This window comes from Ambystoma mexicanum, chromosome 1q, assembly GCF_040938575.1.
Source record: "Ambystoma mexicanum isolate Mex_15411 chromosome 1q, UKY_AmexF1_1, whole genome shotgun sequence".
In the NCBI taxonomy this organism is placed as follows: domain Eukaryota; kingdom Metazoa; phylum Chordata; class Amphibia; order Caudata; family Ambystomatidae; genus Ambystoma; species Ambystoma mexicanum.
In genome coordinates, this window is record NC_090922.1 from 305,841,532 (window position 1) to 306,129,889 (window position 288,358).

At 45.9% G+C, this 288,358-nt stretch overlaps 1 protein-coding gene and 1 long non-coding RNA gene across 6 annotated transcripts; one reads left to right on the forward strand and one right to left on the reverse strand.

Moving 5' to 3' along the window:
- Nucleotides 1–1,306: 1,306 nt before the first annotated feature.
- LOC138527639 (uncharacterized) lies at nt 1,307–114,071 on the reverse strand. Of its 2 annotated transcripts, none has more exons than XR_011283962.1 (5): nt 113,886–114,061; nt 102,991–103,112; nt 95,230–95,439; nt 93,810–93,973; nt 1,307–2,249 (listed from the first exon to the last, which is right to left on the reverse strand). It is a non-coding gene; the product is annotated as an uncharacterized lncRNA (long non-coding RNA). The 2 variants fall into 2 exon arrangements; XR_011283965.1 differs by having other exon boundaries at nt 1,308–2,249; nt 113,970–114,071.
- On the forward strand, nt 69,606–230,861 carry LOC138527626 (galactoside alpha-(1,2)-fucosyltransferase 2-like). Of its 4 annotated transcripts, XM_069638953.1 has the most exons (6): nt 69,606–69,860; nt 127,727–127,885; nt 128,151–128,234; nt 160,029–160,138; nt 164,209–164,441; nt 229,239–230,861. In XM_069638953.1, exon 6 carries the CDS (start codon nt 229,260–229,262, stop codon nt 230,313–230,315), a length of 1,056 nt encoding a protein of 351 aa, XP_069495054.1. In that variant the 5' UTR covers nt 69,606–69,860; nt 127,727–127,885; nt 128,151–128,234; nt 160,029–160,138; nt 164,209–164,441; nt 229,239–229,259; the 3' UTR covers nt 230,316–230,861. The 4 variants fall into 4 exon arrangements, with proteins under 4 accessions (XP_069495054.1, XP_069495064.1, XP_069495073.1 ...); XM_069638963.1 differs by lacking the exon at nt 164,209–164,441; XM_069638972.1 differs by lacking the exons at nt 127,727–127,885; nt 128,151–128,234.
- The last annotated feature ends 57,497 nt before the right edge of the window (nt 230,862–288,358 follow it).

Genomic DNA, 288,358 nt, shown 5'->3' on the forward strand with positions numbered 1-288,358 from the left:
TATATTGACATGTCACTAATGTGTCTTAAAACATATTTGTATTTATGTATTTATTTGAAGAACAGACATGTACATTTCGATGAAAAATGATTTACAATAACACATTTACAGATGGTAGTAGCATTCCCGCGTAGGATGCCTGTACAATATCATAAAAATGAGAACAAGTCGTGGGCCAATCTATGATGCTGTAAAACAATAGGACATGTACCAGGGAAAAGACGGAAACAAAATGTATAACAGAAAAAACAGTTGACTTACAAAGTTAACATTAACCTTAGGGGGCAAGTGCTTTGAACTAAAGAGGAGAACTAAGTAAATACAAAAAATTTGATTTATTAAGCATCTATGAGGGCATTGGTGGGGTCAGGTAAGGAGGATGGGGGGAAAGCAGGTAGACCTACATCTTTAGGAAGTAATTGAAGTTCAAGCTGAGCTATGAAAAGATCCACAGTTGGGGCGGCTTTGAATCTTATGGGCAGTGGGTTCCAGTGGAGCGAGGTAAATAGAGAGAAAGAGTGGATGTGAGAGGAGGGTATAGGATGGCTAGATTGAGTGCAGAGGTGAATTGGAGGGAATGCGATGGTGAGTAAACTGGGATACAATCAGACAGGTACTGAGAAACAAGACTATTAATAGCTTGTAGACTAGGAGAAGGATCTTGAAAAGAGAGAGGTTGTGCATTGAAAGCCAACCAGCATGTTGTTGGTAGGTAAAAGTGAGGGAAAATATGAGTAGATGGAAAAGTTGAGGACTTTGTCTAGAGGTAGGACAGAGTAGAGAGGAAGGCTAAGGAATAGGCTTGTGCAGAAATTCAGTTTCCTATGCACAAGAGTGGAGATTAGAGATATATTGCAGGGGCCCGGCTCATTATCCAAGAGGGTGGAATCCTCTTTATGTATCCAAGAGGCATCAGACTTCTCGATGGTGACCACTGGCCCGGGGAGGTGGTCTGTTGGAGGCCAATAAACACACAAGGGGGACCACTGAGGGTGTCTGCACCCTGCATGTATACTCAAACATTAACACACATAGGAAGTACTGATCGCTTTTCCTATTTTAAACATGTCCAAATGCTAGTTAATAGCCTCATATAACCCTCAGCCTGATTGTGGCTTAACTTAAAGCACCTCAAGTTATTGTTCTGTGCTGTCCCACAGTGCTTTTCGGCCATGATCAATCGCGCCATGGCAAGGTTCATCCTAGATAGGCGGCTCATCACCTGCATCTCGGGATAGCACAACACAGTAAGGATAGCTAGTATCGGTTAGGCGGTTATATAAGGCTATTAATTAGCATTTAGGCTGACTGCAAAAAATACCCAGACTCGTCATTAGTGGAAAAGGTCGCTTTAATGTGACAGGCCGTGGCTTACAAAAACACGCTAACCTGGCTCCTTAACCTTACAGACTAACAGATCAATTAACAATCGCCAAAAACTACTACATAAATAAACAAATAAAATTCATCACTTAGCGTCCCTTGCTCCCTCCCCTTACCTTCAATTCCTCTTAACCTTCATTCCCGCTTTCTCCCACCTTCTCCCCAATGCCACGCGCCTCCTTCTTCAATACCTCTTGCCCCTCTTTGTACCCCCAGGGTAGCCTGTTGTGCAAACAGCACTATCCACTCTTCTTACAGCGATAATAATCCTTCGGCTTCAACCAACCATCATTTAACCAACAGTGTCCCCGGCACCAGAAAAACCCTCCCCAGAGGTGTTCTTTCTGCTCCAACGTCCCCATAACCTTCCTATTTAACTCTTGTTTAATTGTTCCTTCTCCTTCCTTCCCTTTCCCTCTTTTATATATTTATGTTTTAAAACATTCCCCACAACAACCTTGCTCCTAGACATAAAATCCAAAACTGAGTTAACTTTTTATTTCCTTTTTTTTTAATTCACCCTACTTCCTTTCCTCCAACACTACCCCTTCCCATTGCTCGCCATGCCATAATCACTTTTCTCTGCACTTTCTTTTAACAATAGCAACTCTTCATAAACCCGTCAAAGCCAGCTAATCCCTTCCATAAATTATAACTAAAACTCCCTCCAACTGCCATGGCCAATTTACTTCTCTACATAATCCTAATAGCCTTAATGCCTTAAATCCCCACCATCAAAACATTCTCTTGGGAGAAAACACTATACCTAACTGCCCTAAAACCTTTATACCCCTACATTAACAGACACCACGCATACATTGACCGGTCCCTTATAATCGTCCTTAGAACACCACTTCCTGCCGCATCTGTGAAAAAAAAGACAAATTAAGCACCACACGTAATGAACTGAATCCACCTTACTGCACTCCGCTTCTCCTCCTCTATCATACCTAAAACCTGCCACTGTAAACTTCGTATTTCCTTTTGCCCCCAATAATCCCTTGCACTTCAGAAACCTTTCTCCCCCTCCTTGCTCACTATGTCCCCTTTTTGGCAAATCCCTCACCCTGGTACCCTTTTCCGTGATGCTCATACTCTCACATCCCAACCCCTTACCACTTACCTGGTGTCTATATCTTCCACCTGACCAGATACCCAAACCTGTTCTTATTCTTTACGTGTCTGCCCCATGTTCTGTTTCCTAAACAGAGCATCACTGTCCCTCCCTTCCTCTAGCAGCCAAATAAGTTAATTTCCCTCCTTCTTTATTGAGTCATTAATTAATTATTTATTATATTCATAACCACTTCTTTGCCCCAAACCTCCTGCACTTAAACCATCATAAATCTGCACCAGCACCCTTATTATGCACCACCCCTTATGGACCCTACTCCCCCAAACTTTGTTCATCCCACCTCTTCCAACTTCTCACCCTCTAACCTGCTACACCCCCCCATTTTTACCAGCGCCCTTTCTTCTACTTTCAAACCCTCTAACCAAGGCTTGTCCAACTACAAGCCTCAAGGGCCGGATCCATGCCGTGTTTACTGTATACTCCTCATTGATATTCATTTTTTATTTTCCTTAATGTGTTTATTGGCATTTATAAGTAAACAGTGGTAAAATATCACCAATGCAGTAGAAGCAAACACGTTCCACAATTGCTGATTGCATTTTGCCAAAATAACAGACTAACAAATAAATAACATAACAACAGTTCCACACATGTTAACCAGGTCTTGATAACATCCTTCCAGTGGTCTGTTCCCAGGTCCAAGAGTAAGGGGATACCAATTGTACAGAGTTGGGCTGCACTATTCAGTATCTGACAGAGTTCAAGAGTTTTAGCGCTGGCGGTAAAACAAGCACAATAGCTGAGCACCTTGTTCATGCAACCCCGCAGCTAGCGACAGGGTGCTCACTGTGGCTTGTCATCTGAGGGTTGAAACATGTCCCAAATCAACTGCTTCCATGGCTCATAAGCTCCCCCAGAAGCTGCATCCATGCTCTGCGCTGATCTGGCCCACATCCTGGTCTCCGCTATGGTCCAGGTCTCAAAGTCCCTTAGCCAGCGTGAATATTGTGGGCACCCAGCCCACTTCCAGGACATGGCAATGCATTGCTTGGAGAGGATGCAAGCCAGATCCATATACTTTATGATATACTTGTGTTTACTTTTTCTTGGGTACGCCCCCAGCAAGCACTCCGTCGAATTCCAGGAGTACCTAGAAACCCCGGCCCTCCTACATGCTTGCTCAACCCGAGACCAGAGACCCTGCACTTTAGTGCAATGTCAGAACATGTGTGCCTGGCCTTCCCTATCACCTGGACACCAAGGGCATGTAGACTGTTCACCTTTATTGAATTTGGCCACCCTACTAGCCTTCTCAGACAAAGCTACCTCATGGATCAGCTCATTTCTGAACAACAGATCCATGTGGGTCTTCTCACCCACTGCTGCTGCCGAACCTTCTCCAGTTCCCTGCGGGGTACCCCAAGGATTGTGCGTTTCCCCCACACTCTACAATGTGTTTACGAAACCTTTATTTGATATTTTGGATTATCTGGGTGTTACCTACACTAATTATGCAGATGACACCCAGATACTCACCCCTATTACCGGGGACCACACAACTGACACATTAGCTGTTAATACCATCTACCAAGTCATCCAAGCCTGGATGGCCCAACACGAACTCTGTCTTAATGACGATAAAACAGAGCTCCTAATCTTGGGATCACATCACAGACTCAACAAACTAGAGCCCTCCTTCAAATTCATCGTCATTGATGGGAATACCATTAAAGTCTCGAGCGACACCAAAACATTAGGTATTTATCTTGATTCCACCCTTTCCCTCATTAGACAAACAAACGTTGTATCTTCAGCCGTGGCCTACACCCGCAAGCTCATTACAGCCTGCCGCCCTTTCCTCACACCAGCCAACTGTACCACTCTAGCCAGGACTTTGGTCATGTCACAAAATCGACTACTGCAACGCCCTCTATCTAGGCACTAACCAATGTACTCTTAATAAGCTACAGGTTATCCAGAACTATGCCATCAGAGCTGCATTAAATATCCCCAAGAATCAGCACATATCTAACACTAGACGGAGCCTTCACTGGCTCCCTGTAACACAAAGAATTTCACTCAAAACACTGGCTCTTACGCACAAATGCCTCACCAACCAAGCACCCAACTACCTAGCCTGTCGATTTGAGTACCACACATCCAACCGACCTATCAGAACCGCCCAGGCTAACTGTCTCTCCATACATCGATACAAACTGCAGAAATCAGGCGGTACGAGCTTCCCTGTCCTCGCTGCGAAACTCTGGAACTCACTACCCAACCATCTCAGAGCTGAACCCTCATTCCATGCCTTTAAGAGTAAGACCAAAGCATGGTTGACTGCCCAGGACCTCGCCCAGCACTGATCATCCTGCTAGCCATCACACTTTTTCTCGTTGCCTCAACTATGGGGTAGCGTGTGCATATAATATCTTGTATATTTTCTGTATATCTATTAACTTTTACATATTCCCTGCCTGATGATAGGCCTCGCTTATCGCCACCTTACTTGTCAGACCCTAGATTCTGTATATTACTGTAAAGTATGTTTTCTTTTTTTATGTTACAGTTTGCATTACTTATGTAACCCAAGTTATGCACCCAGATGCCCTTGGGCCAGGTGCACTATATAAATAAACAAAATACAAATACAAATCATATAGGTCCAGTACAGCACATTTAATGGGATCAGTTTAAAGTGGGAATTACTGGACACATCCTTGGGAAACCTAAGGATACGCTCCCACTCCTTCACCCCGATCTCCATTCCCAGGTCTAATTCCCAACATGCTTTCAATGCGGTGCTACAGGTGTTAGGTCTATCCATTAGGGTGCTAAATAGTCAAGACACCGGCCGCCAACCATCCTACAGAGAAAACATCAAAACCAGAAGCGCATTTGCCTCTGGTTCCTCCGGCCACCCACCCCATTTACATTTAGCCATCTCCACACTCTCATATAGTGCAGGAACTGCCCATGGGGAAGCCCAGTTTGCTCAGTGATAGCATTCAGTTCTCTGAATGTGCCATTTTCGAACATGTCACCCCATATGGAAAACCTCCAGTCCTCCCAGCGTTGTGCCATCGCCAGCTCGTACCTATTCTTGCACACATCGGCCACTACCGGGAGATCTGGCGAGTAAGGGCAATCCAACTTCAATAGTTTCATTGTTCTAAGCCACACTTTCATGCCCATGCTAATTAGTAATGGTGTTTTGTCCAGGCAGTTCAGTGGTAGCCACACAACTTCTCTGAGTTGGGCAGGTGCCACCAGCTTCTGTAGCAGCTGCGACTGAGATGTAACCTCATACAATAGTCATTTCGACACATAGCTAAGTTTTGCCACTTGATAATAACATTCCAAATTTGTAAAATGCACACGCCCTCATTATATGGTAGACACCATGTTGTCAGCGCAATCCTGTGATGGGAGGAGCCCCATAGGATACCCTGCACCAGAGAGTCCAGTAAGCGTAAGAAAGAGGCGTTGATGTAGTGATGAATATTGGTAAAAAAAAAATCTAGGCAGAACTACCATTTTCACACTCACTACTCTCCCCATTAACGAAAGTGGGAGCCTAGACCAAAAGGACATAGAGCTTCTAGCACCAACCAACACCCCTACTGTGTTGCGTACATGCATACTTTCGGGCGTGTGCATAATGTGTACACATAAATATCGGAAAGTTCCTACCTCCCACGAGAGCCCCAAATCCGGCAAAGCCTCATCCTCAACCCCTCCGAGACGCACCAACAGAAAAATACACAATTTCTCTCTATTAAAGGAAATCCCGGACACCTTAGCAAAATGATCAAATACTTACATGACTATTGGTAGGTTGTGTTGCGGCTCCCAAATATACAACGACACGTCATGAGTGTATATCAAGATCAAGTGTCTGGTGCCCCAACCTGAATTCCTGCCTCTAAAAACACCTGGCACAGGTAGAGTGCGAGCGGTTCCAGTGCCAAGACATACAACATGGGTGATAATGGGCATCCCTGTCGCGTCCCTCTCTGAATATCCCAAGCTGCTGACACCTGCCTCCCAGATTTGACCCTGGCAGTTAGCGACAGAGAATCCTCACCCATCTAATAAACTGTTCTCCAAAACCAATGTTGCAAGTAACCATTCCCAATAGAGGGAGTCAAGAGCTTTAATTGCATCGGCCAATACCAGCACGCACTGTTCAGGGCATACATTGGTCTGTGCAATAATGTGTTGCAGTCAGCGCAAATTCAGGGCGGTTCTACTGCCTAGGATAAAACCTGTCTGGTCGCGATGTATCAAGCCGCAATCACTTTGGGGAGCCGTCCCGCCAATATTGTTGTCAATATTTGAATTTCATAATTTAGCATTGCCAGGGGTCGATATGATTTGCATTTATCCGCAGGCTTTCCAGGTTTGGGTATCGGGACCACTAGGGCTTCTCGCATGCTTCCCGGGAGTATCCCACTACTAAAGGCTTCCTCAAAAACCTTGAGCAACACAGGAGCTAATGTTGAGGCATACTTTTTATAAAATTCAGGCGTAAATCCATCACAACCCGGAGCCTTGCTTCTAGCAAGTGAAGCAATTGCAGTGATGGGCTGGTCCAATGTGGCCTTTTGTGAGCTTTGTTGCTTAGGAAGCATCATCAACGAGAGGACCTCCTCTAGTTCCTCCTAGGAAACCAACTCTGAATGGCTGTACATGTGGGAGTAGAACCTGGAAAACATATTGTTTATACGAGCTTGTGTCCTGCACATGCTCCCATCTGCCTCCAGCAACTCGGTAGCCAGGTGCTTAGGGTGTTCCCGTCTGCATGGCCACGATTAAAGCCTACCTGGCCTATCCCCATCTGCATTTGCTCTGGTGGTCCTTAGGACGAAATCAAACCTGGATAGCCTTTCCCACACCTGAAGGCAGCGGTACCGGGTCTTAACCAGTCTCTCTTCGCCTAATTGCTGACCCACATTCTGGGCCTCCAGCGCCCTGACCTCATCCTCCAGGGTTTCCAGTTCCACCCTGAGCGTTCTTGTGATACCACCAGTGCTAGCAATTACATCCCCCCTAACCACCACCTTCAGCATTTCCCACACAGTACCTCACTCCTTCACACTGCCCATATTGTGGTCCACAAATTCTACCAGCGACTTCTGCAGTTTGTCTCTGAAGACATAGTCAGTCAGAGCATCCGTAGGCATGCGCCACATCGGGATGGGGCGTCACAGACTCCCCAAGTTCCAAGCCACCAGCAAGGGAGAGTGGTCGGATATTGTTTTCCCCAAATACTCAGACCCACACATATCAGCCATCTGACATCGTCCAACAAATATATAATAAATCCTGGTGTGCAGGGCGTGCAGTGAGGAATAGTCAGAGTAACCTCTACCCACAGGATCTAGCTCCCTCCATACATCCACCAAGTCCAGGTTCAACAGTGCCACATTAAGTGCAGTAAATGCAGCTGACGGACCCCCTGGGGTAATGACGATCTAGCCAACACAGGGTCCATGGTACAATTAAAATCTCCCACACCCGTAAGAAAACTGTGTTGTGCCACGAGAACAGCACGTGTGTACATGTGACGGGATTCCGTGATTTGGGAAGTAGGAGTTAACTATACACACTGCAGTGTTATCAATGTAGCCCCACAAGATGAGATACCTCTCCTCCTTATCTGCCTCTAACTCTAGTAGTTGAAATGGCAGAGTGTCCTTTATCCAAGTGAACGCTCGTCTGGCATATTTAGAGTTTACTTCACCATACTCCTTCCTCCCCAGTGCTGCCGGACCTTCTCCAGTTGCTCTGCTGTTAGGTGGGTCTCTTAGAGCAGGGCAATAGAGATCTTCTTATGTGTCAGGAAAGATTTCACCCTATTCCTGTGCAAGTATGTGCCCAACCCGCAAACGTTCCAGGTTAATACTTTAATGGGGGTCATAGTATAGGCATCCGTCCCCCATCTCGCACACACGTTCACCAACACCCCCCGCCCCTCTCATGACAAACCAGTGACTCCGGGCATGCCTGAGATACTTCCACAGCCAACTCCCCCCCCCCGACCAGTCAAATCTTAGGGACAGCATACAGACCAAAATGCACGGAAAACCTAAAACCAGTAAAACATTTAACCAAACATTAATAACTCGCCCAGCTACTGCACAGGGTGTACAGTGCTCGGGTGTCCCCACATCATTAGTACCTAGCCAGGCCAACAAGTGTCGAGTAATGGGAGTTAGCAACAGGCCAGCCCCCCACCTATGCATAGGGTGTTCCAACAAGTCCATTGACGGGTGACCAAACGTTGCCCTCATCGTATGTGAGATGAATTATACAGTCGGGTAAATATTTGCATATCAAACAGAACACAGAAAGCCACTTAGCGTTCAATATAACTAGTGCGCCCTTCTCTAGGACAATCAGAGGGACAAAGTCGCTGACCTCACTGTCCACTCTTCCTTGGTAATTCCCAGCAGCAGACAATGTTAAATGAGATGTCCAGATATCTCAAACCTCCACCCCGGGCAACCCATCTCCTAAATGACACCCACCGGGCTAAGTGTTAGGTTTGTCACCACTGGCCAAATGATTGTGTTCCAGCCACATGTTTGCAGCCGCAGGAGTTTCAAGGAAATGTTGCCTACCTTTGTAGATGATTTTGAGCCTGAAAGGGTATATGAGCATATATTTAATATTTAGATGCCTAAGTCTCGCCTTGATCGCAACAAAGGAGTTCCTGGGCCTCTGAACCGCTGGTGTGTAATCCAGGTAGATGGTGACTTCGGAGCTGTTTCTCTGGATCTCACTGCCTTCTCTGGAGTGTTTCAAGATCACCTCCCTGTCATGGAAGTTCAAGATTTTTGTAATGACAGGTCAGGGGTGTGAGCCCGGGGGAGGGCAGGTGCTTCTGTAGCGAATGGTGGGCATGCTCAACTGCAAAGCCCTGCGATAGGTTCCTGGCACCTACTTCCTGCAATATTAAGTTCTCAACATACTTGGTGGGATCTGAGCCCTCCAAGCTCTCTGACAGCCCAAGCAGCCATACATTGTGTCTTCGGGCCCTCCCCTCAGCATGCTCTGCCCGTATTTCCAGAGCATTGTTCCTCCTCTCCAGGTCCCGCACCCAGGTTTCCAGGTCTTTTGTAGAGTCCATCGTGTCCTTGAGCTCCCTCTCAGCAGTTGTGACCCTCCCAGCCAACTGTGGCACGTCTTATTGCAGTAACTGAACATCCACTTTTACTTTGTCAATTTTCGTTTCTAGCGAAGATCTCAGTGCGGCTTTTGCAGCTAATACCAAATCTTCCTGAGGGCTTGCGCCCGGAGCCCATGCACTTTGTGAGGGTTCCTGGGTCTTAAAATGTTAGCGAACGAGTCCATGATGGTAGTATTACCTTTGCCCTTGGTCGGGGAAATGATTCCAAAGAAGGCTAGCACCAACAATCTTAAGTTACAGTGATGGTCCAGGTGTATAGCCAGCAGCAGCAGGAGCCAGGGGAGCAATCAACCAGGGTGAAACCTGGTGCCAGCTCCGACCCCCCCGTGATGGCTGCGGAATACCCTCCAGATGAGTCAGCACTTTTGGTGCAGCCGCAAGCGGTAAACCCGCACTCAGAGGTGTTCAGTCTTGATCGGCACCGGTTCTGTTCAGCAGCGTGGCAATTGAGTCTATGTTCTCCCCCAGTGCTGCATCTCTGTCCCCCTGCTGGAGGGGCTGTACTGTGTATGGCTGTGGGGTAATGACCAGGCAATCCCTATCAGTCGTCCCTCGCACAGCCTAGTCTCAGCAACAGTGGGTCCTCACCTCACAGCCCCAGGTGTGCTAACAGCTATATGCACGAGAGTACAGCGTCCCTGTCCCTAGAGACATCCAGCAGCATAGTGTAGAGTTGTTCCGCTGATCTAATCAAGCACTCCATCGGCTCCAGCAGGAGACTTCGCTTGCTGTTCAGTCTAATCTCCCAGGTGTGTGCACAGCAGGGCCCACAGAGCAATGGATCAGTCCTCGCCCAGCCCCAGGCTCACTGTGTTCGCTTGTTCCCCAGAGAGCCAGTCGTGTAATTTATGGGGAGCGGCTCCACACTATCCCACTCTTACTGTGTTGCTTCTTCTCACAGCCATGCCCAGCGCCTGATGTCAACTGTGCAACAGATGTCTCGCCAAGATCAGGTTCCCAGTCAGAATTCCCGCAGCCTCTGCGTGGGGCAAGCTCACTGTCAGCCTTGCTTGTGTTACGTTGGGGCCCCAGGTAACTGCCGGCAGTCCCGGCTGGGAAATTAAGGCAGTGCGAGTGCCCATGGAGTAGGGAAAACACCAATCTCCTAGATGACGAGGCAGCAGCTTGTTGCACCTGCTCCGGGCTCAGTAGTGGCCGTGCCAGCACTTCAGGTCATTTAGATACCGGGGCAATCTCATCCTCTCTCACTCCCATGAGGTTTCCAAACACCAGGCTCCCGCTGGTGTGCTTACGCCCACTCCGGCTTTTTCCCCGCCACCAAGAACCAGCTGGCACCCCTTTGCCCACTTCTGGGCTCGCTCCACCCCACGTCAGTGGGCAAGTATCGGGCGGTTGCGCCCCCCGCAGGCTGCTGTTGCAGTCCGGGGTCTGTAGGCTCCAACCCTTCAGCTCCGCTTGCAGGGCAGCACCTAGGCATCAGCTCTGCATTCATTGCAAACAGGCATACGAACCCCTAGCACCAGCTGGTCATCAAATGAGGCAGCCCCTGGGCTGCAGATACACCAGTGCCTGTCTCAGCGGCATAGCGCACAGGGTGTGGTGCGCAGTGTGGACACATCTCCCCGCATACTCCACCTGCTCAGTGTAGCATGGCTCTGAACGCCATCTTCTCTCGTGGAGGTCAGAGTTTCGGGCACCCGCTCTCCAGCTTATTCCCTCCGTTTCGGCTCAGGGCATCGCTTCCCAGCAGGGCACCAACTTCCTCTACATATAGATGCTGTTAATTCCTTTCTTACCACCGAAATGTCAAGATCTTTTAAGACTCACGACAGGAGTTCCATCAGCTCACAGCCTCACACCATGGGCTCAGGCCATGTCGCTCACACCCCTCAATAATATTCATGAGATACATTTGCACACAATGATTCTAAATGTATACACATTTGTCCTCATGAATATGAATGAGGGTTATCCTGAAAATTCATCAGGATTCCAGCTCCCGTGGCCCGGAGTTCGACAACCCTTCTCTAACCCATTCTCCTCCTGCCAACACCTCCTCAGAGCCCTAACAGGTCCTTGTCAACACCCAGGCCCCTTTAGCCCTATTTCCTATTTCCCCCATTTTTAAAAAATGTTTTGTATTTATTATTTATTGAATTACTTATTTATTATTCGTTTTCTTTTTAAACACACCCTCTTGCCTCATACCCCATGCCCATCACTCACTGCACTCCAACACCACCTGCCCACCAGCCCACTTCTGCCACCCACAATTTCGTTCTGAAATCCTGAAACTCCTCTGATGCTCCCCTTGTTATTATTTCTCTATATTTATTTATTTACTTTCCCTACCCACTAAGAGTAAAGTATTCTTGCGGACATCGCCCCGGTCTCTTCATACCCATCATATGCTCTCCAATCAAGTACCCCCAACTAATGCCGCAACTAGCCCTTTTCTTTCCCATTATCATCACTTCAACTGCAAACCTCTCCTCTGCCAATCCACGTGATAACTTGTAACCTAAACCAAACCCAACCCCTTTTTGTATGGGGCCAGCATATAGAACAGCATCTCCTGGATATCCACCCACCAATGTACCCTTGTATGGGTACTCCCCTGTACCCACCATGACCATACCTTATTGCTCCCGCTCCTTACCCTGCATCCTTCCTTATTGCTCCCCCACTGCATCAGAGGCCATACCTGCTCCCTTCGTCCATGCAGTTTAAGCCCCCCTCAAGCAGTAACTCCATGCCACCTCGATTTGTCAATGTACCCCTGTTTTCACCCTTGTAAATACTTGCTCCCTTGCTCTCTGCTACACGCTTCACATGCTGTAACCCCTTTCCCAGATGCGTCTTCTGCCCATGCCGTTTAATTCCCACTGCACACTGGCCTCTGTGACACCACATCACTTCCTCTAGGCCAATGCGCCCCCATATTCACCCTTGCAAATGTTCCATATCATCGATGTTTCCACCACTGCACCAGGGGCCGTCCGTGCACCCCCGTCCATGCATTTCCATGTCAACGCCATTCCCTCACTGCACTAGGGGCAACCATGCGCCCCGTCCATGCCGTTCAAACCACACACCCTGCTACTTCACCTAGCATCACTGCCCACTTTATCCCCTTGCCACCGTGTGACACTCTTCCTCCGCTCCTTCACCCAAGCGCAAATCCTCTGATATAGCCTTTTTGCACCCCACAATTTTTGTTCCTTTATTTTGTAAATCCTCAGTTCCTTTCCCTTTTCCTTTCATCTTTTCTCTTCTTATTATTCATTTACTTATTTTTAAACCATCCTCTCCATTCCTGTGTCAAAAAAGTATAATAACTCCACAGCGCTACAATGTTCATCTCCCCCCATTCGTCTCCTCCAAACTTTCCCCTTTAAAATTACATTCTCTCCAACTTGATCCTCCAAGTTCCCCCATTAGTCTAAAACTTTATTGTTGACCTGTATTCACCCATCTTAACTGTCACTAAACTCAATTGACACCCACACCCACTTCCCCTTAACCCCAAAAACGAAACGAGGTATGCTACTTTATTATTGTGTTGCCGTTCACGCAAACCCACCAACTTCTTGACCCAATAATGTTCCCATCCCCCCTATTTCTTCATGAAAGAAACCCTTTCCACCCGGTCACCTCTACCTCTCCTGTGACAACCATTCCTCAAAATATTGCTGGCTCCCTACTTCCACCTGTCCCCGCCAGTCCTGTCCCGGGTTGGGCAACCAATAACTAGGCAATAAAAAGGCAAAGGCCAGCCTGCAGTTTCGACAAGCTCCTAAACCACAAGGCAGAGAGGGGCCATACAACCACCAAACCCCTGCACCTTGCTCTGTGCCAGGTCTTATACCTCATACCAGAGTAGGCCAACCCATATTTCTCTTTAATGGCTACACTCTTCTCTCACTTAACCAATCACCCATTGTTAGTGAGAATTCTCATAAATGGCTGATTTCCCTTACCTAATGAGTCCCTCAGCAGCTTTGCTGGATTTCTAGGATATTTTTTTTCACCTGGTAACAGTGTGAGCCTTTTTTCCCAAGCTTACATGTGTTTTGCTGGGTGTGTTTTCACTTTTTGTGTGATCTTGGGCAATGGAGCCTCACCTACTCCATGGCCTCATATGTTCATGTATGTTACACAGCACCTTCAGTGTAGTGGCACAGGGTTGTCTTTGAGACTTCCCACCGACTCCATTTTCTGGGGCTGACTACTGTCCCCAGAAAAGGTAAAGTTGCCATTAACTTTATTTTAGTCACTTTAAACCACAGACCCAGTACACCCCATTTTACATGGAGTATTGGAAAGGGTTAACTCTTATCCCTTTTTGTCTGTGTCTCTTGGAGCATTGTTTCGCTCCCTTTACATCAAGACTTGGCTGGTGGCAGTGGTAACTACCCTAACTTTTATACTGCGGTTATCTTATATAACCATGGTATTGTTTCAGGCTATTACATTAGCCTCGAACATAAACCCGCTTGACCAAATACATTTTATTTTGGCTCCAGCTGGGTTTATTCGCCATTTCTTTTTGTTAAAGTCTTTCTCGTCTTTTTCTCTAAGTGCCAAACAGGGGATGATTCCTTTGTTCGCTGTCTTTTCACAGGCTTCTGCACAGAAGCCCTCCTTAAGGAGCCTGAAAGTCTAGGTAGGCAGGATGTGAGGGAGGGATCTTCGGACCCCTGCCATGGGTTCCCCTGGTAACCGAAGTTGCACTCCTGTTTGATTAGCTGAGGGGACTGTCCTTGCCAGGACAGCCACCCTGCTGTCTGATTGACAGCCAGGCTGTGTGAATGGGGGAAAACTGCATAAAAAGCAGGTCTCTGGGACTGGAAAGGCAGAGTCGCCACTAGAACGAAAGAATGAGGAGCTAAGGGAAGAGGACCCCTACAACGACTGAACCGCCCGGTGAGGCCCTGCTGCAGATCCGAATCTTCAGAATCCGACAACAGAGAAGACCCTCCAGGAAACATCTTCCCTTGAGCTGGTGGGACCAACCAGTTCATCCAAACTGCAAGCCAGGACTCCTCCTCTGGTCGAATTCGCTGTACAGAGCTACAGTGGGCCAGATAGCCAGGAAGGTCAGACAAACCCTGCTTGGGTTTTAAGGAGCGCACCTTTTATTTGTTGCTTTGCTCTGCTGCTGGTTTCCTCCCTGGGTAGTGCAGGACCCTTCAGTCATCCTACTTCTTGTCAGTCCGACAGTCGCTTCAGGAACCATGAGCCTGCAGGAACTACCAGGAAAATCTGCCTCAGCTACAGCTCCCTCTCCGTTTTAAGGTACTGTGCAAATCCAGTTGTTCGTTTCGTTCAGCCACGGTGAAAGTGTTTGAAATCTATCTCCAAACCGAGGGCTTGTCCTTCTCTTTTCTTTGATCTAGATTTTCTACAAACCAACCTCGTCCGGAAACCGTGCCACAAACTTTACCGCAAACTACCCTGAACTGTATTATCTTGAGAAAAAGACTTTTGACCCATTGACTTTGGCCTTAAGCCTTTTCTATCTGATTTTATCATTGTAGTCTCTCTTGTTCGATTGCCCTGAGTACTTACCTGTTGGTGTGATTCAACTTTGTCTTTCCCTCCCTTTTTAAATTGCTGGAGTGCCATTTTGCTCGCACTTCATTTTGTAGCTTAACTTGTCTGGAATTTAAGGGAAGTGGTGTGGTGTATTAAGAGTGTGATTTTTAAAGTGCTTATAATAGTGTAATGTGTTAGGAAGAATTCTCATTTCATGGCTAATTTCCCTTGCCCATTGAGTCCCTCAGTAGCTTTGCTGGATCTCTGGAGTTGTTTCTTTCCACTTGGTAAGAGTGTGAGCTTTTCACCACTCTTATGTGTGTTGTGTTTTGCTATGTGTTTTTAACTGTTTTTGTGATTGTGGACTCTGGAGTAAACCCCTTCAGTAGCCCCCTTCTTTTGTGTGTCACACAGCACCATCTGTACAGTGGCACAGGGTTGTCATTCAGAATTCCCACCGACTCCATTTCTGAGGCTGACTACCGTACCCCAGAAAAGGGTAAAGTTACCATTAACTTTTCTTAGTCAAATTAACCACAGATCCAGTACACCCCTTACATGGAGTACTGGAAGGGTTAACTCTTAGCCCCTTGTATCTGTACCTCGTAGAGCATTGTTTCGCTCTTTTAACAGTTAGACATGGCTGGCGGCAGTGGGATCTACCCTAATTCTCTACCGCGGTTATCTTATATAACCTTGGTAATATTATAGGCTATTGTGTTAGCCTCGAACTTAAACCCGCTCGACCAAATACTTTTTCGTTTGGCTCCGGTGCGGTTTATTCACCATTTCTTTTTGTTAAAATCCTTCTTGTGTTTTATTTTGCGTGGCAAACCAGGTTTGCCTTCTTTCTTCCCTGTCTTTTGGCGGGCTTCTGCCAAGAAGCCCTCCTCAAGGCGCCTGGGTGTCTAGGTGGGCTGAATGTGACGGAGGGGTGTAGTCACCCCCTGAACAGGGAATCCTAGGAAACCCAAATCGCACTTTTTCATGATTGGCTGAGGTGGCTGTCCGGGCTGGACAACCCCCCTGCTGTGTGATTGACATCCAGGCTGTGTGAATGGGGGATTCTCGCATAAAAGGCAGGTGTCTTGGGCTGGAAGTCAGAGATTTGCCACTGGAACTACAAGGAACCGAAGAGAAGCGGAGGAGAGGTCGACTGCTGCAACTATCCCGTACCGGTGAAGCCCTGCTGCAGTCCTGAGCTATCTACCCTTCAACGACTAAGAGGAGATCCAGTCCGGAGCCTTCTTCCCTTGAGCCTGTTGGGGATAACCAGCTCATCTTCTTCAGCCAGAGGTCGCCTTCATGGTCGAAATCGCTGCACACTGCTGTAGTGGTCCGGATAGCCACCTGAAGAGCCTCTCCTGTTTTTGAGGAGCGCACCTTTTATTCATCGTCGCTGCTGCCGGCCTCATCCCTGTGTGGTGTAGACCCCCTTCATCGTCCTTCTTCGTGCCAAATCCAGGATTCGTGGGTCTACAGAAAACTACCAGGAACAACTGCCGTGGCACCAGCTTCTTCTTTGAAAAGGTACTGTGTCCTGCTTGAGGAATTTTGGGGTGAAATCCCTATTTCTCGCTTATAAGGCTTGCCCTTATTTTTCCCTCCTAATAACCTTTGCTTCCAAACATTTGACAATATCTAAAGTACTCTTGGCAACTTTGAATCCTGAACTATCCGACGTGTGATCCTCGACACAGGAACCTGGTTCCAATTAACACTGGCTCCGGCCTCTTGACTCTTGTATTTCTGTCTATGAGTGTTCTTCGATTCTGTCTGCCTATCTAACATATTGCCTATGATTTTTGCCCCCAACTCTCTCTGGGTATCTCAGGTGCTAAGTGTGTTTTTGCCCCGGTAGCATTTCTTGCCGCGGATATGCGTTTATTTAAAGATCGAACTGTCAAAAAGTGATCACAATCATATTCACGGTAACGTGTATTGTTTCGTAACACCGGTTCTCTCAAACACAGGGTACTTACCTTGATTTGTACCGTACAAAGTGAATTAGTCAGGGGTAGTGTATTTAACGTGTGGTTTTAAATTTTAATAGAAGTGTTGTGTTAATAACAAATGGTTTAAAAAATGTACTTACATTTCTTACCTGAAACCTTGAGTCAGTGTATGCTTGAGCCACAGTAATGTGTCCCTTTATGTAATCTCTGCTACTGCTCATATACTCTTGAGATAGGCCTGGCTGCTCCACTACTGCTACCACTCTAACATAGTAGTACAGGCTTGTACCAAAGATAAAACTTGTATTGCCACATGTGGTCTTAATTGTGTGTAGTGGTCCCTAAGGGCATTGCACAGGATTCTGCCTAACATAATGTTATACAACTGAAGAGTGAAATAAATTTATATTCTTTCACTTGAAAACCTTGAGTCAGTGTTTGCCTGAATCATAGTAATTGCTGTCCTTTGTGTAACTATCTGATACTGCTCACTTAGTCTTGAGATAAGTCTGGCTGCTCAGCCATCACTACCACTTTAACTGTGTAGTACAGGCTTGTACCAAAGGTGAATTTGTACTGCCACTTGTAGTCTTACTTGTGTGTGGTGTTCCCAAAGGGTACTGCTTATAATTCTGCCTAACACTGCTGGCAGCAGTGGGATCTAAAGTATAGTAATTACACTTAGAGTGCTGCTATTACCTTGGATCAACTAACCAAAGGCTAATAGCACTAAAAAGCAATATTAATCATGTCTGATATGGATAGCCACAGTTAGGGGACCCTTCTTAGCTACACTGCTGATTATTGAGAAACATTTGTAAAGAAAGGAAACTCTCTGCCAAAGGCAAAAAGTCTGAATTGATGGAAAAGTTGTTAAAGAATCCAAGTCTATGGAGTGGGTCTGAAATGCCTGACTCCCTAGCAAATGTGGAAAGTATTGAGGATGATAATATGTCTGTTACTGATGAGTTGGAATAGGTAGATGTGTCTCTTAATGTAGGCATCACTGCCCCCTTGCCTGCTCAGCAACCTCAACCCTTGTCCCAAGACAGACTAAGTACAGCACCAATTGTATATACTGTACATACCATATATAGGTTCAACTGTTTGCTTTAAATATCACTGTTTGTATATGTTGTATATTGTATATTAGTCCTTTTTTTGTTAACTGCATAACCTGCATATATTGTACTTCTGTAACCTGCCACTGCAAGCGCCCTTTTACTCCTGGGTCCGGAACGCTATATAAAATAAACAAACAAACAAACCACAGGTCCTACACTCAGTCCTGAATTCATTGCTTTAGAGAAAATGAGGCTTGAACTGTAATTCAAAAGTTTAAATGCTCAATCTGAACACAAACATCAAGAACCTAAGCTCAGAGAAATGGAGTTGAATCATGAACTAGAAATGAAAAGATTGTCTCTTGAAAAAGCTTCTCTCCCAGAGTCTTCTAGGTCTTCCATTCCTAAGAGACCATGTATACCTAAAGTAATTGTGGGTATGTATGAGGTTAAGCATGACATTTTGGATTTGTTAGCAATGTTTGAATACAACCATGGTATTCAAGGTCTTACAGGGAATCAATTGCTTCCCTGGCTCTTCTCTAGGCTACCCACTGTTGCACCTGATGTTGTGATGGAGTTAGGGGAGGTGTATAGGATGGATTATGAGTGTGTGAAGCTAGCATTAATTGCTAAATTCGTGAAGACCCCTTCCCAGCACCTTAAGATGTTTAGGACCCTCAAAAAGCATGATGGTACCCTTTGGGCTGCCTGGGTATGTGAATGTTTGAAAAACGTAGATGGTTGGAGTAAGGGTTACTGAGTACACACTTATGAAGGAATGAGAATTCTTGTTATGTTGGAGTGCATTTTTGATGTCTGCTCTCCTGGGCTCAGACAGCACTTGGCTGATTCTAAGGAGATAGATCTGAAGAAGCTAGCTAAGTCTGCTGACTTGTGGGTTGCCAACAGGGCCACTCACAATCATTCTGGGGCTACTCAGAAAAAGGATGAGGGGAAACAGCCAAAGAAAGATAACAAAGGGAATCCTAATACCTCCCATCCAAAAGAGGGCCACAAACAGCAACATAAGTGTAAACTACAGGAGAAACCAAATCAGGCTAATGCACCATCTGGACCCAAACCAGATGGAGGTCATAACAAACCCCCATTAATGACAACATTTGAGAAATGTTATGTGTGTGGGTCAACTGACCATGTGAAAGGGGATCCCAGATATTAGGGTAAACCTTCAGGGGTCCACACTGTCTCCTTAGCCTTCTCTCCAGAGGAAGAAGTACCTATGGCAAGTGGAAACTTTACCTACTGGCTGATGAACCCATGAGAGTCTCAGCTAGTGTTTCTTTAGTGTCCCTGGGCTTGTTGGAACAACAGAATCTAGATGTCTATAATTCCATCCCAGATAATACTAAAGAGTATTACAAAGCTAGTGTTCTTGTGAATGGTCAGGAAACCCCTGCCATCAGAGACACTGGAGCCAGCATAACTGTGGTGGATGAATCATTTTCAAGGTGGAGGATGTTGCTAAGGCACCCAAACGCCTCACCAAGTTAGCTAGAGGCCCTGTGCAAATGCTTCCCCAGTTACCAGCTCTCATCCAGTATAATATGACTGTCAAAATACCTATTAGTGTGCAGAGTGAAGTGCCTGGGAGAGTCCTGTTGGGTAATGACCTGAAAAGTTGTGGAGTTGTGTGAAGCACCCCCATGCCTCCCAGTAAAAGGAAACAGGAGCTCACTAGGTCTGCAAGGGAGAGAACCTTGAGAGGCTCTCCAGAGGAGTTGATAGAGGAAATCATCACTCCCACTCCACAGGAGTTGCTCACTGCTATTTCTAAGAAATCAGAGGCAAAGGGGAAACCCAAGACCTCCAGGAAAAAGTCCGACAGCACCCCTGTGCTACCAACAAGGACATCCCCAAGATTGACCAAAGTAACACCTGTGACTCCTCCACCTGCTGAGGCAGAATATGAGGTGCAACCTTGTGTGGATGAGCCCATATCTGAAGAACCAGATCTGGAGGAAGACACTGTCTTAGTTGCAGATCTTGACCCTTTTGACCATAATGAGCTGCAGTCTTTATTGGCAGAAGGTGGACCCAACATGGCAGACTTCAGCAAAGGAAAGAGAGAGTGTCCTACTCTTGAAGGTCTTCGACAACAGGCGGCTAACCAACTTGATGGTCAAGACGTTGGGAAGCACAGGTTGAGCTTGGAAGATGGCCTCTTCTACAGAGAACCGACTGAGTCTATCCCTGGGGACTGCAAAAGGAGTGTAGTGCCCCTTGCCAACAGACTCCAGTTCCTACAGTTAGCCCATGGGATACCTTTGGCTGGTCACTTGAGTTTCAAGAAGACCAAGGAAATGCTCTATCTCTACTTCTACTGGCCTAAGATGGGTTCAGAAGTTGACAAATTCTGTAGGAACTGTCACACTTGCCAAAGCTCTGGCAAGAGTGGAGCCAAGAATGTGGCACCCCTGGTGCCTCACCCAGTGGTGGGAGTTCCTTTTGAGAGGGTGAGCATTGACATTATCAGTCCCCTTGACCCTCCCACATCTTCAGGGAACAGGTTTATCCTGGTTGTAGTAGACCATGCTACAAGATACCCAGAAGCCATACCCATGAGAACTCTTAGGGCTCAGGCTGTGGCTAAGGCTCTACTTGATATCCGACAGGGGATCCAATTTTATGTCCCACTACATGCAGGCCATGTGGAAAAACTGTGGTGTCAATTATAAGTTCTCTACAGCCTACCATCCACAGACAAATGGACTGGTACAGAGGTTTAATCTTACTATGAAGCGCATGATAGGTGCTTTAGAAGAACCCCTTAAGAAAAAGTGGGACCTTCTACTGCCATGCCTTCTCTTTGCATATAGAGAAGTCCCTCAGGAGGGAGTTGGTTACAGACTCTTTGAACTTCTCTATGGCCATCCAGTCAGAGGTCCATTGGCCGTACTCAAGGAGGGGTTGGAGAGTGCTCCTTCCCCCAAGCCAGTCAGAGTGACCGACTATGTGATAGGTCTCTGGAGGAGAATGTCACACATGATAGGAAAGGCAGAGGATAAACAATGCATAGAAAAAAATGTAAACTTATGCATGTCCAAGTGGATAGCTGGGACTGACCAAAAAACTAAAATTGCAGAAAGTGAACTAAAAGAAACAAACACGAAATCAACACATACACATGTGGAGGAGAGTTCGCTTGATTTGGCAGACCTAAGTACATATTCGATCGAAAACTCAGAGTCGGAAATACCCTGCCCAAGTGGAGAGAAAAGAAAGGTGTCCTTTGTGGAAGATACTTCCCCAAGAACAGATCCAAGAGTTACAAATAAGGCGACACAATCAAAGGCATCTGGAAAAGAGAAATATAAAACAGACGACCTAAGATATAGAAGAAGTCGGATAACTCCAGAAAGGAAAACGTTGTTCCGATTGGCTAACACAAAGATAAACAAAACCAAATACGAAAGTGATAAGGATCGCCCTACACAGACTAAAAAGGAAAAACATGAGGACAAAAGGGCTGATAACACACCGAATGGTGGAACCCGTCATAAACAATACTCTCAACACAATCAAAATGCAAGACAAAATAAAACAGAAACATCCTCACATAGAAAAAGTGCAGAAACACCAGAAAACCGATTCGAAAGAAGAGAAAAAACTAGCTCAAGTGACAGACACTCAGAAAGAAAAACCAGAATAAACAGAAGACCATTGGACTACTCCATACAGTTAAACCCCACTCGGACATCAACAATTTTCACTCACAAAAGTAACTCATCACATACTTGAAATTAGAAAAAAGTGACAAAAATGGGGAAAAGATCTTACTAAATAGAAAAGCAACTATGAGGCTACTACAAAAAGTGCACATAGGAGATCAAATTAAAAGTGTGGATTTAAACATAGTGGAGTTCGCACACAAAGCCCGGACAGACAGCATCTTCCTGCATATTACATTTTATACAGTGAAAAAACTCCTGTTATCTGTGGCAGGAGACCTAGTCAAAAGAGGGTATACCTTAAGAGAAACTACAGCAGAAGAAAGAGGGCATAGAAGAGACGATCTGCACAATGCAAGAGTAAAACGCAGATACAAATGAAAAAGAAACAAGAAAAACCTCACAGATAACACCTATAACTGAAAGACGATCTAGAACAAAGAGAAAATTCAATCTAACATTGGAAAAAGATGAGCGAAAAGAATCAGAGGATCGTCGTAAATCACGAGAAACATTAGATCAAAGTGGTTCAAAGAAGAAAAATGACAAGGAAAGAGCAAAGACCAGAGAAAACTCTCTTTCCCAAGATAGCTGGACAAAAAATTACAAGAAATCACAAAGACCATCTCCAAGAAAGCCTAAAGGTCCGCTTCTTACACAGATCACCAGAGAACAAGAAAAACGCACCACCTATGGAAATGTCTCAACGCAGATGCAGACGAAAAAGACAGAAAAGACCCTTAATAAATGGGCATGGACCCTTCGTGTTGACAAGATATGTGAGGAAATAGCAACCAAATCGTCCCTCTGACAACTTAGATGGAGAGACGTTAAAAGAGCATCACACGGCTGAAGAACCAGACCAAAACATCATTATTGGCTCGTGGAACACAAGAGGCCACATCCACCTGACTTATTCAGGAGATGTGAACCTTGGCCTATTTGACCTGATAAGTTTACAGGAGACCTGGTTACTATCTCAGCCAAGCCTGGATGGCTTTGAAGTATTAATCTCTCCGGCACAAAAAGGAGAAAGAGGACGTCCTACCTCAGGCCTGTTGACAGCTGTAAAAAGCGGTGGTGCTCTCAGAATAGTTCACAACCTGATATCATCTCTGACAATTCAGGCAACACTGTTAGAATGGAATAAAGAAGACTCTACGCAAAAAAACTCAAGCAGGACCTTATCCTACTACTAAACGTCTATTGCAATCCGACGGTGACAAAGACCAAGAGTTTCATAAATAACGTGGAGAAAATTCTAACAGATGCAACTGAGAGGTACGACATGGACCACACCTTGATATGTGGCAACCTAAATGCCACCTGCCCTGCATTTGAGATGGAAAGGACAACTCATAACACGGGCAATGCGATAGGTGTAGCATGGACAAAACTGATGGAATCGTGGGATCTGTACAACCTAAATTCCCTAGAATCGGCCAAATCCAGAATTCCAACATGGGAAAGTGCTGGCAGAAGAAGCACAATTGATTATATCTTTGCCTCAAAAGAGCTATATCTCTCAACCAGAAGTTTCAAGGTAGTGAAAACCACGGCGAGTGACCACAATCTACTAACTGCAATGTGGCCAGCAAAAAAAAGGATGCCGGTGATAATGCCAAAAAACCTGGAACTAAACCAACAAGGAAACCGATTGAAAATTACAACAGAAAGCATAATTTCTATCACGGCAGCTTATAATGGACAAAAAACCTCAAACACTTCAAAAGAAAATCTGGATTACAGCCCTCTTTTGATACCTTATCTACACCCACGACGCATACGAGCAGATGACAAAACACATTTACATATTTACAATGAAGAACTGAGGTTAAAGAAATCAAATCTAAGAAAGGCTACTCGGCTTGCACGAACAAACCCAACAAAGACAAACGTAGACTTGGCATCCAAAACTAAAAGACTGTACAAATCGTGGATACAATCGACACGCTGGAAATTATATCAAGTGGATGCAGAGAACATGCTGAGAGCAGTCTGTAAAAAAACTCACAAGATTTTTGGGCAATCATAAAACACGAAACCTCACCTACGGACACAAGAACTATAAACAGTGTTGCAGAAAAAAAAATGGAGTGAACATTATACTGACCTATACAAAGATCCTATCCCAGAAGAAGCAACAGCGACTACCCAAGATGACGCAACCTGGATAGTATGCTCAGAGGAGGATATTTTGACAAAGATTAAGAATTTGAACAACTCCCGTGCCCCTGGCCCAGACGGCATCTCCAACGCCCACTTGAAACAGGATGCAGAAATTTGGGCTCCACTAATATCAGAAATCTTCAGAAGATCAAGGATTTCGAAAACCATCCCTGATACGTGGAAGACAGCAAACATCGTCCCAATTTATAAAAAGGGCCCAAGGGACGATCCGAGAAATTACAGGCCGATTGCACTATTAGACGTGCTAGGCAAACTTTTCGGATCCCTGTTGTTGGATGAATTTCAGATATGGCAAAAAGAGGCAAAAACAACTGACCTCTTCCAATCAGGATTTGAAAAGAACTTGGGAACGTCAGTAAACATTATGCTGATCAGTATATTAAAATCAAAAGTCTTTGAGGGGCATCCATCAATATTCATTGCTTCAATTGATTTGGTCCAAGCTTTTGACCGCGTGAATAGGAATAAACTGTGGAGAAAACTGGAGAGACAAAAATGTCCACCATCCATTCTTGATCCAGTGAAAGCGCTATACAGTGAAACGTCGATTAAAATCCGGCTCAACGAAGCAGGCTGGATGTCTGAAAACATAAAAACGGCCAGAGGTGTGAAACAAGGCTGCCCTCTGGCGCCAGCGCTGTACAAGGCCTACATGGCCGACATAGCAGATTCTGAAAATGACACTCAATCATTTCCACCACAAATAGGCGATTCAAAGGTGACAAGACTGCTCTATGCAGATGACATTCTACTGCTTGACCAAACAGCAATTGGACTTCAGAGACAAATAGACAGTCTCACAGCCTACTTGAAAAAAAACGACCTAGAACTTAATACATCAAAAACAAAAATCTTGATCTTAGAAAAACCAACAAGACCAAAAAAAAGATTGCAATGGTTAGCAAATTCTGAGAAACTGGAAACAGCTAAAAGCTGTACTTACTTAGGGGTGAAACTCTCGTCCAGTAAAATCGATAAAACGATGCAAGAACATCTCATCGCCAAAACAAAAACCTTAGCAGCACAGGCAATATTGTTGGATAGAAAATTTGGGAAATTTTCAATTCTTCCTTTAATAAACTTCTACAGAGCAAAGGTCTGTCCAACTCTGACCTATGGAGCGGGAAGCTATGTTACATCTGCCGAAGACTCTATGGGCTAAATTTGAAGGTACATTTTGGCGTAGAGTGCTACGACTTCCAAACTCCACTCCCGTTGCAATTATCCGACGTGAACTGAGCCTTCAATCATTGGAATCCGTGGTGACGAGAAACAGCCTATTATTCCTGGGTAAAATCATAAGGCACCCTAGACCAAAAATTCTGGAGATCATACTCCAAGAGATGAGGAGCGAAAAAAAACAGATGTTAACAAGTTGGTACAGCAGACTGTTGGAAAAGGTGGCTAAAATCGGATGTTCTGAATGGGATATAGAAAGGATCCCTGGAAAAATAAAGAGAAAACTTAAAATACAAGACTGGATTGAGACTTTAGACAAAGCAGAAGATCTCACAACTTCCACACATCACATAATGAACACCCAAAAAATAGATGAGGTCAGAAACTACTTAAAAAAGTTTCCAGACAAATGATTGAGAACAACTTTTTTGAGAGCAAGGCTGAATTTACTGAAAACCAATGAGATTCTTTTTCGAAGAAAACAGTCGACTACTAAAAACTGTCGATATTGTGAGATGATGGAAAACGAAATATTACGCCATCTCCTCCTTCATTGTTCAGGAACAAAAAAGCTGCAAACTATCTATCTTAATCCACTCAGAGCTCGGCACCTAACGGCAAACGAAGAAACTTGGTGGAACATGCTAATGTGTGGCAATTCCACATCTTTGACTGTGGCAACAGCTAACTTTTTGGAAAAATTGAAGCTAAAGGGAAAAAAACAATAAAAGAAAGCTCCAAACTTTGTAACAAACAGAAAACTACACAACAGTCACAACGAGAAACAACAAATAAAGACAGGAAAAATCTGGACAGAATTTGTAAAAATTGTAATACAATTAAACACAAAAAATAAAACAAAATAAAAAAAATGTCACACATGATGGCAGAAGCAAGTGATAACTTGAAAGCAGGTCAGGCTCTGTTCAAACATTGGCATGACCAGAAGGCCAGCATGGTTGAGTTTACTCAAGACCAGCTTGAACTAGTTATGGTACCAACAAGGCAGAGGGCCTTGCAGGACAAATGGATAGGACCCTTCAAGGTTGTGGGCAAACTTGGAGAGGTGAACTATTTGGTGGATTTAGGCAGACCTAAGGAGGCTCCCAGAGTCTTTCGCACCAACCGTTTAAAGGCTTGTGTCTCGGGACCAGAAGTAGGAGCTTTGCTTCTAGCTTCAGCTCAAGAGGAAGAGGAGAGTGAACCTCTACCTGACCTCTTCAGAGTCCAACCTTTAGATGAAAAGATAGAAGGAGTCAATCTCTCTTCTCAGCTGACTTCTAAAAACAGGAGGAGTGCAAAGTTCTGTTAAATCAGTTTCCCTCCCTGTTTTCGCTATCACCAGGCTTGACCCCTGTTTACCTGTGAAAAGCAGAGGTTACAGAATGTCAGAACATGTGAGATCCCACATCAAAGGAGACGTTAACAAGATGCTTGATCTCCGGGTTATAGAGCCATCTACAAGTCCATGGTCTAGTCCAGTTGTTCTAGTAACAAAGGCAGGATCCAAGGAGTTGAGATTCTGTGTGGACTATAGAGCTCTAAATGCAGTCACTAAGACTGATGCCCATCCTTTGCCAAGGACAGATGAACTGGTGGATATACGTGGTTCATCCAAGTACCTCAGTACATTTGATCTAACCTCAGGTTACATTGGCAAATAGCTCTGACAGACCATGCCAAGGCGAAAACTGCATTTTACACCCCAGCAGGCCTCTACCAGTTTAAGGTTATGCCTTTTGGACTAAAGAATGCACCTGCTACATTTCAAAGGATGGTTAATCAAGTTCTGAATGGGATCGTGGACTTCTGCATGGCATTCTTGGATGACATTGCAATGTTCAGCCGTACATGGAAAGAACAGATTGATCACCTGGAATATGTTTTGCAGGCTCTTGAGCAGGCCTATCTGACCATAAAGGCACGCAAATGTCAAATTGGTCAGAGCAAAGTGGTCTACCTTGGTCATGAGGTAGGAGGAGGTCAAATAAGGCCTTTGGTCAGCAAAGTACAAGCTGTGCAAAACTGGGCTACCCCTATTACTCAAACCCAAGTGAGAGCTTACCTAGGTCTCACTGGGTACTACAGGAATTTCATAGAGAACTATGGGTCAATAGCTTCTCCCTTGAATGTGATCTCCTCTCCAAAATTCCCAAAAAAAGGTTAGATGGAATGAGGCGTGCCCTCAAGCCTGTGACAACCTGAAGAAAGCCCTTTATCAAGCTCCAGTCCTAAGAGCTCCTGATTATCACCAACACTTCATTGTGTAGACAGATGCCTCCAATATAGGTATATGTGTAGTCCTTAGTCAACTGGATGAGAAAGGTAGGGAGTACCCCCTTTGCTTCATCAGTAGGAAACTGAAGGAACCAGAAACAAGGTGGGCAACCATAGAGTGTGATTGTTTTGCCATTGTGTGGGCTCTGAAGAGGTTTAGACCATACTTGTATGGATCTACCTTTGTGATTCAGACCGACCACCAACCCTTAAAATGGTTAATGCAAATGAAAGGGGAGAACCCAAAACGTCTAAGAGGTGTCAGTACTATAAGACAAAGCAGAGCATGTTTGTGGACATTTCCCCACCACTATTCATGTAGTGGGTTAGAGACATACATTTGACATATAAATTACAATACTCCCCCCTGTAATACCTCATGAATTTAACAGGTGGAATGGTTTTCACAGTTGGAATTTTCTAGGGATCCAGAATGTCCCCCTCTGGGTTTCCGGGTGGATCCTCTATTCGCCACAGAGTATGCCTAGGATGGCAACTCTTCAGCTGGTTAATGTGGACCGACATGTCTTCCTCCTCTGCCAAACTCCCTTTGGGGATGAAGATTTTGTAGGCGACTGGTGAGATTCTGTCTACAATTTCAAAAGGACCCCGCCAGCTAGGAAGAAATTTGCGCTGTTTGGCCTGGTTCCTTTGGAAATTGTACAAGTAGACCTGGTGTCCTACTTGGTATTCTTTTTTAGTTGTCTTAAGGTCATACTGGATCTTCATACTGTCTGCAGATCTTACTAGATTCCATTGGGCATAGGCAAAAGCATGTTGATGGTGTTTTCTCAGATTCTCAACATACTCATGAGTTGTGGAGGTATTTATCAAAGTCTGCTCTTGGGTTCTGTAGAGCAGATGCTGGGGAAGCAGTATCCTTTGTCCAGTCATCAGCTCAAATGGAGAAATTTTTGTTGCAGAAGAAGGGGTAGATCTGATGGCCATCAGGACAAGGGGTAGTCGAATGTCCCAACTTGGCCCAGAATCTGCCACAAACTTTTTTAATATGCTCACAATTGTCTTGTTGTATCTCTCAACTCCACCACTAGAGGCTTGCCGGTAGGCAATGGGCCTCATTATGACCCAGGCGGTAAGGGGTTAACGGCGCCGTAAAAGGTGTCGTTGCCGTTAAACCCTTACCACCTAATTACGAGGTCCCTTTGCGGGTCCCGACCTTAATGGCTGGTTTTACCTGCCGTTAAGGAAGGAACCTGCAAAGGGACTTTTGAGGTAATTACGGTACCGCAATTTGTGGTACCATAATTACCACCTTCCCCATTCCCATTGAGCCCTATGGGGGCAAAAATGTGAATGGGGAAGGGCCAATGATGAATGGGGAATTACCGCCCCGCCAACCTTGGAATGGAGCGGTAATTCTGCCATTCACCATGGCGGAGATGGTAAAATACCGGCGTCAACCATGGCGCTAATAGCGCCATGGTTAACGCCTGGGTCGTAATGAGGCCCAATGTGTAGTTTCCTTTTGACCCCAAGTATCTCCCACATATTTGTCATCACTTCACTATTGAAGTGGCTACCTCGGTCTGACTCGATCCTTTCGGGTAGTCCAAAACACGAGAAGATGCGATTGATCATCAGGGCAGCTGCTGTTTCTGCCTTGCAATTTGGGGCTGGGAGACATTCCACCGATTTAGTAAACAAGCATGTTACGGTCAACATGTACTTGTTCTACCTAGAGGAGCGAATCACGGGCCCGATAAAATCGACTTGTAAATCTGACCAAGGCAGTGTCATCCCCCTCTTTTGGAGGGGAGCACAGTGTGTGAGTGTTGTTGGCTGAAATTGTGCACACACAAGACACCCCTTCAAGTATTGGCCGAGGTCCTGCCCCATGTGTGGCCAGTATGCAACCTCTCTCAAGATTTCTAGTGTCGTATGAAACCCCGATGACTGGCTGTGGCCGCATCATGGGTGTGACTTAGCATGAGGTATGAGGTAGGGACCACCCACCGATCATGGCCAGCTATGGATCTCCTCACCAACAAACTGTCTTGGATTCAGAACATTTTTGGCCATTTCATCAACACTCTGAGATTCTCTTTCCCTATGTAATCGGTATCCGTCAGGGGAAAGTTCTCAGGCTCCTCAATGTGTTAATAAAACTGACCAATTATTGGATCCCCTTTTTGAGCCGTAATCAAATCAGCATCTGGGGTCTCATTACTCCATTGTGCAATTGAGAGTTCATTGTGAGCATTTGTCCTGGACCTAGTGATAGCAGTGACCTGGATTTCCCCCAACAGGGACTCGATCTCAAGTAGATCCACTTGGATGGCTGCGGTTTTGGCCAGCTGATCAGCTAGGTCATTTGCCGTTTTGTCTGGTCCCTCTACTTTAGACTGACCCTTGATCCTTTTCCAGTAGATGGTCATCCCATTCGAGGTGACCAGATCATCAATATTTTGGATTAATTTTCATGTTTCAATGGTTTGTTATTAGCACATAGCATGCCTCTGGTTTTCCAATTAACCAGGTGCTCCACGAACCCGTTCCATACATAATATGAGTCTGTGATTATGACCATTTCGTGGAGTTGGTGTTGGACAGCAGTGAGGATGGCTTGATGCACAGCCATCCTCTCTGCCACTTGACTACTTCAGGGACCAAATTTGTACCCAGCAGAGGGTTCTGGGGCATCATTCACCCATGCATTCCCTACGCCAGCCACAAGTTCTTTTTTCCCGCTGTTGTCAACATGGTAGGAGCACCCATCCACATAAACAGTGGGCATTCCCTCAAAATGGTCTTCTTCACAGACTTTGTGTGGGGAATTAAGGTTTGCCTCCATGTTGTCCTTGAGTTTAAGACTTTCGTCCTTGAGACAGTTTTCTCTTGCACAATAATTCAAGTCAGCCAGACCTTGCACGAGGGGACTCTTCTTGTTTTGGCCATATCTGACCTCCAAAGGAAAGCCTTGCATTGACAGAATCCAGGAAGTCATTTGGGAATTACTCACATTTCCGCCCCGGATTCTGTCACTCTGAAGATATTGCAATGGTTGGTGTGGAGTCTCCAGTATGATGTGTTCCCCCTGGAAAAACAGGGGGTAATTCTTCAATGCCCACACCGTTGCCAGGGGTGCCTTCTCACAACCGTTGAATTTTTCCTGCACGGAGGATAAAGTCTTACTTGCATAGGAGATTACTTTATTGACTTTGACATGCTTTTGATATAATACTGCAGTCAAGCATGTATTTGAGAACCCTGTCTCCAAGAAGAACTCCTTCTTTTTGACAGGGTAAGCTAGGCAAGGCGCTTGTGATAGGCTTCTTTTGAGTTGTCTTACTGTCCCGGCTTGTTCTGGACCCCACTCTCACTTGACCCCCCTTCCTCAAAAGATGGATCAGGGCTCTTGTGATCTCGGCGTAATCCTCAATGAACTTTCTGCTGTAATTAGTTAGTCCAAGGAGGCTCCTTAGTTCCTGCAGAGTTGTGGGGTCTTTTAATTTCTGGAGTGCTTCAACTTTCCTTTCCTGGGTACAGAGTCCCTGAGGAGTAATCTCATGCCCCAAGAAATTGACACGGGTTCTGCTCCACTGTGCCTTTTGAAAGGAGAGTTTTGCTCCGGCAGCCCTCAACTGTGTCAGAACATAACGGATCTCCACTATGTGTTCCTCCACAGTTGAGCTTTTGACTAGAACATCATCTACATAGGCCAGGTTACCCCTTTCACCCAGGTCGGGCCTGGCCTTGTGTAGAAAAATGTTTAATTAATTGCCGGAGTTGATGTGTCCGAAGGGAGTCTGGGTCCAAGTGTACTGCTGCCCCCCGAAGGTAAAGGCCAGCTTGTATTGGGCCTCCCTACTGTCAGGTACAGTCCAGTACCCATTGGTCAGGTCAATGGCAGTGAATACCTTTGACCCCTGGATCTGTGCCAGCCCTTGGTCAATGTACGTAAGAGGCCATCGGGAAGTATGGACCCATTTGTTGAGCTCCCTTAGGTCAGCACAGAGTCTCCACTGGCACCGGATTATTGTAGGTGCTGTGGACTGGACGAATTATCGCATGGGACTCAAGGTTCTTAATAATTTCAGTAAGGGACTCCATTGATGCGAGAGGCAAGTGATATTGCCTCACAAACACTGGAGTCATGCCAGGGTCTGTGGGAATTGTTGTGTGGATGTCGTTGCGAACACAGTCATATGAGTCCACCGCAAAGAGATCTTGAAAATCTAAGAAAACTTGTTTCAATTTTTGCCTTTGCTCCAGAGTCTCAAAGGCATCAGCTAGGTTGACTCTCTCTTCAACCATCTGCCTGAAGCCTGGAAAGGCTTCCGGTTTTGCTATCTCAGCAGCCTCCTCCAGCTGGGTGGAGAAGTCCCTGGTCAAAGTGCTGATTTGGACTGATGGCTTCAGGTGGGGAAGGCAGTCCTTGTGGACCTGAAAGATCATCTCATCCCTCCTGAAGTCACTGTCACGACCCTCAGCCCTGATCCCCACTGGCAAGCCCATTGGCCAGGTGGAATCAGGGCTCAGATCACTAATAAGGCCTGGCACCCACTTCCCAGGCCCTCTTGGGGCCAGTCCTGGCGCCTTTGGCGCCAGGCTCATCAGTAAGGAAAGACAGCTGCTTGAGGAACTACTTTATTTAGGCTTTCAGCCAACATGGAGGCATCCACATAGCTTGATTCCTAGAACCAAGCTATGCGGTCTAGTGTTTTGGGTGTGGTGGCCTAGGGACTACTTTACCTGGACTACTTTACAATGGCTATTTAAACCACACCCGAGCAAGACAACACGCTTCGTGTTACTTTGCTTCTAGCAACGTGACGCTCACCGTGTCCAGCTTTCTCACAGCCTGGTGAATTCCAGACCTGCAGAAAAACCAAGAACATCATTAGCAGCAGAATTGTATCTGCATGCATCATCCTTCACTGTTTGCAGCTCCTGGGCAGCTCTGTTGGTGGAGTTCACCGCCCAGATCGAAGGACCTGAGAAAAGGAGAAAGACATCATTAAAAGAGGTAGTGAAGACATTACAACCACAAAGCGCTTAAAGACTTACCTGGTTGGTTGCTTTTCGGCCGGCATAGCTCCGGAACTCCATCTGCACTGGGAACTCACTGTGACCTACGAAAAGAGAAAAGCACAGGTCAGTGAGGACAAGACATCGCTGCGCTATGCAAAGAGCCTCCTTACCGCATCATAGCGCTATAGCGTGCCATCATCTCCCGGTGAGAGCCAGCATATCCAGTTCTCCAAGCGGACACTCCACGCTCCTAGGGAGATGAAAAAGAGACATTTAGAACAGAGAAAAGGCATGCAAGAATTAAGACGCCATCAATTGCAATAAGACCTACCTGAAAGACACTACAAGGGCAGCAGTCAATGAAGTAACTGGATAGCCTGCGTCCACAAAAGACAACGCGCCCCTGCCCAGGGAGCAGGACAGAGAGCCCACCGATTCCGACAACCAGGTGAGAAGAGAACCTGGAGGGGCTGGAAACACAAGGGAGGTGGGGGAAAACTTACCTTGGTTGCCAAGTCCTAATATAGTCTTCATTTCCAGGCGGAATCCCATCGACTCCAAGACCACACCAGGGAATCATTGGGAAGGTCACCAACGACCAACTGGCTGGGTGGCGTCCCCGTGGATACCAGGTGAGCGTAACAATCACAAGTCACATCTTCCTTACCATAAGGGCAGGAAGAGTACACCAGGAAATGACCCCCATGCCGGGTGAAGATCCTGTCTGGTGTTGCGTCATCGTCGCTATCACTTGTTTTCACCATCTATGAGGGGAGACAACCTATGCAGAATGTCATTCCCTAGTAAACAAGATGTGCCCTCTGGAGTCACAACTACGACCGGGTGCTTCACCTTGTGTCTCCCAATTTTAATGTCCACATCCGCAGTCCCCTCGACGGGAATTTCCTTCCCGTCAGAGTTCTGAAGTTGTCGAGGAAGAGGAGTGAGAGGAATTTGGTATTTCTCCCACTTCCGGAATTCAGTTGATCAAAGGCCCTTTTTGACAGAAGGGTAGCTTGGGATCCAGTGTCCACGAGTGCCAAAATTGTACATTGCCCCTGTATTTGGACCGGGGCATAAAATCATCCCTCCTTTTCCTCAAGGGGGCAAAGATAATGCACATTTTCGGCCAACTTGTGGGTTAATTTCCTTGCTTTGGATACTGACAGAGAGGTGATTTGGGCAGGATTCTGTTTGGGATCTTGGGAACCTGTAAGGAAAAGGTGACAGCTAGATATGGGGGAAGTTTTGGGTTCCCCTGGTTCTGATTCTGGGCTGCCCCCCCTTTTTGGAGGCAGTCACTATGATGGGTTTGAATCAGGGGATTTTCGTGCTGGTCATTCTGGGTACTGATGATGGGCGGTTCTAACTCGGCCCCCACATCTACCCAGTCTGGATTTGGATCTTTTGGGACCCATTTTTCTTTGGGAGGAGTTTCCCCTTGCCTGAAGGAGAAAATCCTTTTCCCAGGATCCTCTGAGGATCCCTCTCCTTTAATCTGGAAGATTTGTACCTCCTCCACAAAATGGGTCTTTTTGGGCTCTTTATTTCTCCTACCCGCCCTCTGCTCTTTTGGTTGCAGATTTTCGGGGGCAGGAGATTTTGGTTCCGGTTCCTGGGATCCAGGGGCTTTCCACAAGTGGGGAAGGAAGCTCTCTCTAAGGCTTTACACCCCCTTTCCCTTGTGCCTTCTCCCTGGGAACTGGTGGAATGTCTGGGTTCTTCCCCCATCATTGTTCTGGAGCACCAGACCCTGGATTCGAGGAGTTCTGAGCCGCCATGCTAATCTGAGGGTTCTGTTGAGCCCTAAGCATGCGACCCAGATCCTGTGCCATGTTCTGGACCTGGCGCTCCAGTTGGGACACCCGCTATGGCTGGTACGGTGTCCTCATGTCTCCCCTGTGTTGATCCCGGGAAGGGTAACTATCCCTTCTCACAAAATACCCTGTGTTTGGAAAGTTTGGGTACCCCTCCACCCTTGGCCTCCCCTCTCCCGGATTGGGCTGTCTGGGCTCAGGAAAGTGGGGAAAGAAGGATGGGTTGTTCTGGGTGTTGACATTTGGCGGGTACCTAGGAAGGAGATTTGGTCCGGCATTTGGGGGATTAGTGCCCTCCTGGGGGAAGTGAGGAGGGACGTTCCATGGGTTTCTTGCTGTCTGGTTGGACCCCTCCTTGGGCTGGAGGAGTCCACACATAACCCAGGACGGGTCTGTTTCCCTTGTAGCATGTGGTGATGTAGTCAGGGGAGTTAGGGGTTCCATTTGTGGGGTTGCCTCCCTGGCTCCCTGTTTGTGATTGACCCGAGGGCCAATCTGGGTTTGGGGTTGTTTGGATTCTGTGCAGGAAGGTTTTTAGGCCCCCCATCTCCAGATCTAAAATGGGGGCGACCTTCACCTCCGCCACCTCAGCAGCAGCAGGGGTGTTGGGTGTTTTGGGGCTTTTGCTACTATTTTTATTTTCCAACGGGTTCTGTACCTCATAGATGCGCGTTGCTTGTTCATGACCCAGTCTAGTGATCTTTTCTCGTGAAAGTCCCTCACTAGCTGGGTCTTAATACAGTTAGGGAGAGCATGATATAAGGTGTTCACAAATTCTTTACTGTCAGTGCACACCCTTGTTTTAATTCCTGAACAAATTCTTATGGTGCCTGGTCTTCCCCACATTGAAGGTTGTAGGCTGCCTTGCAAGCCTCTTGATGATTCCTATGAATGGAAAAATGTTTCAGGATGGCCGCCCTATAGGTGGACCATCTGGAATGATTCTGATCCTCCAGCCACCCAAAGAAGCTGGAGCATTCAGGAGAAAATGTCCACTTTGCATATTGAATACAGCTTTGGCTGTCCTTCAGATGGAAAGTTCAAATAGCTCAAGGTGCTGCCAAACTGAATATTTAGCATTCTTGTGGTAGGGCGTAATGACACTCCTAATGGCTTTTATTTGTTTCAGGGGATCCTTGAGCAAAGCCCTCTTGACTTTGTTGGCTTTTTTAGTTCGGGTCACCCTGGTCCACTCATCCTCTGACTCCGAGGCACTGCTACTGGAGGTGGCTGTCTGGTCTTCTAGGCTCTCCCAGATTCTGCGAGCTTGGGAATGGCTGGCAGAATGTGGGGGCCTAGCTTCTAGGGACATGTGGTGCTCAGAAGAGTCTTCTGACTCTTCCTTGCTCCCAGGAATGGCTGAGTACCCTCCCCCCACTGTCCTAGCTGGGAATAGGTTTTTAGTATGCTCTTAGTGGGCCTACTGTCATGGAGTTCCCCACCAAATTTTACTATCTGATCTCTGGGTCATTTATATTTCTGAGGATCCATTTCTCTGATTCTCCCCCCATTGGAGTCTCCCTGATCAGAGAAGATGGCCCTAGCACTTGGGAACCCATACACAGATGCCCGCCCATCCCTTTCTGGGAGGCGCTGACCTTTTTCCCATTGGGTTGAAGTCTGCCATCCTCGTGATCCTTGGCTCATGTGAGCCAGTGGACATGGGGGTTGCAGAGTCCATGGAATTGAAGAGATTGAGGTCTCTGGTGCCAGGGTTCCTGAGGTTCTGCTCAGGGGTTTCCCTGTCCCATCTTAGCTCATCTCTCTCAGCCTCTACTCCCTGTTGATATGCAAGAACCTGACCCTTTTGTTCTCCTATCAAGGCCTTGCTGGTCTCTATTAATTGTTGCTGCATGGATACCTGTCTATGGAGCCTGTAATTTTTCTCATAGAGAGCCTCATTGTCTCTCTGTGCTTCCTGGCAAATTTTGGAGTATTGGGCCAATTTCTGCTGCAGGAGGGTCACATCCTGAGTCTGATCCTTACTGGCTTGGTCATTCTTTGCTAGAGCATCTTTCATCCTCCTGTTGTGCTCTAACAGTTTTTCGTAGTCCATTTTGTGCTCACCCAGTCCCTGAAGGGCCAGGTGATTTTCTTCCATCTTGGTATTTAAATAACTGACTTCCTGGTCTAAGGTGTCCCTTTCCTGAATTAGAGTACCCCTCTGTGCAGCCAGGTCGTCCCTTTGTTTTTTGAATGTACCAGCTTTCTGGCACTCTTCATCAAATTCCGTTTGAGAGTCAAGGTCCTTAAGAATTAATTTATTCTTTTTTTCTTTTATCTCAACAATCTGATTTTCCAGGGCGACTATCTGCCCTGCTCAGACTCTATTATAGTTCAATTGCTGTTGTAGGTTTTATTGGCTCTGTAGTAGAGAGTCCAATCTTTCCTGACACTCTTTTTGCAGTGTCAGTAATTTGGTGTCTTGCTCTACCTTCTCTTGCTGCAGGAGATGCAGATCTTCCTTCACTCTTTGATTTGTGGCTCGTTTGTAACCTTTGCTCTGCAGAGTCCAGATCAGTTTGGGCCTTTTCTAGTGATTGTACTTGCCTTTTTTCCAGATCTACGTTTTCGGCATATTTTTCCTGTATTTCTCCAATGTGGAGGTACAGGTATGCCGCTATTTTGGCAATTTTACATTGCTCTTCTTTTACCCTTGGGGCCATATACAGCTCACTAAGTGCCATGTGTAATGGACCCTGATCCTGCCACATATCTAATTCTGTGACAGTGGCTTGTTGCTTGATTTCCTGCAGCCAAACATTCTGATCCTGCTCAGCCCATTCGCCCCTGACAAATAGTTTGTGCAGTAGGTGTTCTTTTGCCATATTAATTTCCACTTGGGTCGCGATTCCGGAAAAATCAATTTCCTTCTGACGTACGAGGATTATTTTTAACTTTGCAAAACTGCCGAACCCCTTTGAATGTTTCTATTGAAGGGTGTTTTTACAGTTTAGCACAGTGTGGTAGCCCAACAAGGTGTAAGTACCCCATCAGTTAGCATGCTGTGTTAGACTGTCACAAGTGGTATGTCTAATTCAGGATCTCATGACAAGCCCCAATCTGTAAGTGATTTCAATCCGGCACTTCACCTAAGTCAACGCCTAGCGTGTAATGCACAACTGAAATCCTTATTTATTTATGTTTAAAAGTTATTTTATTCTGAACGATGTATCACTCATATCACGCCCCTCTCTTGGAACCCCGCATCCCGGTCACACTGAACCAGGAATCAGGCTGGTTTGCAAAGTTAAAATATTTATTTATGTTTTCACAATATAATCACACTTGGTTTAATGGGTATACAATAATCACCAATGGGGTCATGTAACACTAAGCAATCTCTTTAATCACAAGGAGCAGTAGTGAGCAAAACTATTTAGCACAGAAATAATATGATATGATATGATATATGATATGATGTGATATGGCATTTATAATGTGCCTATACACAAGTGTTTCATGGCGCGACGAGGCAAGGGCGGGGGAACAAAGGGAGGACAGACAGCGATCCTACTACGCCTGGTGTCATTCAAATCACGCAAGTGCAGGGAAGGAGGGAGAGGGAAAGTGCGTGGGGGAGGGGAGAGGGGAAAGTGCAGTACAAGGATAATAGAATAAATAAAATAATAAAAGGGCCAGCTGGTGGCAAGTGCGGGGTAAGTGTAGACATAAGTGCTGGTAGGGAGACTGTAGGGATGCAGAAAACAGTCTATGGGGTTGCCAGGGAGGCAGTGCAGGTGTGCAGCTGGCGGGGCCTGCCCAGTAAAGTTTCAGCCAGGAATTCAGCAGGGGAGGGAGGGAGAGAAGGCGGAGGCAAAGAGGAGGGTTTTGAGGTGCTTCAGGAACCATAGATGGTTCTCCTCAAGTTTCAGAGAGGCAGGAAGGCTGTTCCAGAGGGAGGCCCCTGCTGAAGAGAGAGATCTACCACCAACTCGTTGCTTCGAGAAGCGACTGACCCTGAGGGAGTTGGAGGCACACAATACTTTTGTGTGTGTGTGTGCAGAACAGATAACAGTGTGGTTACTATTCCCCCCTGCACACCCCTCAACCCGCCAATAGACAATGTAAAGAGATAGGAGGAGAGAACAGGTTTCAGGAATGGCAAAATTCAAACAATATATCAATCCCAATTTCCCCCCAGCAACACCAGAGAAAACCAGAATTGATTGGCAAGCTGTCAAAATGGTTTTAAAGTTATCTTGAGAATGGAATGTGCAAAAACACTAAATCTGGTTTAAATTGCTGAAATGGTTTAAATTCTTATGGGAGCCACTTTAGATAGTTACAGGCAAACACTAGCAATGATTTGATAGTAAGAAGCAATGTGAAATCTTAAAATTGAAGTCGGGTGCAATCAAAAGCTGTTACGGGAGAACTATATGGATTTGGAATGAGGTTTTGAATGCACATTAAAGCTGTGGATGTTAGCTACAATCAGACTTTTTGATTCTAGCACAAAAATTGAATGAGATATGGACCTTTTAGTGGAGGTCGTATTTTTTTAGACAGGCGCAAGAAAGGGAAAACAGGAATGCACTTTTACAAGACAAATGGGATTTCTTATACTAGATTATGACTATAGAAAAAGAGAATGCCACACATTAATCTCCACAGTCCTGGCCAGGGACCCTTCATGGGGTGGATACTCACTCTCTTTCTGGGATTTTTTTTATTTATTCACAACACTAATGATTTATGATTTTGGAAAACAAATGAGAGAAATTTAGCGCAAGAAAAGTTCTGACAATTCGAAAATACTCCTAACACTACCGTTCTGAATACAAGAGAGGATGGGTTTAAGACAGGGATTACTATGGACAGTACATATGCTAGTGACACAGTTCTATCTATAGATACTGACTATATGTGTTTCAAATGGAACCTCAGGGATTCTGGTCATGGATTGGCAGCGTCAAGGAGCTCTGGACACCGCACGGCACAACTGGACTGGATCTGATCTACAATGGCTCTGGTCACAGCACGGCACAACTGGATTGGATCTTTTGGTTCTGGTAATAATTATTTTCAGAGGGACAGCAGTACAGCAAAGCCCGGTTGTTTCTTTTGTCCCCCTTAGATTTTTGGGGTGGGTTCTGGTTCTTTAAATTTAGGCCTAGCTGAAAATGGTTCAACTATATGATGGGCCTTTCTGCTTTCCTAGTTTCTGGAGTCCGGAGCTAGGAAAATGGATGGTTCTGCTTCAAAGTGCTCCGCCAGCAATAGGTTAGTGGGTGAATCTGTGTGTCCTTTTTCAGTCTGAGCTGTCTCTATTTATGCTTATGATAAAGAGGTGTGTGTGCTGGGTTATCCTAAGCACGCACCTCTTGCTAGGGATTGGTCAGGGTCTCCTCTCTCCCTTGATAGGAGGGGAAAAACAGTGTGCCATCACGATGATGGGGTTTGCGAGGCCTAGAGTCCACCCCTCGCCTCTTGATTAACAACATCTACTTTTGGTACAATACATTCTATAACAATAACATCTATAGATTACATATTTTGTGTAGCAGATACCCCTCCAAACCTCCTTGCTGTAAGATCTTGTGTCTGCTTTTTACAGAATGTTGCCCTTTTTGTCTGGAACACAATGTCCAATTTCGGAGCACATTTCCACAAATGTGCACATTGAATATGGGCATAAGTGTATGAAGTTTCATGCTTCTATCAAAAATACACATTTGTGTAATCTCACTTTTTCTGCCATTTCTTCCTAGAACATGCCACAGAGTTCTGACACCTCTTCACCCGTGCATCCAGAAATCACATTAACAATGCTGTTATTTCTATAATTTTCACAATTTTACATAGTAAGTTATATGTATTTAAACAAAATGTTCTTTGTGAATGTCCAGCCACAGATGGCTGTTTGTCTCCGCCTCCTTATTCTCCCTGCAGCTCAGAAACAATCTCCTCCCAGCTCCTCCTGGGCCCAGGCCATTTTACGACCCTTCACTCTTGACAGTTCCTGTAGCCACAGGATGTTGATTGTCTCCTTCCCACAGCAGCCCAAATTCTCCTCCCACCCTATAATCATCGCATAGTTGTGATTTCCTGGTGGAAAGAAGCAGAAGAGAGAGGCCCTTTGCCTCTGTTGGGGAAGCTGTTCTACTGGTTTGGTTGCTTTTAGTTCGGCTTAATTCAAAAGTTATTCTGTTGCATTTTTTTCTTGGTTTAAAATAAACTTGTGATTTCAAAACAGGCAGCTAGAACACTGATTTCAGATCCTAAAACATGGGATTAAAGAGTTACAACCTAGGTTACTCTCAATAACAGATCAGTTAGATTTCAGACATTAGATTTCAGTTGTATAAGTTTCAAGTTTTAATGCAGGCTTCTGACAGCTGTCATCCACAGGCAGCCAACATTTGCTGTGGATGTTTTGATGACAAATTCAGCTTTTCAGGACATTGTAATATCACCATGATTTCTTGAACTAAATGAATTGTAACACCCAGCAAGAATATTGGATGTTTGAGGGTGTTTTGTACCGACATTCTGCAGTCTCAGCAACTAAGAAAAAGGATTTCAAAGCAAGATTTTGGATTTCTTTCAGCAAAGCAATGCTTTTCCCTCTGTGCTCCATTTTCACTTGTTGGGCAGCCAAGTGACATGTTTCAGGAGGGCGTTCTCTGTTCCACCACTGACAACATGCATGGAAGATTGGGCAGCCATCTTTTTTGTGTGTTGCAAAGCGCAATTTCCATAGGTTTTGGCGCGTACAAGGATGTTGCGGCCTTTTTGATATTTCTGGCACCATCACAACACAGGGATGTGGCGTGGTAGAGCAAAAGTGGGTCAATACATCCCACAATGGACAAGCCACAATAACCAAGCAAGTGTACACTAACCTGTAGACATCCAGCCCTGTTGCCTACTCCAATGTATGCATAGGTGGGCACTTGAATCTCTCGGCCTGACAGACATAAGCAGCGAAACAGTGTCTTTACCAATTCCATGGTCCACTAAACTGCTCTACATGGTTGTGATTAAGTAAATAAGTTCCAATGAATTCAGGTGTTTTAAATCTCTTTGGACTCTGCATGTCAAAGGCAGATGCTAAACCTAGCCTCATACCAGTTTAGGCCTTTTTTAGTTTGGCATTTCCTCAATAACTCTAAGGTCACCGCCAGCTTCCCATTTGCCCCTCCAAGCATTCCCATGCTTTATGGTATTTACTTTAGCCATGCGGCATACATGATGTGCACATCAGCCACCAATACTTTCTCAAAGTCTTGCAGTGAAAGAAGCCTGTATCATGTCAGCAGTCGAGTGCTTGAAAAACAATGGGGCATTAAGAATGAGTTCACATCAAAATCAGCCCGATTTTGCTTGGTTAATAAGAGAGGCCCTTGTGCAATGTCATCACTCCATGATGATCGTCAGCTGTGTCTCATTGTGCTTTCACTTTCAACCCTTACTCTACTAAAACATGTATGTCACATGTTCAGCACTACATTCCAAGTGCTGACGACATATCCCGTCGTTGACGAATATACTAATTAATGCGCCCAGCACTGTAGAAGGAGTTGCAGGATAAAGAAAGCTTGGGGGTTCAAAATGCTGGAAGGATTTCGTGGACTGTTTGAGTTTATTGCGGTGGGCAGGTCATTGGTGGCTGCTCTTGAAAGTTGTTTTGGATGGGAAGACCTCTTTCTCAATCTGAGACATACATTGAACAATGGCTGCTTTAGGGACTGGTGAAGAAGTTGAGGAACACATGCATGTCTAAACTGACAGCTTCTACAACTCCGGCACTCATTTCTCCAGCTAAGTTTGCTGTGCCTGGATATGATAATGCATAGCCCGCTGCTGCACCAGAGTGTCCAGTGACATATTTGAAGGAAGAGTGTGGATACCTGGCTCTGTGAGGCATACTGTGTAGTGTTGAGTTGGGCTCATATTGAAAGACTGCACCATCTTCGTGCAATGACCTTATTACAAAACATATACTTATTTCATTATGGGCAGGTTGTTTGGTTGCAGCATGTGCATGAAAGGGCTGTTTATTAGCCCCAGTTTTTTAAATCTCTCTCTATATATACATATATAAATATCTATCTCATATCAGTGATGTATATCAAGGTATAAATAATGTATCCCCAAAAAATTAACGAAAAACATATTTTGTAGTTATCCTTTGAAGACAATACTTTAATCTGCGATTTAACACCTAAGGGTTTTCAATATTCGTTAAACCTCATTGTGGATTATTTTATAGAGATAAAGTAAAACTAAACTGCATTAATCATTTTTTTGAACAGATCCAGATAACAATATATACTTGAAAAATCCAGCAATCTACAAAGTAGAGGAATTTAATGGTCTACATGTATAGTTTGGTAACACAAACTTGACTGGATAGCCAAATAAAAATACTTGTAAACCAAGGTCGTGTTTGACAAATAATAACATGAAAATAACTTTAGAATAAACCGTGGAAACCAATTACAAAATGATAGGAGGTGAAAATAATTCCCATTTTATTTCATTGTATAATTACCATTCATCATATTCCTATGCATTGCTTGAATTCACTATGGAATAAGATTATTTTTTAAATGTGTGATACGTGTATAATTGATAAGGATGGAACTTATAATTGATAAGGTATAATTGATAAGGTTGGAACTTATAATTCATAAGGTTGATAAGGATGAACACATATAAAGAAGAGAACAGAACGTTCACTCTACTTATTTTGGAAGAAGATTCACTACGGGAGGGATAAAATCCTTATGAAATTATACTCAGAGGACAGCAATTAAACCAAAGGTCACGGAGTAGGTAAATTAGTGACATCATGATGAGGTGCAATACAATAGAAGATATGGGGATTGATAGTTTAAGTAAAAACAGAATCCAAACAATTAAGAACGAATTTGTGAAGTTAGGTCTCAGGCTAGGTTGTAATAGTTTTCATCAAAAGAATGATTTAATGTAGGGATTTTTGAATGAATTGTTCAATGGATCTGCACAATGATATACATGCAAACCACGTATTTGAAGTGCATGAAGGTGGATGGTATGGCATCCTGATAAAGGAAAGACTGTGGATATTCTGAAAGTATGAAACTGAATTTCTGATACTTGTTTTTAGAAAGTGAATAATAATAGTTAAGTACTTTATGTGGAAAATAGCTAGGTGTCATCTTAACAAGTTAAAATTGGTATTCAAGTGAACAAATAATGAAAATGTATGTAAGCAAAACAATGCTACATATATTGCTTTGTTTAATTTTGTAAAGGATTTAATTGAAACGAAATGCTATAAGATAGACATTAATTAATTGCTTGTTTGGTTTGTATAAACCTGACATGCATTTTAAATAAAATGATTAATGATTGAAAGGGGATGGAGCTGCCCACATAGCGGTTATGTTGATGCCTGGCAACTAAGATCGGCTGCGCCAGAAGGACATGGTGATTAATCATCTGCTTCTGGAGGTGTGTATGTGCATCCTCTAAGACAGTTATATAGTGTGGTAGGACCTAAGAATGAGACAGACTAATTGATGGCATTTGGACAGGTTTGTTTATTCAAATATTAAATAAAAGGCCTACTTATACCTAGCAATAAGGTGTTTGCCCTATCTAGCGGTTTATAGTGATTACATCGAGAAAAAAAAGACAAACCAAAACATCTTAAAAAAACGATCGAATGCCAAAGCATCGGCAGGCTATCTTTTACATGAAAAAGTGCCTTTCCATCTAAACCAGTCCATCGAAAATATAAATGAACTGGTTTCAATGGAAATGCACTTTTACATGTAAAAGATAGCATTTCAATCCTTTTTTTTGTAACTTTAAAACATTACATGGAGCTGTCCAGTGCTGAAATATCGGCACTGGCCAGCTCCTTGTAAGGTTTTAATTTGTTTTGTATATTGGGGAGTTCCCCCTCCATCTCCCCCGACCCCCAGGCCCACCCCCCACCCCAACCCTAACCCTAACGGCCCCTTAATCTAACCCTAGCCCCAACCCTAACCCTAACCCTGGTCCCAGGAGGATAGCTCAGCTGCAATGTGCTCGCCTTGGAAGCAAGATGACACAAAGCAACAAGGTTCGATCCCTGGGTCCGCACTTAGAAACCTCTGGGTATTTAAGCATGTTATAAAAATGCAACTCAGACAACAACAACAAAAAACTGTAACAGCGCCTCGATGCCCCCAAGCTGTGTGAGCGCTTTAAAAATATAAATAAATAAACCCTAGCACCAGCCCTAACCCTAATGTAACCCTTAATCTAACCCTAACCGTAAACCTTATCCTAGCCCTAACCCAAACCCTAATCTAACCCTAGTCCCAACCCTAACACCCAACCCGAACCCTAACCATAATGTAAGCCTTAAGCTAACGTACCCTAGCCCCTACCCTAACCCTAACCCTAATCTAACCCCTAATCTATCCCTAACCCCAACCCTAACTCCACTAATTTCGATGGATCCATCAAATTATATAAAACGAAATGGCTATTCGATGGAATGGAATTGCGTTGCATATAATTCAATGGTATAACTGTTGATGCTTTAGTTGTCAATGGATTGACCAGATACCCTATCTAGCACAGAATTAACTAGAGTACCCATCATCAGTAAGGTTGTTCGAATCAACAGTCCATCCTCGGTCTATAACTACTCTAGCCTGACACTACAACTAATCAAAGAAGGTTCAAAGAAAGAGAGGTCCGGGAGAATGACTCCTTTCTCCTGGACAGTCTTCTATAGCATTAACATTTCTTTCTTGAGTTAGCTCTTGGTAATAGCATGAATACGTTCCTTTTGTTCTTCAATGGGACTTTTACCCCGCCTGAGCTTCCCCCTGTCTTCTATGGAGAAAGGTTTCTTGATTCCACAAATAAAGATAATTTTCCTCATTCTTCTTTGAATCTTGAAATGTCTCTTGATAGGTCTCTACCCTTGGATGTACCCCAGATCCCCCCCTAGCTTGAATATATCTGATAACAATTTGTCCTTTACAAATCTCCAGTCTCTTATGCTCTTTGGAACCAGAGTTCTGGGTTCCCTTATACTTGATACTTTCTCCTTGTCATGATGCCTACTCCCGGGGAGCCAGTTCAGGCCCAGCGTCCCCGAAAGCAGACATCATGTCCCCAGGGAGGGACCCAGCAACCCCTTATAGGGGCTCTTTGGACATTGTCCTGGCGCCTTTGGCGCGAGGCACATAGAAGACATCAGTCCTGGCACCATAGGCGCCAGGCTCATTATGGGAGTGCTTGGATGGACTTACCTGATGCAGACCATGCTGCCGGATCCAAACCTCCTTGAGGTCTGAAAGGGACTATTTTACCTATGGGACTATTTTACCACTCGGGCGTGGCTGAGGAAGAATACTTACCTGGAACTACTTTGGGGGCTATTTAAACCATGCCCAGACAGCAGCTCACGCTTTGCGTTGTTCTGCATCTAGCAGCTGGACACTCACCGTGTCTGCTCCTGCATCCTGGCTCCAGCCACGCCCGCCTGCAACCTGGAACACCTGAAAAGGAAGGAAAGGAGAGAAAGGTGAATAATTGAACTTTACCTACCTCCATCCGGAGTCCGAAACCATCACTCCGACGATCCTGAGAAAAGACATTATTTTAGAAGTGCATCGCATCGCTCGCTGCAGCGCCGTGTTTCACTCACTTTCACGAGGCGCCCTTGGGCTCTTCAGCGACCATTGGCACCATCCGTCGCCTTTCAACGCCTAAAGAGAAAAAGAGACAAAACAGAGGTGAGTGAAGGAACAGATTGAGGAAGGCTTGATTCTTCCACCTTAAGACTTACCTGATTATTGTTGGGACAATCTTTCCTCACCTTGGGTCGGCGCCGCTTCTTTGGCACTTCCGTACCCCAGCCCCTAAGGGGAAAAAGACACACGCATTAGTCGTGAAAGCAAGACCACTAAGGGAACCATCCATCAAAAAGACTCACCAGAGTTTACCTTCGGCGAATCCATTCCTCTACGCGGATTCTTCATCCTCCATTTGAAATAGAGAAAAGGACAACAGACAATTAAGGCTTGAACTTTTGCAACTGAATACTTACGGCCTCATATCGGAAAAGTCAAGCGGAGTTGAATACTCACCAAACCCGAGATCCAGTGAAGTAACTGGAAATCAACGCGCCCCTGCATCAGAAGCAGGATGGAGAGCTCGTCCTTTCAGACTCTAAGGTGAGACTCTGCGGGGAATCGCGGAGGGGGTTTGAGGAGTGTGAAAGGGGGAAGGGGGGAATCCGACACATTATCCAGCAGATAGTTAATCCCCTTTCCATCTACAGAAGGATTCTTCTACGGGCCAGACAGGCGAGGTTTGGGGGTCCAGTCCAGTCCGTCTTCCGAGTCCTGCGCATCACCTTAGAAGAGGTCACAGCAGTCCAGAACAGGTCGGCGCCTCCGTGGGAATCAGGTGAGCGTTACAGAATGCGAAGCCTACCTACAATTTCCCACCCAAGCGCTATGGAGACTTCCGAGACAGACCAGCTGGCCCAGCTATTGGGGGAATTACGGGCTGAAGTTCATTCCGCTCGCCAGGAGACGAATGCCCTCAGGAGAGAGTTAATTGAATCTAAAGAACGAACTGATGATCTTGCCAGACAGCTATTACAAGGTCAGGCTGGTCAAACCCCTCTACCAGGTTCTGGGGGTAATTCCGCCCCAGTGGTTTCAAATAACCCAGTGCAAATTAATCTACCTGGAAATATGCCACTGGCCCCACCGGAACGTTTTGCCGGGGACCCCAAAAGGTTCGCCGTATTCATGAATCAATGCCGATTGCACTTCCTCTGCAGACCGGGAGCCTTCCCTAACGACCAAACCAAGGTCGCTTTTGTACTATCATATCTCAGCGGCTGTGCTGCGGATTGGTCAGTTCCACTGGTTACTCAAGATGACCCAATTCTCCGGAACTTTCAAGCATTCCAGACAAGCATGGAAAGACTTTTTGCGTGGCATTCTCAGGGACAGGCCCTGGACAACAAGCTTCTATCCCTACGACAGGGTAACCTGGACCTCTTAGCCTATATCGCAACCTTCAATAGGTTAATTGTGGAGACTGGATGGCTGGAGGATAAAAGAATCACGTTATTCCATCAAGGTCTACGTGGAGAACTTAAGGATGTCCTGGCCCAGGTCGTAAATCCACCCCAAGACTGCTCTGAATATATAGACTTGGTGGTCCAATTAGATCACAGTCTTCAAAACAGAAAGGCAGATCGGTCCAAGTTTGAGACCCAGGTTTTGGTCAAAACCCATGTTAACCCCAAGGGTGCCGATGACGCTGAACCTATGCAAATTGGAGGGGTTAAAGGACCTTTAACTCAAAAAGAGCGTGAACGAAGACGGCAAATGCAATTATGGCTTTATTGTGGGGCTTCTGGACACTTTTTACGAGATTGCCCTATAAAACTGTCTAAGAAGGCGGTAGGAGTCGCTGATAAGAACCTGATGGAATCTGAGTCAGGAAATGACCACGCCCGACAAGTGTAGGGGTCCGCTTGCCGAGCTTAAAAACTAACTCTCTGACCTCGCATTTCATCATGCCAATGGTCCTCATAAATCCGAAGCAGCCTGGGCGGTTACATGCCATTAAGGCATACATCGATAGTGGGGCTATAGGAAACTATGTGGATCGTGAATTGGCTTCCAGGATCAACCTCCCTCTTTGCCCTAAAACCAGTAAGGATGTCATCACCACAGTGGATGGAACCGAAATCGCCTCTGGGCCGGTAACACACTCCACTACTGAAGTGACATTGTTGGGTCAAGACGGACATCGGGGCGCAATTGTGTTTGATGTAATCAAGGCTCCGCAATTTCAAGTAATTCTAGGAATCCCTTGGTTGGAAACACATAATCCTCGAATTGACTGGCGAGCAAAGAGGATAACCTTTCCAGATTGTGCACAAACCTGTTATCCAAGAAATCCAAATATTAGCCTAGCTACAGTAACCCCTGTCATTTTTCAAATACCGCCAGAAAACCAAGAATTCAAAGACGTCTTCCAAAAGGAACAGGCCAACACTCTACCGCCACACAGGTCGTACGATTGCCAGATCGATCTATTGCCCGGTGCACAACCCCCTTGCAGCAGGATCTATGCCCTTACCGAACCCGAGAATCTTCATTTACGACAATATCTAGATCAGTACCTAGCCAATGGTTTTATTTGCCAGTCTAAGTCTCCTGCATCCTCGGCTTTATTCTTTGTGCCTAAAAAAGAAGGCGACCTCAGAACTTGTATTGACTACCGCGCATTGAACCAGATAACTGTTAAAAACCGATACCCTTTGCCTCTGATCCCTGAACTCCTTGACCAGGTGAAGGATGCCTGCATATACACCAAGTTAGATCTCCGGGGGGCTTACCATCTGGTGCGAGTAAAAGAAGGCGATGAATGGAAAATTGCCTTCCGCACCAAATATGGGCTATTCGAGTACCAGGTGATGCCTTTCGGATTGTGCAATGCACCGGCTGCCTTCCAAGACTTCATGAACGATGTCCTTAGGGAACTCATCGACGTTTGTGTTGTCGTATATATCAATGACATTCTTGTGTACTCCTCTTCGGAATCTGATCATAGAAAACATGTCAGGGCAGTTCTCGAGAAATTGCGCCAACACAAACTATTTGCTAAACTTGAAAAATGTGTTTTCCATGCCACAGAAGTCGAGTTTCTTTTGTTTCATCTTGACACCTAAAGGAATCCGCATGGACTCACGAAAAGTGGATGCTATCCTCAAATGGCCATCGCCTAGCTCCGTGAAAGGTGTTCAAAGCATTCCTTGGCTTTGCCAATTTTTATCGCAGGTTTATCCCGGAATTTTCTCGTGTGGTTCAACCCATCACTGAGCTCTTAAGGAAAAATAAAAGTTTTGAATGGTCTGAAGAAGCCGAGCAGGCCTTTCAGGAACTAAAAGCTAAATTTACCTCTGCACCTGTATTGAAGCACCCGCGCCCAGATCTCCCTTATGTCGTCGAAACTGACGCATCCAGCCTAGCCATGGGAGCTGTCCTGTCTCAAAGAGATCCCGAAACTAACCAACTGCATCCCGTTGCATTTTGGTCCAGAAAATTCTCGGCACCCGAGGTTAACTACGCAATCACTGACAAAGAACTGTTAGCCATTAAATCCGCCTTTAAAGCCTGGCGGCATTATCTTCTTGGCGCTAGACATACCATCACTGTGATCACCGACCACCGGAACTTACAGTATTTTAAGACCGCCAAGGATCTATTTAATCGATTGGAAGGGATACGGGCCTCAGGAGAGGTCAGTCATCTCGACAGCTCCGTTGGGCTTTGTTTTTTGCGGAATTCGATTTTGTGATCACCTACCGTCCTGGCTGTAAGAATGGCAAAGGGGACGCTCTATCCCGAATAGGAATGGGAGAAACTGATACTAACTCAGAACCTGTACCGATAATTCCCGAACAGAGAATTTTGGGCATGACTTCTTTACAAACGCTTGAAGACATTCAAGCTACAGTTAAACAACTCCTGGACCCTACAGACTTACAGGATTGGGTACAAAAGGGATTTGACTTTACTATAAATAATGATTTACCTTATTTCCAAGGGCGCTTATTTCTGCCACACAAGGAATTACAAGAGCTCGTTATTTCTTGTTATCATGATACACTAATAGAGGGGCACCCCGGTATTGCCAAGGCGGAAGAAAAGGTGAAACGACAATTCTGTTGGCCTTCTTGGAGAAAAGATGTTAAATCATTTGTGATGACCTGTGGTGTTTGCGCCCAAAATAAATGCCAAAAGAAAAGACCAGCCGGTCTACTTCAACCTTTAGACATTCCGCCAGCACCTTGGCACACCCTGTCATTGGATTTTATTACGGATTTACCTCCTTGTGCAGGATATAACACTATTCTTGTTATTGTGGATATATTTTCCAAAATGGCCCACTTCATTCCATTGAAAGGTTTACCTTCAGCTTCGGTTCTAGCCAAAGAATTCCTTGAAAATATTGTTCGTTTACAAGGATTCCCGTCTGTACTAATCTCAGACCGGAGAAGCATATTCATTTCCCACTTTTGGCGTAGATGTTGTCAATTGGCACAAATCGATGTAAGATTATCGAATAGTCACCACCCTCAGACCGATGGTCAAACAGAGAAGACGAATCAGACCCTTGAGCAATATTTACGGTGTATGTTGCAGCAATCTGAAAGTAACTGGAAAGACATTCTTTGGATAGCCGAATATGCATATAATAATTCGCTGGAACTGGGCAAAGTCCTTTTTATACTTTATATGGGCATCACCCTCGAACCTCAAACCTCGACTCGCCTCAAGACCTCGGAATGCCCGCAGTGGATCATCTGCATTCTACAATTACCCAAGCCTTCAAAGAAGCAACTACACATTTACAACAAGCCAAGAGAAAATACAAGAAGAATGCTGACCTGCATCGGAGTGAAGCACCTCATTACCAGATTGGGGACCAAGTATGGCTGGCTACCAGGCACTTATCGCTCAAGGGACCTCGAACTTTTAATCCAAAATATCTGGGGCCTTACTCCATTACGGCCATAATCAATTCAGTGGCCGTTAAACTTGATTTACCAGCTAACATGCAAATTCACCCTGATTTTCATGTGTCACTTTTGAAACCAGTCCAACCTGGAACCAGACTAATCAAGCCTCCAGAACCCATTCAAGTAGATGGAGAACCTGAATTCGAGGTGAAGAACATTTTAGATTCAAAGATGTTAAGGTCAAAGCTTTTCTATTTAATCGATTGGAAGGGATACGGGCCTCAGGAGAGGTCGTAGGAACCCAGTGACCATGTACATGCACCTCGATTTATTAAGAAATTCCACCGAATCGTCCCAAACCAACCAAAACCCCCGGAGGGAACAATCTTGCGAGGGGCCTTGGGGGAGAGTGCTGTCATGATGCCTACTCCCGGGGAGCCAGTTCAGGTCCAGCGTCCCCGAAAGCAGACATCATGTCCCCAGGGAGGGACCCAGCAACCCCTTATAGGGGCTCTTTGGACATTGTCCTGGTGCCTTTGGCGCCAGGCTCATAGAAGGCATCAGTCCTGGCATCATAGGCGCCAGGCTCATTATGGGAGTGCTTGGATGGACTTACCTGATGCAGACCATGCTGCCGGATCCAAACCTCCTTGAGGTCTGAAAGGGACTATTTTACCTATGGGACTATTTTACCACTCGGGCGTGGCTGAGGAAGAATACATACCTGGAACTACTTTGGGGGCTATTTAAACCACGCCCAGACAGCAGTTCACGCATCGCGTTGTTCTGCATCTAGCAGCTGGACGCACACCATGTCTGCTCCTGCATCCTGGCTCCGGCCACGCCCACCTGCAACCTGGAACAACTGAAAAGGAAGGAAAGGAGAGAAAGGTGAATAATTGAACTTTACCTACCTCCATCCGGAGTCCGGAACCCAGTGACCATGTACATGCACCTCGATTAATTAAGAAATTCCACCGAATCTTCCCAAACAAACCAAAACCCCCAGAGGGAACAATCTTGCGAGGGGCCTTGGGGGAGAGTGCTGTGTTGATGCCTACTCCCGGGGAGCCAGTTCAGGTCCAGCGTGGGAGGGACCCAGTAACCCCCTTTTAGGGGCTCTTTGGACATTGTCCTGGTGCCTTTGGTGCCAGGCTCATAGAAGGCATCAGTCCTGGCACCATAGGCGCCAGGCTCATTATGGGAGTGCTTGGATGGACTTACCTGATGCAGACCATGCTGCCGGATCCAGACCTCCTTGAGGTCTGAAAGGGACTATTTTACCTATGGGACTATTTTACCACTTGGGCGTGGCTGAGGAAGAATACTTACCTGGAACTACTTTGGGGGCTATTTAAACCACGCCCAGACAGCAGCTCACGCTTCGCGTTGTTCTGCATCTAGCAGCTGGACGCTCACCGTGTCTGCTCCTGCATCCTGGCTCCAGCCACGCCCACCTGCAACCTGGAACACCTGAAAAGGAAGGAAAGGAGAGAAAGGTGAATAATTGAACTTTACCTACCTCCATCCGGAGTCCGGAACCATCACTCCGACGATCCTGAGAAAAGACATTATTTTTAGAAGCGCATCGCATCGCTCGCTGCAGCACCGCGTTCCACTTACCTTCACGAGGCGCCCTTGGGCTCTTCAGCGACCATTGGCACCATCCGTCGCCTTTCAACGCCTAAGGAGAAAAAGAGACAAAACAAAGGTGAGCGAAGGAACAGATCGAGGAAGGCCTGATTCTTCCACCTTAAGACTTACCTGATTATTGTTGGGACAATCTTTCCTCACCTCGGGTCGGCGCCGCTTCTTTGGCACTTCCGTACCCCGGCCCCTAAGGGGAAAAAGACACACGCATTAGTGGGTGAAAACAAGACCACTAAGGGAACCATCCATCAAAAAGACTCACCAGAGTTTACCTTCGGTGAATCCATTCCTCTACGGGGATTCTTCATCCTGCATTTGAAATAGAGAAAAGGACAACGGACAATTAAGGCTTGAACTTTTGCAACTGAATACTTACGGCCTCATATCGAAAAAGTCAAGCGAAGTTGAATACTCACCAAACCCGAGATCCAGTGAAGTAACTGGAAATCAATGCGCCCCTGCATCAGAAGCAGGATGGAGAGCTCGTCCTTTCAGACTCTAAGGTGAGACTCTACGGGGAATCGCGGAGGGGGTTCGAGGAGTGTGAGAAGGGGAAGGGGGGAATCCGACACATTATCCAGCAGACAGTTAATCCCCTTTTCCATCTACAGAAGGATTCTTCTACGGGCCAGACAGGCGAGGCTTGGGGGTCCAGTCCAGTCCGTTTTCCGAGTCCTGAGCATCACCTTAGAAGAGGTCACAGCAGTCCAGAACAGGTCGGCGCCTCCGTGGGAATCAGGTGAGCGTTACACTCCTTGGCTCTCCCTTTTCTTGGGATAAGCAGGATGGCTTTCTTGGTATTCCCTACTTGGTTTAACGTACTCCTCTATACTGGGATTAGTAGGATTGTTCCCTTCATAATCTGCACTCTCTTTCCATTATTCACATGTGCTGGGACGAGTATGTTTGGTCCCTTGGTAATCTTTACTCTCTTTCCGTTATTCACATGTACTGAGACAAGTATGATTGGTCCCTTGGTAATCTTCACTCTCTTTCAAACATTCACATGTACTGGGACGAGTACCATTGGTCCCTAGATAATCTTCACTCCCTTCCAGCATTCACATGTACTGGGATTAGTATGATTGGTCCCATATTATTCTTAATCTCACCCCGTGCCCCATCCGGGTCTCCCTCCATTTCTGTTACCTCTCTTTAATCGCGTTAGCATCACTGGTTCTTCGTAACTCTTTGGGTGTTTGATTCTTCTTTCTTCATTATGTGGCTCAGCGAATCCCTTCCTGCTAGGGTCTCGATGCAATTCGAGGACCACACCATCCACCCACTTTGGGTAATGCCAACACCTCCACATGCTTTCCAGGCACACAGCTCAGCTCCCTGCCTTCTTGCTGTCTCCTTCTTCTGGTCTTCAGTGTCCTCTCGGCTGAGGACCTCTCAGCATCTCCTGGATTCCTTCTCAGCCCTGGTTTGAACTTCTCGGGCTCCAGTGACTCCACTGACTGGTTCTTTCCTTCTTTTTATGAGGAAATGCCAGGCCCTCCCCAGATTAGACATACAGTCCTTTGTTTCTTTCTTTTGCAGATTCGTTATTCCTTGTTCTACCTTTTTCGTTCGAGTGTGGTTGTCTGCCAACCACTGAGTACTCTTCATGGTTCCCATATTCTTCTTCACAGTATGAATGGTTTGTTGAGGTTGATTATTGGGAATATTGCAGTAACATCTAGTGACTGATTTGGAGGGACTTTGTTGGTTCTCACATGTTTTTGTCAACTCTTCTGGAAGGGGTCTAGGGAGTTCCTTGACGGATAGGAAGTCTGTGTCCACAAGAGGGGAGTCTCTCCCTCTGAAGTCTGGCTTTCCGTCACCCCTAGTGGCAATGGTGTGTATGGGGCTTACCTACCTAGCCTCTCAGGGAAGCGCTCCCCTCTGGAGTGAAGTGACAAGGTACTGTGAATCGTCACATACCCTTCCCCCATGAGCCTGTCTTCTCTCTTTAGATATGGGTAGGGGGTCAGGAAAATGAACTATTAGATGGTGATATATTCTTAACCATTCCCCACTGCCATATGGGTTGTTCTGCCTTAAAGAAATCCCTTTCCCAGGAATTCAAAGGTGAGTATCCCTTATAGGTGGTGTCTTGTTTTTCCAACAAACCGCTAAAGCCTGGGAAGTCTGTACCAATAATAACTTCCTCTGGAAGTCCTGGGACTATTGCAGAGTCAATGCAGAGTCAAGGCAAGTTGTTTGGCCTCTAACGTTTAACACAACTGGGATTCTGGGGTAAGTTTATTCATCCCCATGCACACAAATGAGTTGTATGGGTCTGCCTAGTTCCTTTCAATCAGACATAGCTATATAGTCTTGATCTTTTGTATTGCTCCATATGTCTGTTGATTCCACAATTACTAGTTAAGCGCCCCACATACAGATCCAGTACACACAAGAACATCAGGATCACCTAATCACGCACCGGCACATGTAGATATGTAGCTTGACACATGCAGCGGCTTGTACACACTGTTTCTAGTCCGACTCCCATTGGTATTCATAAATAAGAAATGAATTTGGTTTTGTCCACCAGAAAGCATGATTGTAAATCCTAACTACAATTCCCATCAGCAACTGGGAAAATTTTGCAACGTCATCACGTCTCGACGTGATAACTAAGAGTACATGAAGGAAACGAGGGTCCCGGCATCTTGTCGTCAAGGGCAGCCGTTTTACTGGGAGGCGGAGATGATGGTAGACCTTCGTTGAACCCGTCAGAGCAGTACACAAGTAAATTTATAATCTATTCGACAGATTAAGTTAGCACAATCTTAGATGACAGAAATCTGCTCACACCAGCGTTCTATCAATAGGGAACCACTTACAGGAATCAATACATGCCGCCGAATGCACTAGAACGCTGCCGCGGTTGACAACTTTTTCAGTAACGAACACAGACGTATTGCTTCCAAGTCATAATCTTAAAGATCTACTTGTGAAATCTCAATCCGCTATAGCGAAGAAGAAACTAAGCAAGCACCCTGGCATGTAACAACTGCAATAATGTAACCAAAGGGAATTGTAACGCTCACCTGACTCCCACGGGGGCGCTGGCCTGCTTCGCGCTGCTGTGACCTCGTCTAAGGTGATGCGCAGGGTTCGGAAGACGGACTGGACCGGGCCCCAGATCTGGCTTGTCTGACTCGCAGAAGTGTCCTTCTGTAGGTGAGAATAGGGGGTTAACTGTCTGGCGGGGTAATGCAATCGGCCTCCCACTTACCCCTCTCACCCTCCTCAAAACCCTTCTGTGCTTCCCAGTAGCGTCTCACCTTAGGGTCTGGAAGGACGAGCTCTCCATCCTGCTTCTGATGCAGGGGCGCGTTGGTATCCCGTTACGTCACTGGATTTTCGGATGGGTGAGAACCAAACTTGCTTGGCTTCCAGGTAAGTTTTTTCTATAAGTGGTTCCCCTTGTGTCCATGCTTTAATGTTCTAATGCTAGTGTCTTTTTCCCCATAGGGGCCGGGGTACGGAATGCCGGGGAACAGGCACCGACCCGAGGTGAGCGGTGAAATCCTTGTGGAAATCAGGTAAGTCTTTAATGAGTGTTTTGGTAATGTCTTTTCATTCACTTATTAACGCTGATGTCTTTTTCCCCTTAGGGGCCGGGGTCCGAAAATGCCTGGATGCGGCGCAAACCCGAAATGAAAAGGGAATGACCGAACAGGTAAGTCTTGACATGGAGTTTTAGCTTCCCTTTTTCCTTCTTTCTCTCACCTTTGTTCTTGTCTTTTTCTCCCTAGGCGCGGGTGCGCCACTGCGAATCCGGATGGTCGCTGCTGAACATGGAGGCACCCTGTAAAGGTGAGTAGAATGCGGCGCTGCAGCTATCGATGCGATGTGCTTTTAAAAATAAATGTCTTCCTTTTCAGGATTGTCGGCGAAATGTCTCTGGGATGCAGATTTAGCAGGTGAGGCCTTTTCCCTCTTCTGTTCTCTTGTTCCCTTCCTTTGCAGGTGATTCAGGATGCTGGCAGGTGTGGCAGAAGTCAAGATGCAGGAGCAGACACGGTGAGCGTCCAGCTGCTAGATGCAGAACAACGCGAAGCACATGTGGCTGATCGGGTGTGGTTTAAATAGCCTTGGAAGAAGTTCCTAGAATGTGTCCTTCCTCCAATCAGGTATGTATCCTTCCCCGACCACGCCTGGGTGGTAAATGAGTCCCACAGGTAAAGTAGTTCCTTTCAGGCCTCAAGGAGGCCGGGGTTCTGCAGCATGGTCTGCATCAGGTAAGTGCACCCAAACACTTTCATAATGAGCCTGGCACCTCTGGCGCCAGGACTGATGTTTTCTATGAGCCTGGCGCCATAGGCGCCAGGACGCTGACCAAAGGGCCCCTATAAGGGGTTGCTGGGACCTTCCCCGGGGAATTGATGTCCGCTTTCGGGGACGCAGGGCCTGAGCCGGCTCCCCGGGAGCGGGCATCGTGACAGCACTCCCCCCCCCCAAGGTCCCTCCCAAGGTTGTTCCCTCCGGGGATTTTGGTTTGTTTGGGAAGAGTCGGTGGAATTTCCTGACTAATCGAGGTGCATGCACATGGTCACTGGGTTCCCACGAACTCTCCTGAGGTCCGTACCCATTCCAACCAATTAGGTAGAAAAGCTTGACCTAAACATTTTTTAATCTAAAATGTTCTTCACTTCGAATTCGGGTCCCCAGCTATTTGAATAGGTTCTGGAGGTTTGAGTAGTCGGGTTCCGGGTACCACTGGTTTCAGAAGTGACACATGAAAAACAGGGTGAATTCGCATATTAGCTGGTAAATCAAGTTTAACCGCTACTGGGTTAATTATTGCCGTAATAGAATAAGGTCCCAGATATTTTGGGTTAAAAGTTCGAGGCCCTTTGAGCGGTAAATGTCTGGTAGCTAACCACACTTGATCCCCAATCTGATACGGAGGTGCTTCACTCCGATGTAGGTCAGCATTCTCCTTGTATTTTCTCTTGGCTTGTTGTAAATGCGTGGTTGCCTCTTTGAAGGCTCGGGTAATGGTAGAATGCAGATGTTCTACTGCGGGCACTCCGAGGTTCTGAGGTGAGTCGAGGTTTGAGGTTCGAGGGTGATGTCCAAACAAGGTATAAAAAGGACTATGGCAGGTTTCAGAGTGTACCGAATTATTATATGCGTATTCGGCTATCCAAAGAATGTCTTTCCAGTTGCTTTCAGATTGCCGTAACATACACCGTAAGTACTGCTCAAGGGTCTGATTTGTCCTCTCGGTCTGACCATCGGTCTGAGGGTGGTGACTGGTCGATAATCTTACGTCGATTTGTGCCATTTGACAACATTTGCGCCAGAAGTGGGAAATGAATTGGCTTCCCCGGTCAGAGATTAGTACAGATGGGAATCCATGTAGTCGAACAATATTTTCGAGGAATTCTTTGGCTAGGACAGAAGCTGAAGGTAAACCTTTCAAAGGAATGAAGTGGGCCATTTTGGAAAACAAATCCACAATTACCAGAATGGTATTGTATCCCGAACAAGGAGGCAAGTCCGTAATAAAATCCATTGATAGGGTGTGCCAAGGTGCTGGCGGTATGTCTAGAGGTTGAAGGAGACCGGCTGGTCTTTTCTTTTGACCTTTATTTTGGGCGCAAACACCACAGGACATCACAAAAGATTTAACATCTTTTCGCCAAGAGGGCCACCAGAATTGTCGTTTCACCTTTTCCATTGTCTTGGCAATACCGGGGTGTCCCTCTATTAATGTATCATGATAACCTGAAATAACTAGTTCGTGTTAATCCTTGTGCGGCAGGAATAAGCGTCCTTGGTAATAAGGTAAACCATTATCTATGGTAAAGTCTGATCCCTTTTGTATCCAATCATGTAGGACTGTAGGGTCCAGGAGTTGTTTCACTCTGACTTGAATGTCTTCAAGCGTCTGTAACGAAGTCATGCCTAGAATTCTCTGTTCGGGAATTATTGGTACTGGTTCTGAGTTTGTATCAGATTCTCCCATTCCAATTCGGGATAAGGCGTCTGCTTTGCCTTTCTTGCAGCCAGGTCGATAGGTAATCACGAAATCAAATTCAGCGAAAAACAAAGCCCATCGGAGCTGCCGTGATGACTGAGCCTTGGCGGTTTTCAAATACTGTAAATTTCGGTGATCAGTGATCACCGTGATGGTATGTCGAGCACCAAGCAGGTAATGCCGCCAGGCTTTAAAAGCGGACTTTATGGCTAACAGTTCTTTGTCAGTGATTGCGTAATTAATCTCTGGTGCCGAGAATTTTCTGGACCAAAATGCTACGGGATGCAGTTGGTTGGTTTCAGGATCTCTTTGAGACAGAACTGCTCCCATGGCTAGGCTGGATGCGTCAGTTTCGACGACATACGGGAGATCTGGACGTGGGTGTTTCAATATAGGTGCGGAGGTAAACTTAGCTTTTAAATCCTGGAAGGCCTGCTCGGCTTCTTCAGACCATTCAAAACGTTTATTTTTCCTCAAGAGTGCAGTAATGGGTTGTACTATGCGTGAAAATTCCGGGATAAACCTGCGATAGAAATTGGCAAAGCCGAGCATGCTTTGAACCCCTTTTACAGAGCTAGGTGATGGCAATTTGAGGATGGCATCCACTTTTCTTGAGTCCATTCGGACTCCTTTGGGTGTCAGGATGAAACCGAGAAACTCAACTTCTGTGGTATGGAAAACACATTTCTCCAGTTTAGCAAATAGTTTGTGTTGGCGCAGTTTTTCCAGAACTGCCCTAACGTGTTGTCTGTGATCAGATTCCGAAGAGGAGTACACTAGAATGTCATCGATATAGACGACAACACAAACATCGATGAGTTCCCGAAGGACATCATTCATGAAGAATTGGAAGGCAGCAGGCGCATTGCACAACCCAAAAAGCATTACCTGGTATTCGAATAATCCATATTTTGTACGGAAGGCTGTTTTCCATTCGTCGCCTTCTTTTACTCGCACCAGATGATATGCCCCCCGGAGATCTAACTTGGTGTATATGCAAGCGTCCTTCACCTGGTCAAGAAGTTCAGGAATCAGAGGCAGAGGATAACGGTTTTTAACCGGTATCTGGTTCAATGCGCGGTAATCGATACAAGTTCTAAGGTCGCCTTCTTTTTTAGGCACGAAGAACAAAGCCGAGGATGCCGGGGACTTTGACGGGCGAATAAAACCATTGGCGAGGTATTGATCCAAATATTGTCTCAAATACAGGTTCTCAGGTTCGGTAAGGGCATAAATCCTGCTACAAGGGGGTTGTGCACCGGGCACCAGATCGATTTGGCAATCGTACGATCGGTGAGGAGGTAACGTGTTGGCCTGTTCCTTTTGGAAGACGTCCTGAAAGTCCTGGTATTCCGGAGGTAATTGCATGGAGGCAGAGGTTACAGATGCTAGATTAATCTTCAGGTTTTCTGGGTAGCAGGTTTGTGCACAATCCGGGAAGGTTATTCTCTTAGCTCGCCAATCAATTCGAGGATTATGTGTCTCTAACCAAGGAATTCCAAGAATAACCTGAAACTGTGGAGCCTTGATTACATCAAACACAACTGCCTCCCGATGGCCGTCAGGACCAATAAGAGTCACCTCAGTAGTGGAATGTGTTACCGGTCCAGAGGCAATTTCAGTTCCATCGACTGCGGTGATGACATCTTTGCTGGTTTTAGGACGGAGAGGGAGGTTAATCCTAGAGACCAATTCACGATCCACATAGTTTCCAATAGCCCCACTATCGATGTATGCCTTTATTGCATGCAACTGCTTAGGCTTTTCTGGATCTACGAGAACCATTGGCACAATGGAATGCGAGGTCTGAGAGTTAGTTTTCAAGCTCGGCAAGCGGACCCCTACGCTTGTCGGGCTGAGTCGTTTCCCGAAACAGAGTCTTCATGGTTTTTATCAGCGGCTCCTACCACTTTTCGGGGCGGTTTTGCCGGGCAATCTCGTAGAAAGTGTCCAGAGTTCCCACAATAAAGACATAATTTTAACTGCCGCCTCCTTTCACGTTCCTTTTGAGTTAAGGGTTCTTTAACCCCTCCAATTTGCATAGGCTCAGAGACATCAACTCCCTTGGGGTTAGCGTGGGTCTTGACCAACACCCGGGTCTCAAACCTGGACCGATCTGTTTTTCTGTTTTGAAGTCTGTGATCCAATTGGACCACTAAGTGTATATATTCTGTGCATTCTTGGGGCGGATTTACAACTTGGGCCAAGACATCTTTAAGTTCTCCGCGTAGACCTCGATAAAATAACGTGACTCTTTTATCCTCTGGCCATCCCGTTTCCACAATTAGTCTATTAAAGGTTGCAATATAGGATAGGAGGTCCTGATTGCCCTGTCGCAGGGATAGAAGTTCGTCATCCAGAGCCTGCCCCTGAGAATGTCGAGCAAATAACCTTTCCATGCTTGCTTGAAATCCTTGAAAATCACGGAGAATCGGGTCATCTTGAGTAACCAGTGGAACTGACCAATCGGCAGTGCAGCCGCTGAGATATGACAATACAAAGGCTACTTTGGTCTGATCATTAGGGAAGGCCCCAGGTCTGCATAGGAAGTGCAAACGACACTGATTCATGAATACGGCGAATAGTTTGGGGTCCCCAGCAAAGCGTTCAGGTGGGGCCAGCGGCATGTTTCCAGGTAGATTAATCTGCACAGGGTTACTGGGAACCACAGGAGCGGGGTTCCCTCCGGAACAGGGTAGAGGAGTTTGTCCAGCTTGACCTTGCAAAAGCTGTCTGGCCATGTCATCAGTTCTTTCCTTTGATATTATTAATTCCCTCTTGAGGGCATTAGTCTCTTGACGAGCGGCATGTACTTCGGCCCGTAATTCCCCCAGTAATTGGGGCAACCGATCAGTTTCAGAAGTTTCCATAGCGCCTGGGTAGGAATTTGTAGGAAGGCTTTGCATTCTGTAACGCTCACCTGACTCCCACGGGGGCGCTGGCCTGGTTCGCGCTGCTGTGACCTCGTCTAAGGTGATGCGCAGGGTTCGGAAGACGGACTGGACCGGGCCCCAGATCTGGCTTGTCTGACTCGCAGAAGTGTCCTTCTGTAGGTGAGAATAGGGGGTTAACTGTCTGGTGGGGTAATGCAATCGGCCTCCCACTTACCCCTCTCACCCTCCTCAAAACCCTTCTGTGCTTCCCCGTAGCGTCTCACCTTAGGGTCTGGAAGGACGAGCTCTCCATCCTGCTTCTGATGCAGGGGCGCGTTGGTATCCAGTTACGTCACTGGATTTTCGGATGGGTGAGAACCAAACTTGCTTGGCTTCCAGGTAAGTTTTTTCTATAAGTGGTTCCCCTTGTATCCATGCTTTAATGTTCTAATGCTAGTGTCTTTTTCCCCATAGGGGCCGGGGTACGGAATGCCGGGGAACAGGCACCGACCCAAGGTGAGCGGTGAAATCCTTGTGGAAATCAGGTAAGTCTTTAATGAGTGTTTTGGTAATGTCTTTTCATTCACTCATTAACGCTGATGTCTTTTTCCCCTTAGGGGCCGGGGTCCGAAAATGCCTGGATGCGGCGCGGACCCGAAATGAAAAGGGAATGACCGAACAGGTAAGTCTTGACATGGAGTTTTAGCTTCCCTTTTCCCTTCTTTCTCTCACCTTTGTTCTTGTCTTTTTCTCCCTAGGCGCGGGGGCGCGACTGCGAATCCGGATGGTCGCTGCTGAACATGGAGGCGCCCTGTAAAAGTGAGTAGAATGCGGCGCTGCAGCGATCGATTCGATGTGCTTTTAAAAATAAATGTCTTCCTTTTCAGGATTGTTGGCGAAATGTCTCTGGGATGCAGATTTAGCAGGTGAGGCCTTTTCCTTCTTCTGTTCTCTTGTTCCCTTCCTTTGCAGGTGATTCAGGATGCTGGCAGGTGTGGCAGAAGTCAAGATGCAGGAGCAGACAAGGTGAGCGTCCAGCTGCTAGATGCAGAACAACGCGAAGCACATGTGGCTGATCGGGTGTGGTTTAAATAGCCTTGAAAGAAGTTCCTAGAATGTGTCCTTCCTCCAATCAGGTATGTATTCTTCCCCGACCACGCCAGGGTGGTAAATGAGTCCCACAGGTAAAGTAGTTCCTTTCAGGCCTCAAGGAGGCCGGGGTTCGGGGTTCTGCAGCATGGTCTGCATCCGGTAAGTGCACCCAAACACTTTCATAATGAGCCTGGCGCCTCTGGCGCCAGGACTGACGTTTTCTATGAGCCTGGCGCCATAGGCGCCAGGACGCTGACCAAAGGACGCCTATAAGGGGTTGCTGGGACCTTCCCCGGGGAACTGATGTCCGCTTTCGGGGACGCAGGGCCTGAGCCGGCTCCCCGGGAGCGGGCATCGTGACAGGAATGTCATCACACATTCCAAAACTGGCAAAAAAATACAATTGAAGGACTACGCAACTTGTGACACCCAAAATGTCATCTACGCTATTGAGTGTCCATGTGGCCTCACATAAGTAGGACAAACCAGTAACAAAGCACGAATACTATGGAACAAACACAAATCCAATATAAGGACGAAAAATCAACACTCACAAGACATTTTCAGGAATTCAAACATCAGCTTGCACAGATACGGTTCCAAATACTTGAAGTAATTAGTGCCAAGAATCTACAAATTCATCTGACAAAAAGACTTGGACAACTGAAAGCGTTCTGGATCGACAGACTTAATACTGTCTCTCCATCAGGTCTCAATGAAGAATTGGACTTACACTGCTTTTTGAAATACAAATGTTGCAAAGACATTTCAGATTATCCACATGCATTTTTATAAGTTGATATTATGACTAGAAATGCGATACAGGGATAGATTGTCAACATGCTAATAGGTAAACCTTGACCGGAAGGATCTATATGGTATGTAATCAGACCAATACCAAACTGTTCATATACCGTATCTTGTAACTGATAATGTTGCAGAGACAAATATCAAATTGACTTCACGTATTGTCGCAAGTAGACATGATGAGCAGAGAGGTGATACAGTAGTGGATACAGCAACAGGCTGTTCATATATATTGTCCGTCGTGATTGAAAATGTTTCATAGGCAAGCATTCAACAGACTTTACGCACTATGTAAGTCGAGATTATAAGCAGCGAGGTGATATAGCAGTGGATTCTTAAATTACTGATGAATAAACCTCTACCTCTTGAATTCATATATATGGCACATACACAACCTCATACTGGATACACAAGGGAATATTACTAAGAAGGAACAAGGAGCTGTACTGCGAGCCTTTTTATTAGTAATATGAGCTTGTATACTTCTTCATGATGGAATAGACCATTACAACCACAGCAAGTTCATGACCAAACATACCTCCCACCTAGATCTACTATTACGTGCACAGCACAGATAGTAAGGTATGTAGGCAGTAATTAATTAACTAGAACTACTGACTGGTATACTAGGGCAATTATGTCCTTTCAATCAGACATAGCTATATATATATATAAGCGTCCCACATATAGATCCAGTACAAACAAGGACATCAGAATCATCTAATCACGCACCGGCACATGATAGATATGTAGCTTGACACATACAGAGGCTTGTACGCACTGTTTCTAGGAGTCCGACCCCCATTGGTATTCATTAATAAGAAAGTAAATGATTGTGAATCCTAAATAAAATTCCTGTCAGCAATTGGGAGAATTTCACAACATCATTGCATCTCAACATGATGACGTAAGAGTACATGAGGGAAACAAGGGTCCCAGCGTCTCGTCGTCAAGGGCAACCGTGTTGCTGGGACGCGGAGACACTGGTAGACCTTCGTTTACCCCTCCTGAGCAGTACACAAGTAAGTTTGTAATCTACTCGGCGGATCAAGTTATCGCAATATTAGATGACAGAAATCTGCTCACACAAGCGTTCTATCAATAGGGTACATTTTACGGGAATCACTACATGCCGCCGGATGCACTAGAACGTGGACGCAGCTGACAGTTTTTTCACTAACGGACACAGACTAATCGCTTCCGCAAGGTAAGCGTCTGTGAATACCGATATCACTGGACAACTGTTTTTTGTCAGTTCACTATTATGATAGGTTTCAGAATAAAGGCTGTTACCGCAAACATTCTCTACAGTCTGGTACTTTGCATTTCAGCTGTTGGTATAGAAAACAATGCTTACCAAAAGCGACATCAAAGCTTTAATGCCCTTTGAAGCTGCACATTTAAATGTTCGCCATTGAACAATATCAGTGATCAAGCATAAAGGCTACATACAAGGAGGTTTAATCAAGTAGCACCAGGGGCGATATAAGGGGAGTGGATTATTCACACCTTAAGTGTAGATGACTAAGAGACAGGTATGTTTTTGTGATGTTTAACACTGTGTTTATTTCTCGACTATTTTGAAGTATGTAATTGAGTCAACAATGTATAAGAGGTTTGAATAACCTCATATCTGTTAATGTGTTTTAGAGCCCGCGCTGAAGAAGGACAAACGATCTGAAATGCATCGGCTTGGGTGTCTGCCAAATGAATTTTAAACAAATAAAACAATTTTGAGCACTTGGAATCAATAGAAACGATTTTATTCTTCACAACCTAATCAGGTTGATTGAAAAACAACATAACACCATTCACCATTATAGATACAACATTTAAGTCATTTTCACTACGAACCGGGCATCTCCAAGCTCAGTGAGAGACTCGCTGAGCAACCTCTGTATGCCTAGTTCCAAGTCTTGCCCATAATTAGGTCAGACCAAACAGCTGTTTGTTTGCTTCCAGAGTTGGCCAATGCTAGAGAGTGTAACCCATTCACTGCTACTTCTTCATGAGTTTTAAAAGGACAGGAAGCACAGAAGTAGCTTTGTGTAACTTCCACTTCTTCCTCTTTTCCCAAGTCTTCCTCCTCCCATGCTTCGGCGGACATCCAACCTATCTCTATAGGTTCTTACCTTTTATTTTTGGCCAATGTGGTGCCAGATGTCTCTTATCCTCTGAGGAGAAGCAGGGTAGAATAAAAGGAGGGGCAGAGTTACCTTTTTCAGACTCTTCTATCAGCAGGGGAGTCCCTTTTACCAGCATTGGCTGTTTTATCTCCTCCCTTTTTCATGTTTCTTTAAGAAAAGAGGTATATTCTTTGGCTGATCTTTCCGATTGGCAAAGACAGATTACTGAGTGAATGTGCTTGTCTCACTTCCTCTGTTTTTGGCATGGATTGTACTGTTAAGTGGCTTTGGCATGCGCTTGGGCTACTTTGACAGCAGTGTAAAACGTGGGTTTGCATTGTTGTAACGCCACTCTTTGTAAAAAAGGGGGTAACCTATTGGTGAGCTGCTCCATGGCTAGGACTTACAATACCTCTGAGAGGGTCTTTCTCCCAAGCCACTGGTACAAGGCATTCTGAACCCGGGCTCCCATTTCCAAAGGAGTTTTGGAAGGATTTAGACAAATGTCTCTGAAATTCTGTCTATAAAAATGTTCTTTTTGACCCACTCTCTTTAGAAGTCCTGCTTTTATTTCATTGAAAGGGGTGGTTTACTGAGGATTAAGAGTTTGATAAGAAGCCTGTAAATCCCATTTTAAACGGTGCTAAATAGTAGGTCTTCAATGTCTCACTCCAATCGAATTGTTGAGTGAGCCTTCCAAAATTCAGAAAAACACGCCCAGGTCTTCCCCATATTTATATGGTTGTCAAATGCTGAGTTGAAGAATCTGGCCTTGTTGAGTAGCCGTCAACATCTCTAAGCCTTCCTGGATGCTTTGCTCAGCTTGCATTAGGTGATCTACCAAACGTCCAAACAAGGTCTAGATGGTACTCATGTCTGTCAAGTTCTGTGCTCTAACGGGATAGAATTCAAGGGTTTCAACCGCTATTGACTCTTCCAGGTTGTCACTGTTATAGTCATCTGGTAAGTGAGCTCTTAAACGGGTGGGTTGGGGAATAACTACTGCCAGCCTTTTAGGCTGGGTTTTATTCCAATTTACCTATTGTTGGTAGCAGATTACAAGGTCTGGTCGTATAATAAAGAATACTATTTTCCCTCTGGATCCCTCTACGTTATGTCAGGTAGACATTGATCCTACTCCTGACAGTATATGTGGTAGTTCAGAAGAAGGAGACAGACCAATTTATGGCATTTGTACTGGTTTGTTTATTCAAATAATAGATAAAAGGCCTAGCTATCCCTAGCAATAAGGTGTTTGCCCTACCTAACACAGAGGTAACTAGGGGGTTCATTGCCAGTGAGGTTGTCCACAACAACAGTCCATCCTCCATCCAAACCTACCCTATCCTGACCAGACCTATAATCAATGAAGGCTCAAAGGAAAGAAGAGCCCAGGAGAATGACTCCCTTCTCCTGGACAGGCTTCTATAACCTTAACCGTTCTGTCCTCAGATGGTTCCTGGTAATATCACAAATTGGTTCCTTTAGCTCTTCAAGTGGGCTTTTACCCCTTCTGGGCTTCCCATAGTCTTCTATGAAAAAAAGTTCCTTAGTTCCACAAATAAGGATCTTTTTCCTTATTCTTCTTTGAATCTTGCAGTATCTCTTTATAGGGCTCTATCCTTGGATAAACCTGGGATCCTAACCTAGCATTATTATATTGGATCACAATGGATCCTTTACCAGTCTCCAATCTCTTATTCTCCTTGCGAACAAGTTTCTGGATCCCCTTATGCTTGTTACTTTCCCTTTGGCTCTGAATTTTCTTGGGATAAACAGGATGGCTTTCTTGGTGTTCATTAATTAGTTTCACATATTCCTCTATACTGGGACGAGTATGATTGCTCCCTCGATAATCTTGACTCTCTTTCTAATATTCAAATATACTGGACGAGTATGATTGGTCCATTGGTAATCTTCACTCTCTTTGCAATATTCACATGTACTGGGACGAGTATGATTGGTCCCTTGGTAATCTTCACTTTCTTTTCAACATTCACATTTATTGGGACGAATATGATTGGTCCCTTGGTAATCTTCACTCTTTCCTTGCCCTGTCCCCCACCTGGGACTCACACTCTTCCCTTTTCCTCTCTTGAATCTGGTTGGCGTCACCATTCATCGCGTAGGGTCAGGCTTGTCCTGCTGATACAACCTCTTTGGGCATTTGCATCTTCTTTCTTCATGATGTGGCTCTGAGGTGCCTTTCTTGTATGATATCAGTGCAGTTTGAGGACCACACGGTCCACCCACTCTGGGTCATGCCACCACTTCCACATGCTTTCCAGGTACACATCTTAGCACCCAGCCTTCTTGGTGCATCCTTCTTTTCGTGGTCTTCATTGTCCTCTTGGCTGAGGACCTCTCTGTGTCTCCTGGCTTCCTTCTGAGAACCAAGTTGTACTTCCCAGGCTCAGTGACACCATTCACTGGTCCTTCCTTTTGTTTTATGAGGAATCGCTGGGTCCTCCACAGCATAGACGAGCAGTCCTTTGTTTCTTTCTGTTGAGGATTCTTATTTCTCATTCTATCTTCTTCCTCCCAGTGTGGTTGGCTCCCAGCCATTGAGTACTCTTCATGGTTCTCATATTCTTCTTCCTCACAGTAGGAGTGGTTTGTTGAGATTGATCATTGGGGGTATTGTACTAACAAATAGTAACTAGTTTGGGGTGACTTTGTTGGTTCTCAGACTTTCTTGTCGACTCCTTAGGAAGAGGTCTAGGGAGTTCCTTCACATAACAGGACTCCTTGTTCATAACAGGGGAGTCTCTCCCAGTGAAGTCCCACTAGCCACAACCATTATACATCTGGCACCCATTAATACTGTAGCTTTTACTAGCACTCCTTTAAGCAATATTGTTGTGTTGTCAAGAGGTATGTTAGTGAACCCTGAGTGTTTAGCATTTATTTTTTTAATTTGTTTTATATAGCACTACGAACCCTCAGTTATCTGAGCGATGTATCGACCTCGGAAGGATGAAAGGTTGTGTTTAACCCTGCTGGGATTCGAACCTGTGTCAGCATGCTCTACACAGATCAAAGCGAGCGCTCTACTCGCTGTGCTATCGGATCGGCCAAAGCATCTTTCCAAAAACGTGTCTGTGGGTTGGACAGCTGTTCCAGTTAGTACAGACCTACATTTTATAAGGAGGGCATACATGGTTTGATTTCTGAATCAGTATTGCAGACAGACAGGAGTTCAAGGTTGCACAGCATTTGAGGAGGCTTTGGTTGAGGGGAATGGACAAAAATTATAGGATTTAGTTTAGGGAGAGGTAGAACATTAAATTGGTATTTAATTGAGGATGAAGTAAAACATTCAAATAGAATTACTTTAAGGCACAGGTAGTATAGCTTAGTGGCAACGTGCTCGTCTTGGAAGCAAGAACACCAGCACAGGCTCGAATCCCTGGTCTGCGCTTAGAAACCTCTTCGGTATTAAGCTGGTTGTATACGAATTGTTCCTATTACTGTTTGAATTAAAATTGACCTTTTCACAATTGACCGAATTGTGAAGGTCAATTGTAACATATATGCGGGCGGAAGCCCCCTCAACCCCCCAGCCAACCCAAAAACCCCCAAAACCCCATATATATATATATATATATATTACCAAAGCTATATATATATATACACATATATGTATATATATATATATATATGTGTATATATATATATATATATGTATATATATATATATATATATATATATATATATATATGCGGTCAATTGTGAAAAGGTAAATTGTGACCCTTTAAAATCGGTCAGTTGTTCATTCGAACAATTGTAAACGAACAATTTGGTGTATACCATTAAGCTTGTTATAAAAAAAAAACAATTATAATAATAATTAGGCTGAGGAAGAAGTGAAGAAAATAACAGAATTGTTTAAAGGCAGTGACATGCAGGATATTAGAGTTAGTGGTTTTTACTAAGTGCACCACCTTTTTGTGGTGAGATTAATAACTTGTTGCTCATTTAAAACATATTTTAGGAGCCATTGCAATGGTGGTAGGACAGTGCAGTGACAGCAGCATAGAGTGTCAGCTTTTTGTGGCAGAGAAAATAATTATTGAAAATAATATGAATTGTAAAGTTGTAGAATACTGTGCTTTAAAGAAAATAAAAGGTGTGGAATGCTTGGCTGTAACCTTACTTCAGGGGAATAGTTTCGCATGTTTACTCTAGCAAGCACCTCTCAAGAACACCTTGTAATACTTGTCGAACAGGTTTTGTGTTTTTTTCAAGAACGTATGGAAGAAAACGAGGAGCCATGAGAGAGAATGATTCTGGTCTAATCAGCGTTGCCCGGCCACCGCCATTTCAGATAAACCTGGCTTGGATAAGGACTTCGGTGAAGTGAGTGACAGGGGCGATGGTCATCAGATGACTAGCATAAGGAGCACCGCTGAAGCTTGTAGGACAGACCCTGTTACCTCTGCGCTTCGGTGAACAGACGCGGGAGAACTGGAGCTTAACAGAAAATCAGCAGCAACAAAGAAACCCCCAGAGACTCAGGTACTAGTGCACGGCAGTCCGTAGGGCTGGAAAATGGAGACAGCCTGAATACAATATTAGGATAGGTATTACTTCTCGACTGCTAGTAGCAGTTCCGGGAAAAGTTGCCAGTAGCTGAGCTGTGCAATGGTGATACTCCTTACAATTGCGAATGCTCCTGAGATTGGAGCTGCTACCAGCTACTTGCATTGGCATGACTGTTGACTCACTTCCTCTTGCAGTAGCGAAGAAACTGTAGTAGAAAGGGGGCCGTTTGACCTTGCATAACACTGAAGGGGACTAAGGCATTTTGAAGAGTTTCGTGTGTGTTTACCCAGGTGCTGCCTATGGTTGAAAAACCACCAGTCCCTTCAGGCGAACTAAAAACACCAACATTTATAGAACAGGAGCTCCCTTCCCTCGTATTTGTAAGCAACGAGATTGTAAATTAAACAACGATTTTCTTTTTTAGAGAGATGGGCTGCGATCTGTCTGAATAACTAGCTTTGGTGGGCTGTGCAATTCCCATATTGCCCAGTTTGTTTTTTTTGCCTGTAGATTTCTTTTGTGTGTTAGAAGCGGAAACAATTCGCAATCAACGGATTTCATCCCGTGTGCCCAGATAACCATAAATGGAGGTCATAAGATGTATGCTAGAAGGTTAGCCTTTCATCGATATGAACTTGATGCACTGGGTACCATTTAGTGGGGTAATAGTAGCATCTGTTGCTTACAATGCCACAACTCTAATGGCACTCACTGGATCCAGTGAAGTCTGTGCCTTATGCCAGGCATCCTCTACTACAGTGCTAGTCAATGGATAATCGGAATTGGGGCAGTGCCCCTAAATGATGCCCAGGCTGCCACCGTATTTCATGGCAGTAAACCTGAGATGGGGGTGCACTTCAAGACATGACACCTTGGGCCTCATTACGAGGTATGCCGGTATTGGCGGCATGGCTGCCGGCAAAACCGCATCCGTGTCCGTGTCCTCGGAATGAGGACTTACCGGACCATTCCGAGTTCGGATGGCCCGGTAATTCCTCACTCGAGGACACGGACACGGTTCATCCCCATTCCCATTTCAGCCCCCATAGGGCTGAATGGGAACGGGAGAGGGAGTAAACAACGGGCCATTACGAGATGGCCCGTTGTTTGCTCCCTCTTCCCCTCGCGGGACCCGGTATGCACGCCTGGTTTTCCCAGGTGTGCTTAACGTGTCCCGCAAGGGGACCTCGTAATGTGGCGAAATGGGTTGAACGGTGCCACAGCCTTATACGGCGCCGTTTAACCCGTTCCGCCAGGGTCGTAATGAGGCCCCTTGTGTCTGCCAGGACTGATGGCGTTGAAAGTCCTTATGTGAGACAGAAGATCATACCATAAACGGACCGTCTGGGGTTTCTGTCCCTGGGGGCATTATGAGATGTTGGGAGCCTTGGCCCATAGGAAGTCTGATGTGATATTGGTTGTAGGATCAGCAAGCACAAAAACGCACAATTAAGGTATTTGAATGGGAGCCCACCTAGCACTCTAACAGTGGGACTTCTTATTTCAGCTCAGAATAGAGCAGAGATGTAGGACCAGACAGAAAAAGAGATATTCATATTTCAAATATATTTTGTCCTTGTTAATATGTGTTGTGGATGTAGCAGCATGAGGTAGAACTGGGGTCAGCGTGGGCATATAGTGGTAAAACAGACTATTATTTGCATGCAGCACTAACCACAAAGGGTGGGCTGTACAGGCAAACATTGTTGAGACAGGAGACATTATTTGCTTTGGACACTAGCGTGAAAGGGGTCAGATTTGATTTTGGGCATTGCCAACAGGTGTGGGCATCAATGTTCTGTGTAATTATGTTTCTCTAAGTGCGGAACTGGTTACCTTTTCGTGCACACTTTATTTTACATGTCCACAACTCACGAGGTAAGCCACTTTGTGAGCATGCGTAGTTAGTGAGCTACCATTTGTGAAGAGAGTTTGGGTAGGAATTTCCCCTTCGAAACCACTGCAATTCTTTACAAATTTACGTAAAATGTGCATCCTACAACACTTTTTCCAAACACATAGGCTAAAAAAATTAATATTTTAAATGTGATTATAAAGTGAAGTCATCAGCCAGTTCAAGACCTCAAGATATGGCGTAGTAGCTAACAAAGAAAAACAGAGACAAATGTGTGCTTTATGCTACTGAAAAAACACTAATGTGTATTAGAAAAAAACAAATAGTGCATTTCATAACTGATGTGGTTATGAAAAATCAGACCGGATACAATAAAGGGCAGATGGAACAAAGGCAACTAAAAGGAATGTGTTGGAAAATATTCCAATAGGGGTTTAATCAAGTAATTCAAGGGCCAGGAGAACATGCCTCTTATAACTTGTGTAAAGATGCTAATTGCATCAGAGTAACTGCACCATAGAATATGATGATCAAAATTCCCTGGCTTCTGCTGACTATCCACATTATGTTGTCCTGTGAGTTACTCAAAACCAGCCTTACAGCTAAGTGCCATTTACAGCATCCATTTATAATCCCTAAAAACAGATAAATGTGCCCAATAAAAATGGGAAACAAGGAACACATATGAACCAACCCCTGGCTTCTGCCCACAAAGCTCAAGCGATATTGTTTCGAATCAGTGATCAGCAGAGCAGCATAATATTTCTGACTGATCTTAAATTGAATTATAAGGCCAAAGAACATCTTTTAATAAGCATAAAGTCTCCCGGTTGGCAATTAATTACTTGTTTTACTCCCTACATTTTTTTTTCACTCTAAGTAGGAAGCACATTCTTATCAAAGCCTTGATTTTACCCCTAATGTAGGAAGTAAAATGACAGGGCACATAATACAGCCTATAGTTTTGCCCACCCTTCTTCACCACAGCCTAGACAAAATTCAACAAGAGACTTACTGAGGTTGCTTATAGAGCCCTTTTGAAATAATTCACATATGTATGCCCTTTGGGTTAGTAGCATCAATGCTCAGAGGTACAACAGCTTGAGAGCCTTCTTCTGTAACTAGGGATCCCTCTGTAATTCACTATTATCAGTTAAACAAGATGCAGGGGGATTCTACAGTCAATAAACACAGAACACATTTTTATATTGAAAAGCCCTCAGCAGCTGAGCATAGAAAGAGAAAGTGCAGTTCTCTAGACTGTTACTTAAGTTTCCCTTCCTTCAGCAAACAAACCTATTTTCTGCACTGTATTGTACTGCCGAAACAACCGACTTTTTTAAAGTTACTGATTTGTTCTTCACCCGCAAGGAGTGTTCTCCTGTGCCCTTTCACCCGTACCCCTCTCTGGCTCCTGTGCTCGCCTCCAATACTAGTTGACAGGGCACTGTTAAACATGATAAATTGTAGCAGTTAAATACTCACTGGGATATTTGCATACCCATAGTACTTTGCAAGCAAAACATATTTAGTGCCTCACCATGATATTATATGCATTTTAAAGAAATGTCATGGATCTGCTGGTCCACAATTATTTTGCAGTGCACACATGATCGTTTGCAACTTATTCCACCCTAATATTATTGGGTAGGATTATACATCTGAAAAGTGAAATCATTTTGGTATAGCAGTGAGTTACAATATAATTTGTTAAGTTCTATGCCCAATACAACTCTGAACACTTAGAAACAATGCATACTGTTTGAAAAGCATTCTACTGTCTGAATATCCATTGCCTTAATACTATAGACGAGTAATACCTGGCATAGCCCATACCCATTATCCGTGGCAGGCGAAGTAAGTTATATTGCAATGGTTCTCTCCACATATATGGTAAGGTTAGCAATGCTAAAGTAGGAGACTCTAAGCATGACATTTGTCTACTCAAAATCCTTAGGGAGCAAATTAATATTTGAGTTGTATAATGAGTTAACTTGCAAAGGGCACCTTCAAAGTACTTGCCTGACATATGTACTATGAATAGGAAGCATGGGATGAGATTACACAGGGCATTATAAATGTGCCATTAAGAAGAATGGTAGGTCTGCTTTGATTATGTAGTGCAATCTGTTGAGAGGCCTCGTGATTTGCTTGTGCATAAGCTGTATGAACATTTGTTTTACAGAGACAATGCAGCCATACACGGTTGGGACAAGACTCAAGACCTTATTTGGGCACAACCAGCATGAAAAGGAAGTAGCACTGGCATATTTTGTTGACAGCCTCATAATAGTGTTTGGGCAACTGCACCTTAAAAGAAGAGCAATTCTGGCATATTTTGTTGAGACAGGTCTTATGTATCTGATATAGATCAATGACTTGTTATCTGTGTCTTCAGACCTGTGTTCTTCTAAACCCATGATTCAAACACATTTTTTTAAACGTTTTCACCAAGGAAGAACTCCGCCCCCACCAAATCCACCTCGGTGGATTTGGGCATGTTTCCTCTGGTCAGTTTTAAGAAAAACCTTTCTGATTTTCACCATAAAAATTGACCAGCCGCAAAATGTTCCTCATGTAGTGGTGTTGTTGGAGAGTGGCGTTTGAACCCAAGGTTGGCTGATAGCTAAGCTCTCTCTCTTTCTCTCTCTCTCTCTTTCTCTCTCTCTCTCTATCTCTCTCTTTCTCTCTTTCTCTCTCTCTCTCTTTCTCTCTTTCTCTCTCTCTTTCTCTCTATCTCTCTCTCTCTCTCCCCTTTGACTGCACATTGGAAGAATTACTATCCCCCCAAAAGCAGGACTTTTTCAATGCTTCCTTCCCATAACGCCTGTCATGCGGGACATTCCTATATCCCGTTGATGTAGCCAGAATTTAGCAACAGGATAGGCCTGCACCATGTTGTTTTAATAAAGACAAACCAACAAACATAAATACATTTAATTCAAGTGATTTATTTTGTTTAGTCCCATGAACAGGCCTAAGTTTGAGCCTTTTAGCCTTTCTTCTTTGCATTGCAAATAACATCTGGTGGTAATGCCCAAATAACTGCATCTTTTCATGGAGACGTGGAATCCATTGAAACAGCCCAACCACTACTGATCCTGATTTCCAGGATCTTCCTGAGGGATTCTTGTGTTTTCCAGAATGGCAGTGTTTGGCATGGGATTCTGGTTGTACCCTGCGGTCCTGTGCCTTACATCTCAATATGCTGTGAAGTAGCTCCAGTTTTGATTCTGCGCAAGTGGAAGAGATCAGTAACAGCAGTCACCATGTAAAAATGTAGCAGCTGCCATTACAGCAGATCCCTCTGGACTCCACCTGCTCTTAGCTCGTGCTAAGGCAGAGTCCATAGCTATCCTGGTCTCTCCACCTGCATCAGAATACTGTTGCAGGCAGAAATGCCTTTGGATTTCCTGCCATGGTTCCTGCTCTGTGTAGTGGATTTGATTATGAATGGTTTATCTGTGGCAAGTGGGTTTTCACGGGTAATCATCATTTTGCATCCCCATAAAAATGAGGCTGAACTATACTTGTAATTACATAGACAGTGAAAGTATTAAAGTCATAAAGGATTATGGCAGAATACTACACATACACAACTATGGGCCTCATTCTGGCTATGCCGGTATCCTGGTGGTAGAGACGCTAGGATGCTTGCATCTGGTACTTACCTTTACCGGCACCCGGTCCGGTGGCATTGCTGCCGGATTACGGGTGCCAGCAGAGCAGTGTAAATCCCCATTCATGGAGTCCCATAGGACTCCATGATGGGATATGCCATCATTACCAGCACTCATGTAGTCGGGCGGTCCAGTAAAGTGCTGTTATCCTCGAATACAGCACTTTTTTTACCCTACCGCCCAACTTGGAATGAGGATCTTTGTTCATCAAAGATTGCTGGAGATCTACAAATCTGGCCCATTGGGATGAACCATCAAATTGGCTGCCCCTCCCCAAGCTAACCCTTTGTCCTTTCTCTGTTGTATCCCTACTTTTTGTACAGCACTATGTTGTTTATTATCTAAGTTGCTACTTCCTGAATCCTATAACATGGAACGGTCGGTGTAATCTGAATGCAAAGTAAGTGCCGAATGTACAAATTCTAAAGCTAGTAATGGCTAAAAACCTCTGCATGATATTGACACCTACTTTATTCACACCGTTGTTTCATAAATCTATGTTGAAAATGTGTTCTCAAATCCTGTTCCATAAGGTTCAGCTATTGCTATCAATCAATTACATGGGGGGTCCTTAGATGGAGGTTTGTGCAGGAGTGTGGAGAAAAACAACACTAATCTCAACACATGCATGGATTGTGTAACACAGGTTGGGGCTCGTTACGAGCTAGGCGCTAACTCGCGGTTACACTGGTGGGTTGCCGGTGTCACCGGTGTGTTGCCGACAACCATGAAAACACTGAATCCTTCACCTGACGTTCCGGTGCCACCGGGACATTACAAGCCCTGGCGGAGCGGGAAGTCAGGCGGGGGATTCGGTAAGTCCCCATTCCCTTGGATGCCGATCGGACTCCAGGGGAATGGGGACTGGGAAGCACTGGCGCAGCGGTACCGGCAGGCAGACTTGTAGGGTACGCTTGTTTCCGGTCCACCACACTCGTAATGAGGCCCATTGTGCCCAGAATCACAGATATGTGTGAATTTCCATTATGGTGTACAATTAGATGATCCCTGTTCCATAGTCTCATTTCAGTATACAAGTTATTTTTGAAATAGATGTGGATAATCGAAAAAGGAACAGAGTTGTATTTTCTGGATTTGTGGTTTAAGGGAATATTGGATTTTAGAAGTGAGAGATATAATTCAGATTGTTTATTTGATCATAGATTGTTGATTAAAATATATACATACATATAGAGAGGTATATATTACAGGGACTGCAGTTATGTTGCTCAAACACTGAACAAGCACTTTTTGGACGGCTTATAACTTTGCCCGCCCTGAAGGAATCCCCACCCAAAAAAGTATATGGCCCTGTCAGATTGATCCTGCGAAGACTGGTGAGGTTTTCTCAGGGAGGGCAAATTTATTATCGGGGTCCCAAAAAAAATATTTGCTTCTGTCTACAGCCCATACCGCTGGATGGATTTACACCAAATTTGCAACAGGAGTGGCGGCTTGGTCCCGAAAGTGTGCTTTTGCACATTTGGTGTAAATCCGTCCAGTAGTTTTCTTTTAAATGGCCCAAAGGAAGGTAAAAAAAAAAGAGTGATATCTGGGTTCGATCCGTCGACCCACTTCTCTGTTCAGTTCATGGACGGGCCTCTGATTGGCCCAGAGGGCAGCGTGGGGTCCACGGATTGGTCAATAAAAACGTGAGGGGTGTCATATTTTCCAAAACAGCCACCATGTTGGATCTGTGGACAGCCGTACTGACTGCGGACGGATCAGTGGGGAAAAAGTCTGGAAACCACATTTTGGGTCATTTAGTGTTCGAAAGAGGGACTGAGAAGGGTGAGAGAGTGATAAAAAGATGTTATGGGCTCTTTGTATAGGTGAAAAAAGAGTGTACGGGTGGCACAGCAGTCCGCGGACAACACGGTAGTCCGCAGACAGAGTCTTGGGCAGACAGCTTGAGAACTACATTTTTGGGTTTTTTGGTGAATGAAAGAGGGTTTGTCAGGGTAAGGGTGTGCAATATTGATGATATGGGGATGTTTTCATAGGTGAAAAATAGGTTTGGTGGTCCATTTCGATTGTCTGCAGACATCATTTGAATTGGGAAGTTCAGGCCAAATTTTGGTGTGGTGTGGTGGTTGTGGCCTGTGGCCAGATTCTTGGGTGCATGGCCGTTAATTGTCTCTTGAATTTAAAGCCATCTACTGGACATGGACAGAGGTCAACAACCATTATAATAATATGTGTATAGAAATTGAATCTGGCCTCTGGATACAACCATTATAATAATATGTGTACAGTAATTGTAGATAGTGTAGGGGCAGTATACAGTATTTGTAACATAGTGACATAATACAATTGAAGTGCAAATAGTACTTATGATTGCTGTACAGGTTGAGTTTGTTGTACATGGTAATGAAGGAGAAATCTTTGCTTCTTCGCTGTGAATAAAAAACAGTATAATATGTTCAGCAGGATAGTTTAAAATATTTCATTGCATACAATCTCACATATTCATGTACTTTTTAGACTCTCATAATCAGTACATTCTAAGTACTATGTGTGAAACAACATTAATGTGTGTTTTGCACAGTTGCTGTTCTGTTTGCACAATCATTGGGGGAAAAAATCCCTATAAGATTAAAAAAAAAACTACATTTCTGTGAGTTTAAGTTTCACAGTATGTTTCTTTGATGTGTGCAGTACTAATGTTTTAAGTGCACACATAAGTGGATTTGTTGTTACAAACAGTTTTGGAGTAAGAAGAATTGTGATGGTGTATTTGCAGTAAATGTAATGAAGGGTATTTTTGACGTACTTAGATAATTGTTGGCATATTGAAACTGTTTTGCATTTAAAAGCAACTTTGCACTACAATTGATGTTGTTAGATACCAGTTGGCGTATTCTAACTGTTGATAGTTTTATATTTCTGAAGGATATTTTTGGAAGCAGTTAGATACCTGTTGGCACATTCTAACTGTTGATAGTTCTACATATCAGTGACTAAACTTTTCAGACCCTCATAAGCAGTACATTCTAAGTACTATGTTTGAAATAACATTAGTGTGTGTTCTGCACAGTTGGGTCACTGGGAAGCAAAATCCATACAGGATTAAAAAACCTTATTACATTTATGTGAGTTTAAGTTTGACACTATGTTTATTTGAAGTGTGCAGCACTTCAGGGAATATTGAACCCCTTAACTGCCATGGGTATTTCCCCCCAGTGCCAAGGCCTTTTTTGGTGATTTCGGTATGTCGCCATTCAATGCCTTGTAACGCTTTTGTTACATGAGATATCTTGGCCAAATTTGCCCCCTTTTTTCCCACTTGTAGGTGGTTGTAACACCATCCAGGAATCCTAGTTTGCTGTAGGCCAGTGAGAGAAAATAACCAAAAAAGGAGAAAATGTAGGGTTTTCTCAGAAAATGCAATAAAATTATGTACAAAGAAGCCTGTTTTTTTTTTCCTTCTAAGAGCTAGGAACAAATGGTTTCCTGTGGTGAATTCCCCATTTTCCCGGCTTTCAGAAATAGGTTGAGTGGAAATGAAAAAAACTTATTTTGATATGGTTATCTACCGTTTTGTGAGAGGTAGGTGATTTTGGCCTTTGTTCCAATAGGACATGCGTGGAAGGAATGGAAGAAAAGGGTAGGAAAGCTGAATGGGCGGAAATAAAGGGATACATTTCTGAAAAGTAGACAAAATTCCTAGTTTAGGAAGGGGTGATTTGCGCAGGTCAGGCAACAACTATGTAGGGAAAAATTCCATAGTTTGTGATCAAATCTGGAAAATGAAAGAAAAAAAGGTATGTGGTGGACATGGTTGGCCCGGTAAAGCAATGGCTTCTGTGAATTTTGAGAAAAAACAATGCTCTGCTACATTCCCCTGACTCTTCTAGTTAGGAAATCACACATTTTTTGTAATGTTTCACAAAAAAGCAATACCACAAGCCAAAAACAGAGCCATGGTACACAGGAGTTTTATGCTTACGGCCTAAACAGACATAATTAGCATGTGTAAATAAGGAAAACAAATGTGGTGAGGATGGGCAAGCATCCATTTTTTGAAAGAGCAGAGGCATACCTTTTGAAGGCTAGGTGACTTCTGCATAAAGTGTATTGTGCATAAAGTATATAGTGCATAAAGCAGTGACTAAATGTAGGTCACATTTGGGAAATGAAAGGGTTGTGTGACAAAGGGCAGCAGAAAATGGGTTGAAATGTTATGAAAACTATGTAAACACAACAAATGTCATACCTTCCCGAGTTCCCACAGGTGTCCTGACAAAAAACGTACCTCACATGTTTGGGTGCAGCTACCTGGGCACAAAGGGAAAAGGCTAAAACACGGGCAACCCCAAGTCTTTTGGCACAGCAGATTTTCAGGAATTCTGCTCATGCAGACAACCTACAGATTTGTGCCTAGGGTGTTGAAGTCACCAAGGAAAACAGGGAACCCCATGCATTTCCGGAAAGAGGACACCCGTGGAAATCCATGGAGGTCTGACTTGTGCAAATCGGCTCAGAATGTATTCCCCAGAACCCCAGGCAAAGTTCAAAATGTGGTGAAAAAAACAAATCTTTGCATATTTCACTCTGCTCACCTGCCGAAACACATTGCCAACAACAAATGGCCTACCTTTCTGCATTCCCACAGGAGTTCTGATGAAAGTGGTACCTCACATGTGTGGGTGCACCTACCTGGGCACAAAGGGAAAAGGCTAAAACACAAGTAACCCCAAGTCTTTTGGCACAGCAGATTTTCAGGAATTTTGCTCATGCGGATAACCTAGAGATTCGGGCCTAGGTAATCGAAGCTCCAAGGAAAACAGGAAACCCCATGCATTGCTGAAAAGAGGACTCCTGTGGGAATCCACAGAGGTCTAAGTTGTGCAAATCGGCCCAGAATGTATTATCCACAACCCCCGGCAAAGTCTGAAATGTGGCGAAATAAATACAATTATTTGAATATTTCACTCTGCTCACCTGCCAAAACACACCATCAACTACACATGGCCTACATTCCAGCGTTCTCACAGGTGTCCTGACGAAAATGGCACCTCACATGTGTGGGTGCACCTACCTGGGTACAGAGGGAAAAGGCTAAAACACAGGTAACCTCAAGTCTTTCGGAACAGCAGATTTTCTGAAAGTTTGCTCATGCAGACAACCTACAGATTTGGGCCTAGGGTATCGAAGCCACCAAGGAAAACAGGAACTACCATGCATTTACAAAAAGAGGACATCCGTGGGAATCCACAGACGTCTGACTTGTGCAAATCGGCCTAGAATTTACTACCCAGAAACAACAGCAAAATCCAAAATGTGGCAAAAAAAACACAATTTTTGCATATTTCACTCTGCTCACCCACCGAAACACGCTGCCAACACCACATTGCCTACCTTCCTGCATTCCCACAGGAGTTCTGATGAAAATGGTACCTCACATGTGTGGGTGCACTTACCTGGGCACAAACGGAAAAGGCTAAAACACTGGTAACCCCAAGTCTTTCGGCACAGTAGATTTTCAGGACTTTTGCTCATGCGGACAACCTACAGATTTGGACGTAGGGTGTCGAAGCCACCAAGGAAAACAGGGAACCCCATGCATTCCGAAAAGAGGACACCCGTGGGAATCCACAAAGGTCTGACTTCTGCAAATCTGCCTAGAATTTATTACCCAGAAACCCCAGCAAAGTCCAAAATGTGGCAAAAAAACACAATTTTTGCATATTTCACTCTGCTCACCCAACCGAAACACGCTGCCAACAACACATGGCCTACCTTCCCACATTCCCACAGGTGTCCCGACAAAAACAGTACCTCACATGTGTGGGTGCACCTACCTGGGCACAAAGCGAAAAGGCTAAAACACGGGTAACCCCAAGTCTTTCGGCACAGCAGATTTTCAGGAATTTCTCTCATGCGGACAACCTACAGATTTGGGCCTAAGGCGTAAAAGCCACAAAGGAAATCAGGGAACCCCATGCATTTCCATAAAGAGGACACCAGTGGGAATCCACAGAGGTCTGACTTGCGCAAATCGGCCCAGAATGTATTTCCCAGAACCCCCAGCAAAGTCCAAAATGTGGTGAGAGCTGCATGAGATGGCCACCCCTCCATTTTAGATGGGCGGAGAGGGCCATCCCCCTTTCCATTACAAAATTCCCTGGTGGTTTAGGGTGCCCCTCAGCCCCCCTAAAATGCAGCCTACCATTTTCTGTTTGTTTACCCAACTTCCCTTGGCACAGATGGGCACATTAGTGTACCAATCTGCTCCCAGAGTGCCCAAAACATAGGTCCCCATCCATTGGGGGGCCTGTCCCATGTTTTGTGGTGGCCCTCCCTCCACCCCGAATGGATGGATAGCATCTCATGCAGCCCTCCCAGGGGTCAGATGCCTCTTCCCAGGGCCAGAAATCTCCCCCCAGGGAGGGCTCCATAAGGTGCCCCTATCCACTTGGGGTGGGGGCGAGAGGGCCAACCCCATTTCATTGGACATTCATCTGATGGTCTAGTGGGCCCCCATCTAGTGGGCCTCCCACCCTCAAAACCACCCATTCTTTTCTTTGTACTTTTTGTTTATGTTTGGCCTCTTCCCTAGGGGCAGGTAGGCACCCTTCTGCCCCAGGGGGGCCCTCGCCTGCAGGCCCCCTCCTTTGGGGGGTCTGCCCACACTTTCCTGTTGGCCCTCTCCCCACCACCAAATGGATGAGGGGCACCTCATGTGGTCCTCCCTGGGGGAAGATGTCCCTTCCTAGGGGCAGAATTCTGCCTCAGGGAGGGCTACATGAGGTGCCTTCCATCCACTTAGGGTGGGGGGAGAGGGCCATCCCCTTCCATGAAAAAATTCCCTGGTGGTCTACGGGGGGGGGGGGCACTCCCCCAAAACCAACCATTTTTTAAAATTCGTTTTTGGTTTGGGCAACCATCTGTCCCAGGCGGGCCCTGACCTGCAGGCTGCATCCTTTGGGGGGCCTGTCCACACTTTCCTGGTGGCCCTCCCCAAAAATGGATGGTGGGCACCTCATGTAGTCCTCCCTGGGGGCATATAAGGAGGGCTACAAGGGGTTTCACCCCATCCACTTAGGGTGGGGGAAGAGGGCCACCCCCTTTTCATGGAAAAGTAAATACCTGGTGGCTAGTGGTCCCCCACCCCCACCCAAATCTCTGTTGCATTTGAATTTATTTTAATGTTTTTATTTTTTTGTGTCCCGTTTCCCTGGGGGCAGATGATCACAAATCTGCCCCTAGGGGTCTCCATAGGTGTGGCCCCATACTTTGAGGGCCAGGGGGGAGAGGGCTACTTACATGGTAAGCAGCCCCCACTCCCTCCTCTTCACAAAAGGATCCCTGGTGGTCCAGTGCCATTGCTGAGCGTGGATCGAGCACTCTGAGCCCTATCCGCGCCCAGCAATGCTTCAAAAAAAGTTGTCATTGGAAAGGGGAGAGCCTCCCCTTTTCAACGACACCTCCCTCGATCTCATCGGCTCAAAAAAGCCAGAGATCGAGGGAGAGGGAGAAGGGCTCTTACCTTTTCTCTTCACTGCGGCAGCCGTAAATGGCTTCCGCAGTGAGTTTACTTTAATTTTCATGTTGGCGTGCAATACGCACAATAATGTGAAACTGAAGGTAATCCAACCCCCGTGGCGTGAGAGGAGACCTCCCCCTCACATAGCCTGACGGTTGCATTACTGTTTTGTGCGATCCCTGCTGTGAAGGATTGCCAAAAAGGATGAGCTATGTCATCCTTGGCACTACGGAGGTAATGTCAAGGACGAGATAGCTCATTCCTTGGCAATTAAGAGATTAAAGTGCAGATAAGAGTATTTGTTGTTACAAGCAGTGTTGGAGTAAGAAGAATTGTGTATTTGCAATGAAGTGCAATGCTGGGTATTTTTGAAGTAGTTAGATACCTGTTGGCGTATTCTAACTGTTTTGCTTTTCAAAAGTACGGTTGTCGTCTTTTTTTAAAGGTATTTTGAAGTACTTGTTGGTGTGTTGAAACAGTTTTGCATTTTAAAAGCAGCATTGCAATAGTATAGATGTAGTTAGATACCAGTTGGCCCATTCTAACTGTTGATAGTTTTATAGTACTGAAGGGAATTTTTTGAAGCAGTTACCTCTTAGCATATTCTAACTTTTTTGCTGTTCAAAAGTAGCATTGCAGTATTATGCATACAGTTAGATACCAGTTGGCATATTCTAACGGTTGATAGTTTTGAAATCAGTGACTAAATGTAGGTTTAAGGAATATCAAGTAGGCATTTGTTAGATTTTCAGGCATTCAAACCAACCACCTTTTTTTTTTGGTTGTGGCACCAGCGTGGTAGATTACGCCTACGGTTGTGAAGGAATTCTTGCCAAGTCATACTTGCCCATGTGTGAAACTAGTAAGGTTGCAGTTGTTTTTAGTAGTATCTGTGTTGTACCGTGAAAGCATTAGTATCAGATATTGGCTTTGTGAGTTTATGTGCATGGTGGAATGATTGTCTGAATTGCAAAAAGTGCATAATATGGCATGATTTGCATTTTGCAACAGCGGGTGAAATGGAATGGATTCACAATTTTGTATAGATACATACACAAATCATTAGGGATGTGTTCTTGTGAAACATGGTGGCAGAGAGTGCATGTATGTTTCTACATATATGAAATCTGGAAGATTTCATTTATATTTATGCTTTTGGTTTCCAGGCTTGCAGTAAGTACATTAGAAAATCTTGTGGATCTTCCTGTGTGTTTATGGTGGATTTTACCATGCCTGTACAGTAGTCCAACTTTTGCCTTATTGCTGAGACACTGTATGTGTCTATGTGTATGTGTATTATCTGTGGCATTTCTATAAAGGATGAGCATTTGCAAACAGAACTGGTCTAAGCCGTTTTAGTAAATGTTTTGAACAGTTGGAGGCAATTGGAACAGAAGATTGATTGCTACATTTGCATATCAATTTACACCGGTTGTGTTGGAAAATAAAATGGAGCAGAGAGTTCTGTCTCTGTGTCATTTGCTGGACCTCCTCCTTGTTTTTTTAGGAGAAATATTTCTCTTTCTATCTGCTGATAGATGTGCAGTTGTGTTTGCAGTAGATCGTATTGTGGTTGTAGTGCTTGATGGAGTGGCAGTTGTTTTTTGTTTCTTTGGTGGTATTTTTGGGAGAACGCTTATAAATTCTGTTTGCATATATTTTCTTTTTAATACTTTATCTTTTTGAGGAACAGAGTACATATGTAGATGGGGTGTGTAGAGTGCACATAGTCTGTTATACCTGTTATACTCTAGTATGCAAGGAATGTCAGCCTTGACTTTGTTTGCATCAAAATTGATTTGGAATAGTGCTTTGAGTGTACGTAGATGTTAAAGTGCTACATAACTCATACCTTCTTTAAAGTCTGTGCTGTCAATGTAAATCAATGGTTGATCTAGGGTTAGCCCTTGCGATTTGTGAATAGTGACTGCATATGCAAGAGACAGAGAATTGTTCTCTGCGTACATACATGTCTTTGAAAAGAAGGAATTATGCTGTTGAGCATCCTATCCTTTTAACTTCTGAAAGTTTGTCAAAGTGGATGTTGACAAACTGAATGTTGTTGTCATGTGGCTAAGTCTGGAAGCCAACAAAGGTACCAATTTCTCCATTGACTAAAGCTTGCTCTAGGTCAAGATTGTGTTTATGAATTGCTCTGCAGTTAAAACACAACATTAACATTTTCTCCAATCCAGCTGTGTTGGAGATAGATTTTTCTTAGCTATTTAGTCGTGCTGTTGCTTGTTGACACATAGGGAGTTTCATGCCGTGCACTTCCAGTTTGTCTGTGGAGCTAATATGCAATATTGGTTGAATTTCTTTTTTTAACATTGTCTCGTTGAATTGGCTACAGCTTGATAGGGTTGGCATTAAGGATGCATTTTATATTGTTTTGTGCTAATTGTTCCATGATATCAGGAGCAGATGTGTTACACCCATATAGTTCATGGATGGGTCTGCTATTTAAGATGGATCATGCACCTTTAGAAAGAAGACCAGCTCTAATGCTTTTTAAAATGTTAGCATAGGTGAGGTCTGCAGAATGACACATGTTTTGAGTTAGTTCTCTCTATTGGAAATGTTACCAGAAATGTACATTTCTATTGCTGGCAAGTGTGTTGCAGCACTGTATGTGTCCTAATGTTTTATAAATAGGTTCACCTTTCACTGCTGTTAACTGCAGGAGATCGCCAAAAACAATAATGTGGTTTCCTCCAAATAGTTGTTTGAAGTCAGTTTTTAGGAATTCTTGCAATCTGAGCTCAATTAAAGCCAACAAGGTTGGAAATCATGCTTACCTCATCTATTAGGAGCATTTTCATTTGTTTTAGAATTCTGTGTACTTCAGTAGCAGCTTCTGCTGATTGTCTATATTATTCTAATTTGTTCTTCTGGAAGGAGCAGTAGTCGGTGTAAAGTAACACCTCCTATGTTGTAGGCAGCTAAACCTGTGGGGGCTGTTACAACAGCTGAAAGTTTGTTTGTTAAATTTTGTAGAAATTTGGTGATGATTTTAATTAAGTGTGTTTTTCCAGAACCAGCTTCACCACTTACATAGAGGAACAGAGGTTTATAATTTTGACAGCTACAAGTTTTACTGTCATGCTTCAAACCATGTTCAGTTTCTTCAGTCACTTCTAGGTAAATGGTAAATTCATTTAGCTGTGATTTCAGCACTGACACATTCTCTTCTGATTGTTTATATTGAAGCTTGGTATTTTCAACTTTGTTCAAGGTCATTTCTGCTTCTTTAGAAGGATTGGTTCTCTGAGTGGTTCTCTTAGCTTTCTGTAAGAGAAGATTGACTGCCCTCAGGAGTGACATCATCTAGTTGTGCTTGAACTTCTTCCTCTTGTTGGTGTTCTTTGTCCAACGTTGTTTTGTATTGCTTGAAATTGGCATTTGTTATACTACTTTCATTTCCATTGAATGCAGCTTCAAATGAGTCATGGTTACCTAATAATTCTTCTTTTCTGCATGGTTTAAAAAGTTGTAGTAGGGCCATGTAATAAAGTTCTCTATGTTGAGGAGTTTTAATTGACAATTTTATATGATTAATTAGGCTGGGTTTGCTAAGTTTGGCGAGGCTTCCTTTCCTTCACAAGCTGAGAAAACATATTTTCCTGTTTTTTCATCTGGTTTGACATTATTTTTGACAATGTTCTATTGGCACATGTTTTCCAAAGCAGTACTTCTGTTTGGGTAGTATGTGTCTAATAAATTGGTTTTTTTTTAAATGTCCTGGCTGTTGGGATCATTTCTGGCTATTGTTTCCATGTCTTAGTAGGATTTCAGCACTCTTTTTCGGGATGCAGCTGTACCAAGGCTTAGCCAGACTGAGGGCCCAATTCATGGAATTATTTACGCATAAAATAGGGGGTTTACGCGTGAAATTGTGTGCAAGCACCTGTTTGTCAATTCATGGAATTCATGGAACACAATGTGCAGGCTTACCAGGGACTTGCGAGGAATCCGTGCCTGTCCAACACTTTACTGAGACACCACAAATGCCTTGAACGAGACTCCAAGCGAAGGCCCGCCTTGGTCTGCGCAGTCAGCTAAAAAGGGGCGGAACATGTGAAATGGGGAACAAGCGTAAATACGGGCGTAACAAGGGAAGTACCACAGTGAAACCATTTGTCGCAGCAGTGATCGTGGGACAACGCAGGAGGAGGAGGATGGCAAGGGCCCAGACTTTTCTACCTAGGACCAGCCTTTTTGGGATGCCTGATGACCAGGTCTATGGCAGAAATAGGTTTCCACCACATATCATATTAGACCTGGTCACAGAGTGGGAAGATGACTTTACATCATCCACTATGTGCTCCCAAGCACTGAGCCCCTTGGAAAAGGTGCTCAATGTACAGCATTTTTTGGCCACTGGATCATTTCAGCAGACAACTGCCATAGTTGGGGGCATTTCACAGCCTACACAGTCATGCTGCCTACATCAAGTGTTAGCAATAATGAATGCATGCCCCTTAGTCCGCAGGCACATCTACATGCCCAGAACACCTGCAGAAAGGCAGGCCGTGGTCCAGGACTTTTATGGGTTGGCACAATTCCCGAAAGTGCTTGATGCAATTGATTGCACCTATGTGGCTCTACGTCCACCTAGAGCTACATAGCACATTTGTTGCAAACGCAAGCACTGGCATTCCATCAACCTGCAGGTTGTATGTGATGCCAAGGGAATTATTACTTCTGTATATGTAAACTATCCAGGGTCCACGCATGATAGTTTCATATTCAGAATGTCACCCCTACACCGGGCCCTGGAAGCTGGGAGGCATGGCAACACATGGTTCATTGGTGAGTATAAATGCCCCTGCACATGCATGCATGTCACACGCAGACAAATACACACCAATGCCAAACATTTCCACCTCTACAGGGGACAGTGCCTACCCTCTGAGCACCTACATGATGACGCCAATACGGAACCCTGACACACTGCCCCAGGTAACATACAACACAGCCCATATTGCAACTCAGGGCATAGTGGAGCGCACATTTGGAGGGCTCAAGTCATGTTTCCGCTCCCTTGACTACTCTGGTGGTGAGTTGCTATATGCACCACCACGAGTGTGCAGGATCATTGTGGCAGCATGTGTCCTGCCCAGTGTTGCAACACGGCGTGGTGTACCTGTGGACATGGTGGTGCCCCCACATCCCCAACCACATGCACAACGCTTGTGCATAGCAGGTCAAAAAGCATGTGGCGAGGCTGCCCGTACTCAGCTTGCAGCTACATTTTTCACCTAAAATCCAACCTGTGTGGAGTGCACACTGCCCTGGCACATTCCAGGTGCCATTCAATGATGACTAAGGGCCAATCATTTGTGCCCACCAAACCACTCTGAGAATGTGTCTCTTAGAACTAAAACTAATTTAATTTTGGGTTGCCAAAAGAAAAACATAAAAGAGGGAGTATGCCACTACCACTATGCCAAACTAGACATCAAATCGCCTGTATTTCACATAAAAAGTCCCATATGTCATGTAAAATCATCACCAGGGTGTGCTATGGTATGTAATGTCAAAGGAGATAGATAAATGGCCAATACATAATACAAGTGTCTTAAAGCGCTCAACCATGTATTGAACAAGTACAAAAATAACACCTGCTCGTAGAGATCCATAATATTCAGGACAGGAACAGTAAATGCATACTATACTATACTATACTATCGTGGATGTAACAATTAATCTGTCGGACAGTGAATCATCATATTCTCCTAAATGCATCACTGTGCCTTCATGCAAGGACCGAGGGCAGGGTGGAACAGAAAGACAGCGTACCTGCATGGTTCAATCAGCAGGAGCAAGTGCACAGATGTTCAAAGGGGTGTGATATTCGGAGGGTGTTAACAAGTTCAGGGGTGGTTCAAGTGCAACCAGTCAGTGGATGCTCAGGTAAGTGCAGAGAGATGCAACTCTCTCATGCCATTCCCAAAGTGCAGTGATGATGACACTAGTCCATGTCACGGAGGCAACTGCCACACAAATTGCTGGGTTTCACAGGGGCATGTGAGATCTTGAGGCATATCAAGCAGACATTCATCAAGCAGCAAAGACAAAAGGAATGGAGAGAGTGAGAGAGCTGAGGGATTGCTTAACAGGGAAGAGGAAAAGAGAAGGAAGAGTAGAAGATGAAACACATGGGTAGTTCATGGAAAGTAAGTATCCCAGAGGTTGGCCCCTACTGACGATAAAGAAAACCTGGAAAAAATCTCCATCAATAACTGGCTCATTTGAAGAAGGTCAGAGTAACGTGATGAAATGGCTCTGGAGGGACAGCATTGAGGAATGAACATTAGCAGATAGGCAGTAAGCAGGCCTCACAAATCACAGTGCACAATGCATACTTCCTACGACTCGACGCTGCCTGCCATGGCTAGCCAGTGGAGGACAATCAGTGGTAGACAGATGTGGACTGTTAGGTAGAATTCTCATTTCATGGCTAATTTCCCTTACATAGTGAGTCCCTCAGCAGCTTTGCTGGATCTCTGGAGTTGTTTCTTTCCACTTGGTAAGAGTGTGAGCTTTTCACCACTCTTACTTGTGTTTTGCTATGTGTTTTTACCTGTTTTTGTGATTGTGAACTCCGGAGTACACCACTTCAGTAGCCCCCTTCTTTTGTGTGTCACACAGCACTGTCTGTGCAGTGACAAATGGTTGTCGTTCAGACTTCCCACCGACTCCATTTCTGAGGCTGACTACCGTCCCCCAGAAAAGGGTAAAGTTACCATTAACTTTACTTAGTCAAAATTAACCACAGATCCATTACACCCCATCTTACATGGAGTACTGGAAGGGTTAACTCTTAGCCCTTTTTATCTGTACCTCGTAGAGCATTGTTTTGCTCTTTTAACATTTAGACATGGCTGGTGGCAGTGGTATCTACCCTCATTTTCTACCGCAGTTATCTTATATAACCGTGGTAATATTGTAGGCTATTGTGTTAGCCTCAAACTTAAACCTGCTTGACCAAATACTTTTTCTTTTGGCTCTGGTGCAGTTTAGTCGTCATTTCTTTTTGTTAAAATCCTTCTTGTGTTTTACTTTGCGTGGCAAAACAGGTTTGCCTTCTTTGTTCACTGTCTTTTGGCGGATTTATGCCAAGAAGCCCTCCTCATGGCGCCTGGGTGTCTAGGTGGGCTGAATGTGAGGGAAGGGTGTAGTCACCCCCTGCACAGGGTATCCTAGGAAACCCAAGTCGCACTTTTTCATGATTGGCTGAGGTGGTTGTCTGGGCTGAACAACCCCCCTGCTGTGTGATTGACAGCCAGGCTGTATGAATGGGGGATTTTCGCATAAAATGCAGGTCTCTTGGGCTGGAAGTCAGAGAGTCGCCACTGGACGGCGCAGGAGTGGTCGACTGCTGCAACTATCCTGTACCGGTGAAGCCCTGCTGCAGTCTTGAGTTATCTACCCTTCAATGACTAAGAGGAGATCCAATCCGGAGTCTTCTTCCCTTGAGCCTGGTGAGGATAACCAGCTCATCTTCTTCAGCCAGAGGTCGCCTTCGTGGTCGAAATCGCTGAAGACTGCTGTAGTGGTCCGGATAGCCACCTGAAGAGCCTCTCCTGTTTTTAAGGGGTGCACCTTTTATTCATCGTCGCTGCTGCTGGCCTCATCCCTGTGTGGTGTAGACCCCCTTCATCGTCCTTCTTCGTGCCGAAGCCAGGAATTGTGGGTCTACAGGAAACTACCAGGAACAACTGCCATGGCACCAGCTTCTTCTTTGAAAAGGTACTGTGTCCTGCTTGAGGAATTTTGGGTGAAATCCCTATTTCTCGCTTATAAGGCTTGCCCATATTTTTCCCTCCTTCTTATAACTTTTGCTTCCGAACATTGGACAATATCTAAAGTACTTTTGGCAACTTTGAATCGCGAACTATCAGACGTGTGATCCTCGAAACAGGAACCCGGTTCCACTTAAAACTGGCTCTGGCCTCTTGACTCTTGCATTTCTGCCTAGGAGTGTTCTTCGATTCGGTTTGCCTACCTAACGTATTGCCTATGATTTTTGCCCCAACTCTCTCTGGGTATCTCAGGTGCTAAGTGTCTTTTTGCCACGGTAGCATATCTTGCCACAGATACGCATTTATTTAGTAGACCGAACTGTCAAAAAGGTGATCGCAATCGTATTCAAGGTAACGTGTATTGTTTCGTAACAGCGGTTCTCTCAAACACAGGGTACTTACCTTGATTTATACCATACAGAGTGAATTGGCCAGTTATAGTGTATTTAACGTGCGGTTTTTAATTTAATAGAAGTGCTGTGTTAATAACAAATGGTTTAAAAATAAATGTACTTATATTTTTTACCTGAAACCTTGAGTCAGTGTTTGCTTGAGTCACAGTAATTGTGGTCCCTTTGCGTAATCTCTGCTACTGCTCATATACTCTTGAGATAAGCCTGGCTGCTCCGCTACTGCTACCACTCTAACATAGTAGTACAGGCTTGTACCAAAGGTAAAACTTGTATTGCCACTTGTGGTCTTAATTGTGTGTTGTGGTCCCTAAGGGCACTGCACAGGATTCTGCCTAACACGGACCCTGGCCTTTACGTCAAACATAAAACTTGTGCCCTTGTCCCGAATAAATTACACAGGGTGTGAATTACAATCATGGAGTTGGTGCAATAGGCAGTAGCACTAGTGTAGCCTGGCGAGCAACACAGGAGATGTAAGATTGCACCTATGCGTGATGTTGTGGAAGTGTATATTAACTGTGTGCATCAAGACCTGCAAGTTGGACTCATTCACAATCACATGAATATGTGTCAGTAATGCAAGGGGGTAGTTGAACATCAAGGCAACATTCCTGCCTTGGAATGAGTGTGCATGGAGTGTGAACATATAGGAATGACTAAGTCAATGGCTCAAGTAGGCTGCAGTGGAGTCAATAGGGACATGCAATTTTGTAAATGGCGCAGAAGCCAAGGTCATTTTGAGGGCACCAGCCCGGGATGGCTGTGTGGCAGACATGGTGAATAAGGGTGCCAGTGTGTCACTAGGAACAGTGCTGAAGAGTACTCTGTCCTCATCATAGTACAGTAATCATAATGAAAATGTTCCAAATATGCATATCAGTAGGCAAATTTATATGTCAAAGATGCATGGTAAAGGAATGGACACCTGCATGATACCACAGGTGGTGGCTGATGTAGGGCAGAAGAAAGGACACAGTATGGGGTTTTCATGGAATATATTTTCACGAATGACATAAGCAAGTCCACTGTCCATTCATGGATCATCAAAATGAGGATGGAATGCATCCCTGTGTGAAAAGCAAATGAGACATCAAGGACGATAAGGACAGCAGGGCATTATGAATGGATGGATGGCATCATTCATCATGAGACCCTAGTGACTGTTGCTCCGGACCGTTACAATGCACACTGGAGTTCACGTCCATCCACAAGAGTGCCCTAATGGGCATACATTTGTGTGTAGATCAACTTCATTAGCAGTTTCTCCCGGAAGGCTATCAAGCTATTCACCAGTATGTTAGTGGCTAGGAAGGCTGTGCATATGTCATATTAGCAATGTTGTGCAGAAGTGAGTGCCTGATGGAGGATTGAAATGAAACACCAGAAAAGGAGAGTAGTGAATGAGGAGAATGAATAATGATGATGGTGAGTGTCGGGGCGCGTCAAGGTGTGGAGGGTTGTGTATGAAGTGCCTCTCAGTAGTTGGTTCATTCAGTCATGTGTATTATAAAGACATTGTGGTGTGAGAGCATGATAAAGGTACTTTGAAGGTGGCCTAGGAGAATATACAGTGGATGTCTTCACAATAAATAAGCCACTCAGCTCTTGCTCCTCTGCCAGAACCCTGCTTGGTGGCACAATGTACTCCTGCATACCGACGGAGCGTCAAGGGAAGACATAAGCCAACAACAACAACAAGCAAACATTTAAAATCCTAAACATTCAAACAATGTTAAAAGTACACTGTAAGCCACCAGAACATGGTCAATGCAGACTTCATTGTCACCGCATACCTATGGCGTAATGCTGCATCTATTCCAATGAAAGAAAAGGTGGCAGCAGTTTTCCTGTCTTGGTCGCACAACACGAGAACGCTGTCGCCCTGTACCTGCAAATAGACCAGACCTCACACAGCTTCAGAAGAAACATTAAAAGCTGGTTAGCTACGAATGACTCATAACTTCCGTTAGGAAACCTGCACCATTGACACCATAACAGCGCTTATGGCTGTAATGTACCTTCTCTGTATCATACTTATTGCTGCAATGTTCTTCCTCTTGTATCATACCTTTATTACTCCTTTTGTATTACTGTATAACTATTTTGTGTGTAACTTTAACTCTGAAATCTTCTTGTAATGTGCCCAGATACCTACGGGTTTGGTGCGCTATATAAATCAATAAACAAACCAACAAACAAACAAAACAAACAATGCCTCACCACCATGCACCCAGATGCGTTGCACTAGAAGCTGCATACACCATGTTGCTGCATGCCTGAGAAAAGGAAGAAAACCCACTAACAATACAAAACCTGATGTGCTGCAAGATCAAATAGCCCACATACCAGCAGACATAGCAACATGTTTGTAAATTCACAATCCTATGGCACACCGAGAGAGAGGGAGATAGAGAGTGGCACAGAGAGTGAATAACAAGGAAATGACAGATCAAGGAGTCCATGGCCTGGTTTACCGATGTACAATGACATGCTGCACAGCACAGCCGGTGCGCCCATTGAGATATCCACATAGGTATCTTACACAGTGACATGAGCTCTAATCGAATTACCACAATGCCATGTGCACATGGAAAGGACATATAAGACAACTGACACATGCAGCAAAGATGCCCAACAATGAAGCATGCCAAACATGCAAGACAGTGCAAACGCTTACCAAATAACTGTGCCTGCATGTTGTAAATCCCACATGACCTTCACCAGTGTGTTTCCTAATTCGTCAAAGAAGGACAGTGTCTGATGGAGGGCATGAGGAGTGTGGACTTCAAATGGTGCAGGATGTCTCACCCAGGCCAGCAGTCACTACCACATCAAGGATAACTGGAAAAACATGGGCGAACATATTAAAATACCCATTGTGCAGTATAATTGACCCAGCATACACGTGCCATGGAAAAACAAACCTATAATTACCTGCACATGCCATCCCGTGCACCCCCATGCAATCATGCTAGATGACTTCACTAGGCATGCCTGTATGTACACCACTGCACATGTACAGTCCCTGAGGAGTTAATGGCACACCTCAAGGGCAATCAATACAAAAATTACAAAGACCACAACCAGGAAGGGGCAAAACAAAATATGACATGCCAACATCTGGCCTGGGGGGGTGGGAGAAAAAATGTCTATCTTGGAATGGGGGTCCCCCCAGGATGGGGGAGGGGCAGGGTACAGGTCAACACCCACATGTCTGGATGTTGAAACAAACAATTCTCTCTCTGGGTTCATAGACTGCACGGCTATCTTGGATTGGGAGGGCTATTGCTGCTGTCGCCAACTTCCTGTGTAGAATCCGAAGGTGGTAGTGCTAAGGGAGGTTGACCACCTACAGCCCTGGCCTGGTCCTCCATTGCAGCGGTCAGGCAGGACTCCGATGAATGCATCTGCAACATGAAACCTCAGAGGTCTGCATACAACACATCACAGGATGCACGGAGTTCCTCCGAGATGGTGTGACTCAAAAGTTGCATCTGCTGTTGGTACTGTATACTGCGGGCTGCCGCTAGTACTTCCATTGAAGCTCTGAGGGCATAAACTCTTGCCTCAGGTCTTCCTTGTGGGCGCAACGCTCTGCAGCAGAGATGCCTGCAGAGACCTCAGATCGGCCTGTCGGCTCCTGCTGCTGGCCTCCATGTGCAGCTTGTCTGAGCGGCATGTGGACCACAATGCCCCCAGCTGGAGCGCTACCTGTGTTTCTCAGGAGAACATGGAATTGGCTACCATATCCATGCCCTGAGCCAACATCTCATAGGAAGCATCCTGTTGCTATGCAACATGCAACATTCACTTCTCCCACACTGTCTCGCCAGCCGTGACACGTCCACCATGTGTGTGTGCCCCACGCCTGCCGGACCCAAGGGAGCATGGCCCTTGATGTGAAGCCTCTGTCTGTGGCTGCAGGACTGAATCCCTCCCTTGGTCATCCGTCCCAGGACTGGAAACCAATACAGTGAAGCGGGGCCTTGCAGCTGTAACCACCACAGATGGATGTGGCAACACTGACTGGCCCTGTAGGGAACATAACTCCCTGCAGACGCACAGCCTACAACAGCTCCAACACTTGATGCACTCACCTCCGACAGCATAGAGGAATGGACATCTGGTTCACCACCAGAGCTACTCTTTTCATTGGAGTCGTAATGATAATCAGCCATGCCCTGGATTGCCTGTAGCACAAGCGTATTCGCATGGGCTGCCAAAACACGTCCTCCATTGGTGCTCTGTTGGGGCTCAGGCTGGCCGTTCCTCCTCTACCTCCTCCCCTGAATATGGTGGCTCATCATCTGCACATGGGCACATAAAGACATGAAGAATCATGTTAATTGTATCTACTACATGCATTGTCATCACAATGCTGTCCTGCAACACATTGTCATGCATGTTAACATGCCATAATATGCATACACACACTATGTACAACAAGCCCTGAGATCATGGTGTGTGCAGACTTGCCACCGCATCCCATGTCCCTGACCATGTAGACCATGTAAATGTTACCCTTTCTGCTTGAAATGACTGGTGGCAGTAGTTTAGATCAAACTACCATGATCTTTCTCGACCGCAAAGCGCGGTAGCAAAAAATGGGGCCAGCCATGTTTTTCAATATAGCGCCCAAGACCCCTCTGTAAAAACAGACTCTGGTTGACTTGTTTCACCATTTCTTTTAGGAAAGGTCCTTCTTGTGTTTGTCTCTGTGTGCCAAACCAGGTTTGGTCCCTTTGTTCATTGGCCTTTGGCAGGCTTCAGTGCTGAAGCCCTCCTCTGGCGCCAGGGTGTCTGGGGTGGACAGGGTGTGAGGGAGGTACCCGAAACTCCCTGTGCTTAGTCTCCTAGTAGACCTGAATGCACTCTGGTGTGATTGGCCAGCTGGCTGTCCGGCAAGGACAGCCACCCTGCTGTTTGAGTGACAGCCAGGCTGGAATGAATGGAGGAAAACTGTTTAAAAGCAGGTCTCTGGGACTTGGAAAGCAGAGTCGACCACTGGAACAAAAGAACCGAAGAGGAGAGGAAGGAAGAGGACTGCTGCAACTCCTGGACGACCGGTGAAGCCCTGCTGCAGGACCAAATTTCCTGAAACTCTGACGACAGAGAAGCCCTTCAAGGTTAACTTCTTCCCCCGAGTTTGGTGGGATCAATCAACTCACAAGCCACCTGGACACCGTCCCTATCTGGTTGAATTTTTATCAGAGTGCTGTTGAAAACCGGATAGCCAGAGGGAAGAAAACCAGCCGTGGACTTTAAGGCACTCACACCTTAAACCGACGTCTTGCTACAGCTTTTGGCCTCTTCCCTTGGCAGTGCAGGAACCCCCCGACGTCATCCTTCTTGTCCTGACGACTGAAGCCCAGGAACAGCGATATCTGCAGGAACTGCCAGGAACAACTGCCTCAGCTACAGCTTTCTTCATTGACAAGGTACTGTGCAAATGCGGTCTGGAAATATTTTCGGCCATCAAGAAAGTGCGTGAAAATGTCCTCAACTACGAAGGCTTGTCCTTCCCTAAACTTTCGGCAAACTTTTCGCCTAGCCAAATCCCTTTACAAATCTGTGGCAAAGACTGAAACGTTAGTTACCAGAACTGTGCTATCCTGTAGAAAAGACTCTGAACCATTGACTTTGGCCCAGGCCTATTGAGAACAATTGCTGGTTGTATTTAACTGAAACCCTTTGCCCTGCCTATGAATGTATTTGGGCTGTCTTCTCTTATAACCTTGTCTTTTTCCCCCTTTATTAAGTATCTGAAGTGCCATTTTGCTCCCTCTTCATTTTGGAGCTAAACTTGTTCATTTACTTACCGGTTGGATTTTTGTGGTTTATTAGTGTGTGATACTGAGCTGCTTATGCTAGTGTAATGTTTTCTAACTGACAGAGTAAATAAATGTATATTCTTTTACTAAGAAACCTTGAATCTGTGTATATTTGAATCACCGTATTGGTTGGCCTTTGTGTATGGCCTTTGTGTAACTTGTTCTACTGCTCACTCAACTCTTGAGATAAGTCTGGCTGCTCAGCCACTGCTACCACATAACTGTGTAGTACAGGCTTGTACCAAAGGTGAAATTGTACTGACACTTGTAGTCTTAATTGCATGTAGTGTTCCCCAAGGGTACTGCATGTGATTCTGCCTAACACTTCTCTCTCCAGATCTGACACCAGAGCAGCAGAGGGCCTGCAGGGCTTTGCTCCGGCAGTATGCCCCTCTGTTCTCATTGCCATCAGGCCTCACCCCGTGGTGCAGGCATGAAATTGACACTGGTGACAGTGTACCTGTCAAAAGCAGATGTTACACAATGTCAGACACTGTGAAGAACCACACCCAGGCTGAGGTCACCAAGATGTTGGATCTGGGTGTTATTGAACCTTAAACTAGTCCAAGGTCCAGTCCAATGGTCCTTGTCCCTAAGGAAAATTCCCAGGCAGGTACCAAGGATTGGCGGTTCTGTGTGGGCTACAGAGGGGTCAATGTCATCACCAAAACTGACCCGCACCCATTGCCCAGGGCCGGTTAGCTCGTGGACACCACAGGTGCTGCCAAATTTGTGAGCACCTTTGACCTTACCTCGGGCTATTGGCAAATAGCTCTGATGGACCATGTAGAGGAAAAGACTGCATTCTCAACACCTGAGGGGCTATACCAGTTAGAGTCATTCCTTTTGGGATGAAAAATGCACCTGCCACCTTCCAGAGTATTGTCAATAATGCGCTCAGTGGGCTGGAGGCCTTTTGTGTGGCCTACTTAGACAACATTGGTGTCTACAGCTCAAACTGGGAAGAACATTTGACTCACTTGGATAAGGTGTTGCAGGCCTTGAAAAGGGCTAACCTCACTATCAAGACCACCAAGTGCCAGATAGCTCAGGGGAAAGTCACTTATCTTGGTCATGAAGTATGAGCGGGTCAAATCCTTCCCCTCCCCAGTAAGGTACAGGATGTACAGGATTGGGAGACTCCCACAACTCAAACCTAGGTTAGAGCCTTTTTGGGTCTCACTGGGTATTATCGCAACTTCATATTGGACTATGGAAGCATAGCTGCCCCTCTGACGGCTCTGACTTCGCTCAAACAACCCAGGAAGGTTAAGTGGACAGAAGACTGTCAGAAGGCCTTTACTGGCTTGAAGGAAAGTCTACGTAGGGCACCTGTGTTGTGTGCAACTGATTATGGCAAACCCTTTATCGTTCAGACTGATGCCTGCGACACCGGAATTGGAGCTGTCGTGTACCAGTTAGTTGACAAAGGGAGGGAACATCTGATCATATTCATCAGTAGACAACTCAAGGGTAGAGTACTTAGGTGAGCTACTGTTGAAAATGAATGTTCCAGTATTGTTTGGAGCCTTAGGCGTTTTAGGTCTTACCTTACAGGGTCTACCTTCAAGGTCCAAAAAGACCATAAGTATTGGTCGTGTTGAGCTATACCTTCGTTGTGCGCCGAAAAATAATGGAATAGGCAAGTAGTTATGGTCAGAGTTATAAATTCCTTTTATTTTTGTGATATTACTACGAAGGCATAGCTCAACACGACCAATACATATTGTCACATACGGAGTGGAGGGGCTCTAAGTCTCTGTAGTAGCTAAACCTGGTGCGACGCTAGATCTCTAACGTCACCTTAACTCTCAAGGACAAATCCTTCTAATTCAACGGGGCGCGTAGGTACCGCAACAGGTGTCATCACAAACAGTCCCTCACTAGCAATGCAAAAAGACCATAAGCCCCTCAATGGGCTTATGCAGATGAAGGGTGAAAACCCAAAACTGTTCAGGTGGTCCATTAGCCTGCAAGGGCTAGATTTCCCCATAGAGCATACACCAGCGAAGAGTCATGATAATGGAGATGGCCTTTCCAGAAGGTATGTTGACCGTCTGGATGAGGGTGTCAATCTCGTGGGAGATTAGATTCCCTAACCTCAGCCTGGGAGGGGTGACTGTGATGCTGGAAATGCATCGGAGAGACAGGGCCTCCGAACCCTTGTCCTTTATTGCTTTATCATGTATGTTCTGTCATGTTTTCTGCACAGGAGTTCACGTAGGACTCCTGGCGGTGCGGCTCTGCCTCTTTTTGTTTTGGTGAACAGCCCCTTTGGATACCCTTATGGCACCCATGGGTGGGAGTACACCCCTGCACTCCGAGTGTATGTTTTAATGGCACCTGTGTGTGGCCCACAAAGCAGGGTACGGGATGGTGGCAGCTCCGTGCTGATTGAAAGGTGCTCTGAGTATCCTCCATTTTGGGATACCCATGCCCTGCTATTGGAATCAGTTGATTCCTGATAGGAGACAAGATGGCCCCCATTGCCCCTTGCTTTCTCTCGCCTGTTACCTTGTTTTTCCGGAAGTCCCACGAAGGCCTGACTCTGTCCCTTCCCCCTGACTGGCTGTTGGGTGGAAGTTCCATATATAGTATGTGGAGAAGTCCAGGCCAGACTAGCTGGAGCCTTCCCAGTGACTTTATGTTGTGGGTACACCCGAGGGGTGGGACCTGGGTGAATGGAGTGCATGATGAATATGCTGTCCATGTTATGGGTCTCTGGAATCTGTGTGAGTGACACAAAGACTGAGGCAGCCCTGCCCGGAATTGGTATGAATGCAGTGTGGAGTGCAGACTAGCTGGGTACTTGTTCCAATACACATTTCTTGGGGTCAGTGTCTGGAGAGAGGAGAATGGCCTGAATGCACTGTGAGCCTGATTGGCTGCCTGCCTGCCTGAATGCCATTCTGAGTGATTGATTGCCTGAGTGTGACCCAGCAGAATGAATGAGAGACTAAACAGCATATCTGGGGACCTCTCACTGCTAGAAATTGTTCAGAAGCTGAAGTTGATACTTGATGCTTAACCTTGAAGCCCACTGGAAGAAGGAGAATTGCAACTGCTCCCCTTCACCAATCTGAAAGCTGCTGTGCCTTCAAGGAACTGATCCAAGTGAGGACCCTGCTAGGAGACCTCTTCTAGAGCTATGAGGGACCATCGTGCACCACTAACCTTGACCGAAACACCCTGGAAGTCAGCCTTCGAAAGGCTGTCAACCGGAGACGGGGACTGCCAAGGAGAACGGAGAGAAGCACCGGACAGCCATCCACCATCGTCGCCCAGGGTTTGCAGGTTTGCTATAACTGCTGGAGGCCTATCGAAGCTATGTTGCCCAGCATCTGGAACCTCTTGACACTGAGCTGTCGGCGACCGGAGCCGCAACGCTCCATTGATTAAGAACACTTTGAACAAAGTACTCCCTCGCTCATCACCGACGACCGCTTTATCCCGCCGGAGAAAGTCAAGGCTGTCAACGCACTGTGGAGAATCCGCCGGTGGGTTTCCTGCCACATGAAGACCACAGAGACGACGACGACTCAACGCCCTTGCTGGGCCAAAGTTCTTCATAGACTCTTTGCGGCAATAAACTGTCATCGTCGAGGTGCACCACATGCCTCATCTTCGCAGGACTTCCATGACTGATCATCAACGCGCAGCGCCAAGACCGAAGCTCCTGCCTCAACGCCTTTGTTCACCATTTCCACATGGGATCTCGATGATCCGTGGCTCCTGCCTTACAGGGAGCCACTCAAGACGACCCAATGTCAAACTCTTCTATTCCAGGTACATTGGGGTGGGTGAACCTTTCTAGGGGAAATATGACTCATATGAGCAATATATGGACTGGGCATGTATTATATCTTTATTTACAGGTTGCCTAAGTGTGGGGATCCTCATACAGAACTGTAACGAGTGATAGGGGCCCAGTATTCTTCCTATTGTTTTAATCAAACTGTTTTCTACCTATGTCTATTGTTGATTCACTTTATAGCGCACCGTAGCAAGTACCATTTAAGTACTGCTTGGCTGCGATACTCCTGTCTCCTGCTTTGCAAAGAGATTTCAATTTTGACTACAAGGACTTAAGGATTGCACAAGGACTGCATATACCAGCAGGTGATTATTGTGCTGCACTACTTCCGGGAGTCTTGGATGTCGAACTGATATTAGTTTATAATTATTCTTCTTTGTTTGTTTAGGCTTGTTTTGTATACTATCACAACTTCTGCAACGCCCCTTTGAAGGCGTTTATATAATCTGGAACGTGCCACCCCGTGCGCGCGCACCATAGCAAGTACCGTTCAAGTACTGCTTGGGTGCTTAGCCACGGAACTGTGGTACTACGGGACAAAGCTATTTTCTTTTGGGCAAGACAATTTGCATTATAGCTTACTAACATATGTGTACAAACAAATGTTGATTTTTAAGCAATTTTAATCGTATCCGGTTAAGTGGACCGATGCAAAGATACGGAAGGTGGTAGCTGCATAAACAAAATAGTATTGGTCAATTATATGCAATTATATACGCTCAAATCTAACATGCCAGACTTACCTGAGCTTTCTCTCACGCTGTTAACCATTCTATCTAAAATTTCAGAGAAACCGAAGCGAGCGTCCTCACGCAAGTCTATAATGCTCACACCGGTCTCGTGAACTACGAGCCTTAAAAAAGATACGGTTATTTTGTGCTCTACCGACGAACGCAGACATGGTTCTTAGCGTTAGTAAAGAAAATATTGAAAAAAGTGACACTGAAAAGGCACAGGAAAGTGACATTCAAGTAATTTCAGATAACACTATTCTGCAAGTAATTAAATATCCCACTAAAAATAAGTGATGAGAACGCATTTGACAATGGTGGAAAAATATATTGACCTCCTCACTCACAACATCACCAGATTATAACGCCCATTGCTCAATGGACTCTAGTATTTCACTTGCTGCCTCATATATACAACCGACTCCACGGCAGCATTTGTCACCAAAGGAGCAATTCAAAGTGCCAGCCAATGATTGATTCATTGAGATTACACTCACAGCAGTTAATACAACAATCAAAAGCCTATTCAAATTGTTTGTTTCTTTTGAGTCAAAGATTAAGCATCAATCACACCAAATTCAACAAATTGTTGACTGGATCGAGAAAAAAAAACTCACACGCCCAGCTCATTCAACCAGTCTCAACAAATAATGGAAGCAAAGGAGGCAGCAAATCAGAGCGCTGCAATCTCTGTGCTACCGATCTTCACGCACATAATACGTCCAGTGGGATGCAGTGAAGTAGTGCCTGTTGATCCCAACCCTTCATGGGTTGGTGTCGATAACCAACCATCTGATTGTCCTACTGATCACCACCAGATTCCTAGACAAGAAATCTATGATGTGTTCAGTAAACGCACACTTGTCAAAGGACGAATGAGACACGTAGGGCCTCATCACGAGTCTGACGGTAATCCTTAAATGTGGCGGTAGCGCTATTACCGCCACATTTAAGGGTCCGCCAGATAATGGCTCTGGCGGATTTCCCCCCAGCTCTGAGCTGGGGGGAAATCCGCAGTAAATTTGCCGATTTTTGCGCGATTACCGCCGGCGGGAAATCTGTCAGCAGTAATAGCGCAAAATTTCCCCATTGGGCCCAATGGGGAATGAGGAATTCTCAAATGGGCCCAATGGGGAATGGGCAATAACCCTTCCGCCAAACCTGTGATCCGGCGCTAATAGCACCGGGGGTTTGGCGGTAGGGCTATTAGCGCCGCCGCTAACAGCGCCGGCGTTACCGCCCAACTCGTGATGAGGCCCTTAGTCTCAAAACAATATCAAATAATCTCTAAGTCAAGTAGAACTTCTAATGCCAAACTACGAACACAATTGATAGATCTCACGAAATCTGTCACATGCTGCCATTAACCTGCAGTAAATCCAAAAGTGGCATCAATAGCAGATAAGAATACAAAAAGAACACAAGATGAATTATCAACGAATCAGCAAAGTACAACAAAGGTGCAACCTCCTAATCACTCACCTTTGAATCAGCTGGTGGCAATTGCAGAGAAAGCTGTGGCGAGTCGACTGGAGGAATCCAGGGCGAGTGTACTCCCGGAGGACATCATGAAGATACGATTGCTGAATGCAAGAGCACAATCTCTAAAGAAGTCAGAAGAAAAGCAGAGCTTAAATGACTGCACTGCAAGCATCAAAGCAGCGGTAGATGTATATATCTCTTACATCGAATGCCTGACATTAGCCTAGCAGCAACGATGAAGAGTGCAGCCCCTGAAACATCACAACAAAACTCTGGAGCAGGATCCCACACAGGGTTAAATAATCCGAAAACACTGGTGCAAAATCATAAAGTAAATATTTGTTCATCCATATCGCCGAGACATAAACTTAAGACAACAGAGAAAGGTATGTACTATCAAACAGGCGTGGAAGGCGATCAGAAAACACAAAGGAAGGACCGCAAAAAAATAGTCTTTGCAATTTACATAGGCTGATACTAAAGTGTCGGAATGCTCCATATGAAAAATATGATCTTTGTAGGACTAGCATTCTTAACATATGTAATGACATACATGAATTGGAGGGTGTTACGTCGTCTGACATTGATCAGGTTGAATTCCTATGTGATAAGAACCGATCAATTGTGCGCTTGTGGATCAAGTCAGGACTAGTCTTGAACACCCTATGGAGGGCTAAATGGAACTTTTTAGGATGGGTTTCTTGTTGGCCCGAGATCCAGAACGGGCAATTCGAGAAACAAATGATCAGAAACTCATAATGGAACAATCACAAATAACAAAGGCAAAACAGTCAGAATGTCAGTGTATGTTCTGTGAGCTAGAACCAAAAGCAGAACCATTAGCGGTTGTAAACAAGAAAAGTGTGTCTTTAGCCAGTTGGAACTCTGGAGGGAATAATCATTTACAATGGGGACAAAACATAGGCCTGAACGAATTTTACATAATCGCCCTCCAGGAGACATGGATGACTTCACCTCCCACCTGGGATGATTATGATATGACCCTATTGCCAGCGATTCCGGCTCTTAAAGGATGACCAATGGTAGGTCTGTTAGTTGCCGTAACAATCAGTGCAGGTTTGTCACTACAACCATGGGCAACCCCAAATAATTTTACTCAGCTAGTTAAAATCACGAATGGCAAACAAGATCTAGCCCTTATTAATTTGTACAGAAACCGAGCAGTTATCTCTGAGAAAATCGTCTACAAGGACTTATCCGATTTGCTTGAAATTATAGCTAAGACAAGTAATATTATAGCGACCATACTCATAGGTGACCTTAATCTCAACTGCATGGAGACAGCCAAAAGAAATAAATCACAAGAGATCAAGCGATGGAATTACTTCATGCAAGATGGCAATTTGAGGATGGCGAATGGCTCTCTACTGGGGTGTATACCGTCTCAGGCCAAGTGGCAAAGAGTAACAATGGAAAGTGCTATTGATTACTTATTTCTCTCTGAGGATCTCTTCATGAGGGTGACAAATTTCGAAATTATACAACAGACTGCAAGCGATCATCACATGCTAGTACTAAATTGGCCATGGGGTGATGGCCTCGACACACAACAACAATGGATATCACAGAAACATATGGTTAATAATGCCAAATCCCATTTTAAATGGCTTCCTGAGAAGTTAACCAGGCTGAATGATGTGCTAAAAAGACAACAATCAGGGCCTGACTTTGAGTCATATGTAAGCGCACTGACATCATTCAAAAACCTACACATCTTCCATGACACCCGATTAAAAGTCACATCTTTGATCGTCATCTTCAACAATCAAAAACAACTTACAGAAGAGACTTAAGACCTACTCAAAAGCTCCCGTATGATGAAAGACCACAAGCTAGAAAGTCCATTAAATGTAGATATATAAACTGGGTAAGATCGTACAAAGCCAACCTGTTCCAAAAAGACAGTGAAAACTTCACAATTCTAATTTCTAATAAAAATGCACCACAAATACGGATGCTGTTAAATGAAAGAACAGGCCAAAAACAAATACACACACAGTTGAATGGTGTATCAGAAGCCCAATGGGTAGCCCATTTCTCTGAATTACATACTGATGAGAAATTTGATAATTACCACTATAAACAATGCAATCTGACTCACCGTGGACTCTGGAATGCTCAGAAGAAACAATAGAAGAGTTGATATTCAAGTCCTCTTCCTCGCGTGCAGCAGGCCCGGATGGCCTAACAAATTACATGCTGAAAGAACATCCCAGACAGTGAGCCATCATTCTTAACAACATTTTTACTCACGTACTCCAAACGCAAAGGATCCCAAACTCATGGTGTACATCTCTTATTGTTCCCATTTTCAAGAAAGGTGATCGGGGATACCGTCAAATTACCGCCCGATCACACTGCTTGACAGTCCTGGCAAAATCTTTACATGACTAGTTCTGAGAGATTTTAATCTCTGGACATAAAAAATCAAACAACGGGATCCAAATCAAACAGGATTTGTACAAGGTATGGCGACTGCGATACATTTACTTACACTTAATTCACACAAAAAAACAGGCTCATAACACAAAAGTACCTATTTATTTTGCCTTTATTGGCCTTCATTCTGCTTTCGACTCTGTATCAAGAGTAAAATTAATGGAAACACTCATCAAAGCACAATGCCCTGCAAGTTTAACTGATATTATTTACAAATTGCACTCCTCCACCACAGTGCAGATAAGACTTTCAATGACGGGCCTTTTGTCATCAGTGGTACAAACTGCAAGAGGGCTAAGCAAGGTTGCATTCTTGCTTCAGACCTATTTACATTTTTTATTCATGATGTAAGAGAAATATTTGTACATATTTACTCAGATTTCCCATGGATGCATAAGGTGGCGATTCAAGCTCTTTGGTACACAGACGATTTCGTCCTAATATCAATGACCCTGATTGGGCTTCAGAAATTATTGTCAGCTCTTACTGAATACTTTGACAATAACGAATTTGTCATAAATTGAAAAAAAATCTCAAATTGTTTTGTATGCTCCAAACCAGAAACAAGATGGAATGGAAAATCAAAAATGTGAATCTGGAAATTGTTCCTAATTACACATATCTAGGTCTTGTTTTTGATGGTATGCCAACAGACAACTCACAATTGACCATTATAGAAAACAAAATTGATCCCAGCTATATCTCAGACAAGGTTGATCTTGTAAAAATTTGGCAAATTTTCCATCAGTCCAGAGATACTGTTCTGCCACCAGAAAATTATTCCAATGATGTTGTATGGCCTTGAAACAAGCACAATCATCAAAGCAATTACCTTAATAAACTTGAAGCCAAATTCTGGTGACAAAATTTCGGTCTCCCACAATGTATTCCGGGATCTTGGCTGAGATATGAGCTGGGACTCACGTCCTTACAAGCCAAATACCACTAGCAATTATGTGCGCTGTTTCGCAAATGTCTTGTATATGTGAAAAATGACACAGCTTTATGACAACAATGACAACAACTTTATCAAAATACATGCTCTCATCAAAACATCAATTTGTACAAAAGTGGACTAGATATGTTGTTGAAACCATGGCAATAGCTGATGTCTCATTAGAGACTTTGATTCACAATCCTGATAGAGCTAAAAGGAAGATCTTTTTACAAGACTGGATACACACACGAACAACCTGTCTTACTTATAAGTATTTTCACCAGCAATCCTTTGGTGAAAAGAAAATTGGCACTACTGAGTCATATTTGTGTAAAGCTCTGAATCCACAAATACGTCTTGCTATCTTGAGACTACGTTTGAACTTGTGGACTACTCGTGACGTCATGGCCCAACGGAAGCACATCAATTCTGAGGAAAACGATTGTTGCTTCTGTGGCAATGTACTAATCAAAGAGACTTTTGAACTCCTTGTCGTAGATTGTACAGCTTTGATTGATTTGAGATGCAAATATTTTGTGAACAACATGGCTCAGATTGCAAATGTGTCACATGAATATAGATGGGCCATGATATTGGCGACATGAAATATGAGTATTCGCATAGCCACAATCAATTTTCATGATGCAATTAAAACTGAATGATGTTAATAATGCTGTGAATAATTAAGAATTAGTAGTTTAGTACATCAATACGACATCAATATTGCAATTGTGATGATAAATACTCCTTATTATATCAGAGTGAGTGAAGACTTAGATATGATTACAGCATTCACAGTCAAAATGATTGCAAAGACTGGAAAATTATGTTATCAAATGTTATTTTTTTTTCCTTGTTAAGCGAAATTTGTCACTTTGTCGCTCTGATATTGTGAACCGAACTAAATGTAAAAATGTTAAAAAATGAGAACTATGATATCACTATAAAGTAACAAGTATAATTTTATTATAACTTATTTTTCTTTTGTAATTGAAAAGTTGAGAAATCAGATAAATCAATAAAAAAAGACTGATTCATATGACATTTGAACTGTGTACAGTTAATGCATTTTAATGGAATCTGATAAGTAATTGTGGTACCAGGTAGAAACTGTATATATTTACCATTTTAGATTAACTTGAGCACAAAGTGTGCTATTGTGATTGCATACATAACTTGAGCGTATTTATATAAAGACTGTGGTCCTCATTATGACCCTGTTGGTCTGGGAACTACGGTACCAGTAAGCATTCCGGTACCCCAGTTCCTGGACTGCCATACTACGTGTTGTGGTCACGAGTGCCTGTCTGCCCGCCAGGTTTGACCTGGCGGGCACACCGGCACCCGCGAGCACAGCACGTCAGATGCACCGGCAGCACTCTGAATGCACCGGTGCATCAGACGTCCCCATCCCCATTCGCCCCTATGGGGCCAAATGGGGCTGGGGAGACCCTTGTTGCCGGCACCTGCAAATGGGCAATTACCGGGTCCGCCAAACTCGGCATGACCTGGTTCTTGCCCATTTGCAGGTGCCAGAAAGAAATGCAACTCCGGTGACAGCCGTGCCGGTTGTGCCGGCACGGCTATGCCCAGAGTTGTCGTGAGGCCCTGTGTTTTCACTAACGTAGTGTGTGGACATTCCTTTTTGGGGGATTGGAGACTACACTGTACTGTAGAACCAGCCCGCATCACCTCCTGAGAGCTTAAGCCTTGATTGCTTGTCCACGATACCAAATAGAGAATCTTGGCTGGGGTGCTCTGTGCCTCTACTCTGCCTTATATAGAAAGCAGGCGTACAGATACCCCCCTCCAATCTTTACAAGGGTGTATAAACCTAATAGCTCGAATACCATCAGTCATCTCAAACAAATAGTTCATCTCAGGTTGTTGACCATAGTAGTCATTTACCAAGGTATACAAACTACGGAGTGTATGTAGTCCATAGCAAGGCCAACATTGAGGCATAGATGGGTATTTTATATGGCCAACAAACTGAGATGAACTATTCGTTTGAGAAGACTGATGGTATTTGAGTTATTAGGTTTATACACCCTTCTGTTTCCTTTTAAGATGAATGATGGTACCCGATTTATTAGACCTATACACCTTGTTTAAATAGGACCAATGTAGTATTATGGTGCCCATACCTCTAACTCTGATTATTATACTTTGATACTCTTGAAGATAACAGAACCCTGACTTTTTTTGTATGTACTTTTACTGAATCATTTGCTTCTGAAGAAGGGGTCTATACCGCGAAATGTGTTGAGCTTCAAAAATTGTACCATCAAGATTTACCCCACATGTTGTAGGGGTCAAATTGTCATGTGTAATTTCTTTTATGCTTACTGCACTTAAATTAATTTGTGCAAAGATCACTATTTGATGTTGTGAACTCTAAAGAAATTGCAAGTAAAAATTCAATACTTAGCATAAAGTTTTTGACTATTTAATTCAGTTTGTATGGTTTACAGGGGACGAGAGTGTCTCAAGTGGTAGACACTTTGTACCTTATGTGTTTCAGACCCCGTGTCAGAGTCTGTATACCTCCTCTACACCTGAATTAGTTGTCTACTTTAGTCTACCTTAAAAGCTTGTAACACTAATTATACACAGGTGTGCGCATCTAGGCATCCAAATAAGGGAGATGGTTGCGGGCAGCAATTCTTTTTTTTCTCCATTATTTCTTTATTCAACAGCAAACAAAAAATACATATATACAAATCATAAGTTTTTACAAAAACAGGCAATAATCATTACAATGTCAACTAAATTACATTACATGAAATAACTGTCCACATAAAATACAAATAATGTACAACACAAGACCTAGTATTCTTCTAGAAATTTCCTCCACATTTTTTCAAAAATGTTCAGATTATTTTGTCTCCTGAAAATTACCATCTCAATATTCGCCAGAGAACGCATCTCAGAGATCCACTCAGATGACATCGGAAATGCCTGTGACTTCCATACACGAAGCAATATTTTTTACCAATCAATGCCTCCCTGAATAAGAATTTGTTTTGTGACTGTGTGAGATCATTCAACAAACTGTCCCCTCCTAAAATCATTGTTTTAAAATCTAGATGACTGTCAGTCCATAACACACATAGACACATCCTACAGACATCAGACCAAAATCCATGAATTCTAGAGCAGTGCCACAACATGTGCTCCAATGTACCAACATCACTTAAACACTTCCAACAATCATCAGATTCAGACATACCTCTTCTCATCATTCTCTCCAGACTCCAGTAAACCCTGTTCAATATTTTGATCTGTCTAGATCTTTCACCTAAATTCAGTGAACAGAGTCTCACATTATCACACATCTCCATCCACTCCTCTTCTGTAATATCACATCCCAGCCATCGATTCCATTCCTCCCTCAATTTCACAATCTCTTTATATTTAGAAACAATATGCTTATATACCCTACTTGCAATTCCTCCTTCACCTGGTCTTCTCGTAGCTGTCAACAATTCCACGTCCAGGTCTTCCTCCCACCTCACCTCACCAATACTTCTTTACAAGTGCTATAATCATATTCTGGAAATTTTTCAATGTTCCATCTCTCACATATCTCTTTTCCTGATAGTCACTTTCCATTCTGCCATATATCCCCAATCCAGTACACACCAGCCAAAAACCATTCCACCCAGAACAACACCTTTCCTTTCTCTTTAACAGCTGAATTCAACCATATTGAAGCATTCAGCGAGCGTAGAGCATCAGAATCTACAAACTCATACAGCCGTTTCCATCTCCCCCTCAAAAACTCAGTTATGGGATTCCTTCTACTCGCCATACTAGTCGTAGTCAGAGTCGCCCTTGGTAACAGTGGACCCGCCAACCCCGTCTCTGCAATCGTCCAATCATTCGGTTCCACCTCAAGAAACGAAACAATAAATTGACATGAATAGGCTAAATGATAAGCACGTAGGTTTGGCAAAACCAAACCCCCCTTTTCTAAAGGGAGTTGAAGCTTCCATAGCTGTAGCCTTGGGGGGTTTCTTATCCCATATGAACGACTGAACCAAATAGTCAAGATCCCTCCAAATGGAAGACTTAATTTCCAACGGTAACATGCCGAATACGTAATTAATTCTAGGCGCAGCAGTCATCTTCAAAGCATTTGCTTTGCCCCACAAGGAGAGACTCAACAAAGACCACCTCTCCAAACTTGCCTTAAACTCTCTACATACCTCATTAATATATTCCTAAACCATGTTCTCCACTAACGGAGAGAGCCTAACACCAAGATACTTCATTCTCTTCTCACACCATTGAAAGCCTAATGTTGTAATAAATGACTTGTTACAAATAGGCGTTAACGGCACCCCTTCCGATTTTGAGCGATTAATCTTGTAACCCGCCACTTTATAAAATTGATCCAATATCCCCAATAAGACAGGAAATGAAACATTCAAATCTCTGATAACTAACAGCAAATCATCTGCAAAAAAACATATTTTTTGTCCTGTCCCTTGAAAGCCAATGCCCTTAATATCTACACTCTGTCTCAAGGCAATGGCCAAAGGTTTGATAGCCAAAACAAAAAGTAACAGAGACAAGGGGCAGCCCTGCCTATTACCCCTCTGCAAAAGAAATGGATTAGATCGCAAGCCATTAGTCCTAATATCAGCAGTCGGAAGAATATACAAAAGGCATGTCCAGGATATAAGACTCTCTCCGAAATTCATTCTGGTAAGAACCGAGAAAAGATATCTCCAATTTTACCTGTCAAAAGCCTTCTCGGCATGAAGAGAAAAGGCAGCTACGACTTCTTCAGAAGAGTGTGCATTATACATTGTTAACAACAATCGCTGTATATTACTCGATGTTCTTCGGCCCGTCCGGCCCCGGGGCCTTTCCCACATTTAAGTTATGAATCGCCTTTTTCACCTCATCCAAAGTTATAGATTTTTCCAGTAATTCACGAACCTCGCCAGACACTTGCGGGATTTGCAGGGACACAAAAAATGACTCACCTCGCCCAGTAATATCCGGCTCATCATTATACAAATGTTCATAGTAGTCCTTAAAGACTGCATTTATTTGCATTGTATCAAAAGTGATATCATCATTCAAGTCATAAATTGATGTAATGGCCCCTTCAGAATTCCGCTGACGAAGCCTATTCGCCAGCCAACTATCATTATTTTCACCACATTCAAAATAAGAACACTTCCGACGAAATAATTGCCCCTCATACCATTCATCTCATTCCTCAAATCGCTCACCTCCTTTCTTTTTCCTAGATTATCTGGATCGCTCACCAAATCATTAGTCACTTCCTTGATTCGCCTCTCCAAATCTAAGCTCAATGTTTCCATACATTTCCTCTTCCTACTTGACAGACCCAAGACTAGGCCCCTCATCATACACTTAAATGCCTCCCATATAGTTTTCACACTCATACCCTCTGTCCTATTTTCTCTCACAAAATGATCTGCTTCTTCTCTAATCTTATCAACTAACCCCATAACCTGTAAAATCGAGGTATTCATCCGCCAAGTGAAGGATCGATGTATTCCAAAATCAAGTTTTATCTTCAAAAATACAGGGGCATGATCCGTCACTACAATACTCCCAATTTCCCCCTCAATAAAATTGGCAGTAATTTTGCCACTCGTGAGAAGCATATCAATGCGGGAATAGGTACAATGAGTATTAGAATGAAAACTGTATTCTTTTATCTGCCGGTGTGTTAGGCGTCAACAGTCCTTTAGATCATTCTCCGCCATAAGTGACTGAAAAGACCTTAAATGAGGATCTCTTCTTTCAGCCACTCCCCCCTTACTTCGATCTAATTTAGCATCCATTATCAAGTTGAAGTCTCCACCTACAATTACATTAGATGTTTAAAAATCCTGTATGAGTTGTGAAACCTTTCTAAAAAAGGAACCGTCATCAATGGACGGCGCATAAACTTTATACAGAGTCACCTTACAACCTTGAAGTTCAATCAACAAAACCACAATCCTTCCTTCCTTGTCTATTTTTTGTTTTAGAATTTTAATCGGCGCATTTTTATGAACTAATATCGCCACACCTCTGGATCTGGATGAATAGCACGAACCATACGCACCACCAACGCATTGCTTCTGTAATCTCTGGATTTCATCACTCAGCAAATGCGTTTCTTGCACAAAATATATGTCACACTGCTTTTCACACATACAATTGTAGATTTTCTGTCGTTTGTGCAGGTTATTCAAACCATTAACATTTCAAGACATCACCTTAAAATCTTGTTTCATTGGGGACAACATTTCTTTCAACACATTCAAGGAAATACTAGATACATAAAATCTCAACAAAATACCAAAAAATACACTATTAAAATATATACAACCCCACCCTCCCTGTTTTGACAGAATGCAGATAGCCAACACTACAGTATATGAAAGCCCAAATCTTCCAGCACCCCCCCCCCAATTTCAAAAGAACTCAAGATACTACATCCCATCAACGCCCCTCATATAAATAATAACCATAAAACAGAATTATACTCCTTACACTACACCCAAAAATATAACAATATATCAATATTCATGACCTTTCCACAAGCAATGACAACCCATAGCAACTTCCAACCACCACCACCCTACAACCGAAACTCCCAACCCTATTGCGTAAACTCTAAAACATATTTGGCACAGCAACAAAGTACTTTACACTACTCTGTAATTTAGGCTTGGTTCAATTTGTTTGTTGACATTTTGCAAAGCACCAAACGTTTCTTAAACGATTCTAATGCTTCACAAAATGTTGCTCAAGACAGCATCATCATTTTGAAGTAAACAAAATACGTATATACTAGTGTGTTACCTTCTACCCTTTTACCTATCCACCACTGTCAATCTCTGACAAATTAGATTTCCTCTTCTGTCCATACTGCCTGAGCTCCCCCCCACTCCAGCGTAAATACACCACATACCATGCAAATCTATTACCAAAATATGCACACTTAAAGATATCTCCATATACAAATCCACAGTAAATAAATTAAAGATTACCACTATGGATTGCACATTACGCCAATGCCAAAACTATAGATGGTTAGACATGTCATAGAGCTACATGCTGTAAAAGTAACAACATCTTAACAGGTAGTGTACTGCAAACATATTACTAAACCTTATCCTGTCAGAGGTTATATGTATTATCACATCAAATTTCAAAGAAACATAAATAGGCAAATGAAGGAGAATAGCGACTCTTTTAAACCCAATAAGAAGAAAATTATGCCAAGGCCTTCTAGAGTCTGTATCAGCTCATCCACACTTGAGGTCTTTCACAAGTAATTTCCCCATTACCACTTATCGATGTAATGATTTCAAGTTGGGTCACTGTCATTGCGCACTGCAATCATGGGAAAATGAAAGAAAACAGCTTAGATGGAATGATCCACAACTAAACAAATTGCTCAAGCTGGGTGCCTCTAACTCCCTGTACGTGCCTTAACTGACAACAAGTCGAAAATTACATTTGATTTTCCTGTATGAGTTGTGCCAATCAAAGGATTCCATCTGCCCCTCTTTGGTCCTCGTAGTAGGGACATGCTCCTTACCACAGCCTGACCGTGTGTCCACAAACCATGTGAGCAATTAATCCACAGATCCAAAGATGCGATCTCCTGCTGCAGCAACAAACGTGCGTCCTCCAATATCACCAATTAGCGTCACCGAGGAACGCACGTAACATGATCAATGTCAGCTGATCACTGGAAAGGTAAAGGTCCTTTCTTCAACGCTCCTCTGTCACGAACCCATCTACGTTTCCTCGCCGCATCAAGTATTCTTTCAAAAAACAAACAGTTAACAGTAGTGCTAGGGAAGCGCCATTTAAAACCATGTCAACAATAAAAAATGAAAAGAAATTAAGTAAAATGAAATAAAAAAAATACTTTCAAACATGCTCAGCCAAATGAATAATCATTCCATAGAAGTAGTGTGAGTTCCATCACAATGTTTCTCCAACGAAGAAAGTGCTTCTTTTGGGTCATTACTAATTATTTCCCCTGTTAGGATGCACAATGTCATAGAATTGAATTTGTTGAGAAAGACGTTTATGCTCAGTTCCTTTGCCAATGCTTTAACTGCTCTGAATGATTTCCTAATCAAAAAAGTGTTCCTTTGGGAAATCTGGGTAAATGAAAATAGGCTTTCCCTTGACATTAGTAGGACCTTTTTATCTGGCAGTTTGTATCACAGACTCCTTTAGCTTTGACATGGTGAAGGTAACAAGAATATGTCTAGGTTTAGGTCCAGGCCTACCAACATGATAGACATTGTCCATATTAGATTCAGTAACTGATTCCACACCATAGCAGTCCTTTAAAATCTGTAAAATTAACATGGGTAGTTTTTCCCCCATTGAGTCAGCAGTCTCCTCCACTCCAACAATCCTTATGTTTTTCTCTCTTAGCTTCAAATCGAACTCCAAGCGCCTTTCCTTTTCTGTGTATAGCTCTTTCTTCAGGTTATTGTAAGCTCTGAAGCTACCAGCAATCTCTGATCCCATGTCTGAAGAAGTCTTCTCCAAGGAAGTCACTCTGACATCCAGATGGGAAAAACTGACACTAAGAGCTGCCATAGTTGCCTTTACTTCTTTCATATCCTGAGCAACTTGTCTGAGCAATTTGTAGATAGTTTGAGGGCTAGGATCTTCTTCCTCTTCATCCTCTAATTCTGGAAGTGGTTTCTGCTTTTTGGGAATTGGATTAACAGACTCCTGTGATTTCTGTTTGGCCAGCTGCCACAGTCATGGATGTGGCCTGGGTGGATGCATTCATTTTGTTTAGCAGGATACATGTTCCAGTGGACATTGTGGCTGGTGTCACAACACGACAGTCAAGGTGCACGACACATAATCGATGGAATGATGATGTGTCACTATGTCAGGGTACATCATGCAGGTCATAGCACATTTGGGGGGGCTGCCTGCAGGATGGTTTCACAGGTGATGGGGGCTGGGGTGGGGTATCCCATGTGGAGGGGACTGACTTCAGGGTGGTTTCACAGGTGATGGGGCTGGGATGGGGGTATCCCATGTGGAGGGGACTGCCTGCAGGGTGGGGTCACAGGTGATGGGGGCTGGGTTATCCCATGTGGAGGGGGCTGCCTGCAGGGTGGGGTCACGGTAATAGGGGCTGGAGTGGGGGATATCCCATGTGGAAAGGGCTGCCTGCAGGGTAGTTTCACAGGTGATGGGGGCTTGGGTGGGGGTATCCCATGTGGAGGGGACTTCCTGCAGGGTGGGGTCATGGGTGATGGGGGCTGAGGTATCCCATGTGGATGGGCTGCCTGCAGGGTGGGGTCATGAGTGATGTGGGCTGGGGTATCCAATGTGGAGGGACTGCCTGCAGGGTGGGGTCACAGGTGATGTGGGCTGGGGTATCCAATGTGGAGGGGTCTGCCTGCAGCGTGGGGTCACAGGTGATGGGGGCTGGGGCATCCCAAGTCGAGGGGGCTGCCTGCAGGGTGGGGTCACAGGTGATGGGGCTGGTGTGGGGAATCCCATGTGGGGGGGCTATGTGCAGAGTGGGGTCATGGGTTAAGGGGGGTGGGGTATCCCATGTGGAGGGGGCTGCCTGCAGTGTGGGATCACGGGTGATGGGGGCTGGGGTGGGGGTATCCCATGTGGAGGGGGCTGCCTGCAGGGTGGTTTCACAGGTGATGGGGGCTGGGGTGGGGGTATCCCATGTGGAGGGGGCTGCCTGCAGGGTGGGGTCACAGGTGATGGGGCTAGGGTATCCCATGCAGAGGAGGCTGCCTGCAGGGTGGGGTCACAGGTGATAGGGGCTGGGGTGGGGGTATCCCATGTGGAGGGGGCTGCCTGCAGGGTGGGGTCACGGATGATGGAGGCTGTGGTATGCCATATAGAGGGGGCTGCCCGCAGGGTGGGGTCACGTGTGATGGTGGTTGGGGTGGGGGTGTCGATCTGGAGGGGGCTACATGCCGCAGATTGTGAGGTGTTGGGGCTCCATTTGGCTGATGATGAGCCAGGCCTTGTGTGGGAGGGCACACGTTTTCTATGGGGGGGCACAGAGCTTACAAATGTTTTCATGCGATTATATTGCAAGGTGTTTTCGCACTATTACGCTGGGGTGCGGCCGGGGAATGCGAGGTGTTTTGACTCGATTACACTGGGGTGCGGACGGGGATCGTGGGGTGTTTTCGTGTGATTACGCGGGGGTTCAGACGGGTATTGCAAGCTGTTTTTGCACGATTATGCTGGGGTGTGGATGGGATTGTGGGTCATTTTTGGGCGATTACACAGAGGTGCGGATGGGGATTGTGAGCTGTTTTCGTGCAATTATGCTGGGGTGTGGATGGGGATTGCGGGGTGTTTTCACACGATTGCACTGGGGTGCAAACGGGGATTGTGAGCTGTTTTTGCGCGATTACGCTAGGGTACGGACAGGGATCATGGGATGTTTGTGCACAATTTGGCTGGTGTGGGGGGCTGTATGCTGGCACAGGGATGGCATGGAGGCTTGCACCATGTTGGGCATTTCACTTGATTTTTACTGTGCATGGGGGCATGTAGGGGCGTTACTAGCGCAGCTTGCTGTTACTTGCGTGATGGCTACTGATGCCTCTGGGAATCCATGAGTATGCATGCTGCACTAAGATTTCTCTGCACCATGGCTGGCGCAGGCTCGTTCAAGGCGCACAGGCCTTGTGCTTTTTATGTGCCCAAATCTATGAATCGGGCCCTGTGTGTTGAGATTTGCCATATAAGGCTGTGCCTGTTAAACGGTCTGCAGCTTCATAGCATCCACATTCTCTGTGTGAAAGCATTTTTATGCCAAAGCTGTACAATTTTTGTGACAGTGTTTTGTCTGATGATATGTCATCCCGGAGGTCTTATAGCTCTCTTTTCTCAGCGTTTCTGAGATAGGCTGGTATGTTATGTTATGTGATTGAAATGTATAAAGCGGGCAGTCACCCGGGGGTATCATGGCACTAGAGAGGTAGGACGGTGAACCATAGGCCCATCAACAGCAGTCATCAAGAACAGGTATGTTTTTTAAAGCCTTTATGAAAGCCAGGTGATTTGGCTGTTTTTTTTACTGCCAACGGAAGGTCATTCCATAGTTGTGCCGCGGCTACTGAAAAGGCCAGTCCACCAATATTGGAGCTGCGGAAGGGAGGCACACAAAGCAGGCCTGTCAAAGCTGATGACAAGGAGCGCTTTCAGAGGTAGCGTGTACATTTAGTCTAGAAGTATTCTGTCCCCTGGTCATGCAGCGCCTGATTGACAATGCAGAGTGCCTTAAACGCAATGGGCTGAGCCACCATGAGCCAGTGCAAAGAACGCAAAACTGGCAAAATGTGGGCCCCATAAGGGGACCCTGTTGCCAACCGTGCCGCAAGATTTTGCAAGCGTTGAAGCCGTTGGACTATACCCTTAGGCTGAGCCAGTTAGAGGGAATTACAATAGTCCAATCGGCTCAGCACCATGGTCTCAACCACCAGCAGATGGAGGGAGGCCAATAACATTGGAAGCACTTTTTCCACTATTTTGAGATGGAAATGGACAGTTTGACATACCACTGATATTTGGGCATCAATAGACAAAACCACTCCTAGGTTTTTCACCTTAACCGGAGACCACAAGAGGAAGGACAGAAGGAAGACATCCAGAGTGAGGGATCAGGGAGCCTACTGCCAGGACCTACATCTTGTCTCCATTCAACTTCAGCCAATTAGAGTTTATACACTCCCCCACGGCAGTCAGGCATTGATAAATTCACAACATCTCAGCCTGATCAAGATCTAAACGGATCAGGATCTGAGGGTCATTGGCATAACATTAGCACCTGATGCCGAAAGAGCGGATGGGACAAACTAATGGCCAAAACTAAATGTTAAAGGTAATGGGAGACAGAGCAGAGCTCTGCGGCACCTTGCAGCTAAGGTGGCAGGAACCAGAAGAAAAAGGAGGGAGAGAAAGAGTTTGAGTTCTATCAGCCAGGAACAAAGAGAACCAGGCCAACACTTCGCCAGATATTCCAATCAGGGCCAGGTGGGTCAGCAGGGTGGGGTGGTCCACTGTGTCAAAAGCCACTGACAGATCTAATAAAATTAGGGCACCAACGCCCCCTGTGTCCACCAGCCTGCAATGTCATCCTGGACAGAAACCAAGACATTTTCTGTACCCCTGCCAGGCCTAAAGCCTGACTGGGCAGGGTCAAGATATTCAGAGGACTCTATGAAGGAGGACAGAAAGGATGAAACCGAGGACTCCAGAAGCTTCATAAGAAAAGGCAAAAGAGAAATGGGACGGAAATTAGAGAGAAGTAAAGGGTCCAGTGATGTTTTTTTCAGAAGGGGGATCACCGTAGCAAACTTAAGTTCTGGTGTGATACTGCCCGGTGTGTTAATGACCATTGTGATCTCCCTCAATAACTCGGGGGAGATATCCTTCATGAATACCAGTGGGACCATGTCTGTAGAGGCACCAGACTTGATTGGTTGAATGGCAGTGGATACCATTTCCTCTGAAAAAAAAGGAAAGGATGACCAACCCTTCATTACAGTCAAGACCCTAAGATCTGGAAGTTTGCTCCCAGGAATAGATGCCATTACGGCCGCTGAGATGTTAACTCGGATGGTCTCAATTTTCGTAATGAAGAACTGTGAAGAGTCACATAGTTCTTGAGAAGACCTAACTGTTTGAACATATTTAGTCGAGGAAGACAGGGATTTAACCACAGCAAAGAGAGCTTTTGGCTGACAAACAGAGGACTCAATTTTCTGCGATAGATAGGAATTTTTAGCAGCTATAATAGCTGCCGAATAGGCTGCTGAACAATCCTTATACTGAGTTCTGAGATCGGAATCATGGGCAATAAGCCATTTCCGCTCAGCCTGTCTGAGTTTGAGTTGGGCAGTTTTCAACTGTTCAGAAAACCACGGCTCGGACGGAAGCTGACATGGTTGAATGAGCCATAACAGGGCCACTTTGTCTGCTGCTTCTTGGAGGGAAAGGAATGAGCAAGAAGTGGCAGCGGCCACCTTACATTTCGATTTGACTGAGGATACGAAACCCTCTAGATCGTCCGAGCACCAACAGAACTGCCAAACTCTAAGAGGAGGAGTTTTAGGCTGTGCCCAAACTGGCTTAAGCATACAGGACACCAAATAGTGATCTGTCCATAGTACAGGCTAACCAGACTGAGTTAGCAGGGCTTTATTCATCAGTACCAGGTCAAGCATGTTCCCCAGCTTATGGGTGGATCCTAAACATGTTGTTGAAGGTCAAGATCAATCAAACTATCAAAGAGTAGTTCAAGGGCTGGGCCCTGGGGCAGTTACATTTCAAATTAAAATCGCCCAGCACAACAAGGTGCGTATATTTTATTTGGAGGTTAGCCACAAAATCCAATAGAGGATCAAGAAAACCAATATCAGAGCCTGGGGGGCAATAGATAATCAGAAAATGGCACGTAAAGACAGGAGAGATCACACATCTCAATAATAAAGAGTCCATAATCAAAGAATGAAGATAGCAGAGCTGGGTGACTAGAAAATGGATTTAAAAATCACTGCTACACCACCCCCAAGCTGAGGTGAGGGCCGGTTTAGATGGATAATTTCATAATTATCGGGCATAGCCTGAACCAGTGCTGGGGCTGAGCCCTCCTGTAACCCCATCTCAGTAAGACAAAGCAGGGCAAGACGACGGTCTGACAAAAGATAATTAATATCAGCTACATACGTAGGCAGTGAACAGGTGTTGAGCAACAACAGCAGCAAATCCATCATATTGTGAGCCCCTTGAGGCAATTGATGCAAGCATGATGGTATAACATTATCTGGACCATCTTTCCAGCCACAAGGAAACGTGGTGCTAGAAGGAACTAACAACAAGAGTTTCCCCCGGAGTAGTATAAGGGCCCACCCTGCACATCCTTCGCACAGACAGGCACAGACGTGCTTGCCTTAAGCGCACCTTCTGCGCACTGACAGCACACACGCTGTGCACGTCTGCTGCGTGGATGATCGAAGCGGCACATAAATGCTGGTGAAAAATGGGAGAGAGGTGAAAGAATGCCCACAGAAAGAACAGAGCGAGAGGACTGGCCGCAGCATCCCACAATAGAACACGCAATCAACTGCAACAAGTGTATCAAGATGTACCAACGCAGCAATATTCAATAGTAAAAGCACCCGTTGGATGCAGGTGTAAAGGACCCGGAGGGGGTGTCTGTACTCCTGGTCTCTATATGGCAGAGGAGAGGAGGCACAGAGGACCCCAGCCAAGATTCTCTATTATTGGTAACGTAGTCGAGCTTCTCAGGAAGTGATGCAGGCTGGTTCTTAAGTACAGTGTAGTCCCCAAGCACCTCAAAGGAATGTTCACACACTGTATTAGTTAAAACACAGTCTTTATATAATTAAGGTTCACGATTATATACACTATCACGATAACTCACTGTGTACTCGATTAATCTACAATGGCAAATATACACAGTTCTACGTGGTACCACAATTTCTATTCAATCTCTTTCAAGTGCATCAACTGTACGGTTAAATGTCACACAAATCAGTTTGTAAAGGAAACCAACAATAGATATTGGAGGAAAGCAGTTGGTTAGAACAATAGGCAGAATAATGGCTCTGCTACCACAGTTCTGTGTGGAGATCCCCCCACCTGGGCAACCTGTAAGAGAAAGATATATTACAAGCCCAGTCCATATATTGTTCACAAGAGTCTTTCCAATAGTTCAGCAATCCCAAAGTACCTGGTGTTGTAGAGTTCCTCGTCGGGAAATCGACGGCCCTTTTTGAGTGCTCTCCCTTTAAGGCAGGTGCCACGGGTCGTCGAACGTCCGGCGATGAACAGGGTGAACTACGGCGGTGAACTGGCAGCTTAGTTCCTAGTGGTGTTCGTTGACGATGGAGCATAGATGTCCTGCAAGGTAGAGGCATGCGGGGCACCTTGGCGATGAGAGTTCAGGACTACAAAGAGTTGGAAGAACTTTGGCCCTGCAAAGGCTTCAGGTCGACAGTGTCTTTGTGGTCGTCAGGTGGTGGAAAACCAACCGGTGGATGCTCCTCGGCACGTCAGCGGCCTCGACTTTCTCCGACAGGAAAAAGTGGTCAATGGTGCAGACGAGAGCGTCCTCGGATCAAATGTTCTTAGGCAACGGGAACACTGCGGCTCCGGTCGGCGACGGCAGTCGTCGACAGTGACGGAGAACAGTCCAGGCGCTTCTCCTTGGGATTCTGCAGCTGTCCCCGTGTCAGGTCGGCAGCCTTTCGTAGGTCTGTCTACCAGGGAGCTTTGGATGGTCCCTCGTAGCTCGGGGAGAGGTCTCCTTATAAGGTCCTCTTTTGGATCATTTCTTGGAGACAGAACTGCTTTCAGATCGGTGAAGTAGAGAAACAGCAATTCTTCTCTTCGGGCAGGGCTTCAAGGTCAAGCTTCAGTTTCAACTCCAGTTTCTCTTCAGCTTCTCAATGATTTCTAGCAGTGAGAGTCCCCCAGATATACTAGTTGGTCTCTCATTCATTCTGCTGGGTCACACTCAGGCCACTAATCACTCAGAAGTGCATTCATGCAGGCAGGCAGCCAATCAGGTGCATAGTGCATTTCAGGCCCTTCACTTCTCTCCAGACACTCACAACAAGTTATGTGTATTAGGACAAGTACCCAGCCATTAAAAACTCCACACTGCATTCATACCAGTTTCGGGCAGGGCTGTCTCAGTCTTTGTGTCACACACCAGATACTAGACATCCACAACAAGAAGTGTATATTCATCACACGCTCCATTCACCCAGGTCCCACCCACCGGTGTACCCACAACATACGGTCATTGGGAAGGCTCCAGCCAGTCTGGTCGGCACTTCCCTACACTACCATGTATGGAACTTCCACCCAACAGCCGGTCAGGAGGAAGGGACAGAGTCAGGGCTTCCCAGGACTTTGGGAAAACAAGGTAACAGGCAATAGAAAGCAAGCGGCCACAGGGGCCATCTTGTTTCCTATCAGGAATCAAGCTGATTCCAATGGCAGGGCCTGGGTATCCCAAAATGGAGGATACTTAGAGCACCTGCCAAATTCAGCATGGAGCTGCCACCAGCCCATACCCTGCTCTGTGGGCCACACACACGTGCACCAAAACATACACTTGGGGCACAGGGTTGTACCACCACCCATGGATGCCATAAGGGTATCCAGGGGTCTGTACACCAAACCAAAAGAGAGAGCTGCACCGCCAGGAGTGCCACATGAACTCTTGTGCAGAAAACATGAGAGAACACACGATAAAAAAAAGTAAAGGACAAGGATACGGAGGGCCTGTCCCTCTGATGCATTTCCAGCATCACAGTAGGATACATTTTTTAAAATACCACAATAAAAAAAGCGCTGAGGGGCTTTAAATGGCGGTCCTCGCAAAAGGAACAGCCTCACCTCCCTCTATTGTGGGCTGTGACATATCTTGCAACAGCAGTGGAATTGTCTGCAATATATTGTATATCTATGTTTACATTCCACAAGAGGACAATGATTGCATTGTAATAAAAGCGCTGATGGGCTTTAAATGGCAGTCCTCACATAAAGAACAGCCTCAGTAGTAAAGCCTGATACCTTTCCTCATCAAACAAGCCTTGACAGCTTTCCACGCCCCTTTAGGGCGGGATATCCGGTCCCTATGACGTCATATCCTAGGCGTGGCCCCCTGGGGCTTCCCCCGGAAGTTCTGCCTGGGCAAAATCCTGTCCCGGAAGTGATGTAGGTGTGTTTAACAGGCCCTGGGTCCTTAGCGGGGGTGTCCCACCGGATGTGCCATCATGGGGGCTATCGGGAAGGTCCCCCCAAGGGTTGGGGCCCCAAGGGGACTTCCTCCGGATGCCCCCCAAAGAACCGGAAGTGTGGAGCGGGGTTTTGAAGGGTGGGGCGTGGCGTGTAGGGCGTATATATATATATATATATAGCCGTGTTTTGGCTGGAGGTCCAAGCCAATCCTGAGGAACGGGTTGAAATTCGGATTTAACAGCATCAGCGCGACCGGGCAGGTGCGGTAAGGTAAACATAAGATTGAAGCTAGGGGCGCGTTGACTAGGGGTGGCGTTGTTAAAGCGGGTCTTGAGTATAGTGTGGCAGGGTGTCTACACTTATAATAAGACAGGTAAGAATTAGAAAAATAAAAAATAAAAATAAAAATAAAAAAATCGAAAATACATTTGTAAATATATAAAAAATGGCAAATTATGAAAAATTAATTTTCATAAACATAAAAAAATTTAATAATTTTTTTTATACTTATGAAAATTAATTTTTCATAATTTTCCGGCCGGTTATGCTGGGGAGAAAACATTTAAAAAAAAAAAAAAAAAAAAATTATAATAATTTATGAATAATATTCATAATAAATGTTGGGGTAATGGGGCTGAGTCCAACAGGCTTGTGAAGCAAGACCCGAAGGTTCTGCAAGGGTCCATTTGTGAATACTGGGCCATCAGTGGAGGTCTCTGTCCTTTTCAAGGCACTCAGGCTGCAAAATGACATGCACAAGGGTCTGCGCAAGCCATGTTCACCCCACACCCCTGCCAGCCGTCTATATATATAGAGAGAGCTCAAAAGAAGATGTTGGGCCCAGCCCTGTGGTGTTACAGCTGTAATTCAACAGGAACAGGCCCAGCGGATATGCTGTTGATCTCTGAAATTCCAGGGGAGGCCGGAAATGGCCGCGGTGTCCGCATGGTCTGTTCTTGCAGCCCTCAGCAGGATGGGTGGGGTGGCAGTGCTGTGGTCTGAGCCCCGAGGGGCAGCTCTGATGGATCACTTTGAATTTCCGGGGGATGTTGCCACACCCCTGCAGCCCCAGGCGGTGGAGGAGCCCTTGAAATTTCCGGGAGGATGGTATCCGGCTGACCATGCAGCCCCCAGCCCTCCCCTTCCCCCAACACCCTTAGATCCGGGCTCAAAGTCCTAGGGCCTTATCTTGAGTGGCAGAAGCTGGTGACCATCTGGAGTTAATTTCACAGATATCTGCAAAGCCCGCCACTTTTGAGATACCATTATAAAGAGGGGTGGTTTAACTGTTGTCAGCCCTTGTGTGACGCCTGTTAAGAATTAACCAGCTGCAGCCCCAGTGTGTGTGTGTGTGAAGTCATCGTGCGTGCTCGTTACAGCTACCATGCAGGAGCAGGATCAGACAAACGATCAGGTAAGGGGTCTATAAACTCTGACATGCGGCAGCCTCCATTAGTTTTATGTAAAATGCTAACTTTTCCTAATTTATCTACAGGACCTCTTCCCAGACCTTTCACTAGGGGATGTACTAGATTTTAGTCCTGCCCCAGGTACTATCTTTTATATTCAATTATTGGCATGCCACTGTGTTTAAAAATATATACATGTACATAGGTACAGAATATGTTTGTTTGTTAGACGCTGGGGTAAATGCTGGGGGCCGCTATGTTTAAAACATTGGTTAGCGTGTGGTGCTTTAAAGACATATGTGTAGTTGCACCATATTAGCTTTTTAAAAAACAATTGCCAGTCCGACCTGTCTTTTGAAAAAATAATGATAATAATAATGTGGCCAGCTGTATTGTGCATGCATAGCCATGGGCCCCGTGGCGGGGTGTGCTGAGGTGTCCCGGTTTTGCGGGTGTCTTTGTCTGTATTTGGGGCTCTGGTTCCCCTTTGCCATGATTATGTACCCATTGGAAACTGTAGTGTTCCCTGTTTTATCGTGTTGTTGTAGTAGGGGGGCATTGCCAGGCATGCACAATAGCGCACATCTGAAATGTTTTTTATTTTTTACAATTTAAGCGCATTTTAGGCAGTGATGAATGAATTATAATATGTGCTTCTTTGAGCAGTAACATTTAAACCCCCAGTCTCCTCCAAACGCTACTTGTGTGTGTGGGTGTGTGTAGCGCTTAGACAACCCCCTTTCATGAGATAGGGCTGCATTTATGAAAAACAGTCCTAGTCCTTGAAAGGGGGTTGTCTAGGCATTACACACACCCACACACACAAGTAGCGTTTGGAGGCGACGGGGTTTAAGTATTACTGCTCAAACCATCATTCCCCTCCAAACGTGCCTTAAGTGTAGTCCCTTGACAGCCCCCTTTCATGAGACAGGCCTCCTTATGAGGTCCTGGGGGCCCAGCTCCTCTAAAGCTCTATGGACCAGGCGCCCCTAATGCAGCCCGCACCATCGCAGGCTATTTACATTAAGATGTTTGCGGTTTGCAGCCATCATCCGTCCATCCATTGTAGCTGCATTAGCATCTACATGGGGTGGATGGCCTCTGCATACCGCAAACATCTCAATGCTGATACACGTCTTTCTTTTGTAAAGAAATACAGACTTGTATCCGCATTAAGATGACAACTGCAAACAGCTGTTATCTTAATGCAAATACAAGTCTGTATTTCTTTTTAAAAAGAAAAACGTGTATCTTTTGCAAGAGGCGCACATTGTGCCTCTGATGTTGTGCTGCTGGGGGCTGGTGAACAAAGACACCGCACTCAGGCCAGAGCCCCAGGCAAGCGCTTTTCAATAGATAAGCGCTTGCCTGGGCCTCTGGCATCAGGCGGCACTGAGGCTGTTCACTGTGCTCGTCACGTCTTTCTTTTGTAAAGAAATACAGACTTGTATCCGCATTAAGATGACAACTGCAAACAGCTGTTATCTTAATGCAAATACAAGTCTGTATTTCTTTTTAAAAAGAAAAACGTGCATCTTTTGCAAGAGGCGTACATTGTGCCTCTGATGTTGTGCTGCTGGGGGCTGGTGAACAAAGACACCGCACTCAGGCCAGAGCCCCAGGCAAGCGCTTTTCAATAGATAAGATAATCCTTATCTATTGAAACACGCTTGCCTGGGCCTCTGGTATCAGGCAGCACTGAGGCTGTTCACTGTGCTCGTCCTGGAGGGGTGAACAGGGCCTAGCCATTCCTGTGCACCCCTCCAGGACTCATTTAAAAATGGGCCCCCTCCCTGATCCATGGGTAGGGGGTGGGGGCATGTGTGCCACATGGGCTCCAGGGGTCGGGGAGCTGCGGAAATTCGCAGCTCCACGACCATTTAAAAAAAAAAAAAAAAAACCAAATTTCACAGGCTGAATGGCATTTGCCTTCCATAAAATCAACACACTCACAAAACCAAGCAAGGATATTTTCTTCTGATCGTGTTTCTGAAAAGGTTAAAAAGTGGGCATGCTTTAAAATCCAAGGCCGAATACAAATGTTTTCCCTGGATATTGCAGTACCAAAATGGGACATTTAACTTTTAGTTGTTTATTTCTCATCATGCTCTATAGTGCACTGGTGATGTGTCTGATGTTTGATACACGAGGACGCCTTTAACTCATAAATTCAAAGTGGCCAGTCAATGTTTCTCATCTACCCTGACTTGAGCCCTGGTTTAAAGTATCTATAAAACACACGTGAGGAATTCCGCATTCATTTTTAAAAGACATGCATGTTCTTTTAAGACAAAAAATAAATAAATAAAGAAATAAATAAAGGTTTACAGAAGCTTTAAAGGACCCGCGGGTTACAGGCATTCATTGAAGTATACACCCTGTTCTTTATAAATCAAAGGGATGATGGCACACCTGGTTTAGGCATTTTATTTTACAACAGGAGCATATTTACTGCTCCAATTAAGCCATTAACTTTCAGAAAGCGGTTTTGAAATAACTCTGCAAGGCATTTGCACTATGTTTGATGTTATTGTTTGATAAAGCTAGCACAAGGAAACACCACAATGGGGCACTTTGGGTTTTTAAATAATATTTATTCAACAACCCAGGTCAAAGCGACTAGCCCCAACCCAGAACCATTGGTTGGCTGGGGTATGCCTGGGCCATAAGAGTGTCTTAGGCACCAACGAAAAAAAAAGTATTCCACATTTGCAAAATGGCCATTCATTTCTTTTGTGACACGGTTTGACCCGCACAATAGGGATAAGGTTTTTTTTTTTTTGGGGATAAAATGTGTGGTATATTGTACATTTTAAAGAATGTTATGCATCAAGGCTGGGCAGAACTATTAGCCTCCCTGTCCAGGTCCCCATCGAGTTGATCCCCAAGGGTCCACAGTTAATAAGGGCCCCAAGCAGGGGTTGTTGTGCTTCTTGTACGTGTGGGTGGCTGTTACCCCCAAGGATTGGGCATTTGCAGTATGGGAGACCCGAGGCTTATTTATTTATCTATTTATTTTATTTATTGCGCACAAATTGAGTCTTTAGTGTAAAACATGATGATGAATTTGAAGCATGGGTCTGCCATGTGACGATTTGATGTAGAACCTGGTGGTAACTGTTTTCTTTGGCTTTTATTGCAGATACACCCAGTGTGGGACCAACGGCATCACGCCCCTCCTCAGATCCACAGACCGCTGGACCATCAGCCTCTGATGCCACCCCCAGGACACATGCCAGATACCCAACACCTGCAGTGAACCCGTCATTAAAAAGGAAGCACCCTGGCTGGGGTACAGAATGTAAGTATGCTTAAAGGATCACTGAGAGCTACTCTTTTTTTTCCATAGCAGGTGTCGTTAATATTTCAACGTGTCTTTAGAAGAACATGAGCGGTCCGTTATGGGGTTTTACAGAGTGCTGCACAGGCCTAATTTTTATCATACAGTTTCTTTTAATATTTTAAAGGGGTTCGTATACCTCGAGTTTGACCTGAACAATGTGCCGTGATGTATTACTTGGTCTTTAATATAAAACTAAAACTGTTTTTTTTTTCTTTTATTTTAGGGGCGTGTGCTGCTGCTGTTGAGAAAGAAGTTATAGCGCAGCCGTCCACTGTGACCCCGACAGCTCGAACCCCGCCAGTTGCAGGTCAGCCGCCTACACCACTGTTGTATAAAGTCGCTGTTTGTAATGATGTGTTAGATGGGGCAGTAAAGCTCCTTTTAAATGAAAAGCAGGGCTTAGCGCTTAAAAGGGGGCGGGTGTCTCAAGGGTCTGCAAACAAGTTCATTTTAAATAAAAAGAGGGGCTTATCTCTTAAAAGGGGACGGGTGTCTCAAGGGGTTGCAAATGTTGTAGTACCCATTAACCCCCAACGTATTATTGTTCCCAACAATCATATACCACTGCCTATTGAATCACTCATACCTGTAGCACCTGTTAATGCTGTATCTCCCCAGGAGACACAGACAGGGGGTGCGCTTATACCGGGCCCGGGGCTCCCGGTAGTGGGCTCCGAAAAACTTTTAGACAGAGGGACGGTTAGCCCACGTCCGTGGACCCCCAGCTGTGGTAAGAGCCCACCCCCTCATTTGTAATCCCCAACGAGCCCCAACCGCATAGTCTCTGATAGTCCGCCACAGGGGTCTCCGGCTTGGGGTGAGATCACCCTGCCACCTGTGTACTCGCCAGAAATCCCCATCCGCATAGGCTCTGGTCATCAGCTCTTGTGGCCTCCGGGCTGTAGAGATATAACACCACCCCAGGCATACACACCTACGGTCCCTAACACCAAGAGATCTATTAGGACTTCTGAAGCTCTAGAAGGTGTGGGTGTTCAACCTAACACCAGGGTCGTCCTAGAGGCGACACCTATTATAATAATTTCAGATTCACCCATAAAAATAGGGTCTCAAAACTGCGGATATGCATCTGTCATCCGTGAAACAGGATACTCCCCGAAACCCCTTGATCTGTCCTACAGGGGGCCCAACGGTATAAACCAACAAAGACGCATACCCAGCATTTATTGTACAGATTCGAATATACAACCCTTAAATAACCCAGCGCCTGTGAATCTCAACACAGCCAACAGTTTTGTAAATATCCGTGCTTCTAAAAAGGGACACGTTGTAAAAGAGTTATTTCGGGCCCCCGGTTTAAAAAAACTGCGAAAGGAAAAACACTTATCAGGCCCGCATAACAGCTCTAGATTATGACGCCAGGCCTGGTGCTTGAGACATCTGTTTGGTAAAAAACATCTAGTAGACATGCGTAAGCGCGTGTCTAAGGCCAAACAAGCCCTTTTCGCTAGGGATTCTAAAAACAGGGTGAACACCATAGCTAAAAAAAGGATGAAAAAGAACACACCACCAACTCGTAAAAACAAACTTGAAAAGAAATGGGTGTTACAAAAGCATATACCGACCAGGTCTGGTTTTGCAGAACCCCCAGAGCCTTTAAGCACAGGGGTGGACCCTGGGATGGGTACATCCGAGTCCTGCTTAAATGCTACGCCCGAAACACTGCAGACAGTGTTGGAAAACACAAACACCCCCTCAAACCTTGTTAAAAAACGAGGTATCTCTTTAAAAGATTTACCGGCACGCCGTTTAAAATGGCTTCAAACCCTCAGGCAGCGAAAAATGTTTCTCAAACGCCTGAGAAAAGCTAAAATGATCATCATGCAGCGAGCCCTTAAAGATTTAGAGGCTCAACCCCAAAACACACCCCCTCCGGATGAAACTGACGCGGTTTTCTTGCAGAGTATGGGCACATACCAGCGAGATCTACCAAAGTTTCGAAGCGTTGAACACTATGAGGTGTTCCGCTTTATAAATCTGGATAGGTTAAGATCAACCGGTCAAGGACTCTTAGTGATCACAGAAACTACTGAAAGGCTCATCTCTCAGATTCTTGAAACGGTTGGGCCTAACGATTTTGTCCAGATACGCCTAGACAGCACTGTTTTAAACAGGCCTCTTTTCACCAGGCGATCGTTTCGGCAGACCTTTGATGTTTTGCAGTTTCTAGAAAACATTGGAAAACTGCTACAAAGTAAGGCGGAACTGGTCGTGACCGAGCCCTTGAGACTCGTGTCGGTGGTTGTCAGGGCTAGAGAGGGTGGTGTGTACAGACCCCTGAAGAAAACCCTTTACAGTATGGTGGTTTCCAAGAAGAAACGCTGGCTCTTGGATTTTAATTACGGGGACCTGAACATATGTATGGCTGCAAGCATTATAGGCCTGCTAGAGCCTAGAACCGTTACAGATGGATACATTCAGGCAAGAGCTATGGAGGTTCACAGCGTATTGGGTATACCACCTGATGTTATGGTTGGTTTTAATGATCTGCGTTTATTTGAGGATCACTTTGGTGTGCCTATCAAAATCCTGTATAATGAGGACAGGGTTTGGAAATACTTCCCGGCAGGTGACAATGTGAATAAGAACACTATATATATTTTACACCACGAGCAGCACTATTATGGAATCTTAAACCTTCAGAGTTTCCTAGGGGCTCGCAATTTATGCCCGCATTGTTGTCACATATACAGCAATAAAACCGCTCACAGGTGCCACTTACACTGTAACATGTGTCAGAGAGATGGTTGCGTGGTGACCAGTGAATCAGGCTTTAAATGTCCCCGGTGTAAAACATTTGCCCGATCCAAAGACTGTCTTCAACAACACGTTGAAAAGGCGGCTCAAGGTACAGTCGTATGTCATCTAAAAACAGACTGCAGTTCCTGTGGCCGTTTTATAAAGGCCAATCATGAATGCAAGGGTCGGATATGTCCCCGCTGTGATGTAGAAGTGGTCTCTGTGGATGAACACCAGTGTTATATGACACACCCGAAAGAAATAGCCAAAACCGAGAATTACATAATCTTTGATATGGAGTGCATGCAGGAGACCGGCATACACATACCCAACTATATCTATGCCAGGCATCTGACTCGTGACGACCGCTGGTCATTCGCTGGAATTGACTGCGTCAGCCGCTTCATTAAAACATTTCTGACAAAAAAATTCCACGGGTATAGCTTTTTGGCACACAACAGTCAGGGCTACGATGGCTTCTTCATAATACAACAACTGATTAAAGAGAGAGTCGATGTCAAGCTGATAACTCAGGGTGCAAAGTTGAAACTCCTCGCTGTGCCAGACCTTAAAATCCGCTTTATCGACAGTTTGAATTTTCTACCCATGAAATTAAGCAAACTGCCTAAGGCTTTTGGCTTCCCTGGGTCCAAAGGGTATTTCCCCCATTTCTTTAATACAGTACAGAATCAGAGCTATGTGGGAGCCATCCCCCCTATGGAGTGTTATGGGTCAGAATACATGATGCCTGATGACAAGGAGGCGTTTCTTAAATGGTATACGGAGGCCCGAACACAGGTTTTTGATTTTAAGAGAGAACTAAAAGCCTATTGTCGTGAAGACGTCAATATTTTGAGAACAGCCTGCAACAGTTTTCGAGACGGCATCATAGACATGACCCGACAGGTCCACACTATGGATGATCCTGAAAACCCCGAGATGAAGATACATTTTGTTACATATGTAGATCCCTTTACATTCATCACCCTGGCTAGCATGTGTATGCATATATACAAGCAACTGTTTCTAAAGTCTGAAACAATAGCCCTCATACCCCCAGACATGTATCATGGACGCCAGAAACGATTTTCCACACCCTCCATCCAGTGGCTAATGTATATGTCTGAACAGATCAAGACACCTATACAACATGCCCTGCGCGGAGGAGAGAAAAAGATCGGACCCTATTTTCTAGACGGCTATGCGTCTTTAAACGGTGTGCAGATGGCCTATGAGTTTAATGGGTGTTTTTATCACGGGTGTCCACAATGTTATAAGAAAGATGACTATAACACCCTGACGGCGTGTACGTATGATCATCTTTACAGGAGAACTCTTTTAAAAAAGAATTTTCTTGAGACCCGGGGTCTGCGCGTTATTACGCTTTGGGAGCATGAGTGGACCGAAATGTTGAAAAAAGATTCTGATTTAAAGATTTTTCTCAAGCATAAGAATTTACCAGAACCCCTAGAACCGCGTGACGCTCTTTTTGGAGGTAGGACTAATGCCATCAAGCTCTACCACGAAACATCCCCTGGTGAGAAGATACACTACTTAGACTTCACCAGCCTCTACCCCTTTATCAATCATTCAAAACCCTATCCTTTAGGACAACCACGGATCATCTATGAAAATTTTGGGGATATTAAGCAGTATTTTGGACTGATCAAATGCCAGGTGTACCCCCCTAAGAAGCTTTATTTTCCGGTCCTCCCTCAGAGGATTTCTGGTAAGCTCATGTTCCCATTGTGCATGGCTTGTGCAGAGTCAAAACAGACTGAAAAATGCACACATAGCGATGAGGAGCATTCGATCACAGGTACCTGGTGTACCGTCGAGTTAGAAGTAGCCTTGCAGAAAGGGTACCGTCTGGGGAAGATTCATGAAATATGGCACTTTGAGAACATTACGGTAGAACTCTTTTGCGAGTACATTCGTATGTTCCTGCGGAGCAAACAAGAAGCTTCAGGATACCCCGAGGGCTGCGATGACCCCGCAGCCCGCCAGAAGTACATAGATGACTATTACACACATCAGGGTATCCGCTTAAGACCAGAATTCATCGAGAATAACCCTTCCAGACGGCAGCTAGCCAAGCTGTGCTTGAATTCCTTATGGGGTAAATTTGCTCAGAGAACAAATTTACCAAATACATCTATTATAACCGACCCTGATAAGTTGACAGCCTATCTTTTTGACGCAGGTTATGACATTTCAAGCCTGCAGTTTATAGATGAGGAAACAGCATGCCTCTGTTGGAAATACGCTGAGGAGTACCCTACGTGCTCCAACAATATAAACATATTCATCGCCTGTTTCACAACCGCTCATGCCCGTCTGGAACTTTATACAGTCATGGATGCTCTCCAGGAGAGGTGTCTGTACCACGACACCGATTCGGTTATTTTTGTTAGCGCCCCCGGCCAGGTGAATCCCCCATTGGGTGATTATCTGGGTAATCTAACAAGTGAATTAGCTCCTGGTGAGCACATTATAGAATTTGTTTCTGCAGGGCCCAAAACATATTCCTATCGCACATCCTCAGGGGCGGTCTGTATGAAAGTAAAAGGCATCACTTTGAACGTCAGCAACAGCTTGAAGATCAATTTTGACAGTTTGAAAGAGCTGGTGCGCGAGTACACTTTAGAAAACACCATCAAATCTATTGTGGTGCAGCAGCCATCCATAGTGCGGGAGAAAAAACGCTGGGAGATCAGCACCCAGACACTGCAGAAGACTTTCAGGGTGGTGTTTGATAAAAGGGTGCTCACAAACGACTACAAAACATTACCCTACGGTTACTGAAAAGGAAGCATCGTGTATGATGGACACGCGCCTTCAACACCCTTTTTCATGCATGCTAGCGGGTCCTTCCAGCTGCGGTAAAAGCTATTTTATCAAACAGCTCCTAGAAAATGCCCGCACCACCATGTCGGCCCCACCTGATAATGTCATATGGTTTTATTCGTGCTGGCAGAACTTGTATAACGAACTGGCCTCTAAAATACCGCATCTGAAGTTTGTGGAGGGGTTACCAGAGACTCTGAATGATGACCGGTTGCTACCACCAAACCTTATTAACATGATTATCGTAGATGATCTCATGATGGAGGGCGGTCAGAGCCCCGAATTGGAAAAGGCTTTTACACAATACTCACATCATAGGAGACTTAGTATCTGCTACATTGTACAGAATTTATTCTACAAGGGCAAGGGCAACCGCTCGATAACTCTAAACGCCAGTTATATCATTCTGTTTAAGAACCCCAGAGATAAACAACAACTCTCGGTTCTAGCACGCCAGATGTATCCGGGTAACAGCCGATTTTTCATGGAGGCCTTTGAAGACGCTACCCGTAAACCTTATGGCTACTTATTGGTGGATTTAAAGACAAACACCTTAGAGGACTACCGACTGCGCACAGGTATTTTCCATCCGGATTTACCAGTCGTCTACATACAGAAGCCCACTAGAAAAACCCGGTGAAGTGCAAAACAGACCTCATTAGTACCAGCGACCGACCATCATGACGGCACGTATACGCCGGAACTACGCTCTCCTTAAAATGCTAGTAACGGCACCGCCCCAGCACCGCAGGGCCATTCTGTGCTCGGCTTCTGATGATCTAGTATCGGCTATAGCCGAGATTGCCTTCAATACCGTCAGGGGGAACGTACCGCTATCCGGCCGTCAACTAGGTGTCTTAAAAAAGAAGAAGCTAATCCTCAAGAAGCTGGGTAACAAGCGGGCCTCCATAAAAGTTAAAAGAAAGCTTTTAAAACAATCTGGAGGTTTCATAGGAGCGCTCCTAGGACTTGCATTGCCTCTGATCACCAGGCTTCTAGGGGGCGGTTAATGGAGCACAGTCAGAAGATGTATCTGGTTGACAAGCGTCAGCTGGATGGTCTGAGCGCCCATAACAGGGAAGAGCCTGATATTCGAAAATCAGCAACCCTCCGGATCGATTCTGAAATGCATGATATCCTACGTCGGCATGATTTATCAGACTACGACAAGGTTACCCTCTATTCCGCGATTCTCCAGAAATACTTAACACTTTTTAGACAAGCCTCCAATGAGAAGAACAAACTAACATTGTACATGCCCCCTGAAGAGCCTACGAGTCTCGGCAACACAAATCCCGGACACCCCGTTTCTGATCCCCTGGTCTCTGAAATCCTGAATACCATTAACCCCCGTTATCGTAAGAATGCGGAATTATTGTTGAACAAGATGACCAGTGAGCAGGGGCTGGTACCCTGGAACGCAAAGGGGGAGTTTGTATATAAAGGTACGCCTGTCAAAGGTTCAAATGTCCATGATTTAGTTCGCAGCATTACCAACCCACAGGCCTTTGGAAGACACAAAAAGCCTGGAGGCTGGGATCTGTTCATGCAATCTGCTGAGGACTTAAACATTCCAGCCACTTTAGTGGGAAACATGGGGCATCGCGAGCTGCTTGAGACATTGAAAGACAATGGTGTTAAAACCACGTCCGGGGATGTTGAGTCCCTAGATATTTCCGTAAAGAGAAGAAGAAAGAAAAATAAACCCAAACGCGAGGCCTGGTTTAGTGTGTAACTGTGTTTTCTCTTAATTTTAAGAACAGTTTTTAACCTTTGTCATATGTATATGTATATGGTTTATGTATCTGTTTTTTTATAAGTATACGCACACCTGCTGATTAAACAAATGTGCTTTTTGTGATAAAATATGTGTTTATGTAAATGTCTTTATATCTATACCCACTACAGCCTGTATAAACAAAGGTTCTGTTTGTAATAAAAGAACGTTATTATTTATACCAACCATACGTTTTGCGTCTAATTATTTCAAGCATGGCTAGTACAACATTTTGTTTGTTTAAAAAAAAAAAAAAAAAATATTAAACATGACACACGTAGGAAGGAGACAGCTGTTTAAAAGTACAAGATGTTTTTATTTAGCCCTGTACACATATCTACTGATTATTAACACACTTACATTTCTGGCAAAAACTATATACATTTACAGGGGGCCGGCGATATTTACGTTTGTTCACAAAAGCCGTCACCATCCGATCATTCTGCCTGAGATCAAGAGAGTAGGTTTGCATAACAGCCCGCAGTGCCTGTTTCTCAGACATTTTAGATACAAAGTAGCAAGCATGCTGCCCACATGTCACGGCTTCAGAATGCTGCACCTGTGCTCTATTATAATGTACTATGGGTGCTATATGTTTAACATAGTCCAGTAGATCGCCGTCATATATAGGGTGGCTTGGGAAACACCCCAGACTATCAAAAACAGTTATTGCAACAGTGTCTATAAACATAGCTATCCAGTGTGTTCCTTCTTGATGCTGGGGGTCGGTGTTCACAACAAAGCTGATGGGCAGTTCCCCCGGTATACTCCGTGGAATGTTATCACACGAATACACGCCTCGAAATGTTTTCACAGCATGTTTGTCTTTTCGCAGGAAACGCATGATCTGGTAGGTATCCATTACATATCGTACAGCACCTGTCGCTGGTTGTTGAGTTCTATGACAGAGTCAAATAGGGCCATAATAATGAGATTCACAGTACTTGATAAATTTGCAGCAAACCGGACCTCAAGTCGTAAATTACCATTCCTAATCAGATTATAATGTCCTGATGATGCATTATCGGGTCTCAAATCAAAAGCCAGCAAGGTGTAGCCACCATCATAGTCGTCACGTGGTATCACAAATCCTTTATCGCGCATGTGCTTGCCGCTGATGGAGACTAGTCCCAGATACTCCCTAATTGTATTTTTCTGTTGAAAACTAGGGCTGTAGGCTTTGGCGGGGATGACGACCCCATCCTTAAAAAGGGCGGCGTAGTTAATGTTGTAATGTTTAAAATTAAAAGGGTTGCTTGCGTAATCCCCTGAAAACGCGGTGTTATCCACAAAGCCAATAACGATTATTTTAGGTAGCTGTCCCAAGAATAAGTTATCTTGACTGGCGACACGGCTGCCCGCTGGTACACTGAAGATTTTCAAGGAGGTCCTCTCCACAGGGTATTTCAAGTTAGATACTTGTAGAGCATCAGCATGCGCGAGTCTGACCGTCGGTGACACGTTGACCCTTTTAATGAATAAACTCGCTGATACTATTACCAGTTTGTAGGCTTCGGCATCATCACTGTTCAAACAAAAAGCATCTTTATTTCGCAAGAGTTTAATTTTCAGATCAACACCATTCACCATCAGCTTCTCCTGGAAAAACAGATCTGAGTGTAGACGCCCTAGTAAATCAAAGTTTCTGCTACCTGTCGCATACGCTGATCTCTTTATAAAGCCCTTGTTGTTTCCATTTAGAGCATAATCCTCCATATGCCCCGCCGTGTCCTTATAAAAAAGCCCTGCAGTCAGCTGGGTGTCCAAAGTGTCATTGCTGTAGTTCAGAATGCTTTCAATATACGCTCTATAGGCATACATATTGTCGCTCTGTGTAATCATGCGATCACCTAGAGTGATGTCCACCTGGTTGAAAAGGGTGGCCACCGGATAGGCAATCGTGGCCACCTTCGCCGCTGCACCGATAGCCGTCCCATCCTCTTTTGTTATTCTGCAGGTTAGGTAGAGCAAGGTGTCATTCAAATCCAGGTACGTCTCTGTTGAGCCCGATATGTAAAACTCGATGGGGGCTAATGGTGATAGTGCCGCTAGGGGCGCAACTTCCATGAAAAAACTGTTTTCGATGCTTGTCTGTGACGGGGGCACGACAAACAGATCTAGTTCCGATTTCACACATTCCCCCGAGGCACAGTGGATAAAGGCCATCTTTTAGAAAATATTGATGCCGGGTCTGTTTTTATTTCGCCTGACCCGTCTGTTCTTTGACGTGCGCTTTCTCTTCTGAGCGGCTTTGGTGGTGGTTCTTCATTTTTTATGCGGCTTCGGAGGCCCCCGACGGCGCGACGCTCGCCTTTTTCTTTTTGCAGGGCTTTTACCAACGTAAACCAGACCAGAGCCCTCTTGTGCTGGTTGGTTGAAACGATTTGCGATGGAGGTTGTTGCAGTAGACACCACATCCTTAGCAATGTTTGTAGCAGCTGTTTTCATATGCGGCTTGGCTAATTCAAACCCTTTGCGCAGGAAGGGCATGGCTCTCCGAAAAAGACTTCTAAAAATACTTCCTAGCCCCTCACCATACATCACAGGCGCACCTTGGAAGTAGGGCTGATTTCCATAACCGGCCTGTCTGCGGTAATAATCCCTATAAGCGTGCGGCTCCCCGTAATTCTTCATGATTACCATGTTCTAATTGTCTCTCTCGCGTCTAGGGCGCAGGTGTAGTTTCACCAGGACCTTCCCGTATTTAAATGAGACCAGATCTCCCTGATCGTCCCTTATCTGGATGTTGATAGTATCAAAATGACACTTAGAAACAGGAATATAATCAGGCTTCATGTATTGTATATTAACAATGCCGTTATTTTCGCCCTTGACTTGTGCGGTCCGCATCAGGGGGGCGTATGAGTCACCAACCCTTTGGTATTCTACTATATCGCTGTAGATCATGAGGCTGTAAAATCCACCATCAATATCTGCACGTGTTTTGTCCGTATTTTTAGTATTATTTTTTATATGCTGAACGTTCCCCAACACCATCGAGAGTTTCCCGCTACATATAAACTCCACGGTAAGATCGGGTGATCTTACAAATACTTTACGGCGTGAGTTATTTAGAAACAGGTGTATATCTGTATAGCGCTCGAGACTCGCGATTGATTTGTTGATAGTATCTAGCAGCGCCTGTATTGTGGGGTAGAAGCCGTGAGGAAAACCCACATTTATCAATTCAGCAGGTTCTCCACGTCTGATGGTATACCAGGAATCTCTTTTGTCCAGGGTGTCCCAGGTATGGGGGTACTGAATCTCCATCAACCCCGCTTCCCACGGCCCTTGTAAATTAACGGGTTTAGCCAGTTTAACAGAATAATCCGATATTTCGTTTTTGGGGAATATATCTAAAGAGGCGTTGCTGGGCAAGGTGATATAAAAGCCGGTGTTTTCCATCTTCTTCTTCTCAGGGATCGTCTCTGCTTTTTAGATCCTCTAGAGAGGCCGCGTTGACCCAACTGTTGAATTTCTCAGGCCATCCGTGCCATTTTACCAGGTGCTGTTTCTTAGACCCCTTTCCTTTACTCTGAATAATTTTCTCAACCCTATAAAGACGCTGGGGATCGTCGATCACCTTTTGTAACTCCTCTGTGTAGAAATTACCGCTTACAACTTCACCAGCATAATCATTCAGCTGATATGTGTATACCCCCTCTTTCACAGATGCTTTTGCCACTATGAAAATTTCATCAGTAAAGGACTGTTGGCAGCCTTTTGTAAAGACACCTTTTAACTTGGATACTCGGACGTGGTCCCCTACACGAAAGGATGCTTTCTTGATCTTCTCCGATAGCCGTCCAGCATACAGGTTTCGCCACGCTGCTAATGAGTTTTCAGAGGTTACAGCCCGGGGAGGCATTTTAATAGACCGGTGGTAGCTGTCATTATACACATCGATAAAAGTCTGTAATATATCCACATAGCGTTGTGTATTATAGGCTGTGAAATATCTCCATAGTTTAGATTTTAGGGTTCTATTAAAACGTTCAACAACCGCCGCTTTAACTTCCGTGTGGGTTATAAAATGATGCACGCCGTAGTGCTTTAGAAGGTTTTGCAGGGGCCTATTCAGAAATTCCTTACCGGCATCAGTTTGTAATTTTACAGGTACACGACCCTTGCTGAAGATATGTTTGAAGGCCGCCGCCACTCTTGAACCAGTCTTATCCCGCAAGGCCTCTGCAAATGCATATTTTGATAAAACATCTATCACCGTCAGAATGTACCGCGCACCATCGTTCTGCTTTTCAAGGTTAGAAACATCCACCAGGTCTGCCTGCCACTGCATACCTGCCGACGCGACAATGGTCATTCTTCTTTTAAAACGTTTTCTAGCATTTTTATGAAGGGTATACGTCTCCTGGCCGGATAGCCATGTCTTAACAGCTCCACGCGTGATGGGGTGTTTATCACGCTGTAATTTTCGATAAAGCGCATCAACACCCCCATAACTCCCAACACCAGATTTATCATAATAGCATTCATGCAATCTTGAACGTGTGTTGTTAGCCATTGATGCACTACAAAAAAATAAGCAGACACAGGGTTGGCGTATGGCGTTTTATTTAATTTTTCTTTATACTGTTTGGTATACATGTAAGGGGTGTCGAACAGTTACCACCCCTGATATTTTATTGGACGCATCATATAACAGGCTATACACATCATCGTGGTTACCCCGCCTGTAACTCTGTAGACACCAGACACTTGTAGCATTTAATAGTTCACATAGTTCAGAGGCCTGTAAAACAAGACCTTCAAGGCGTAGGAATCTTGCATACATTTCAGCCACGTGGTGCCTCAAAACAGTTCTAGGGCCCCTGTATAAAGAACCCCAGTTGTACCGGAATACAGAACCGTATTCATCACACGCTGACATCTTGATGGTGCTACAAATTACACTTTGACACATCCGGGCATCTTGAAATCTCGGTACATCAAAACGCCACAGCCGGGGTGGTGTGTTTACCGCTATTCGCGCCTTCTGCATCGCGTATAAAAGTTTTCCCCACACAGCTGTACAGGCATCAGCTAGCTCTACACACGTCCGGTTTTTCCGCCAGAAACTTTACCCTAAAAACAACGGTACACATATAAGGAGCAGTATTATTGTGTTTTCATCTTTTTAAAAAACAAGCTTTTGAGGAACCGGACACCTCTGCGGGTTACTCCTCATCCTGTACAGGTTAGAAAAGTCTCTCTGTATTAAACGGGTTATATGGTTTCTAAAAATCACGGGGCCTGCCAGGCGTAAAGATCTCATTTTTTTTCTCAGGCTTGCGACACGTTTGAATTTCCAAGATTGTTTTTGTTAGCAGGCCCCCCACACTCGCATGTACACGCATACCCATGGTTTTATAAACCCTTTTAAGCATCTGATAAACGTTATATGACTTCAACATCTGACATATCGCCCGTATTGCTACAGATTGATAATTCGGGAGTAAACAATCATGAGCATCCTGTTGCGGGTATCCGTATTTATGCCCTTCACACCATCGGTAATAGTCCCGCTTCAAACACGTTTTCACAACAGCCGCCGCAAACGCTTGAGCCGTTACAGTCTCCAAAAGGGTTATATTATCATCTTCTTCCTCATCAGAACTTTCAAAACGTTTCAAAGTATCGCATTTCTTACACTTATCACCGACTGGGAATGCTGAACTTTCGATCCTTTTTGAACAGCACACACAATAATAATTGACGGCGTTAAACGAGTTGTTCAGGTCCACAGTTCCGTTATGGTTATCTGGCGTTTTCTGCAATTCAAAAAAGAAAGAAGTTTAGCTCTTCAGCATGTGTTTTCACAGGTTTTTTTTTTTTTCTTTTTCACACACACAAACACCCACATCGTCATACTTCACTACTTACCATAGCCATTGTTTCAGAACCAACATCTTCCAGCATAGAGGAGCTAGTAACGTCCATAAACAGCTTGTCTTCATCGGATGCTGTGCCTACCGTCGAGGTTATTGCGGCCTCTGGAAACAGTTGCTCTAAAACATTCAGATCTTCATATGGGGTCTCCTCCAGAGCCTTAACAGCCTCATCCATATCCACATAGTCTGCATCGGTGTAGGCGTCATCCACACCGGAGTCGATGACACCCGGCTGTTTCCCACTCCCAAGATTCAACATATCAAAATGCTCACATAATGTATCCATAGCCGCTGCGTCATCAGGACCCCCATCGACGGATAGCGCCGGTGCCGGCAGACTTTCAGGGCTGTAATATTTTTGAAGGGTTTTCAAATCCTCAGCAGCTGTATTGTCCTTAGAGTAGTAGCTGTAGCGCTTCATAATTCCTGGTATTGAGGTCTTTTGAGTTTTTGTTTTTTCCAAGGCTTCAGGAACGGCTTGTACAGCCCCCAATATGTATCTGTATATATACGCCCTGCACGCCACGTCCCACCCTTCAAAACCCCGCTCCACACTTCCGGTTCTTTGGGGGGCATCCGGAGGAAGTCCCCTTGGGGCCCCAACCCTTGGGGGGACCTTCCCGATAGCCCCCATGATGGCACATCCGGTGGGACACCCCCGCTAAGGACCCAGGGCCTGTTAAACACACCTACATCACTTCCGGGACAGGATTTTGCCCAGGCAGAACTTCCGGGGGAAGCCCCAGGGGGCCACGCCTAGGATATGACGTCATAGGGACCGGATATCCCGCCCTAAAGGGGCGTGGAAAGCTGTCAAGGCTTGTTTGATGAGGAAAGGTATCAGGCTTTACTACTAGCCTCACCTCTCTCTAGCTGCGTGGATGACCGAAGCGGCTCATATAATGCTGGTTAATAATGGGAGCAAGGCGAAAGAATGCCCACTCAAAGAACACAGAGAGAGAAATGACCGCAGCCACGGCATCCCACAATAGCACACGCAATCAACTGCAACAATTGTATCAAGATGTACCAAAGCAGCAATATTCAATAGTGAAAGCACCCGTTGGATGAAGGATACATTTTTTTAAATGCCACAATAATAAAAGCGCTGAGGGGCTTTAAATGGTGTTCCTTGCAAAAGGAACAGCCTCACCTCTCTCTATTGTGGGCTGTGACATATCTTGCAACAGCAGTGGAATTGTCTGCAAAATATTATATATCTATATTTTCATTCCACAAGAGGGCAATGATTGCATTGTAATCATTGATGTACTTTGAATATATGTTTCTTTTAATGTTGTATGTGTTTTTAGGTGATTTGCCTTTCATACTGTGTCTAAGAGAAGAGGTCAAGCTGTTTACTTGTCCTTTTGCTGAAACTGGTCTAGGGAAACGAAAGCGGCATTTGGTGTGGTGTTTACCTTTGTTTTTATATCTGTGTTGGCAGTATTTGCACACTTATGTTTTTGGAAGCGTACAATTTGTATACATAGGTCAGTATGTGTGGTTTCTGAAGGGATGTCACAGGATCTGTGTTTGTGAATAAACTCCAAAACAGTGGCATCACTGTAATGATCAAATTTAGGAGCATCTTTTATCCACAAAAGCATGTGGATGTGTGGTGCTCCTCTGGATTGATATTCTTTTCTCCAAAAGAAGTGCTACACTTCTCCCAGGGGAGGGGTACTTTTATTGCAGATGAAGTGCAGCATGGCAATAAAGCGATGGTGAAAGTATCTTAATACATTTACAGGGTCAAGAGAAGAGTTCTTATGGTATTTTTATGTCTATTCCTTCTTTATTTTGGTTATGTGAGAGAGGGATGTTTTGGGGGTGACACATACGTGTGTAAGAGATCGGAGAAACCACTTCCCCACCTCCCCACCTCTGTGGTTAAAGCCTAGTTTATTTTGCTTTCACACAAGAACTGTGCCACAAATTGTAGATTTGATTTCAACTTTCATTTTATAATTCAAAAAGGGTTTTTTCTCAAAAGTTTTCGTCCAGTGCTCCGAAGGAGAGCCCTTTTGTATGACACGTGTTTCGGCACCTCATGCGCCTTTTTCAAATGAGGGCACATATACAATAAGACAAATGTACACATGTTATGTTGTGTAACTCCTTGAGAATACAGTTGAAGCCTTACAATTTCTTCGAGCTCTAATGAACTCACCTGTAGATACATTACATTTGACTGGCTGGTGATGGCAGCTTGTGGCAATAAATGTTGAATTTGCCTCTGTTTCTTTGCAGTAAGTTTGGGTATATAATACTACTTCAGCTACATAAATTGTTGAATCTAAGACATTTTTCTTAGATCTATGAGCTTGTCCTGTAAATTCTATCCCCAGTTCGTTCTGGTTCATTCTTAGTCTGAAGTTTTCCAGTTCCTCTGTGGTGCCATTCCAAATTAGGAGTACATCGTCTATGTACCGGGCCCATGACACTACTTTTGTACAAAATGCACTGTCCTTGTAGACTTGCTGCTCCTCATACATCCCCATGAAGAGATTTGCGAGTTTTGGGGGAAACGTCGTGCCCTGGCTAATCCTCTTTTTTGGTGATAGTATTTGTTGTTAAACATGAATGTATTGCATTCCAGTGTTGCCATAAGAATCTCTTTCAACATCTGTACATAATGGTAATGCGAAGCTGAATCTTCACTGAACACATAATCTATAGTTTGTACTGCTGAATGGTGTTTAATTATAGTATAGAGTGCACATAGGTCCCAGGTGGCCAGGAGATATGTGGATTTCCAGTCGATCTTCTAAATGATTCTTATTATGTCTGTTGCATCTTTGATAAATACTTTTAGTTTGGGCACCCTAGGACAAAGAACATTGTCAATATACTCTGATATCTTCTCAGTGGCCCATCCTATGCCACTTAAGATAGGACGCCCTTCCGGAATATTTTTGAATGCTTTGTGTTCCTTCGAAAGGAAGTATATAGATGATAGGACAGGGTGCTTGACTTGTAAAAATGACTTGTAAAAATGCTTTCTCGTCATCTGTAATTAGTCCTTTTCTATACCAACTGGTGATCAATTCCTACACTGCTGTACTATTTCATTTTTAAGATTACTGTGTAGTTACTGATAACAAAATTGTGTTTCCAAATGGTTGTTGGCCATTTTAATAGAATCTTTTCTATTCATGATAATGATATTACCACCTTTATCAGCCTCCTTCATTACAATCTCTCTGTCATCCTTTAATTTTTGGAGTGCTTGATGTTCCTTCTCCGTTAAGTTGTTTTTGAGGAAGCTTCTCTTTCTCTTTTACTGTTTCCCACAAGGGTTGTTGATATCCCTTACTGTTGATTTTTAAAAGACTTCAGCCATATTTTTGGGTGGGAATTGTGGTGTGAATTTAGACTTCTGTTTCAATTCCTCCTCCATCAGGTGCACTGATGTTATTCATAATGCAGGCAATGTATTGTGCATCTCAACTGTTTCTGTTTCCTCTAGTGATCTCACAATATGGATATTGTCTATATCCTTCAATAATAATGCACTTTTCTCTATAGGTTCTTGGGTCTCTTGTTGTCTTGTTACTTGCGTAAAAAAGAATTTCCTGAGCATCAGCTTTCTGACAAATTTAAACAAATCTATTTGTATTTCGATGTAATCAAAATTACGCTAAGGCGCGAATGAGAGGCCTTTGTTCAGTAACATAGTTTCATCCGGCCATGTTTCTTCATGTTCAAACTCCTTAAATGTGGTCAACAAGACTGTAAACACACCTCAGTACTTCATATCCTTAGTAAATGTTGTTCTATTTGTAACATCAAATTGGCTAAGCATGCATCAGTATATCACTTACATCGGACTTCCTGAAAGTTCCAGAAAAATTAATGTATATTTTTTATTATATTAAAGTGAGCCTTGCCCCTTGTCTAATCATCACATTGACCCTTTAGTGTCAGTTAAATATCATATGTTTTTATTATTTACAATATCTCACTTCGCATTTGTGTGATCACACACTAATTAAAAGCATTATTTGATTGTATCTTACCCAGAATCCAATTCCTATTCATTCCTTGGTAAAAGAAAAAGGAGTTCTTTATTTTGGTTTGCTATGCATAGGAAGTTGTGCAAGTCATCCCATGCATATTCTGCACAACTTAAAATAACAAACCATGTGGGTGGGCCAAGGTTCCTTAGCATACAACGTCCATCAGTGTGACGTCGGAACCAGTGTTCTTTTGTACTATGCATGTTTGCCAAGAGATTGGTGATACTTGACTGCTAAACTTCATCTTTGTCTTTTGTCTTTTGAAGCATTTGGGTAGCAGACATGTTTAAAAAATGAGAGCCTGTTTTTAATGTGTGTGCAACACTGTAACAAAGAGTTGCTAGTTCACTTTCAAACAGGAGGTGGAAAATGTATTCTACATTTCGTCTGAATCTGGTGACTTCAGAATACATTCGGAAAGAGTGATATTCTGATGTTGTTTTTTTGTGGATCTTTCATCATATCTTCCTCCTTTTCCTGTTGGAAAGAGGAGAGGAAAGGAACATGCTTGTACACTTTTCTCCCATATGTGGATTGGAGATCCTTTGGCTTGACGCATTTATCATGTTTCCAATGCATCGTCTATGATGTCTTTGGAGTACAGTGGGTGAATTGTACACTGGTCCAAAATATTGGCTGCAGTAACAGGATCTGCACGTTCAAATTGGCAATTTGGTGATGAATCTTACATTATTTGGGTGGTTTCTCTTAAATTCTCTTCTATATTTATATCTTTATAGTGCAAATTGTTTTCATTTAGATATTGTAGGGCTTTTTTAACTTTTTTTTAAGTCTACTAGTTGTTGCCACATTTTTTTGTCTTGTGTTGGTCACCATTAATTGGGATAATCAAAGATTGATCTATTGGCCTGTGCACTCCTAGAGTTTCTACATTTTCATTTAGATCTAATGGCAAATATAATACTTTGCCACACATGCCTTTTAATGATTCAGAAGGAGGCAATTTGGGTGTTTTGGTTTGAAGGTGTATTATAGCTTGAAATGGTTGTACTGTTCAGATTATAATGCTCTCATACAAATTAGTTGTCGGAGAGCTTTCGGAAGTGGGAATATGTCCAAGTTATTAGTGACAGCACGTGATGGAATTTGGTTATTATCAAGCTTTGTATTGGAGTATGTGCAAAGTATTGAGGGGTCATTTATTTGTATGTCATATCTACAATTTTTGTGCTCTTTTTATAAAATGTTCTGTGACAACAAACACATAATTTCTTTTGTATTTCAGCAGATGAGCTTTTAAAATGTGTTATTTGTTTTTTGGCTGTGTTTGTTAGAAGGTTGGTGTTTGTAAGGTTTTTGCTTCTGTTTTCTAAAGTTACTGAATTTTCTCAGTCATCCTCATTTCTCAAGTTTTTACTTTGGATGTTTTTTATTTGTTGAAGGAGTTCTTTGGCTGTTCCATGTAGGAGAATGTTAGTCAAATGTTGCAGTTGTAAAGCAGGCCTTTCTGCATAGTACAGTCTCTGCAGAAGATTCTGTGTAGTGAAACAGTGTGTTCCTCAGATGTTGATGTGGTGGAAGGTGCTTTTGCAAGAAGTTCCAGAAAAGCAGGCTAATGAATATCCTCGCAGTCCAGTTTATATGCGCACTGGACAGGAGTCGATGGTTTGTAAACTTTTCATTTTAATTTTGTCTTTTAATTTAACATAGTGATTGTAAACATTTGAAGGATTGTTGGTGTACGTTACACATTGATCTGTGTGGCCGGCCATTTGTAGACTGGACAGATTGGTGGGGTGAAATGAACAGTTGACAAAGTTTGTCGGGGACGTTTTTTCGATAAGTGTTTCTTGTGCCATAATGGTTTTTTCTACCGTTCATTGTCATGATCCCTGCTTCCAAGGGGTCAGGACTTGCCCCACGACCTTGGAAGCAGGCCCATAACTCTGATCCCAGGAACCAGCCAGTCCCGATTGGGACCTTTTGGACCTTGTCCTGGCGTCAGTGGCGCCAGGCTCATGATGGTGACCGGTCCCGGCACTGGAAGCGCCGGGCTCATATCTCATATTAGGTAAGAGTGCTTGGTGGACCTACCTGTAGCAGACCATGCTGCTTACTTACCAGCTAACTGGTCTCCTGATCCTTCTCTGCCTGGGACTACTTTTCTGTCTGGGTGGAGCAGGAGCCACTCCCTGGAAGCAGAACACAGGAACTCTTCTAGAAATCTGGAACTCTTTTCTTACCTGGGTGGGGCCGTGGAAGAAGACGCCTAAGCACTACGGAAGGCTATTTAAATCACACCCGATTGGTTTCACGTGCTTCGCGTTATTCTGCATCTGCAGCAGGACGCTCACCGTGTCAGCTCCAGGAAACCTCCAGCTCCAGATCCTGTGAATACGAAATAACCTGCTGGGATCCAACCTTCAGTCTTCTTCAGTCTTCTGCAGCTCCTGCAAGATAAGGGCACAGGTTAGGCTAAAGCAAAGGCAGCGAATCTACTTACCTAATCCAACGGCAGCATCCGAAGCGCCTTTTTCTGCCTTTCTCTTCCGGCATCCGACATCTGCAAAGAGAAAGAACATCGGTCAGTAATATTTAACTACAGAGCCTGCTTACCTGTGTTACGCTCATACCAACTCAGCTCGCGCTGCATTCCGGCACCTGCAAGGCAAGATACTTCGGTTAGTAACGCTTAGTTACAAGACTGCTCACCTGTGTTACGTTTGCTTCCAATCTGTTCGCGCGGCTCCTCGGCACCTGCAAAGACAAAAGAGACATTACGGTGCATTCTACAGCGCTAGAACAGTCTTTCTACTTACGTGCCATTAGAAGGATAATCTTCATCGCCACAGCATCTGAAAAGGGAAAAGACATAGACTTTAATACTTAAGACTTTTGAAAGAGAAGAGAACAATCTAAAAGGAACTTTATTACTTACAAGGCACGCTCGTGCATTAACGGCGTCTTCGCTCTCAGCAAATCCTCTGCTATCAAGAGGCAGAGCTCGCATCCAGTGAAGCAACTGGACCCAGCGCCCCTGCACAGGACGCAGGATGGAGAGCCCGGCAATTACCTATATAAGGTAAGCGCAATATCAACCCAGTTCCACGGGGAAAGAAAGGGCGAGAGGGGCAAGGAACTTTCCAAACCTTCCAAACACTAATACCTTGGTTTACCCTTGCAGACATCTCACTCTCCAGCTTAAACTGTCGGTGGGAAGGGGGCCCAGTCCGGGAGCAAAACGAACCCTGCGCCTAACACTGAAGACAGTATCCTCGCCAGATCAAGACCTGCGCCTCCGGGGGAACCAGGTGAGCGTTACATTCATACCCTCAACCATTTCTATGTATGGCAATTGTTTTTTGTTGTTCTTGTTTGTAAGCCTCTTCATTGAAAGATGGTTCTGTGCTGCTTGTGTGAATTCATTCACCTTAACAGAAGTTTGAAAAGGTATCTATGTTGACGTTGCGTATATTTAGAGGTACTTTACTGATTAATTTTGTTAGTGGTTTCATTCTGTTTAAAATGAATATAACCCTTTTCTTTTTTAGCAGAATTACACTGTCAATTGGAACTTCCAGGAATAATCTTCTGTGGTCATTTTTAAGGGTAGAGGTGGAACAGTTTTTGTAAAATTTATTTTTTAGAATGCTTATCTGTGGCTACGTTAATATTGTTAGATATAGTGATAGGGTCATTAGCAGTTGTGTTCTTCTTTATACTTTTTTTTTTGGAAGAGGGGCCCTAGTTTTTTTAGTGGTTGCTGGTTTAGTTTTGTTGACCAATTATATTAGCAGTTTGATTCTCCAATGCTGCAGACCTGGCGAGGGAAATCTTGTGACTTGCTGGAAGCGATTGGTAGCTCATTCACAGACCTAATTAATAACCCTATGTTGGTCAAACGCCAGATGTTCAAAATGGATTGAATCCATACTCCGGATGCTGCAGCAACATACAAACTGATGGCCCATATAACTACTAAACCAAGGAAACTTAACACTGTGTGTGACTATCTAAGACAGGGCCCACAACAAAAACTGCAAGAACAATTTCTCTCTATCCGGTTTAACTTATTTTGGACCAACGAGATCCAATTCATCTGAAAACAAGCAGAGTCTAATAAATGTCAGTTCTGCAAAGACCCGACAGCTGTAAAAACAATGAAACATTTGGTAACGTCCTGCTCAGAGTTAGTGAAAAGCCGAACAAAACATTTTCAACACTTAATGTCGGACATGCAGAGCAAATCACAAGACATTTGGTGGTCATTGTTAATAGCGGGACAGAAACCATGCTATACAATTGCTATGATGACATTTCTAGAATCCTTATTTCCTCCATGAAAGAATGATGATAATGGTGTTTATTTTTTCTTTCTTCCTCTCTCTCTTTTTTACTCTTATCTTGTTGAAGGACAGTGTATTATAGTGCTCTGATATGAGTTGTATTTTTGCTAAAAAATGGATTCAATTAAAGCAAATAAAAAATAAAAAAATTGCAGTTTTGTTTGAATATTTCCTATAAATTCTGCTAGAGGTGGATGAGTATTTGTCATGCTTTTATTTTTATCTGTTCTATTCTTTGTTTTTGATGGAGTTGCTTTTTAGTAGGCATTCTGTTCTGTCTGTTGGAAAAAAGGAAAGTGTGGGTTTGAAAGTTGTGGAATATATATGCGTTTATTGTGAATGAGTGTGAATATGATGGAAGACATAAATAAAGGGCTGTAAGGTTGTGTAACGGGTTGATAGTTGTGGTTGGCAAGCTTGTAAGAGTAGCTGTGTGTGTAGATGTGTGTAGGGGTTGGGTTAGTGCGTAAGAGAGTGGTAGTGTGAATGAAAAAGTAAGGACTTGTAATGTTTTCTGGATAATAGTGGGTGTTATAATAATGATGTTTACGTAAGAATACAAATAATGCACCTGTTGAGGTGAAATGAGCAAGAGCAAAATCAGTGTTGTTGATTTGAAAGGAATTTTGTAGGCTACTATGAAGCTGAACTATATTGTATGAGTAACAGAAAGAATACTACTACAGTAATGCACTTACTTTGTAGGAAGTGAAGAGTAGTTTTCTTCAGGTTGTTGTCTTCCTGGAGGTTGTTGTTCACTGCAATTGCGAAAGAAGAAAATGAGTGGGTATATATGGTAATAGTAAAGTAATTTTAGTACTAGAAGTCATTTGTTGGGAAGAAGAGTTAATAACATTGGTCATCATTACGAGTACGGTGGTAACCCTGTCAGTGCTGCAGATGCCTTGCCACCAGATTCCTAATAATCTTTCGCACCTAGCTTCCCAGTGCCACCAGGACATTACAAGTCCTGTTGGCCTGGAAAGTCAGGTGCCAGAAACTGTTAGTCCCTATTCCTGTGGAGTCCCATAGGACTCTACGGGAATGGAGACACAGGAGCCCTGGCACCGTTGCTTATGGGGCCGGTGGTCCCGTGATAAATATGCCTAACGGGGCCACAGCAAGAAAGTACAACATTTTTATACAATACAAAATGGAAAATGCTGAACTTTTAAAAAGCTGTCTTTTTTGGGAGGCTGTACAGATTAGAAAGGGGAATGTTAGAAACAATGCATGCGCGTCAAAGTTAAGAAAATTGCACACGCTGGGCCTCATTACGAGGTTGCCGGTAAGCGAAAAACGATGCCGGTAATGGATTACTGGCATCACTTACCACTCCGGTGCATCACGACCCGTCAACCCACTATTAACAGCACCCTAAATAAAGGTGCCACTAATAGCAGCATGTCCGCGTACACGTGCCCCTCCGGGGAGCAAATACTGGCATGCTGGTAATAGTAGGTAATCCCAACCCACGCCGACATGCAAATACCGGCATCATAAAGCCGGTATCCACGGGCTGCGCGATGCCTCCCATATAGGCATCGCGGACCACCTGCAAACAGCAATCAGGATACAAGGCAACTGAAACAGGTGCACACAATCCCCACAGGTGGAGTCAATGGAGGCTGGGCCAGTATAAAATGAGCACACCCACACACCACACCCTTTCCAACACCAAAATGCTACCACTAGCTGTTGCAATCATGGCGCTGGAGGACATGCCAATACTTCTACAACTACAGCAACAACAGCAACAACAACAACAACTACAGCAGCAACAACAGGCAGCACAGAGGAGACGCAGGAGGAGAAGGGGGGTGAGACAGGCCCAGTAATTATCACCAGCGCAGCCATCAGTGCCTCACAGGCAACAACCAATCCCTCGCACCAGACCCAGCCCTTTTAACCTAACCCCTGAGCAGATCCACACCCTGTACCGGTTGGACCGTGTAACCAATCACCACCATAATGGACATGATACAGAACGACATCGCCAGCCTCATAGAAATACGCACCTACCAACACACAGTGGGCCAGCTGCATGGCATTTCACAGCCACTATTTTCACGCATGTTGAACCAAGTGCTGGATGCCCTCCTGAAGCACGCAAGCAGCCACATATCCCTACCACAGACTGCCCAGGAAATAGCCGACACCAAAGTAGGCTTCCATGTACTGGCAGGCATGCCCAATTGTGTTGGTGCCCTCGCCTGCACCCATGTGGAATTGGTAGTCCTCCATGCCATAGAGGCAGTGTACCGCAATCGCAAGCAATACCACTCCATCAATGTGCAAATGGTATGTGACTCCAGCAAGATCATCACACAATGCTACGCCCGATATCCTGGATCAACACATGATGCCATGGTACTGCGCAACTCCACGCTACCCCGTCACATGGAGCTGCATGCTGGACCACGTGCCTGGCTGCTTGGTGAGTTGCACAACTGTCCCATGGCAGTGCTTTGGGGTACTGATGTGTAGGGATGCATAAGGGGGGGCATACTCCACCTGGGTGGCAATTGCTGGTGATTGGAGAATGCATGCAGAGCTAAACACTCCTGAGCTGAACCGGCCAAACGGAACATGACACATGACTGGGCCACATTGCACAAATTATGCATATCGATACCAACAAGTAAGAGGCACAACCAGGCCACCATGGTGATGGCAAGCAATGCATGAATGAACAGGATGGCAACTGAGGCAATGTGGTCAGTGTGACCATGCATAGTGAAAAATGAACAGCAAGAATTGGAGCCTTAACATTGTTGCAATACCACAGCACATCTGCCTCAGCATGCATGATTACACCCTGCATCATCTATTGAACGCCATCTAGACTACCCCACCTCATGACAGTATAGATTTCATCTAGGTGACATTTTTGCATGCGTACAGGGACATGTGTATGCCCACACCAAATAGCTGCCGCCATGACTGTGCTCCCTGGAGGTGACAGTTCAGAGTGACAGAAACCTATGTGTATCTGCTTGCAGGTGATGGAGGATATCCCTTGAGGCCATGGCTACTTACCCCTGTGCGGAAACTGCAGAACAGCCATGAAGAGGAGTACAATTGTGTGCACACCCATACCCGTGTTGTGATTGAGCAGACCTTTGGCCTGTTGAAGGCGCGGTTCCGCTGCCTCAGCAGGTCTGGTGGGGCACTCCTATATAGGCCTGAGAAGGTGGCAAAGATCACCATGGCCTGTGTCATGCTGCCCAACATGTGCGTCCGGAGAAATGTACCACTGCATCCTGACATTAACATTCATGGCCCGGGCGAGGATGATGAGGATGGAGACGGAGGTGAAGTAGCCCCCCTGCCAGTACGTGATGCGCGGGATGGCCATGCTGTATACCAAGCACTAATTCACAAATACTTCTGAAACACAGGGACTATGATAGACATGTGTCAGTGACACACTGGCTCCATGTGTACATGCACACTTGTATTGTTGGGAGTTGGCCACTGAACACCATCACACATTAAATGTAAATGCACAAAATGAAGAATGTCCAGCCATTGAATTTTTGGCACACAATGGGTGTATTTTTCAAACAGGCAACAATGTGAACACCCTCCCCAACCCCCAGTGAACTCCCTAACCCACCCTACAAACCCCAATAACCCCCAGTGAACTCCCTACCCACCCTACAAACCCCAATAACTCCCAGTGAACTCCCTAACCCACCCTACAAACCCCAATAACCCCCAGTGAACTCCCTAACCCACCCTACAAACCCCAAAAACCCCCAGAGAACTCCCTAACCCACCCTACAAACCCCAATAACCCCCAGTGAACTCCCTAACCCACCCTACAAACCCCAATAACCCCCAGAGAACTCCCTAACCCACCCTACAAACCCCAAATGTCCCCAAATGTACTCTAATGATTGTTCCCTTCACCAACAACCATGTGTCCAACGGCCATTGTTTGGCCAATCTACTTCATGACCTTTTTGGTATCTGGGGGTGTCATCTCCGAGTGCCCTGCACTCCTCTGGGTCATCCGCACAGGGCTTGTGTGGGCTGAGGTTGAAGGTGTTGTAGCAGAGGACGTGTCAGAGGCAGGTTCCATGCCTGCTCCAAGGCGTGGCTGCTGCATATGGAGCAGGATGGACGTTAGCACTTGCGTTACTGCCCCCAGACAGTCCCTCATGATGACTGCAGATGCGTTAATGGCAGCAGTGTACGCAGCAATGGCTGCTGTGGTCTCCCCAATGGCAGTAGCAATGGCCCTCCTGGTGTCCTCCCCATCGGCAATATACTGCCGCATTAGATCAAGCATTGACTCCTGTCGTGCCTCCATCCTTGACAGGCGAGCCTCAAAGGTGTCAGTGGTAGCCGGAGTGCTGGTGGCCGGGGTGGTGGTAGCCGGGGTGGTGGTGGGTGGGATGGTGGTAGCAGGGGTGGTGGTGGCCGGGGTGGTGGTAGCCAGGGTGGTGGTAGCTGGGGTGGTGGATGGTGCTTGCGTGGGGCCCACATCCAGGGTGCTGTCCTCCTCGAAGAGGCACATGTCGGAATCTCTGATGTCAGAGTCGTGGAGGCAGGGATCGTCACTGCTGTTGGCCTCCATATGGGGTGGGGAGGTGGTCAGGGGGCTTGGGGTGGGTGTAGTGTACACGACTGTGACACCCTCGGTGTCCACATTTGCATCTGCAACGTCCGCGGTGGTTGGTGGTGCAAGAACAGGAACCCCTCCCACTGTTGTGGGTGGCTGCTGCTGGTCTTGATGTGTGTGGCCCACACTGGCAGCAGGTGTTTTTTGCTGGGTTTCAACCCGGTCTGGCACACTGCGTGTTGGTCTGGCCTGTTTCTCTGGCTGGGGGGTGGTGGTGGGGGTGGCCCTTGTCCCATGTCCCATGATGTGATGTTGAGGCCCTTGCACCCCTCTCCTGACTGGCATCTTCGTCATCGGTGCCTGTGGGTTAGAAGAGATGCAGGTCATCAGTGTTGGTGTCACATGCCAGCGACATACTATTGCACTGTGATATATTCATACATTCATGCATCCATTTATTACAGGGGTGTGGCAATTGGTGTTCGGAGGGGGCATGTAGGCCATCAATGCATGGCAGGTGGCATGCCATTGATATGGGGTCTGTGTGTTGAGTTACATGGGCACGGTCATGTTATGTTGCCCGTGTGTTGGGATTGGGATTGGCACTCAGTATGCATTTGTGTGTGGCAGGGTGTGGCACACATTATTGACTGGATATGTTGATGTGGGTCTGGGACATGCATTGGCTTGCCTAGTCTCACTTCCACGTCACTTGTGCTACATCATGGTTTCCCCTACAGGGATGTGCAGGGTCACTCACCTCCTTCTGGGGATGTTGCGGCGCCCATCTCCTTCTCTCCGAATCCCTCTATTGACTCGGGATCATAGAATGAGCTTGCAGTCTCCTCCCAGGGCATCAGCTTTGCTGGTGAGTGTGGCCCCCCGCCTGTCGCCATGGCCGCCCTCCTGTTGACTGCCAGGATGTTCCTCACCCTCAAGCGGAGGTCATCCCACCTCTTTCTGCAGTCACGCACAGTGTGTGGGGTGGTCCCCACAGCCGACACCCTCTGGGCAACCTCCTGCCAGATTTGCTTTTTCTTCATCTGGGCAGCATGCTTCATGTCATTTGACTTGATTATGTCTGCATGCTGGGCCAGAGTATCCACCAGCATGTTGAGCTCAGCGTCAGAGAAACGCTGTTTCCGCTTCCGGGGGGTCATCTTCTGGGTAGCCATGGACATCCTCAGGGTTTTCTGATGCAGCACGACACGAAAAGACTGGTGGTTGGGAAGGATGGCAATGGATTGTGTTTTTAAAGATGGCCGCCGGCCCATTCCCAGTTCCTGCGCGATGACGTTATTTCCGGGTCCGGTTTTGCAGACCCGGTATTAGCATGGTGGTATTACTGTGCCGGTATTTAGGGGTTGCTCCGAGGCGGTGCTGGTATCGGCGGGTCACGCGATGCTGCTATAGGAGGGTTGGAGGGCCTTTAGCGGCATGCCAGTATTGCCATTACCGGCATGGGGGTGCGTGCGTGCTTGCGCACTCGTAATCACCCGCTATTGGCGGGTTCATACGAGCATGGATCCACTCTTACCGGCATGCCGGTAATGAACCTGTTTTTACCGGGCTACTCGTAATGAGGCCCACTGAGTGTTATTTAAAAATGTTGCACAATCGTTTCCATTTTCTTTCAATTATTTTTTAAAAATTACACACAGTACTGTTGTAAATGTATACATGCATTTATTAGTTGTGCTTAAAATGGTCCTGAAATAAATATTTGTAAAGGCATTGCATTTTGCCATTTTACATTGCATGTACATGCCATGCTTCAGTAACATACATACAGTTTTCATTTTGACTTTGCATTGTGGGAGTAGTAGTGTAACTTTGTTAGTGGGAGAAGTTGTATCAAAAGTGACAGAATAAAAGAAAACATAACACTTGGTAGATTATAATGGGTCAAATTGGCACGTATGCATAAATTGTCAATAGATTGAGCTTTCACACAGGATCTGTCATTTAAACATGCTGTAGAAATGTTTTAAATGTGTTTTTCTTTTCTTTCACAAAAAAGACACAGACAGTGCTGCTGGAATTGCAAACTTGTATTTTTAAACTGTTATGAAAATGCTCATTAAAACAAAAGTTTGTAACCACCAACATTGTAAGTAACTGTCACTTGATATCAGGTGTTGGGACAAAAGAGAGTATGATCATTGACTAGGTTAATGCAGGGTATGTGGCAGGAACCCTGTTTACATGCATTTGTAAAAGAGTTGGAAATATACTTTTAAAAAAATATAAGCATACCTGTACTTTGTCTTGATAGATGCAAATATGGTTGAATCTGCAAATAGAAATCTTAGAGATTTGTATAGCAGTTTTTGATGCAGGAGCTTTTGAGTAACAGGAGACATGGGGCCTCATTATGACTTTTGCAGAATGGGTTAACGGGCTCCGCTAATGGAGGCGGACCTGTTAAACCAATTCTGCAAAATTCTGAGGTCCCCTCGTAGGACACGGTAAGGACGCCTGGTAAAACCAGGCTTCCTTACCGAGTCCCGCGAGGGGACCAGGGAGCTAACAACGGGCCGGTCGTAATCGGCCCGTTGTTAGCTCCCGCTCCCATCCCCATTGAGCCATATTGGGGCTCAAATGGGAATGGGGAAGGTCCGGGCCCTGGTTCCCAGTAGGAGGAATTACCAGGCCCTCCGAAGTCGGAATGGCCCGGTAATTCCCCATTCAGGGAACCCAGACCCGATTTTGGAGGCAGCCATGGCGCTATTAGCGCCATGGCTACCTCCAAAGTTGTAATGAGGCCCATGTACTCTGAGAGATCAACAGTACATCTGAAGTGTTGAACTAAGATGACAGACTTAGATGTAGAATTTTTGGATGTGATTGGTGGATGGGTGTGTGATTGCTTGAAAGCAGCCAATGAGGGGGTGCTACAAAGATTAAAGTGGAAAGGAAAGACGGGCTGCTTGGTGTGACGGGTCTGCTGACCCTGCAGTAGTTTGTGGACAGGGTGTGCCACATTCAGGTCTTTTAAGGATTCCTGGCATGGACAGGGGACTGTGGGATTAGCCAATCAGGTGTTCTGGTTGTGGTTTATAGGAAGAGGGGGTAGTAGTTATTTTCATTGCTGTGTGTAGGGAAAATGGATGAGGTTGTTGCTAGGAGAAGGCTTACTCTGTGGATGGTGGGAGATTCATTGTTGCTTAATCTGAAAAGGTACACAGAAATGTGTGGCATTTCTGGTAACCTTGTATTGGAGGAGGAGGAGGTTTCTTGGTATATTGAGCCTGGCCAAAACTGGGGAAGTTTATTAGCATTTTGCAAAAGTATGTCTCATTTTCAATGTCCAGATTTGATTGTGGTACATTGTGGAGGACATTGATTTGGGCTACAATATCTTAGTAGATTGTATTGAAAGACATGCTGCAAGCATTAATGGAACCATTTCCACGTGGAAAGATTATCTTTACACGAATACATCCTAGGGCAGTATGGAGATGCACCAATGAGTTTTGTCGCCCAACAAGAAGCAGAAACGTTCCTTGTAAACAAAAGAGTATGTATATTTTTTAATGGTGTTGGGATTTTGGGGGACTTGTGGATCCATTGGCTGAAGGTGTATATTGAGCACTGTGGAGTGGCTGAAAATCTTGGATTTTGAAGGTTTTCATTTTAGAATGGTATGGAGTGCATGACATGAAGTGGGTGGACTTGCTCCCATTTTGTGTAAATATGGTCACACTAAAACATCAGGCATTATCATTGTTCATTGTGGACAGAACAGTTTAGGGTATATGACTGTAATTTCATTGTGGTTTGCAATGAAAGAGACATTTGGAAAATTGAAGGAAATGTTCCACAATTCAAGATTGATTTTTTCTTGCATTGCCGAGAGACAGCTGTGGATACGCTCAAGTTAATTTGGTCCACAAATGGATAAAGCGAGGCTCAATGTCAATAAGGATGTGTGTGCATTTTTGGGAGATGTTGGCATGATTTTTCTGCAATAAATTCAGATTACTTTGAAGCAGTTTTCGTAAATATACAAAGCATTTTTCAGTGGGTGCAAACCAATTATAAAAGCTAAAAATACAAAAAAGGTTCTTTTCAGAGCCACCGTTTTCCCATTCAAAAGAGTTAAATGTTTTTTAAAGTCACCACCACACACATATTTTTGACGTCCATGGACTACCACATTGTCTGCGGACTCCACCGACTGCGTAGGGGCCTGTAACTTGTTTTGTTAGTTCTATTTTTGAACAGTGAAAGGTGGCTACTGAAAGAAACTTTTTTGTGTTTTCTGTGTTTTATATTATTTTTTGGTTTTTTTTGCAGTAGAGGGAAGGGAGGTGAGCAAAGGGAGGGAAGGGGTACCAACCACACAGACAAAGCGGCAGGTGGAGAGAGGAAGATAATTGGTGGGCCTTAATCAGGTAGGGGGCAGTGTTTCTTGTTCTCCTTAACCGCAACCTTGAAAGCAGTCTGACACTGCTCCCCCTACAGAGCACTGTATCGCAGTAGTCAATCTCAAAAGGTCAGGGTCGACAGTGTTATGTATGGCCTGGAAGGCTTCCACTGGGATCCTCTGCCCCAAAGGAGTGTCCCTTCTGAGGGGCTATCCATGGACCGCATGACTGTTCGCGGGCTATCGTGCCACACATAGGGCTTAAAAAGTTGTAAACAGTTGCCAGATCAACACGGTCTAGGAGCTCTTGAAGGGTAAAGTTGTGGCTTGAAACACCCTAGATTGTCCAAACATGCAGTTTTAAACTGTCCGGTGGTAGGGACACTGCCCACGAACACTTCTGTCGTGCTGCATAGGTGTGGTCCGATGATAATGACCCGGACGTTCGGGGACACGACGGCTGACCTTCGGAAACTTATTTGGCAGAAGACAATGTGTGCATGCATGCCAGTGTCTGCAGGACAGGGGCAGAGTCCCCAAACTAATTAAAAGCGTGCCACGCACAAGCAAACATGTCTGGACAGCGAGATGAGGTGCTCCTGCACGCCAATGTCTGCAGGACAGAGGCAGAGTCCCTGAACTAATTAAAAGTGTGCCACATGAGAGCAGACATTTCCAGACAGGCATGGTGTCCAGGAGCACCTCCATATTGGTTACAGACATACATTCAATTAACAAAGAGATGGGGAATTGGAATGGGAAACATAAATGGGAGGATTGGGATTTTCTGTACAATGTTCATGGGGGGAGGAAGGGAGTGAGGTTTCATCAAAGCGTCTTTCGTTCACATTCAGGGATTTGATGGTGATGATTGGTTGGGACAAGGTGGATAGGTACAGGTACAAGTAGGGCAGTGATATCGAACATTATCCTTGACATGATTTTTCACAAATGTCAGCAACTGCCTGCATGAAATTATGATTCATTTCATTCATTTTTGATGATAACTTCATCAGTTCGTTATGTACATTTGGGGTTAGGGGCTCAAATGGAATTGAGCCCTGGTTTCCTCATCACCACTATGTACTGTTAAAAAGAAAAGCCTGTTATAGTGACATTTGAACAAATTTCATTCGTTTTTTGTTTTAAAAAATGTATTGCATACCATTAGAGCTGTTTTCTTCAGTCATTTCGTCTTGGGGGAAATATTCCTCTAACCATTCCAGTGTGCTTGCCATTTCCATTAAAAGAAAAAAAATAGTGCTATTTCTTATCAGTTGTGTATACATAACAAATGGTAATAATAGAGAAAGAAATACAGTGTACTTAGCATTTTCTAAGAGCTTCTTCCGAAATAAGTGACAGGTGCTTGTCAGTCTGTAAGCAAGGTTGCACTGAGGTGATACTGTGAGGTGTACAGTTAAGCTTTGTGCTTGGTGCATTCCATTATATTGTGCACTAAATAAAACATAGCTGCAGTACAGACTTCCTATAAATATTTATTTTTGGATGTAGACATATATCTATTGCTGTTCCATATATATGTCTTTGTAAATTGCAGGATACAACATTGTAAGATAACACCTGTGCTTTTGGGCAGTGTGAATGCAGTCCGAAGTCCACGGACATTGGTGCGCTCAATGGACCCTGCCGCTATCACGTTGGAGGCAGGTGGGTCAGTATGATGTAAGAAATATGTAGAAAATTAAATTCAGTGAAATAAATGTGTGAAAGGGACATTATGGTTAAGTTGCACCAACCCATGAAATTCAGTGAACATTTTTGGTTAAAGAGAGGTTATGTTTACACATCAATGAAAATTGTGTTGTCATCTTTGATGTCTTGGGTGTTAGTCTTAGAAGTGCACAGTGGTGGCGCGAGTTATAGTTGCTTACCTTACATAACTTGCGAATTTCTGAGGTTTTTTGTTTTTTACTTGTAACCATACCATCCCTCTAACAAAGTTTTTTCACTGATTAAGTTACAGTTAAGGTGAGTCAGACAGCCATAGGAATCCCTCAAAATACTATTGTTAATAACTTTTGATTTGAGTAACGGATTTCACCTGAATCCCGAAATTTCGCCCCCAAGGACTGCAATGTTTCATAAAGATTTGTTAAAAAAATTACAATGTTTTTAAAAAGACAAAAGCATTTTTTTGCAAAAGTGCAGCCTACTTCCCATTCATTTTCCCATAGACAAACAAGGTACATTTTTGCCAAAAAACGCAGAGCCAAACCACTGGATGGATTTAGACCAGGTCCGAAACAACTTGGGCACAAAGCTTTGACTCGCGATCCATGCATGGTTTGGGGTTATTCCATGCGGTAGCTATTTAAATATTTGATGGCGAAGTGCCCCTTCTCAAAAATAGATAGCTATATTTCAGGGATTAACCTGAAAGCAGGGGTTTGTTGAAATGAGACAACCGCCATCTTGTTTTTCTCTCTATACAAGAGATATTCAAAAACTGTGTCACAGAAACAGCATGCTTTGTGGGGGGAAAGGGAGAGAGCGGGCCATCTGGGAAGTGGGGGGAGCTAGCCCAGATAAAGGGGTACTTGATGAGGGTCTGGGGGCATGAAAGCATTTTTTCTTTCTGCCGTTTTGCTGATATTCATGATAATACAGGACTACAGCTAGCCGAGGGCATAGGTAGTTCACTACCCGCAGATACTGTTTTCTTCAAAGATATTTTTACAGCTATAGGGGCATCAAGGGTGAAAAATCACTGCCCATGCCAGCCAGTGACATAATTGCCATACAGGTCTCCAATCCATGCAGCAACCAGGACAGACCCTACTCAACTTCAAAGGGGTCAGCCTCCTCAGGCCATGTTTCCTGATGAAAGACCCTAACTTACAAGACTACTTAAAGAAACGGGTTGGCCCTTTCCTTGCTTTGAAAGCGAAGTAGGGTTAGCCCTGGTTACTACATGGATGGGTGACTGAATGGGAATCCACATTTTTTTAAAACCGTGCTACTGTCAGTCCTTGAAGGTTTTCCACTCAGAGACCATTTGTTTGCCCTTTGATGAATTGAATTCTGGTATTTGTAGTCTCCCAGTCAATAATACAAAATAAAAAAATATATGTTTACCGCAAAGCGGGTTTACCATCCCAGCAGTAATTGAGACGAACACTGCTTAGCTTCAAAACAAGGAAGGGGACAACTGCCTAAGGCCATGTGGCCTAATAAACCAGCCCACCTTACAAGATCACTTAGAGAAACATGGCCTAAGGGGGCTGGATCATTCCTCGCTTTAAAGTTAAGCAGGGTCAGTCCCGGTTAATGTATGGATGGGAGACAGTTCCTAATGTCATGTGTTTTCTTAGTTTTAAATGTCTCAAAACACACGACATCCACGTTATTTTTTAAAAGCGTTCTACTGTCATACCTTGAGAGTTTTGCAATCACTGTAGACCATTTCTTTGCCTTTTGCTGAATTGCATTCTGGTAGTTGTAGTCTCACAGTCAAGATGGGGGGAATAATGACACAATTGTACAGCTTTTGCCTAACATAGTTCTATAAGGATTTTATTTCAACCACAGCGGATGTGGCTCAGAACTTCTAACAACTCACAAATATCACAACATTCTCAATCATACTATACATGAGCATTTTGTATATTGCTCTTTTAATTGTTTTACACTAGCAGCAAATACTGGTCAGAAAAAGGAGGAATTGAGTGTCCATATGCTTGACAACCTTACACGGAAATGTCCTGGGGTAGGCGGGAGTCGTACCATATTAACACGAGCAACTGGCACTATGGGTTTTGAGCCTTTTAGCAAAAGACTTAGCAGCATTGGATAAGGCTGGGAGACCCAGGGGTTTAACATTCGTGTTTAACACTTCAGCAGGGGGAACAGGGTTGGGGGATCATGAGCACCATATATCATGGGTGTGGAGGTTCTGCGCAGGGCCGAGGTATACTTGATAGGGACGACTTTCTTCTTTCCTAGACCCCAACTAAAAGTCAGGTCACCGCCAGGGCAATGATGTACTGCGGAAGGTAAATGATACAGTGTTTGTTCTGTTATTTGTTTGCATCTAGTTGCTTGTGAGAACGGGCCTTCAACGGATCTTCCATGGGGAGGAGGCTGGGGGGAAGTGCAGGGCTTGCTGTACGCGGACAAGTGGGGGTGAGCTGCAGCTTCTGCAGGCAACCTGTTCCACAGAGGCCTGGGTTCAGTATACTAAAAATTGAGTCTAAGTATATTATAAAATGGAGTCTACGTTATGCTACAAGGTGAGCCGTGCAGCCCCACGTGTCAATCCGCAGCCACCCTGCCTCCCAGCCCCAGGTGCAAGGGGTCTGCTGACGAGTCATGAGCCTCACGTAGGGGTGCAATGTGGGGGTGGGGGGTCCTAAAGACCTTTCCTCCCATACAAAGGTCACCTGTGATGCTGTGTCCCTCCAAACCCCCATGGTCACCTGTGATGCTGAGTGACCCCATCCCCTCCCCATGGTCACGTGTTATAGAATGAACAAAAAAGGTTACAGGCCCCTACGCAGTCTGTGGACTCCATGGACAGCACAGTAGTCCACAGACATCAAATAAATGTGTGTGGTGGTGGCTTCAAAAACATGTAACTCTTTCACGTGGGAAAATGGTGGCTCTGAAAAGAACCTTTATTTTGTATTTATACCTTTTATAATTTTTTTTGCACCTACTGAAAAATGCTTTGTACATTTACAAAAACTGCTTTAAGCATTCTGAATGTTTTGCAGAAAAGTCTGATTACCCGCATCAGTAAGATGTACTCCATCTCTGCGGAAAATTTTGGCAATGTCAAATTTAATATTTTCATTATGGAAAGATGTCATGCCAACATCTCCCAAAAATGAACACACAGCCTTATTGACATTGCGCCTTGCTTCCTCCAATTGTGGACTGAAAGAACTCGAGTCTGTCTCTGGGCAATGTGAGAAAAAATCAATCTTGAATTGGAAAACATTTCCTTCAATTTTCCAAATGTCTCCTTCATTTCAAACTGCAATGACATTCCAGTCACATACCCTAAACTGTTCCCTCCACAATGAACAATGATAATGTTCGGATGTTTTAGTGATACCATATTTACACAAAATGGGAGCAAGCCCACCCACTTCATGCTGTGCACTCCATACCATTCTACATGATATCATCAAATCCAAGATTTTCAGGCACTACACAGTGCTCAACATACACCTTCAGCCAATAGATCCATGAGACCCCAAAATCCATGCCCTCTGCCTCCCGAAAAACATAGCCATAGCCATCTGTCAGCCAACATAGCTTTTACCAGGCTCTCTCCTTGTATACCACACCCCAGGATACCTGATTGGCTAATCCCCTGGGCTGCACAGCCCCATTTCCATGCCAAGCATCCTGAAAAGACCTGATGTGGCACATGCCGTCTGCGGACTACTGCGGCGGCCGTGAACAGAATGCCTAACTCAAGTGGGTGGAGAGGTTCACACTTACTTTAAAGAATTTAGTGTATATTGGTGGCTCTTAAAAGAACCATTTTTGGGGGGTTTCAGTTTTGATTTTTTGGGGGGGCTTTTTAGGTTTTTTTTCTACAACTACTTAGAAATCTTTTCATATGCACTATCCAAAATCAGTGAAAGTCATTCCATCACTCAAAACATTGTGTGTGTCATATATTAATAAATGAGACAAGTTATATGCATATCCAATCAATCAATTGGCAGGTTATCCCAAGGACTCACCGTTACCTCTTCCTCCGACAGACCCCCTTTCGGTAGTGGAAAGCTCTTCTTGTTCCAAATGGAGAGAAGATAATGAAAGCCTCCCAAGTACCTCTTCCCCCTCCCGGATAAACCAGGTAGAAGAAGAAGTCCCAGGGAAACCCTCTGGGGAAGAAAACCCTGTTCCGAAGGTAGCGGTGTGTTGTCCTCCGTTGCAGTCGGGGATTTCGGCGAAGTCAGGAGGGCGTTCGTCTTTGAGAAGAAGAAAGAGACTGGTAAGTATCAGAGTGTAACAGAGGGATAGAATGTAATGTAAGAGGAATCTGGATTACCCTTAAACCGGAACAATAGGGGGAAGATGATGGTAGTCAGAATCTTCCGAAAACCTCTGAGAAGCAATCGAGGCGGAGCTAAGATCTGTTTTGATGGTGCAGAGTCTTGCCAGTGTGTTTGAAATGCCGGTGCGTGATGTGCCTGTTACTAAGCGAAGAAGAGGATAATAGTGAGTTGTGAATGTTAGAATAAGCGGGATTGGAGGTAATTGGTTATACGGGATTGGGATGAGGCTTACCACGGTCCGGAATGGGACCGGATGGCAAACTTGGTTGATGAAGAGGAGGAGACCGCGAACTCGGAAAACAAAGAGGTAGTTGGAGAGACGCTAGAATTGGAAAACAGGAAGTTTAGAAGTTGAAGACAGTATTTCGCAAGTCAAATTTTAAGACCTAGGAACGAACTTACGTAGCGTTGTTAATGAGGAGTAGCAACGCAACGCCGTGTTGATCTCCGGGACTGATATACCCACCCTCGGGTAGGGAGGCAGTACTTCCGGGAAATCAAGGTGTGCTGAGGCTAGACTCGCAACTCCAGTTACGGCGGCCATCTTGGTAGTAGAAATGGCTGACACCCGCCGTCCTATGGTCCATCGATGCCACAAAGCCCAGCGTCTCCGAAGGGGCGTGACAGTGTGCGCCATCCAGCACAATGTTCTCATTTGCAAAAGATGTCATCCCAACACCATTCACAAAAGTACATGTAGTCACCTTCCAGCTTCTTGTTGGGGACAAAATATTTTGGTGGATCTCCATACTGTCCTAGGATGTATTTGTGAAAAGACAAACTTTCCACCTGGAAATAGTTCTATTAATGCTTGCAGCATATCTTTCAATAAAAGCTGCTAAAATATTGCACTACCATAGCCCACACTATATCCTCCACAATGTACCACAATCAAATTTGGACATTGCAAATGAGACATACCTTTGCAAAATGCTAATAAACTCCCCAAATTTTGGAGAGGCATGCTATACCAAGAATCCTACTCTCCCTCCAATCCAATATTACCAGAAATGCCACACATTTCTGTGTACATTTTTAGATTAAGCATCCAAGAATCTACCACCATCCACACAGTAAGCCTTCCTATCCTATAGCAACAACAAAGCTACCTTCCCTACACACTGCAACAACTCCTCCTACATTCATAAATAATGTCTTCTAGTACTAAAATTACTTCACCACTGCCAAATAAAGCCACACATTTTCTTCTTATACAATTGCAGTAAACAACAACCTCCAGGAAGACAACAACCTTAAGAAAACGACTCTTCTCCTCCAACAAAGTAAGTGCATTACTGTAGTAGTATTCTTTCTGTTACTCATGCTGATAGTTTAGCCTCATAGTAGCCTACAAAATTCCTTTCAAATCAACATTTATTCTGCTCTTGCTCATTACACCTCAACACGTACACTCTTTGTATTCTCACGTAAACACCATTATTATAACACCCACTATTATCCTGAAAACATTGTAATGTTCTTACTTATTCATTCGCTCTCTTACACACAAACCCAAGCCCTTCACACATCTAAACACACAGCTACTCTTACAACCTTCCCAATCACAAATATCGACCCATTAGACAACCACAGAGCTCTCTATTTATGTCTGCCTTCATATTCACACACGTATTCACAATACATGCATATATATATTCCACAACTTTCAAACCCACACTTTCTTTTTTTCCAACAGACAGAACAGAATACCTACTAAAAAGCAAATCTGTAGAAAACAAAGAATGATTAGAGCAGATAAAAATAAAAGCATGCCAAATACTCATCCAACTCTAGCAGAATGTATAGCAAATAATTACACAAAACTGCTAATACAATTGGTCAACAAAACTAAACCAGCAACCACTAAAAAACGAGGGCCACTTCTCAAAAAAAATAATAATAAAAAATGTATAAAGAAGAAGAAAATAGCTAATGACCCTATCACTATAGCTAACAGTGTTAACGTAGCCACATTTAAGCTTTCCAAAAATGTATTTTACAAAACATGTTCCACCATAGAGTACTTCCCAATCTTATGAAAACAGCTGAAAAGTCACACTCTACCTTTTAAAATTACTGCACAAGACAAATCCTGGAAGCGCTAATTGACAGCACAATTCTGCTGAAAAGAAAATAGTTTATATTAATTTTAAACATAATGAAACCACTAACAAAACTGATAAGTACATTACAAAAAGTACTTCTAAACATATGCAATGTCAATGTAGATACCTTTTCAAACTTCTTTGAAGGCGAATAAATTCACACAAGCAGAACAGAAGCATATTTCAATGAAAAGGCTTATCAACAAACGCACAAAAACAATTGCCATACATAGTACTTGCAGAGGGTATGACATGGTAGGAAACGCTATTATGCTACAAGAAACCCTTATCAAAAACCAATCCATCCAGCCTACAAATGGCCATGCAGCTCAATGTGTGATGTATGCCAACAATCCTTCAAATCTTTACAACAATCACTATTTCAAAGTAAAAGACAAAATTAGAATAAAAACATTACAAACCTTGGACTCCGATTCAGTGTGCAACTACACTGAACTGCGAGGACATTCATTAGCTTGCATTTTGGGAACTGCTTGCAAAAGAACCTTCCACCACATAAAAATGTTAGGAACACACCATTCCACTATACAGATCTTCTGCAGAGACTGTTCTATCCAGAAAGTCCTGCTTTACAACTGCAACATTTTAATAACATTCTCCTACATGGAACAGCCAAGGAACTCTTTCAGCAAATAGAACAAGTCCAAAGTAAATATTTTGAAAGTGAGGATGGCGTAGAACATTCAGTATCTTTAGAAAACATTAGCGAAAACCTTACAAACACAAACCTTCTAACAAACACATACAAAAACGTTCTACAAGGGGAACATTATACCTGCCTTCCTATATGGATCAGATATAGAATCTCATGCTTGGGAACTTGACTGGGATTATTGTGTAAAAAGGAAAAAGGTGCTGAATCTACCATTAACGGTCCCCATAGTGGCTCTATGTTATGAGCTGGGTTTGAAATCCTTAAGAGATAGCCTTCATTGAAAACTGTTCCAACTGTATAGATCCATTAGAGTGCCTCAAAAAAACTTGTTATATATGGATCTAGCGTTGGAAGAAGACACAGGATCAAGTAGACTATTAAATAAACTAAGAACAAAGGTGGAGAGTATCCTGGTATTGAAACAAAAAAATATCGCTGATCTAGTCCAGATCCCAAGTGGCTGTAAATCAGCACTAATCTGTACGGACTGGATCAATACAACAGATACGATGATAGCTTTGAAACTGCATTCTTAGATAAAAGTGTGGAAATTATCCTAAATTATTTCACATAGTTGACTCGATTGTAAAGCCTGCAATGCGATTCTGAGACTCCGGCTGAATCTGTTGCTCACGGGTGAAAATACTGCATGTAGACGCCTGGTTGGTGCAATTAAAAAGTTTTGTTCTGAATGTAATCAGAATGTCTCTCAATCAATATATCATCTGTTGATAGAGTGTGAAGGATCTCACATTAAAAGAATGCATGCCTTCTCAAGATTCGTGGACCATCCACAGTGGTTGGAGACAAGAGATTTTTGATACTGACTATCCTCGGTGCATGAAACTTTTAAAACTATATGAATACTCTTTCCGACCGTGGGGATTAGTGGGTTGATGCAATAATGTATATCTGAGGAGAAAATGAAACTGATGTTATCTATGTCCAGATATATTTGAATGACTGTTTAATAATGAATGACATTTAATAATGAATGTTTTTGATGAATATTTTATTATATTGTGAAAAGTCAGATTTTGCGACTATCACATAATTAATAAAATAAAATAAGAAGAAAACACATACAAAATAAATAACAAAAAATAAATAACAAAGTCTAAAAGCACATCTGCTGAAACACCCAACTAAGTATGTGTCTGTTGTCACAGAACATTTTATAAAGAGAGCACAACAATTGTAGATATGACTTACAAAATAGAGGACAATGAGGAATCCTAATGGTTCCAATTAGCTTTATGTCTTATAACAGAAAAGAAATACAAAATAAGTGACCCCTCAATACTTTGCAAATACTACAATACAAAGCTAGATAATAACCAAATGCCATCACTTGCTGTCAATAATAACTTGAACATATTCCCACTTCCAAAAGCTCTCCAAAAATGTATTTTGTATGAGAGCATTACAATCAGAACAGTACACCTGTTTCAAGCTACAATATGTCTTCAACCCAAAACAGCCAAATTGCCTCCTTCTGAATTATTGAAAGGCATGCATGACAAAGTAGTATATTTGCCATTAGAGCTTAACGAAAATGTAGAAACTCTAGTAGTGTAACGGCCAATAGAGCAACTTTGATTAGCATAGTTAATGAGTTATCAACAAAAGACAAACAAATTTGCGATCAACTAGTAGATTTAAACAAAGTAGAAAAGCCCTACAATATCTAAAAGAAAATAACAAATACTACAAAGATATATACATAGAAGAGAACTTAAGAGAACGCCAACAAGAGGAAGAAGTTCATGCACAGCTAGATGAAGACACTCAACCTTCTTTTATGGGAAGCCAAGAACCACTTGGAGTACCACTCATTCTAAATGAAGTAGAAATAATCATGACTGAAGTAGAAAATACCATGTTTCAAAATAAACATTCAGAAGAAAACTTGGCAGTGCTGAAATCCCAGCTAAATGATGAGCAACTTAACATGTGACTGAAGAAATTGATCATGGTTTGAAGCATGAAAGTTAAACTTTTAGCTGTCAAAAATATAAACCTTTGCTCCTCTAGATAAGTGGTGAAGCTGTTTCTGGAAAAACATTCTTAATTAAAATCATCAGCAAATCTCTACATAATGCAACAAACAACAACCTTTCAGCTGTTATAACAGCCCCACAGGTTTAGCTGCCTACAACATAGAAGGTGTTACTTTTCTCAGACTACTGTTCCTTCAAGCAGAACACCAAAATAAATTAGAAAACTACAAACTATCAGCAGATGCTGCTACTAATAGATACGACAAGCATGGTTTCCAACCTTATATTGGCTTTAATTCACCTCAGATTGCAAGAAGTTCTAAAAACGGACTACGAGCAACTCTTTGGAGGAAAACGCATTGGGCCTCATTACGAGGTGGGCGGTAAGGGATTACTGGCACAGGTAAGGGCACCGGTGCCGGAAATCCCTTACCGCCCTACTAGGAGTTCCCTTTGCGGGTCCTTCCTTAACGCCTGGTTTTTGCAGGCGTTAAGGACGGGACCTGCAAAGGGACACCGGGGTCAATAACAGTACCGCAAATTGCGGTACCGTTATTGCCGTCTACCCCCTTCCCATTGAGCCCCATGGGGGCTCAAATGGGAATGGGGCATGGCCCTGGTGAATGGGGAATTACCGGTCCCTCCGACCTCGGAATGGACTGGTAATTACTCCATTCACCAGGCCGGAGTCGGAAGCGTTTTGGAGGCAGCCATGGCGCTAATAGCACCATGGCTACCTCCAACCTCGTAAGAAGGCCCATTATTGTTTTTGGAGATCTCCTACAGTTAACACCAGTGAAAGGTGAACCTATTTCAAAAACCTTAGGAAAATAAACATTGCTGCAACACACTTGGGAGCATAGGAAATGTAAATCTCTGTCAACATTTCCAATACAGAGAACTAACTCAAAACATGCATCCGTCTGCTCACCTCTGCTAACATTTTAAAAAGCATTAGAACTGGTCTTCTTTCTAAAGAAGCACAATCCATCTTAAATAGTAGACTCACCCATGAGCTATATGAGTGTAACACATCTGCTCCAGATGTCATGGAACAATAAATACAAAACATTTTAAAATGCATGTCCTTAATGCCAACCCTATCAAGCCATAGTCCATTTCATTGAGACAATGTTAAATAAAGAAATGCAGTCAATATTGCATATTAGCTCCACAGACAAACTAGAAGTGCACGGCATGACACTCCCTATGCCTCCTCACCCCCTCCCCATGGTCGCCTGTGATGCTGTGTGGCCCCCACTCCCCCTCAAGGTCACCTGTGATGCTGTGTGCCCCCACCCCCTCCCCATGGTCACCTGTTATGCTGTGTGCCCTGCCCCCCATGGTTGACTGTGAGGCTGTGTGCTCACCCGCCATAGACACCTGTTATGCTGTTTGCCCTGAACTCCCACGGTGGCCTGTGATGCTGTCTGCAACACACACCCTCCCCATGGTCGCCTATGATGCTTTGTGCCCCCACCCCCATGGTCACCTGTTATGCTGAGTGCCCCCCATGGTTGCCTGTGAGGCTGTCTGCCCCCTCCCCAGGGTCACCTATGATGCTGTAAGACCCCATCCCCCGTAGTTGCCTGTGATGTTGTGTGCCCCCCACATCCCCACTGGTTATTGTGATGCTGTGTACCCCCACCCCCTCCTCATGCTCTCCTGTTATGCTGTGTGCCCCACATCCCCCCATTGTCGCCTGTGATGATGTGTGCCCCCACCTCCTATGGTCACCTGTGATGCTGTGTGCCCCCATTCCCCCATGGTTGTCTGTGATGCTGTGTGCCCTCCCACCCCCCTTTGGTCACCTAAGATGCTGTGTACCCAACATAACCCATGGTCACCTGTGATGCTCTGTGCCCCCACCTGCCCATGGTTACCTGTTATGCTGTGTGCCTCCCACCCCCCATGGTCGCCTGTGATGGTGTTTGCCCCCACCCCTTCCCATGGTCGCCTGTGATGCTGTGTGCCCCCCACACCCCATGGTCTCCTGTTATGCTGTGTGCCCCCCACAACCCCGATGGTCAACTGTGATGCTTTCTGCTTCCATTCCCCCATGGTCGCCTGTGATGCTGTGTGCCCCCCACCCCCCCATGGTCACTTGTTATGCTGTGTGCCCCCCCCCGCATGGTCACCTGTAATGCTGTGTGCCCCCACCCCCTCCCCATGGTCGCCTGTGATGCTGTGTGCCCCCACCCCTCCCCATGGTTGCCTGTGATGCTGTGTGCCCCCCACCCCTCCCCATGGTCCTTGTTATGCTGTGTGCCCCCCCATGGTGACCTGTGATGCTGTGTGCTCCCCATCCCCTGCATGGTCACCTGTGATGCTGTTTGCCTCCCCCATGTTTGCCTGTTATACCGTGTGCCCCCTACCCCCCATTGGTCACCTGTGATGCTGTCTGCCCGACCCCCTCCCCATGGTCACCTGTGATTCTGTGTGCCCCCCAGATGCCCCATGGTTGCCTGTTATGCTGTGTGCCGCCACTCCCCCATGGTCGCTTGTGATGCTGTCTGCCCCCACTCCCTCCCCATGGTCGCCTGTGATGTTGTGTGCTCCCACACCCTCCCCATGGTCACTTGTGGTGCTGTGTGCCCCCCACCCCCAACATGGTCACCTGTTATGCTGTGTGCCCCCAACCCCCATGGTCGCCTGTGATACTGTCTGTCCCCCACCCCCTCCCCATGGTTGCCTGTGATGCTGTGTGCCTCCCAGCCACTCCTGATGGTCGTCTGTGATGCTGTGTGCACCCACCCCCTCCCCATGGTCGTCTGTGATGCAGTTTGCCCCCCACACCCCCATGGTTGCTTGTTTTGCTTTGAGTCCCCCACACCCCCATGGTCACCTGTGATGCTGTCTGCCCCCCACCCCCTCCCCATGGTGGCATGTGATGCTGTGTGCCCCCACCCCCCATGGTCACATGTGATGCTGTGTGCCCCCCATGCCCTCCATGGTCACCTGTGATGCTGTGTGCCCCCCCACCCCTTCCCATGGTCGCCTGTGATGCAGTGGGCCCCCATCCCTGCCATGATCACCTGTAATGTTGTGTGCCCCCCACCACCCCCATGGTCGCCTGTAATGCTGTGTGCCCCCCACCCCCTCCCCGTGGTCGCCTGTTATGCTGTATGCCTCCCATCCCCTCATGTTCACCTGTGATGCTGTGTGCCCCCCACCCTCTCCCTATTGTCGCCTGTTATGCCCCGCATTCCCCCCATGGTTGCCTGTTATGCCGTGTGCCCCCCTCAACCCCATGGCCACCTGTGATGCTGTCTGCCCCCACCCCCTCCCCATGGTCACCTGTGATGCTGTGTACCCCCCATGCAACCCATGGTTGCCTGTTATGCTGTGTGCCCCCCACTCTCCCATAGTTGCTTGTGATGCTGTCTGCCCCCACACCCTCCCCATGGTCGCCTGTGATGCTGTGTGCCCCCCACCCCCAACATGCTCGCATGTTATGCTGTGTGCCCACCCCCCCCATGGTTGCCTGTGATCTTGTCTGCCCCCCACCCCCTCCCCATGGTTGCCTGTGATGCTGTGTGCCCCCTACCCACTCCCGATAGTCGCCTGTGATGCTTTGTGCCCCCCACCCCCTCCCCATGGTTGCCTATGATACAGTGTGCCCCCCACACCCCCAAGGTTGCCTGTGATGCTGTGTGTCCCCCACACCCCCATGGTCACCTGTGATGCTATCTGCCTCCCCTCCCCATGGTGGCCTGTGATGCTGTGTGCTCCCCACACCCCGTGGTCACCTGTGATGCTGTGTGCCTTCACCCCCCCATGGTCGCCTGTGATACTGTCTGCCCCCCACCCCCTCCCCATGGTTGCCTGTGATGCTGTGTGCCTCCCAGCCACTCCTGATGGACGCCTGTGATGCTGTGTGCACCCACCCCCTCCCCATGGTCGTCTGTGATGCAGTTTGCCCCCCACACCCTCATGGTTGCTTGTTTTGCTTTGAGTCCCCCACATCCCCATGGTCACCTGTGATGCTGTCTGCCCCCCACCCCCTCCCCATGGTGGCATGTGATGCTGTGTGCCCCCCACCCCCCATGGTCACATGTGATGCTGTGTGCCCCCCATGCCCTCCATGGTCACCTGTGATGCTGTGTGCCCCCCACCCCTTCCCATGGTCGCCTGCGATGCAGTGTGCCCCCATCCCTGCCATGATCACCTGTAATGATGTGTGCCCCCCACCATCCCCATGGTCGCCTGTGATGCTGTGTGCCCCACACCCCCTCCCCGTGGTCGCCTGTTATGCTGTATGCCTCCCATCCCCTCATGGTCACCTGTGATGCTGTGTGCCCCCCACCCTCTCCCTATTGTCACCTGTTATGCCCCGCATTCCCCCCATGGTTGCCTGTTATGCCGTGTGCCCCCCTCAACCCCATGGTCACCTGTGATGCTGTCTGCCCCCACCCCCTCCCCATGGTCACCTGTGATGCTGTGTACCCCCCATGCGCCCCATGGTTGCCTGTTATGATGTGTGCCCCCCACTCTCCCATGGTTGCTTGTGATGCTGTCTGCCCCCACACCCTCCCCATGGTCGCCTGTGATGCTGTGTGCCCCCCACCCCCAACATGCTCGCATGTTATGCTGTGTGCCCACACCCCCCATGGTTGCCTGTGATCTTGTCTGCCCCCCACCCCCTCCACATGGTTGCCTGTGATGCTGTGTGCCCCCTACCCACTCCCGATAGTCGCCTGTGATGCTGTCTGCCCCCACCCCCTCCCCATGGTCACCTGTGATGCTGTGTACCCCCCATGCAACCCATGGTTGCCTGTTATGCTGTGTGCCCCCCACTCTCCCATAGTTACTTGTGATGCTGTCTGCCCCCACACCCTCCCCATGGTCGCCTGTGATGCTGTGTGCCCCCCACCCCCAACATGCTTGCATGTTATGCTGTGTGCCCACCCCCCCCATGGTTGCCTGTGATCTTGTCTGCCCCCCACCCCCTCCCCATGGTTGCCTGTGATGCTGTGTGCCCCCTACCCACTCCCGATAGTCGCCTGTGATGCTTTGTGCCCCCCACCCCCTCCCCATGGTTGCCTGTGATACAGTGTGCCCCCCACACCCCCAAGGTTGCCTGTGATGCTGTGTGTCCCCCACACCCCCATGGTCACCTGTGATGCTATCTGCCTCCCCTCCCCATGGTGGCCTGTGATGCTGTGTGCTCCCCACACCCCGTGGTCACCTGTGATGCTGTGTGCCTTCACCCCCCCATGGTCGCCTGTGATACTGTCTGCCCCCCACCCCCTCCCCATGGTTGCCTGTGATGCTGTGTGCCTCCCAGCCACTCCTGATGGACGCCTGTGATGCTGTGTGCACCCACCCCCTCCCCATGGTCGTCTGTGATGTAGTTCGCCCCCCACACCCTCATGGTTGCTTGTTTTGCTTTGAGTCCCCCACATCCCCATGGTCACCTGTGATGCTGTCTGCCCCCCACCCCCTCCCCATGGTGGCATGTGATGCTGTGTGCCCCCCACTCCCCATGGTCACATGTGATGCTGTGTGCCCCCCATGCCCTCCATGGTCACCTGTGATGCTGTGTGCCCCCCACCCCTTCCCATGGTCGCCTGCGATGCAGTGTGCCCCCATCCCTGCCATGATCACCTGTAATGATGTGTGCCCCCCACCATCCCCATGGTCGCCTGTGATGCTGTGTGCCCCACACCCCCTCCCCGTGGTCGCCTGTTATGCTGTATGCCTCCCATCCCCTCATGGTCACCTGTGATGCTGTGTGCCCCCCACCCTCTCCCTATTGTCACCTGTTATGCCCCGCATTCCCCCCATGGTTGCCTGTTATGCCGTGTGCCCCCCTCAACCCCATGGTCACCTGTGATGCTGTCTGCCCCCACCCCCTCCCCATGGTCACCTGTGATGCTGTGTACCCCCCATGCGCCCCATGATTGCCTGTTATGATGTGTGCCCCCCACTCTCCCATGGTTGCTTGTGATGCTGTCTGCCCCCACACCCTCCCCATGGTCGCCTGTGATGCTGTGTGCCCCCCACCCCAACATGCTTGCATGTTATGCTGTGTGCCCACACCCCCCATGGTTGCCTGTGATCTTGTCTGCCCCCCACCCCCTCCACATGGTTGCCTGTGATGCTGTGTGCCCCCTACCCACTCCCGATAGTCGCCTGTGATGCTTTGTGCCCCCCACCCCCTCCCCATGGTTGCCTGTGATGCAGTGTGTCCCCCACACCCCCAAGGTTGCCTGTGATGCTGTGTGTCCCCCACACCCCCATGGTCACCTGTGATGCTATCTGCCCCCCACCTCCTCCCCATGGTCACCTGTGATGCGGTGTACCCCCATCCCGCCATGATCACCTGTAATGCTGTGTGCCCCCCACCCCCTCCCCATGGTCACCTGTTATGCTGTATGCCTCCCCTCCCCATGGTGGCCTGTGATGCTGTGTGCCCCCCACGCCCCGTGGTCACCTGTGATGCTGTGTGCCTTCATGCCCTACATGGTCACCTGTGATGCTGTGTGCCCCCCACCCCTTCCCATGGTCGCCTATGATGCAGTGTGCCCCCCACACCCCCAAGGTTGCCTGTGATGCTGTGTGTCCCCCACACGGCCATGGTCACCTGTGATGCTGTCTGCCCCCCACCTCCTCCCCATGGTCACCTGTGATGCGGTGTACCCTCATCCCGCCATGATCACCTGTAATGCTGTGTGCCCCCCACCCCCTCCCCATGGTCACCTGTTATGCTGTATGCCTCCCATCCCCTCCATGGTTGCCTGAGATGCTGTGTGCCCCCCCACCCTCTCCCTATTGTTGCCTGTCATCCCCCCATCCCCCCATGGTTGCTTGTGATGCTGTGTGCCCCCCACACACCCATGGTCACCTGTGATGCTGTGTGTCCCCCATGCCCCAATTGGTCGCCTTTGATGCTTTGTGCCCCCCACACCCCATGGTCGCCTGTGATGCTGTGTGCCTCCACCCCCTCACCAAAGTTGCCTGTAATGCTGTGTGTCCCCTACCCCCCATGGTCGCCTGTGATGCTGTGTGCCCCCACCCCCCATGGTCACCTGTAATGCTGTGTGCCCCCACCCCTATGGTCGCCTGTGATGCTGTGTGCCCCCCACTCCCTCCCCATGGTCGCCTGTGATACAGTGTTCCCCCCACACCACCATGGTTGCCTGTTTTGCTGTGTGTCCCCCACACCCCCATGGTCACCTGTGATGCTATCTGCCTCCCCTCCCCATGGTGGCCTGTGATGCTGTGTGCCCCCCACACCCCGTGGTCACCTGTGATGCTGTGTGCCTCCATGCCCTACATGGTCACCTGTGATGCTGTGTGCCCCCACCCCTTTCCCATGGTCGCCTGTGATGCAGTGTGCCCCCCACACCCCCAAGGTTGCCTGTGATGCTGTGTGTCCCCCACACGCCCATGGTCACCTGTGATGCTGTCTGCCCCCACCTCCTCCCCATGGTCACCTGTGATGCGTTGTACCCCCATCCCTGCCATGATCACCTGTAATGCTGTGTGCCCCCGCCACCCCAATGGTCGCCTGTGATGCTGTGTGCCCCCCACCCCCTCCCCATGGTCACCTGTTATGCTGTATGCCTCCCATCCCCCCCATGGTTGCCTGAGATGCTGTGTGCCCCCCACCCTCTCCCTATTGTTGCCTGTTATCCCCCCATCCCCCCATGGTTGCTTGTGATGCTGTGTGCCCCCCACACCCCTATGGTCACCTGTGATGCTGTGTGTCCCCCATGCCCCCATTGGTCGCCTTTGATGCTTTGTGCCCCCCACACCCCATGGTCGCCTGTGATGCTGTGTGCCTCCACCCCCTCACCAAAGTTGCCTGTAATGCTGTGTGTCCCCTACCCCCATGGTCACCTGTGATGCTGTCTGCCCCCCACTCCCTCCCTATGGTCGCCTGTGATGCTGTGTGCCCCCACCCCCCATAGTCACCTGTAATGCTGTGTGCCCCCACCCCCTATGGTCGCCTGTGATGCTTTGTGGCCCCCACCCCCTCCCCATGGTTGCCTGTGATACAGTGTTCCCCCCACACCACCATGGTTGCCTGGTTTGCTGTGTGTCCCCCACACCCCCATGGTCACCTGTGATGCTATCCGCCTCCCCTCCCCATGGTGGCCTGTGATGCTGTGTGCCCCCCAGACCCCGTGGTCACCTGTGATGCTGTGTGCCTCCATGCCCTACATGGTCACCTGTGATGCTGTGTGCCCCCCACCCCCTTCACATGGTCGCGTGTGATGCAGTTTGCCCCCCACACCCCCAAGGTTGCCTGTGATGCTGTGTGTTCCCCTCACTCCCATGGTCACCTGTGATGCTGTCAGCCCCCACCTCCTCCCCATGGTCACCTGTGATGCGTTGTACCCCCATCCCGCCATGATCACCTGTAATGCTGTGTGCCCCCACCACCCCAATGGTCGCATGTGATGCTGTGTGCCCCACCCACTCCCCATGGTCACCTGTTAAGCTGTATGCCTCCCATTCCCCCCATGGTTGCCTGAGATGCTGTGTTCCCCCCACCCTCTCCCTATTGTTGCCTGTTATCCCCATCACCCTATGGTTGCTTGTGATGCTGTGTGCCCCCCACACCCCCATGGTCACCTGTGATGCTGTGTGTCCCCCATGCCCCCATTGGTCGCCTTTGATGCTTTGTGCCCCCCACACCCAATGGTCGCCTGTAATGCTGTGTGCCCCCTACCCCCCATGGTCACCTGTGATGCTGTCTGCCCCCCACTCCCTCCCTATGGTCGCCTGTGATGCTGTGTGCCCCCACCCCCCCATGCTCACCAGTAATGCTGTGTGCCCCCACCCCCTATGGTCGCCTGTGATGCTGTGTGCCCCCCACCCCCTCCCCATAGTCACCTGTTATGCTGCGTGCCCCCATCCCTCTCATGGTTCGTCTGTGATGCTGTGTGCCCCCACCCTGTCCCTATGGTCATCTGTTCTGCTGTGCGCCCGCATCCCCCCATGGTCGCCTGTGTTGCTGTGTGCCCCCCAAACCCCATGGTCACCTGTGATGCTGTGTGCACCCCCATGCCTTCATGTTCACCTGTGATGCTGTGTAGCCCCCCACCCCCCATTGGTCACCTGTGATGCTGTGTGCCCCCCAGTCCCCATGGTTGCCAATGACGCTGTGTGCCCCCACCCGCTATGGTCGCCTGTGATGCTGTGTTCCCCCCACCCCCTCCCCATGGTCACCTGTTATGCTGCGTGCCCCCATCCCTCTCATGGTTCGTCTGTGATGCTGTGTGCCCCCACCCTGTCCCTATGGTCGTCTGTCCTGCTGTGCGCCCGCATCCCCCCATGGTCGCCTGTGTTGCTGTGTGCCCCCCAAACCCCATGGTCACCTGTGATGCTGTGTACCCCTCCACCCCCATTGGTCACCTGTGATGGTGTGGGCCCCCCAGTCCCCATGGTTGCCAATGATGCTGTCTGGCCCCCACCCCCTCCCCATGGTTGCCTGTGATGCTGTGTGCCCCCTACCCACTCCTGATAGTCGCCTGTGATGTTTTGTGCCCCCCACCCCCTCCCCATGGTCGCCTGTGATAGTGTTCCCCCACACCACCAAGGTTGCCTGTTTTGCTGTGTGTCCCCCACACCCCCATGGTCACCTGTGATGTTATCTGCCCCCCCTCCCCATGGTGGCCTGTGATGCTGTGTGCCCCCCACACCCCGTGGTCACCTGTGATGCTGTGTGCCTTCATGCCCTAGATGGTCAGCTGTGATGCTGTGTGCCCCCCACCCCCTTCCCATGGTCGCCCGTGATGCTGTGTGCCCCTCACCCCCTCCCCATGGTCACCTGTTATGCTGTATGCCTCCCATCCCCCCATGGTTGCCTGAGATGCTGTTTGCCCCCACCCTCTCCCTATTGTTGCCTGTTATCCCCCATCCCCCCATGGTTGCTTGTGATGCTGTGTGCCCCCCACACCCCCATGGTCACTGTGATGCTGTGTGTCCCCCATGCCGCCATTGCTCGCCTTTGATGCGTTGTGCCCCCCACACCCCATGGTCGCCTGAGATGCTGTGTGCCCTCACCCCCTCACCATAGTCACCTGTAATGCTGTGTGATCCCCCTACCCCCCATGGTCGCCTGTGATGCTGTGTGCCCCCACCCCCCCCATGGTCACCTGTAATGCTGTGTGCCCCACTCCCTATGGTCGCCTGTGATGCTGTGTGCCCCCATCCCTCCCATGGTCGCCTGTGATGCTGTCTGCCCCCCACCCCCTCCCCATGATCGCCTGTTATGCTGTGTGCCCCCTACCGTCCATGGTCGCCTGTGATGCTGTCTTCCTCCCCACCCCCTCCCCATGGTTGCCTATTATGCTGTGTGCCCCCATCCCTCCCATGGTCGCCTGTGATGCTGTCTGCCCCCCACCCCCTCCCCATGATCGCCTGTTATGCTGTGTGCCCCCTACCCCCCATGGTCGCCTGTGATGCTGTGTGCCCCCACCCTCCCATGGTCGCCTGTGATGCTGTCTGCCCCCCACCCCCTCCCCATGATCGCCTGTTATGCTGTGTGCCCCCTACCCCCCATGGTCGCCTGTGATGCTGTCTTCCCCCCACCCCCTCGCTATGGTTGCCTATTATGCTGTGTGCCCCCCATCCCTCCCATGGTCACCTGTGATGCTGTGTGCCCCCACCCTGTCCCTATGGTTGTCTGTTCTGCTGTGTGCCCGCATCCCCCCATGGTCACCTGTGTTACTGTGTGCCCCCAAACCCCATGGTCACCTGTGATGCTGTGTGCACTCCCATGCCCCCATGTTCACTTGTGATTCTGTGTACCCCCCACCCCCCATTGGTCACATGTGATGCTGTGTGCCCCCCAGCCCCCATGGTTGCCAATGATGCTGTCTGGCCCCTCCCCATGGTCACCTGTGATGCGTAAAACCCAATGTCACCTGACCGACTGTCATTTTTTACCTGCATCGTTTGCCTTAAGCCCCCCATAACATGAGGTGTGGATTGTTGTAATGTGTTGCGCACACCTGATCGACTGTAACATGTTGCTCCTACTGATTTTACCTGCATTCTTTGCTTTTAGTGTCCCGTAACATGAGGTGTGGCTTGTAATGTATTGCACCCTCCTGATTGACTGTAAAATGTTGCTCCTACTGGTTTTACCTGCATCCTTAGCTTTTAGCCCCTGTGGACAGTGGTGCACATGCGCACCTCATCTCAATGTGCCCCCACACACTGCGCCTGTACGGACATGTCCGCTAGTGCTTGGTGCACTTTTAATTAGTTCAGAGACTACCCCCCTGCCCTGCGGACACAGGCATGCATGAGCACATCGTCTCCTGCCCAATAGGTGTCTGCAGGACAGCCGTTGTGTCCCCGGATGTCCAGGATGTCATCAAGTGACCGCACCCACGCAGCCCGACAGAAGTGTTCGCAGACAGTGCCCATATCCCTGGACAGTTTAAAACTGCATTTGTGTCCAATCTAGGGTGTTACAAGCTAAAACTATACCCTTGCAGAACTCCTAGACCACGGGGGTCATTACGACCTGGGCGCAAAGGGATACCGGGCACCCGTAATGACACCGGTGCCGGTAATCCCTTTGTGCCCTATTCTGAGGTCCCTTTGCGGGTTCCACCTTTAATGCCTGGTTTTACCAGGCGTTAAGGACGTGACCCGCAAAGGGATACCCAAAACCGGGGTCAATAACGGTACTGCAATTTACGGTACCGTTATTGACGCCTTCCCCCTCCCCATTGAGCTCTATGGGGGCTCAAATGGGAATGAAGAATGGCTTTTCAAATGGGGACCTACCGGTCCCGCCAAGGTCGGACTGGACCGGTAAATCCCCATACCACCAAGTCGGTGGTGGTACCGGTATTGGTACTAGTCATGGCACTAATAGCGCCATGACTCGCACCAACCTCGGAATGAGGGCCCATGTCTTAGTTGATCTGGCAACTTTTTACAACTTTTCAAGCCCTATTTGTGGCTCGATTGTCTGCGGAGAGTCATGCGGTCCCTGGACTGCCCCTCAGAAGGGAGCCACCCATTACTGTTCCTCATTTTCAATCTGGCTGTCCAGGAGAGAACACCTGTTGGTTTTTCAAGCTTATTGGAGACCAGACTGACATCCGCTAGGGCCACTGCAGCTTCCCCACCTTCCACCACCACCACCATCTGGAGGGCCTGGAGAGGGAAACTGGTGTCGATATACAGAGGAGGATCAAGGGGAACATATGAAGATGAGGTAATGGAAGTACATCTCTCCAGCTCCTGTCGTGAGTCCTGGCTGTGACAGCTGTTAACCACTGTAGGGGATGTACCAAAGGCTTGGGCTGACAAGTTTCAATGCACTGAGTGCAAGGTTGTACTCAGTCATGGAAAACCGGGTCTGTACTGCTACGGCACCAGCTCCATGTGGCACCACCTCAAGTCGAATCACAAGGGAGCAGTGAGAAAGGTGGTACCTTGGAAGGGACAAGTAGACTAATGCCCTCTACCTCATCCTTATCGTCTGCTCCTGTCACCACAAGGGGCCCTCCTGTGGGGCAGAGGATCCCAGAGGAAGCCTCACAGGCCATACATAACACTGTCGACCCTTACCTTTTGAGGGTGACAGTACTGTGTATGTACTGTGACACACCCCTCTGTAGGGGGAGCAGTTTCAGAGTGCTTTCAAAGCTGCGGTCATGGAGCATGAGAAACACTGCCCCCTACCTTATTAAGGCCCACCCAACATTTTCCTCTCTCCACCTGCCCCTTTGTCCATGTGTTTGGTGCCCCTTCGTCCTTCCCCCCTTGCCTCTCCTGCAAAAACAAAGGAAAAAAATATATAACACAAAATAGGAGCCGGCTTTCACAGTTCAAAAATAGAATGAACAAAAAAGGTTACAGGCCGCTACGCAGTCTGTGGACTTCATGGACAGCACAGTAGTCCAAAGACATCAAAAAAATGTGTGTGGTGGTATTTTCAAAAACATGTAACTCTTAATAGTGGCTCTGAAAAGAACCTTTATTTTGTATTTTTAGCTTTTATAATTTTTTGCACATACTGAAAAATGCTTTGTATATTTACACAAACTGCTTCAAAGCATTCTGGATGTTTTGCAGAAAAGTCTGATTACCTGCATCACTAAGATGTACTCCATCTCTGCGGAAAACTTTGGCAATATCAAATTTAATATTTCCATATGGAAAGATGTCATGCCAACATCTCCCAAAAATGAACACACAGCCTTATTGAAATTGCACCTCGCTTCCTCCATTTGTGGACCAAATGAACTCGAGTGCATCCACATCTGTCTCTGTGCTATGTGAGAAAAAATCAATCTTGAATTGGGGAATATTTCCTTCAATTTTCCAAATATCTCCTTCATTGCAAACTGCAATGACATTCCAGTCACATACCCTAAACTGTTCCCTCCACAATGAACAATGATAATGTTTGGATGTTTCAGTGTTACCATATTTACACAAAATATGCCATTGCACACACATTAAAAACAGGCTCTAATTTTTTTAACATATCTGCTACCCAACTGCTTAAAAAAATAGTAGACAAAGATGAGGTTTTGCAGTCAAGTATCACAAATCTCTTGGCAAACATGCGTGGTACAAAACAATACTGGTTCTGACATCACGCTGATGTAGGTTGTATGCTAAGGAACCTCGGCCACCCACATGGTTTGCTACTTTAAATTGTGCATAATAAGCATGGGATGACTTGCACCACTTCTTACGCATAGCAAACCAAAATAAAGAAGGAATAGACATATAAACACCAGGAGAATTCTGTTCTCTTGACCCTGTAAATGTATCAAGATACTTTCACCATCACTTTATTGCCATGCTGCACTTCATCTGCAATGAAGGTGCTCCTCCCCTCGAAAAAGTGGAATACTTCTTTTGTAGAAAAGAATATCAATCCAGAGAAGCACCACACTTCCACCTGCTTTTGTGGATAAAATATGCTCCTAAATGTGGTCATTACAGTGCTGCCACTGGCAAATACTGCCGATGTAGATATAAAAACAAAGGTAAATACTACACCAAATGCCGCATTGGTTTCCCTAGACCAGTTTCAGTAAAAGGACAAGTAAACAACTTGATGTCTTTTGTTAGACACAATGTGAAAGGCAAATTGCCTAAAAACACATACAACATTAAAAGAACGAAAGCTTCAAAGTACATCAATGATTACAATGCAATCACTGCTCTCTTGTGAAATTCAAACATAGCTATACAATATATTGCAAACAATCCCACTGTTGTTGCAAGAAATGTCATATCCTATCTCATCAAAGCTTAGGAAACAGAGCTAAAAGACCTGTGGGATGACATATCATCTGACAAAGCACTGTCACAAAAGTTGTACAGCTTTGGCATAAATGGTCAACATGTTCTTTCCAAGTAAGACTGAACATCCAAGTATGCCATGCAGAAGTCCTCCATCCCATTCAGAACTTGATTGACCATCCATTTGAATGTAGCAGGTGCATTCTTTAGTCCAAAAGGCATTACCTTAAACTGATAGATGCCTGCTGGGGTTGAGCATGCAGTTTTCTCCTTGGCATGGTCTGTCAGTGCTATTTGCCAATATCCTGAAGTGAGATCAAATGTACTGAGCTACTTGGCTGACACAGGTTTGTACATCAGTTCATATGTCCTTGGTAAAAGGTGGGCATCAGTCTTGGTGACTGCATTAAGAGCTCTATAGTACACACAGAACCTCAACTCCTTGGATCCAGCCTTTGGTACTAGAACAACTGGACTAGACCATGGACTGGTAGAGGGCTCTATTACCCCGAGATCAAGCATCTTGTTGACCTCCTCCTTTATGTGGGATCTTACATGATCTGACATCCTGTAACCTCTGTTTTTAACAGGTAAACAGTCCCAAGTTTGAATATCATGCTGGACCCAAGGGGCAAGCCTGGTGATAGTGAAAACAGGGAGGCAAACTGATTTAACAGAAACTTGCACTCCTCCTGTTGTTCAAGTGTCAAATTAAAAGAGAGTTTAACTCCTTCCAGGTTCTCATCTAAAAGCTGGCCTCTGAGTAGGTCAGGTAGAGGTTCACTCTCCTCCTCTTCTTGAGCTGAAGCTAGAAGCAAAGCTCCCACTTCTGGTCTTGAGACATAAGCTTTTAGACGGTTGGTGTGAAAGACTTGGGGATCCTCCTTAGGATTGCCTAAGTCCAACAGATAGTTGACCTCTCCAAGTTTACCCACAACCTTGAAGGGTCCTATCCATTTGTCCTGTAAGGCCCTCTGCCTTGTAGGTACCATAACTAGAACTAGCTGGTCTTGAGAAATGCTCAACCATGTTGGCCTTCTCGTCATGCCAATGATTCACCAAAGCCTGACCTGCTTTCAAGTTATCTGATGCTTCTGCCATCATGTGTGACATTCTCCTCCGGAGACTTATCACATAGTCAGTGACTCTCACTGGCTTGGGGGAAGGAGCACCCTCCAACCCCTCCTTAATTAGGGCCAAGGGGCCTCTAACTGGATGGCCATAAAGAAGTTCAAAGGGAATAAATCCAACTCCCTCTGAGGGACTTCTCTATTAGCAAAGAGAAGGCATGGCAGTAGAAGGTCCCACTTTCTTCTAACGGGTTCCTCTAAAGAACCTATCATGCTCTTCATTGAACGGTTAAACCTCTCTACTAATTCATTTGTCTGAGGATGGCTGGCAGTTCAGAACTTGTAAGTTACTCCAGAGTTTTTCCACATGACCTGCATGTAATGGGACATAAAATTGGATCCCCTCTCAGAGATAACCTCCTTAGGAAAACCTGATCTGGTAAAAATACCAAGTAGGGCCTTAGCCACAGCCTGAGCTGTAACAGTTCTCATAGGTATTGCTTCACGATACCTAGAAGCATGACATACTACAACCAGGATAAACCTATTACCTGAAGATGTTGGAGGGTATAAGGCAGAGGCGTTGCTAGAGGGGGGCTAAGGGGTGTATAGCCCCTGGTCTTTTGGTTGTAGCCCTGGATACAATCTCAGGAGCTACAGCCAAAAGACTAGCTAGCCCCCAGTCCCAACAGTTCCGACAACAGCGTAGCCCCGGGTCTTTTCCAGACCTAGCAACACCCCTGGTATAAGGGACCATCAATGTCGATTCCTACCCTCTCAAAAGGGACTCCCACCACTGGGAGAGGCACCAAGGGTGCCACATTCTTGGCCCCACTCTTGCCAAAGGTTTGGCAAGTGTGACAGCTCCTTCAGAACTTATCTACATCAGACCCCAATTTAGGCCAGTAGAAATATAGAGAGAGCCTTTCCTTGGTCTTCTTAAAACTTAAGTGACCAGCCATATCTCATGGGCTAACTGTAGGAACTGGAGTCTGCTTTCAAGCGGCACTACAAGTCTTCTGTAGTCCCCTGGGCTAGACTCAGTCTGTTTACTGTAGAAGAGGCCATCTTCCCAGTACAACATACTTGCCTATCCTTGCTGGGAAGCTGCCTGTTGGCGAAGACCTTGAAGAGTAGGACACTCTCTTTGACCTCTGCTGAAGTCTGCCATACAGGGTCCACCTTCTGCCAGTAAATACTGCAGCTCAGGATGGTCTGCAGGATCCAGATCTCCAACAGGAGCAAGGTCCTCTTGCAGCTCTGATTCCTCAGCAGCTGATTCAACCACACAAGGTTGTTCCACACACTCAGCCTCAGATGGTGGAGGAGTCACAGGTGTGACTTTGGAAAGTCTTCTCGGGGATGTAAATTGTTGCTAGCACAGGAGTTGTTAGGCAGAATCCTGTGTAGTTCCCTTAGGGAGCACTACAGAAGATTAAGACTACAGGTATATGCAATAAATACCCTTTGGTATCAGTCTGTACCACAAAGATTTAGTTGATAGCTGTGGTTAAGCAGTCAGACTTATCTCAAGAGGGAGATGAGCAGTATTCAGGGTTTACACATTAGGACTACAATACTATGGAACAAGGAAACACTGCTTTGTATCAAACAGAATATATATATTTATTTTACACACTCTGATGTTCACACACAAATCACTATTATAAAAAACAAGTTAAATCAGTCAAGAAAAGTATACACAACAGCCTATTTAAATTGTAGACAAGTTTGAGCCTGAGTGAAAACTGAGCAAAACGGCACAGTGAAAACCAAGCAGAAATGGCACTCTAACAATTTCTCAAAAGGGAGGGAAAGGACAAGTTATACTGGAAACTCTTAAACACACCAGCAACACTTCCCAAGAAGATTGTGAACAAGTTAGGCAAGACAGTACTTTAGCATGTGCAATACTTAGGTGAAAACCGAGCAAAATGGCAATTCACAAGTTTAAAAAGAGGGAAGGAAAAGGTGGTTATAAGACTTAGGTGCACCAACACATTTCTAGGTGAGAAGCAATCTAGAGAAGGCAGTTGTAACAGATTAGCCAGAGTCAATAGGCCTATGCCAGAGTTTGTGGTACAGGGCAAAGTGCCCAGGAGCAAAATGTTCTAGTAGCTGCCGTCAAGTCTTTGTTTAACGATTCAAAAAGGTGGTTGCAGAAGGTGAAAGACAATGTTAGATGATAGGGGCGGCCAACCCAGTAGGTAAGTAAAGGATTCAAAACACCTTTAACAGTACCCAACAAAAAGGGAGGCCTGGCAGAACAATGTACCTTAAAAGTGGAAAGGCTCCTGCGGTGGCCGTAGTTCCTGCCAGTTCCTGCAGTTCGGGAGATCCAGCAGAGGAAGAGAGACTCTTGTTGTGGAGGAAGGTTCGAGTTACTGCACTGCCCAGGGATGAAACCAGCTGCGGTGCTGCCCAACGAATAAAAGGTACGCTCCTTTAAATCACGGTCGTGGTGGATGGGTGCCTGGCTATCCGGTTTCCTAGTGCTTGGCACTGTCGATTCAACCAAGGCAGGTCCTGGAAGGCAATTGGCGAACTGGCTGGCCCCACCAGCTCAAGGGAAGAAGACTTTTGCAGGTGAAGATCTTCTCGAGTCGGAGAAAAGTGGTGAGGATCTGCAGCAGGGCTTCACTGGTGATTCAGTCGTTGCAGATGCCTTTGGCTTCTCTTCTCTTTGGCTTCTTAGTTCCAGTGGCAATGTCTTGTCCTCCAGTCCTCAGGACCCTGCTTTTATGCAGCAAGACCCCCATTCATACAGCCTAGCTGTCACTCACACAGTGGGGTGGCTCTCCTGGCGGGAGAACCCCCAGCCTATCAGGGCAGAGTGCGACTTGGGTTGCGTAGGCAACCTTGTCCAGGGTGCCTAATCCCCATCCCACACATCCTGTCTACCCCAGACTCAGTGGCGCAGAGAGGAGGGCTTCTGTGCAGAAGCCCGCCAAAAGGACAAACAAAGGATCCCCGACCTGGGTTAGGACTATAGAGAAAGACACGAGAAAGAAATTAAATCAAAGTTCTGGCAATAAAAACCTACCAGAGTAAAGTTAATATTAAAATAAACCGACGGTATGTTAGAGGCTGTCAATAAAAGTGGTAGCCTCAAACGATCCGAAAATCACATAGGGAAATATTAGTTGTCGAATATTTACGGTAGTAACCACTGCCAACAGCCAGAAACTTTTGAGGGAGGGACTGTACGGTACCCTCTCGAAAATGAACACTATGGAAAAACTATTAACCCTTCCCAGTACCTTCATAGTAAGATGGGTTGTACTTGTTTTGTTCATAAGAATTGACTAGTAAAGTCAATGGCGACTTTACATGCCCTGGGAGACAGTAGTTAGTCCCAGGGTATGGAGTCTATGTTTGGGGGTCGCTACGACACCCCTGTGGTACGGCACGGAGGGTGCTGTGTACCACACATGTAAAAAGATGATTCCTATGAGGGTGAGAAAAACCCCATAGACCATAAGCACACAAGATAGCCTAAAACACACACTAGCAATCTGTCTAAGAGTGGGAAGAAAGGGTCTCATTCTTAGCAGGAGAAAAAAATAAACCCATCAAATCCAGCAAAGCTGCTGGGGGACTCTATAGGTAAGGGAAATTAGCCATAAAGAGAATTCTCCCTAACAGGAGTGCTGGCTGTTTTCTTCCTGGAGGTTTTAGGTTGCCCCTTTTCCTCCTTCTTCTTAGAAATTGCAGTCAGCAAGTCCTGTGGACTGGGAGTTATAGTTTCCTCCATAATCTCCTCTTGAGAGCCCCTTAGGGTACTCTCTCTGGCCTTCCTAGTGTGCTCCTGTTTCCTTTTGGTGGCAGGCCTGGGGTGCTTGATACAACTCCAAGAGTCTTTAAGTCATTCCCCAACAGGACTCTCCCAGGTACTTCACTCTGCACGCTTACAGGTATCTTGACAGTCATATCATTACACTGGATGAAAGCTGGTAATTGTGGAAGCATTTGGACAGGGCCTGCAGCAAGTTTAGTTAGGAATGATGGTGCCTTAGCAACATCCTCTTCCTTGAAAAATGATTCATCAGCTACAGTTATGTTGGCACGAGTGTCTCTGATGGCAGGGGTCTCCTGACCATTCACAAGAAGACTGTCTTTGTAATACTCTTTAGTATTGTCTGGAATAGAGTTATACACATCTAAGTTCTGATGTTCCCGCAGACCCAGGGATACTAAAGAAACACTGGCTGAGACTTTCATGGGTTCCTCAGCCAGTAAGTGAAAGTTTCCACTTGCCATTGGTACTTCTTCCTCTGGGGAAAAGGCTAAGGAGACAGTGTGGACCCCTGAAGGTTTACCCTTACATCTGGGATCCCCTTTCACATGGTCAGTTGACCCACAAGCATAACATTTTCCAAATGTCTTTATGAATGGGGGTTTGTTCTGACCTCCTTCTGGTTTGGCACCAGGAGGTACACTAGCCTGATTTGGTTTCCCAAGTGGCTTAGCCTTGTTATGTTTGTGGCCTTCATTTGGATTGGAGGTATTAGAATTCTCTTTGTTATCTTTCTTGTGCTGCTTTCCCTCCTCCTTCTTCTAAGTTGCCCCAGAATCCTTTGGAGTAGCCCTATTGGCAACCCACAAGTCAGCAGCCCTTGCTAACTTCCTTGGATCTAATTCCTTAGTGTCAGCCAAGTGCTGTCTCAGCTCAGTAGAGCAGTCCTCATAGATAGTTTCTAACATAAACAGATTCTCATATCTTCATAAGTGTCAACTTTGTAACCCTTAACCCAACCATCTAAGTTCTTTGAACAGTCACACACCCAGGTAGCCCAAGGGGTACCATCATGCTTTTTGAGGGTTCTAAACCTCTTAAGATACTGGGAAGGGGTCTTCCCAAACCTAGCTATCAAAACTAGCTTCACACTTTCATACTCCATTCTTTCTACTACGCCCATTTCCATTACAACACCAGATGCAACAGGGGGGGGGGCTAGAAAAGAGCCAAGGAATCAGCTGATTCCCTGAAATGTTCCGAATCCTATTGGTATACTCAAAAGTACTTTAAACCATTGCAGTCTTGAAATATCAACATGTGTTGCCCTGCGCCTATAGTGGTGTCGTCTGCCGGTGAAGGTACGGAGACTACCCCTTGCTCCGTGTTAAAAGTTAAGTAGAAAAAAGGCACAGCCTTCTTCAAATACTTGGCAGCACCATTAGTAATGGCGCTGCCAAGTATGTGAAGAGGGCTGTGCCTTTTTTCTACTTATACTGAAAAGTAGCCAGCCAATCCAAAATATCAAGCTTAACTTCATACATACCTACTGCTTCTTTAGGCATGCGAGGCCTCCTAGGACTGGAAGACCTAAAAGACTCTGGGAGAGAACCATTTTCAAGAGATAAACTTTTCATTTCATGTTCATGATCCAACTCCATTTCTCTGAGTTTAAGTTCTTGATGTTTGCTTTCAGTTTGGGATTTGATTATTTTAAACTCCAATTCCAGACTCATTCTTTCCAGAGAGACAATTTCAGGACATAGTGTTGGACCTGATGGAGTCCATGTGGTCAAAGGGTGAGGCCTATGAGCAGGTAGAGGTAATACAGATCCTACATCGTGAGACTCTTCTGCCTCATCTACCTCATCCATAACATTTGAGTTACACTCTAAAACATTATCATCCTCTACATTATTTTCTACATTTGCTGCAGGGGTAGGGGTTTCACACCCACTCCTCAGACTTTGGTACTCCAACAACTTCTCTATCAATTCAACCTTTTTGCCTTTTACAGTGAGGGTCCTAGCTTTACACATATCTCTCAATTGATCAACTGTTAAAGTGACTACGGTCTCCTGTCTGTAGCTTTCCATATTAGGCATGATAAAACAATTGCTTCTCTAGTGTTGTTTAGTCTTGTGAAGATTATTTGAACAAAGGTAAGAGTAGCACTCTACATGTAACAACTATACTTTATCCTCACCACTATACAGCAGTGTTAGGCAGAATCACATGCAGTACCCGTTGGGAACACTACATGCATTTAAGAATACAGGTTGCAGTACAAATTCACCTTTGGTACAAGCCTGTACTACACAGTAAAGTTGTAGCGATGGCTGAGCAGCCAGACTTATCTCAAGAGTAAAGCGAGCAGTATCAATAGTTATACAAAGGACAGCAATTACTATGATTCAAACAAACACTGACTCAAGGTTTCTGAGTAAAAGAATATACATTTATTTACACATCAGTTATAAAACATTTCACTATTACCAAGCAGTTGAAGAATCACAATCTTAATACACTACACCACACGCAATAGATTCTGGACAGGTTAGGCTCAAAATGAAGTGTGAGCAAAATGGCACTCCAGTAATTTAAAAGGGAGGGAAAGGCAAAGTTAGACAAAGGTTGAGCAGCACCAACAAGTAAGTAAGCAGGGCAATCTAGAAAAAGGAACTACAGTGAGGAAATCAAATCAAGAGGCCTGGGCCAAAGTCAATGGACCAAAGTCTTTGCAGAGGATCACACAGTTCAGGGTAGTTTGCGGTTAAGTCTTTGACAAGAGTTCAGAACGAAGTTGGTCGGATGAAAACTTACCTTAAAGAATAGAGAAGGACGAGCCCTCAGATTGGCGAAAGATTTCAAACACTTTCACTGCGGTTGGACGAAATGAACAACCGGGTTAGCACAGTACCTTTAGAGCAGAAGAATGCTGTAGCTGAGGCAGACATTCCTGGCAGGTCTTGCAGGCTCACAGTTCCTGAAGCGACTGTCGGACTGACAAGAAGGAGGAAGACTGGAGGGTCCTGCACTGCCCAGGGAAGAAACCAGCAGCGGAGCAAAACGACGAATAAAAGGTGCGCTCCTTAAAACCCAAGCAGGGTCCGATCCTCCTGGCTATCTGATTCACTGTAGCTGTGCACAGCAAATTCGACCAGAGGAGGGAGCCCTGGCTTGCAGTTTGGCGAACTGGTTTTTCCCATCAGCTCAAGGGGAGAAGATTCCTTGCAGATCTTCCCTGTCGTCGAAGTTTGGAGATTCGGACCCGCAGCAGGGCTTCACCTGGAGGTTCAGTCATGGTAGAGGTCCTCTTCTGTCAGCTTCTCTTTGGTTCTCTCGATCCAGTGGCGACTCTGCCTTCTCAGTCCCAGAGACCTGCTTTTTATGCAGTTTTCCCCCATTCACACAGCCTGGCTGTCAATCACACAGCAGGGTAGCTGTCCTGATGGGACAGTCACCCAGCCAATCAAACAGGAGTGCAACCTGTGTTACCAAGGGAACCCATGGCAGGGGACCTAAAACCCTTCCCTCACATCCTGCTTACCCAGACTTTCAGGCGCCTAAGGAAGGCTTCTGTGCAGAAGCCCGTCAAAGGTCGGTGAACAAAGGGACTAAACTTGGTTTGGCGCGCAGAGTAAAACAAGAGAAAGACCTTTACAAAAAGAAATGGCGGATAAACTCAGCCGGAACCAAGTAAAAGTAAATGTGTGCCAGCATATTTAATTTAAGTTCGAGGCTACTAAGATAGCCTAAAACAATACCAAGCCTATTTAAAATAACCATGGTAGGATAAATACGGTAGATACCACTGTCACCAACCAAGTCTTATTGAAAAAGGAACGAAACAATGTTCCATGAGAGACAGAAAAAAAGTGATAATTATTAACCCTTTCCAGTACTCTATGTAACATAGTTTGTACTGGGTCTGTGGTTTTAAAAAGACTAATAAAGTCAATAGCAACTTTACTTGTTCTGGGAGACAGTAGTCAGTCCCACAAAATGGAGTCTGAGTTGGGAAGTCTAAAATGACAACCCTGTGTCACTGCACTGAAGGTGCTGTGTAACACACAGTAAAAAGATGATGCCTATGGAGTAGGCGAGGCGCCACAGTCTATGAACACAAAAATATTAAACACACACAGCAAAACACATGTAAGAGTGGACAAAAAGGCTCACACTCTTACCAGGTGAAAAAAATAAATCCTAGAAATCCAGAAAATCTGCTGAGGGACTCAGTAGGTAAGGGAAATTAGCCATTTTGGAGAATTCTCCCTAACACTCCCCCTTCCCCCCACAGACTAAAGGATAGGAGTATTTAATCCACTCCTGGATGAATCTCTTCACTCTAGTCGATTATAAACATCCTAGAGAGACCATCAGCATTTTGGTGGTGACATCCTGCTCTGTGCTCAATGGTAAAATCAAACCCTTGCAGGCAGATTGACTGTCTTAGAAGTTACAGTTTTCCCATTTCATTTGCATTACCCATCTCAAAGGTTGGTGGTCTGGTTGAATCACAAAAGTAGATCCATACAAGTATGGTCTAAACTTCTTCAAAGACCACACAATGGCAAAACATTTACACTCTATGGTTCCCCACCTTGTTTCTGGTTCCATCAGTTGCCTACTGATGAATCAAATGGGGTGCTTCCTACCTTTCTCATCCAGTTGACTAAGGACTGCACCTATACCTGTATTGGAGGCATCTGTTTGCACAATGAAGGGTTGGTGATAATCAGGAGCTCTTAGGACTGGAGTTTGACAAAGGGCTTTCTTCAGGTTTTCAAAGGCTTCAGTGCACTCCTCATTCCATCTAAACTTTTTAGGGAATTTTGAAAAGGAGATTACATTCAAAGGAGAAGCTACGGACCCATAGTTCTCTAAGAAATTCCTGTTGTATCCAGTGAGACCTAGTAAGGCTCTCACTTGGTTTTGAGTAGTAGGGGTGGCCCTTTTTTGTACAGCTTGTACTTTGCTAGGTAATGACCTTATTTCACCTCCTCCTATCTCATGACCAAGGTAGACAGATTTGCTCTGACCAATTTGACATTTGTTTGCCTTTATGGTCAGATGGGCCTGCTCAAGAGCCTGCAAAACATATCAACATGTTCTTTCCAAGTAGGGCTGAACACTGCCATGTCATCCAGGTATGCCATGCATAAGTCCTGCCTCCCATTCAGAACTTGATTGACCATCCTTTGGAATGTAGCAGGTGCATTCTTTAATCAAAAAGGCATAACCTTAAACTGGTAGAGGCCTGCTGGGGTTTAGAATGCAGTTTTCTCCTTGGCATGGTCTGTCAGGGCTATTTGCGAATAGCCTGACGTTAGATCAAATGTACTGAGGTACTTGGCTGCACCAAGTTTGTCCACCAGTTCATCTGTCATTGGCAAAGGATGGGCATCAGTCTTGGTGACTGCATTTAGAACTCTATAGTCCACACAGAATCTCAACTCCTTGGATCCTGCCTTTGGTACTAGAACAACTGGACTAGACCATGGACTTGTACAGGGCTCTATGGCCCCAAGATCAAGCATCTTGTTGACCTCTCCTTTGATGTGGGATCTCACATGTTCTGACATTCTGTAACCTCTGATGTTCACAGGTTAACAGTCACCAGTGAGAATATCATTCTGGCTCCAAGAGGTCAGGCCTGGTGAAAGTGAAAACAGGGAGGCAAACTGATTCAACATAACTTTGCACTCCTCCTGTTGTTCAGATGTCAGTTGAGAAGAGAGATTGACTCCTTCTATGTTCTCATCTAAAGGTTGGCCTCTGAGTAGGTCAGGTAGAGGTTCACTCTCCTCCTCCACTTGAGCTGAAGCTAGAAGCAAAGCTCCCACTTCTGGTATCAAGACAAATGCCTTTAAACGGTTGATGTGAAAGACTCTGGGAGCCTCCTTAGGTCTGCCTAAGTCCACCAAATAGATCAACTCTCCAAGTTTGCCCACAACCTTGAAGGGTCCTATCCATTTGTTCTGCAAGGCCCTCTGCCTTGTTGGCACCATAACTAATATAAGCTGGTCTTGAGTAAACTCAACCATGCTGGCATTCTTTTCATGCCAATGTTTAACCAAAGCCTGACCTGCTTTTAAGTTATCACTAGCTTCTGCCATCATGTGTGACATTCTCCTCCGGAGACCTATCACATAGTCAGTCACTCTGACTGGCTTAGGGCATTGAGCCCTCTCCAACCCCTCCTTAATCAGGGCCAAGGCGCCTCTGACTGAATGGCCATAGAGAAGTTCAAAGGGACTGTAACCTACTCCCTCCTGAGGGACTTCTCTATAAGCAAAGAGAAGGCATGGCAGTAGAAGGTCCCACTTTCTTTTAAGGGGTTCCTCTAAAGCACCTATCATGCTCTTCATAGTACGATTAAACCTCTCTACCAGTCCATGTGTCTGTGGATGGTAGGCTCTACAGAACTTGTAAGTGACACCACAGTTTTTCCACATGGCTTGCATGTATGTAACGCTCACCTGATTCCCGTAGAGGCGCCGGTCTTGACTGGGCGTATACCGTATCTTCAAAGGTGATGTGTAACACACGGCTGGCTCTTTGGGCTGGACCTCTGTGCACTGTATGTCTGGCTCGAAGGGTAAGATGTCTGCAGATAGAAAATGTGGGATTAATGAACTGGGTTATTGAATGTCTCTCTCTTCTTCCCTTTCTCTTCTCAAGTAGAACCCCAAAGGTTAACGCTCTCACCTTAGGTAAGTGAACGCCGTGCTCTCCATCTGCCTCGAGGCAGGGTGCTGTAACCAGTTTCTTCACTGGATAAGGGGAGCAGGCCTCTTGACTTCAGAGGACTGCTGTCCGTCGTTTACTGCACGAACGGTAAGTTTCGAGTAATTCTAATGTCTTTAAAGTCTTTAGTAATGATGTCTCTTGTTTTGCAGGGTTCCGGCGATGGCGGATGGCGGGCTGAAGTGAGTTGAAGATGGAGCCCGTGTGATGAATAGAAGCGCCTGGAAGCACGTAAGTAAGCGCTTGCTGCCTGCTTCAGGATGCGCTCTAACTGTCTTTTTATTTTGCAGGTACAAGTTCGGGGCGGCTGCAGGGTGCCGGAATACCCACTGGGTTAGATGTGGAAAGGAGTAATGGCACGTAAGTATTAAAGTTCCCCAATGTCTTTAAACGCACCTTGTTTTGTCTTTCAGATGCGGGATGCAGCGCCGAAGGCCTCCGGAGCGTGCGAAGAGTTGGTAAGCTTTTGTCTTTCAGATGCCGGAATGCAGAGTGAAGACCTCCGGAGCGCACGAAGAGTAGGTAAGCCTTTGTCTTTCAGATGCCGGAATGCAGCGCGAGGCGTTGGTGACAGCCGATGGACCAGGTAACTGAAGAGCTGTCACTGAAGACCGTAATGCTAACCTGTTCTTTCTTGTCTTTATAGGTGTTCCTGAAGACTGGATTCAGAATGGTAAGCCTTTTTCCTTAGGCCCAGGATCAGATGCAGAAGACACGATGAGCGTTCTGCTGCTGAGGATGCAGAATAACGCAAAGCAAGATTCATCCATCGGGTGTGGTTTAAATAGCCTCCTGTGGTGCCTTGGTGTCTCCTTCCACAGCCACGCCTAGGTAAGAAAAGAGTTCCTGCTTTCCAGAAGAGTTCCAGTGTTCTGAATCTAGGGAGTGGCTCCTGCCCCACCCAACAGGAAAAGTAGTTCCAAACAGAAGAGGATCAGAGACTCAACTGGCAGGCAAGTAAGCAGCATGGTCTGCTGCAGGTAAGTCCACCCAAGCATTATGAGCCCGGCGCTTCCAGCGCTGGGACTGGGCATATTTATGAGCCTGGTGCCACTGGCTCCAGGACTGGGTCCAAAAGGTCCCAATAGGGACTGGTTAGCACTCGGAACCTGGGTTATGGATCTGCTTCCAAGGGAGTTGGGAAAACCCTGACCTTTTGGAAGCAGAGATCATGACAGTACCCCCCCTCAAGGCCCCTCCCAAACCGGGCTTCTCCGGGGGTTTTGGCTTGTCAGGAAATGTTCGGTGAAATCTTTTGATTAGGCGAGGAGCGTGGACATATTCAGCAGGTTCCCAGGATCTCTCTTGGGGGCCGTAGCCTTTCCAGTCAATTAGGTAGAATAGTTTAGATTTGGAGATCTTGGAGTCCAGAATGCTTTTGACTTCAAACTCGAGTTCTCCATCAACTAGGATAGGTTTTGGAGATTTGGTTAGTCGGGTTTGAGGTTGCACGGGTTTTAATAGAGAGACGTGGAAGACCGGATGTATCTTCATGTGCGGGGGCAAGTCCAACTTGACCGCTACTGGGTTTACTATGGTAGTGATGGAATAGGGACCAAGGTATCTTGGGTTGAATGTGCGTGGCCCTTTTAGAGGTAGATATTTGGTGGATAACCAGACTTGATCCACTTCTTGATATTGAGGGGCTTCCTTCCGATGTTGATCTGCTCCTTTCTTGTATTGTTCTTTAGCCCTTTGAAGGTGAGAAACAGCTTCCTTAAAGGCTTGGGTGATTGTAGAATGCAGGTAGTCTACTGCTGGTGTTTCAAGATCTTGGAGGGGATCCAACTCCGAGGTTCGAGGGTGACTGCCGTACAAAAGAAAAAACGGGGTTTTCCCAGTTCCCGAATGGACAGAGTTATTGTAGGCATATTCGGCTATCCAAAGGATGTCTTTCCAAGTTTTTTCAGTTTGTTGCAGCATGCAGCGTAAATACTGTTCCAGAGTTTGATTGGTCCTCTCGGTTTGTCCGTCGGTCTGAGGGTGGTGACTGGTCGATAGTCTCACATCAATTTGAGCCGACCGACAGCAACTTCGCCAAAAATGAGAAATAAATTGACTACCTCGATCCGAAATTAGAACCGAAGGAAAACCGTGCAGTCGGACGATGTTTTCGAGAAATTCTCGGGCCAGAGTTGCTGCTGTTGGCAAGCCTTTGAGCGGAATGAAATGCGCCATCTTGGAGAATAAGTCCACGATTACTAGAATCGTATTGTATCCGGAGCATGGAGGTAGATCGGTGATGAAGTCCATAGAAAGCGTATGCCAAGGGCGAGGTGGGATGTCAATAGGGCGTAAGAGGCCTGCTGGTCTTTCCTTTTGACTCGTGTTTTGGGCGCATACTCCACAGGACATTATAAAGTCTCTGATATCTTTTTTCCAAGACGGCCACCAGAAGTAGCGCTTGATCTTTTCTGAGGTCTTGGCCATACCGGGATGTCCTTCCATTAAAGAATCGTGATAACAAGAGATTACTTTTTTCTGTAAATCTGTGCTGGGTAGGTATAATCGTTCTTGGAAATACAATAAGTTGTCCTTTACTGCAAAGTCCTTTCCCTGCAGATGCCAATTCTGTATGTCTGCTGGAGTTACAAGTTGCCTGGCTTTATCCTTAACTTCCTCTATGGATTCTGTGGCGATTACACCCAGAATTCTTTGTTCGGGAATGATTGGTACAGGTTTAGGGTTGATTAAGTGTTCTTCCACTCCCATCCGAGAAAGGGCATCAGCTTTACCGTTTTTTGTACCAGGTCGATAGGTATTTATGAAGTCAAACTCGGCAAAGAATAATACCCAACGGAGTTGTCTAGAGGATTGGGCTTTTGCGGTTTTCAAATATTGCAGGTTTCGGTGATCCGTAATCACAGTAACGGTGTGTCGGGCCCCCAGCAGATAATGCCGCCAAGCCTTAAAGGCAGACTTGATAGCCAGAAGTTCCTTGTCAGTAATCGTGTAATTGATTTCAGGAGGCGAGAATTTGCGGGACCAAAATGCCACGGGATGCAACTGATTGGTTACCGGGTCCTTTTGTGATAGAACTGCCCCCATGGCAAGGCTTGAAGCATCAGTTTCCACGATGTAGGGGAGTTCGGGGCGAGGGTGTTTTAAGATTGGTGCAGAGATAAATTTAGTCTTCAAATCCTGGAAAGCTTGTTCCGCCTCGGTAGACCATTCAAAACGTTTGTTTTTCTTTAACAAGGCAGTGATGGGCTGGACTATTCGAGAGAATTCGGGGATAAACCTGCGGTAAAAGTTAGCGAAGCCTAACATGCTTTGCACACCTTTTACGGAGGATGGTGATGGCCATTTGAGAACTGCATCGACCTTCTTTGAATCCATACGCACTCCGCCAGGTGATAATATGAATCCCAAGAATTCAACTTCAGTCACGTTGAAAACACATTTTTCCAACTTAGCGAAAAGTTTGTGTTGACGCAATCTTTCGAGGACCATTTTCACGTGTTTCCGATGTTCAGATTCCGATGAAGAATAAACGAGGATGTCGTCAATGTAAACAACAACACACACATCTATGAGCTCTCTGAGGACATCGTTCATAAAATATTGAAAGGCGGCCGGGGCATTACAAAGTCCGAAGGGCATGACCTGATATTCAAATAGCCCATACTTGGTGCGGAAGGCCGTCTTCCATTCATCGCCCTCTTTTACTCGTACCAAGTGGTAAGCTCCTCTAAGATCCAGCTTTGTATATATGCATGCTTTTCTGACTTGGTCCAGGAGTTCAGGGATCAAAGGTAATGGATATCTATTCTTAACGGTGATCTGGTTCAGGGAGCGATAATCTATACGAGTTCTAAGGTCTCCTTCCTTTTTTGGAACGAAGAACAAAGCTGAAGAAGCAGGGGACTTGGAAGGACGAATAAACCCATTTGCCAGGTATTGATCCAGGTATTGTCGAAGGTGAAGGTTCTCAGGCTCGGTGAGGGCATAAATTCTACTACAAGGAGGAGTAGATCTAGGTATCAGGTCGATCTGGCAGTCATAAGACCTATGAGGAGGTAGAGAGTTAGCCTGATCCTTCCGGAAAACATCTTGGTATTCTAGGTATTCGGGAGGTAAATGGGGAGTCTCTGAAGAAATTGCTGCCAGTGCAACACCAGGTGGAGGGTGACAAGTAGAGACACATTCTGGAAACTGGACCGTTCTTGCTCGCCAATCGATCAGAGGATTGTGTTTCTCTAACCAAGGTATTCCTAGAATAATCTGAAACTGATTTCGGATGTCCTTCCATTAAAGAATCGTGATAACAAGAGATTACTTTTTTCTGTAAATCTGTGCTGGGTAGGTATAATCGTTCTTGGAAATACAATAAGTTGTCCTTTACTGCAAAGTCCTTTCCCTGCAGATGCCAATTCTGTATGTCTGCTGGAGTTACAAGTTGCCTGGCTTTATCCTTAACTTCCTCTATGGATTCTGTGGCGATTACACCCAGAATTCTTTGTTCGGGAATGATTGGTACAGGTTTAGGGTTGATTAAGTGTTCTTCCACTCCCATCCGAGAAAGGGCATCAGCTTTACCGTTTTTTGTACCAGGTCGATAGGTAATTATGAAGTCAAACTCGGCAAAGAATAATACCCAACGGAGTTGTCTAGAGGATTGGGCTTTTGCGGTTTTCAAATATTGCAGGTTCCGGTGATCCGTAATCACAGTAACGGTGTGTCGGGCCCCCAGCAGATAATGCCGCCAAGCCTTAAAGGCAGACTTGATAGCCAGAAGTTCCTTGTCAGTAATCGTGTAATTGATTTCAGGAGGCGAGAATTTGCGGGACCAAAATGCCACGGGATGCAACTGATTGGTTACCGGGTCCTTTTGTGATAGAACTGCCCCCATGGCAAGGCTTGAAGCATCAGTTTCCACGATGTAGGGGAGTTCGGGGCGAGGGTGTTTTAAGATTGGTGCAGAGATAAATTTAGTCTTCAAATCCTGGAAAGCTTGTTCCGCCTCGGTAGACCATTCAAAACGTTTGTTTTTCTTTAACAAGGCAGTGATGGGCTGGACTATTCGAGAGAATTCGGGGATAAACCTGCGGTAAAAGTTAGCGAAGCCTAACATGCTTTGCACACCTTTTACGGAGGATGGTGATGGCCATTTGAGAACTGCATCGACCTTCTTTGAATCCATACGCACTCCGCCAGGTGATAATATGAATCCCAAGAATTCAACTTCAGTCACGTTGAAAACACATTTTTCCAACTTAGCGAAAAGTTTGTGTTGACGCAATCTTTCGAGGACCATTTTCACGTGTTTCCGATGTTCAGATTCCGATGAAGAATAAACGAGGATGTCGTCAATGTAAACAACAACACACACATCTATGAGCTCTCTGAGGACATCGTTCATAAAATATTGAAAGGCGGCCGGGGCATTACAAAGTCCGAAGGGCATGACCTGATATTCAAATAGCCCATACTTGGTGCGGAAGGCCGTCTTCCATTCATCGCCCTCTTTTACTCGTACCAAGTGGTAAGCTCCTCTAAGATCCAGCTTTGTATATATGCATGCTTTTCTGACTTGGTCCAGGAGTTCAGGGATCAAAGGTAATGGATATCTATTCTTAACGGTGATCTGGTTCAGGGAGCGATAATCTATACAAGTTCTAAGGTCTCCTTCCTTTTTTGGAACGAAGAACAAAGCTGAAGAAGCAGGGGACTTGGAAGGACGAATAAACCCATTTGCCAGGTATTGATCCAGGTATTGTCGAAGGTGAAGGTTCTCAGGCTCGGTGAGGGCATAAATTCTACTACAAGGAGGAGTAGATCTAGGTATCAGGTCGATCTGGCAGTCATAAGACCTATGAGGAGGTAGAGAGTTAGCCTGATCCTTCCGGAAAACATCTTGGTATTCTAGGTATTCGGGAGGTAAATGGGGAGTCTCTGAAGAAATTGCTGCCAGTGCAACACCAGGTGGAGGGTGACAAGTAGAGACACATTCTGGAAACTGGACCGTTCTTGCTCGCCAATCGATCAGAGGATTGTGTTTCTCTAACCAAGGTATTCCTAGAATAATCTGAAACTGAGGGGCCTTGATCACATCAAACACGATCTTCTCATGGTGTCCATCTTGACTTACTAGCGTCACTTCTTGAGTGGTATGCGTTACTGGCCCGGAGGCTATCTCCGTACCATGCACCGTAGTAATGACGTCCTTTACAGCCTTGGGACAAAGAGTTAGATTCATCCTCAAAACCATTTCATGATCCACATAAATGCCGATGGCACCGCTGTCGACGTAAGCTTCAATTGCATGTAATCGATCCGGATTATCAGGGCTAATGAGGACCATAGGTATCACGAAATGCGAGGTCACGGAACTGGTTTTCACGCTCGGCAAGAGGACCTCTATTCTTGTCAGGCGAGGTCGTTTCCCTGCTCAGAGTTTGTAACTTTGGTAACTGCAGCTCCTACTGCCTTCTTGGCAGGTTTCACCGGACAGTCTCGAAGAAAGTGCCCTGAGTTTCCGCAATAGAGGCATAATTGCAACTGTTTTCTCCTTTCCCGCTCCTTTTGTGTTAGAGGACCTTTCAGACCCCCTATTTGCATGGGTTCCCCGGAGTCTACTCCTTTGGAAGGAGTTGGCGGTTTGGAAAATACTCGAGCATCAAACTTGGAACGATCGGCCTTCCTGTTCTGCAGTCTGTGATCTATTTGAACGACTAAGTCTATATAGTACGAACAATCTTGTGGGGGATTCACTACTTGGGCTAACACATCTTTGAGCTCTCCGCGTAGACCTCTATAAAACAGCGTAATCCTTTTGTCCTCAGGCCAGTGAGTTTCCACTATCAGTCTGTTGAAAGACGCAATATAAGCCAAAAGGTCTTGATTACCTTGTCGCAACGAAAGAAGCTCATTGTCCAAGGCCTGCCCCTGTGAATGCCTTGCGAACAGTTTTTCCATACTAAGCTGAAAAGCTTGAAAATCATGGAGGACCGGATCATCTTGATTTACTAGAGGGATCGACCAGTCTGCCGCATTGCCACTAAGGTACGAAAGCACGAAAGCTACTTTAGCTTGATCAGTTGGAAAGGCTGCTGGCCGGCATAAGAAATGCAACCGGCACTGATTGATAAATACTGCAAACCTCTTTGGGTCACCAGAAAATCGTTCGGGCGGAGCCAGAGGTACATTCCCAGGTAGGTTGATCTGCACTGGATTCATAGAGGATGTAGAAGGAAGATTTCCCCCAGATGCGGGTAACGGGGTCTGTCCGGCTTGTGACTGTAGCAATTGTCTAGCGAGATCATCTGTTCGCTCCTTGGAAATAATCAGTTCCCTTCTTAGAGCGTTCGTTTCCTGACGGGCTGCATGCACTTCTGCCCTTAGTTCCCCAAGTAACTGGGCTAGCTGGTCGGTATCCGAGGTTTCCATAGCGCCTGGACGGGAGTTTTGTGGTAGGCTTTGCGTTCTGTAACGCTCACCTGATTCCCATAGAGGCGCCGGTCTTGACTGGGCGTATACCGTATCTTCAAAGGTGATGTGTAACACACGGCTGGCTCTTTGGGCTGGACCTCTGTGCACTGTATGTCTGGCTCGAAGGGTAAGATGTCTGCAGATAGAAAATGTGGGATTAATGAACTGGGTTATTGAATGTCTCTCTCTTCTTCCCTTTCTCTTCTCCTGTAGAACCCCAAAGGTTAACTCTCTCACCTTAGGTAAGTGAACGCCGTGCTCTCCATCTGCCTCGAGGCAGGGTGCTGTAACCAGTTTCTTCACTGGATAAGGGGAGCAGGCCTCTTGACTTCAGAGGACTGCTGTCCGTCGTTTACTGCACGAACGGTAAGTTTCGAGTAATTCTAATGTCTTTAAAGTCTTTAGTAATGATGTCTCTTGTTTTGCAGGGTTCCGGCGATGGCGGATGGCGGGCTGAAGTGAGTTGAAGATGGAGCCCTTGTGATGAATAGAAGCGCCTTGAATCACGTAAGTAAGCGCTTGCTGCCTGCTTCAGGATGCGCTCTAACTGTCTTTTAATTTTGCAGGTACAAGTTCGGGGCGGCTGCAGGGTGCCGGAATACCCACTGGGTTAGATGTGGAAAGGAGTAATGGCACGTGAGTATTAAAGTTCCCCAATGTCTTTAAACGCACCTTGTTTTGTCTTTCAGATGCGGGATGCAGCCCCGAAGGCCTCCGGAGCGTGCGAAGAGTTGGTAAGCTTTTGTCTTTCAGATGCCGGAATGCAGAGTGAAGACCTCCGGAGCGCACGAAGAGTAGGTAAGCCTTTGTCTTTCAGATGCCGGAATGCAGCGCGAGGCGTTGGTGACAGCCGATGGACCAGGTAACTGAAGAGCTGTCACTGAAGACCGTAATGCTAACCTGTTCTTTCTTGTCTTTATAGGTGTTGCTGAAGACTGGATTCAGAATGGTAAGCCTTTTTCCTTAGGCCCAGGATCAGATGCAGAAGACACAATGAGCGTTCTGCTGCTGAGGATGCAGAATAACGCAAAGCAAGATTCATCCATCGGGTGTGGTTTAAATAGCCTCCTGTAGTGCTTAGGTGTCTCCTTCCACAGCCACGCCTAGGTAAGAAAAGAGTTCCTGCTTTCCAGAAGAGTTCCAGTGTTCTGAATCTAGGGAGTGGCTCCTGCCCCACCCAACAGGAAAAGTAGTTCCAAACAGAAGAGGATCAGAGACTCAACTGGCAGGCAAGTAAGCAGCATGGCCTGCTGCAGGTAAGTCCACCCAAGCATTATGAGCCCGGCGCTTCCAGCGCTAGGACTGGGCATATTTATGAGCCTGGTGCCACTGGCGCCAGGACTGGGTCCAAAAGGTCCCAATAGGGACTGGTTGGCACTCGGAACCTGGTTTATGGATCTGCTTCCAAGGGAGTTGGGAAAACCCTGACCATTTGGAAGCAGAGATCATGACAATGTAGTGGGACATAAAATTGGATCCCCTGTCGGCTATCACTTCCTTAGGAAACCCTACTCTGGTAAAACAAATACCAAGTAGAGCCTTAGCCACAGCCGGAGCCATTGCAGTCCTCATAGGTATTGCTTCAGGGTACCTAGTAGCATGGTCTACTACAACCAGGATAAACCTGTTCCCTGAAAATGTGGTAGGGTCAAGGGGACCAACAATATCGATGCCCACACTCTTAAAAGGTACTCCCACCACTGAGAGAAGCACCAGGGGTCCACATTCTTGGCTCCACTCTTGAAGGAGGTTTGGCAAGTGTGACAGCTCCTACAGAATGTGTCAACTTCTGAACCCATCTTAGGCCAGTAGAAGTATAAGGTGAGCCTCTCCTTGGTCTTTTTGAAACTCAAATGACCAGCCAAAGGTATCTCATGGGCCAACTGTGGGAACTGGAGTCTGTTTGCTAGGGGCACTACAAGTGTTTTGCAGTCCCCAGGGATAGACTCAGTTGGTTCACTGTAGAAGAGGCCATCTTCCAAGTGCAACCTATGCTTCCCAGGCTCTTGCGCATCGAGCTGAGAAGCTGCCTGTAGGCGAAGACCTTCAAGAGTAGGACGCTCTCTTTGTCCTTTGCTGAAGTCTGCCCTATTGGGTCCACCTTCTGCCAGTAAAGACACCAGCTCAGGATGGTCAACAGGGTCAAGATCTCCAAATAAAACAATGTCTTCCTCCAGATCTGACTCTTCAGAAATTGGATCAACCACACAGGGTTGTACCTCACACTCTGCCTCAGCAGGTGGAGGAGTCACAGGTGTGACTTTGGGCAATCTTGGGGATGTCCTCGTTGGTAGCACAGGGCTGCTGTCTGTCTTTTTCCTTGAGGTCTTGGGTTTCTCCTTTGCCCCTTTCTTTCCAGAAATAGCAGTGGGCAACTCCTGTGGAGTGGGAGTGATAGTTTCCTCTATCAACTCCTCTGGAGAGCCTCTCAAGGTTCTCTCCCTTGCAGGCCTAGTGAGCTCCTGTTTCCTTTTACAAGGAGGCCTGGGGGTGCTAGACACAACTCTAAGAATTTTCAGGTCATTACCCAACAGGACTCTCCCAGGCACTTCACTCTGCAAACTAACAGGTATTTTGACAGTCATATCATTACACTGTATGAGAGCTGGTAACTGGGGAAGCATTTGCACAGGGACTCAAGCTAGCTTTTCGACTGCTCAGCATGCATCCTAACTGTTTGAACACCACCCATCCGTGCCCCCTTGTGACTGTCTTTTTTTAATATAATGGTTTTGTAGCTTGTGGCTGCCTTAGCAAAATCCTCCACCTTGAAAACATTTTCATTAACCATAGTTATGCTGGCTCCAGTGTCTCTGATGTCAGGGGTCTCCTGGCCATTCATAAGAACGCTATCTTTATAATACTCTTTAGTATTATCTGAGATGGAATTATAAACATCTAAATTCTGTTGTTCCCACACGCCCAGTGACACTAAAGAAACACTAGCTGAGACTCTCATGGGTTCATCAGCCAGTAGGTGAAAGTTTCCACTTGCCATAGGTACTTCTTCCTCGGGGGAGAAGGCTAAGGAGACAGTGTGGACCCCTGAAGGTTTACCCTTACATCTGGAATCCCCTTTCACAAGGTCAGGTGACCCACAAACATACAATTTCCCAAATGTTTTGATGAATGAGGGCTTGTTCTGACCTCCATCTGGTTTGGGTCCAGATGATACACTAGGCTGATTTGGTTTCCCTTGTGGTTTACCCTTATGTTGCTGTTTGGGGCCCTCTTTTGGATTGGAGGTATTTGAATTCGCCTTGTTATCTTTCTTTGGCTGCTTTCCCTCATCCTTCTTCTGAGTTGGCCCAGAATCCTTGTGAGTAGCCCTGTTGGCAACCCACAAGTCAGCAGCCTTAGCTAACTTCTTGGAATCAATGTCCTTAGAGTCAGCCAAGTGCTGTCTCAGCTCAGGAGAGCAGGCATCATAGATAGACTGCAAAATAAATAGATTTCTCATTCCTTCATAAGTGTTAACTATGTAACCCTTAACCCAACCATCTAAGTTTTTCAAACATTTACACACCCTGGTAGTCCAAGGGGTGCCACCAGATGCAATTTGGGGTAGCCTAGACAAAAGCCAAGGATTCAGCTGATTCCCTGTAATTTCCTGAATCCCATGGTTATATTCAAAGGTTGTCCATCAATCCAAAATATCAAGCTTAACCTCATACATACTTACTGCATCTTTGGGAATGCAAGGCCTCTTAGGACTGGAAGACCTAGAAGATTTTGGGAGAGAACCATTCTCAAGAGACAATCTCTTCATTTCAAGAGCATATTGTAATTCCATTTCCCTTGGTTTAAGTTCTTGATGTTTACTTTCAGTTTGAGCTTCGATCCTTTTAAATTCTAACTCAAGTCTAATATTCTCAAGAGCGACAAACTCTGGACTCAGTGTTGGACCTGGCAGGGCCCCTGTGGCTAAAGGTTGAGGCCTAAGAGCAGGTAGAGGTAAAGTAGGGCCTACATTTTGAGACTCTTCTGCCTCATCTAACTCATCAATAACATTTGAGTTGGACTCTGAAACATTATCATCCTCATCATTATTTTCCACATTTGCTGTAGGAGTAGGTATAGCAGACCTACTTCTCAGACTTTGATACTCCAACAACTTTTCTATCAATTCATTCTTTTTGCCTTTAACAGTGAGGTTCCTAGCTTTACACATGTCTCTCAACTGTTAAAATTACTAGGGTCTCCTGTCTGTAGCTATCCATATCAGGCATGATAAAACAATTGCTTTCCTAGTTGTGCTTAGCCTTGTGCGGGTTATTTGAACAAAGGTAAGAACAGCACTCTCAATGTAATAACTATACTTTATGCCCACCACTTGCCACCATTGTTAGGCAGAATTACATGCAGTACCCTCTGGGAACACTACACACAATTAAGCCTACAGGTGTAAGCACAATCTCACCTTTGGTACAAGCCTGTACTACACAGTTATTTGGTAGCAGTGGCTGAGCAGCCAGACTTATCTCAAGATGGATGTGAGCAGTGCACGATATTACACAAAGGACTTGCAATCACAGTAGTTCAAACAAACACTCCAGGTTTCTTGGTAAAGAAGGATATTCATGTATTTACACATTTAGTTAGAAAACATTCCTCTAGCAAGAAGCAGCTCAATATCACACAATAATACACTACAGTACTAAACCACTATGTTTCTGAACAAGTTAGGCTCCCCTGAAGTGGGAGCAAAATGGCACTTCAGCAACTTTCAAAAGGGGTAGAAAGGTAAAGAAAAAGAATCAAAACACAATTACTTTCATAGGCAGGGCAAACAGTTTCAAATCACTACAAGAGGCAATTCAATTCAATAGGCCTGGGCCAAAGTCAATGGTTCAGTGTCTTTGGATAGGATAGCACAGTTCTGGTAGTAAATGGTTAAGTCTTTGCCAATGTTCTTAGAAGTAGTTTGCAAGAAAAAGAGTTATATGTCAGATTAGGAGCGAACAAAACTCCAAAGTTGGGAAATTTTCACAAAGTTTCACCGCGGCAGAAAGGATTTCTCCATCGCATTTGCACAGTACCTTATAGATGAAGAAAAGCTGTAGCTGAGGCTGTTGTTCATGGCAGTTCCTGCAGATCTTGCTGTTCCTGAACTTCAGGTGTGGGGACAAGAAGGAGGACGTCGGGAGGTTCCTGTGCTGCCCAGGGAAGAAAACACCAGCTTGGCAAAACATTGGTTTAAGGTGTGAGTGCCTTAAAGTCCACAAACTGGTATCCTTCTCACTGGCTATCTGGTTTTCAACTGCACTCTGAAGAAAATTCGACCAGTATGGAGATGGTTTCCAGGTGGCTTAAGAGTTGGTTGTTCCCGCCAGCTCAAGCAAAGAAGTTGTCCTTCAAGGGGCTTCTCTGTTGAGGGAGTTTCAGGCAATTCGGACCCGCAGCAGGGCTTCACTGGGCAAACCAATGGTCCAGGAGTTGCAGCAGTCGTCTTCCTTCAGCTCGTCTTCGGTTCTCTCGTTCCAGTGGTCGACTCTGCCTTCCAAGTCCCAGAAACCTGCTTTTAAACAATTTTCTCCCATTCATTCCAGCCTAGCTGTCACTCACCCAGTAGGGTGGCTGTCCTTGCCGGACCGTCACCTAGCCAATCACACCAGAGAGCATTCATGTCTCCTAGGAGACTAAGCACAGGGAGTTTCGGGCACCTCCCTCACATCCAGTCCAACCCAGACACTCAGGTGCCAGAGGAGGGCTTCAACACTGAAGCCCGCCAAAGGCCAACGAGCAAAGGGACCAAACCTGGTTTGGCACGCAGAGACAAACACTAGAAGGACCTTTCCTAAAGGAAACAGCAAAAAAAGATGACCGGAGTCTGTTTTTACAGAGGGGTCTTGGGCGCCATATTGAAAAACATGGCTGACCCGATTTTTAGCTACCAGTGTTCATGGTCGGGAAAAATCATTGTAGTTCATTCTAAATCTACTGCCACCAGCAATTTCAAGAGGAAAGGGTAACATTTGACTGTTAGACGAGTGTTTAGACATAGGGGATGCTCGGCAACGCCTCCAGCACTCTATAGGAAGATAGTTTGTGCTGGGTCTATACATTTAAAAAGACTAGCAAAGTCAATTTAACTTTACGTGCTCTGGGAGACAGTAGTCAGTCCCAGAGAAGGTATTTAAACCTTGGGAAGTCTGAAAGACATCCCTGTGCCACTGCACTGAAGGTGCTGTGTGACACACAAGAAAAAGATGATGCCTATGGAGTTGTATAAAACTCCATATCCAAAGAACACAAAAGTAAAACACACATCCAAATACAGGAAAGAGTGGGAAAAAAGGCTCACACTCTTTCCAGGTAAACATTTTAAATCCTAGAAATCCAGCAGAGTGGCTGGGGGTCTCAAAATGTAAGGGAAATTAGCACATTTATGAGAATTCTCCCTAACAAATGGACTGAGCATTTGTCTTGTAAAGCTCTAGGCCTTAAACGATTCATGATCAGGTCTTGCTGATCCAGTGTGAAATTGATGAGGGAAGCTTTCTGGGCATACCAATGTGTCCCCAGTCCTTGTCCTGCCTTCAGTTTCTCACTAGCCAGACCCATCAGGAGTACCATTCTCTTTCTGAGCCCTAGCACATAGTCTACTACATTGGTAGTGATCCCATCCCTCCTTGACTATTGCTAAGGTTCCCCTTACAGGGTGACCAAACAGAAGCTCGAAGGGGCTGAAGCCAACACCTTCCTGAGGTACCACTCTGTAGGCAAACAGTAAGAATGGTGATAGAAGATCCCATTTTCTTCTCATGCTTTTTAAAGTTTGTTTAAACCTTTCCACTAGACCATTGGTGTTGGGTGGTATGCGGATGAAAACTTATAAGTGACACCACATTCCTTCTACATGGCCTGCATGTACTTTGACATAACGTTGCTGCTCCTATCAGACACAACTTCTTTTGGGAAGCCAACCCTAGTAAATATGCCAAGTAAAGCTTTTGCAACTGACTTGGCAGTCACAATCCTCAATGGGATGGCCTCAGGATATCTGGTTGCATGGTCAAACAGCTCCAGGATAAACCTATTGCCTGAGGATGTTTGAGATTCAAGGGGGCCAACAATGTTGATCCTTACCCTCTCAAATGGTACCTCCACCGCAGGGAGTGGTATCAGTGGATCTTAGATTATTGTGCCACTCTTTCCAGATAACTGGCAAGTGGCACAACTCCTGCAGTGACTTTCTACTTGCACCCCCATGTTGGGCCAGTAGAAATGCATGGATAACCTTTGCTTGGTTCTCTTGATGCCAAGGTGACCAGTAAGGTGCATTTCATGTGCCAGCTGCAGGAGGAAGTATCTTACAGCAAGGGCAACCACCAACCTCCTATGATTGCCTTCTGTAGACTCTGTGGGCTCACTATACAGGATCCCACCTTCCCAGTAAATCCTATGCTTCCCAGGAGGTTCACCCTCCATCTGGGAGCAGGCCTGTCTCCTTAGGTTTCCGGAGATGGGCACTCATGTTGGCCCTTACTGAATTCATCTCTTTCAGGACCACCTTCTACTAACAAGTCTTTTAGTTCAGGATGGTCATTGGGATGAAATACTTCAGGTAACACTTCTACCCTGTCAGGTCCAGGTATGTGACAAACTACCTCTACCTCAGTGGTAGGTGAGTTAGGGGGAATATTCTCTTTCCCTCTTTTGTATTTCTTGACTCCTTTAGCCTTGGGTTTCCCCTTTGGCTTGGGCAAAGCAGTGGTATTGGCCAGTGCCGCCCTAGTTTGGCACATTCTGCAGGGTCTTTGTACTGTATCTCCCACACGCCCTAAAGCTCTGATATAATTTCCTAGCTAGACCTTCCCTGGGACATCTCTCTGAATGCTCAATGGAATCCTGACTGCTGTACCATTAATAGTAATATTTACAGGCATAACTGGGAACTTGAGAGGTGGACCAATAGCTATCAGCACACTGTCCTTAAAGTAGTGCTTGGTATTGTCTGGAATCCTAGCATAAGCCTCTGAGACTTTAGGCTCCAAGGAACCCATGGAAACTGAAAGTACCTCAGAATATATCCCACTGAGGAAGGAGTCTGAGGAGAAGGATGCCCCTGTAATCTCTTCTTCCTCATAGAAGGAGAAGGCCAGATTAACAGAGTGTACGTCCAAGGTTTATACCTTACATCTGGGGTAGCCCTTCACATGGTCACTCGCCCCACAAGCCACACAGGATCCACTAGGTCCTGGGACATATTGAGGCTTACTGTAACCAGAGTTCTGTATTGTAGGATAACATCCACTACCCTGTGAGTTCTCTTGTGACTTACCCTTAAATATATTTTTGTGGCTCTTTTGGGAGGAAGTTTTATCAGATCCCCCACCCTCCTTATCTTTGGGCTTTTTCCCCTCCCCCTGCTTACCAGGATGAGTCTTGTACTTATGAGACACTCTATGTGACACCCACATGGCCAGTTACTTAGGATCTAACTCCTTTGAATCTGCCAAATGCTGATTTAGCCCAAGGTACAACATTGGAAATGAGTACACATCTTTCTCAATGTTTCTGATCTAGAAGCATTTATGGTTAACACTGTACTTGTTTCCATGATGTACAGTTATCACTACAACACTTCACTATGTGTCCTGAGTAGGGGTAATCTGAAATGCCTTTACTAGTATGCAACACTGGATACCTTCAGTCCTATCCCACCCCTGTACACCAATTTGTTAAGATGGATTTCTGAACTCTGACCTGGTTGGCAGAGGTTCAGGAGGACAGCCTAGTTTCTTGGAACAGGGTAACCTTCTGGACAAGCCAGACCAATCAATATGGCTATGGCGGCGGTCAAGAGTAGGTCTCAGGAGGGGTGAGGGTGACTAAAAGACCTCAATGAGCACACAGAGTAAAGGACACTTACAAAACCCTCCCAGACAGGTGTAATAAAAATACAAATACATTTATTCCAAGGCCTTTGCAATTCAACACACAGTAGAAAAAAATCACAGTAATACTATCAAACAACACAATCCTATCTATACATATATATACAATACCAATGGGATCTAAAGGGTGAATGCACCACTGGGTCCACAACCTAAACAGGGAAGGAAACAGGCAATACAAATGGTCTTTAGGCCCTTCTGCATCAAACACAAGTCTAACTGAAATGCAGTCCAGTGCCTAAGATGAGGGGAGCCTAATGCTCAAATGTATTTGCAAGCTTTACGCATGCGGTAGTGCAAATCGGCAAAGTAGGGTCTTTTTTAGGGGTTGTAGGAGTTCAGGAAGGTAGGTGAGGCGATGCAGAATAGGTTCCCACTATTCGAGGAGGACCTCCACTTGAGGGCAGAGTCGATTCCGCAAGTTGGGAATAGTTTGCTTGTTCGCACTAGCAGTGGAAAGGGGAGGGGCCCCCAGAGGCTACTTGTGCATAAAAATGGATGGATGCGCTAGGGGCCACCGGCAAGGGTTATTATTACTCACCAGTGCCCAGCGCACTCCGGAACAAACTTCGGCTGCCGAGTACACTTCGGTCGCAGATTCGACTGTGGCAGGTTCGCAGCTATGCAATTTTCAGCGACGAAGATAGATCGTTGATTCCCCTACGGGACAGTGGAGATTTCTCAGCTCCAGCTGGATGCATCAGGCGAGTTCCACTGCAGCAGGCTTTAGGGCACAGAAGACCACAGCCACAATGAACTTGCAAAGTTCGTCACCATGGCTGGGCAACACAGCAACCGTGTATACTCCGGTTCGGGCGCACTCACTTTACTCCAGACCTGGGAACGCCGAATGTACAAAATTCGGTGTGAGAGTGCCGTGAACACAGAGCTTTCGATCTGCCAAATTATAAGCAGCTCCTTGAAATGGCAGAAGTCTCAGGGCAAAATGTCTACCCAAGCTGGTCAGTCCACTGGATATCCCAGGAACACTCCCGAAAAGGCTTACTTGCAGGTTAAGATGGAGGTTCAGAGAATAGTTGATCCCACTGTTCCAATGGGTCAAAGCGCCTTCGCAGACCTTTTAGGATGATCAGATGCAGAGGGGTACAGCGGGACGACAGCTGGCTCAGGGTGCCAAACCTTCCAGCGTGTCACCAGCGGTTCCTTGACTCAGCTTCTTAGTTTCAGGATACTTGGATCTGATCCTTCATTCAGTGAGAACTCCAGAGATCGACATGGTATGGGTGTTTGGGGCCTTCTCTTATCCAGAATCTCCTTTGTGCCAAAGCGAAGAGGACCCAATGGAGATCTGCTCACATACAAGCACACCATACGTGGGCAAATCATGGACCACGGTGGTCCCCGGCATTCACAGCACTCCTGACTCTCTGGCACCCAGGATGTGTATTGTAACCAGACTTTCCAGCCTACTTCCTCGGGGCGCGCACAGAAGGCATGCAGAAACCCGCAAAACCTTGGTGCTTCGTGGGAAAATGCATGACCAAATAAGGACTGACCAGGTCGGCTCGACCTGGGGAAGGTGAAGGGGCAAGATGGCCAAAGGACAGGACAAAGAACCTTGTGGTGTGGCCATTTTGGAGCCAGGCCCCCTAACCGTGGCAAACGCGGTACTTGCGGTTTACCTGGCAAGAAAGGGTTAAAAATATGCAAAATTATAAGTTGCCACCAGCCCTGTCCAAAGCACATCTGCACTTCTCCTAAAAAATCCTTCGAGAGTTACTAGGGCCTTAAGAAATGAAAGGAAGACCCAAGTGCACTATACCGGAAGGTACATTGTGCACTTGCAACATGTTACAGAAAAGTTGCAACATTGACAAGGACTAAGGGAAACAAAGTCTCCCAGTACTGACTGTCTTAAGGGCATGTCAGTTTCCGCATAACAAGTGACCGAAAAAGCCCAGATGAATGCAGCAAAAAGGTGGGGGGTTCACAACTGGAGGGAAAATTACACATGAAAAGGAAATCTTTCCTAACACTGTATACATTTGTTTACCCAATGATTATGCAAATAGAAACAGCAACTGTGCAGGACACACTGTAATGTTGTGTCAAACACAGTACTTAGAATGTACTGATGTTATAAAAAAGTACATGAATATGTGAGATTATATGCAATGAAACATTGTAAATTATCCTGCCTAACATATTATGCTGTGTTTTTTTTCAAAGTGAAAGAAGCAAAGATTTCTCCTTCATGACCATGTACAACAAACTCAACTTGTACCCCCAATCAGTACTATTTGTACTTCAATTGTATTATGTCACCATGTTCCAAATACTGTATTCTTCCCCTACACTATCTATAATTACTATACACATATTATTAGAATGGCTGGATCCAGTGGCCAGATTCTATTTCTATACACATATTATCATAATGGTGGTGGCCAGTGGCCAGAATCTGGAATCAGAATCAGAATCTGGCCACTGGCCACAACCACCACACAACAATTCACCCTGAACTTCCCAATTCAAATGACATCTGCAGACATTGAAATTGACCTCCAACCCTACTTTTCACATATGAAAACATCCTAATTTCATCGATATTCCACTCCCCTACCCTGACCAATCCTCTTTCATTCACCAACGAACCCGTAATGTGTTTCTCAAGCTGTCTGCCCAAGACTCTGTCCGCTGACTACTGTGGTGTCCGCTGACTGTCACACCACCCATGCGCTCTTTTTCCACCTATACAAAGAGCCCATATTATCTTTTTCCACACTCCACCCTTCCCAGCCCCTCTTTCCAACACCAAATGACCCGAAATTTGATTTCCAGACTTTTTCCCCACCGATCTGTCCGCGATCAGTGCAGTTGTCTGCGGATCCAACATGGTGTCCGTTTAGGAAAATATGACGCCCCTGAGGTTTTTTATTGACCAATTGGCGGGCTTGCCTGATGTCCGCAGCCCCCACGCCGCCCTCTGGGCCAATTGGAGGCATGTCCACAGACCAAACAGGGAAGAGAGTCCGCAGGACCGAACCCAGATATCACACATTTATTTTTACCTACTTTTGGGCCATTTTAAAAACAAAACTACTGGACGGATTTACACCAAATTTACAAAAGAACACCTTTGGGTCCAAGCTGCTACTCCTGCACAAATTTGGTGAAAATCCGTCCAGCGGTTTGGGCAGTAGACGTGAGAAAAATGTGTTTTCCATTGCGTCCATGGAAAAAACAGATATCTCTGGACCCCCTTTAGCTATGCTCCCCCTTGACGAAACCTCCCCAAACTTTGCAGAATCAATCTGACGGACCATATACTTTTTATGCAAGGTTTAGTGAGGATTCGTTTAGGGTGGGCGAAGTTATAAGCCATCCAAAAAGTGTTCTTCCTATGGGTTGAGCAACTTCACCATAACTACAGGGCCGCTACTACAGGCTCTTATATATATATAATCTTTATTTGTGATATCCAATCTAAACATGACATCAAAGTGGCTTTTGACCATGGTATTTCTTGCAAGGGCAGTGGGTGAGGCAGATTCCTGAGTCAAGGAAAGATTAAATGAAGCAAAGTTTGGAGAGAGTAGGAACATATATTTGGGAAAGATAGCCCGGTAGATAAAGGATGGAAGTTGTCCATGACCTCTACTTCTAAGGATGAGAGCCAAATGCTTGTGTTGTGAATTGCTCAACCCATCTCTTCTTCCACCTCAAATTAGCAGAGGACTGAAAAAGAAACTTATTTGCACCAAATCAGAGAAACTGCTCAAAAGATTTCAGAAGAGTTAAAACTCATTCAACAAGCTAGTGATCAGAGAGAAGAACAAATAAGACAAGTCATGCTCTGGATCATAATCAGGTGTTACTACGAAAGCAATACACTCTTTGTGTCAGTACAAGACATACTGAAAGTGTGCAGAGAAGACAAACAATGCATAGAAAGAGAACTTTTGAATTTTAATGACATTCACACTCAGTGTACTCTGACAAAAAAAACCTTCTTCCCTAGTAGGAGAGCTTTCCGATGGGGCCAGGTACAGTGTGTCTACAGTACAATAAACCCACTGGGGGTGGTGCACTGAGGGTGGATCACATGGGAGAGGAATCCCTCCATGGGGTTGGGGATGATCATCACCAGCGAACGCAGTATCTCCCCACTACACCATGTCCAACTCCTTTTCCAAATCCTCCTGCCCCTCCATCGATAGGGCTAATATGTATTGCTGTTAAGGTAACCAGACTAATCTACATGACAACAATAAGTAAACAACTAGTCCAAAATACTATGCACACAGCTTTAAGGTATACTGCGATGAAGAAGATGGCCAGGCGTACAAGGATTACTCGCATGAAGCCGCGCAAGCAGTCTAGTTTTCCAAGCCCAGGGATTGGCTCCAAAAAATGTATCAACCTGATGCATGAGTTAAAAAGGAAGTGTGATGAATCTAGTAATGTCGTCAGTTCCTCCCTGGGTAAACTTTCTCCTCATATGGCCAGGGAAAGGCAGCCGCTGCCTGATCCTGACCCTGGGAATGGCTGCCTAAGGGAGGATCACATGGAGGGAGACAGCCCTGATGGCAGGTAAGGGGACTCACTAGCAGCAACATTGTATTCCCCTTTCCACTCAAGGTATGACATCAACCTCTGTGCTTCCCAATTCTGTATGGCCTATTGTAAAGTAGAACCAGACCATCCTATCAGCGCAGACAATAAGACCTTTTCCTATACCTTTAGTAAAGGGACTGGGACGAGGAAGAGCACAAGAGCAATGTGGAGCACTGAAACCAAAGAACCAGAGATGCACTCTAGTTGTCGGATGGAACCGATAGGTTTTGAGAAATTTAAAAACCCTGCACCATGAGCAAGTGGGAGATCCACCATTCCCGACGCGGGTCGGGAAGCGAAGGAAAAGCCAGCCACAGTGGGAGAAGTAGAGCTCGAATTGCCATTGTCACGAGAGGCTCGCAGAATAAAGGTACACTGCATGGAGGCCAACACCAGGAGAAGCTGTGGAGATGAGGTCGAGGCGTAGCGCGTTACCAGAGAGCAGACGGGTCGCTAGTAGAAGGAGGAAGCACCCCACTGGGTGAACCACAGACCGCAGGGAATACTGAAGCAGCCACGAAAGACCTGTGAGCCCAAAGAGGGGAAGTGGTACACCGGGGCACTTTATGGCATATACCACGCAATGAATGAGACTAGACAATATTAGGCCTCATTCCAGCCTTGCCGGTATCCTGGCAGTAGGTCCGTCAGGATAATAGAAAATGCTATTTACGCTTCCAGCACTAGGTCTGGTGGCTTTACCGCCGGATTTGAGTGCCAGAGTGACGATGTAAATCCCCATTCATGGAGTTCCATAGGACTCCATATGGGATTTGCCATCATTACCGGCACCGGCAATACCAGTAATCATAGTGTTTTTTGCCGATAAGGCACCTGCCTTATCCCCAAGGTTTTGCTGGAGGAAACTCAGGTGCCCCACCAGCAGACCTGTAGTTGGCCGGTCCAGTAAAATGCTGGTATACATTAATAGCAGCACTTTATGGCATATTTCCTTGTGGTCAAACCTGAAATGCCAATATTGCCAGCATATTTATCTAAACTGGAGGAATTGCCAAAAAATATGGCTTTACTTCACCAAAAAGGCATTTTTCAAAAAAGATTTTGCCTGGAGAAACATCGATCCGTTCATCAAATGTACACTGCTTCTGGAAAAAAGCATCCCCCTAAAGCAAGGCTACAGCAAACACCATTAACATTTGAATAAATTAACAGGCCATTATTGGCTTGGAGTAAATTTAGAGCCTTATTCTGAATTTAGTCTGTAAGAACAACGTGCAATTGCTTTTCACATGATTTGCGAGCGGGGTGCGTGATTTCGGATGATACGCGAGCCATTTTTCACGCAATTTAGCAGGCGCGAGTGTACGCAAGGGTGTTCTTATATGATTTCGCTGGCGCGAGTGAGGTGCGTGATTTCGGGTGGTACGCAAGCCAGTTTTCACATGAGTTGGATGGCACGGGTGCATGAAAGGGCGTTTTCACGCGATTTTGGTGGCGTGAGCAGGGTGCAAGATTTCAGGGGGTACGCGAGCCAGTTTTCCCACAATTTGGCTGGCACGGGTGTATGCGAGGTCGTTTTCACAGGATTTCAATGGTGTGAGCATGCAAGGGCCTATTCACGCAATTTGGCTGTGGGGTGAACCCCCCATCACCCGTGACCATGCACCGCAGGCAGCCCGTCACCCCTGTCCATACCCCGCAAGCAGCCCACACCACAGGGGACCCCCAACACACATGGCCATGCCCCGCAAGCAGCTCATCACCCCTGTCCATACCCCTCAGGTAGCCCACAGAACAGGGGACCCCCAACACCCATGACCATGCCCGGCAGGCAGCCCATCACCCGTGACCATGCCCCGCAGGCAGCCCACACCACAGGGGACCCCCAACACCCGTGTCCATACCCCGCAGGCAGCCCATTACCCGTGACCATACCCCGCAGGCAGCCCATTACCCGTGACCATGCCCCACAGGCAGCCCATACCACACGGGACCCCTGACATCTGTGACCATGCCCCGCAAGCAACCTGTCACCCCTGTCCATACCGCGCAGGCAGCCCACACCACAGGGGACCCCCAACACCCATGACCATGCCCACAGGCAGCCCGTCACCCCTGTCCATACCCCACAGGCAGCCCATCACCTGTGACCATGCCCCACAGACAGACCACACCACAGGGGGCACCTGACACCCGTGACCATTCCCCGCAGGCAGCCCATCACCTGTGACCATGCCCTGCAGGCAGCCCACACCACAGGGGACCCCCAACACCCGTGTCCATAACCAGCAGGCAGCCTATCACCCATGACCATGCCCCACAGGCAGCCCACACCACAGGGGAACCCCAACACCCGTGTCCATGCCCCACAGGCAGCCCATCACCCATGACCATGCCCTGCAGGCAACCCACACCCCAGAGGACCCCCTACACCCGTGACCATGACCCGCAGGCAGCCCACATTGCACCATACCCCGCAGGCAGGCCCCGACTCATGTCCCCCCACCAGTGACGGCAACCTGCAGGTAGGCCCCGACTCATGTCCCCCGAACCCCACCAGTGACGGCAACCTGCAGCCAGGCCTTGACTCATGTCCCCCGAACCCCACCAGTGACGGCAACCTGCAGCCAGGCCCTGACTCTTGTCCCCCCACCAGTGACAGCAACCTGCAAGCAGGCCTGACTCATGTCCCCCACACCTCCAACAGTGACGGCAACCTGCAGACAGACCCCGACTCATGTCCCCCCACCAGTGACGGCAACCTGCAAGCAGGCCCTGACTCATGTCCCCCCACCAGTGACAGCAACCTGCAAGCAGGCCCCGATCATGTCCCCCCAAAAGTGATGGCAACCTGCAGGTAGGCCCCGACTCATGTCCCCCGAACCCCACCAGTGACGGTAACCTGCAGCCAGGCCTTGACTCATGTCTCCCGAACCCCACCAGTGACGGCAACCTGCAGCCAGGCCCTGACTCTTGTCCCCCCACCAGTGATAGCAACCTGCAAGCAGGCCTGACTCATGTCCCCCACACCTCCAACAGTGACGGCAACCTGCAGGCAGGCCCCGACTCATGTCCCCCCAACAGGGACGGCAACCTGCAAGCAGGCCCTGACTCATGTCCCCCCACCAGTGACAGCAACCTGCAAGCAGGCCCCGATCATGTGCCCCCACCAGTGACGGCAACCTGCAAGCAGGCCCGACTCATGTCCACCACCAAACACATTGTCACAACATACAATCATGTAGCAAATGTCCACCCAAATGCCACCCCAGGCTCCCCCCCATTGCAACTCCACACCCATCCATTGTCCCCACTTCCCAGTACTGGCCCCATGACATGAGATTCACAAAAGCACACATGCATGCACCCAAAGACATAACCAACATAGATACACAGCAGTGATACATGACTTAGCCAATGACGATTGACACATGCACCAAACAATTGAGAGCAGACAACACTCAGATTGGACTGTATGAAAATGTATTAAATAAAGTAAAATACACCAAATGAAAATCTAAAATGAGAATGAAAATTAAATGAACGTAAATCGAAAGGAAATGCAAATCCCAAAGGAACATGAAAATCCAAAAAAGGGAAAATCCAGAAACTGGTCCTTGTCCAAAGTAATGTTTGCAGTTCCAGACGTAAAACAAAAAAAAAACATTAATCCATGGGGAAAAAAGCAAAAAAATCCACCAAACTCTAACTATATACAAGAAAGGATGAAGGGTCCATGATCCCAAAAGTCAGATGAATCCTCCAAAAACACCCTATAGAAAAACAACTATATACAAAAAGTGGAGCAATGTCTGTGTCCTCCAAATAATAAAAGAAACAAAGGAAACCTAACACTAAAGAACTATATACAATGGCGGCGGGCTAGTCCTATGTCTCACCGTTGTTACCAAGACTTTTGCCAGGGCATCATCGAAATCTGTGTCTTTACCCCAGAGGCTGGACACAGCTCTCTCCTGGAGGGCTCGCAGGGGCGCCACCATGCTCCTCTCCAAGTCCCTGCGAGTCTCCTCTAGGAACTCCGCTCGCCTCTCTGCCCACCGCATGGAGTTCTCCGCCCCGACCATGGTGAGTCGTGCCCTCATTGCCCTCCGCCGCTCTGCACCTATTTGCTGGCCCTTCTGCTGCCACACGGAACACACACTTTGTCCTGGGTCCTCCTGCCCGTTGCCCAATGCCTGCCCCTGTGATGTAGTTGACCCCAAGACCTGACGCCTCCTACGTTGAACCTGCTGCTGCCTTGATGCCATGTGCCTGTGCCACCACGACTGCCTCCGGGACGATGGCAACCCCCGGGGCCGTCGTGCCTGTGCCTGGCTCGAAGGTGCCTGCACAACCTCCATTGCCAGATGTCCTGTTGCTGGGGTGACCACCTCTACTGAACCTCCGACACTCGACTGTGGCAGGGATGTGATCTCCACCAGACTGGCTGTGGTGGCTGAGGCAGGTCCACAGGGGGCCCTGGTGGTGTGTGGGCCGGAAGACGGCATGGAGTATGACTGGCACATAGTGGATGAAGAGGAGGAGGAGGTCGCAGCAAGGCCCTGCACATGTAGGAGAACCGTGACAATGAGCCATCCTAGCCAGTCCAGGATGGTACATACCTGTTCATGATGACATGCGTGGTCCCACCAGGAAGCACGCGCATCATCACGACAGACGCCTATGCGCATCACGACACCGACTAGGATGGACTCAACTCTGTTGCTGATTGCCTGGTCCACAGGTAGAGGAAGGTCAGTTCACGTGGACACCTCCTCTACCTGCGGAACGGTCTGGACAGAGGCATGCCGCTGGGTTCTGGCGACAGCACCAAGCAGCCAATGACTCAAGTCAGGCCTGCCGTCCTCATGCCATTGCCTACTTCCATTGGCCAGTCCACCAGCGCCCCTGCCCCTACTGGCCAGAGCGGCAGTAGCCACTCAGGGTCCGCACAACCGGCCTTAAGGAGGAAGCGTGTTTCTGCGCAAGAGGCTGGGACCACAGACACAGCTCAGGCCTCCAGCACATCAAGGAAGAAGAGTTTCAATCAAGTGGAACTGGACACACTTGTGGGCTAGGTGTCGGGACACAAACCTAAAATGCTAGTGGGGCCAGGGTGCCAAACTACGCCTGCCCAGCGTAAGGCCCACTGGCAGTGCATCGCAGAAAGTGTCAGTGCCATGGGATTTGAGAGGCGCACAGCTGATGATTGCTATAAGTGTTGGCATGACCTCCAACTCCGAGCAAAAAACAAGTTGGCCTCTAATTACGCCTCAAATCTGGTGACTGGCAGTGGGCCGGCACCAGTGGACAATGAACTCACTACTCATGAGGCGATAGCTTCAGGGTTCATCGATGATTTTCAAATCCCAGGAGAGGGAGGGATGCTGGATTATGATGCAACGTCCAGTGAGTGTTGATGCGTGTGTGTCCAGCCCATGTGTACTTTGCTTGGGTGATGTGTTGTGATGGACTGCCAGTTCAGGCTATGTATCCATGACTGCCATGTGTGACCTGTGCGATGCTTGACTGATACATGCTTGTGGTGATGCAGTCTGCATAATGCCATGTGCTGCACACAGAGCCAATCCTCCTCAGCACACCTGCACCCTCCTTACATGCCAGACACTTGGCAGCCTGTCTTGTCCATATCCTTGCTACCAGACATGTTTGCTGATTGCCTGTGTTGATCCTCCACTCAACACTCGGCCTATGTCGTCACATGACTGACGTCTCTGTGAGGTCACCCTGCAACTGGTCCCCTCAGGGGCATGCTTCCTTGCCTCTCTATCCCTAAGCAGCTCACTGTCTCCATGGTACTGGTGGATTCAAGAAATGGCCTGTACCAGATTCCTGTGTATATGTTGACTTCCCTCTGCAACTCTGCGAGACCTGTACTGTGTGGTACATCCTTTGTCCTTGATGCAGGGTGTCTCACTTGCACTGTGTAGATGGTGCAGGCTCACAGTGGACATGTGTCTTCATTCGTGGGCCATGTGCATTCCCAGCAAAACCCTATGGGTCTGTGTCAAGCTACTCATTCTACTCCATCTCCGGTATTTCATTCGTCTCATGGTATTTGGTCATCCCTTTCATGCTCACTCAGGGTCAGTGCCTCATGACACCCATTTTTTGGGGGGCCTAGTCCGTCTTGAGTGTAGATTCCTTCTGGGACAGCCTCCCTGCCTCTACGCTACTGGTTTTGTAGCTTCTCCTTGTCTTGGTGAACTTCTGATGATGACTCATGTGTTGTGCATTCTGTCCTCCTCTCATCTGCTGTAGTCTCAGATGCCTGAGGTGATGCAATAGACACCTGCCCACACTGTCTGCTACAACACAGTACTCTGATCCACCATTCTGAGACATGCACTGCCTCCCAGCCATTCCCGGAAGATGGGTGGGCTACTGTATCCCGACAATCCACTGCCCACACCTTGCACATGATGACTGCAATTGCCCTTACACTGCCATCATCACACAACATTGACATGACTGTGTTTGTATTTCAATTGACATTCAGACCGTACACAAGTACTGCACTGCACCCATGCACTTCTGAGCCCTGTTTCAGTCTTCTACATGCCTATTCACTTGTGTGATGTCAAGGTGACCTAGAATTTGAGTATCCATGTGCCTTCCTTCACTGTATTGCAACATGCTGGCATTGTTGCATGCTGTGACACTTGTGTGCTTTTTGTTATACTGATTCTGATTGACATGTAATGTATGGTGACATACTTCCTACATGGGACATGGACAGTGCTATTTGACTTCCATTTGGGGCTGGTTGACAGTTTTGCCATGCCTATGCTACGTGCCATATGATTTTTGTGTAAGGTTTATGCAATGCAGGAGCTTGTGTGTGATGCAGGTGCTATGCAACATGCAGGACATGTGTAGGCTTTACATTAGACACGCATCCATGTCTGCTTTCAGGGTCCCCTTCCATTTAATTTCCACTGCATGCATGCAAGAGTTTGTGTCATGTGTGACATGGCTGCTTCATGTGTTGGCTGTCAATATTGTGATGTCTATGTGTGTGGTATGTGTTGGTGACATGTGTGCTCATGTGTTTTTTGTTTTGTTACAGGTGATGAGGCACTGGAAGCAGAGGAGGAGGAGGAGATGGCAGAGGGGGTGGAGGGTTCAGGGCACCAACTAGGCACCAGTGGAGGGTGTGGTGTGGTAGGCCATGAGCATCCATTGGTGCTCCAGACCATCCTGTCCCGGACTGGCTCTGGGTACTCATATAAGGATTTCTTTGACTTTGATGCTGAATCGGATATTCATCAATCCATGCCGTCGCAGGTGAGTGATTCTGCAGTGGATGCTGTTCTGTCTGACACACCTGTAGTGGGGGTAGAAGCCTCTAGGAGCCAGTCAGTGTTGGAATGTCCACCTGTGGTAGTTATGGGTGCAGGGTCATGCTCCAAACCAGTTGCTCCTGTTCCTGCGACAGCAGATCAATGGAGGAATGCAGTCCTGCAGCCACAGGCAGCACCAGCGCAGCAAGGACCAGGGCTCCTTGGGCCAAACAGGTGTGCTGTCCGGCAACACAGTGGCATGCGCCACTGGGGAACACTGTGTGGGAGAATTCCATGAATGCCATTTCACAGCAACAGGGGGCAGCTATTGAGATGACAGCTCAGGGCATGGAACATGTGGCTGATTCCATTCTCCCCCCTGGTAGGCTGGTGGAGCTCCAGCAGCAGGCAATGCGGTCCACGTGCCACTCACACAGCTGGACACGTTGGCCGCCAACATGGACCGATGGGCTGAACTGGAGTCTCTGCGCACAGCAATTACTGCTGAGGCAGAGGCCCACAGGGAAGCCCTGAGGGAAGAGAACATCTGCCTCAGAAATACTCTGGCTCTGACCTCTGAGGAGGTCTGTCTGTCATGTGAGGCCTTGCAGGCAGAACTCTGTGCTACACGCGAGACCTTCTAGGAGGTACGCCGTGCTACACGTGAGGTGCTGCATGGGGACCTCTGTGCCATATCCCTGCAGGAACAGGCTTACCAGACCCGCATGCTTGCTGCCATGGAGGGGCATGCTGGGGCTATGCATGGACATGCACCCTTACCATGCACACCTCCTGATGTTCAACCAGAGGGTGACAACAGGGATGACTGATCTCTCACTTTGGCCTAGCCGTGCAGACCACGAGCCCATGGAGGATTTTTTTGAGTCTCAACATCAACACATATGGGTGGTGAGGCGCACCCTGCACCTCCCCCATCCTGGGTGCCTCCCCCCTGGTTCACAATGGCCATTTTTATATTTTGTTTGTCTATTGTGCATTCATGTAGCAGTGTGTTGCTTTGTGGCATCTGAAGGCATCCACTGTGTGTTCCAGCTGGGCCCATACAGGCTTTTCTCTTGTTAGTGTTTGTGGCTTGAGGTCCAGACACATATGCCACTCCTGCTTCCCCTTTCCATGGGCTCACAAGGATGGCACCGTGTGACAGTAACTTACACAGAGGCATTGGTCTTCCGTCATATCTGTGGCCAGTCTGAATTCCGACATGTGTATGCACCCCTAGTGGGGATTCATGATGGTTTCTCCAGTGCATGATTGGCCTGCATTTTGGTGAATATATTGTTAACTGTGCATGTTTTCATGTTGCTTAATCATGTATTGCTTTGCCTGTCTACATTGTTGATGCACTTCATGCTGTATGCGGTAGCCTGGCCCCTTTAGCTGTCAGCACCACACTCAAGAAGCAAGGGGGCCGTGTGGTGGCCTTGACACATTGAGATACTTGTGCTATTGTCATTGGTCACTGTCTGACATTGTCACTGTTCAGTCCTGTGTTCATGATATGTTATGCTGGTAAATAGATAGTCCTGTGTTGGGTTTGCTTTTTGATGTGTCAGGGGATCTGCGAGAATTTTCCATTGCAGATGAGTACACAATGGAGTAGTTGACATGGCAAATGTACGCAACACTGAAGGTTCGTACATTTCACATGCAAACATGCATTGAATACCACTGCAAACCTACACCCACAACACACAGAAAACACACCCCACGCCCACCCCAACACCACCCTAACATTCCCCACGCACACACTACTTACCTTCAGACACATGCTGTGTCCCTGCTGCGCAAGTACACTTTCACTTTCATGATTGGGAACTGGCGCTGAAGGCTCATTTATTTTGATTATTTTTCCTACAGATGCAGGGGGTTCCAGCACGCAACCACCGTTCACTATACTGTGTGGTGTAGTGAGCTGCGTGTATTTTTTTTTGGGACATGGTTCACCACCACAGCACCCACTATTTCATTTTTGTTTTAATTACCTGAAATGCATGCCAACAAAGGTTCAGACTTTTGGTGTTCAAACCTTTGATGGCATCCATTTACATCATTTTAGTATAGGTAAGATATTTTTGATCAGTCTTTTCATCAGAGTCTTTGGCACTCATTACAAGGCAGGCGGTGGACCATGGTGCTATTAGCACCATGGTCCAATCCGGATTCCGCCATGGTGGATGGCGGAATTACCGCCCCATTCCAAGGTGAGTGGGGCGGTAATTCCCCATTCACCATTTGCCCTTCCCCATTCCCATTTCTGCCCCATAGGGCATAATGGGGATGGGGAAGGTGCTAATTACGGCACCGTAAATTACGGTGCCGTAATTAGCACCAAGGTCGTTTAGCGCCTTGGACTTTAACGCCTGCAAAAAGCAGGCGTTAAAGTGTTAATCAGGCGTTAAGGGTTTAAGGGCGCCGACGCTCTTTATGGCGCCGTTAACCCCTTAACGCCTGACTTGTAATGAGGGCCTTTGTCTGAGGGAATTGTCTCTGGCCTGTTTCCATTTGTAAGGGTGCACTTTGTGACAGTTGTGTCATGTGTTGTGGATTTATTTTGGAGTTTTCACATTGCATGCCATGGCATGGTGTGTCGGGCGGGAGACATGGGGTTGGGAGGTTTAGGTGACATACCAGGAATTGGATGTGGTGTTTTGCATGGGGGTGGTGGATTCTGTAGCTTGCATGTGTGCCTTTTTGACACATGGGATTGTGTTTGTTTAAGTAGCTAGGGATGCACACAATGCTGCAATTCCGAGGACACATTCTCAGGGTGGTAAGGTTGTGGCAGTTGATTGTCCCGTTGTCATCATCGATTGTGACCTGGAATGTGCCAGGCCTTTGTGCACTCCTCAGGGGTGGAGTTTAGTTGAAAAATGTAGCCAAAAGCTGGGTACAGGCTGCCTCACCACGTGCACTTTCCCCTCCCATGCTCAGTGGGCGTGCATGTGGTTGGGGATGTGGGGGCACCACTATGTCCACCAGTACGCCCTGCCGTGTTGTAACATTGTGCGGGACCCATTCTGCCGTAATGATCCTGCACACTACTGGAGGAGCATATAGTAGCTACCCACCAGAGCGATCAAGGGAGAGTAAACGTGACTTTAGTACTCCGAATGTGTGCTCCACTATGCCCATGGTTGCAATATGGGCTGCGTTGTATTTTACCTGGGGTGGTGTGGTGGGGTTCCGTATTGGCGTCATCATGTAGGTGCTCAGAGAGTAGGCACTGTGCCCTGGAGAGGTGATAATGGTTGTCATTAGTTGGGTTTGTGTATTTGTCTGTGTGTGACATACATGCATGTGCACAGGCATTTGTACTCACCAATGAGGCATGTGTTGCCATGCCTCCTATGAAACTGTCATGGGTGGACCCAGGATAGTTTGCATAGACAGAGGTGATGATTACCTTGGCATCGCATACAACCTGCACATTTTCTGGAATGCCAGCGCTTGTGGTTGCAATAGATGTGCTCAGTGGCCCTAGGTGGACGTAGGGCCACATGGGTGCAATCAATGGCTCCGAGCACTTTGGGGAAGTGTGCCACCCTGTAAAAGTCCTGGACCCGGCCTGCCTTCCTGAGGGTGTTCTGGGCATGTATATGTGCCTGTGGACTGAGGGTCATGCAGTCATGATTGCCAACACCTGGTGTAGGCAGCGTGACTGTGTGGGCTGTGAGACGCCCCAACTATGGCAGTTGGCAGCTGAAATGACCCAGTGGCTAAAAGATGCAGGACATTGAGCATCTTTTCCAAGGGGCTCAGTGCTTGGGAGCACAAGGTGGGTGATGTGAGGTCATCCTCCCACTCAATGACCAGGTCTAGGATGATATGAGGTGGGAACCTATACCTGCGATAGACCTGGTCATCAGGCATCCCAAAGAGGCTGGTCCTGGGTAATAAAATGCGGGGCCTGGCTATCCTCCTCCTCCTGCGCTGTCGCACGATCACTGCTGCGAGAAATGGTACATTAATCGAAGCTCTATATGCTTGTTTGTTGTTTGCATGCACTTTTATGCTGCGCTGGGGCACTTACACCTGCTTTCGCGTGGCGTACGTGTTTCTGGCTTTGCATGTCTTTTGGCGCGTGTGGGTTTGCCCTATTCAATTCCTTGAATACGTGTTGTTAGCGCGCGTGTGGACGTTGTGAGGATTTCGCTGCAGTTCTTCCCTCGTAAGGCACACATTTTTGCATGTTGTTCTCCATTCCATGTGTTCTGGCCCCTTTTTAGGTGTGTGCGCTGGGGATGTGTGCGCCTCCTCTTGGCGTCTCACGCAGGGCTTCCATGATGTCACAATGACGTCTGGAAGCCACGCGGATTCGGCGCAGGTCGAAGGTAGGCTGCACGTAATGTGTTCCATGAATAGGGAAACGGGCGCTTGCGTGCAATTCGCACACATGCGCTGCGATTTTCACGCTTGCACTACAGATTTTGGCGCACATTAATTCCATGAATTACCCAGTTAATTTGTTATATCCCCAGTTGCGCCAATCTTATCTCAATCTGCTCCACATTTAATCCATTTGATATTTTCTTCTAGAAAATTACATATGTTGCTTTATATTCAATAGTCATCAACATGTTTAAGTTGTATGTGGAATTGTCTTCAGGACAATTTATATTTATTATTTTTATAAACAATGAACGATTTGTTAGACTGCTATGTCTTTTACCATCATTGCTGACACTGTTCTGTTCAGAGATGACTGCTTTTTCACATGGTATACCTTTCTCTTTTGTTAGTGCTACAGAGTGCATTTCTTTACTGTGTTTTCATCAAACAGAAACATCCTTTCATATTGATTTCTTCCAGAGGTAAATGTAATACCTTTGAATGATACTCTTTATGTTTCTACCATGTTTAGCTTTAGCTTTGACAGCCACCTCGTGCTCATGGTTTGGTGCACTAAACAGAGATGTTGGTGTAATACTATGGTCTGCGTTCGGTTTTAGTGTATGCCAAACATAGACTACGACACAAATAAAGACGTGATGACTGGAAGTTTCAGAAAGGTTAAAGACCTTATACAAATCAAGCCTGGTTCCACCCCCAAAAGGGCTGTGCAGCCCAAATTGCTAGGTCACATCCCTTCTGCACGAGACCACAAGGAACCAGCTGGGCGTAGAGACCCAAATTACTCCTCTTTGCTGATGCCCAGTGTGGCCAAAACATGTCCCGACGATGCTTGTGAACCCATGCAGAAGGGATGTGACATAGCAGTTTGCGCTGAACTGCCCCTTTTAAGGTGGGACCAAGCCTGATTTGCATATGGTATTCCCCTTTCTGTAATGGCTTGGCAGCTGAAGAACAATGGTCTGGAGGGTTCCCCAGAGCAATTATAAGATTAATTTTAAACCTTCCAGTAATCACCTCTTTGTTTGCTTTGTCAAACATAGACTGTAAGGGACCAATGACTTCAAACAACCAAAATCTAAACTACAGCCATGTGTTCTGTGGTCACAAATGCTGTTTGGTTCCAGTGGGCATTGACTGCATTCTTCACATGGATCCACCAAAAATCAGTCCACTGCCTCTGCCATAGTCCATGGTTGTTGCACTCATGTAGCAAACACTGAAAACTGCATTCCACAGCAACTAGAACAGTGAGTTGAACATTGTCCTCTAATTAAGATTTCCCAAATAACATTTCTATAAAGATGTATATCACTCACAGCTTATAAATACTGGTGTGTGCGTGTGTGTGTATGTGTGTGTGTGTGAGCCCCCCCTAAATAGTTTACTCAGGAATGAAACAACCGTTTTCAATGGTGAATTTCTCCTAACTGTGGTTTCCAACAAAAAAAGAGCACAGACTGATTGTTGTAAGAAGAGGGTTCAATCTTTATATTTGTCTGGACTTTTGCTTTCTGTGTGTTTTCTTCTGAAATTAACTGGTCTTGGTCACATTTATGGAAAGATGTTGCAGCCCTTCAGCCAATAGCCCTGCCTCTTTCTTCTACCAGGTCACATGCTGAAGACGAGATATGGGAGTTCTTGCATTCTACTGTAGCCGAAGGAAAATCACCACAAGCGCCTTGATTATATTCAGTGTTCTTGGAGTTTGTAGTATATGCATCAACTATTACCTCACCAGTCAATGGACAACGCCATGCTTAAACTGTTTCATTTATGACAAGGCATCAATGAGTACTGCACCAAACACAGTGAATGTGAGTGCTGATGGAATTTGGACAATTGATTCTCTCGGCCGCTTGGGTAACCAAATGAGCGAGTATGCCACTTTGTTTGCTTTGGCAAAGATGAATGGACGCCAAGCTTACATTCTGCCCAGAATGTTTAATATTCTTGCTCCTCTCTTTAAGATTAACCTGCCAGTGCTGCCTGATGCAGTTGCCAAGAGCATCAAATGGAGAAACTATCCACTGCGCTTACGGATGTCTGACGAGTACAAACATATTGAAGGGCAATATGTAAAATTCACTGGCTATCCTGTGTCCTATACATACTTTTTCCATATCAAAGATGAAATCCATAATGAATTCATGTTCCACAGCGCTATTAGAGAAGATGCTTATGGGTCCCTATTGAAGTTAAAAGGCCAGCGACAAAATGCCACCTATATTGGGGTTCATATTCGAAGGGGAGACTATGCTGCGTATATGTCTAGACGTTGGAACGGAGTAATAGCAGGTAAAGGCTATGTAGAGAAAGCCATTGGCTACTTTAGGAAAAAGTACCCTGAGCCTGTCTTTGTGGTGGTCAGCAATGACATGCAGTGGTGCAAGAAGAATATTGATGCCTCCAGAGGAGATGTCTACTTCTCTGGTGATGGTATTGAGTCGTCACCAGAAAGGGACTTTGCCCTCCTGTCCCACTGTAACCACTCCATCATGACCCTCGGCACCTTTGGCATCTGGTCAAGTTATCTGGCGGGAGGGGAGACTATCTACCTCACCAACTTTTCATTGCCTGGTCCAGATGCCAAACCTTTCCCTTATGATAGTTTATATCGTCCAGACTGGATAGGGTTTCCAGCAGACCTTTCACCCATTCTCCCAACAATCCCCTCAAGTGTCTAAGATGCTTATTCAAACATTGCAACATTTCAACAACATTTTGCATTCTCGAATGAGGAGATGTTGTGATGGAAGCTTAACAGCAGAACTCACTCTGCCATCCAGCCAAGATATTTAAATATAAAATGATTATGGACCTCTGGTTTCTACTTTTGCTGATTGTTTTCCCCATAAATGCAGATGGGAACACATTTGTATTTGGTCTGTATTTAATTGTGAAAAAACACTGAAAAACTGGAAAAGCAGGTCCCTTATTTTGGTCCCTTATGGGGTAACTCATGTTTTGGCAACCAATGGTTCCGCAGCCTGGCAGCATGGAAAGTGTAAAAAAAAGAAGGGGATATCAAATTTGAAGCTATATAAAGGTAACAAGGAGCTGTGTTAGAAGGACATATGGCGGAGAGAAATGCAGCTGTTTTTTTTTTAATAAATACATTTCATTTGAACTAATGTGGAAAAATACTATTTGCAAATAACGTTTTTCATTACCAACAATAATTGTGGAATAATACAGATAACATTTCCCAAAAATAAATATGGATGAATGCAGATGTCAATGTTGACCAACAAATACCATGAAGCTGCGATCCTTAAAAATAAAGCATGACAATTGTGTTGTGTGGGGGGAACCGAAAATCTGATCGACAAGTAAGAAAACAAAAGTCATAACTTGCAAAAAGATATAAGGGTGGGCATTTAAGCAGGAAATGACCTGGGAAGATAAACAAATGGAGGTTCTGCTCCAAGTACTGTTCAACTCTGTGTTGTTACTTGATGCTATGTTGAGTGTGCTTTTCCTTGCTTTGACATGATGTGTCAGGTTTGGTATGATATGTTACGGTATGCTATTCCAAAGATGATCTGACATGTTTGACAATATTTTGAAAAACATTTTTTCAACAAACCAATATGTCGAAACAAAATTGGTGATTTTTTTTTCTTCGAATTTATTGTTTTTTATTTTATAGGGTTTATTTTTGTTTAGTTATCAAAAAAAAGCTGTTTTTTTATTAAAAAAACAGAGAGTTGGGGGGAACCCCCACAATTATTTTTTTTAAAAAAAGGCAATCGAAAAAAAAATTGCCAATTTTGGTTCGACATATTGGTATGTCGAAATAGTGACTGTCGGAAAAGTCACTATAAACCATGTTATGGTAGGTTAGTTTGTTAAACTACGTTATTATGTCATGTTATCTTAGTTGTATCATATTGTGCCATGTTGCTATATCTAAGCACTCCTAGTTTTTACAGACAAGGGAAACAAAGAAAAACTGTGGTCTCGTAGCAGACCAGACAAGGACCACCACCTCACTCTCTGCCTACATATTGGGTCCTACCACTCGAAGAACATTTCGCTAGTCGCTTCTCCTCTACCCCAGCCGAATGAGCCCATTGATCATTAAAGCATTCATGGGCACTTATCAATCTGAGGCACACACCTCCTACCTTGATGTCCTCCATAAGGTGGACAGGCACGTTGAAGCAGCTGCAAGGTAGTATGTAGAAAAATAGGCCCTCCTGTTGCGCTTCTCAAATTGCTTCTCGCTTGAGTTTGAGGGGTTCGAACGAGAAGGACCCCTCAAACTCAAGCGATTAGATCATATGGAACAGCCAACTTAAGTTTCATTGACCGAGCCGAATCAACAACATTCACAACATTGAATCCACAAAATCTACAACTTTTTGTCAACATACCTTACACTCCTCCTGAAGAACCGCCGCGACCCTGCGGCGGGGAAACACGTGTTGAGGAACTGTTGCTTGCTATACCTCCAAGTTGAGGAACTGTTTTCCGGTACACCACCAGGTTGAGTCCACCATATGAACGCTGTCTCAAGGAATCATTCCAACTAAAGAATCAACTGAATTCGCAACTCCAAATTGGAATTTCATGCTATCGACAGGAAAATACTGTTTCTTTCAACCTAAAAGACCAAGTGAATCTAACTAACTGTTCTCCCAACTCCAAATTGGAACTTCTTGCCATTTACAGGAAAACACTCTCTCTCCACCTAAAAGACTTAGTGAATCTAACTAAGGTCTTTCAACCCAAAAGACCTAGTGAATCAAACTAAGGTGATAACTCCAAGTAAATCTAACTAACTGTTCTCCCAACTCCAAATTGGAATTTCTTGCCATCTACAGGAAGACACTGTCTCTCTCAACCTAAAAGACCTAGCGAATCTAACTAAGGTCTTTCAACCCAAAAAACCTAGTGAATCAAACTAAGGTGATAACTCCAATAAGGATAAACTCTGACCAAAGTAATAACAATGCAGACCACAGCTCATCTACATTTTCTTGGAACTTTAATCATAATACCAAGACTTAGTGAAAGTAACTAAGGACACTACAATTTCGCATTGATTGGATTCCAATACAGACATAGTGAAAATAACTAAGGACATCGTATTTTTTTATTTATTAGATTCCGCCTTGACTAGAAGACTCTTTTTCATATGTACTTTAATTTTCATGTCTACAATTAACCAGTCTCTCGACTTACATGTGTCAACACTTACAATTTCAAATTAAAATCGGTTATTTTTTTAAACCTACAACTTGTGCCAATATCTAATTTTAAGCGCAACAGGAGGGCCTATTTTTCTCCAGTTTGTCCAAGCCCAGGTCAGCCTCTGTGGCATCCTTCAGTTGCAGCATCTCTACCCCCACTATTCTACACTCCTCAAATATCCTCCACTTAGCACGCCAACACTGTTTCTAAGGCTGATTCTCTTTTTTTACTATTAAGGTAGCATGTAGCACTCTAGACAACACTCAGATAAACAAACATTGACAAATGCAATGGTTTGGGCTGATGTATGGTGAAAACGTTTTCTGAGTTCATGCACACAGACACATTTAGGCGTAGGGGGGAATGTCAGGTAAAAGCAGACAGAGGGGATGGATGAAGGAATGCAAGTGTGAGGATTGATGCATGAATGAGAGGGAGGCAAGATGCAATAAATGATTATGATGATAGATGAATAAGGCTATGCATCACAGGGATGATTGAAATAATTTGAAGAAGGATGAATGAAAGGGCATGCACTAGTGGGAGGACGTATCAATGCATAAGTGACCTCACATGTGGTGAGAGAGAATTCACAGGACAGAGAAGGAGACTAGGAAGAGAGACTGGGGGACAAATCTGCAGAGAGAGAACAGGCAAGAGAGCGAGACAGTAAGTGAGTAAGAAAGAGTGAGTAAGAAAGATTGCTCAGAGATTGGGGAGAAAGGGGGAAAGCGTGCGGAGATAGAGAAAGAAAGAGTGCAGAGACACAGAGAGGGAGAGAGAAAGAGAACGAGAGGCAGTGACAGAACACACACATATGTAAGCGAGACAATACAAAGCAGATCAGGAGAAAGTCCAAAGAGAGAATTCACAAGAGGAAGTGAGAATAGAATAACAAACGAGAGAGCACAGGGTGTAGGATGATCAGACATCCCGGTTTTACTGGGAATTTGCACCTATGTCCGGGGGTCACGAGGTTATTTTAAGTTTAAAAACCCTGTCCCTGGATTTGGGAATCGGGTGGATAACATCCCGGTTTTTGGCCAGATATCATGATTTTTGCCAAAAGCCAGGATGGTATCCACCCAATCCCCAAATCCCGGATGGGTTTTTTAAACTTAAAATAGCCTTGGGACCCCAGGCGCTGCAACATGACACAGGACAGGCCACCCACATAGAAGTAGTAGTACAGTTTCACCACTGAAGCTGTCGTCCTACTTCTATGTCAGTGGCCTGCCCCGGTTTTTTATTTTCGAAATCTGGTCACCCTAACAGGGTGGACATGGGAGCTGGAAGCTTCAGGTCAGTAGCAAGTCAGGGAGATTTGGAAAGTTAAGCCCTACAGGGTTGCTAGCCACAAATGGGTATTGGGAAAGAAAGAAAACATTTTGAGTAGAGAAAGAAGACAAACACAAATGCATAACAGAAAGTAAACAGCAAAAACGGATACAGGCACGAAGAACCCATGCCTGCACAGGAATATTTTGGCCAGTCGGCTCTGCCAATTTTCAGATTTTAAAAAAAAAAGTAGGATGAGATTTCAAAGTTACATTTGCATTCACGTATTGAGGGGGGAAAGATGTTGATTTGTCATTTGGTTCGTTCATCAGACAGGTAAATGTTTTCAAACATGTGAAAACATTTTCGCCAAACACTCCACATGGGAGACAATGGTTAGGTCTTAGAAGGCAACATGGGAGAAAAGGATTAGCATCTAACACAAAGATTACCGGAAGTATTGAAGTACCTTTCTGTACCAAGAAAACACCTAAATCGAGGTCTTGGCACTGCAAGCATGTCCACATGGACTTATTTTTCGCCATAGATGGCTTTTCTGCTACAACATTAAACCTCAATAGACAATAGATCCACAGAGGCTTCTGAAGAAGAGGTATCACCTCGAAACGCGTCAAGCCATTGAGAGTGGAATTTCCATCAACTTTTGATTATGTTGACATTATAATGTTGTTATGCAATTTCTCCTGTCTTCACTACATTTTTATGTATAAATAAATAGGTGCTTACTTCATCCCTGTACACCTAAAATACAGAAACCATTGTTCCTCTGTTTGATGTTATAAATTTTGTCGAATCAATTCTCTAAAGAGTGCTTAAAAACGAATATTGCTAACTATATCCTTAAGAATCTACGCCCTTGTTGCGTAGTCCAAGAGTGTGGAGGGGACGGGAGGACTCGAACTTTGGGTCCTCTTCCCTTGCTCTTATTTGCTATAGGGTTTTTGTGCCAAAACCCTCTTTTCCTCCTCTGCACCTCATAAAAGTATCGACACCACTCCTTGTGGTTTTCAAAATAATATTTTCAAACATCTCCTCTATTTGGGTGTGCACTCACTCCACCACTATACCTAGTTCGTCCCAACAAGTTAGTAGCAGAGCTGATGGTTGGCTGTGTCAGACCAGCACAATGTTGTCTCCTCCCCCGCGGAACCTGAGAGGCTGCATATTCCGAGAAGACGAGGAACACTTACCCGTGGAAACGCCAACGGGAGCTAGTTTAGGAAATGTCTTGCCCGAAGCTAGCAAGGAGTCCATGCAGACCAAGATGGGGAAGTGGGCACTTTCTGGAGGACATGGCAGCTGAGCAGTGCCAGCGACCACAGAGTGTAAGTATTGACCCTGTCGAACTGCAACTTTGGTTGTGAGGGAGGGTATTGAATATTGTGGAGTATTGTTTAGTATCATTGTATCATTAGTTTAGTATCATTGAGTATTGTCAAGATATTGTCTATCATTGTCAAAGTTAGTAGGGAAAGGAACAGAGGTAGAAGTCCTTTTTCCATGTTTAGGGCACATTCGAGTTTAGAGGTAACCGGTTTTGGTGAATAACCTAGACTATTGACTCAAGGGCACGGATGACAGATGTTATGTAAATAGTGGATTTCTTGTGGGTTGGGTGTTTTACCTCGGGTCATAGATTACAGTATCCCCGTAAGGTTTAGCAAGGGAGCCGGCCTAGATTGCGGAAGGTGAGTCGAATGGTTAAGTCTCCTGAAGTGAGTCATTTTGCACGCTAGGTGACACAGTGGGTACAATTTGATCACAAGAGAATATTGGTATACTTTGCCTGGAGGCAGGAAGACAGCCTTGGGTTTTTGTGTATTTTGGGAGTAAATGGCTACAGTAGTGTGCACGTGGTATTTGATTGTTAAGCATTGCCTTGCTTAGTAAATTGCTGATGTCACCCATAGGTTTGCACGTAGGACACAGAGAGCATGAGAGGGTTAGGAGCTAGCATTGGAATCTTGGGCTTGGCAGATGAGATGAGCAAGTGGCGGTGCTCGGAAGGCGCATGCACAAGATTGTGGGCGTGCCTGAGGAGGCAGTAACAGTGAATTTGTAAAGGGGCAGTGCGCAGAGTAAGCTTGATAAGTTGTGGAGCCAGAGAGGATCGTAGTAACCTGAAAAGTATTGCTATTATATTGTACCTTTCTCCCTAAACAGCGGATTTGCGAAACTCTCGACTTGAGGTCAGGTAAAAGACAAAAGTGAGAAAATGTATCAGGGGTGGTAGCCCCTCCAGCACATGTGTAATACACTCCCACCCTACAGGGAAAAGATATGTACCTACACAAAAGAATGGTCCAAAAGTACATAGGGAAAGTTAACTAAACCATGTCCACCTTGCAGGAGTTTCTCCAAAGACATGCAGCAATCACTACTGACACACATACAGGGTGCCTATAATGGGAAGAAGCTTGCAAGCGTATGGCAATATTCAAGCTTTGGAGGATGTTTCAGTAGGGCGAGGGGGATGCAGCGTGGCGTCAGTGGATTCTGAGCCAGAAGGAGGTGAAGGAGCCAAGGGTTCCTCCCTCCGCTCCCCCCATTGTCCCTCCAAGTGTGGCCTCAGTCACCACAGATGATGAGCAAGGGATGTACCTGTTACAAAAAGTAAGAGCATTACGGGAATTGTGAGCAACAGAGGGGTATTCAAATCTGACATATAAGCCTCCACCATATACAAAGTAAGAGGGGCTGATGGGCACAGGACAGCCAGCTAGTGAACGAGAGACGAGCAGTGAGAAGGGCACGAGGGAGGTGTCAGGGAACATAGCCACAAGTTAATGGATAGGAGGACAGATACTCCTGAAATTAGGGAAAACATTTGGGGAAAAGAAGGGGGCAGCAAAGGCAACGGAAGGTCTGAAGGAGAGTGGGGAAGAATTGGATTGGGCTGAAATAGTGGAGGAAGTGGAAAGAAGGGATAAGGAAAGAGAGGAGAAACTATAGAGGGAGGACAGGGAAAGGAGAAGAGAGATTGGAGAGAGATGACAGGGAAAGAAGGAGAGAGGAGGAGACGGAGCAGATGCAGAAAGAAAGAGAAGAGAGAATAGAAAGAGATTGCAGAGAAAGGAAGAGAGAGGAGCGGGAGCAATGGAATAGAAGGATAAGGGAAGTAGAATAACTCGAGAGGTGGAAAGAAGTAGCAGAGCAGGAGAAACACAAGTTGATTGAGAGGGAACAGAGGTAGTTCCAGGTGGACAGGTTGGCAAGGGAACGCACGCTCAAGGAGGAGGACGAGCAAGCAATAAGGGTGATAAGGGCACAATGGACGGTGGACAGGGGAAACGACAGACTTGAGGAGGGCAAACGCGCAGAGCCAGATAGCACAAGCTCATGGGACAATGGACAGTGACAGAACTGGCCTAAGGGCCTGGGGGGGAGGCAGCAGATATGACTTGAGAGATAGCGACCTTAGCCTGAAACCTAACACGGATATGACAACCAGGAGACTGTGCTTCGCAGATTACTTTTGTAGTACCATGGGCTTGGGGTAAGACAACCAAGGACGAAACAGTGGGGATGAGGGGGGGGTGGGGACATGTCAGCTCCAGTCTGGATGAATACTTAACAAATTTCACTAAAGCATAATAAACAAAAAAAAACGAAGAACCTTTACTCAGGATAAAAATTACTATAAGAATAGGAGGGTATACACCTTTCAAAGGTAGTACAATGCCAGAAGTGGTTATGTTACAAGGCAAAAATCAAGTACTGCAAAAAGTCAAGGTGTGTCATCACAGTCATCATATCTGGATACCAACAGTGAAAGTGAAAAAGGACAAACTGAAACACCCAGTACATCTACAGAAAATCTAGACTGTCCTTTTTTAGAGGAAATCCAAAGACACAAAAGGGGTTTGTGGCAAAAACCCAAACAGCCAGATTCAATCAACTTGGGGCAAAGAAAAAACACAAATATAAATACTTCAACAATGCATAAACGCACAGGAGAGGCAAGAGGGGAGAATCTAAGAAACCAGGAAGGAAATCAACAAGGAGTGTAAACCAGATCCCAACGACGAGGGAACAGATAAACCTATCAAATTGATACAGGCCTAACAGCAGAACTCAACAAAGGAGTGTCATTCAGTCCAACTAATAAAGATTATTATTTTCAAACTCAGGTGGATTTTTTCAAATTCTGTAGACGGCTAAAATTAAAAAAATACTTTGAAGAAACCCCATACAAACAAAAGGAGCAAACAATAACTCAAGATGTATCAGAATTCACAGTTGAATTGGTAGAAAAAACAGTGAATCTACTCAATTTAAATGCAGAAGCATTTACTATGCAAAAATGTACAGAAGAACAAGATATTTTTTTATTTATTTATTTCTTTATTTATATTCGGTAATTACCTTTTTCACAAACATTTACAAAATTTCAAAAAAAAGAAAGAAAAACACATCATGTTGTTTATACAAACAATCATACATACATGCTGCTTCTTCTTGATCAATTAAAACCAACAGTTACGCAATACAATCAGTAAATCTACTTGTCAATATGAGTATGGAATACATCACCAAACCTCAAACCTCATCATGATGCCCTGCACACACTACCTGGATATAATTATGGTAAAACATCATCTTGATACTCTGTGCACACAGCGTCAGTACAATTTATTCTTAAAAACAGTTGCCGTAGCAGCCCAGAATATACAAGGTATTAACATGATAAATAATCCAAATGCAAGTTACCATATCTTGCAGTTTTAAGAAACTCAATTAAATTAATAAATGTCTGCTATGTACAACCGGCTTTCACTTACAATAGTTAAAATCAATTACCCAAATTGTACTTGCTTTAGTCTTTCAGAAGTAGTTTCCATATGTAGCACCATAACCTAAATAACGCTAGCTGCACACTTTGACTCTCGGTGTACAAGCAGTACGTCAAAAAAAAAAAAATTGTATTGAATCGTAACTATGTACAAAACTGCCAAGAGTGGTCATAATTTCAGGTCCAAGGCTCGGACACTTGGTAAACAGGTGTTTGGCCGTCTCCAACAGAACTTAATTTTTGCTAATTCGACATGTACGTTAGTGGCGCGGGATGCTATACCTTGCACCGTGTATTGTCAACAAAGGCAATTGGTTAGTCCTAAATTTTAACAAAAAGTATCTAACTGCAGGACTAAGACAAGTTAATATATATTTTGGTGTGCGCTGAGATAGGCACGCAAAACGTTTGCCACCTCCGCATAAGATCGTAGACTTGACAGGTGAACATAATTCTTCGTCCAGTCCCACAACCGTATTTTCTTTTAAAGTACATGTTTCAGAATAGGGAGACTGGTACCCTGTGTAAAATCAGGGGTCCAAGAAATGTTAAAAAACACGTTCTTATACCGTTAAAGTAATCATTCCCTTTGGCCTTAACACACCCATTATGGTAGACATCAAAGCGAGCAGTTGACATTGCGGGTTAACATTAATTTTTAAATATAACATTCCCTGTCTGATGGTGGCCTGGCCTTCGAAAGATACCAGGACAAACTCCAACCTAATAAACTCAATGGGCATTGATTGTGGCAGACCGAGGACCCTTTTCCAAAAGTATCGCTTGATCCGGTCCAACCAACGCCAATAATCCAAAACATATAGTACCATAGGACTCAGACATTGGGTGTAACGAGTACAAACTCCTTCCAAAGAATAACCTGCAGTCTGGTTCGCAAACTTGGCAATCAAATTAGTCGATCGTTTGTCTCTAATACTTTTGATTTCTTTAATATGACTGTATGTTCTAGACGGGCTCATTTGCAGCCCCAGATACGGATAGTTAACCACCCTTTCTAGAACACCCAGACTTGTACAAAGGACAGGGCATTTTATCTTTTTGGGGGCCACTACCATAACCTTAGTTTTCCCCATATTTATGGCCAATCCGTTTATCAACGTGTAATCTACTAGATTCTCGAACATTGCCTTTATCCCACAGTATGTGTAATTAAAAATGAAAAGATCATCTGCATATAGCATACACGATACACCCACCTTAGGACAGCAACCAGTCTTCAGGGTAAATATTAATGGTAGGTCTGCAGTATATATACAGTACAGCAAAGGTGACAGGGTACAACCCTGCTTAACTCCCATGGTTATCTGCACCAATGATGACAACCCACCCTGGTCATCTAGCCTTATCTGTACCGCAGTATCCCAATGCCGACCTTTAAGAACACACAACAACCAACCAGGGCATCCCCAACGCTCCAATTTCACCCACAGCTTCTCCCGGCAAACCCCATCTAAGGCTGCCCGAAAATCCACAAATATAGAATCCAGTGCAGCCCCTCCAGAGCTAGAAGCCTCTTTTTAGAGCTTGTCCATCAACCTAATGTTGTGGGACCTACAACACCCTGGCCTGCACCCAATTTGGGCATAACTCAAAATATTAGCCTCCTCAACCCAACGATGTAGTGCATCGAGGACAAAAGAGGGGAATATTGTATCCGTTGTATCCAAAAGGGAGAGAAGTCTATATTTAACTGGCAAACTATGGTCCCCCTTTTTATATACAGGCACCAGAATCTTGGCAGAAGAAACAACTCTTAAACCACAGTCAAAACTTGTGCCCACATTACCCAAGAAACAACGTCATAGACATATTCCAGAAAGCCACATATAAAGAACTAAGACAAAACTATTTGGCAGACAAACATGGACAATTATGTCACAATTTATCGCTAAAAGAAAAACAGGCAATTGAGAAATTAGAAAGAAACAAGGACATTATCACGAAAACAGCTTACAAAGGGGGCCACATTGTCTTAATGAATAGGTCAGATTATGTTAGGGAAGGCAAGCTACATTTAAATAACAAAGAGTGCTACCAAAAATTATCCCATAACCCGTTACCAGCTCTCCAAAAGATTGGAAAGAAAAAAGCAACATTTTGAATAATGAGGGTCTGTTAACAGATGAAGAATTACACCACATGGACATGGCATGCCCGTTCATGGCAACAATATACTTCTTGGCAAAGATGCATAAAAAATATGGCACATATGCACCTTGTCGTCCGATAAGAAACAGCATTGGATCACTAACCAAGATGATTTTCCAATTCATAGATATTTACCTGTAACCCCTGGCATCTGGTCTAGCCTCTTTCCTATAAGATACAAAACATGTTATTCAACAGTTGGAATTGATCCCGTGGGAGAAAACCTATAGATTTGTAACCTTGCACATAATATCCTTGTATACGAGTATTGAGCATGAAAAGGGTTCTGAGTACTTCCTTAAGTCAAGATCGATTTCATACAACAATCAGAATAAAATGATCATAGAAATGCTAACATTTGCATTATGTAACAACATCTTCATTTTTGATAACCAAATCTTCCGCAACTACAAGGAACAGCCCTGGGCTCAGAATTTCTCCCCCATAAGCAAATATGTTCAGGTGATACTATGAGCTAAAAAGCACAAAGCGTTTAATGAAAATAAAAACATAATCTATTGGGGACGCTTCATAGATGATGTTTAAATGATCTGGCATGGAGACAGAACTGGCCTTCTAGACTGTGGGCCTCATTACAAGTATGGCGGTAAGGCAACAACGGCGCTGGTATCGCTACTGGTACTGTTGCTACCGTACCGCCATACTAGGAGTTCTGCTCGCAGGTGCCCTTGCAGTCACCAGGTCTGACCTGGTGGCCGTACCGGCACCCGTGAGCAGAACAGGATGGTAGCACCGGTACCGTTATTAACGCCCTATGGAGCCGAATGGGAATGGGGAGTCCCTTATTACCGGCACCTACAAATTGCCAATTACTAGGTCTGCCGAACTCGGCATGACCCGGTAATTGCCCATTAGCGGGTAACGGAAAAAAATGGATACCGGCAGCAGCCGAAACGACAACAATTTCAACATCAAATTCACTATGAAAGACAGTAAGGAGAAGGTGGAATTTTTGGACTTAGAACTATATACCCAAGGAGACAAAATCCATACAGATATATACATTACACAACAGCAGGTAACAGCATACTGTATGCGCAAAGCAACCACCCGCATCATATCATCAATAATATTCAGTAGGGAGAAATATAAAGAGTGAAAAGGAATTGTAGCACACCAGAAACATTTCAAAGACATGTCAAAAATACTAAGGAAAAGTTCAGTCAAAGAGGCTATCAGCCCAAGGTCCTGGCAAAAGTGGTAGAGAAAGCAGAAACAATTTCAAGAAGTTATTTGCTAACAAATAAACCGAAACCAAACAATAAAATATCTAAAGTGAACTTCATAACGACATATATAAGTGATGCACGCATAACAAAAGGAATACTAAAACCACATTGAAATATTCTAAAAACCAATGATATTGTCAAGAAATATTTGAATGAGAATCTAACTATCACCTTCCGGAAAGCACCAACTATTAAGCAACAGATCAGTCCTAGCTTCAGCTTCCTCAAACCGGAGCCACCAAAAGCCCTTTGCAGTCTTCCTTATATACAAACACCTATTGGAGTGTATAGGTTTGGAAATTGTAAATTATGCCCACAGATCAACAGTGGAATGAATATTCTGGATTTACCCAATGGAAAAAGTTAAAAAATCTGCACAATTTATAAACTGTAATAGTAAATTTGTGGTTTATGGAATTAAATGCATCTGTAAGAAATTGTACATAGGAAGCACGATTAGGGTCCTCAAAATATGACTACTTAAACACATGAGAACCATTAAAAACAAAGATCTCAGATATCCCTAGCAATACACTTCTGTTCGGAACATACAGAATATGAAATAGACTAAATTAATTGTTTTTGGACTAGAAAAAGAAAGGGCTCCAACAAGATGGGGGAAATAGGGAGTTACTCCTAAGAAGAAAAGAAGCAAAATGGATTACCCTAATGGATACTTGCTTCACAGGTCTGAACTCAGACCATGAATTGTCACACTGGTTGTAAAATACTGACACCAGAAATCTTGTGAAATATATATATATATGTCATGTATAGTACAATATTGTGAACCATGAAATGTGAAGCTGACCTACTGAACTATTAGATGATAAAAATAGTATTTGAATGTTAAATCATGGAATAATTCTAATTCTTAATATAGTATGAAAAGTGATGTCTACTCATTGAAGCATTAGAGGTAAGAAATGGTAGTGTAAATGAAAACTTTAAAAGTCCTCTAGACATTTATTTATAGTAACAGAGAAAGTAAATATACCATTGAAATATTTGAACTATAATACCAAACTTCAAATACATAATTAAAAAATCATGATAAAAAGTAACGTAAAAAAAAAGAAATAAAGAAAGAGTAGGAGTATTTTGCTGCGTTTCTGAAAAGCCAGTCCTGTTTATCAATAAACTCATTTCTAAAGAAAGAGTAGAAGAATTTGACTACATTTCTGGAAAAAAAGATTTTTGCTTATCAATATCCTCGTTTTTTGTAGACAAAGAAAATAGGCATCTAAAATGGCCCTGGCATGCCGAGCGCAATGACGCCATCACGTAAAACAACGCAATGACATCATTCTGCTCGTAAATATAAAGCAGACCAAAATAAGCAGAAACACGTCGCGGAACGGCAATTTGAGGGACAAACGGATTGCCTCGAGAATACAGTTAAGAAGGAGACTCTTCCTTCTATCTACCTCTTCTTCTTTTCATCACTCACTTCCTCTAAAACTATTTGATATGTAATTAGTCTTTGAGAAAAATGTTTAACCCTTTCAATATGGCCTCAGCAGCCCCCAACACATATCTAGTGGGTAATAAGAACGTTTTTGTGCCAATAATGATAGAGATTTAGTGGAAAAACTCAATATTTGCTATTATTGAATTTTTTCATCTATAAGGATAAATAATAGAAAATCTTCTATTTATCTAGATTGCATTGTTTACCCCATTACAATTATATCACAAACAGATTATTCCAAAGGTAAACAAATAGCTGAGAGAAAAATACACCAGCAAGATTATAAAATACTTGAACAACATAAAACTATTTCTATTTTGCAAGAGCTACTACTGATAATGAACAGGGTGAGTAAACAAGAGTAACACAGCTTTTATTATAAGTTATAAGATGTGTCCAATAAGTGACAAAAAATGTTTAGGCACACTATTATGATTAATGATAATGTGTTATAAATGATTGAGTTTGTTGATAGATTCTCTCCTGATGAACCATAAAAAACAATGGTGAAACACGTTTAGAGAGAAAGAAGAGTGAAAGAGATAAGACAATGGGCCTCATTAAAAGTTTGGCAGTAGCCGTGCCGGTAAAACCAATTGCCCATTGCCGGGTGCCAGTAATAATTTGTCCCCATTCCCATTTTCCCATTTGAGCCTGATAGAGCTCAATTGGAATGGGGAGACTGGTAGAACCACCATTCTGCTACCGGCAGTGTCTGTGGGCGAGTGGTGGTCTGCCCGCCAGGTCAGACCTCGCCCACAGAACTCGTAGTTTGGGTACCCAGCACCCTTACTACCAGACAGCAGGGTCGTAATGACCCCCAATGTGTGATTTGTAATTATCAAAAATAAGGAATATACCCGATTTATCCTCTGATAACTTGTGATGGAACAATAAAAAGAAGTTATGTTAAAAAATGATTGATTGGAAATTGTGATCAGTTTGAGAAAGCCAAAAGCAATCACCCTATAAACAAAAGAATAGCTGGCACACATGAAAGGATACCAACTGAAAAAAATGTGTTCCTTATTATATTGTAATGGTCACAATATAGGTGTCCACCGTGTCGACAACTATAACCTTTAAAAAATAAGATAGACTCGGCAAGGATAAAAGCCACCATTGAGCGACATCTGTGAGATAAAACTTAGCCTGAAACCTAACACGGATATGACAACCAGGAGAATGTGCTTCGCAGATGACTTTTGTAGTAACACGGGCTCGGGATCAGACAACAAAGGACGGAACGGTGGGGATGAGAGAGGGGAGCCATGTCAGCTCCAGTCCACGGGGACAGGGGCAGACAAGTGGATGACCTGGGAGCACAGGACACATAGAGATTGAGCAGGAGGAGGAAGCTTGGACGAGCAGGCATGGCTGGCGAATTACTTGCGCACCCTCAATGACATCACTACATATGTGGACAGGATTAGAGATCTCCCAAGGTGAAGCAAGGGGGAAACTGCTATAGTTTTCTCAAGGGGATTACTAGCGGGGTAACATGATGACAGTGTTTGGATACCCATACCAGAACCTATAGATGTGTACGCAGGCATCAAAAGCAAGAACAGGCAAGTGAGACTGACCAGAAGTGCACATAGGGAGGTGGGGTTTACACAGATGCCCTTAATGGAAAGGGGAGAGGTGTGACCTCAGTAAATACCATGGAAACATGCAGACAAAGAGAACATGAGGTGTAGGCTGCCATCATTGAGTACAGGGGCTGGGAAGTGGATTTACGGGATGGAAAGAATAACAGCGGGACAGAGGTTAGAGGTCAGAGGCGTAAAGAGGCTACTAGTGGCGATCTTCAGGGCTGCTGATGATGGAAGAGGCAAGGGTTCACTGGGGTGACAACCCAAAACACAGCGCACAATGGTTCACCATTTACAAACCGAAGAGCTGCAGTATGGCGAGCATTAAGGACACAATACGCAGACACATCAGAGATTGGTGCAATTATGTCCTGGAAAATGACGGAAGATGAAGAACCCTTACAGTACATTTAGGAGATTCAAGAGCTTTGACACCTTGAAACTCGAGAACCATGGGATAAAACAGTAGCAACATGCTATCACATTCTATGCCAGGGGCTGCCAGAGGCCGTTCAGAAACACTTAAGGAAGTTGGCTATGGCAAGAGAAGCTTAAGAAAAAGGCGGATCACAGGAGGATAGTCAAAGCAAAACTAGTACAGAAAAAATTAACCATGTACACAATAAAAGGGATGGTACTAACCAGCCCAACTCCACCTGGACAAAAGCAGCAGCCACAGCACTTTACACCGCCCATAAGGGGTGGGTTAATGGGACAGAGTAACACACAGCAAGGGTTTCAAAGAAGAGGGAGGCAAGAAAGATTATGCGAGTTTGGACCACAGATGCATCACAAGCAAGGGGGCTTTCCGGGAGGGTTTCGGGGATATTGGCAGCAGGTGCAGGAGGGCCAAGGGGATTTTTCATGGGGTTTCCAAGGGAGGGAGCCACCACATGTTGGACATGTGGGAAGAAAGGACACATCTCGAGAGTGTACATAAGCAGGGGCATGCAGCAGATTTGGGGAGCACAGGGCCTGCAGCCATACCAAGGGGATCAGGATGACTACTACACACAAGAGCAGCAGCAGCAAAGGCAGATACAGGGCACACACCAACAGATACCACAAGTGCAGGTACAAGCACTGCAGATGCAACCGCAGATACCAGAGATGCACGCCCCAATACCACAGTATTTGCAAGCACCACAGGCTTGAGAAAACACAATTGCCACAGATACAGAACAATGATGCAGCAGCACACGTGGACTCCGTGGCAACGGTTCTAGTTAGACAACTGAGAGGTGTTACCCTGGTGGGGAATAACCCCTTTACTGGGAATGTTCTTATACCCTCAATAGGACAGCCCACAGTGTTCTATCCTGTTGATCACACTCAACCCTGTGGAGGAACTTCACATAGGGGTGGCGATAGGTGACGACTTTTTCCTTTCTTGTAGACACAGGGGGGACTAGGTCCTGCATTCGGGAAGGAGCATTTAAATTGTCAGGCTATGCCATCAACACTCAAGTATTCTCTGGGGCTCGGGAAGTGACCCTTTCACAGACGGTATCTCACTTTCTTTAGGAGAACATGATCTGTCTCTGCTTTTACTCTACTCCCGACAGGCACCTGTAAAAATACTGGGAAGAGACATTACGAGCAGACTGAATATGACTATTTCATTCACAGACAAGGAAATAGTGTGCTCCACACCAGGAATACACATGGTGAATGTAATAGAGATCATTCAAGCTTATTGTGGATGGAGGGTACAGAGGGGGGTGCCCATGGATGAGATGTTCCAGTAGGGGACTGGCATTGCTATTGCATGGCTCCCAGGCATTGCAGGAAAGCTGTGGTGCATTCCAAATGAGTGTCTGTTCGGACCCGAGATACCATTGGACAAGAAATTGAGGCAGTGATATTGAGGGAGGACTGGATAGTGGTACATGGGATGGATGACACAGGACGAGCATGGAGAGCAGTGATCGCAGTGGCAGAAGGGTGCAGGTAGACCACCGTGACAAACAAAGAGCTATTCAGGGAAGAGATGCTACAGATGGAGATGGTGTTCGAGATGAGTGTGACTTACTAGTTAAGGACTACAGGGAGGTACCACAGAAGATGGCAATGGCGCAGGAAGCACCACCCCCATGCTGTGAGGAGAATCTGACCAAGTTGTCCAGCACCCTATGGACAACAAGTCCCTATGATGTGGGGGTTTTAAAGAGTATGGGGGAGTGAAGATAAAACTGAAACCAGGGGGAATTTTACCAAGAGTGAAACAGTACCCACTCACAAAAGAGGCAGATGAGGACATTTACGAGAAAATTGGAGCACTAATAGAGAGAGGCATTCTTGTGCCATCAGAGTCCCCATGTAACACAGCGGTGTACCCAGTGAGAAAGGCGAAAGGGGGGGTCATGGTGTTTTATCCAGGACTTAAGGCCTCTTAACAACATTGTAGAAGGAAAGTATCCTCTGGTTGTAAATCCAGCGGCAATCCTATGCAGCATACCGGCAGAAGCTGCCTCCTTCACAGTCATTGACTTGAAGAATGCATTTTTCTCAGTACCATCACACCCAGACTCACAAGATTTGACTTCCTTTATGTATAGAAACCAGAAGTGGAAACATAGGAAGTGGTGCACATTGGACAGACAATCTCACAAAATGGCCGACAGATTACCCTGGAAAGAGTGAAGACAGCTAAGCCCACAACAGTGAGAGAAATGCAACAGTTCTTGGGTTGTGCAACTATTGCAGAGCATGGGTTTTTGACTACAATACATACACGAGCCCTCTATTGGGTGATCTGAAGGAAGCACAGAAAGGACACAAGACACTGACATGGACCATAGAGATGACTGATGCATTTGACATACTCAAGGAGAAAATATACACAGCCCCAGCCAGACTAGAACAAGGATTTTTTTCTGTTCTCACACACTGATGGTGTGGTGATGAAAGCAGTACTGACACAGAAGACAAGCTTGGGGCACAAACCCATAGCCTACTACAGTGGAAAGCTTGAACCAGTAATGAGAGGACATTACCAGTGCGAACAGACTTTGGCTGCTGCCACATTCGCGGTGGAGAAATCAGTAGCACTCACCATGGAGTGCAATACCAAGCTCTAGGTGTAGCACGCCCTCTTCACAATACTGCAGAAGCCAAAGAGAACACTGAAGACTCTTCGGGATGAAGATCTCCTCTGTCGTTGGACGAAGTAGTGAGACGGTTCAGCAGGGCTCCATCGGTGGTGTCGTCGTTGCAGGTCGGCGCAGCTTCTCTCTCTTCAGATTCTTTGGTCCTGTGGTGACGTCTGAAGTCCCAGTCCCGAAATCCCTGCTTTTATGCAGAAAACCCCCATTCATCAGTCCTAGCTGTCACTCAAACATGCTAAGTGGTGAGCCAGGCGACTCACCACTGGGCCAATCACACAAGAGTGCGACTTGAGTTGCTGAGGCAACTAAGTCCAGGGTGCCTAAACCCCCTCCCACTCCCCCTGTGGTACCCAGACAGAGTGGCACCACTTTTGGAGGCTTCTGTGGATAAGCCTGCCAAAAAGTGGAACAAAGGGCTCGACTTGGGTTGGAGTCACAGAAGCGAACACAAACGCCATTTTGGAACCAAGTTCTGGCAAAAAAATACTAACTGGTGAATTAATATTAAATAAATAACCAGTGGTATGTTTGAGGGTTCCCAGTCAATTGGTCGAAAAAATTTGGTCGACAGGACAATTGGTCGACACCATTTGGTCGAATGCCAAATGGTCGAATTTTTTTTTTTTTTTTTTTTACACTTTTTTTTTTTTTTTTTTGGGGGGGTCCCCCCCCCAACCCCCTTTTTTTTCTATTTTTTTTTTTTCGACACACGAAAACCCACAAAACACATATATATATATATAAAAAAAAAAAAATTCGACCATTTGGCATTCGACCAAATGGTGTCGACCAAATGTCCTGTCGACCAGTTTGCTGTCGACCAATTGACTGGACACCATGTTTGAGGCTATGTTAAAAAGTATCAGCCTCGAACAATAGGAAAATCCCATAGGAATATATTTGCGGTTGAATATAAAAAGTAGTATCCACTGCCACCAGCCAAAACTCGCCCAGGGGGGACTGGACAGTGCCCCCTCGAACAACAGACCCAGGAGCAATCGAATTGCCCCTACCAGTACGCCCACAATATGATGGTTTGTACTGGTTCTGTTCACAATTTAGGACTAGTAAAGCCAATGGTGACTTTACATGCCCTGGGAGACAGTAGTCAGTCCCAGGGTATGGAGTCTATGTTGGGGGGTCACTATGACACATCTGTGTTACGGCACAGAGGGTGCTGTGTAACACACATACCAAAAACACATGAATCCCTATGGAGTAAAAGACCCCATAGCCCATAAAACACATAAAAAGTCAAAGGATATCTCAAATCATGTCTAAGAGTGGGAGAAAAAGAGTCTCACTCTTAGCAGGAGAAACAAATAAACACCAAAAATCCAGCAAAGCTGCTGGGGGACTCACTAGGTTTGGGAAATTAGCCTTAACAGAGAATTCTCCCTAACACTCGTCCCCCCCCCCCCCGGACTATGGGACAGGAGGATTTAATCCACTCCTGGATGAATCTCATACCTCTAGTCGATAACATACATCCTAGAGAGACCATCAGCATTTTGGTGGTGACACCCTGACCTGTGCTCAACGGTGAAATCAAACCCTTGCAGGCAGATTGACCATCTCAGTAGTTTTGGGTTTTTCCCCTTCATTTGCATTAACCATCTCAAGGGTTGGTGGTCAGTCTGAATGACAAAAGTAGAACCATACAAGTATGGCCTAAACTTCTTCAGTGCCCACACAATAGCAAAACATTCTCTTTCAATTGTTGCCCACCTTGTCTCAGGATCCTTCAGCTTTCTGCTGATGAAGCAAATGGGGTGCTCCCTACCTTTCTCATCCAGTTGGCTAAGGACTGCACCTATACCTACATTAGAAGCATCTGTCTGCACAATGAAAGTTTGGTGATAGTCAGGAGCTCTCAATACTGGTGCTTGGCATACAGCTTTCTTCAGGTTTTCAAAGGCCTGATTGCACTCCTCATTCCATTTGACCTTCTTAGGGAATTTTGCAGAGGAGATTACATTCAGTCGAGAAGCTATGGTCCCATAGTTCTCTATGAAATTCCTGTAATACCCAGTGAGGCCTAGGAAGGCTTTCACCTGGGTTTGAGTAGTAGGTGTTGTCCAATTTTGCACAGCTTCAATCTTACTGAGCAAAGGCCTTATTTCTCCACCTCCTACCTCATGCCCAAGGTAGACCACCTTACTCTGACCAATCTGACATTTACTTGCCTTTATGGTCAGATTGGCCTGCCCAAGAGCCTGCAAAACATGTCCTAGGTGGTTAACATGTTCCTCCCAGGATTGGCTGAATACTGCAATGTCATCCAAGTATGCCATGCAGAAGTCCTCCATCCCAGCCAGAACCTGATTTACCATCCTTTGGAATGTTGCAGGTGCATTTTTCAATCCAAACGGCATAACCTTAAATTGGTATAAGGTAAATGGGGTAGAAAATGCAGTTTTCTCTTTGGCATGGTCTGTCAGGGCTATTTGCCAATAGCCTGACGTAAGGTCAAATGTGCTGAGGAACTTGGCTGAACCAAGTCTATCCACCAACTCATCTGTCCTTGGCAAAGGGTGGGCATCAGTCTTGGTGACTGCATTAAGAGCTCTATAATCCACACAGAATCTCAATTCTTTGGATCCGGCCTTTGGTACTAACACAACTGGGCTAGACCATGGACTAGTAGAGGGCTCTATTACCCCGAGATCAAGTATTTTCTTGACCTCCCCTTGGATGTGGGTCCTTACATTTTCTGACATTCTATATCCTCTGCTTTTGACTGGCAGACAGTCACCAGTGAGTATATCATGCTGTCCCCAAGGGGTCAAGCCAGGTGAAAGTGAGAACAGAGAGGCAAACTGATTTAACATAGATTTACACTCTTCTTGTTGCTCAGGTGTCAGATTTGAAGAGAGATTTACTCCTTCAATCTTTTTGTCCAAGGGTAAGCCTCTGAGGAGATCAGGGAGAGCTTCACTCTCTTCTTCCTCTTCTGTTAAAGCTAGAGGCAAGGCTCCTACTTCAGGCCTGGAGATATACGCCTCTAGTCGGTTCGAGTGGAAGACTCTGGGAGCCTCCTTGGGATTGCCCAAATCCACCAGATAGTTCACCTCTCGAGTTTACCCACAACCTTGAAGAGCCCCATCTATTTATCTTGCAAGGCCCTCTGTCTTGTTGGGATCATAACTAGAACTAGCTGGTCTTGAATGAACTCAACCATGTTAGCCTTTTGGTCATGCCAATGCTTGTTCAAAGCTTGCCCAGCTTTCAGGTTATCACTAGCTTCTGCCATCATGTGTGACAGACCTATCACATAGTCAGTCACTCTGACTGGCTTGGGGGAAGGAGCACTCACCAACCCCTCCTTAATCAGGGCCAATGGACCTCTGACTGGATGGCCATAGAGAAGTTCAAAGGGAGAATAACCTACTTCCTCCTGAGGGACTTCTCTATAAGCAAAGAGAAGGCATGGCAATAGAAGGTCCCACTTTCTTTTAAGGGGATCTTCTAAAGCACATATCATGCTCTTCATGGTTCTGTTGAACCTTTCTACCAATCCGTTTGTCTGAGGGTGGTAGGTGGTAGAGAACTTGTAAGTAACTCCACAGGTTTTCCACATGGCTTTCATGTAGTGGGACATACAATTTGACCCCCTGTCAGAGATTACTTCCTTAGGAAACCCAACCCTGGTAAAAATACCAAGGAGGGCCTTAGCCACAGCCTGAGCTGTAACAGTCCTCATAGGAATTGCCTCATGGTACCTAGTAGCATGGTCTACCACAACAAGGATAAACCTGTTGCCTGAGGAGGTTGGGGGATCAAGAGGACCAACAATGTCAATCCCTACCCTCTCAAATGGGACTCCCACAACTGGGAAAGACACTAAAGGTGCCACATTCTTGGAACCAACCTTACCAGAAGTTTGGCAGGTGTGGCAGCTCTTGCAAAACTTATCTACCTCAGCCCCCATTTTTGGCCAATAAAAGTAGAGTGAGAGCCTTTCCTTGGTCTTCTTGAAGCTCAAGTGACCAGCCAAAGGAATGTCATGGGCCAGTTGCAAGAACTGTTGTCTGTTGTCTTGAGGTACTACAAGCCTCTTGTAATCTCCAGGTGCAGACTCAGTTGGTTCACTGTAGAAGAGGCCATCTTCCCAGTGCAACCTATACTTCCCAGGCTCTTGCCCATCAGCCTGAGAAGCTGCCTGAGAAGCTGCCTGTTGGCGAAGACCTTCCAGAGTTGGACATTCCCTCTGTCCCTTACTGAAGTCTGCCCTGTTGGGTCCACCTTCTGCCAGTAAAGACTGCAGCTCAGGATGGTCAACAGGATACAGATCTCCAATGAGTTCTTGGCCTTCCACAAGCTCTTCTTCAGAGTCTAGCTCAACCACACAGGGTTGTACCTCCCTCTCAGCCTCAGCTGGAGGTGGAGTTACAGGTGTAACATTGGGCAACCTAGGGGAAGTCCTGGTTGGAAGCACTGGAGTGCTTGCTGCTGGCTGTTTCCTAGAAGTCTTGGGTTTCCTCTTTGCTTCTTGTTGTTCAGAGATAGCAAGTTGTAACTCCAGTGGAGTAGGAGTGATATCCTTCTTCATCATCTCCTTGGGAGTACCTCTCATGGTTCTCTCCCTTGCAGGTCTGGTGAGCTCCTGTAACCTTTTACTAGGAGGTCTGGGGGTATGTGACACAACTCCAAGAGTCTTCAGGTCATTTCCCAACAGAACCCTTCCTGGTACCTCACTTTGTATGCTGACAGGTATCTTCACAGTCATGTCATTACACTGGATGAGAACTGGTAACTGGGGAAGCATCTGCACAGGCCCTCCAGCTAACTTGGTGAGGCGTTTGGGTGCCTTAGCAACATCCTCTGCCTGAAAAAATGATTTATCCACCACAGTTATGCTGGCCCCAGTGTCCCTAATGGCAGTAGTCTCCTGGCCATTCACCTGGACACTGTCCTTATAATACTCTTTAGTATTATTTGGGATAGAATTATATACATCTAAATTCTGTTGTTCCCACAACCCCAGAGACACTAAAGAAACACTAGCGGAGACTCCAATGGGTTCATCAGCTAGTAACAGAAAGTTTCCACTTGCCATTTGTACTTCCTCCTCTGGAGCGAAGGCTAAGGAGATAAGGAGACAAGTTGGACCCCTGAAGGTTTACCCTTACATCTGGGATCTCCTTTCACATGGTCAGGCGAGCTACAAACATGGCATTTACCAAATGCTTTCTGGAATGGTGGCTTGCTCTGACCTCCTTCTGGTTTATCACCAGAAGGTGCAATCCTCTGATTTGGTTTCCCTTGTGGCTTACACTTATTGTTTTTTTTGGGGCCCTCTTTGGGATTGGAATTATTAGAATTCTCTTTGGAGTCCTTTTTTGGCTGTTTCCCCTCATCCTTTTTCTGAGTTACCCCAGAGTCCTTGTGAGTAGCCCTGTTGTCAACCCACAAGTCAGCAGCCTTAGCTAGTTTTCTGGAATCTAATTCATTTGAATCAGCCAAGTGCTGTCTGAGCTCAGGAGAGCAGGCATCATAAATTGACTCCAACATCACAAGATTCTTCATTCCCTCATAAGTGTTCACCTTGTAACCCTTAATCCATCCCTCTAAGTTCTTCAAACTTTCACTCACCCAGGTAGCCCAAGGTGTACCATCATGCTTTTTGAGGGTCCTAAACCTCTTAAGGTACTGGGAAGGGGTCTTCCCAAATCTAGCTATCAAAGCTAGCTTCACACATTCATAATCCTTCCTATCCTCCTCCCCCAACTCCATTACCGCATCAGTTGCAACAGGGGGGAGCCTAGAGAACAACCAGGTAAGCAATGCATTTCCTGAGATGTCTTGGAGCCCTTGATTATACTCAAACAAACTCAACCAATCCAACACATCCAACTTAGGCTCATACATACCCACAATTTCTTTAGGCACCCGGGGTCTTTTGGGACTGGAACTCCTAGAGGATCCGGAGAGAGAAGCATTTTCCACAGACAATCTTTTCATCTCTAACTCATGCTTGAGCTCCATTTCCCTGAGCCTTAGTTCTTGATTCAGTTCTTGGTGTCTTTGTTCTGCTTGAGTATTACGTCTCTTAAACTCCAATTCAAGTTTCATTTTCTCTAGTTCCAGATATTGAGGACTAAGTGTGGGACCTGGTAAAGGTCCAGTAGTGACAGCTGGCAGGGCAGGTAGAGGCCCAGGGGAGACAACTACATCATCTTCACCCTCCTCTTCTGCTTCTGACCCAAGATGATCAATACTAGCATCAACATCAATATCATTGCTGTTATCTACATTTGCTGGAGTGGTAGGTTCCTCTGAACCACCATCTAGACTTTGGTTTGCTAACAACCTTTCTATTAGCTCAATTTTCTTGCCCTTAGTCAGAAGTTTCTTATGCTTACAGAGAACTCTTAAACAATCAGCAGTTTTTGTAGCAAGGGACTCTTGATTATAACTTTCCATAGTTGACAGGTTTAGAAAATAACTTTTTTAGTGCTAAGCTTTGTGGTTAGTTGCACTAAGGTATCTATAAGCACACTAAAATGTAATACTCAATACAAATCCCACCGCTGTACACCAGTGTTAGGCAGAAACCTGTGCAGTTCCCTTATGGACCACTGCAAAAGGCTTAAGACTACAGGTGTTGGCAGTAAACCCAATTGGTAGCAGTCTGTACCACCCAGATTTACCTGGTAGCTGTGGCTGAGCAGCCAGACTTCTCTCAAGAAGAGTTAGACAGTATATACAGTATACAAGATAGGTACCAAAATACAGTAGCACAAGCAAACACTGACCAGAGCTTTGGTATCGACTACATAATTATTTATTTGAAGACACACTTAGAAACACTCTAGCACTATTATTGTAAGCAAGTTCAAAAACACAGTCACTATTAATATATATATATATATATACATCCCTTATTGCTTATTAGACAAGTCTTAGTTAACACCACTTATTTCCAGACAGAGGTGAGCGCTTAACTAACGATGGCACTCCAATGAGTTAAGAAAAAGGGAGGGAAAAGGCAGAAATTAGGAACAGCACACAACACAAAACTTTAGAAACACTCAGCAAGGCAGGAAAGTCAAAGTCTACTTGTGAGCAAAAAGTTCAGAGGCCAGGCTCCCTCTTGGAGAGAGTAGAACACCAGTGCGCCCACGATCACACAGTTTAAAAGGCTTGGAGAGTCTTGCAGAGAGTTTAAAAAGGAATCAGTTTTGCTCAGCAAAGTTCAGTTAGCAAGCCTAGGGCCAGACCCAAGTGGTAAGTTAAGGATTTAAGAGACACCCCACACAGACCGTTGCGAGGGAGGCCAGGCGGACACAGTACCTTGAAAGTGGAGAGAATCCTCCAACGGGGGCAGTTGTTCCTGGCAGCGGGTGCAAGTTGCGGCGTCGTCCAGAGGAAGAGATGGTCTCTATGTGGAGGAAAGCTGAAGGTCGTTGCACTGCTAGGGAAGAAACCAGCCGCGGAGTTCTCCGGTTAAAAGGTACTACCCTTTTATTCGCGGTAGTGGAAAAACGTGGTATCCCGGTTGCCGGGGTGCTTGGCATGGGCAAGGTGGCCACGAGATGATCCAGGAAGGCGAAAAGGCGGGCAAACTGGTTATCCCCACCAGTCAAAGGAAGAAGACTCTTCGGGATGAAGATCTCCTCTGTCGTTGGACGAAGTGGTGAGACGGTTCAGCAGGGCTCCACCGGAGGTGTTGTCATTGCAGGTCGGCTCAGCTTCTCCCTCTTCGGATTCTTTGGTCCTCTGGTGACGTCTGAAGTCCCAGTCCCCAAATCCCTGCTTTTATGCAGAAAACCCCCATTCATCAGTCCTAGCTGTCACTCAAACATGCTAAGTGGTGAGCCGGGCGGCTCACCACTGGGCCAATCACACAAGAGTGCGACTTGAGTTGCCGAGGCAACTCAGTCCAGGGTGCCTAAACCCCCTCCCACTCCCCCTGTGATACCCAGACAGAGTGGCACCACTTCTGGAGGCTCCCGTGGAGAAGCCCGCCAAAAAGTGGAACAAAGGGCTCGACTTGGGTTGGAGTCACAGAAGCGAACACAAACGCCAGTTGGAACCGAGTTCTGGCAAAAAAATACCAACCAGTGAATAATATTAAATAAATAACCGGCGGTATGTTTGAGGCTATTTAAAAAGTATTAGCCTCGAACAATAGGAAAATCCCATAGGAATATATTCGCGGTTGAATATAAAAAGTAGTATCCACTGCCACCAGCCAAAACTCGCTCAGGAGGGACTGGACAGTGCCCCCTCGAACAACAGACCCAGGGGCAATCGAATTGCCCCTACCAGTACGCCCACAATATGATGGTTTGTACTGGTTCTGTTCACAATTTAGGACTAGTAAAGCCAATGGTGACTTTACATGCCCTGGGAGACAGTAGTCAGTCCCAGGGTACGGAGTCTATGTTGGGGGGTCACTATGACACCCCTGTTTTACGGCACGGAGGGTGCTGTGTAACACACATACCAAAAACACATGAAGCCCTGTGGAGTAAAAGACCCCATAGCCCATAAAACACATAAAAAGTCAAAGGATATCTCAAATCATATCTAAGAGTGGGAGAAAAAGAGTCTCACTCTTAGCAGGAGAAACAAATAAACCCCAAAAATCCAGCAAAGCTGCTGGGGGACTCACTAGGTTTGGGAAATTAGCCTTAACAGAGAATTCTCCCTAACACTCGTCCCCCTGGACTAAAGGACAGGAGGATTTAATCCACTCCTGGATGAATCTCATACCTCTATTCGATAACATACATCCTAGAGAGACCATCAGCATTTTGGTGGTGACACATTTTGGTGGTGACACCCTGACCTGTGCTCAACGGTGAAATCGAACCCTTGCAGGCAGATTGACCATCTCAGTAGTTTTGGGTTTTCCCCCTTCATTTGCATTAACCATCTCAAGGGTTGGTGGTCAGTCTGAATGACAAAAGTAGAACCATACAAGTATGGCCTAAACTTCTTCAGTGCCCACACAATAGCAAAACATTCTCTTTCAATTGTTGCCCACCTTGTCTCAGGATCCTTCAGCTTTCTGCTGATGAAGCAAATGGGGTGCTCCCTACCTTTCTCATCCAGTTGGCTAAGGACTGCACCTATACCTACATTAGAAGCATCTGTCTGCACAATGAAAGTTTGGTGATAGTCAGGAACTCTCAATACTGGTGCTTGGCATAGAACTTTCTTCAGGTTTTCAAAGGCCTCATTGCACACCTCATTCCATTTGACCTTCTTAGGGAATTTTGCAGAGGAGATTACATTCAGTCGAGAAGCTATGGTCCCATAGTTCTCTATGAAATTCCTGTAATACCCAGTGAGGCCTAGGAAGGCTCTCACCTGGGTTTGAGTAGTAGGTGTTGTCCAATTTTGCACAGCTTCAATCTTACTGAGCAAAGGCCTTATTTCTCCACCTCCTACCTCATGCCCAAGGTAGACCACCTTACGCTGACCAATCTGACATTTACTTGCCTTTATGGTCAGATTGGCCTGCCCAAGAGCCTGCAAAACATGTCCTAGGTGTTTAACATGTTCTTCCCAGGATTGGCTGAATACTGCAATGTCATCCAAGTATGCCATGCAGAAGTCCTCCATCCCAGCCAGAACCTGATTTACCATCCTTTGGAATGTTGCAGGTGCATTTTTCAATCCAAAAGGCATAACCTTAAATTGGTATAAGCCAAATGGGGTAGAAAATTCAGTTTTCTCCTTAGCATGGTCTGTCAGGGCTATTTGCCAATAGCCTGGCGTAAGGTCAAATGTGCTAAGGAACTTGGTGAACCAAGTCTATCCACCAACTCATCTGTCCTTGGCAAAGGGTGGGCATCAGTCTTGGTGACTGCATTAAGAGCTCTATGATCCACACAGAATCTCAATTCTTTGGATCCTGCCTTTGGTACTAACACAACTGGGCTAGACCATGGACTAGTAGAGGGCTCTATTACCCCGAGATCAAGTATCTCCTTGACCTCCCCTTTGATGTGGGTCCTTACATTTTCTGACATTCTATATCCTCTGCTTTTGACTGGCAGACAGTCACCAGTGAGTATATCATGCTGTCCCCAAGGGGTCAAGCCAGGTGAAAGTGAGAACAGAGAGGCAAACTGATTTAACATAGATTTACACTCTTCTTGTTGCTCAGGTGTCAGATTTGAAGAGAGATTTACTCCTTCAATCTTTTCGTCCAAGGGTAAGCCTCTGAGGAGATCAGGGAGAGCTTCACTCTCTTCTTCCTCTTCTGTTAAAGCTAGAAGCAAGGCTCCTACTTCAAGCCTGGAGACATACGTCTTTAGTCGGTTTGTGTGGAAGACTCTGGGAGCCCCCTTGGGATTGCCCAAATCCACCAGATAGTTCACCTCTTCAGGTTTACCCACAACCTTGAAGGGCCCCATCCATTTATCTTGCAAGGCCCTCTACCTTGTTGGGATCATAACTAGAACTAGCTGGTCTTGAGTGAACTCAACCATGTTAGCCTTTTGGTCATGCCAATGCTTGATCAAAGCTTGCCCAGCTTTCAGGTTATCACTAGCTTCTGCCATCATGTGTGACATTCTCCTCCAGAGACCTATCACATAGTCAGTCACTCTGACTGGCTTGGGGGAAGGAGCACTCATCAACCCCTCCTTAATCAAGGCCAATGGACCTCTGACTCGATGGCCATAGAGAAGTTCAAAGGGAGAATAACCTACTCCCTCCTGAGGGACTTCTCTATAAGCAAAGAGAAGGCATGGCAATAGAAGGTCCCACTTTCTTTTAAGGGGATCTTCTAAAGCACATATCATGCTCTTCATGGTTCTGTTGAACCTTTCTACCAAACCGTTTGTCTGAGGGTGGTAGGTGGTAGAGAACTTGTAAGTAACTCCACAGGTTTTCCACATGGCTTTCATGTAGTGGGACATACAATTTGACCCCCTGTCAGAGATTACTTCCTTAGGAAACCCAACCCTGGTAAAAAATAGCAAGGAGGGCCTTAGCCACAGCCTGAGCTGTAACAGTCCTCATAGGAATTGCCTCATGGTACCTAGTAGCATGGTCCACTACAACAAGGATAAACCTGTTGCCTGAGGAGGTTGGGGGATCAAGAGGACCAACAATGTCAATCCATACCCTCTCAAATGGGACTCCCACAACTGGGAGAGACACTAAAGGTGCCACATTCTTGGAACCAACCTTACCAGAAGTTGATCAATACTGATCAATACTAGCATCAACATCAATATCATTGCTGTTATCTACATTTGCTGGAGTGGTAGGTTCCTCTGAACCACCATCTAGACCAGGGGTGCACAACTGATTTTGACAGAGGGCCGAAAGTACCTTACATGAGGGCTATAGTGGGCCGAAAAGTAAATGTGGGCGGGGCAGTAGGCGGGGCGTGGCAGGAGGCTTTTTAAACCCCCAATTTGTACTAAACACATGGAAAAAGAATGTTTTTGAGGGGTAACGATTTTTATTTGCATTTCAAACTTACATTTTGTACTACACATTTTCCATTGTTATAATTTATTTCTATTTAGTTATTGTATCTCGCCTGTTTAATTAACTTATATATATTTTATTGACCCTAGATTGGACATGCCGTTATTTTGGACTGCTACAGTTTGCTATTTGGGTTGCCCAAGAGGAGTATGGCCTTCGTTGAGTCAGGTTTCCTCAAAAAGCCAAAGATGAACATCTCCTAACTGTGCCTGTTTTAGCTTTATTATTGGTTTCATTCTTGGAGTGCAACACTATGCCCCATGTCCCTCACCCCAACCAAACACTATGCCCCATGTCCCTCACCCCCAACCAAACACAATGCCCCATGGCCCCCTCACCCCCAACCAAACACTATGCCCCATGGCCCCCTCACCCCCAACCAAACACTATGCCCCAGGGCCCCCTTACCCCCAACCAAACACTATGCCCCATGTCCCTCACCCCCAACCAAACACTATGCCCCATGGCACCCTCACCCCCAACCAAACACTATGCCCCAGGGCCCTCTTACCCCCAACCAAACACTATGCCCCATGGCCCCCCTCACCCCAAACCAAACACTATGCCCCATGTCCATCACCCCCAACCAAACACTATGCCCCATGTCCCTCACCCCCAACCAAACACAATGCCCCAGGGCCCTCTTACCCCCAACCAAACACTATGCCCCATGTCCCTCACCCCCAACCAAACACTATGCCCCATGTTCCTCACCCCCAACCAAACACTATGCCCCATGGCCCCCTCACACCCAACCAAACGTTATGCCCCATGGCACCCTCACCCCCAACCAAACACTATGCCCCATGTCCCTCACCCCCAACCAAACACAATGCCCCATGGCCCCCTCACCCCCAACCAAACACTATGCCCCATGGCCCCCTCACCCCCAACCAAACGCTATGGCAGTTGGAAAAAACACCTTTTTGGAGGTGTACCATTTTATTTGTATTTAAAACTTACATGTTGTACTATACATTTCCCCATATCATACAGGATGAAACAGTGAAAAAGACATAGTTGATCAGTGAGAAACATTGCAGCGTTTCTCAGCTGTCAGTTTCTGGATCTCGGGCTCCAGTGAGGTTGTTCCTACTCTCAGGATAGCATGGAGATGTTGGTCAGTTAGTCTTGTCCTTAGGCTGGATTTATGTAGTTTCATTTGTGAAAAAACTTGCTCACAAATGTAAGTACTGCCAAACATAGATACCATCTTTAATGATTCCCGTGACAGATTGGGGAATTGAGCAGTGTCCAGAGACTGATAGAAGACTAATAAAGGCATCTCTCTGTACTTATTTTTGAGGGCACTACAGCACTGAAGTTCAATCAGTTACAGTTGCAGTTCAGGTTGCACACTGTCAACATCAGCTGAGAAAGGGTCTGCAAAAAGTTTAAAAGAGGCTCGCTGGGATTTGAATTGTGAGAAACGATTGTCAAAAACATTTTGCAGTTCCTTCAGGACCTTCACATGCCGATACCACCCTACATACTTGTCATGGGGGAAAACCTCTGCACATGCGGGGTAGTGTGCCAGCATCCCTTTCTCCAGTTGGGATGTCAGAAGCCTTAACTTTATTTCAAAGGCACAAACTGCCTCAAACAGATCCGATATGAGATTTTGGCTTCCTTGCAACTTTAAATTTAAATCATTGAAATGGCCTGTCAGGTCAGTCAGAAAAGCAAAGTCAGCTACCCAGTCAATATCTAGCATGACAGAAGTGTCCATTCCCTTTTTAATAAGGAATGCTTTTATTTTGTGCCGTAAAGCAAAGAATCGCTTCAGCACATTGCCACGACTAAGCCATCGAACATCGGTGTGATATAGGACATCACCATAATCCGCCTTTACCTCTTCTAGAAACGCCTGAAACAATCGGTGATTTAAAGAGCGTGCACGGACAAAATGAACCGTTTTCACAACAAAGTCCATCACTTGAGTGAATTTCAAATGTTTTGCACATAATGCCTCCTGGTGGATGATGCAGTGATAATTTTTTAAATGGACAGCCTTCTCGCCTAAGTGCCTTTTCAAGCAGCCAATAAACCCATTTTGCTCCCCAACCATGGCTGGCGCCCCATCAGTCGTCACGCCTACCAACGCATCCCCTGGCAAATTTAAATCATCAATGACTTTTTGAAAGGCATTCAAAATGTCAGCACCAGTAGTCCTGCCATGCAAAGATACCAGGGAAGCCAGTTCCTGAAATACTTTGCATTGATTATCGACCCGCCGAATGAAAAATTAAGAGTTGGGCTGTGTCACTTGCATCTGTGCTCTCATCCAGGGCAGCTGAAAAGAACTTGACATCCTTACACCACATTTTCAGTTGGCTGTAACAATTGTCAGCCATATCTACAATACGCCGCTTGATACTCATACTTGAAAGGGGAACATTTGTAAAAGCATCTTTTTTTTCTTTGCACACTGCCTCACAAATCTCCATCAGGCAGTCTTTAACGAAATCCCCATCTGTGAAAGGACGTGCTGACCTTGCAATAAGCTGTGCAACCTTATAACTCGCAAAGGTGGCACATTCAGATTCTTTTTTTTTCTGGGCAAAAACACCCTGTTGCTTAGCCAGCTGTGTTTTTAGCTCCCCAGCTTTCTTAATTCTCGCTTCCCCCTGCAAATCCTTATATTGTGAATGTTTTGATTCACAATGGCGGCGGATATTATATTCCTTGGGGACTGCTATGCGTTCGAGACAAATGAGACACGAGTACACATCAGGTTTGGACTCGATGAAAAAAAACTTCTCAGTCCACTCATCCTTAAATTGACGGTGCTCCTGGTCAATCTTTCTTTTTTTTACTGCACTAAACATTGGCTGGGACATCTTTGGATAAAGATACGAAATCCACTGTTATGCTCCCACTACGACGGTCCAAGTCTAGAGTATATACAAATTATATACTTTTTGGAGAATCCTAGAAGCGACAAAAGAACAAGATCAGATAAAGAACATAGCCTTGCCAGCATACCTTTTCATGCACTTATTGATGGATACTTTCAGGAATAGCGGGCTGCATAGCATATCAACCTGCTATGTTTGAGATTAAGGTGGAAATTGAGGACATACTTTTAAAAAAAAAAAACATTTCCAAGCACAAGCTGTTGCCAAATTATGAGCTTTTGAAAGGAATTATCACAGTATGACCAATTACTTTAGTGAACATACAAAGAAACTGATCTCAGTTTCTTCCTGGGCAGGGCAAAACTGACAGGAGCTCCACCATATTGCGCCAGAGAAATAGTTTCTGCTTGTGCTTCTATCCCCCTGAACAATGCTTGATGGGGTTGTAGAAAGGTACCAATTACCCACACTCAATGGGTCTCAAACGCTTGATCGAGGTTTAGTTGCAAAATTACAGGATCAGACATCATCCAGGACCATACTAGAAAAGGCTGCAGCTGATTTTGAAAGCTTTAGGAATGTACAAATAAACCACACCCACTGCTGACCCTTGACACTCTGGCCCAACATCTCTAATGATATGCTATGATAGTTTATTTCTGGTAGAGCTAGAGAATTACACAAGGTGAGGGAGAGGGGAGGAAAAAGGAGGGAGAGGAACAAAACAAGCTTTTATCGTACGAGGCCTGACGACATTTCAGATAGTGCTGGAGAGGGAGAGGGGATAGTAAGTGGCGGTGGGGGGCAAACATTTGTTACTATCATACTATGTCCAGGGACAATTCTGGACCTAGGAGTATGATCTTTAGGGGACTGCAGCGAATGCCAAAGAGCATCACTAAATGGGAACAGATCTACGTGGTGATGCCAATTTGGGTTTGGCCCGGGATTTACACACTGGGTGCAGTTGCTATACATCAGGCCAGTGGCCAGGGTTCGCACTGGCAAACAGATTTCACCTGCCTGGGTGATCCTACGGGGCACCAGGCAAGGTTGCCCGTTGTCTCTGATGTTATTCACCCTGGCCCACCTCACCCCCCAACTCAGCACACACACACTCTCAAACAAGTACCCATACAGACCCAAACCCCCCACCTCCCCAACTCCAAACCCCCACCCCCAAATTAGCACACACACAAACCAGCACCCATACAGACCTGAACCCCCCACCCCTCCACCCAACTCCAAACCCCCCACCCCCCAAATCAGCACACACAAACCAGCACCCATACAAACCCGAACCCACCACCCCCCCAACTCCAAACCCCCCACCCCCCAACTCAGCACACACACTCTCAAGCATGCACCCATACAGACCCGAACCCCCACCCCACAAATCAGCACACTCTCAAACAAGCACCCATACAGACCCGAACCCCCCACCTCCCCAACTCCAAACCCCCCACCCCCCAAATCAGCACACACACAAACCAGCACCCATACAGACCCGAAAGCCCCACCCCCCCAACTCCAAACCCCCACCCCCCAAATCAGCACACACACAAACCAGCACCCATACAGACCCGAACCCCCACCCCCCAACTCAGCACACACACAAACATGCACCCATACAGACCCGAACCCCCACCCACTCCAAACCCCCCACCCCCCAAATCAGCACACACACAAACCAGCACCCATACAGACCTGAAAGCCCCACCCCCCAACTCCAAACCCCCACCCCCCAAATCAGCACACACACAAACCAGCACCCATACAGACCCGAAGCCCCACCCCCCAAATCAGCACACACACAAACATGCACCCATACAGACCTGAACCCCCCACCCCACAAATCAGCACAAACAAACCAGCACCCATACAGACCCGAACCCCCACCCCCCAACTCAGCACACACACTCTCAAGCATGCACCCATACAGACCCAAACCCCCCGACTCAGCACACACACAAACAAGCACCCATACAGACCCGAACCCCCCACCTCCCCAACTCCAAACCCCCCACCCCCCAAATCAGCACACACACAAACCAGCACCCATACAGACCCGAACCCCCACCCCCCAACTCAGCACACACACAAACATGCACCCATACAGACCCGAACCCCCACCCCCCAAATCAGCACACACAAACCAGCACCCAAACAGACCCGAACCTCCACCCCCAACTCAGCACACACACAAACATGCACCCATAAAGACCCAAACCCCCCACTCCAAACCCCCCACCCCCCAACTCAGCACACACACAAACATGCACCCATACAGACCCGAACCCCCCACCCCCCCAACTCCAAACCCCCACCCCTCAAATCAGCACACACACACAAGCACCCAACCACCCAACCAGACCCGAACCCCTACCCCCAACTCAGCACACTCTCAAACATGCAAACATACAGACCCAAACCCCCACCCCCCAACTCGGCACACACACTCTCAAGCATGCACCCATACAGACCCGAACCCCCACCCCCAAATCAGCACACACACAGACCCGAACCCCCCACCCCCAACTCAGCACACACACAAACATGCACCCATACAGACCCGAACCCCCCTCCCCCCAACTCAGCACACAAAAAACATTCAAATTAAAACATTCATACACATCCAACAACCCCCCCACCCCCGCATCTCAACATACACACAAAAAACATTCAAATCCAAACATTCATACACATCTGACACCCCCCCACCCCCGCATCTCAACATACACACGAAAAATATTAAAATCCAAACATTCATACACATCCGACACACATCCGACACCCCCCCACCCCCGCATCTCAAAATACACACAAAATACATTCAAATCCAAACATTCATACACATCCGACACCCCCCACCCCCGCATCTCAACATACACACAAAATACATTCAAATCCAAACATTCATACACATCCGACACCCCCCACCCCCGCATCTCAACATACACACAAAAAACATTAAAATCCAAACATTCATACACATCCGACACATATCCGACACCCCCCACCCCGCATCTCAACATACACACAAAATACATTTAAATCCAAACATCCGACACACATCCGACACCCCCCACCCCTGCATCTCAACATACACACAAAAAACATTAAAATCCAAACATCCGACACACATCCGACACCCCCCCACCCTCGCATCTCAACATACACACAAAAAACATTAAAATCCAAACATTCATACACATCCGACACACATCCGACCCCCCCTCGCAACATACACACACAAACATAAAGCAAAACAGACCCGACACACAAACACAAACAGACCACTTACCGGAGACGTGCTGGAAGGCAGGCAGGTAAGCGGCAGGTAAGCTGGAACGCTGGAATCGTACTACGGCTGGCATGGTCCAATCTGAAATGCCTTCCGGCATCAAGCCTTATGGACCATGCCAGCCGTAGAGCTGGCCCTCCAATGGTGCAGCACACACGCACTACGTGGCTCGTAGGAGCGACGTGGTGCGTGTGTGTGCTGAGCCAATGAGGGCCAGTGTTTTGTCCGGCCCGGAAGACAACAAAGACTTTGTGTCTCGCGGGCCGGACAAAAGAGCATGGCGTGCCGCAATTGGCCCGCGGGCCGTATGTTGTGCACCCATGATCTAGACTTTGGTTTGCTAACAACCTTTCTATTAGCTCCATTTTCTTGCCTTTAGTCAGAAGATTCTTATGCTTACAGAGAACTCTTAAACAATCAGCAGTTTTTGTAGCAAGGGACTCTTGATTATAACTTTCCATAGTTGACAGGTTTAGAAACTAACTTTTTTAGTGCTAAGCTTTGTGGTTAGTTGCACTAAGGTATCTATAAGCACACTAAAATGTATACTCAATACAAATCCCACCGCTGTACACCAGTGTTAGGCAGAAACCTGTGCAGTTCCTTTAGGGACCACTGCAAAAGGCTTAAAACTACAGGTGTTGGCAGTAAACCCAATTGGTAGCAGTCTGTACCACCCAGATTTACCTGGTAGCTGTGGCTGAGCAGCCAGACTTCTCTCAAGAAGAGTTAGACAGTATATAGAGTATACAAGATAGGTACCAAAATACAGTAGCACAAGCAAACACTGACCAGAGCTTTGGTATCAAGTATATAATTATTTATTTGAAGACACACTTAGAAACACTCTAGCACTATTATTGTAAGCAAGTTCAAAAACACAGTCACTATTAATATATATATATATATATATACATCCCGTATTCCTTATTAGACAAGTCTTAGTTAACATCACTTATTTCCAGACAGAGGTGAGCGCTTAACTAACGATGGCACTCCAATAAGTTAAGAAAAGGGGAGGGAAAAGGCAGAAATTAGGAACAGCACACAACACAAAACTTTAGAAACACTCAGCAAGGCAGGAAAGTCAAAGTCTACTTGTGAGAAAAAAGTTCAGAGGCCAGGCTCCCTCTTGGAGAGAGTAGAACACCAATGCGCCCAAGATCGCACAGTTTAAAAGGCTTGGAGAGTCTTGCAGAGAGTTTAAAAAGGAATCAGTTTTGCTCAGCAAAGTTCAGTTAGCAAGCCTAGGGCCAACCCAAGTGGTAAATTGAGGATTTAAGAGACACCCCACACAGACCGTTGCGAGGGAGGCCAGGCGGACACAGTACCTTGAAAGTGGAGAGAATCCTCCAGCGGGGGCAGTTGTTCCTGGCAGCGGGTGCAAGTTGCGGCGTCATCCAGAGGAAGAGATGGTCTCGATGTGGAGGAAAGCTGAAGGTCGTTGCACTGCCAGGGAAGAAACCAGCCGCAGAGTTCTTCGGTTAAAAGGTACTACCCTTTTATTCGCGGTAGTGGAAAAACGTGGTATCCCAGTTGCCGGGGTGCTTGGCACGGGCAAGGCGGCCACGAGATGATCCGGGAAGGCGAAAAGGCGGGCAAACTGGTTATCCCCACCAGTCAAAGGAAGAAGACTCTTCGGGATGAAGATCTCCTCTGTCGTTGGACGAAGTGGTGAGACGGTTCAGCAGGGCTCCACCGGTGGTGTCGTTGTTGCAGGTCAGCTCAGCTTCTCCCTATTCAGATTTTTTGGTCCTGTGGTGACGTCTGAAGTCCCAGTCCCCAAATCCCTGCTTTTATGCAGAAAACCCCCATTCATCAGTCCTAGTTGTCACTCAAACATGCTAAGTGGTGAGCCGGGCGGCTCACCACTGGGCCAATCACACAAGAGTGCGACTTGAGTTGCCGAGGCAACTCAGTCCAGGGTGCCTAAACTCCCTCCCACACCCCCTGTGGTACCCAGACAGAGTGGCACCACTTTTGGAGGCTTCTATGGAGAAGCCTGCCAAAAAGTGGAACAAAGGGCTCGACTTGGGTTGGAGTCACAGAAGCGAACACAAACGCCATTTTGGAACCGAGTTCTGGCAACAAAATACCAACCGGTGAATTAATATTAAATAAATAACCGGCGGTATGTTTGAGGCTATGTTAAAAAGTATTAGCCTCGAACAATAGGAAAATCCCATAGGAATATATTCGCGGTTGAATATAAAAAGTAGTATCCTCTGCCACCAGCCAAAACTCGCTCAGGGGGGACTGGACAGGGGGGACTGGACAATTGAATTGCCCCTACCAGTACGCCCACAATATGATGGTTTGTACTGGTTCTGTTCACAATTTAGGACTAGTAAAGCCAATGGTGACATTCATTACATGCCCTGGGAGACAGTAGTCAGTCCCAGGGTACGGAGTCTATGTTTGGGGGTCACTATGACACCCCTGTGTTACGGCACGGAGGGTGCTGTGTAACACACATACCAAAAACACATGAATCCCTATGGAGTAAAAGACCCCATAGCCCATAAAATACATAAAAAGTCAAAGGATATCTCAAATCATGTCTAAGAGTGGGAGAAAAAGAGTCTCACTCTTAGCAGGAGAAAAAAATAAACCCCAAAAATCCAGCAAAGCTGCTGGGGGACTCACTAGGTTTGGGAAATTAGCCTTAACAGAGAATTCTCCCTAACACAGTCCCGATGAAAACGGTACCTCACATGTTGTCACAAGTCTCTCCCCTTCTCACCTGTTTTTGTTGTTTGCTTGAGACCTTCTTTGGTGACTTCTTTCGCATGGTCCGGGATTTGTATAAATCCGTGTGCTGGTCTTCGGATTCCAGCGTGAGGATGACAATCCAACTCCAGGATACGATCAGATGTCCAGGACGGTGACCTGGAAGGAACAATGTCCGAGCTCGGAGACATGGAACACCGTGACCCGAGCGCGGGCGAAAATCCAGGAAGTTCGAAGGTAAGTTTTGAGGAAAGGAAGGAAGGAAGGGGGAATTTAAGGAACCGGGAAACAGGATTCAGAAGAAAGCCCGGAGCGAACTCCGGCAACACACGTCCAACTACAGCAAGTGGTAGCGTTGAGACGCGCAGAGCCGTGGTGGTGTGTCTGTTTAGTAGAATGCAGAGCGTGGAGCGCAAGGACTGGCAAGCCGCGTTCCGTATCAGGTGGCTATGTTGGAAGGATTACTGATTTCAATCCCCTATGGGTCAGGGACCACAAAATCCAGAAAGGACGTAGGCAACAGTTCATGACACATGTGTTGGTGCACCTACCTGGGCGCCAAGGCGGAAGCCTAAAAGACCCCTAACCTCAAGTCTTTTCCGACAGCTGAATTTCACGATTGTTCCAGATGAGCACACCATGCAGATAGGGGCCAAGGGTGTCCAAGCCACCCAGGAAAACAGGTACCCCCATGCATTTCCGTAAAGAGGACACCCATGGGAATCCACAGAAGTCTGACTTGTGCAAACCGGCCCAGAATCTATTACCCAGAAACCCTGGTAAAGTCTGAAATGTGGCAAAGAAAAAACAATTTTCTGCACATTCCACTCGTCTCAACCACCGAAACATGTCGCCAACATCACATGGCCTACCGTTGCACGTTCCCACAAGTGTCCCGATGAAAATGGTACCTCACATGTGTGGGTGCACCTACCTGGGCGCCAAGAGGAAAGCCTAAAAGACCCCTATCCCCAAGTCTTTCACCACAGCATCATTTCAGGAATTCGGCTCATGCGCACACCCTACAGATTTGGGTCTAGGGTGTCCAAGCCACCAAGGAAAACAGGGAACCCCATACATTGCCGAAAAGAGGACACCTGTGGAAATCAACAGAGGTCTGACTTGCAAAACTCGGCCCAGAATGTATTACCCAGAAACCCCGGCAAAGTGCGAAATGTGGCAAAATAACCCAATTTTCCGCACATTTCACTTGGCTCTGCCACCGAAACATGACGCAACCAACAAATGCCCTACCGTCCCGCGTTCCCACAAGTGTCCGATGAAAACGGTACTTCACATGTGTGGGTGCACCTACCTGGGCTCCAAGGGGAAAGCCTAAAAGATCCCTAACCCCAAGTGTTTTCCGACAGCTGAATTTCACGATTTTTCCAGATGGGCAGACCATACAGAAATGGGCCTAGGGTGTCCAAACCACCAAGGAAAACAGGGAACCCCATGCATTTCCGAAAAGAGGACACCTGTGGGAATCCACAGAGGTTTGACTTGCACAAATCGGCCCAGAATGTATTACCCAGAAACCCTGGCAAAATGCGAAATGTGGCAAAAACTGTCATGATGCCTGCTCCCGAGGAGCCAGGTCAGGCCCAGCGTCCCTGGAAGCAGACTTCATACTCACCAAGCAGGACCCAGCAAACCCCTATAGGGGCTCTTTGGACCTTGTCCTGGTGCCTTTGGCGCCAGGCTCATAAAAGGCATCAGGCCATAGGCGCCAGGCTCATCATGGCAGAACATATGGTAATGCTTGGGTGAACTCACCTGAGGCAGACCATGCTGCACACTCACCAGAGGCAGACCATGCTGACTGAAGCTCCGAGCCAACTAAGGCTGGGGAGGAACTATTTTCTTTCAGGAACTCTTTTCTTACTCGGGTGGGGCCAGTGGAAGAACACTCACCTGAAGCTCTTCCAAGGCTATTTAAACCACGCCCGGATGGCCACACGTGCTTCGCGTTATTCTGCATCTGCAGCAGGACGCTCACCGAATCGGCTCCTGCATACTGGCTCCTGCCACGCCCGCCAGCACCTGGAACACCTGCAAGGATAGAAAGGCAAGCATTAGGACATTACTTACCTTCATCCAGCATCCGGATTCTTCACTCTGTCGATCCTGCAAAAGAAAGTCAAGGGTTAGAAACGCATCTCATCGCTCGCTGCAGCGCCGCTTCCACTTACCTTCACGTGGCGCTGTCTAGCTCTTCAGCGGTCATAGGCGACATCGGCCGCATCCCAGCACCTACGGAAAAGAAAGACAATAGTTAGAAGCGCTCCGCTTCTCACGCTGCCGCGCCGCTTCCACTTACCTTCATGTGGCGCCGGCAACCTTTTCAGCGCCCATAGGCGACATCGGTCGCATTCAAGACCTACGGAGAAAAAGGACAAAACAAGGTGAGCAACGAACTAATAGCAAAAGGACAGATTACTCACCTTAAGTCTTACCTGAATTTTGTTGGGACCTCAGTTCCCTTTTCGGGTCGGAGCGGCTTTTCTGGCTTTTCCGTACCCCAGCCCCTATGGGGAAATAAGACACACTCATTAAGGTGTCAGAGCAAACCACTACAGCACACCTTCATTAAAAGTACTCACCTGAGCTTACCTCGGCAAATCCATTCCTCCACACGGATTCCTCACCTAGTCCCTGAAAATTAAACAAAGGCCAAGGGACAAATAAGACTTGATCTTTTGAACTATATACTTACGGCAGCATTTTGGTAAAGGCAAGCAGACATCGAACCCTCGCCAAATCCGAGATCCAGTGAAGTAACTGGAAATCTACGCGCCCCTGCATCAGAAGCAGGAAGGAGAGCTCGTCCATACAGAAATTAAGGTGAGAGTCTGCGGAAGGCACAGCTAGGGTTCGAGGAGGGTGAGAAGGGAAAAATGGGGGGAATCTCACACACAATCTAGCAGACAGTTAACTCCCTTTTCCCATCTACAGAAGGATTATTCTACGGGCCAGACAGACGAGGTTTGGGGGTCCAGTCCAGTCCATCTTCCAAGCACTACGCTTTACCGTAGAAGAAGTTGTAGCAGTCCAGAACGGGTCGGCGCCTCTGTGGGAATCAGGTGAGCTTTACAGAACGCGAAGCCTACCAATAACTTCCTACCCAGGCGCCATGGAAACTTCCGAGACAGACCAGCTGGCCCAGCTATTAGGGGAATTACGGGCCAAAGTTCATTCCGCTCGCCAGGAGACGAATGCCCTCAGGAGGGAGTTAATTGTGTCAAAGGAACAAACTGATGATCTTGCCCGCCAGCTGTTGCAGAGTCAAGCTGGTGAAACTCCTCTACCAAGTTCAGGGGGTAGTTTCACCCCCGTGGCGTCAACTAATCCAGTGCAAATCAACCTACCTGGAAACGTGCCACTGGCCTCGCCTGAACGTTTTGCTGGAGATCCCAAAAGATTCGCAGTATTTATGAATCAATAGCCGATTGCATTTCCTCTGCAGACCTGGGGCCTTCCCGAATGACCAAACCAAGGTAGCCTTTGTACTTTCTTATCTCAGCGGCAGCGCAGCTGATTGGTCAATCCCATTGGTTACTCAAGACGACCCGATCCTTCAGAACTTCCAAGCCTTCCAGACAAGTATGGAAATACTTTTTGCGAGGCATTCTCAGGGACAGGCCCTGGATGTTACTCACCGCACGGGAGTGGACAAGATAGGAGGCCAAACCAGCGAGACTGTGCGTTGATTGAAGAGCTCGGGTTGGAGCCTCCACCCGAGCCTCCTCTCTATGAGGGAAAAACGACCTTTCTGATGATATGACCCACTGCTGATATGTAAGCCAGACAGAGGGACCGATCACCCGAAAGAGCGGGGAGAAAACGCGCCGCCACGGACCCAGCTGCAAGAAACAACATACAATTAATCACTTGGAATAACAGCGACTATCAATAGATGGGGATAGGACAGAATAGTACCTGAACAACCCAATCCTAGGAGCCTGATACCACAATGTTCTGATAGTCCCCTAGGAAGTCACAGTTCCCTTTACTCCAGGATGCAGAACAACAACGATAGTGCAAAATAATAAACGGGGAATGTTAGTTGGGTAACTAGTCCCGGGCGGAACGAGGGACGCACTAGATCCGGGTAGGTGCACAACTGCAAGGCGTCCCCAAAGTGCACTTTAAAGGACGGAATCCAATGTCCTTGAACTCTTGAGCCAAACGGGAAGACAATCCTTATAACGATCCAAAAGTCGGTACATGAGCGAGCAGGAAGGTAACCAAATCAGCAGGCAGACAGTCCTTATAACAATCCACAAGTCAGTACACTGGCGAGCAAGAAGGTAACAGAATCAGCAGGCAGACAGGCAGTCCTTAGTTCAAAAGAGGGTTTGCTTACCTGAGCACGGGATGAAGCAGAATAGAACCGTAAGGAGGAGCTTCAGGAAGTAGGGCGAAAAGAAGGAACTTAAGCGCCGGTTGTAACTATCAAACAGAAGCAGCGTCCTCCGGGCTGCAGCCGCTTATATCAATGAGGAGGTGGAGCCAAGTAAGTGGAGATCACGTGATGTTAAGGACTACGAATTCCCTTAGGTTTCATGGGAATCGTAGTTCGGAACCGTCTGGCTGTTGCAGTAGTCGTTAGCCTCCAGGGCATTTTCCACTTCATCAGGAATGGCGCTGCAGAATGCCGAAGAGAACGGCGCAGCGCAATAGTTTTGTCGAATGTCCTTTTCCGCAGCCGGCCCTGAGGTAGGTATGGAGCACGGTGTCGTAGTGTGGAACGGAGCCGAGGTGTGACAGCATCCGCCCCCAAAGGCGGCGCCCACCCCCTGCGCGCATGGAAGCGGCGTAGGAGTCTAGGAGAATGGATATTATGCAGCGGTTCCCAAGATCTGTCTTCAGGACCGTAGCCCTTCCAGTCAACCAGGTAAAACGGACGACCCCTGCGTAGTCGGAAGTCCAGGATATCCGCCACTTCGTATTCAACATCGCCCTGCACCCGCACGGGAGGGGGGCGGAGTGGCAAACGAGTAGCAGGAGGACAGGGCTTAAGGAGACATACATGAAAGACAGGATGCAATTTCCATGAGGCGGGCAGAGAAAGTCGCACTGCCACAGGACTAACCACATCAGTGACAGAATAGGGACCCACAAATTTGGGCAAAAGCATGCGTTTACCAGGAATTCTCAGGTTGCGCGTAGATAACCAGACCTTCATGCCCACCTTGTATGTCGGCGCAGGACTCCGACGCCGGTCAGCATACTTCTTGGCCCTATTCTGGGCAGTGAGGAGATGCAAACAAACTGCCATGTGGACGGATTTGATGTCCCGAACGCATGCCTGAGCCGCTGGATTATCCAAGGGAACAGAAGGATCCAAGGGCAACGACCGTGGATGCTGCCCATACAATGCATAGAAAGGTGACACCCCAGAAGCCGAGTGCAAAGAATTATTATAGGCAAATTGAGCTGGCGGCAACATCGTCAACCAGGAAGACTGAAAGCGTAAGCACAGACAACGGAGGAACTGCTCTAGAGTAGCGTTGACTCTCTCAGTTTGCCCGTCCGTCTGAGGGTGATAGGCAGTACTGTACCGATCGTCAATGTGTAAAGATACAGTTAGGGCTCTCCAAAAACGCGAGGTGAACTGTGGGCCGCGATCTGACACCACGATGGATGGTAGACCAAAGAAACGGAAGATGTGCTTGAGGAACATAGATGCCAAAACTGGTGCTGAAGGCAGACCCATACAAGGAATAAAGAGTGCCATTTTGGTGAAATAGTCAATGACCACCCAGATAGTATCAAAACCATCCACCGGAGGCAGATCCACTATGAAGTCCATGGAGACCATATACCACGGCTTGTGCGGCACCGGAAGTGGTTGTAATAACCCCACTGGTTTGGAACGTGATATTTTGCATTGGGCACACACAGAACAAGCGGCCAGATAGTCAACCACATCCCTAGACATAGAGGGCCACCACGCCCAGCGACGCAAAGAGTCCAGAGTTTTTTGTTGACCCGGGTGGGCCGCTATTAATGAGTCATGAGACCATTCCAGGGCGCGGAGGCGTGCCTCCCCAGGTGGCAAGTATAAACGACCCTGAATGTATGGCAATCCCTGTACTACATCGAGATTGAGGGCCATGCATTCCTCTGCATGTGAGGAAACCCATTCCGAGACCAGGGAGCGAAGCGAAGGCTGGGGTGTGCAACCACAAACCACCCTACAAGGTAACAATAGAGAATGGTCTGATGCAGAATTGCTCGGGTTGTGATTCAGACGCGATAATGCGTCGGCACATGTGTTGAGTCGGGCCGGCCGGAAGGTGATGGTGAAGTTGAACTGGGAAAAGAAGAGATGCCAGCGGGCCTGACGAGCGGTGAGGCATTTCATGGATTTAAACGCCAGGAGACTCCGATGGTCAGAGAAGACCGTGACCAGATGACGTGCACCCAGTAAATGGTGCCTCCATTCTGAGAAGGCGTCCTTAATGGCCAAGAGTTCTCTTTCAGTGATGGGGTAGTTGCGTTCGTATTGGGTTAGTTTTCTAGAATAATAGGCGACTGGATGGATCTCCCCGGAGTCAGGACAACGCTGAGACAGAACCGCCCCAATGGCGGAACCAGAAGCATCAGCCTCCACTAGAAAGGGTAAATGAGGATTAGGATGTTGTAAGACCGGAGCGGTGGAGAACGCAGCTTTCAAAGCCTCAAAGGCGTTCTGCGCATCCTCATCCCATCGATATGGTTTCTTAGAGCTCGTCAGAGCAGTGAGGGGGGCTGAAATGGATGAAAAAGAGTGGATAAAACGCCTATAGAAATTAGCAAATCCCAGAAAGGACTGCAAGGCTTTAATTGAGGTAGGGACAAGCCATTCAAGTACCGCCTTAACTTTGGAATGACTCATTCTGATGCCTTGGTTGGTAAGGTTGTAACCGAGGAATTCAACCTCGGTAGTGTTGAATACACACTTCTCTGCTTTGACAAATAGATTGTTTTCCCTGAGCCGTTGTAGTACAAAGCGTACGTGTTCAGTGTGTTGTTCAGTGGAGGATGAGTATATTAAAATGTCGTCCAGATAAACAACAACAAACTGGTCTAGACAGTCATGAAAGATGTCATTCATAAAGGCCTGAAACGTGGCCGGAGCGTTACAAAGTCCGAAGGGCATCACTAGATACTCGAACAGACCATGCCGGGTTTTGAATGCTGTTTTCCACTCGTCCCCTTCACGCATTCTGACGAGATTATAGGCGCCCCGGAGATCCAATTTGGTAAAGATGACAGAAGACCCGAGTTGATCCAAAAGGACTGAAATCAATGGAAGGGGGTACTGATTTTTTATCGTAATGGCATTCAATGCTCTATAATCAACACAAGGACGGAGGTCTCCTTCTTTCTTCGGGACAAAGAAGAGAGGAGACGCTGCAGGAGATTTAGAAGGTCTAATAAACCCAGTGACCAATGATTTGTCGATGTACTCTTTCAGTACCTTGTCCTCGGGTATGGTAAGAGAATACACTCTCCCAACCGGGATTTTAGAACCTGGCACCAGATCAATAGGGCAATCATATGGTCTGTGAGGTGGCAGGTGATCTGCCCCCCCTTTGTCAAACACATCCCGAAAGGAGAGGTATTCCGAAGGAATGTGCGTAGGGGTAGAAACGGCCCCGATGACTGCCATGGATGCTACCAACGCCTGAGAGGATGATTCTGGATACACACTTGTGTTCTGAAAACATTTTTCATTGCACACGGAGGAAGGGAACTGAACCACCCTGTTTGCCCAGTCAATAGAGGGATTATGGTGTCGTAGCCAAGGGATTCCCAATATGACCCGAAACTGGGGAGCTTTGATCAAGTCAAACGATAAGGTTTCCACATGCCCGTCCTCTGTCTGCATCCGGAGCAGAGACGTGTTTTGAGTCACTAGACCGGAGATCAAGGATGTACCGTCAACTGCATGTACAGTTTCGGGTTGAGCTTTAGACAGGACTGGTACGTTGTTTTTTACAGCATATTCGTAGTCCATATAATTACCGGTGGCCCCAGAATCAATAATGGCAAGGGATGAAAATGAAGTGTCAGGGGTCACGGTAAAGACTACCGGCAGGCTGACTGGGGCAAAAGCGACCCCGTGAGAGTCCAAAGAGTATACCCCCGGCGTAGGGACTCCGTCTATCGCCGGGTTCTGGCGTTTCCCGCCTTTTTGTGGGGTCTCTTTGGACAGTCAATTAGCAAATGTTCGGCTGATCCACAATACATACATAAATTATGGGATCGACGGTGCTCCCGTTGTGCAGGTGTTAAAGGACCTCGGACGGCTCCCACCTGCATAGGTTCTGGAACAGAAGAAGGAAGACTGACAGAATCCAAGGGAGGGGGTATTGGTGTAGTTGACTTGCGTTCCCCTTTCCTTTCAGCTCTTCTAGCGTCAATCTGTAATACCAGGTCCAGGAGTTCACCAAATACGGTAGGGACTACTGGTACCGTTGCTAGGGTGTCCTTCAACTCTTCTGACAACCCTTTATAGAACACTGCTGACTTCTTTTCTTCGGGCCAGTCAGTCTCAGCAGCGAGTTGATTGAACCTGGTAAGATAAGTGAACAGAGAAGAAGTACCCTGACGTAAGTTCAGGAACTCTAGGTCTGTAGCTTGGGATTAATAACGGGTATCAAAAACCCTGTTCATGGCGATGATGAGGGCATCACAGTCATACAATAGGAAGCTATTTGCTTCGAGTAACGGATTGGCCCAGGCTGCAGCCGTCCCTCCTAGATGTGAGAGGACAAACGCCGCCTTTGTGGTTGAATTGGGAAAGGCTGCGGGGCGGCAAAGGAAGTGCAGTTTGCATTGATTGATGAATGTCCGATAATGCTTTGGATCGCCAGTGAAGCGTTCTGGCGGGGCCAATGGAAACTGTGTGGCCATGAGAACAGGGGCTGCTGTAAATCCCGACGTGGAGGCCGGAGAGACACCGGAACCAGAAGCAGTGGCACCAGATGTGTCTATCCCCAGTGTGTGGGGAGGCGGGAAATGTTGCAAACCATCAATACGGTGGTGCAGGGCATCATATGCCGCCGTCATGTCCGACCGTAAGTCGGATACCAAACGGACCAGAGCAGCCAAAGGGTCCGTCTCTTCCATGGCTTCTGTTTTTGTTACTCACCGCACGGGAGTGGACAAGATAGGAGGCCAAACCAGCGAGACTGTGCGTTGATTGAAGAGCTCGGGTTGGAGCCTCCACCCGAGCCTCCTCTCTATGAGGGAAAAACGACCTTTCTGATGATATGACCCACTGCTGATATGTAAGCCAGACAGAGGGACCGATCACCCGAAAGAGCGGGGAGAAAACGCGCCGCCACGGACCCAGCTGCAAGAAACAACATACAATTAATCACTTGGAATAACAGCGACTATCAATAGATGGGGATAGGACAGAATAGTACCTGAACAACCCAATCCTAGGAGCCTGATACCACAATGTTCTGATAGTCCCCTAGGAAGTCACAGTTCCCTTTACTCCAGGATGCAGAACAACAACGATAGTGCAAAATAATAAACGGGGAATGTTAGTTGGGTAACTAGTCCCGGGCGGAACGAGGGACGCACTAGATCCGGGTAGGTGCACAACTGCAAGGCGTCCCCAAAGTGCACTTTAAAGGACGGAATCCAATGTCCTTGAACTCTTGAGCCAAACGGGAAGACAATCCTTATAACGATCCAAAAGTCGGTACACGAGCGAGCAGGAAGGTAACCAAATCAGCAGGCAGACAGTCCTTATAACAATCCACAAGTCAGTACACTGGCGAGCAAGAAGGTAACAGAATCAGCAGGCAGACAGGCAGTCCTTAGTTCAAAAGAGGGTTTGTTTACCTGAGCACGGGATGAAGCAGAATAGAACCGTAAGGAGGAGCTTCAGGAAGTAGGGCGAAAAGAAGGAACTTAAGCGCCGGTTGTAACTATCAAACAGAAGCAGCGTCCTCCGGGCTGCAGCCGCTTATATCAATGAGGAGGTGGAGCCAAGTAAGTGGAGATCACGTGATGTTAAGGACTACGAATTCCCTTAGGTTTCATGGGAATCGTAGTTCGGAACCGTCTGGCTGTTGCAGTAGTCGTTAGCCTCCAGGGCATTTTCCACTTCATCAGGAATGGCGCTGCAGAATGCCGAAGAGAACGGCACCGCGCAATAGTTTTGTCGAATGTCCTTTTCCGCAGCCGGCCCTGAGGTAGGTATGGAGCACAGTGTCGTAGTGTGGAACGGAGCCGAGGTGTGACACTGGACAACGAACTCCTATCTCTACGACAGGGTAATCTGGACCTCTTAGCTTACATTGCGACCTTCAATAGGTTAGTTGTGGAAACAAGATGGCCCGAGGATAAGAGAATTACGCTATTCCATCGAGGTCTAAGTGGAGAACTTAAAGATGTCTTGGCCCAGGTCGTAAATCCACCCCAGGACTGCTCGGACTATATTGACTTAGTGGTCCAACTGGATCACAGGCTTCAAAACAGAAAAGCAGATCGGTCCAGGTTTGAAACCCGGGTTTTTGCCAAAGCCCAGGTTCACCCCAAGGGTGTCGATGCTACTGAACCTATGCAGATTGGAGTAGTCAAGGGACCTTTGACCCAAAGGGAGCGTGAAAGAAGACGGCAAATGCAATTGTGCCTCTACTGTGGAACTTCAGGACACTTCTTACGAGACTGCCCTGTAAAACCGCCCAAAAAGGCGGTAGGAGCCACGGATAAAGATCTTGTAGAATCTGAGCCGGGAAACGACCACGCCCGACAAGCGTAGAGGTCCGCTTGCCGAGCTTAAAAACCAACTCTTTGACCTTGCACTTCACCATGCCAATGGTCCTCGTAAATCCAAAGCAGCCTGAACGGTTGCATGCAATTAAGGCATACATCGATAGTGGGGCTATAGGAAACTACGTGGATCGTGAATTGGCTTCTAGGATGAACCTCCCTCTTTGCCCTAAAACCAATAAAGATGTCATCACCACTGTGGATGGAACCGAAATCGCCTCTGGGCCGGTAACTCACTCCACCACGGAAGTGACATTGCTGGGTCAAGACGGGCATCGGGAGGCAATGGTGTTTGACGTAATCAAGGCTCCGCAATTTCAAGTAATTCTAGGAATCCCTTGGTTGGAAACACACAATCCTCAAATTGATTGGCGAGCAAAGAGTATAACCTTTCCAGAGTGTGTACAAACCTGCTATCCACGAAATACAAGCATTGGCCTAGCTACCGTAACTCCTGTCAGTTTGCAAATACCGCCAGAGTACCAAGAGTTTCAAGACGTCTTCCAAAAGGAACAGGCCAATACTCTACCGCTCCACAGGTCATAGGATTGCCAGATAGATCTACTACCCGGTGCAACACCCCCTTGCAGCAGGATCTATGCCCTTACCGAGCCTGAGAATCTTAATTTACGACAATATCTGGACCAATACTTAGCCAATGGTTTTATTCGCCCGTCTAAGTCTCCTGCATCCTCGGCTTTATTCTTCGTCCCAAAAAAAGAAGGCGATCTCAGAACTTGTATAGACTACCCCGCACTGAACCAGATAACTGTCAAAAACAGATACCCTTTGCCTTTGATCCCTGAACTCCTTGACCAAGTGAAAGATGCCTGCATATACACCAAGCTAGATCTCCGGGGGGCTTACCATCTAGTGCGAATCAAAGAAGGCGATGAATGGAAAACTGCCTTCCGCACTAAATATGGGTTGTTCGAGTACCAAGTTATGCCTTTTGGACTGTGCAATGCACCGGCTGCCTTCCAATATTTCATGAACGATGTCCTCAGGGAACTCATCGATGTTTGTGTTATCGTATACATTGATGACATTCTTGTATACTCCTCTTCAGAATCAGATCATCAAAACCATGTCAAGGCAGTCCTCGAGAAATTGCGCCAACATAAACTATTTGCTAAACTTGAAAAATGTGTTTTCCATGTCACGGAAGTCGAATTTCTAGGTTTTATCCTGACACCTAAAGGAGTCCACATGGACTCACGAAAAATGGATGCTATCCTCAAATGGCCATCACCCAGTTCTGTAAAAGGTGTTCAAAGCATGCTTGGCTTTGCCAATTTTTATCGCAGGTTCTTTCCGGAGTTTTCACGGGTGGTTCAACCCATCACTGCACTCTTAAGAAAAAATAAACGTTTTGAATGGTCTAAAGAAGCTGAGCAAGCCTTTCAAGAACTAAAAGCTAAATTTACTTCTGCACCCGTATTGAAACACCCGCGCCCGGATCTCCCTTATATCGTCGAAACCGACGCATCCAGTCTAGCTATGGGAGCTGTCCTTTCTCAAAGGGACGCAGAGACTAACCAACTGCATCCCGTTGCGTTCTGGTCCAGAAAATTCTCGGCTCCCGAGATTAACTACGCCATCACGGACAAAGAACTGTTAGCGATTAAATCTGCTTTTAAGGCCTGGCGACATTATCTCCTTGGCGCAAGACATACCATCACGGTGATCACCGACCATCGGAATTTACAGTACTTGAAAACCGCCAAGGCTCAGTCATCTCGACAGCTCCGTTGGGCTCTGTTTTTTGCTGAATTTGATTTCATAATCACCTGCCGTCCTGGCTGTAAGAATGGCAAAGCGGATGCTCTATCCCAAATTGGAATGGGGGACACAGTCACTAACTCAGAGCCTGTGCCTATAATTCCCGAACAGAGGATCTTAGGTATGACTTCTTCACAATCGCTAGAAAATATCCAAACTAAGTTAAACAACTCCTGGACCCAACAGACTTGCAGGACTGGGTTCAAAAGGGATCTGATTTTACTATAGATAATGATTTACCTTATTTCTGAGGACGATTATTTCTTCCACACACGGATTTAAAAAAGCTAGTTGTTTCTTGTTATCACGATACACTAATAGAGGGACACCCCGGCATTGCCAAAACTGAGGAAAAGGTGAAAAGACAATTCTGGTGGCCTTCTTGGCGAAAAGATGTAAAATCATTTGTGATGTCCTGTGGTGTGTGCGCCCAAAATAAAGGCCAAAAGAAAAGACCAGCCGGTCTTCTTCAACCGTTAGACATTCCACCATCGCCCTGGCACACCCCTGTTCAGGATATAACACTATTCTTGTTATTGTGGATTTATTCTCCAAGATGGCACACTTCATTCCATTAAAAGGTTTACCTTCAGCTTCGGTTTTAGCTAAAGAATTCCTTGAAAATGTTGTCCGGTTACACGGTTTTCCGTCTGTGCTGATTTCAGATCGAGGAAGCCAATTTATTTCCCACTTTTGGCATAGATGTTGTCAATTGGCACAAATCGATGTAAGACTATCAACCAGTCATCACACCCAGACCGATGGTCAAACAGAAAGAACGAACCAGACTCTCGAACAATATTTACGTTGTATGCTGCAACAATCTGAAAGTAACTGGAAAGACATTCTTTGGATAGCTGAATATGCATATAATAACTCTGTGCACTCTGGAACTGGGCAAAGTCCTTTTTACACTTTATACGGGCTTCACCCTCGAACCTCTGACCTGGATCCACCTCATGATCTCGGAACACCCGCAGTGGACCAGCTGCATACCGCAATTACCAAAGCCTTCAAAGAAGCAACTGAACATTTACAACAAGCCAAGAAAATATACAAGAAAAGTGCTGATCGGCATCGAAGTGAGGCACCTCAGTACCAGATTGGGGACCAAGTCTGGCTGGCTACCAGACACTTATCACTCAAAGGACCTCAAACTTTTAATCCCAAATACCTGGGACCATATTCCATTAGGGCCATAATCAATCCTGTGGCCGTTAAACTGGATTTACCAGCTCATATTTGAATACATCCTGTTTTTCATGTGTCACTTTTGAAACCTGTGCAACCTGGAACCAGACTAATCAAGCCTCCAGAACCCATTCAAGTGGAGGGAGAACCTGAGTTCGAGGTGAAGAACATTTTAGATTCTAAAATGATAAGATCAAGGCTTTTCTCTCTAATCGATTGGAAGGGTTACGGGCCTCAAAAGAGGTCATGGGAACCCCATGACCATGTACATGCTCCTCGGTTAATTAAAAATTTCACCGGACCTTCACAGACAAACCAAAACCCCCGGGGAAAACAACCTTGGGAGGGGCCTTGGGGGCGAGGGCTGTCATGATGCCTGCTCCCGAGGAGCCAGGTCAGGCCCAGCGTGCCCGGAAGCAGACTTCATACTCACCAAGCAGGACCCAGCAAACCCCTATAGGGGCTCTTTGGACCTTGTCCTGGCGCCTTTGGCGCCAGGCTCATAAAAGGCATCTGTCCTGGCGCCATAGGTGCCAGGCTCATCATGGCAGAACATATGGTAATGCTTCGGTGAACTCACCTGAGGCAGACCATGCTGCATACTCACCAGAAGCAGACCATGCTGTCTGAAGCTCCAAGCCAACTAAGGCTGGGGAGGAACTATTTTCTTTCAGGAACTCTTTTCTTACTCGGGTGGGGCCAGTGGAAGAACACTCATCTGAAGCTCTTCCAAGGCTATTTAAACCACGCCCGGATGGCCACACGTGCTTTGCATTATTCTGCATCTGCAGCAGGACGCTCACCGAGTCGGCTCCTGCATCTTGGCTCCTGCCACGCCCGCCAGCACCTGGAACACCTGCAAGGATAGAAAGGCAAGCATTAGGACATTACTTACCTTCATCCAGCATCCAGATTCTTCACTCCGTCGATCCTGCAAAAGAAAGTCAAGGGTTAGAAACGCATCCCATTGCTTGCTGCAGCGCCGCTTCCACTTACCTTCACGTGGCGCTGTCTAGCTCTTCAGCAGTCATAGGCGACATCGGCCGCATCCCAGCACCTACAGAAAAGAAAGACAATAGTTAGAAGCGCTCCGCTTCTCACGCTGCTGCGCCGCTTCCACTTACCTTCACGTGGCACCGGCAACCTTTTCAGCGCCCATAGGCGACATCGGTCGCATTCAAGACCTACGGAGAAAAAGGACAAAACAAGGTGAGCAACAAACTAATAGCAAAAGGACAGATTACTCACCTTAAGTCTTACCTGAATTTTGTTGGGACCTCAGTTCCCTTTTCGGGTCGGAGCGGCTTTTCTGGCTTTTCCGTACCCCGGCCCCTATGGGGAAATAAGACACACTCATTAAGGTGTCGGAGCAAACCACTACGGCACACCTTCATTAAAAGTACTCACCTGAGCTTACCTTGGCGAATCCATTCCTCCACACGGATTCCTCACCTAGTCCCTGAAAATTAAACAAAGGCCAAGGGACCAATAAGACTTGATCTTTTGAACTATATACTTACGGCAGCATTTTGGTAAAGGCAAGCAGACATCGAACCCTCGCCTAATCCGAGATCCAGTGAAGTAACTGGAAATCTACGTGCCCCTGCGTCAGAAGCAGGATGGAGAGCTCGTCCATACAGAAATTAAGGTGAGAGTCTGCGGAAGGCACAGCTAGGGTTCGAGGAGGGTGAGAAGGGGAAAAAGGGGGGAATCTCACACACAATCTAGCAGACAGTTAACTCCCTTTTCCCATCTACAGAAGGATTATTCTACGGGCCAGACAGACGAGGTTTGGGGGTGCAGTCCAGTCCATCTTCCAAGCACTACGCTTTACCGTGGAAGAAGTTGTAGCAGTCCAGAACGGGTCGGCGCCTCCGTGGGAATCAGGTGAGCGTTACAAAAAAACCCCATTTTCCGCACATTTCACTCAGCTCTGCCACCGAAACATGACTCCACCAACAAATGCCCTGCCGTCCCACGTTCCCAGAGGTGTACGATGAAAACGGTACCTCACATGTGTGGGTGCACCTACCTGGGCTCCAAGGGGAAAGCCTAAAAGATCCCTAACCCCAAGTATTTTCCGACAGCTGAATTTCACAATTTTTCCAGACGGGCACACCATGCAGAAATGGGCCTAGGGTGTCCAAGCCACCAAAGAAAACAGGGAACCCCCTGCATTTCCAAAAAGGGGACACCCGTGGGAATCCTCAGAGGTCTGACTTGCGCAAACCGGCCCAGAATCTATTAACCAGAAACCCTGTCAGAGTCCGAAATGTGGCGAAAAAAAACAATTTTCCGCATATTCCACTCGTCTCACCCACAGAAACACGCCGCCAACAACACATGGCCTACTGTCCCACGTTCCCACAGGTGTCCCGATGAAAATGTTACCTCACATGTATGGGTGCACCTACCTGGGCGCCAAGGGGAAAGCCTAAAAGACCCCTAACCCCAAGTCTTTTCTGACAGCTAAATTTCACAACTTTTCCAGATGGGCACACCATACAGAAATAGGCCTAGGGTGTCCAAACCACCAAGGAAAACAGGGAACCCCATGCATTTCCAAAAAGAGGACACCTGTGGGAATCCACAGAGGTTTGACTTGCACAAATCGGCCCAGAATGTATTAACCAGAAACCCCGGCAAAATGCGAAATGTGGCAAAAACCCCCCATTTCCCGCACATTTCACTCAGCTCTGCCACCGAAACATGACCCCACCAACAAATGCCCTGCCGTCCCACGTTCCCAGAGGTGTCCGATGAAAACGGTACCTCACATGTGTGGGTGCACCTACCTGGGCTCCAAGGGGAAAGCCTAAAAGATCCCTAACCCCAAGTATTTTCCGACAGCTGAATTTCACAATTTTTCCAGACGGGCACACCATGCAGAAATGGGCCTAGGGTGTCCAAGCCACCAAAGAAAACAGGGAACCCCCTGCATTTCCAAAAAGAGGACACCCGTGGGAATCCTCAGAGGTCTGACTTGCGCAAACCGGCCCAGAATCTATTACCGAGAAACCCTGTCAAAGTCTGAAATGTGGCAAAAAAAAGCAATTTTCCGCATATTTCACTCGTCTCACCCACTGAAACACGCCGCCAACAACACATGGCCTACTGTCCCACGTTCCCACAGGTGTCCCGATGAAAATGTTACCTCACATGTATGGGTGCACCTACCTGGGCGCCAAGGGGAAAGCCTAAAACACGGGTAACCGCAAGTCTTTCAGCACAGCATCATTTCAGGAATTCTGCTCATGCGCACACCCTACGGATTTGGGCCTAGGATATCCAAGCCACCAAGGAAAATAGGGAACCCCATGCATTTCCGAAAAGAGGACACCCGTGGGAATCCGCAGAGGTCTGACTTGCACAATTCGGCCCAGAATTTATTACCCAGAAACCCCGGCGAAGTCCAAAATGTGGCGAAAAATAATAATTTTCTGCACATTTCACTCGGCTCACTGTTAGGGAGAATTCTCATAAATGGCTGATTTACCTTACCTAATGAGTCCCTCAGCAGCTTTGCTGGATTTCTAGGGTTTATTATTTTCACCTGGTAAGAATGTGAGCCCACTCTTACATGTGTTTTGCTGTGTATGTTTCTACCATTTGTGTGATCTTGGGCTCTGGAGCCTCACCTGTTCCACAAGCATCATTTTTATGTGTGTTATACAGCACCTTCAGTGCAGTGACACAGGGTTGTCTTTTAGACTTCCCACTGATTCAATTTTTCTGGGACTGACTACTGTCTCCCAGAAACATGTAAAGTTGCCATTAACTTTATGAAGTCTCTTTAAACCACAGACCCAGTACACCTCATCTTACATGGAGTATTGGAAAGGGTTAATTCTTATCCCTTTTTGTCTGTTTCTCTTGGAGCACTGTTGCGCTCCCTTTTCATCAAGACTTGGCCGGGGGCAGTAGTAACAACCCTATTTTTCATACCGCGGTTATCTTATATAACCATGGGATTGTTTTAGGCTATTATTTTAGCCTCGAACATAAACCCGCTTGACCAAATATATATTTTTTTGGCTCCGGCTGGGTTAAGTCGCCTTTTCTTTTTGTTAAAGTCTTTCTCGTGTTTTACTCTGCACGCCAAACCAGGTTTGGTCCCTTTGTTTGCCGTCTTTTCGCGGGCTTCTGCACAGAAGCCCTCCTTAAGGCGAATGAAAGTCTGGGTAGGCAGGATGTGAGGGAGGGGTCTTAGGACCCCTGACATTGGTTCCCTTGGTAACCCAAGTCACACTCCTGTTTGATTGGCTGGGTGACTGTCATTGCCAGGACAGCCACCCTGCTGTGTGATTGACAGCCAGGCTGTGTGAATGGGGAAAACTGCATAAAAAGCAGGTCTCATGGGACTGGAAAGGCAGAGTCGCCACTGGAACAAAAGGACCAACGAGGAGCTGACAGCAGAGGACCCCTACAATGACTGAACCGCCCAGTGAAGCCCTGCTGCAGGTCCAAATCTTCAGAATCTGATGACAGAGAAGATCCTCCAGGAAACTTCTTCCCTTGAGCTGGTGGGACCAACCAGATCGCCCGAACTTCAAGCCAGGACCCCTCCTCTGGTCGAATTCACTCTACAGAGCTACAGTGGGCCGGATAACTAGGAAGGTCGGACCCTGCTTGGATTTTAAGGAGCGCACATTTTATTCGTTGCTTTGCTCTGCTGCTGGTTTCTTCCCTGGGCAATGCAGGACCCTCCAGTCTTCCTACTTCTTGTCAGTGCGACAGTCGCTTCAGGAACCGTGAGCCTGAAGGAACTACCAGGAACATCCCCCTCAGCTACAGCTTCCTCCCTGTCAAAAGGTACTGTGCAAATCCGGTTGTTTGTTTCGTTCAACCGTGGTGAAAGTGTGTGAAATCTTTCTCCAAACCGAGGGCTTGTCCTTCTCTTCTCTTTGAACTAACTTTTCTGCCAACTAACCTCGTCTGGAATCCGTTGCATGAACTTTACCATGAACTACCCTGAACTGTGTGATCTTGAGCAAAAGACTTTTGACACATTGACTTTGGCCCTAAGCCTTTTCTACCTGATTCTATCACTGTAGTTCCTCTTGCTCAATTGCCCTGAGTACTTACCTGTTGGTGTGGTTCAGTTTCTATTAACTTTGTTTTTTCCCTCCCTTTTAAAATGCTGGAGTGCCATTTTGCTCCCACTTCATTTTGTGAGATTAACCTGTCTGGAACTTATTGGGAGTGCTGTGGTGTTTAAATTGCTTATAATAGTGCAATGTCATACAACTGAAGAGTGAAATAAATGTATATCTTTTTACTTGAAAACCTTGAGTCAGTGATTGCCTGAATCATAGTAATTGCTGTCCTTTGTGTAACTATTTGATGCTGCTCACTTACTCTTGAGATAAGTCTGGCTGCTCAGCCTTCGCTACTACTTTAACTGTGTAGTACAGGCTCGTATCAAAGGTGAATTTGTACTGTCACTTGTAGTCTTAATTATGTGTGGTGTTCCCAAAGGGTACTGCATATAATTCTGCCTAACCCTGGTGTACAGCGGTGCGATCAAAGCATAGTAATTACACTTAGAGTGCTGCTATAACCTTCACTAAACCAAAAGGCTAACTTCACTAAAAGCAATATTAATCATATCTGATATGAAAGCCACAGTCAGGAGACCCTCCTGAGTTACACTGCTGATTATTTAAGAAACATGTGTAAAGAAAGGAAACTCTCTGCCAAAGGCAAAAAGACTGAATTAATTGAAAAGTTGTTAAAGA

Excerpts from the sequence above, each read along its gene's own strand:
- LOC138527626 (XM_069638943.1), top strand. The coding sequence starts at position 129,356 with ATGCGTAAGCGCGTGTCTAAGGCCAAACAAGCCCTTTTCGCTAGGGAT.